Here is a 288,358-nt window from a genome sequence, read left to right as displayed (position 1 = left end):
TCACATTTAAACTGATCTTGGATCAGCTTCGCCCTTGCAGAACAGGTCATTGATCCGTCCAACACCCCCTGATATGAAGACAGAAAACAGCAGACATTAATCTTCATCCACACAATCTTTCACATCCCAAACATGAATACAAGAAGACAGAGCCATAAAGTATATGCATGCAGTTATAATCAATTTCATTCTCACCCATTGAAAATGAGCCCTTAAAGACAAAACAGCTGTATGCACGCTGTCTGTTTAAACCGATATGAGATCTGCTCTCCCAATCCAAGCCATTATTAGGTAAGCGGAAATCTGTCTGCAAATCAGTTTTAGAAGTTACCACCATCCAAAACACACTGACACATTCTTGACCAAAGATTCTGTATATTATTTTTCAACAATATGTCAGTACCAATAATAAAGCGTGTCTGAATAATGATAAACAGTGAATGCTGTAGTGTTGGAGCTGTTTTATGATGGAGCTGATTGCTGTAAAGGGGTGCGCAGGGCTTTGCGGGGTGTGTAAAAAGCAGGACTATTTTACTGCATCCCATTAATACTCCCAAAGCAGTGATACCTAACATGGCAGGAATGCGCTTTAGCGAACAAACCTGCATCCCACTCACTCCCACTCTTGGCGACCACAGCTTGAAAAATCAGGGACACACACAAACTCACACACACTCATTCTTTGACCCTATATATGTCTCGCTCAATCAGTCTCCCCTCCCAGACACGCTCTTTCTTTCACTTTCTCTCTCCCGCACACACGCACACACACACACACACACACACACACACACACACACACACACACACACACACACACACACACACACACACACACATACATATTCTCATACACAAGGGGGGCTGACTTCACATCTGCAGTGTCAGTGAAGACACAATGGCTTCCAGTCCAGCCCCGTTAGACGCATCTGGAGAAGCGTTTGTTCCAATGTCTGAACCATTGCTGCCAAAAATGAGAGACGTGCATGATAAAAAAATGTGCATGAGGAAAAAAGATAGCAGGAAAGGGGAGTGGGGAAGAGAGAGAAGGGAAGAAGTGATTGCAACAGAGTTGACACATATAGAGTCAAATGTATCATGGGGGCTCTGGAAAATCTCCCAACATCCCCCACCCACCCTTCTCCCCAAGCTATGACGCATCGATTTATTCTCTACAATAAGAGCCAGACGCATGTGAAGGAATTCCTTACATTAAACAGGCCTCATAGACTTAATGTACTCATATATTTTCTATTCGTATCACTCAAGCTTAGCGAAGCACTGAAGCGCCGCGACTTGAACAGCGATTGCCAGCAATCCTTTGTATTCATGTGATCAAACGAGCCATAAAGTAGCCAGCGGAGAAAGGAAACTGTATAAAAGATGAAATAAATTCAATTAAAATGAATACAATACGTTCAACATGTTTGCTCTGGAGAATTGGGATGTTTGTTTAAGGTTATGGAGTTTTCAGGTTCGGCTCTTTGTAGCCCCTATCTATCTTGAAGATAAGGTCAATGTGTGTAAAACACGACATTTTCTCTGTGATCTGAGGTCTGTAATGTGATCCAATGTGTGTCACACTATATTAAAGGGAAAGCTCACTCAAAAACATAATTTACTCACCCTCATGTCGTTTCAAACCTTTCATTCTGTAAAAAAAACACAAACACACACACACAAAAAAAAGATCTTTTGAAAACTGTCTCAAAAGTGTCCATACAATGAAAGTTAAGGGGGTCGAAAACAACACTAGACCACATTGACTTTCACTGCATGGGCTAAAAAAACACTTTTGCGACAGTTTTCAAAATATCATCTTTTGTGTTCCACTGAAGAAATAAAGTACAGGCTTGGAAAAACATGTAAATGATTTTGTGTGTGTGTGTGTGTGTGTGTGTGTGCTATCTCTTTAAAGGCAAAACCTATGTTTTTTTCATTTGATGGTCAATTTTGAAATTTTGGGTATATTGCTTCCATAACATGTCTTCTTTCTCACTAGTAGAAAGAAAACATCCAAAACACACATTTAAGTGTTTTATTTTATTACGCTTTATCTATTTGCCAATGTATATTTCAGTGAATATATCTTTAAAGGCTGTTTTCTTAAAATTAGTATTTTATTAAAGTCTCCAGTTCAGTAGCACTTATACACCAAACTTTACAGTTTTATTCCTATCTATATTCTGAAGATTTTAAACATGGGAAACATGTTCATATCCATTCCCTAATTTATGTAACATTTTATTCTTAAAAATATGGCAAACATGTATTTTTCTGATTTTATTTTCTAAATGTTAAAAGAATTTCTGACTTTAATATTTCAACAAAATTAAATACAAATTTTGAAACTGTCTTATCCAATGTTGAGATTTCTGTTCTGGGAAGGTATGCAAATTAGTACATAATTAGATACATTCACATTTGCATACTTATAACATTTCAGAAAACATTGTCTTACTGTAGTGTGATTTCATAGCTTGTCTCCCTGTTGACAGCACTAATTACCAATACTAGAAATTATTTGAGTGACAATCAGTTAGGAGACCATGAGTTGGTGTCTCACATGTTCACCCATTTTAGTGCACTTCCATCGTAGAGACCAGCGAGGATCCGTGGTCGAGGTTTGAGCATTGGTCTGGCCGGTTTCTCCAGCTGATTTGAGAAACCGGTTGGCCGAGACATCTGTCTTCCATCTCCAGAACCCTAGTATAGACAAACATATGCAACGGCTCACACACGATGCTCATCTCCTGCTGTTTATGGCTGAAACAGACAGAAAGACTGCAGATATATTTACAGTGTGTGGAGAGGAATGAAGTTTCGTGTCCCTTCAGTTTTACTGTGGACCATTTATCTCAAGACGACTGGACTTTTCAAGACAGCTGAAGAGTACAAGTGATAAACGTAATTTATTAGACATACTCAAAGTCTTTCATCTTCAGTTGTTTTAGTCAGATGTACACAGATCATTTTAGGTCATCTTTCTGCCTTAATATATGTTTTACCTTTACACAAATAAGGCTCTGTGAAGTAAGTAAGGGCCATCAAACCAGATCCTCTGCATTATCTTGTCCTTCTCAGTCACACAAATAGCTGCCCAAAAACCCTCCAGCAATTCAATTTGTAGTGTTTTCGTTATATATTATCCAGTAACCAACATGGCTGTATGTTTTAAGCGAGTCTTTGCAAGAACAATCATACAACACCAAAGATCTTAAGAAAATAAATATGTTTTTAAGAAAATATCTAAAAACTTCTTAAGAATTTTCAAAGAATTGCACTTAGTCAAGTCTAAGACTTAAGTAAGTAACATTCTTACAAATTCATAAGAAATTTCGTAACATTAAACCAGCAGTTCTTAACCAGGGGCCCGGGGTCCACTAGGGGGCCCCAGCAAACTTCCAAAGGGGCCAAAGATTATTTACAATTATTTAAAGACAAAACAAGCATAAAATATCCTAAAACAACTATAAAACAAGATATTTCTATTATTCACTCCCTCAGCAACTGTTTTATTTTTTCTTTGAAGGACCTGGATTCCCATGGTCTTGAACTTGGCCACATTTGGTGTGATTTATAGTCCAGGAAATGTCATGTAAATACACTCTTATAACTCCATGGGCATTTTTATAACGAATATGCATTTCATTATGCAACACTCTTAAATATTTTTTCGGGATAAAAACATTTATTTATTTATTTTATTGGTTTTAAAAAAGTCTATTTTTTAATCCTTATCCAGTAAATCATAAACAACTGGAAAAGTCACGAAGGCTTCAAATATCTACTGGATAGGCTAATATGGAGCCTTATTTGGAGTCAAAAAGACTCCAACCACCGGTTAAAATGGGATTTAACCCTTGCTGGTTCTCCAGCATGAAAGGGACCATCCTGGGCTTTTCTGTAATATCAAAAGTTGGGAGAGTGAGACCAATGTAATTTATGATGTCACAATAACAATTTGAAGTAATATACAAAATAAAATATTTATTTATTAACGATATTTTGCGAATATGTATTTATTCATATAGTAGGATACCTTGTATGAGGAAAAGGGTTAAGGAAATCATGAGGAGTTGCGGTAATGTAGCCTACCTCGAGAAACTCTTGAGGCTCAACCCCTCAGCGTCTCTCTCTCACACACACACAAGCACTAGTCCTGCAACATTAGTAAGTGACTGACTTCATGCGAGTGTGTGGGACAGACTCTATACCCTCCCACGGCCACTCTGCGCCAACAAGAAGGAGTTTATTCAACGTCCCGCTGCTGATTTCAATTTGTTTGTCACTAACTTCGTATCTACTCACGTCTTAGGAATGCCATGGCTACTCAGAATAACCAGGATTACTTCAGGTCGGTCAGCAGCGAGTCCACTACATACATGATGGTTCCGGCGAACAGCCGTGGTCGAGACTCGCCGTCAAAGTTATGGATCGCAATGGTCGTGATCGTGGTGGTCGTGCTGCAAATAGCCTCGACCACCGGACTCTTTGTCTACTTAAACATGTCTTTATCGCAGGTAAGCGGTTTTTTAAGTGGCACTGATTATTTTCTTGTCGATATCAGACGAGCAGGCCGTGTCTTAAAACTTTGTGAGGTTTTTTGGGCATCAAAGGCGCGTTAGGGGCGAAACATAGTGCACTGACTAGACAGCATGTTTACTCGTGTTACTGTGCCCATGACTCCCCAAAATGCTGTCAAGGTAGGCAGTTCACTAAGTTTTGAGACCCGGTCAGACCAAATCTGCAACAGAGGAGAACTTTTACTAAGTTGCAGACCAGTGATGTATCAGTTTATATTCCAAGATACAAAGAGCATGCTACTATGATAAAAGGCATTAACATAGTCAAAGAAGCAAAGCACTGAATTGTGATGGGAAAATGGTTAATTTCTTGTAATTTAATTTAATAATTTTTTTGGTTTTGTGAGGACGTTAAAGGCTTTGAATTCACAACTAATCAACACAATGATTCAGATCAAACTGATTTCAGACGAATCAAATCACGTTTAATGTGTGCTCTTGGGTAATCTAAAAAAAAACATACAAATAAAAACAATTATTATTAAGCATTGTCATCATAAAAAATACAAATATCTTAAAAAAAATCTCAAATAAAAATGACATGAATAGTATGACATGTCAGATTATTAATGGTGTTAAAAATGCAATACCGCACATGAACAACAAAAAACATGATTACCTAATCAAAATACTGAGACAAGGAAGTTGTGTAGCCTACTTGTTTTGCAACATTGTATTGTGTTGGAAACACTTCAAAAGTTGCATGCTTTACTGCATAGATGTCAGCATAATAAATAGGCATATTGTTAATAAAATACACACAACAGCATAGAATACAACTTAAACATTCTATGGGTTGCACTTTATTTTACCATCCTGCTTCTTATGTACATACTGTGTACTTATTGAACTGACACTAACTGGGTAATAACTAGGTACTAACCCTGAACCTTAATTTTAACCCATGTTGTCACCTTACATTACCCAGTATTTTCGTGGGTAAGTACACTGTAAATACACTGAAAGTGCACGTACTGTAAAATAAAGTCCAACCATTCTATGAATCAGAATCACATTGTTGAGATTATTGGATAAGTGTCATTTTGACAAGTTTAGTCATACTCTGACCCAAAAAATTCTGTAAGCCCTGTAGAATATTAATAAACTCTGAACCCATATAGGGTTATTTCAAAGTCAAATATGACAAAAAATGTCTTAAGTTACCTAGGCTGTAATACTCTCAATATAAAACTGCACTTCGATCAGCAAAACCGGTAAAACGATAGCGCTCGGTGAGATAAGACTGATTGTTTCAAATAAACGCTCTACCTCTGCGGGGAAAAAGAAAGTGAGGTTAATTCACGGTCACACTGCGAGACGGTAAACACAACAGAGAGGATAGAGGCAGAAGCTCCCACGCAAGTCATCATCACCATTGAAATTACACAGAGTTCCGGGTGACCTATTTATAAGTAACCACGATTGACAAAATCAGCTTAGATTAGGTGTGGGACTGAGCCGGAAGGTAGTGCCGTGGCATGGTACTGTCTGGTGCCTGCAGTTCATACCAGCCTCAATCTCCTTCTCCCTCAACCGACACGATACATGTAGTTCTAGACTGGCCCCTCAGCAACATTAACAGAAATTCATTGTAAAGCAATACCCTGCAAGCAAATGTTTGTCTCCTCTCAGGCTCCCCATGGTAAATCTCCTGTGACATTTTCCATTGCCAAGATCCACAACGTTTCACTCTCTCACCCTCTTGTTTTCCCCTCTCCTTCACATTTAGTCTTTATTCTGATTCAATTTTCCTCTGTCTTTCCCTCTCATTCTCACTGTAATATCATGCTTTTTATGTAGAACATATAATTACATCTAATTGTGGCTGCTTTTCTCTGATAATTCTTTGTGGATTCAAGTTACGTTATGTTTGCCAGGCCCAAAGAAGGCATGGATAGTTTCCAGCGTTACACACTCTAGTTCAGCCTTAAATACAATACTGACACAAGGAAAAAGCTCTGTATAAATTTTACCGATATAAAGCAACTTTGAGCTATAAATTTGATAAATGTATAAATTTCGTCCTGCATCTAAATCCATTAGGTAGCACAGAATAGCTTTTTATTTTTCATCGTTGCTAAGTAAATTAAACTAGGCCAAGTAATTATTCACTTCTCGGTATAAATCTTGCATAACGCACAAGTCGCGGGCTTTTCTAATAAATCTGAGAAGGGTTTGAAATATCTCCCGGTCTATTTCAAGGGCCCCGAGTTATGATGAAGTTTCAGTCGTACATGAACAAAAAGCCTTAGGAAAATATTTTCAAGGATTAAACATCAACGTGGTGTTAGTGAAGGATTAAAGATTTTTTTCCCCCCAGATTGACGGTCATCAATTCAACACAATGACAAGCTGAAAAGGAAAGAAAAAAGAATTGAGCTATTGAGTGAGAATGTGCTGAAAATAAAGACACAAATGCACTCGCTTTCTCTCTCTCTGTCACACACACACACACACACACACACACACAGCTGTTGCCTAATGAACATTCTTTAGCACTAACATAAATATCCTGTGCTCATCTTGGTGCACTGGCCAGATGGGATGCTCACAGTGTTGTCCTAAAAGACGAGTAAACACCCCCACTTTACCCCATTATCAGAGCCTGCAAGGACAAACAAAGCCCCGGTTTACACCAACAGGACGGCTAATAAACAATGCTACTCCCTCATTTAGCACCATTAGCACAGTAATGAAAACTTTGCGGACTGAATGTTTCAAAGACATTTAGGGGGATTTTATCTGTCTTTTTTTGACAATAATCAAATTTAACAGTCTTTTCTGGTGTGATTAGCCCCAAAAGGAAGCTAAAATGTATTCAGTCAAGTAACTTGAGTTAAGCTAAGTTCATAATTACTCCAATCTGTTCCTGTCATGTTTAATTTCTGTATTAATTATATGCAGAGAAAAAACAAACAAATCCTGCTTCCCAGAAGTGCTTAGATATTCTAGCAGGACTAAACGACTGCTAGGGCCCCATTTGGTTCGGGAAAAGAAACCGGGGTCCACTCTGACAGGCACATAGTTAGTATTCTAGAAGTGTAACATTCAGTCAGACAGAGCAGAACGGGACGGCGATGGCCCGAGATTTCATAGAACACCCAGAGGGCTTTAAAAACGCATCACAATGGACTCTTAATAAGGCCTGTCTTCATTGGCCATTTGCCAAAGATTTATGAGCCAATGAGAGGAGCCAAGACAAAGGTGATTATGAGAAAAAAGGATAGTTGCCCTTGGCAACTGGGGCTTTTGCCACACACAATGGCACGGGTCATTGTAAAGTCGAATGTTTGTATGTACAGGTGTGTACTAAAGGGCCAATGGCATGCTGAGAACGCCCTCTATCACTAACTTTAACTCGTTGTTTGTGTCACATGCTAATTTTAGAGAAACTCGTCATTGAGTGGAAAGCACCTACTGAACTTGTTTGCATACTTTTCATTGTTTAAGTCTAAATAAAACTCAAACTTTGCTCAAAATGGGGGTTCCCTTCTTACCGTGACATGATTTGTTACTTTTAGAGACTAGTCGACCCAAGGCCACAGCATTGCTTTCTATTGCCTAGACAGGTTTTGACTTCTGTGTGGTCTTCTAGAGAAAGAGAACAATCTCCTCGGGAGTTCGTTTTTTGCCAAATGCACAAATTGAATATTTGGCTGAGGTTTCCTTTGAAGACCTGCTTAGACAAACCTGTTGTCCTCTGGGAATTCATCCAAAGTTGCAGAACTTCAGCCCTCGCAGATCATTTAGATCACTACCAACTTTCTGGCTGCTTTCCTTTCTTTGAGACCGCAGGGGGGAACTAGAAAAAACATACACATGGATCAGGGATAGACGAAAAAGAGAGAAGCGAGAGGAAGGGTTAGACGTTATAGTGAGATGCAGAGACAGAGAGCCCCTGGCATGGATTTAAGTTACACGCCTGGTTTCTTTATTTAATCCTTTCCCAAAAAAGCAATGGATGTGGAGTGAAGCAGAAAGTTCAGTGGTGGCTTCTTTTCCCCAGCTACAGAAACCAGGGCTAACACTGAAGCATTGTTCCCCACTTCCTGCTGCCCTCACTGGGATCAGAAACCCTCCTGAGCGCCACTAGTCTCACTACCAATGACTCAATACCAACTTCTAGGTTGATTTTACCGCGTATTGAGCTACATGGTTTTTGTGAGTCGGCCCATATGTGAACGATTACGTATAGCAATACTGTTGGAGTTTACATGTATCAGGGTGTAGCAGCATTGACCCAGAGTTGTTTAATCTATTTGGTGTAACTCACAATGACAAATGATCAATTGGCTGGCTCACACTTATTCACACCCTGGACAGTAATTCAGATTCCAGGTCATGTGTGACTGACCCATTTCTTTGAGAGAAATAGCAGGAAGAATGCACTTACAAGACAAGAAGTTGTTTACAGTTATGAAGGTTTTGAACATGTACACGCAAGCACATGTTATGACACATCAGATAAACTGGGTTTCGTGATAAAACCGTGAGCTGTTAGAGGTGTTTCTGTTTTCCAGGTATCAGATGGCAACAGCTCAAGTGGTAAATATAGCTTATTGGATTAAAAAGCAACCCCTTATTAGAACACTTTTACAGTAAGGCTCAATATTTGTTAATGTACTGAGTATCATGAACTACAGTTGAACAGTACTTTTACAGTATTTATACATTTTAACATATATTCAGGGCTCACTAATTAGATTTTTTTACCACAAACGAATGATATACTTGTTTGAACTACCATTCAAAAGTTTGAGGTTAGAGAGATGTTTAAAAAAGAAAGAAAGAAAGAAAGAAAAGAAATGAATGATTTTATTTAGCAAGACTGAAATATTAAATAGATTTTCTTTTTTTAATTAACAGTAAAGAGTTTTTAGAATGTTTTAAAAAAAAATCTATTTCAAATAAATGCTGTTCTTTTGGACTTTCTATTCATCAAAGGATCCTAAAAAAAATGAGGGGGATGGGTTCTAGCAGACCAATCACAGTGCTTGCGGTCCGTGTAGAATTTCTGCGTTGTTACATTTTTGGAGAGGTGCACGTCAGGGTACGCCTAGACGCGTGAGTTCGACACAGAAATATATTTTGGGCTTAAGCATCAAAGCCTGAGCATCAAATCAGCAAATGATTTCTGAAGGATCATGAAGACTGGAGTAATAGCTGCTGAAAAGGAGTAAATAACATTTTAAAGTATTAAAATATTAATACATTTTTGATTGAATAAATGCTGCCTTGGTAAGACTTCTTTCAGTTAAGTGGTTTAGTAACATTTGGCTCACTAAACATTTTTTTTTCTGTACAAAAATAGAACATGAATCCAACACAATGCAAAACAATACTGATTATTTTGTAGTTTTTAACTCATTCTGATTCTTTCAAAACTACTCGACAAAACCTCATCTACTGTATGTAAGCCAGATCAAATTATCTTGGTCACAAATCAGAAGAATTATTGAAAGCCATGCTGAATACATAACAGAAAACCAAATGTTTAAGTTCGCAAAAACAGATGCACAAAATAAACAAAAGTAAAACTCAGTTGCACCGCAGCACTGGCCCAAATCTATTCCCCTTTCATCTTTATGATTGACCCCTGATATATAGTCAGTAATGTTTACAAATTGAACCGTATAGTAAAGTGCAAGTGCAACCAAACTAGACTTTTTTCTTAATGTACTTTTACTTTTCTGCTTACGCTGAAGTCATTTTAATGTGCTGATCCAGGACCAGCCCAAGCTTACCCATGAGACAAAACCGCAAACGGTTTGTCGATCAACACATATGTACAAGTCTGGCCTCAGTCCTTAAGTGCTTCCAGGACTAGCCTCGTTTGTGCAGTTACACAAGAAATAGCAAAACTGATCTCAGATCAGTCTTGAGCTCTTCCTGTGAGCACAGCCCTGCTCAACATGGGGGACCATCATTACCTGCTTGACTCCCTTTGAAAACCGTAAAGCGGCGAGAGTTAACGAAACACACCTTCTGCTGCCACGCTCCGCCGGCGACTGGAGAGTCATTAGGAGCTTTGGCGGACCGTGACTCAAGGCTTCGAAATTGCACACAGAGATCCTTAACTGGCAACATATATTTCTTGGAGTGGCTCCGAGTTTCTGAACAGGGACAGAAAGAGAGAGAAAGAGACTGAAAATAAGAGCAAGGGTTTCAGTGCAAGGTCATTTGAAGTACCTCATTATGTAGGACATACCTCTCCAGCTGGCTCAAGGTCTTTAAGCTGAACTTGTTGCCCATTGGCTTTCCATAGCAAGCCCCGTTGCAGATGTCCTCATCTACTTTCCAGGAAAGGGTCAAGAGGGATACTTGCCCTTGTTTTGATCTTCAGCCTACGCTTCGGCCTTGAGCAGATTGTTTCCTCATTGAGCATGCCTTCAGCCCCCTGTTTCCCAATTTGCTTCCTAAACCAAAATGCTGTTCTCATCATTTCTTGGGATGACGTGGCATTCAAACCACATTTTATTTTACAGATTAAGGGGTTGCGATTTCAACTTGTGTTCTAATTTTCATCTTTTTGGCAGGTTAAGAGTCAGGGGGTTACAGAAGAGCTGCGGTGCCTTGGCTTGCTTAACGCCCTGGATAAAGACCGGGACATTCCCGAAGACCTGGCCCAACTGTTTGGAGAGCCTTGCATCAAATTAGCTGAGGGTATCAAGGCCTATATTTCCAAGGTGAGTTCAAGTCTCTTGTTTGATTTTACTTGTTGCACAACATTCTGCATTCATTTGTCAGGATATCTGTCAAGGCAAGTCATGTCTTAATAACAGCTATTAAAAACATCATCTGCCTTTTTAATGCATGGGCACAATTGTAGACAGCAGTTGCAAGTGAAGTTCCTCACAGCGTGAAGCAACTTGCCATTACCATAAATGTGTCCTGGCAAGTGATTACAATCTCCTAAGGGAAGAAAAGTGGATGGTTGAGTCATGGGAGAGTTTTTCAGGCATTTATGCTTGTATATGCAGCATTGTAGAGGGTGACTCACCCCCTTGTCCTGATCATGAACCAGTCTAGCAGTCAGAGCTGAGATTTGTAGGAAATGTCTTGGTTTTCCCCTGGCGTGGCTGGTTATCCCTTCAGCATCCAGCTTTTTCCCCTCACAGCCTTCCAGTGGTTTTTACATTAATAAAACTGACATGTTTGATAGCCTAGGGCTCGCTCTAAAGGTGTGATTGAAATTGCAAAGCATCAAGTAAAGTAAAACACTTATTTACATTAAACACACTACCATTCAAAAGTTTGAGGTCTGTAAGATTTTTTTTATGTTTTTGAAAAAAGTATTTATACTCACCAAGGCTGCATTTATTTGATCAGAAATACAGTAAAAAGTATGACAATTTAAAATAACTCTTTAAAATAATAAAATAATTCATTTGAAATAATGTAATTTATTCCTGTGATGGTAAAGCTGAATTTTTTAGCATCATTACTCCAGTCTTCAGTGTCACGTGACCCTTCAGAAATTTTTCTAATATGCTGATTTCTTATTATGATCAATGTTGAAAACAGTTGTGCTGCTTAATATTTTTGTGGAAACCATGTTACATTTTTTTGTGTTCTTTTAAAAAAGAAATATTTGTATAAATGTAAAATTCTTTACTGTCACTTTTGATAAATGTATTAATTTAAATGATCAAATATTAATTTCTTTAATTAAAAAATCTTACTGACCCTAAACCTTTGAACGCTAGTATTATATGTTAAGGTAACAATATTAAAATGTCATACTATTTTGTCAAAATAAATTAAAATTTAAACATGCACAATTATATATTCATTATCCACCATTTAAAACTTTTATTTTAAATAAATTGTGCATCCCTACTTGATTTTATCCATCAGAGACTATTTGGTTATTTGGCTATTGGTGAACATTATTTAATAGCCCAGATAGAATAAGTGAGATCAGCAGAAAAGTAAAAGTTGTTGCAGAAGAGAAAGAAATTCTTTCTTTGGAACAACCCACACCAATGAGTCATTAACAATAAAACCAGGAAATGTTTGTTTAGAAAGAAAATAGGGTTCATTTTCACTTCACTTTAGGCATTTGCATTATGGTGTCGGAACTTCTAAATGCCACTTTTTTTTATATATTAATTTTCCTCGCCACCCATTTGTTTACCCAAGTCTCTCAGCTCCGGGAATATGTTATCAGATTTTATGGTGCATGTCTACCCTGTCCTACCCCTGCCGCTATGCGCAACAGCCCGTGCATACCGTCAAATCTTTCACTACTAATTGAGTGAGGCTGCAAACAATTTATTGGCACTCAGAGACAGAGGCATTTGCCTCTTAATTAAAAACACATGCGCCACTTCTGAGAGACGCAATTATGGTGCGCTAAAGAATTCCCTGATCATGCTAAGGGATCGGTCAGTGGAAAAAGTAAACAAATAATGTAGTGTTTTGCCAGAGCATATGGGGTAGATTGTATGCGAGTCCAACAATACATAAAGAGAGAAAAAATAAAGTCTATGTGCATGTGTCTGCATGCGTGTTCACGCGTCAATATGAATAAGAGAGTGAGATTCAGATTTAGATGAAGAAAGAAGAAATTTACACAAAGACAAAGAAACAGGCCGAACAAGCACACTCTGAGGCTTCGGGCTCTTTTCCAGCTTCATGTCAGCACAGAGGTAAAGCACACAGAAAAAGAATGAGAGGATAAGGAGGATCGAGAGAGTGTTCGCAGCGAAGGCAGGGAATGAGTGAGCGAGGAGAGATGAAGGAAATGCATGTTTCTGAAGCGAAGACCTTCAGAATCCAGAGAATGCCAGAACACCTGGTAGTTATTATGGAGGACTCAAAAAAAAAAGCAAATAGAAAAGTCGTACATCCTCCAGATTCTCGACTTTAGCCGGGCTCAGCACACAAGCGGCGTACAGACGTGAAGGATGTGCAAACCACTGACCATTGTTGCTCCTTGACTTTCCATGGCCCTTATTGGGCTTTGATGTTACCAATAATACAGAAAAACGGCACGGCTAACAAGAGCGGGACCCTGCAAGAGTTCGGTTCATTCACTAAACAGATGGCTGCGTCCGCAGAGAATCACGCAGGCTCACATGCAGAAAGCCTAATGTGAGTCAACAAATCAAAAGACACTACAACATCTCGGCCAGAATGGATACGATCCAGCCCAGAAATGATATCAGCATTCCAAGGAATATTATATCCTCAAACTACACCTGAACAGGAACCCGGCAGCAGCCACTTGAGTCCTCTCAATATCCCTAAATCCCTCCTCAGTTTCCCGCAAAGCTAAATGGGACGTTTTGTCCCCGTTCCCCGCTTGTCTCAGATTCTCCTAATGACTCATTAGATGAGGAAGCATCTCGTCTTCGGGGCTGAGGCAGCGCTGCATCACCACCGGCGTCTCAAACAGATTTACGATGAAAGCAGTGATCATACCCGGGGCATTCCGCCAGCCGCAAAGTTTTCCGCCAGCCTCAGAACAAACACAAAGGCCATCTCTGTCTGCCCTCTAACTTTTATCTTCGGCATGATCATAGCTCAAGGACTGTTTTCGATGATGTGGTCGGTTTTACTACATGCGTTTTCTCTGGAAGAATGTATTGTTTGTTTCGTAAAACTACGGGAAACTACTAGCTTGTGGACACGGAGTGGGTTTGGTAACAAGTGAACACGAGATTTGCTAGGGTGGAAAGAAAGGAAAAGAGAAAGAAGTTAATAAAGTAATAAAGGCCGGTCCAGTTGGTGTTCTCATGTTGCTCTGCATGGAGTGCACGATGACTCGCCTCCTGCCAAATATGTGCTGAGCTCTCAAAGCTGGTATTACTTAGAGTCGAATTTCAACGAGTGCTGCACAGCGACCTTCCATCTAAAAGAGAGAGAGAGAGAAAAAGAAAGCGAGATTAAGTTGGGTTTAAAGCCTCGGAAGTCTTCAAGCCCATTCTCCACACCAAAAGAGAGACTGAAGACAGCCTGTCACATCTTTAACACCTCATTAAGTGTCACTGTGGCAGAGATCCCTGACGAGAGAGAGAGAGCGAGAGAGAGAGAGAGCCAGGCAGACGCAGGCACAAACAGGACTAACCCCGACTTATAAAGTTTTTAAAGCGCAGGGTAGGGTTGCACCAGCTATTTGTAAGACTTAAGACCTAAATGCAGACATAAAGTTCACACAAATCAAGCTCTCACTGATGTAATCCAGTCTGTCATATTGCTGGCAGACCAATTGCATTACATACTCCCGGTCGGAAGATTTCATAAATATTTAGTTTAAACAAAGGGTTGCATTTGATTAAAGTGCAATAGTCCAATGATCACATTTTGAGTGGTTGTAACATAGTTCTCATTTATGCTAAGCTGTACCTTACGCACAGCTGGAGCAAACCGGCCCCAGGTGAATAGGTACAGACTTCTACAGAGGGGGAGGGAAAAAGAAAAAGAGAGAGATTAATTCTCACAGGGCTTAAGGTCAGATCCAGGAGACTGTTGTGCTCTAGTGGAACGGTAGGTCTCTGGTGAAGGGGGCCGGGGGACAGAGGAATGGGGCCGACCTCAGACGGCAGCCAAGAATGGCAGGAAACAACTTGTAAGCATATACACACACCCCATTCATTCAAAGGCCCATAACAGGCGTGCACTGATTTTATCCAGCAGAGAGTGTGTGTACAGTATGTGTTTGTGTCTCAGTACTGTCGGTTATTAGCCTTTTACCTGAGTCATGCTCTGGGATTTATTGTTTGCCATGCTCTACGCCTCAAGGAAAGCAACAGTTATTTATTAATAATCCTCCTGGAGGAAGGGAATGCGCTGTGCTTCAGTATCTCAACGGCAGAGCAATCTCTGGCACTGGCGGCCACATAAAAGTATTGGATTGCCATCTCCACTAAACTCAGCTGGAGAGAACGCTAATGGCTTTCTTCGCATGCTGTGTGCATGCACTCGCTTCCTGCTCTATGAATGGAGGAAAAATCTTCCTCGGCTGCACGCCTTTTCTGGCACACGGGTTTAGGGGCCAAAGGTCTAATGCTGGGTGTGTTTATTGTTATTGTTGAGGGCTTTGTATGGGTCTCCACCTTCTGAACTCTGTTGTGTTTTCCAGAAAACAGATTGTGCGCACACTTTAACTAGGCCTCACTGATAAATGCTTGTGTGAAGGATTCTTACTGGAATATCTGTCATAAATGAGAACCATTCCAAAAGGAACAAAATGGGATCAACTAACAATTCCATAAGATCTTCCTGGATAAACCAGGAGTTTTCAATTCTTAATTGATTCTTACAGTCTTATATTATATTGTGTAGAACCTGACTTGACAGCTAAAGGAAATTACGCTTGGAGGAAAAGGAGTTTTAAAATCCTGAAAGATTTAGAAAATATATATTTTTGGTGTCACATGTTTGTTTTGTGTTTCCTATATTTTCTGTAGGATCTTTTTATGCCTAGTATCCACCCAGAACAACCTAGCAACTGCATCGCAACACCTTAGCAACCACCCAGAATACCCTAGTAACCATCTATCTATCTAATATTTATTATCTATCCATCTATATATCCTTCCATCCATCTATATCCATCTATCCATCCATCCATCTAGCTATCATGTCCTAGCAACCACCCAGAACACCCTAGCAAATGCATAGCAACCACCCAGATCACTCTAGCAACTGCATCGCAACACCTTAGCAACCACCCAGAATACCCTAGTAACCATCTTGCAGCATCCTATCTATCTATCTATCTATCTATCTATCTATCTATCTATCTATCTATCTATCTATCCATCCATCCATCTAGCTATCATGTCCTAGCAACCACCCAGAACACCCTAGCAAATGCATAGCAACCACCCAGATCACCCTAGCAACTGCATAGCAACACCTAGTAACCACCCAGAAATTTCTAGCATCCATCTTTCTTCAATATCCCTGCATCCACCCCAAATACCATAGTAACTATCTTGCAGTATCTTAGCAACAGTCCAGAACAACATCATAGCAACCCTCTAGCAACCACCTTATTAATTGCATAGCCTATCCATTTATCTATCCATCTATCTATCTAAAAATAAATTTAAATAAAAGCAGGAAAGAGGATAATAATTATAAAGACAACTGGAATGATTTCTATGAATCCATCTTGTTCTCTTTTTCCTTCTCTCTTTCTCTTATATGCAGCATGTACACAAACATGCTAAAACAGCCTTTATTTGCTGTGAGACGTGGAATTGATTTCAGGACCATTTACTGCACCAGAAATTAAAGTGAAAAAGGGAAAGCTTTGGTCAGAAATCCATCTCTGCTGTGGTCTGGGTGAGATTATGTCACGTTATAAAGCCTGCAGGCGCTCGGCTGTCTGATGAATGGAGAGGAGAAAAGAGAGAGAGAGAGAGTGCGCCAAGAACAACAGAGACTCCATCACACACTCACGCTTGAGTTGATGATGCCAGACAGAGAGGGACTGGGGAGGAGAGAGAGAAAGAGAAGGGAGGAGAGGGAATAAATTATTATTCCTTAAGAAAAAAAAACATCTTGTTTTATCAAACACAGTCATGTCAAAAAGCTTAAATTAAAGTGTTTGTTTAAAGAGCCATTCATATTTTAGCATAGACAGTAATACACAACAGCCGAACACAACACAACGTACTGCGAAACATGGAAAGGCAAAACACTATAAATTTTATAGACTAAAATAGATTGTAAAACTTACATGCCAAACTTTATATTTATCTTAACTCTGGCATTTAACCTTTATCCAAGAAGGATTCAAGAAAGTGGAAAGAAAATGTTGAGTTGGGTTAAAGTTTTGCTTGTTACTTAGTAACTTCTGAGCAGCTTTATGGATAATATGGAATTGAATTTTTTTTTCACTACTTCCTTGATGACATTTTCTGTTTGTTTTAGTTTTGTTTTGTTTTTTCTTTGCGGAATGGTATTAATACAGTGATTCAAACACTGACTACATTTTTAACAAATCATCAAGAGTTTTCAATTTGTTTAATTTAGTTCAGTTAGATGATGTTTGGAACATGTTACCCCTGAGCTGAGGCTGGCCCGAGGCAGTGGAAATGAGCCAGTAATCAGAGTGTTTTCAGTTCAAGACCTAGTCGGTGGAACTAATGATCTGGATACTGGGGTTTGACTGGTTGAAATATGGCCGTCACAGACTACTGAAAAACTGCCCTTTAAAACGGTGACCTTAAAAACTATTCTTAGTCGTCTCATACACCGACTGACTCTCCAGCTCAACACAAAGTGAACATTTCTGTCCTTGGAAACTGCCGCCTTCAAAGGCTGAAAGATAAATAGGAAATTTTACAGCAGAACTGTTCCTGTTTTGTAACTTGAGGTAAACTTTATCCGCCTGTGAGACAAAAAACAAAAAGGAGGAAAGACACGATTATAAAACTGAATCATCCAGTTTCACATTCCTGTTGGCTATCTAAAATTTGAGAAGTCATCATATGTCGCCTGTACTAATGGAATTTTTTGTTTGTTTCTGTCACAGGTTACAGACAGTATAATCTCCAAACAGGCTTTACATGGTGAGTATATGATCAGTCATCATTTCTTAAAAATTGCCATTAATCACATTGACAATGCAATGCACCAGGAATAATGACACAAAAATAGACAATAACAAAACGCAATGCAGTTCAAAGAACAAGTTAAAGTCTCTTGCACAACACCAATTCAGATTTTATGATGTATTTCAATGTGCCGACTGTCTACTGTCTGTCTCTTTCTCAGAAGCAAGAGCCATGCCCCATTCATATAATACATCGGGGTCAAAGTTCATGACCACAGTGACACAGAGACCATCAGCCCACCTGACCCTTAGCAGCCTACCAGGTGAGTTTATATATAAACTAAATAATACATTTAAATATAACATTTAGTCTATAAAACTAATTTAACTTAAGCATTTAACCATAAAGCTTTAGGTCAAAAAGTCTATAAGCTCATGGTATCACATTTTATGTTTGTTGTGTTCAGAACAGCTTGAAAGTCTGTTAGTGTGTGTGTGATCCTCAGTCGTTTAGTGCATGATTTGCAAAGTTGAAAATGTATTTAAAAAAAGATCTGTTCAGATGTTAAAAGTCATGTAGTATATTCCAGTCAGTTCTATACATGCTTTAAATGTGCCCTTCATGTACATGACCCATCCATCCGTCCTGCTAGGCGGTGACAGAGCGTCCCTATGTCATATAAAAGCCTGGCAAACAGCTGCAAAGAAGAAACTGATTACAAAACAGCCTGAAATTGTTTAGTTATTTATAATAATATCACTAAATATCCTGTCTGTTACTTTGCAGTTTTGCTACTCGGATCAAAGTCCTATTTACTGCATGCATGCCAGGAAAAAAAAAGAGATTTACTCAGTCACGCATCTCAGAAGGAAATGAAACCGAGTCAAACCAGCTTTGTTTTTGGAGCACGAGTCATGAGTCGGATCATTATTTTTTACACGTGCAGGCATTATTCAAAAACCTGTCTGCAAAGTGCTTGATGATGGATCACGTACACGCACTACGAAAATTGCACATGCTGTTATCTTCAAAAAGCCGAAATTGTTAAATCCTTGAGAACATCTGTATTAACCGCCGTAGTGGGCTTTCCTACACATCTGTACTTCCTATGTGTTTTTCTTTATCACTTTTGTCAGAAGAACGGCCCTTTAAAAACGTTCCGAAACAGTAAATCAAAGAGCAGGTCTAGCGCGTTATTGATCTTCTTTGAGGAATGTGGCTCATTGTGTTTGAGGAACACGCCGCCTGCTCCTCCATGTCCTCTACACCTCCCTTCCTCCCCAGCCTCTTTCTCTCCGTCCTTCGATTTTTCACTCTGTCCGTGACTTCCTCTCCTGTGCAGCCATACCTTCCTGTTCTGATCTCTCCTGTACTCTTAAGACAATCCACCAATCTTTCATTCCTCCCTTTTACCTTCTGAATTATGTGCCTTGCCTTAATCAGCACCTGCTCCTTGTTTTGGAACATTTATTCGTATTTTTACTACTGAATTTTTGGGGTGTGTGGTTTTTTTAATTATTTGCTTTTCCACATGATTTATAGTATATTTAATTGTGCATGCTTATTTCCCCTATTTTAACATTGAGATTAACTTTATGTGAGTTTTAAAGGGATAGTTCACTTTGAAATTAAATTTGGGTATGTTTTAGCTTACCTCAAGGGCATCCAAGATGTAGGTGTCTTTTTTTCCGCAGTAGTTTCAATTTTGATATTTTTAGGTCAAACCGTTCTTGTCTGTCAGTCATTTCATGCAGGTCTATGGTCACGGTCTCAAAGAGCATGCACAGAGTCCAAATTAAAACAATTCCCCATCGTCCAAATTAAACAATTCCCCATCGTAAGTACACATTGATGGCCTAAGACACGAAACGAGCGGTTTGTGTGAGAAAACGAACAGTATTTATATCGTTTTTACCTCTTGTAACACAGCCACGTCCAAGTGATCTGATGGCGCGCGCGCATCCTGGTGTGTGACGTGTGCGCAGACTGGAGCATAGATATATATACACTAGATGTCGCATTGGCTACGGCATTCGTTAAGAACTGCCGTAGCCAAGGCGACATCTAGTGTATATATCTATGCACCAGTCTGCATACAGATCACTTGGACGTGGCTGTGTTACAAGAGGTAAAAACGATATAAATACTGTTCGTTTTCTCACACAAACCGCTCGTTTCGTGCCTTAGGCCATCAATGTGTACTTACGATGGGGAATTGTTTAATTTGGACGATGGGGAATTGTTTTAATTTCGACTCTGTGCATGCTCTTTGAGACAGTGTCCATAGACCTGCATCAAATGACTGACAGACAAGAACGGTTTGACCTAAAAATATAAAAATTGAAACTACTGTGGAAAAAAAGACACCTACATCTTGGATGCCCTTGAGGTAAGCTAAAACATACCAAAATTTAATTTCAAAGTGAACTATCCCTTTAAGTGACGCCAAACGTAATCTTTATAACAAATAATATTTCCTCGCCATTGACCAAATTTTCTGTAATTTATGAGACAATGCTTCCTCGCAAATTGACAGAATTTGCCGTAGTTTGTAAGAAAAGCGATAAAAGCATTGCTTTTGCACATTGCAGTCTTTGTCAAAAACATGATTTTCTTAGCTTTTTATTCAAAATGTTGCTTTTTTATTAAACTTCCTTAAAAAAGAAAGCATAAAGCTAGAATAAAAATGTTTTCGTTTTGTTTTTTTTAAAGCAGAGGCTCTGTTCTTTTTTATATATTGCATGTTCAGATATTCATTCAACAAAATATTCTGGGGGCCATGAAAATTGTTGTGAAAATGATCAAAAATCCTTTCTTTTTTTTAAAGGAATGAGTTAAATGTAATCTTTAGTGAATCTCATGGCGAACATTCAATTTTCATACTGTACATTTATAATGTAATGCCGGAAACAATTGATTTTAGTTTTTTTGGTGATTTATTTTTAATTTATTTAACCAAAACTAAATTAATTAAGTCAACTAAACAATTTTAATATCAAGAATTTATCAGTTATCAGCCATAACAAGAAAATAATTACCAGCTTTGTTTAATATCCATGCTTCCCCACATAACACACATTCATGGTTTTTAATTTCATTTATTTGTATAGCTCTTTTCACAATACATATAATTTCAAAGCAGCTTTACAGAAAATGCATGTGTCTACATTACAATTTTGAGTGATCTGCTATCAGAGGAGACTGTGTCCAAGTTATGGATTTCAGAAATGCACATATACAAATCACACAGTTAGCTAACAATGTATTAATTAAAACAATGTATTAATTAAAACAATGTATAAATTTAAGGAGCAGAAGCAATGAGCTCATTGAAGTAATGAATACATTTTCATTTCAATAGATTTCATTTTGCACGATTTATCAGTACATGTTATTCCAGAATGAAAAGGTTGGCCTTTAAAGTTGGCTAACTATTAATGTAATAAAGGTTATGTCAATAGTAGCAAGTAATTTCATTTTAGTTTGTAATGCTCACTTTTCACAATCCAGTCACTTCCCGACAGATGAAAGATCTGCCAAGCATTTTTGTTTCGTTCAGTGTTATTTTAGTATTATCTCTATACTATTATAGTATTTAAATTTTTGTTCAAGTTTTAGTAATTGTGTTATGTGCCCTGTATGTGCTTGTTATGTACTGAACATCAAAAAGTTTCACACAAAAATACATCACTTATAGAAATAAAACAGTTTGCGAATGCCGTTTCATGAAGTTACATGAGTCAAACTCCTGCCGAGTGTAGCTCCAACCAGCTCCAAAAGTTGGTTTCTAGTGATCCTGAAGACCTTGATTTGCTAGTTCTTGCATTTTTTATTATGGCTGGAGCTAAAGTTCGACAGTTTGACTCCCCTGTGCTAACCGAAAGTCCGTCTCCTGCCTTTTCCTTCAGGTGGCGCTCAGTACTCCACCCCTCAAGCAGACCTGCACCAGTCCTGCCGCCATCCTGTACGTTCCTGGGCCAACCAGAGCTTCGGCGCTCATCTACACAACATGTCACTGGCCAACGGGCGCCTTCGCGTACCCCAGGACGGCCGCTACTACCTGTACTCCCAGGTGTACTTCCGCTACCCCTCTCCCAGCGAGGGGGATCAAAACAGCGTGAGCCACCAGCTGGTCCAGTGCATCTATAAGAAAACCTCCTACCTGAGGCCGATTCAGCTTCTGAAGGGGGTGGGGACCAAATGTTGGGCTCCAGACGCCGAATACGCCCTTCACTCAGTGTACCAGGGCGGCCTGTTTGAGCTGCGAGCGGGCGACGAGGTCTTCGTGTCCGTCTCGTCTCCTACGATGGTGTACGGCGAGGACTCTTCTAGCTATTTCGGAGCTTTCCGTCTGGATCTGTAAGAGCACGTCGGAGGAACTGGATCGGGACTACATTACCCACTGGGTGGAGCGTTTTGGAGCTGCGACCCAAAGAGAAAAGACTCATTTTAATCGTTCAAATTTCCTTTCTTTAAGACTTTGAATATGTGAAGGATGCATGAATGAGAGACATTTCGGACAAGGTTATTTCTTTTATAGACAGAGGAATGTATGGATATTTCTACAAATCACATCAAAGATGTGAGTCTTTGAAACGGTAGCAAAACAATGAACAGGAGAGACAAAAGCTCACACAAAGTGAATCTGTGCCAATGGTGTGTATAGGGTTTGACGTGTGAACTCCACTCGCTCTCTTCCGCTGGAGGGGAATATTTTTGTGTACAGCGGATCTAAAACATTTTTAAAAACAGAGATATGAGAAGAGAATGATGACAGCGGGAATGTGGAGGAAAGAAAGATGAGAAGGGGAAGTATGTAGCTCTACCAGCCTCAAAGGAGCATCCTGGCAGGTTGCAGTAGTTCGGAATTCTCCCCGTCCTGTCGGACCAGCGGAGCAGCATGCCCGGACAAGAAAAGGACCTAAAAAAGTTCACACGCACACATAAACACAGAGGAATTCAGCTTGTTGTAAAGACTGCATTTGAAAACACTCATACTCCTCTGAGTATTTATGGCTTCCAAACATGCAAAACACAGCGATAAGACGAAAACACATTCGTTCGGTCTCAGACACAAATCACTTTTGCAGGTCTCCCTCTGCTGTCTGGTCCGGGGTGCAGGAGGAAGTACTGTCAGGGAGAGACACGTGCTCCCCAGCTCACGTGGTCCCGGCCACACGAAAGGTTAAATAAACACTACGATACACGGTTTGTTGAAATGTCGCTCCCATATAATGTTTTGTTTTTTTCTAGTGCTGCACACACATAAAAAACACTTTTCTGATAAGTGGCGCTTCATACTTGTACATCCATCTCTTTCTTTATGTGGTTGGTTGGTTCAACCTGTGTATATAATGTATTTAATTCAGAATCATGAGGTTTGGAATTGAATGTATGAGCGCTGTGATGTCGCATGAAAATCCCACAAAACGAGCCTCCCGCGGAAAACGGAAAAGCCGCGGCGCTCTCAAAATGAAACGGCGCTGTGAATCTTGATACGAGCCTGTTTTTTCGAAGGAGGAGTGGGTGGGGGTAATTACTTTCCACTGTAAATGATCAAGTGCTGTCACAATGGTGTTTCTGAGAGCAAGCACAAACACTCGCTTGGGTTTCACTGTAAACCACAAATGTGTTTTCTTCTCTCTGGACTCTGCCCCAGTTTTTACTGATAAAGTGAGTGAGGAAAAGGGCCCCTGCCAAGACAGTGCCTTAAATCACATTATACAGCGAGAGCGATCGAGGCAAGACTCTCTGTGGCATTTAGCCACGGACATAATACTAGTTATACTACACATTACAAAACTTTACTGACCCTTATCAGCAATTTGTCTGGATTCAGAAACTCGGACGTTGATTTAATCCAGAGGTGGAGTATTCTTCGGCAGGTTAATGCTTTTGGCGCAAGTGCATTTCTATTGACTGGTATAATGTGCCGCAATGCCAAAATGTCCCCATACAGGGTGCCTTTTTAGGTCTAGCGAATGTGACGTCAGATACCACTAGGTTTTGTATGTGTAAAAGTGCCTTTAGGTTGTCGTTATGCACTGATCTGAGAACACTTTCAATTTAAACACTAACTTCTATCATGTGAAGGGAGGTTCAAAGCGTTTTAGATCAGTGTTGAAGTCATATATGACCTCATCAATGCTTAGAACCCATCATTAACCACATCATTTCGCAGCACAGTGAGACCTAATGAAAAACTGTCATCATTTACTCTCATGTCCTTCCAAACCAGTATGACAAAGATGATCTGGGGTTTTTTGTATGTTTGTTTGTTTTTTGTACAATGAAAGTTAGTAGGATAATGAACAACATCCGACTGCCTTGACTTTCATTGTTTAGAAAAAAACTTTTGTGTTCTGCAGAAGAAAGAAAGTCATACAGGTTTGGAACAAATTGAAGGGAGAGTAAATTAAATCATTTTCCCCAGTGGAGTCTGGATAATCCCACTGATTCGCACTAACTGAGCTTATTATCCCAGTCAATCTGCTCCGGCCCGTCCAGGGTCTTGTGTGAGTGTGCACATGTGTAAACAAGTTGAAATATGTACCTATCTGTACAACATGGAGGTCGTAGTGGGGTGAGGGGCGGCCAGGAAAAAGAAATATGGCTGAATTCCATCGGATCTAGACGGATTACTGCAGGACTTGCCCTCTGAACCACGAAGAACCACAATGTGAACACAGAAGACAAATATATGTTAGGTGCGTATATACGTGAGTGTGTTTTTTAATGAATTGCTTGACTGGTCTCTAAAACAGTGGATATGATGGTTTGCATACTATAAATCTCACGGAGTTCTGCGGAGACTTTATGGGACTGCTGTGAAAAACTTAAGCGGGGCAGAACACCGTGAAATCCAGTGAGCAACATGAACTGTCAATTAAAAACAAAAAGACTATTGTGTTTCCTTTTCCAGCGAGAGTTGTTTTTTTTCTTTTCTTTTTTTTTTCTTGGGATTGTTAAATTCTCTGATCACCGATCTGTGGGACTGTTTTCCATTTAAAGAAAGACGTTATGCACTGTTTACCAATGTTGCGTCTCCATCTTGGTAAGAATGTACTGATATCTCTCACGCTCTCCATCTTTATTGTATAATTTTACAATGTCTGATCTGTGTCGTAAAAAAAGAAGTTCAAGGTGTCATTTTCAACAATTAAAGTGCCTTTTTGAATCATGAGTCACCGTTTGATAATCTCTTTAGTTTGTGCATTTTTGCCTATGCTGATGACTTCCAGCAGGAATTCTACACCATTTGTTTTCTTTTTCTTTTGCCAAACTTGCATACAATACCACAACCTACCCACCCACACACCCAGGACACACATGGTTCTCTTACACAAAAGATGATTTCACACACACACAAATGTTTGTTTTTCTATCATGCTGGGGACTTCCCATTGATTCCTATTGTTTTATACACTTTAAATCTTTTTTTATTTCTTTATACTCTTTTTTTTTTATTATTATTATTAAAATCTGGGAAGATTTTAATTAGATTTAGATTTTATTAATGCTATTCTATTTATTCAAGCAGCACTGTTTTCAACATCGATGATAATAAGAAATGTTCTTTGAGAAACATTTGCTTTAATATGCTTTACATTTTAATGCCTCATAAGAAAAATTATTTTAAAAAAATTATTTATTTTACTTATGAACAGGGCATAGGAAAGATCTGAAAAGTTGTTGGGCACATTACAAACAATACCAGAACAAGAATATCTCAAGAATAAGTGGGTGCTAACAATATTAGGATCTCCAGTAATTAATAATACATTAGTTTGATTGACCGTTGCAATTGGCAGAGGTTTCTGTCATTTTACATGACCAGTTTTTCCTCATTCTGACTTTTTTTTCTCCCTCTTTTTTTTTTTTTTTTTTTGAAGCTCTTAAATTATAATGCCAGATCTATATAATGACCGCTGGTCCTCTGCTTATGAAGCATTTTTACCTTTGATGACATTCCTAAAGGGATGTTTTGTTAGACAAAAAACCCACATAAGTGTATAGTCTACACTTAAAGCCAAGTTTAAGATCACTCCCCAGCTCTCTGTTCTCGTAAGTCTTCAAGACAACCAGCTATGAGTCACCGTCATTCTCACTTCTGCTTGGGATCCCAGTGTCACACAATCTCAAAAACAAAACACACTCAGAGGCCACACACACTTACACACCATTTGACTAATGCAGTGTTGACCACACACCAGTCTATTCAGTTTTAGATGTGGCCACACACACACTGTCAGAAACACACACACTTAAGACAACCCGCCCTGAGCACCCAGACTGCCCTTGTTTCTGCCTGCACAAATATACCCTCACTTCATCACACATTCCCCTTGCCAGCACTCCCTAGCAATCTGTCACTCATATGTGTCATCGTTAAAGCTTTTCTGACATTCATTAAGACCACCAGGCATTCCTATTCACAAACCTAAGTTTGTCCTCCCCAATTCTTAGAATCCTCCAGAACACTCTGGAATGTCACAGGAATCGCATCCAGGCACTGTCCGAATCATTCAACATCTCAGCACACACACACACAGGCCTCAATTGTCTCATTCATTTGTGCAGGGCCTGGAAGAGTAAACACAAATAAACAAATGGGACAGTTGGCACGAAGGGAGCAGCGGCGGGGCTGGAGATCAGCTGGATCATCTCTCTTCTGTGAGACCAAGAAGCTCCGCAATCATCCTGTCGATATTAGTCTCCTCTCCTGTCTGAGGCAGAGAAAGTACGCCAGTTTGTGATCACTTAGACATTAACAAGCTAGATCTCTAGACATGAGAATGAACCTCATTGGTTCTTGCTGAAGCTCAATCGTGCTGCGTAACACAAGAATGAACCTCATTGGTTCTTGCTGAAGCTCAAACGTGCTGCGTAACACAAGAATGAACCTCATTGGTTCTTGCTGAAGCTCAATCGTGCTGCGTAACACAAGAATGAACCTCATTGGTTTGCTGAAGCTCAAACATGTTGCGTAACAAGAATGAACCTCATTGGTTCTTGCTGAAGCTCAAACGTGCTGCGTAACACAAGAATGAACCTCATTGGTTCTTACTGAAGCTCAATCGTGCTGCGTAACACAAGAATGAACCTCATTGGTTCTTGCTGAAGCTCAAACGTGCTGCGTAAACAAGAATGAACCTCATTGGTTTGCTGAAGCTCAAACGTGCTGCGTAACACGAGAATGAACCTCATTGGTTTGCTGAAGCTCAAACGTGCTGCGTAACACGAGAATGAACCTCATTGGTTCTTGCTGAAGCTCAAACGTGCTGCGTAACAAGAATGAACCTCATTGGTTCTTGCAGAAGCTCAAACGTGCTGCGTAACACGAGAATGAACCTCATTGGTTCTTGCTGAAGCTCAAACGTGCTGCGTAACACGAGAATGAACCTCATTGGTTCTTGCTGAAGCTCAAACGTGCTGCGTAACACGAGAATGAACCTCATTGGTTCTTGCTGAAGCTCAAACGTGCTGCGTAACACGAGAATGAACCTCATTGGTTCTTGCAGAAGCTCAAACGTGCTGCGTAACACGAGAATGAACCTCATTGGTTTGCTGAAGCTCAAACGTGCTGCGTAACACGAGAATGAACCTCATTGGTTTGCTGAAGCTCAAACGTGCTGCGTAACAAGAATGAACCTCATTGGTTCTTGCTGAAGCTCAAACGTGCTGCGTAACACGAGAATGAACCTCATTGGTTCTTGCTGAAGCTCAAACGTGCTGCGTAACACGAGAATGAACCTCATTGGTTCTTGCTGAAGCTCAATCGTGCTGCGTAACACGAGAATGAACCTCATTGGTTCTTGCAGAAGCTCAAACGTGCTGCGTAACACGAGAATGAACCTCATTGGTTTGCTGAAGCTCAAACGTGCTGCGTAACAAGAATGAACCTCATTGGTTCTTGCTGAAGCTCAAACGTGCTGCGTAACAAGAATTAACCTCATTGGTTCTTGCTGAAGCTCAAACGTGCTGCGTAACACGAGAATGAACCTCATTGGTTCTTGCTGAAGCTCAAACATGTTGCGTAACAAGAATGAACCTCATTGGTTCTTGCTGAAGCTCAAACATGTTGCGTAACAAGAATGAACCTCATTGGTTCTTGCTGAAGCTCAAACGTGCTGCGTAACACAAGAATGAACCTCATTGGTTCTTGCTGAAGCTCAAACGTGCTGCGTAACACAAGAATGAACCTCATTGGTTCTTGCTGAAGCTCAAACGTGCTGCGTAACAAGAATGAACCTCATTGGTTTGCTGAAGCTCAAACGTGCTGCGTAACACGAGAATGAACCTCATTGATTCTCGCACATCAAGTGAACATGCTTGAGCTTCCATTTACCACAACTGATGTTTGAGTTGATTAATTTTTATATGTGAATAAAGTGCCTATTTTATATGTGAATAAAAAGCCTAAATGCCTACATTTTTAAAACACTTTAAATAATTTAAAGTGTTTGGGGCACATAAAGCATATAAAGTCTCTTCAGAAAATTTTGGACTAAACCGTTCAATTCATATTGGATTAGTTTTACAATCTCTTTATGAACGTTTTGAAGTGTCAAAGTGTCAGTTGCGTAACTGTCAATGGAGGGACAGAAAGCTCTCAGATTTCATCAAAAAGATCTTCATTTGTGTTCGAAGATGAACGGAGGTTTTACGGGTTTGGAACTACATGAGGGTGAGTAATGAATGACAGAATTTTTGGGTGAACTTTCCCTTTAACAATTTAAATCACAAATTCCACCTATTTGCCCTTGCCAATCACGGCCTCCTAATAATCCCCATCCACTGAAATGGCTCTATCACTCTCTCTCCTCTCCTCCTATAGCTGGTGTGTGGTGAGCGTTGTTCTGTGGCTGCCGTCGCATCATCCAATTGGCTGCTGCACACTGGTAGTGGTTGAGGAGAGATCCCCTTATATTATTGTAAAACGCTTTGGGTGTACAGTAGTACATATGAAAGCGCTATATAAATGCCTCATTCATTCATTCACTCAAATTACTGGTCAGGAAATAAGCAAAAATTGCACAAATACTGTAGATAAAGTAACATACCTTTCCCAACTTGCAGACCGCTTTTTACAGGAGGAAGAGTCAGTGTTGTTCCTCGGTCCTCACAATGTTGATGGCTTCAAACAGTTCATGAGTAGTTGAAAAATATCTCCCAGTTAAAGTTTAAAGTGAGACCAAATATTCACTATAGGGTTCAAATCTGGACTCTGACCAAGCAGAAACATGAGCCTGATGGACTTGTTCTCAAGGCACTTCTTTGTTGTCTTTGCAATTTGGGCAGGAAAATAACATTTGATCATTCCTCTTTAGATAACAACTTTTTATAGGAAGCAAGCCATTCTGCAATATTCTTCTGTACTCCAAAGCATTAAATGACTTTTCACAGTGAAGTCAATACCAGCAGCAAAGAGACTCCCCACACATAACAGCTCTTCCTCCATGCTTCACTGTAGTAGAGATGCATTTATTGTTATATTTCTCAGCAAATTTTCGAAGACACCGCTCTGGAGCATCACCAAGCAACTAGTGTTTCATTGCGATTCATCACTCCACACACAGCTTCCCATTTTCTGCCAAAAACTTAATTCTGTCTTTGAGGTTTTTCTGAGACAGCAATGGCTTTTTAAGTAGGGCATTTCCTTAAATTTCCTGACCAATAATTTGTGGTTAAGACAATTAAAAGCTTAATGTTTGTGCCATTTTGGACTCTCCCCTTTTTCTTTCTTTCTTTCTTTTTTTTTTGCCCTGGAGTGTAATCAGTGTATTTGCATAGACGTTTGGTCTTACATTATGAGATATAAAGCTGTAATTGTGCGATATAAAGTCACAGTTACCTTTTTATTTATTTTATTCAGATGTGGAAACATGCTTCCATACATTACTCATCTCAAAGCATGGCATAAGTAATGTTCTTCTAACGTCAAGTCCGTAAGATATTCGTCTCAGCAAACACTATCAATAAAGGAAAATGAACCTAAAATGAAGATTTATAAGGGTGTGTTTCATTCAAAGATCCATGTAAAATGATCCTCTAAATCATCTGAATACAAAAAGTTGCCCTAGACGGATCATTTCACATTGTTGCTACTTCAAGAAGCATTTGTGTTTTTTCAAACGAAAAGACTCCTTGTAATAAAGCTACAAAATAATAGTTATTAAAATGTTGGCCTTCAAAAGATGTGAGACAGTCAAAAATCAGAAGTGGAATCAAATAAGACTCGCCCCAAAATCCTGTGGTGTTTTAAGAGACCCTCAGCAATTTCCTTGAAATACCACATGAACCAGTGTGGGTCTGTTTCTACAGCCACCAGAGCAATTTGGGATTTTAGGTAATAAAAATGCTCATATTTCTGGAATTTTAATTCCAGAAGTCTTTATGGAAGATAAACCAAAAATAAATAAATAATATTAATAATTGAGGCCACAAGCGATTCTTTACATAGCTGAAGTATAAACACATGCTCTTTGACCTCCAGAATGAATGCAGTCTGCATGGAATGCATCATTCAGATTTATTCAACTGGACAAAAGTTCATTTAACAATATGATATAATCACAGTCACATACAAATACTGCAATATATTTTTTGTTGTGGAAAATAAATACATATTAAAGTTAACATATCATCAATAAAAAGACAAATACATCATCTCGGAGGAGTGCTTTGGAATAAATCATGCATAATTATTTTCCTTCCAAACAATTTGGTAATAACCGTATTGCCTTTTTGGCGAGAAAAATCACAGGTTTCTTCGGATCTACATCGTAAACATGCTCACTGACGCCTGTAAAAGCAGTTTACTCAGGTTTAGCATTTGTCCTCGGCCCTAAACTGTCTATTTGCGTAGAAAAAGGCAGACACATTCTCAAGGAGACGCAAGCTAAACAGCTGTTTACTTGCTGCTTGTTTGCCTTCCTGACTTAGTTAAAGCCCACGTTCTGTAGATAAGAACATAGGAGGTTCTGTTTTACATTAGAACATTTCATTTGGTCCCGGTTTTGGCCCAGCTCCATTTGCACCAATCGAGTGTTGGGTTACAGCGCAAAGAGGCTAAGCACCCACCCGGATTGCAGGAATGAGTGGAAGACCTTCGTGCCAAGTCTCTCCAATAACCCCTCGTGTGACACAGAGGAGACCTTTGTGAAACGATCCTTGCGCTGACCAGTGAACACTGTTTAATTAACCTTTTCTCCTCTCCCTCCTCCCATATTCCCATGTTTTCCTAGGGAGGCAAAAAAGAAAGGCATAATCTCTACTTCCAACACCCTTACGGTCCCCCACACAAACACACACACACACACCTTTTCTTTCAGTAAGCAGAGCACAAGAATTCCTTTTTCCCTCCCGCTCTATTATAACATTGCAGAATCGCCCGTTGTTTAAAGACTGGACCGGAAATTGTCTTTCTAAGAGTGGAAGGCGGTCGGGGCTGCGTGACGGTGCTTGAGGGAAGCGGTCGGGGGACATCCTGGCGACCGGGAGCCCAGACGAGCAGGAGCGAATGGGAACAATAGCCCTCCACGACCTCCACACCCCGAATCAAACTCCCGGGAATTACGGCTTGCAGGGAAAGAGAGCGTTTAGAACAGGCATGAAAAGAGTTGAATACCTTTAATAGGCCATAAAAATCTCAAATGCCAATGCAGGGGGGGAAAAAAAATTGACTTGAACTGGAGGGTGGAGTTTTTCAAATGCACCGAGACGAAAGTCGAGCGAGTATGCCAAGGAAGAGGACTATAGTATGAGTTTAGCCCTTTCGTGACAGGGAGGATCTCGTTATGTCATGATCAGATCCTCGCAGCCAAACAAGGGAGGTGCCGAGAGATGCTTTGCTGAGGTTGTCTGAGGACGACAGCGTGGTTACATGGGATGATGGACGGAGGAGTGGATTCACATCTCCAAAGACTGTATGTAAGGGTCCAGGTGCTCAATATGAGCATAAGCATAAAGATGTTGGGGGAATGTAGAGTCCCGAAGGTAATGACATGAGAGAATGCCGCAACACACCCAGTGAGCAAACCGGGCCAACGGTCAATCAGATGGTGCACAATATCCAGAAGGAACAATCTATGAGATTGTGAGTGCCTCCTGGTGGTGCAGATTGGGAATTGCAGCTTGGTTCATTTGGAAAGCTGAGTGGAAATTGGTTGTTTGGCAGCCACTACAAACATTTTGGAAAACTTAAGCCAATGGTAAGACTGAATTGTTGGGAGTAAGAAAGAGGGCAAGAGAGACAGAAACAGAAAGACGGAGGAAGAATCAGGGCACTTCAACCCAATGTGAAGTATTGAAAGCATCGTTGAATTCTCATCATTTACTCGCCCTTGTGTTGTTCCAAATCTGTACCACTTACTCTCTTCTGTGGGTCACAAAAGATGATAATTTGAAGAATGTTGGTGAAATTTGTATTGCCATTGTCTCATTGTATGGACAAAAAAAATTCTCAAAATGTCATATGTTCCAGAAGAGAGTCATACAGGTATAGAATGTCACATTGGTTGAGTAAATTATGACAGAATTTTTAATTTTTTGGGTGAACCATCCCTTTAGACACGTTCTGTCATAAAATCAACATCTGCTTCTCTCCAGTTGAAGTCGAACATACATTTAAACTTTAAAAGAGTGGCACATGATCTTCAAAACCTGTCGCAAAGTCTTCAGAGTAACTAATGGAGGAACGGCACTACTGTGGCCATTTTGTTAGTATGTATAAGTGAGAGAGAATAAGGGTGCCTTTTCAACATGATACACCAAATCTCACTGAATTTCTACAAAAGACAGCACATCTTCCCACAGGGATCATTCGACGCACGCAGGTTCAGACAAGACAACCTCAACGCACGTTTCCCGGATCATTTCAGGAATGTTCTCACCCTTCTGAAGTTCCTTTCGAGGTCAGACGTCACTCCAGGGAATGAAAACCCTGCTAAAAAAATACCTTAAACTACTGGTCTTGGCTGGTTAAGGTCTCAACTATTGGTCGGGTAAATGTCAAAACCCCTCAAAACCAGCAACTCAGACCAGCCTAAAACTAACAACCATCTTAACCTAGTTTAAGCTGCTTTTTTAGTAGAGTAAAGCACCATAAATTAATTAAAAGCTCGAAAAGAAGTCACCCTAAATTTGAAAAGACGTGTTGGCAGGAAAAGCATTTGGTCCACATACAGAAAGTCCTAATGGCAACCATTCAGATCAGGACTGAAATGAGGTTCACAGGTGTGAGAACAGCATTTGTCAAATTAATGTCTCTGTAGCCTCCGGACAGGCTAAATGACAGCTCCTGTCTGAACAGGTCCAGTTCTGGAGCAGCAAAAAGCTGCCTTAGGCCAATCTCACACCACTCTATAATAGCAGTACCTCCGTGACACACACAGTCCAACCACCACCATTATCATCAACATCATCACCGTCCTCACAGGATGATTCAGTGTGCGAGTGGGAGTGTGCAGGAGTGTGTCCTGAGAGTCTTCAGTTGAAGAGGATAGAATCCGGGTCTCTGTTGGCCATCTGCGCCATGTGTTTAAGAACATCTTTTTTAGTGATGATTCCCAGCATACGCCTAAAAGGGCGACAGAAAAGAGAGTCAGAAAAAAGGATTCTTGTTTTTAATTAATACAAATCACTGATCTGTCAAGTCAGAAAATTATTGGACAGATGGTCCTAGTTAGCATATGTATGAGAGAGACTGTTTGCATAAAATTTCAAGGCCATGTGTACTAGTGTGTGCATGTGTTTTAAGTCTACTCTCTTTTTATATGATGTAATTTCCTTTTATTGTTCTAGATAGACTTGAAGGGTGGATCATAGCGACTGAGAAAGACCAACAGCCACGTTGATCTACTCAACATCGGGAGCTGATTAACATACGCACACACACACTTTAAAAGGCAAAACAACTGCAACTAGAATCAGCTTCAGCTGTTTTGAACAAACATGGCTCTTATAAGAAAGGACCTTTGTGGAAACAAAAGAACAGACACTCAATATGGTCTTTTAGAAGACAAAAACATACGGATGAAAATGTCCCATCTCAGAGGTGCTGAGATCATTTTATTCAATCAGTGCTAAACTGGATATTTACAGTGTGAATAGCGCTATACAATTAAATTGAACCAAGAAATACAATGCATATTGTTTCAAAGCAGTTAGTGAGCGAAAGTGGTGAGGAAAAACTCCCCAAGATGTTTATGTAGTAGTGAATGCAAAAGAAATCTTGGGAGGAACAAAGACTCAGCAGGGGAAGCCCTCTTGCTTGGGTTGGCGTATATTTAAACAAAGTATATTTTAATAAACAGTCTAAACTGCAACGTGGAGACAACAGATCTGTTCCCAAACCTAGTGAGCTAACTTTTGACACTGCAAAACACAGCAAGGCAGCATTCAAACTGAGGCAGAACCTAATAAATGACTGATGTGAAATGCTCAACACCTAACTCTATTGGGATCAATAGTGAGTCAACTCTCCCATATTTGTATGATATTAGCATGTTGCTAAGATTACCTATTTAAGCTAATCTAACCAATTTCCTATTATGACAAAGCTGCTCAAATGCTGCAACTATGTTTTCAGAGTTTCCATTTTTTATTACCACTTAATTCAAATAACTTTTCTAGTCATTTGTGATAGTTTTTTACTCGCAGCAATTTCTCAGAAATTTCGACCCAAACGCTTGATATAACTATAAAAATGTACATTCATTCATTATATAAATTTCCATGATTATAAGTTTTAAAAAATTTACATGACTTTTCCAGGTCTATAAAATCACAATTCTTTCATATATCCAGGTTTTCCAAAACCATGGGGGCCCTCTTAAATAAAAATGAGTTGTTGAGAGAACAAATTAAAAAAGCTTATTAAAGCTTGCCTTGTCTTAGCTAATCTTGAGGCCCCCTGGAAATGTGCTGAGGCCCTCTAGTGGGACACGGCCCCCTGGTTGAGAACCACTGACCTATATACTTTTCAGTATGTAATACAATTTAAGTATTAACATTATCAACATTTCTCTCAACTCTTGTCCAGCATTTTGAAAGGATTTTACAGCTTACCTCTTCTTAAGGCATTCTAGGGTTGCCTTATCTGACTGTGATGCTCAGCGTTTGGCCAAATGTTAAATGTATCTTAGAATGTTGCATAGAGTTGCTGCCACAGATGTTGCCTTTAAATGTTAGGTAGCTCAAGCTCACTAGATTTTGGAACAGAGCTAATGTGCGACTTTAAGGGTGAGATTAACATATTTCAATGTGACTTGCATTTATATAGTTGTAAATGAGACATTAACACTAAAATGCTGTTTATTTCAATTTGGTTCAGTTGACTCTAGTTGGAGATGCAACAAAAAAAAATGTATAGCCTCATTCTCCTTCTCATGGGAATAAACAAATATCTACTACACGCATATCTCATCGACTTCTTTTAACGGATCACACAGACTCACCCGTTCTGAGTGACGAGGCACTGCCGCAGGCCGAGCTTGCGGAAGATGTCCACCACGATTTCCATGGGTGTGTGCACAGTGACCGTGAAGGGGCTAAGATCCAAGATGCTGTGCAGTTTGACAGCAGGAGGAGTGTTGGGTGACGCGGGCAGATCACATTCACTGAACAGGACGGCAGACACGCTGACCACACCTTCCTGATGCCGACGTGCATTTTCTGAGATGATTGAGTGAAAGTTATGCAGGAAAGAGACAATAAACAAGAAAATTAGCTAGAAACGCAACACTAATCTATCGGTTACAACAACTGCAAATTAGCAAAACGTCTGTTGCAGCCCACGGACCATCATACTTGCACACAAGAACTGGCTGAAATCACTGCTTCCAATCTAATTGGCTGGCTGCTCTAAAATGTCTTGGAATAAGGGTACAAAGGTTTTTAATCAGTCAGGCAAGAAACAAAGTTGCGCTTACAAGGCGCCAGGCTGACAAAATCTTTGTGCTATCAACTCTTTGACAGAGATTCAAGAGTTTGGTTTGGGACACTTAGTAGCAAGAAAATGAGATATCCTCAGGCACAACTTGATCTCACAAAACTTCAGAAAAATATACAAAAACTGCTTTCAGACTGTGGTTGGTTGCGTCAGTCGGCTGGTTTTGAAAGACTCCTACAGTCAAACTGATGTCATATATTTGTTTAATCTACCGTTCAAATGTTTGGGATCGATTTCTCTTTATGCTCAGCAAGGCTGCATTTATTTGATTAAGAGGTACAATACTGTTAAATATCATTACAATTTAAAATGACTGTTTTCAATTTAAATTTATTTAAAAGGGATAGGTCACCCAAAAATCTAAATTCTGTAATTAATTACTCACCCTCATGTCATTCCAAACCCGTAGTTCATCTTCAGAAAATAAATGAAGATCTTTTTGATGAAATCTGAGAGCTTTCTGTCCCTCCATTGACAGTTACGCAACTACCACTTTGACACTTTAAAAAGAGATTATAAAACTAATCCTTGTAAATTGAGCGGTTTAGTCCACATTTTCTGAAGAGACACGATCGCTTTATATGATGAACAGATTAAATTTAGGCTTTTATTCACATTTGAACATTGATCAGTGAACATAAACAGAAGCCTAACCTTGATATGCGAGAACAAACCTCATTGGTTCTTGCTGAAGCTCAAACGTGCTAAGAATGATCCTCACTGGCATGTTTGTGCTGTGTAACAAGAATGAACCTCATTGGTTCTTGCAGAAGCTCAAACGTGCTGCGTAACACGAGAATGAACCTCATTGGTTCTCGAACGTCAAGCGAACTTGTTTGAGCTTCCGTTTACCACAACTGATATGAGAGTTGATGATTTTTTTTTTTTATCATTTTAATATGCTGATTTGGTGCTCAAGAAAATTTATTATAATGATCAATGATGAAAACAGTTTTTGTAACAATGTAAAAAATCTTTACTGTCATTTTTGACAAATTTCATGCATCCTTGTTGAATAAAAATATTATTGATCGCAAACTTTTGAACGGGACTATGTACAGTATATACATGTATATATAAATAAATAGTGTAAATATGTGGAGCACCGATAAAAACAAATACTCACCTAAAGATATGACCAGATCCCTCCTCAACACAAAGCCCACCAATCTCTGAGTCTGTTGTGAGATCACCACAGGAAAGCCACTGTAGGTGGTGTCTACGATGAGTCTCTCTACCTCCTCCACAGTCATGCTGCTCTGCGTCAGCACAGACAGCGGTGGGCCGCTCCGCCGTGGTCGCATCACATCCGTGGCAAGAGTCTTGTGGCGGAATTCCTCTTTGGCTTCCAGGAAGGGGTAACCGTTGAGACGGATGTGGGCCTCGTAAATGCCCTCACGACCCAGAGCGTCTGCGACCCATTTGCTGGTCATGGCAGCAGCCATGAGAGGCACAATGTACTCTAAACCTCCAGTCAGCTCAAACATAATGACCACCAGAGATACTGTCATACGGGTCACACCACCTAGAGTGGGAAAAATATATCTTTTTAATACAGATATAAACCACTAAACACAAATATGAACAACAGTAATATTGAAGATAGCCTTGGCAAGCACCAATAATTAGGGTGTATAAAGGAAATAGTTCATTAAAAGTCAATGACTAAGCAAGGTCAAGCCATGCTCCTGAAAGCCAACATGAAATGCTTCTGCATGGAGGACTGCACAAGGCAATTAGGTTGTTACTGCAAAGTGAAAAATAAATCATCTGGAAAATGAATCTTCAGTAAATTTTTCACAGAGATGGAGCTAAATCACCCCTCACCCAGACAGGCTGCTGCGCCCACCATGGCGTACAGGCCCGGCGTGATGCAGTCCGTCCCAGGAGAGCACCAGCCTCTGAAAACATTCCAGTCATGGTGGTAGATGGCCAGCTGCTCCATGCCCACACCAAGAAGCCTGCCTGCTATAGCCCCCACCGCCATACTGGGGATGAAAAGACCGGATGGCACCTAGAGAGGAACAAAGAGCAAGACAAAAGAAATAGATAAAGATGTCAGAACTTACATGTTATGCAAGCAGTGATTTGACAACTTCTTAAGAAGGTTTGAAGGTTTTATTGTGACTAGGGTTGAATCAATACCACATTTTTGGCTTTGTTATGACACCAGTACTTCGGAATCGATACCCTAGGTAACAAATCGCCTCAGGTGATTAATTTATATAGGCAATGTAACCAAGGAAAACTAAATAATGTGTAATTGTTGAGTCCAAATTTATTTGGATGACATTTGAAATGAAATCTCATTAAAATGTTGACATTTCTGACATAATAATTACTATTATTCTGTGAAAAAAAATGCCTGCCAAACTAACTTGTAGTCATGTGACAAGAAAAACTTAAATTGTATGTAAATTTCTGATTTGAAGTGTGATTCTGAAGTGTTTGGCTATTATTATATTGTATAGATAATTTGGCCCTTTTTGGCCCGATTTTGCGGTTGAGGAATAAAACTGCAATTAACTCATGGAGGACATTTTTGTCTTTTTCAGGGTTTTTTTATTATTACTTTTTTTATATATATAAATTTTGCCTGTGTTAATGCCAACTGCATACATTTTGGCACAAGTGTGCATTTATATTGGAATTTTACTATTTCTCATTTACTTTAATAAATCTATTTTACACTAGGTAGGTACACAAAATAGTTAGACTTAGGACCTTAAGGACAAAAATGTCCTGATTGAAACTGCAATTTTTTAATCCCAGGAACATTTAATTAAAATTATACAGTCTTTGTCTGTATTTCTGTTATCCGCTTCAGCATATTTTAGAGCCAATTGGATAAATTATGCAGCTATAATTGTGTGGGTGTGATGGTATGATTGTCAGAGTGTGCAATGGACGTACTAAAAAATTGTGTGTGTGCATTTGGGATCTAATGGAAAAAGTTTTGTACTGCACCCAAACAACATCTTAATGAAAGCTCTTTTCTTTTTCTTTTTTTTTAAGATATCAACCTAAAAAAGATCTATAGATGTATACACACACACACACACACACACACACACACACACACACACACACACACACACACACACACACACACACAAAAACATCCATATACTCGTTAAGCAGTTTACTCTCAGAACTGAACTGAGACTAGAGTTTGTTTAGCAGTCAAAACACATCTAAGTCTGTTACCTTCATGCCAAATGTAGCCACAGTGATCAACATCTTAAAGACCAGTGCAAGAGCAAGCAGCAACATAGCCGTATAGAGCTTTGGCCCCGCCGGGCGATTCGCCAGACCGTTAGTGACAGTAACATTAGCACTTCCTGTTCTGCTTCCACTGTAGTCGCAGATTCTCGACGAGTCCAGCAGACTACAGTCGTTGAACAGCTCGGAGATCAGTTGGCTGCCACTCATTCGACTGTACTCATTCGGGAACGCTAGCAAAGCTGTGATCAGGGTGACCAACAGAACCTCTAGGACAGGGTAGTGCCCAAGGCAGGTGTTCTTTCGGAGGCGGCACCAGGCGATGTTAGCACGAATGAAGAAAGCCCCCCAAAGGCCACCAAAGATGCCCAGAAATATGAAAGGTATGAGTTCTAGAAAATGCCAGGGAGTGTGGAATTCCACATAGAAAAGGACCAGACGGCTGTTGCCGAAGGGGTTAATGGAGCGAAGGGTGAACGCAGCAACCAGAGCAGCGAAGAACGAACGCCACAGAGTCTTCAGAGGGAAGTAGTAGCTGACCTGAAAAAGACAATGTGAGAGACATTTGTCACTGTCAGGTGTTAGAACAACATTCAGCAGATGTTTTCAACACAGATAATAATACATTCTATGTTTGTATTTTATTTTTATTTTCTTGAAGTCTACCAGGGGTGGGTTATAGATTTGTACAGTAGCTTTTTGATTTGTATTTTTTTGTTTCTTGACTTTAAAAAAGAAAACTCAATAAACAGTTGTTAACAAAAAAAAACATAGATGATAATAGACCAGTTGGGAGCAGACACCACAGTTATGCCATTTGTAGCTGCGCGCACATTGTGGTGGCAGAAAACAGTGGTAACAAGTGGAGGAAAACGTGCAAAATCCAAGGAATAAGAGAAAAACATTGTCTTGTGCCTCTGGATGTCACAATCGGAATGCAAGTAAAGATGGCTTTCTTTTTTTTTTAATATACTGTCGTCGAAGACGCCCTTTGAAGCCGGACGCAGACATTTATGGTTGCAAGCCATTAAACGGACAGACTCGACTGATGAAACCTGCGATGATCAATCTACTATTAAAGCATCAATTTGATGTAAATAATAGGTCTACATTATATTCACATAGGCAGTTCATTGGGGACATTAGCCGTACAGTTACAGCATAAAATAATATTCAAACCAATAACATTTAAACCTATAACATTTTTCTCTCACAATTCTGACTTTTTTCTTGGCAGTTTAAATCCCAATTCGGAGGGGGGGGATTTCTTTTCAGAACTGAGATATCTCCGAATTTTGAGATATAAACTCGAAATTACCCCCCTTTTTTTTACCTATTATTCTTTTATATAAACCTGTCATTTCCTGCCACCAGGTGGGCTCCGCCCACAAAACACATCATCGCTGTTTTTAAACACCCAAATTGTCTATAAAAATGTTTCTTGAGCGTCAAATCATCATATTACAATAATTTCTGAAAGATCATGTGATGCTGTAGACTGGAACAATGGCTGCTAAAAATTCAGCTCTGCCATTTGAGGAATTATATATTTCAAAATGTATTGACAGAAAACATTTATTTTAAATTGTAATAATATTTCACAACATTACTGTTTTTGCTGCATTTTGAACAAATAAATGCAGCCTAGACTTCTTTCAAAAACATTTAAAATCTTGTGTACATGTGAATTTGCTCTTTTTAGGATGTTTATCAGATATTTGTGTCAATAGCGTGACTTTGTTTTTTTCTCTTTCTTTCAAGAATGCATTAAAAATGTAATACATCCGGAGAGTCAAATGACAAGAATACATTTAAGATATGTCTATGTTTTAAATTACCTGAAATTTAAACTTCTTCTTCTCACAAAAATTGATTTTAACCATATAAATAACAGTGAAACAGTTTTATTTTATAGTATTATTAATTTCTGAAAATGTTTTGTTGACCAAATAAAATGATACCGCAATGATATATACAGAAACTGAATCATAGAGAAATCCCCTTTAAACACTCATTATCATTTTCATAATATGACCCCCTCAAAATAATCACTGATCAGCCTGTCTGGGTTTATTTTGAGTTTATTTGGCTGACTATATAATAACCCTTCCAAAATGGAAAAAACATATCAGAAACAGTACTATAAAAATAAAAGAATCTCTTTGTTTATAGCAGGACTGCAGAAATATAAAGCGCTCACCTCCTCAAGACTGAAAAGCACCCCTCCAATAGGAGCACCGAACGCTACGGACACTCCCACTGCAGATGCTGCAGACAACACCTGATACACACACACACACACACACATAATAAATATATTTACTTCATTTACAGTCCATTCCATTTCTATTCCCTAACTAAAATGCACAATAAAGAGCATATTCAACCTCCTAAATATATGAACAACGAATTATACAATTCAATTATATAATCCTGATCACGTGATTCAGGAGCACAGCCTAGAAAAAGCCTCGTCTGTTCACGATTTCTATTACCTATTTGGCACTGGCAACTTCCAGCACATCAGTTAAAAGAGACCAAGCCAAGAGGTTTATATCAATGTATTACATTACAAGTTTTGGTCCAAGACACAAAATACTTTTCTGTCAGTCTATCCCACACTCCCCTCTCCCTTATCACTTCATCACTCCATTCCTCCTCTCCTCATCTCCCTCCCCAGTTCCTCTCACCTCTCGTCTCTTGGCCTCATTTCGACGGTATTTGGTGAAGAAATGGCATAGGATGTTTGCGCAGCAGCAGGCTACGTGAACCAGCGGACCCTCCTTCCCCAGACTGAGGCCGGAAGAGACGGCCAGCACCAGCGTGATGGTCTTTATGATCAAGGTCCACTTACCCAGGTACCCACGGATTATGAAGCCACTCAGGATGGTTTTAATCTGCAAGAATTAGGGATAGGTTACAAAGGGATACAAAATGATTCCCAAAAACTGGCCATTTTCCAGACCAAGAGTTGAGGAGCAAGTATAATTCACTTAAGCAGTTTTTCTTGGCATATGAACATGTCTTAATGGGTCGTTTTAAAAACAGCCAATAAAACGATCCTTAAATCTCCTCTGACAACTCCTCCACATGAATTTAAATCAGCATTACAACTGCAATCATCTAACATGGGGTTTTGTCAGACAGACAGTGTGATTTATGTCAGAAAGCCCTGCATTGTTCTCTCTGCCAAGGTTAGAGTGTAGAAGCAATTGTGGTTGAACATCTGAAAACATTTTGAACATCTGAAAACAGTGCAGAAAACTGTAGAAAAATAGTTTGTCTCTGTTCACGCTCTCACTTTACTCAGACAGTTTGAAATATAAAACTGACAAAAGGAGGTGTTTTTAGCCTAATTTAAAGTAAAGCTGAAGTGTGCCATTTCTGCACCACTAGAATTACAAAAGTAACAAAATCTTTACGAAATTGTGATTGTACGGCTGAAGGAAAATTGTATTATAGGTGGAAAGAGCTTGAATTTGTGAAAAGATACATGGCTCATCATATGTGAGCATCTGAGGAGCTTCTCACCTCTGGTATTCCTGAACCGCAAGCGTAAGGGGCGAAGGCTCTCACCAGAGTCACTGCCAGGAAGGCGAAGAGAAGAGCCCAGCACACATACATGAAATAACTCACCACATACGCACTGGCCCCCTGCAGGACACACACAGGACACAGCTGTAATCAAGGGGACTTATACACTGTCACCCCCTACAGGACAGTTAGAGGCCACACTTATTCTTACATGCTATTTACTCGCGTCCTGAAGTTGATAATCATCAAATGAGGGATTTAGGAGAATATGACCTCCTAATTGAGGCTTGAAACTCCCTCCCTAATAATATGTATCTTTATTCTAGATTTACATGAAATGTTGATTTAAAGGTCTTTAAAAGAATTCCTCCAATTCTCAATAGACTGGATACTGAAAAATTGGAAATTCCTTAAAAAAACGAACAAAAAACAAAACAACCTACTGCTATTCAGTATTTGTGAATAAAAAAAAAATGCATCCGAGATGAAAATGCTTTACTGTAATTTATTCAACTTTCTACATTGTTGCTTTGTCTTCATACCACAAGGGGGTGATATACATTATCGTTTAGAAATCTGGGGTTAATAAGATTTATTTATTTTTTTAAAAGATACTAATACTTTTATTCAGCAAGGATGCAATTAAAATCCATAAAAATCTATTTCAAATAAAAGCTGCTCATTTGAATTTTCGGTTCATCAAAAAAAAAAAAAAATCCTTAAAAATGATTAAGCAGCACAACTGTTTTCACCGTTGTTGATAAGAAAAAAAATAAACTTGAGCAGCAAATCAGCATATTAGAATGATTTCTCAAGGATCATGTGACACTGAAAACTGGAGTAATGATGCTGAAAATTCAGCTTTGCCATAACAGGAAAAAATACATTTTAAAATATATTAAATAGAAAATTTCACAACATTAATAAATTTAGCCTTGATTAGAACAAGAGACTATAAAAACACTAAGGGTGTATTCACACCAGGAAAGTCCGATTGTTCACTTGCTTTGGTCCGGACCAAATACGATGTTGATTTTTTTTGTTTGGTACCGTTCGCTTTCACACTGCTCTTTTTGCAAGTGAACCAAAATTTGGAAACAAAACCACACGTGTGCTAAGGTCGTCCATTCATTGGACAGGAATTCTCAAGCAGGGAAAAGCAGGAAGTGCAAAAACAGGCTCAGCATGGAGATATTTCGTAATGCAATATTTGTTCTTTTACTGACTCTGTGTTATTCTCTACAAACACAATATGAAGAAACTAATGAGCATCATATGATACAATGTCATCTACGTTTTAATTAGGATTTTAAGAAGACGACGATGTGCTGCAAGACGGTTCTGGCGGAGGGAACATGATTTTAAAGCATTTAAGCGCGATAAGACAAAAGAGAACGCTCTGTCTGTGAATGTCCTGATGCACACACGACGCGCAGAAAGACGTGCAACAGTATCGCGTGCACAGACAGCGCGCCGGAATCGAATTGTCTTTTGCGCTTGAACGAACAATAACACACACCATTATGCCAAAATGCGGGTAAAAAGGATAACTATAATGTATGGTGGAATAGCACTCGGGAGCACTTCGACTCGGCGCAGTAAAAAGTCACGTCTGAAAAATCCTCTCCCCCTCTCCCTCTCACTTCTGTCATTAGAACCAACGTGACTTTTTACTGCGCCGAGTCAAAGTGCTCCCGAGTCCCAAGTGCTATTCCGCCATACATTATAGTTATCCTTTTTACCCGCTTAGAAAAGCGCCACGTTTTATTTTGTGTCACCATACTTGGTCGTGTAACTACTCGTGTAACTGTATTTAAATAGGGAAAACTTGGAGGTGTTTGGTCACTTCTAGCTTCATCTCTGTTTGGTCCCTAATGAATGAACTGGGCTAAGCTAAGTGCTATCAAAGTGTCGCCGCACGCCAGAGCGATTGAGTGCACGCACTGAGATGAGAGAGGTATGTATCAACTCGTCTTAGTTAAGGGAATAACATAGTTTAATATGAAAAAACGGTGGAGTGTTCCTTTAAGTATCCTCATAAGGGCAGTCAAATAAAGTCTTAAAGGCGCAGTGCTTTCTGCAATTGGGTTGGTTCATGTTCACACCGTAAACAAACCGTACCAGAGTTTGTTTGGAACCATACTTCAGCTGGGTCTCGGTTCGGTTGTTTGGTCCACACCCGAGTGTGATTGCTGTATTCACACCTGCCCAAAAGATCCACACCAAGGGGGGAAACGAACTTGAGTTCGATTCAATCGAACCAAACAAGGCAGGTGTGAATACACCCTAAAAGTATTAAAACTCTCACCAACCCCAGCCCCATAGACGAATAGTTAAGCAAGAGAAGACCTCTAATCCACTCATTTCATTTAGGCTTTGCAGAACACTGTCATACATTTGGAAATCTTTGAGCTAAACAGGCCTGTGAAGCTTGGATTCTGCTCAGCCGAGAAGACTTATTATAATCAGACAAAATCTCACATCTGTTTTTCTTCTGTCAACTAGATGTAAATAACAATGTGATATTCTACTAAAACAAGAACATTTGTGATTTTTCGTGTCAGTGAAAACATGAATGATACATTTGATTTAAAGCAGTAAACCACAACATGATGATGAAATGATTACCAGGGCTTGAAATTAACTTTTTTACTTGTCAGCACGGGTTCTTCCAAATTCAAACAGTTAGGAGCACCAGCAAAAATAGATATTTGTATTTGAAAAACAGGTCAAAAATACAGAGGAAGATATTCATTTTTCACAAGGCATGCAACATTTAATACAGTGTCTATGAATTTAAAACTTTCTGCTCTGATTTAAGACCTTGTAAGGCCTCATTTTGTGTAAGGGCGAATTTAGACTTTTTAAGACCTGCAGAAACCCTGATATTATTAACAGATTTCTTTTATTTAAAAGCAGCACCATGAGCTGCATCATGGGTGTAAATTTAGTGAAGGTGAGCTCTTCTTTAGCGATGGTGTAGACGGTGTTAAATTTCCCGTTCAGCTCTGCCAACTGAGTGGAACGGCCGGCAGTATCCTGACGATTAAAAGCTTCAACAATTGAACCCGATCCGGAATTCTTAGCCACACACTTGTCCCGGCATTTCTTGTGCTTGGCACTCTCCTGGTGTTTAATCAAGCTCTCACGCTTATCTTTAACTTTATGTGGCTTGCAAAAGAAAGCTCTGTGTTCTTTTCATCTTCTCTCTTCACTTCTTTACATTTTGTGCACTAGTTAGCCCCCTGTCACGTGACAACAGAGCGCAGTGAAAGGGGTGATTGATGGCTAATATTAACCAATCTAAAATCTGCATTTAAGTTAAGAATGTAAAGGGGACCATGGACAGTGAACAGTGGACCGGTCACTCTATCAGCTCACAGCAGGCACATACTCTGTGCAGTAATTAGTGAACGTTTTGTAGAGAAATGAAAACAGGTCGCACCAAAACAGTTACTTGCACTCGCACAAATGCTCCCAAATATATTTTGAGGTTAAATTTCGGGAGCATATGCAACCAAAATGGTTGCAATTTCGAGCCTTGGATTACATATGCAGTATGGTGCACTGATAACATGGATCTCTGTCACGCAACGCTTCCGTGCCGGTTGAATATGGAACCCACCTCATTGACTCCAACCATGAGCTCTGCCCAGCTTTTCCACTGAGGACAACTGTCTCTTTCCTTGAAAGTGGTTTCATTGGATGTCCAGCAACAGTCCTCATGATTAAACCAGAACCCGTTTAGGCACACACCCTCTTTAAGGTCTGTCATCCAATGGGCGGCAATGTCTATACCTCCAGCCAAGGCCCCTGGTGAGGGAAGAGATGGGACACAAAAGACATTCAAGTCACACAAATGCATTTTCACACAATAAAGAATTATCGCTACTTTTTACATTTTCTAAAGAGAATACGAGTGGTTTTTGCCCATGAAAACTAGCTATCATGATGCTAGGTTATTGTGGGAGGTTGCCAAAGTATTGCTTTAGGGTTGCAAAGGGTGTTTTAAGCATTTTTAGCTAGGTGTTTGCTTACAGACCCAAGGCAAACAACCCCATCCCCAAGTCCCTATGACATTCTGGTCCTTAGATAGGACTCTGGTCCTTTCTTCAATGCAATTTTATTGGATATGTCAATTGATTTGTTGCCTTTTTGTTAATAAAATCATAGGTATGAAAGTGAAACAAAAAGTAATAGCACACCTCTAATCAACTTTTGATAAGTATAATCCTTAGGGCTATGGAATTTTAAAATCAAGCTTTGGTAAACAATAATTACTGAAGTCATAATTGTGACATACCAAGACATAAACTAGAAATGTGTCATAATTTTTATTTTATCTCATAATTTTACTTTTTTGTTATATTTATGATTTTCGACAAAAGTTAGTTTTCTTGAAATGGGTTTCTATACTATAAAAGCCCACTTCCGACACATAAGAGAAAAAAATTATAATTATGAAAGTCATAAAAGGTCAAAATTATGAGATACCAAGTCAACAAAATTGTGTCATAATGATGACTTTATCTTATTATTTTGACTTATCTCATAATGTCACATTTTTATTATATATTTTTATGATGTATATTTTCTAATATGCCAGAAATGGGCTTCTATACCTTTATAATTCAACACAGTACAGTACTGAAAGTATGCAGGTCTACTTTGAAAGTATGCAGGTACAAATCTTCATTGTACTTTGTGCATTCAAGCTCAGGAAACAAACAGAAAGATATTAAACAATCAAGACACCAACAAAGGCCAAAAAATACATTATCAGTAGCGGCTCCTGACCGTAAATTTAGGTAGGACCGGATCTTAGTACTAGTTTATGATAAACAATTTGTAAGCTTTATATTGTAATTGCTGAACACAGGTAGAACACTTTTGGCAGTGGTTGTGTTATTCAGCCTGAGGGTGGCGCTCTAATGTTGATTGACAGACTTTAAGTACACCCAACGCATAGAATGCTATCTAAGAATTGCCTTAAAGGAATAGTTCACCCAAAAATGAAAATTAGTCCATGATTTACTCACCCTCAAGTCATCCTAGGTGTATATGAGTCTTCTTACAGACAAATACAATCCGAGTTTTATTAAAAAAATGTCCTGGCTCTTCCAAGCTTTAAATCATAGGCTAATTTTCATTTTGGGGTGAACTATCCCTTTAATGTAGTATTTATTGTATTTATTAATATTGTTTTCAAATATTACAAGTTGTGGATAAATTCCAGTGAAGAAAAGAAAGTCATGTCTATTCTCAAACATGAAACAAACAACAGAACTATAAAAAGGCTATTCACATGAACATGTTTTATTCTTTTATCAATTTGATACACTACTCCATTTAAATATAGGGTGACCAGATATTTCATGATATTAGAAATTTTGTTTCATGATAGAATGGAGAGCAGTGATTGGAGTAAACGAGTTTCTTCTTGTTAATAATGCGCAGATAAACACGCGTGCTCTTCATGAAACACAATGCTGACATATTTATCTAATTAAAATCGCACTAAGCAATATAGCGATTTCTATTTAACGTTGGTACATCGTGCGACCTGTTTGTATGTGTGTATGTGTGTCAATCATGAAACATAAATTTTGCTGCAGCCAATAGTGACTGCGCGACCCAATCTGTGACCCACAAATGGGTCGTGACCCACAGTTTGAAAACCCCTGAATTAGAACGTGGAAATAAACAGGAAGTGGGCAAGACGTGGGCTGACCTGACATGAGTCCAATGAGGAGCATTAGAAGCCAGCCAGAAAAGGCATCACTGATGCTGACGAGCAAGGCTAGTGTAGACTGCTTACTCTTATTGGTGATCTGAAAGAAACACAAGGTGTTAGAGCAGGAATTGTGGATGGACTTTCAAAAGCAGTTGGAAACCCCGCTCACCTCTCTATGCCGATCTCTGTCTTTAGACTTCTCCCTAACCCAGTCGATGGTGTTGAAGTCCTCATAGGTGCCAATGCCAGGAATGGTGTCATCCAGTATATCTAACAGCTTAGGACTGTTGTTTAGTCTCCAATCTGCTTTACAGTGGCCTACGGGAACAAAACACAACAAAAATACTCATGGGAAACCAGCAGGCACTCTGTATTTTGCATGCAGGATTGCACGCATATGCTGTTTTTCTATTGTGAAAGCAGAATGCAAATAAAATGGCAATTAATGATGGACAATTCCCATTGTGGCCTGAGAGGAATTACAGATAACCAGATCACCATTACATTGTCAATCAGAGCTGTTAGCGTGTGTGATATCGCTGGCAGGGCAAATGCCTAACACACTTTCAATGACCCAGACAGACTTAACAAAAAGAAAAGGGCTGATGTTGACCTCAAATCCTGACCACAAAATAACAGTGGATGAAGTCAAGTCAAAATACAAGCCAGTTAGGACAGGATACAAGTCACTGTTACATATGTTTACATAGTACATAAAGCACTTTTATTTTACTTTTAGCGTGTTTACTTAGAAACAATGACTAACCTCCAGAGCACAAAATTCTTTCATGCTTCTTTAGTAAATTATCTTATTCCAAGAACTAGGAGACAAGTAATGGAACGCTACATTTAGAGTCAATATTGTACATTTAGAGTCAATCACTTTTGTACAGATTAGACAGGAGATATACAGCAGATAACTGGACAAGGCAGCGTTTCTTAAAACCAGATTGTAGAATCATTAGCACCAATGGTCTCTATGATCAGCTTAGCGCACTATGCTTTTGAGAAACAGAGGCCAGGTCCCAGGTATGCAAATAAGTCAAATGACAATGAACTAAACAAATGTTTCAGATCAAACTCGTTAAGCTGGTTTAACAGATGTATAGCGAGAGACACCAGGCCTTCAGACTGGTTTTAAACCAATGTGTGATACAAATTTAAAGATTCAGGTCCAACCTGAAACAAGGCCTCTGACAGCACAAGAGCATTTTCCATATTTTCAACATCTGACACATAGGACAGTAATGCTGCTGGCTATAAGGTCGCATTTCATGCTTAATAATAGGACCGGTTTGTGCAGTCAGAATCTTTATCGGAGCAAACACTGGTGTTGCTCCAGAGAAACACCAGTGAAAATATTTCAAAGAATGTCTAAGCTTGGCTCCAGTTTTGGAGACTTTGGCTCCAAAAAATAGAAAACGTATAATTATTTGTCATATATTTTTGTTTTGCAAGAGGAAAAGACCAAAAATTAAGTCATTACTTTGATGATTTTTATATTGTTACAAAAAAATATATATTTCAAACCTTTCTTTTCAATCAAAGAATATAGCCTATCTGTTAACACAAAAATATTAAGCAGAGTTTTTAAAATTGATAATAATCAGAAATGTTTCTTGAGCATCAAATCAGGATATTATAATGATTTCTAAAGGATCATGTGGCACTGAAGAGTAATGATGCTGAAAATTTAGCTTTGCCTTTAACCCCTTAAACCCTAAGCGTCCCGCCGGCGGGACGGCACCCCATGAAAAAAATTCATAATCAAATTACTAAGCAACCACTGAATGATATGATACAAAATAGGTATCATTTTAAAGCTTAGAATCTCAGCTTTTCAATGCACCTATACATTTTATTCAACTCCTAAAAGGTGCCGAGTTATTCCTTTAGAACGGATTATACCGCCGGAGGGCGCCCCCTAGCTATGGAAAAAATTAATTGTCATATTTTTCAAAACTACTGCATTGATCAACACAAAATAGGCATCATTTGAAAGCTTAGAGTCTAAACTTTACAATGAATGTAGCCATTATGATTATCTCCAAAGTAGTGCTGAGTTATTTGCTGATAAAATGATTTTTTTTTAATACATAATTTATGAGGAAGAGGAAATTATTATGTACTGCAATGTGTCAAAAACATCATACTGCTCAGATAGTCTTGTGTCATATGTCATTTGAAAGGTCTCAATGAGTAGAATACAACAAGCATAATTGTTTCAGGCTTTTACTAAACTTGAGCAAGGTTTTTGTAAAATAAGCCCCTCAAGAGACCCATGGGTAAACCATATATGGATGCTGAATTTTAGACACATTTCCGCTTGTAACTTCATGAAACATGCTCCGATTGTGGAAAATGACACATCATTATTTAGAGCAGATGCTTACAATTAAAATGAGTCCAAACTCAACGTAATCCATCACTCATATCTAAAGTTATGCCTCGTGGAGTTGTAACACAAATGCGCACATAGAGCTTTATTATAGATGTAGCACTTATGTCGCGTTCTAACTCATAACTCAATGAAGCATGCATCAATTGTGGAAAATGGCACATCATTATTTACAGCAGAATGTTACGATTAAAAAGAGCCCAAACACACCATAATCCATCACTCAGGTCTAAAGATATTCCTTATAGCGTTCTGACACAAAAAAATACCAGAGGCGCACCTATGAAGTAGCAATTGCAGTGATGCTATGTTGTTTTGATGTGACGTTTCAGCTCATAACTCAATGAAACGTGCATAGATTGTGAAAAATCGAACATCTTTATTGACAACAGATTCTCACGATTACAAAGAGCCCACACACAACAGAATCCATTGCTTTGATCACGAGATATTCCTCACGAAGTAATGCATACTTGGCTAAAAAACAAGTCTCTCATCCTTCTGGGGAGCAAAGTGTTTTCCAATTTTCCCGGAACCGTCCGCGCTCGTTTTCAAACGTGGAATAACACAAAATATGTATCATTTTAAAGCTTAGAATCTCAGCTTTTTAAAGAATCTAACCACTTCGATCAACTCTGAACGAGTGCTGACTAGTCTCTCTAAACCGGAGTGTACCGCCCGTGTGCGCCACCCATGGCGCCCCCTAGCTGCGAAAATATTCATTAGCATATTTTTCAAAAATATTGCCTTGATTCAAACAAAATTGGTGTCATTTGAAACCTTAGAGTCTGAACTTTACAGTGAATGTAGCCTATTTGAAAAACTCCAAAGTATTGCTGAGTTATTTGCTGATAAAGATATAAAAAAAATTTCATAATCTATAAAATACTTTTTTGTACTATGTACTGCAATGTGTCAAAAACATCATACATCTCACGAAACATTCAAAAATCGTTGAAAATGGCACTTCATTTTTTACAGCATATTCATACAATTAAAATGAGCCCAAAATTAACTTTATCTATTGCTTTTATGACAAGATATTCTTCATGGTGAAACACTATAAAAAATGCCCATGAGGGGGCGTCAAGGTCTCAACAAAAATGCTATCTTGGTTCCAAAGGCTGTAACGTTTGATTACTTTATCCAATCACCACAAAATTTTATCCAGATGCAGCTCATATGTAGAGGGACTTCCCCAAAAAAGAATTTTCCTCCTACCTTATTTCCTTCCTGAGTTATTCCATGTCAAATAAGAAAGATATGCATTATCATTATAAAAATTATATTTATTTTTTGTCTTTTATCAGCAGTTTCTCGGCAGAAGAATGTCCAAATGTAATTTAATTTATATTTTCAAAAAATGTGAAAAGTGTTCTTTCAAACGATACCTACCTTTTGACTCTCCTTGCTATAGTTTTGAAGTTATGAGTCTTTAGTTTTGTGTATGTCACTCAGAAAACTCTTTTTTTTTATTGCTTTCCTAATGTGTGAGGACTAAACAAAAAGGCTACCTTTGTTCCAAATGCTGTAACTTTTGAGTACTTTATGCGATCACCACAAAATTTGATTCAGATGCAGCTCACATTTAGGGGTACTTCCCCAAAAAAGAAAATTTGTGCTACCATATTTCCTCCCCGAGTTATTGCATGTCAAACAAGAGAGATATGCAAAATCATAAAAAAATTATGTTTTTTTTTTTGTATTTATCAGCAGTTTCTCGGCAGGAGAATATCCAAATGTAATGTAATTTATATTTTCAAAAAATTTGAAAAGAGTTCTATCAAACGATACCTACCTTTTGACTCTCCTTGTTATAGTTTTGAAGTTATGAGTCTTTACTTTTTTGTGTGTCACTCAGACAAAAAAACTCCAAAAATGGCTCAGGGTTTAAGGGGTTAAAAGAATAAATAAAATTTTAAATTATATTGAAATAGACGTGTTTTTTTTCCCAATCTTAGCAACCCCAAACTTTTGAACGATTGTAGTGCAGACTAAGCTCTTATTAAATGACTACTGACTACAGATGTTTTAGTTTCTCCTCAAAAAGAAGAAAAAAGAAAAAGATCAACAGTGGAACTCGGTGTGAACAAAAGTTTGAATGCGATTTTTCTCAATTAAACTTCTCAAGAAGTTTTAGCACTCAAAATACGTTTTTTTTTATCTTATCTAACCAAAGCACTACAGCAAAAAATTAAGTTAAAGGAGAAGTGTTGACTCTTTGTGTTGAGTCTTGGTGGAAAAGAGGTGGGGGTTTAAGAGGAACCAGCAGCTCTGTAAAATGAATCGGTGTGTGTTCTCATTTAACTGTGATCTCACATGCTGTCATTTACTGATGATCCAAAAGAACAAAACAAAAATGTATAGAAAGAGTAAAGACTGAAAGAACAAAAATAAAGAGAATACCATGAACCCTTTACCATGAACAACAGCAGCTCAAACTAAAATAAACTCTCAATCTACTTCCTTTTAGTTTACTCTTTCGCTTAATTCTCTGTTGACTCCCTCGATCCAAATCGTTCAAGCAATGAAATAATGCGAATGGTGCTGATGTCTTTAACAATCCCACTGAATATGAATATGACAGCATCAGTCTTCAACGGGTGGTAAAATGCATACGGTGGCAGTAACTACATTTCCTTCCTGTCACAGTGAGTCATGACTGCCAAATCATACAAGCAGTAAACCTCAGACAGAATTGAGCTGGCCTGGTTTGATTCTGTGTCCATGAGCTAAACTCTCTAAAATACTTTTATCTTCAAGATCATTGATCTCTGCAATTCTCCTTCATTTTATGTTCTCTTTATCTCCCAGTGCACCACTGAAAACTAAGCTGAAACACACACAGTGCATAATGTCTCCTTCATTAATGTTTTGCCATTGTTGTCTTAATGATTAAAAAATCATTGAAGCCTTCACACTAAACTTAAATTAGTCTGAACAACCACACAAAACATTCATACCAAAGAAAATTACACTAAAACGTACATTACATTACATACGCATTACTTTACGTACCACAAACATATAGGGAAAAAATCGAATTGTAATTTTTGATAATTGTAATGTAATTGTAATGATAAAAATTGTGATTATGATTTAAAATACAACTTATTTTTCAGCAAAAAAAAAAAAAAAAAAAAAAATCAGGTTTGCTGCACTTGCTTGTAGTTCTGCCAAAACTTTAATTTTATGTCTATTAAATAATATCATTACTACTACTAACTAATAAAATTAAAATGACTAAATAAAAGCAAAATAAGACATATGATTACTGTAATATTTCACTGTAATATATATATATATATATATAAAATTTTATTTTACATTACAGATATAAAATTTGAATCCTAATAATATTTATGGCTATTTTAATTTCTTCATTTTCAAATTTTAAACTTTAAACAAAATAATTCAATTTAATAATATAAATAAATAAAAAAAATTAGATTAAAATTAAATAATACAAAAACAATCATTTTATTTTACATTACAGCTGTAAGATTAGAATACTAATAATATTTATGGCTATTTTAATTTCTTCATTTTCAAATTTTAAACTTTAAACAAAATAATTCAATTTAATAATATAAATAAATTAAAAAAATAGATTAAAATTAAATACATTTAACAGTTCATAACTATAGAGTACAAAAATCCAATAATGTGACTAAATAGAAACTAATTTACAATATATATTTTTCAGTGTTTCAACTAGGTGTTTATAAAAGGTATATCCCTTTTAAATTTTAGGATGGGGGTAACACACAAAAGGATGATCATATTTGGGGTCGGTGGCATCTATAAGATCGAAAACCCCTGCTTTCGACCCAGGAGCCGTTTGCACCAGCTGTGACTAAGTTGCAACTTAGCCTAGATGGGCACGTAAATGGGCACTAAGATAGATACAACAGACACACTACTAATTATTTTTGCGTTGCACCATTAAAATTAGTTGAAGCGTAACTCTACGCATTAACTAAATATTTACGGAAGCCTCCGATCAGGAGTAACGGTTACTAAAATAACTGCACTGCATCAATAAGCTCTACCTGACAGACTTTAATTCTTTAGACATATATGATAATGCTGACATTTACACTTGCTTACATTTTAAAAGAGAGAATATTATGTGAGTAGATTACTTTGTTAGCGGCTCATCAACACAAACCCGTCCTACAGCGTGCCGCTGAGTGCATATGTCCCATCACTCTGTGTTGTGCATGTCAAATAAAATCAGTCATAATCAATAAATGTTATTTCTTATGTTTGTTTGTATCGTCACTTGTTTATCCTTATTAATTTTGTTTCAAATACAGTTTCTGAATGCTATTTACATATAAAAACACTTATGTTATTCATGATTAAGTGTCTTATTTAATGGAAACGTATCGTATTTTTACTGTTATTTAAATGAGGCAAAAGAAGTTAGAATGAAGGATAGACTGAAATTCGCAGCATTTAAACAGCTTCTGCTCACGTATTTGAAGGCTGCTATTGGATCATCAAGGGTAAACGTCACATTATACGACTACACGCTACTTTACGTAGAGTTTACGACCTACTAGCTACGTTCTGCCTTATGAGCAAATGGTGCACTGGAATAAAGTACAGAGTTAGTTACAAAACTAGCTAGTAGTTACTTGTGGACTTTACGTTCCAATTTAAGAAAGAACTTACGAACAGCTGGTGCAACCCTACCCTGAAGTTTAGTCTTTGCATCAAAAACAAAATAATATTGAATTAAATTGTTTTCTAGCAAACAATATAAAACAGTTAAATATAGCAGTAAGAGTCTAAGACAGGAAGTTACAGTGAAATGGGGAAGAGAGAATAGATTGTGAAATGCACACACATTAAAAGAGGAAGTTCCTGGTCTGAAAAAGAGTCTGTTTGTGACATCACGCACAGCATCATCTGTATCTGTGCAGAGAGAGAACAGAGTGATCTGGTCCCACCACAATGACGTGACTAAAAGATTAAACCTACATGTTTTACAAAACAAGCAATGATCATGGCCATACTGACCATTGAGGTATTTATATTAGCCTACCGTTACGTTTTACAGAGGCCGAGTCTCAATTCTAGCACAACACTTCAGTTTTTAACAGTCAAAAAGTGAGATGTAGGATTCAAGTAGCAAATGTAATATAACTATGTTATGATAGAAATGTTAATATCCAATGATGCATTTTCAGTAGATTATAAGCATAAGATTAACAATGAATATGTACAAATTGTGAATGAATTTAATCGGTTGAATTGTGAATGAATTGGTTACACTTTACTGATAGCCTTTCGGTACATTCACTTTTCACCCTAAACTAGAATATGGTAAAACGTGTGGCTTTGACAAATGTATTTACAGGATGTGGTCAGGACAGACATTTAGCCACAATAAATCACAATAAATTCTAGTTCCTTAAAGGTGCTCTAAGCGATGTTGGGTGACTTCTTGGTGACGTCACTTCTTGTTGACGTTCAAAGTATTGTCAAACAAAACAGAGGCTAGCTTGACCCTCCCTCCTCCTCCTCCTCATCCCTCCCCCTCCCCCTCCCCCTCCCTCCCCCTCCCCATCCCTCCCCCTCCCCCTCCCCCTCCCCCTCCCTTCCGTGCTTCCTGAAACAGAAACGGAAACTTTTCCGATGTAAATTCAGGACTTCTCCTTTTTCCCCTCTTCTTTGCTATTTGTTCATCAGAACGTTGTCTCTTTGGTTGTGTGCCAGACATATCAAAATTCAAGAGAATATAATTCTAACGTTAGTCGTTGACGTTGTCTAGGACATCTCTCCTCTAGCTAACTTCCCTCTTCATGCTTCTCTCTCCTCCACTCCCCACACCACCCTTCATGTGCACGCGCACTAACCCCCCAAACGCCAGCCCAAAATCATTCTTGTCGGTTATTGGCTGGAACACTGTTTGTTATGTTTCGTGGTGTAGGTTGGGCCTGTTTGCTTTTCTTGTCGTTTTCTGGGCTGTCTACAGAGACCGCGTTTTTTTACAATGTGATCAGGGGACAGGCAGCTAGCGGACAGTGAGGAGATGTTTGCTGTATGTGACAAAAAATGTTTCAGCCTAAAAAAAGCGTGACATCGTTTAGAGCACCTTTAAAAAAAAATTCTTTATACGTCTCCTTCTTTATTCCTTTCATTTTTCACAAGACCCCCTTAAATGTCTGCATCCTTAGCATACTGATATGTCCACTGCTGGTCTGTCCTCAAACTTTAAAAGGATACTTCTGCTAATAATTAAAATTCTATTATCATCCTGTTATTATTTACCAATGAAAAGTGTTATTAGAACAGAAAAAATATATTCATTAAAATATTCATGACGATTTGTTTACTTTTTTTTTTTCATTGACACAAACGAAAATGAAAAAGGCGGATGTGGTTTTTAAGCTAATGTTATCCAATCTTTGCCCTCAAGATTGCTTAAAATGCACATATGTAGACCAAGGGAGTCAATTCCCAACCCCAATCCCTATGCATATGCCCACAACATATGTCGTGCCTGAGTACGCGACCCTACCTGTGCTGTAATCTCGGTCCAGAGGCGGGACATCCTCACTGAAGTCCATTGTAACATCTGAAATGTCCACCAGCTCATCATCACTGCTTAAATTGTGATAATCATCATTGCAAAACCCTTCGCTGTCCATCATTCCCCTGTCAGAGCAGAGAGAACATAAGGTCATAGAAGAGTGAGTGCACAAAAAAAGTCATTCTTATTGAATTTATCATCCTCAGAAGCCTGTTGCGAAATTATGACGCTGTCTGCAGAGCAGATATGACAAATCAGGAATAAACCAGAAACATTTCAACCACTGAATGTCATTGATAATGTTGTTAATGAATGCTTAACGTTGATATACTAAAAGGTATTGACTAATACAAGGTGTTCAGAAATCGATTAGCTGGTCGCACTGCACTAAAAAGAACCGGATTATATGAGTTATTTGTTCAGGAAACGGCGGGTTACACTGGTCGCACTGTACAGCTATGGCCAAAAGATTTGGCTGTGAGAAAAATATTGTGTTTTGAAAAGTTTGCAGCTTCAGTATGTAGATTATTTTTTTCGGTATACTGTAAAACAATGATAGGCATTTTTGTAAGATTTAGAGTATTTTAATGGTAATATATATATATATATATATATATATATATTAGGGCTGCACGATATTAGGAAAAAATGACATTGCGATATTTTATTTTTCTACGATATATATTGCGATATGAAATGAAATCTAATCTATTTTTTTCTTACAAACAAATATGGGGTAAACACACTTACATTCTCATTTTAAATGATTTAAAAAGAGTATTATTTAAATTAAATGATTTGTTTGTAACTTTAGGATATGGTTTGAATTGTTAACATTAGTTAATGTAGGCTATCTAATAACTAACATGAACTTACCATGAGCAATACTTTTGTTACTGTATTTATTCATCTTTGTTTATCTTAGTTTATAAAAATACAGCTGTTATTGTTTGGTAATTTTACTTCACAGTGCATTACTGTTAACACATACTGTACAACTTTTGATTTCAATAAGGCTATATAGCCTAAATGTTGAAATTAACAATGTTGTAGAAGTGCAGTTTACTAATAGTAAATGTTAACTAATGTAGTTAAATAGTTTAATAAATATAACATTATTGTAAGGTGCTACCGATTTTTTTTTATATATATACACCAATTCAGACGTCTCGTGAGTTCAGTGTTGGACAGGTCAGTTGTTTAAAAACCATTCATTAAATTGAATCGGTTCGGGTTCAAAGGAATCATTAGTTCGCGAATCTGACATGTAGGCGAGTCTACGGCACGCGTTGTGTAATTACCTCGGCAGTTTAGGATATCGCACAATATTTGTCAACACAGAAAACATTTCATCACTGGATAGTTTTTTTGTTCGACTCCATCGTGTCAATTGATTTTGATTAATATGCGCGACTCGCGAGGGAGAGAGAGAGAGCAAGACAGCGCTCGCGTTGTTTGAAGACGGTGAAGGTGAGCGCGCACGCGGCCGGGGCTCTCTCACTCTGCTCGTTCTTAAATGCGCCCTGTTAAACTAACAGGACTTAAAAACACATGCAAATGTTAAACTTTCACTCTATGATGGTTAAGATGTGCAATTAATCCGCGAATCATATGTGTTAAAAAGGCCGGGGAGCAGCTGGCCCGTAAGGTTAATGAATCACGGATTAACTACGACAGCCTACATCGCACATCCTGCGATGTGACTATCGTGGATTCGCACATCGCGATATCGATGTTTAAACGACACATCGTGCAGCCCTAATATATATATATATATATATATATATATATATATATATATATATATAAGATATATATTAAGGAAAATAACTTTGCACCAGTCTTCTGCTACCCAATCCTTGTACTTGCTGCAGAATTTCATTTATGTTTATCTTGTATAGAAGTGGCTTCTTTGCTGCCCTTCTTGACGCACCAGGCCGTTGTCCAAAAGTCCTGGCCTCGCTGTGCATGCAGATTCACTCACACCCACCATCTGCCAATATTGAGCGAGCTCTGCAATGGTGGTGACACGATTCCATCGCCAACTCCTCAAGAGGAGATGGTCCTGCCGCACGCCGGACACTCTAAAACGTCCTGAAGCATTCTTCAGTGCAGTTGAACCTCTCTCCAAGAAAATTTGATGATCCGGTAAATTGTACTTTGAGATGCATGTGAGGCTATTTTGATGCAACTCGATGATGGCTGCACATCTTTGGAGGTAATCACTGCTAACACTAGAACACAAGGATTGGAAGCACTTCTTCTCTCCATTTATAACAATCTGCTCTAATAATTAAGTTCAGAATGATAGTGTGATTTTACCTGACTAGTACTTTTTCACACTTTCTCGTATGCTGACAAAAAACAGTGAATTTTTTCTTCTTTTTTTTTTGCAATTATTTAAAATGCACCTGATCACTCTGCACAATAATCTAGAAACAATGTGAATCAACACCACAACTGAAGCAGCAAACTTTGCAAACCAACAAATTTATGTCGCTGCCAGACCTTTTGGCCAAGGCTGCATGTTTCTGATTCTCTTAAAGGGATAGTTCACCCAAAAATGAAAATTGTGTAATGATTTGCTCACCCTCAAGTTGTTCCAAGTGTGCTGAACACAAAAGAAGATATTTTGAAGAATGTCAGTAACTAGATGGTGGGCCTCATTGACAACTGTTTGATTACCATTTTGCTCAAAATATCTTCTTTTGTGTTCAACAGAAGAAAGAAATGCATACAGGTTTAGAACAACTTGAGGGTGTGTAAGTTAAATGATAACAGAATTTTCATTTCTGAGTGAACTAAAACTTTAAAAAGAACCGGCTGATAACAGTCATTCATTAGTGAATCGCTCTGTACTGTAACGTTAGAGCCAATACCGGCGTTAGTATAAAATAAGTAGTGCAGAAAACACTGTCAGGCAATTTTAAAAATTAGAGAACTGATTAAATAACTGTTCAAGGAACAGAAAAGAAAAACATGCGGCTCTAGTATTTTTAAAGGAATCGGTTCGGAATAAGAACCGGTTCTCCGTTTCTAATCCTACCGCAATGTGATGCATCGGTCTGCCACCTTTCACTGACGGGACTCCTCTGAAATATGATGATAGTGAAACTCTCAGTCAGGGTTCAAAGTTCTCAACCACTTCCTTTCTCTTTCCCAGCAAGCGCTTTAAAAACCAACTGATACAAACGTAACGTTACACAATTCCCCAAAACACAGCATCACACCGACCGACCGTCTGAGGGCTTGTCGGTTCCTTTTAAACTCCAAGCAAAACAACGCTGATTTATTGACCGTGTTGTAAAGTCATCAGATAATTTGTCAGTTATTGTAGAGCTAGAGCAATAAAGTGATCCAGTTAGTGAAGTCCTCAGTTCAAGTAGCTGATAAGAGTTTTGCCTCCGAAGTTTTACCTCATCTAAACACAGCTGTCAATTGTCTTCGTTATCTGTCACTTGACTTTTAAATCGACGCAAATTTGTTCTTTTGAATGATTCAATCAGTCTAAATGATTCAGTTGGCTGGATCCGAACAAAAACATTTCTGATAACTTACATACCTCTTGGATTCTTAGCGTAGTACTTTAAGGCGCCAAGTCTTGTGATCTGGATTTTAAAGTGCCTCGGTTAAGCAATGCCGACGTAATCTTTCCCAGCTGTCTGCCAGTACCGTCAACTGGTGCGTCACACTTTGCCCGGCAGAAGCATCTCACAGCTTCCTCACTCTTCTTCAGTCCAGTCACACAGACCTTTCGCGTGGGATAAAGTTTGAAGGGGAAGGGGGTCTGTCCTTGTACGGATACATCGCTGAGGGGTTTTAGTTCAAGAACTGTCTCCTTCCTCAAAAAAAGTGAACTGTTTAGGGGTCAATAGCGCCACCCAACGTCTTGGTTCATTTTGTTTTTATTGTAGCTATCATTGTATTGTATATTGTATTGTATAATTAATAATACATTTGTATTTTTTAAAAATAATTTCAAAACCATTTGAAAGAACTGCAACTGTATTTAAAAATGTCTGGTTGGAATGCATAATGTAGGCAACCCATTAAATGTCACATATTTTAGATTTATTTTAGAAACAAATTGTTTTATTCAGCAAGGATGCATTAAGAAATTGATCAAAAGTGACAGTTGAGACTTCTTTTTCAAATAAATGCTGTTCTTTTGATCTCTATCCATCTATTAATTCTGTATTCTTTGATAATAACAGGAAATGTTTCTTGAGCAGCGAATCAGCATATTAGAATGATTTCTGAAGGATCATGTGACTGATGACTGGCGTAATGATGCTGAACATTCAGCTTTGATGTCACAGGAATAATTTAAGATATGTTAAGATATATTAAAGTAGAAATCAGTTATTTAAAGGTATAGCGGAGAATTTTCTTTTTCCAGGTGGATCATCAAGACTATTGGTCCTCCTAAGTGTCAATCATTCTGGTGATATGTTTACTAAGGCCGTCGTACGTGCTCGTGCACACGATTCACACGATGATGGCGTGCGCTTAAAACACAGGTTGGGCTTCCCACTGATGCCTTAGTCGCGAAGTTTCTACTTGACAGGTAAAGTTTGGCATGCTATTTGGAGAAATCCATTTAAAATCACTGCTAGTAAAAGCTAATGTAAGCTATGATTAGCTCGTGCATACGTTTAATAGGCGTTCCCTCTCGGGAGCAGGTAGAGTGTTGCGCATGTGCATTTTTTCAAAAAGTGAAGAGGGCGGTTCTTTTCTAAAATTCGGGAAAATCCTCCGCTATACCTTTAAATAGAAATACATTTACAACATTATAGTTTATAAATCTATATCTTTAACAATCTTTAAACCAACTCTTTAACAATAGTGTATATTAAAAGGATATCATAGTTCACCCAAAAAGGAACATGTTGTCATCATTTACTCACCCTCAAGTTGTTCTAAACCTGTATGTGTTTGTTTCTTCTACTGAACACAAAAGAAGATATTTTGAAGAATGTTGGTAATCAAACAGTTTAACAGTTGAATCAACAGAAGAAAGAATATCATACAGGTTTGGCATAACATGAGGGTGAGTAAATTATGACAACATTTTCATTTTTGGGTGAACTATCCCTTTAAACATTCTGTATTGTCACATGTAAGACCAACATAAGAATACTTGCAAAAAGCAGAAACAGCAAATCATTTCTTCATCTTTTATTTCTCATTTTGTCTCTCTTCAAGGGTATCAACCAGACTGTTTGGTGTGCGTTGTCACCCACAATAGGGGCAAACATTCAGAGAGAACATTATCAGATTGTTAAAGCTGTTAACAAAAGTTGCAGGTTAGGTTGTCAAGTCTATGAAGGGGTGACCAGGAACTAGAGATAAAATCCTACTCCTTTATCACTAAACCAGCAATTCATGTCCAGTTTAATTATCGATTTGAAGTATTGTCTGCTCACTTCCAGCAAATCCAAAAGCAATGCTCAGTACATCCTTGTTACATCTTTGTTTCCTATTCTAAGAATACAAGTCTATAATAATATATCTGAGTAAATACATTTCAGGCTCTTGAATGCAGCCTGGCAAGTATGGAGAATCACACTTTAGTGCTATATTAGTTTCACTGGACTCAAAGCAAAGTTTCATACAGGGCCCCATCAATCCTGCAGGTCTTATTTTGTGGTGTGAAAACCAGAGTTACAGCAGTATATGTGGAAAGAGCTACAGTACAATGCTTCTCGAGGACAAAATTGACAGATCATGACTAAAGTGCTAAAGTGAGGAGCTCTGCGGGTGGAAGAACACATGAGCACCAACAGGCCAATGAGAGACAGGCAGAGATTTACACCTAAACATACACAAACAACACTCATATTATGGTTAAGGCAGGTAGTTCAAGCAGTCAGAGTTCGTGACGGACATGTCTAGCAGGAATTATACATTGAATATGGTACAATTACAGTCATAACCTAAGCCCAAAGTGCTCATGTAATAACTGCCTGTCGGAAACTAAAACAGCCAAAAAATAATCAGTCTAAAATTCTCAATTCAAACATTTTGCCATAAAACACAAAAGAGACCGCATTAAGGTGGTTTCTGAAATTCCATAACAGTCACCATCATGCTGTGAAATGTGGCAAAATACAGAAAGGTTTTTGCTATGCTTTGACCTCACAGTGTATGTTCGGTTCTTCGGGATGAGGCTGTGCTATTCTGCTGATGTGGATAGACAAATACATCACACCTTTTCATAATACTTCACAGGAAATCTAACATTCTTACACCTGTATTTAAACATGCCACAAAACTAGATGCGCTGACAGCTCGTTGCGGGAGCAGGGATGCAGAGAAATTGTGTGAGGCTGTCTGACGAGAAGATGGATTAACATCTCCTATGACATGTCAACGGTAAAATCACCTTTATACATCTTCACAATGTTAAATAAATTCAATGTGAGAACAGCTACAACATCGGAAGATTTTGATATTGTGGAAGGACTTAGCGGGGATCGTCTGGGGCTGCGATCTTCTCCAGACTAGGCTCCATGCCCCAGATCTCACGGGCGTACTGGCCGATGGTGCGGTCACTGGAGAACTTGCCACAACCAGCAATGTTGTGGATGACCATCTTGGTCCATTCCTTAGTATTCTGTTTGAGAATCAGGAAGAGAAACAAGCTTCGAGTCAGTTCCAGCATTGTTGTGTTTCTGTTGTGTAAAGTCCTTTCAGAACAATGAACGTTAAGTACTATTTCCATCTATACATTTCGAGTGAATTGTATCACATATTTCCAAATAAACTGATGGAAAAGCTATCATGAATGTAAAATTACATGCTAGTGTACTCCTAATAAAACAAAATAAAAATGGTAGCAAATAAACACATTTAAAATGTAGGTAAAATCGACCAAAAGTATTAATCGCTCATCCTGTTCACATACACTACCGTTCAAAAGTTTGGGGGCTGTTTTTGAAAAAAAAAAAAAAAGTATCTTATGTTCATCAAGGCTGCATTATCTTTATATGTATGTATGTATGTATATATCTTAATTTAATGCATTCTTACTGAATAAAAGTAAAATATTACTGACTCAACTTCCTGACAAACACTGAAACATGACTGGCGTCATACAATATCATATTGTTTTAATACAAACCTTATACAAGGCGCTGACTTTCTCCTGACTTTTAATGTAGTCTTCATAGTCAGCAAACACCTTGAACCTGCAATCACAACCAAAATGTAATTTATATGATCAGTATTAAACAGTGACTGTGTGCGAAAGAGAGTGTATTATTATTAAATCACAACTATGAGTTTTTTTCGTTTTTTCTTACCTGTCATGGTGCATCAGCATCTTGACAATGTCTTGAAACTGGTCAGGCTCTGCAGGGCTGAAGAATCCTTTAGAAATCTGATCCATAGCTTGTTTCAGTTCTGGAATGCGGTTATAATACTCCATGGCATCGTATCTGGAAATAAACAAACTTCAGTTAAGTTAAACAAGACTGTATCTAATACCCTCATTTGTAACCTTTCCTTTAGTTCAAAAAATGAACAACACTAATTTAATTTCTTCCTTATTTTGCTAATGACTACATCTATTTAAGTGGATGACGTTTTAATAAAATACATTTTAATGGATAAACTTTTTGTAAACATTAATAAATGAATGCACTAAAAGAACTAGACTACTGCTATTCAGAAATATTGTTCATTGAAGCTTATGTCGTCACCCTTTCTTATCCAAAGCTTCCACATCCTTCACTCTCATGCCGAAGATGAAGAGGTTCTCCTCTCCCGCCTCTTCAGCCATCTCCACGTTAGCCCCATCCATGGTGCCGATGGTCAGAGCTCCATTCAGCATGAACTTCATGTTGCCTGTTCCAGAAGCTTCTGTTCCTGCTGTGGAGATCTGCTCGGACAGGTCAGCCGCGGGGATGACTGTAAAACGACAGAAAGAAGTAAGCAGAATAATAATACAAGAAGCTAATCCAATATTAAAATCTGTTAGTAAGTTTGCATGCTACCTTTCTCAGCCAGGGTAACCTTGTAGTTCTCAAGGAAGATGACTTTCAGACGATCTCCCACCACACTATCATTATTTACCACTTCTCCAATTGCCGTGATCAGTTTGATGATCATCTTAGCTGTGTGATACCCGGGGGCGGCCTTGAAGATGCATGATTTAACCAATTAGCATTCAGATTTCAGTAGAACAGATCGGACTGGTCAGTGAAGTGATCATTCTCACCTTTCCTCCAATCATAATTGTCCTTGGAGTCCAGGCCTTGTTAGGCTCCTTCTTGATGCCTGATCAGACAAAACAGTTATTTTAACAATTATTATTTGTGAAATTTATAAGTAATTTCTGAGTGAAAATTGTTTTAAAAAATCCTACACCAGGGCCCGGTTTCACAGGCAGGGCTTAGATTAAGGCAAGATTAGGCCTTTGTTCAATTAGTACATCTAAATAGCTTTAATAAACATGTCTTAGAAAAAACATTACTGGTGTGCATCTTGAGACAAAACAAAGGCACTGACATATTTTAAGAGATGTCAGTGTAAGATGCTTTCAGTTAAAACAGTTCAAACATGCATTTTAATCTGGGACTAGGCTTCAGCCTAGTGTTTTTCAGTGTAGGCTATCTTGGGAAAGGAATACTAGCTTTCCGCTTAGTGTATACGGCACAGTACACACTGCATACTGCCTACTAAAACAAAAAAAATTATGTAAAAAGTTATGCAATTAATGTTTCAAACTTTCCAGTAGCATGCTAGAGTTATGCATTAGTTTGTTTCGAAACTTGTAAAAAGAGAAATAATTAGCTGTTTCAAGAGAAACTTACGGTTGTAGAGGGTGATGATGTGCAGACAGTTCAACAGCTGCCTTTTGTATTCATGGATCCTCTTCACGTGGACATCAAACATGGAGTTTGGGTTAATCTTCACCTTGTATTGTTCCTCTAGAAGCGCTGCAAATTTCATTTTATTCTCCTGAAAACAGCAAAGCAACAGATATGCCATGTAATGTTCATCATTCTCATATAAATTATGATTATTGCACTGAAGTTCATTTTGAAAGTGGATTCTGTCTCACCTGTTTGACTTTAGCAATGTCTCGAATTAAAGCATCATCATCCACAAACTTCAAGAGTTTCTTCAGCTGGCATAGGTCGCGAATGTAGTCCTCTCCAATTCTCTAGCGATTAACATAAGACAGGGATTTTCGGTCAATAATGACTCTTGAATGGCTTTCCTGAAGCTTCCAAAATGTATTTCCGAAGGTTATGGTACTTTTTGTATGTTCCTCAGTAGTGTTTCCACATGTAATGATAACTTTTTTTTCTTATCAGCAATGTTCCTCACCTCAGCGATAACCTCTGCCAGTCCAGGGTTACACATGACAAGCCAGCGACGAGGTGTGATACCATTGGTCTTGTTCTGAAACTTCTCTGGGTCCACTTCATAGAAGTCCTTAAAACTGTACACAGAATCAAGCCCACCAAATTAGATACAACGTTTTTTTAGCCGTAAACATCTGAGAGTTATTCACCAGGGCTAATTCTGAGGCAATGTGATTAAGTCATAAAGAGGGACAAAAAATCGTGCATTTGGAATTACATATTGTTGATATAAATTTGGACATTTAATTTGCAAATGTATGAATGTCATTGCACTGGACAACAATGCTTGTGCTTTGTTTCTTTAAAATAAATGCTACTTGGTTTATACACTACCGTTCAAAGTTTAGGCTTTATTTGAAAGAAATGAATGCAATTTTTCAGCATGGATGCATTAAATTGATCAAAAGTGACAGTAAAGGCATTTTAAACTTTAAATTACTATTTACTATTTAATGCTGAAAATTCAGCTTTGCCATCACAATAATATATTAAAATAAAATATATTAACTAGAAAACAGTTGATTTGGATTGTAATAATATTTCCCAATAATATTACTGTTTCTACTGTATTTTTTATATTAAAACATTAAAAATCTCATTGTTAAAAAATTAAAAACCCAAATTTTGAACAGTATTATATATTTTTTAAATGTGGCGTAAGTGTCCAGATACTTTTTGAGGCTACTGTGTATTCTAATATTTAAAAAAAGTTAGGAGACATACACAGTGTCTTTAATAATGTCGGAGTGGATTTGTGCCACGCCATTGACTGCATGAGAGCCAACGATGCAGAGATGAGCCATGTTGATCTTCTTCTGACCTCCCTCCTCAATGAGAGACATGCGTCTCATACGGTCAAAATCACCAGGGTAGAGCGCAGAGATCCGCTAAGAAACAGGAAAGAAAATGTAAGGTCAAAACAGAGTGAAATGTACATGGGAAGTTACTTTTCTTCATCTGAGATTTACTGGAAGCTGAGTCATGCAGAGCAGAGGAGGTTGTTTAAATAACCTCACACAGCACAATTTACTCCTTATTTGGAGTCAACACAGTCCTACATTCCCAATGCAGTGAGTAACAGATCTCCCAACCCCTTCAAAAAACATTTTTTTTTTTTTTATCTACAATAAATTTCAAATGCAATGTTCCATGAAGATAATGTCTGACCTCCAGGTGACGTCGGTTAATCTCGTAGATGATCTCTAGGTGACGGGGGAGAAGGTTTTGGAACAGGTCAACGGGCCAGCGTTCCAGAGCTTCTGGTAAAACAGTGTGGTTAGTATATGCACAAGTACGCACAGTGATGTCCCACGCCTGAAAAGAAAAAGAGAATGACAGAAAGTCACAGGAGAGTGAGAGAGAAAGAAAAATTAGAAGAAGTAGAGTAGTACAACATTATGGTGTTGGTCTACATGGGCAAATTTTCATTCTAGAAATTTAAACTTTATGTATGGTAACACTTCACAATAAGGGTTCATTTGTTAACATTAGTTAACTACATTGGTTAACATGAACTAATAATGAAATACGTCAACTCTTTAAAATCAAGGTTCCAAAAGAGGGTTTTCACAGCAATACCATAGAAGAACAATTTTTGTTTCCTCAAAAAAACGTTCAGTGAGCAGAAAGAACCATTTTTTCTTCTAAAGAACCTTTTTCAATGATGAAAAAACTTTTGTGCAATGAATGTTAGAGGTTCTTCATGGAACCATAAATGGCAATAAAGAACCTTTATTTCTAAGAGTGTACAACATTTATTAATGTTAGTCAATGTAATTTCACCATTTGCTAATACATTTTTAATCAAAAGTTGTATTTGTTACCATAATGCACTGTGAACTATTTGTACTATCTACCATTAAGTAAGATTAATAAATGCTTTAAAATATATATATTGCTCAACGTTCGTTCATGATAGCTAATGCATTTACTAATGTTAACAAAAAAAAAAATTATTGCAAAGTGTTGCTTTATGACCCTGTATTACCCTTTTATCAACCAACTGAATAGTCCTACAGTTTGACTGCAAATCCTTTTTTAAGCATGTTAAAGAGAAGACGTGAATTTCCCACTCACCGTGTCCCAGTTCAGCTTCTCGTCATCCATCAGTATTCTCATCAGTTCAGGGATGGCCATTGCAGGATGAGTGTCATTCAGCTGTATAGCAACCTGAACGACAGAAAAAGCAAAGAATCTCTGTAGTAGTTTTTAAATGTGAAACCAATTTTGTTTATCCCAATGCATTAAGTCTCATTAATATGAATAAACGACACCAGATTCAATGTGAATTGTGTTGAATGTTCTCTACACCCCAGCATCTTAACATAAAACAAAGTGCTCCAGGGATGTCCTACCTTATCTGGCAGTGTGGTCAGATCCATGCGCACTTCCTCAATTGAGCCGAACTTGGAAGCTTTGAACCTGCGGATGATGTCTTGGAGAGTTGCAGCCACCACAAAATACTCCTGCTTCAGACGCAACTCTTTCCCCTCAAAGAACTGACATACACAAACAGGAGGATTCGTTTACATTTAGGCTCCAAGAGTCATGCGATTTGTTTCTTAATATGAACCGCTTGAGATGCACTCACGTTGTCGTTAGGGTAAAGCACACGAGAGATGTTCTCAGCTAGATTCTTATCCAGAACGGCCTGGATGTAACCACCAACATTAACTGTTCAGGAAGACAGAAAGTCAGTCATAAGATATAAGGCTCAAAGATACAGTATACCCATTCAACAGTTTGGGGTCAGTACAATTTTGTTGAAATAAATTCACTATTTCAAAATATGACTGTTTTTGTTGTATTTTTGATTTAAAAAAATGCAGCCTTGGTGAGCATGAGACCTTTTTTTTCAAAAACAAGAAAAAATCTTACTGACCACAAACCTTTGAACAGTTGTGTATATGGACACAAATGGAATAGATCAGAGTTGATTTTATAAATAATATTACAAGTTATTATATAAGATAAAGCTTATGGTTGGTTAAAATGTCTGATGATCATTGACTGATTGATTGAAGAGAACTCACAGTCTTTGAGATGGAATTCACATGGAGCTTTGGCAGACCAGAGCCTCATTGTGTTAACAATGTTGTTTCTGTATCCCGGGACAGGTGTGTCATAAGGGAGAGCAAGGATCACCTGGTGAGCCAAACAGGAACAGATTTAATAGGAAAACATAGAGATACATCGGTAAAAATGACACAATTCTACAGCATGTAGCATCTGAGTCTTGCGTTGCATATTGGCCGTTCTGCTTTAGCTCTACTGAACTTCCTGATGTACACTCAGTTCAAACGTTTGGGGTCTGTAAGATTTTATGCTCACCAAAGCTGCATTTATTTGATAAAAAATACATTAATATTATTACAATTTAAAATAACATTATTATTTTTTATATATATAATTGATTCCTGATGCAAAGCTGAATTTTCAGCATCATTACTCCAGTCTTCAGTGTCACATGATCCTTCAGAAATCATTCTAATATTCTGATTTGCTGCTCAAGAAACATTTCTTATAATTATCAGTGTTGAAAACAGTTGTGCAGCTTAATAGTTTTGTGGAAAGCATGATACATATTTTCAGGATTCGTGGATAAATAGACAATCCAAAAAACAGCATTTAACATTATGCTTTATATTTTGCAACATTATGTCCTTACTGTCACTTTTAAACCATCTTTCTTGCTGAATGAAATATTAATTTCCTTTAAAAGCAAAAATCTTATTGACTCCAAACTTTTGAACAGTAATGTACAAGAAAAAAATTATTTTACAATATGAAAAATGGCATTTCCATAACAATTAAATGTAGATACATTGTTTCTATGCTCTTACCTGTGTGTCCACCCATTTCACTCCATCAGGGTGGTGCTCCACCCGACCATAGAAATGCACAGGACGCATGTACTCAGGCCGGGCTTTTTCCCAAGGGTTTCCATAGCGCAGCCAATCATCCGCCTCCTCCACCTGTCACATGATGTCAGTTGTTTACTAAGATCCAAATGCATCAAAGGAAAAGAAATACATTTCACTGAGATATTGTTGCAAGTTTGTTTTACCTGCCAGCCCTTCACGATTTTCTGATTAAAGATTCCAAACTCATAACGGATTCCATATCCATACGCTGCCAGGCCCAAAGTTGCCATGGAGTCCAGGAAGCAAGCTGAAGAGGAAGAGAAATTAAAGTGAATCAAAGCACCAACTCGACAGCGCAAGCCTCCATTAAACTTGTGATCAGCACGTTTAAAGAGACTGAGTTCACCTGCCAGTCGACCAAGGCCTCCGTTGCCCAGGCCAGCATCCTCCTCCATGTCCTGCAGCTCCTCCATATCCAGACCCAACTGAGAAGAACCAGAATATGAGAGCCAGGCAGGACCAAATCCGGTGAATAACTTCTCAGAGTACAAAACATGCCCTGTTGCATGGTTTCATCTTTCATCAACATATCTTTTTTTTTTTTGCAACATATTTTTATTGAAAACTGAATCGAGTTACATAGAATTGACAACTTTTACAATTTAGATTTTAAACAAATAACAGAAAACAAGAAAAGAAAAAGACATAACCAAACCACCCCACCCCACCCCGCCACTTAAAATCATATACAAATATAAAATATAACAGGACTTAGTCTGGTAAGACTTGCAAGTCTGCAAAATATGATAGAAAAGGCTGCCAGATATAAAAAAAACTTGTCAGTGTTTCCTCTCATTGCGTACTTAATTTTCTCAAGTTTTAAGAAATGCATAGCATCAGTAAGCCACTGTGAAACTGATGGAGGATTTGGAGATTTCCACTGTAAGAGAATTCAACGTCTGGCCAATAAAGATGTGAATTTGAGAATTTCTTTCTGTGCCCAATTAAATTGATCTGATTTGTCTGGGGTCCCAAAAATAGCAATTAAGGGGCAAGGTTGAAGGTGTATTCCTATTATAATTGAAATTATGTTGAAGAAACCAGACCAAAAGTCGTGTAACCGTGGACAAAGAAAAAAAATGTGGCTCAAATGACAACATGGGTTAAGACATCGTTCACATTTATCCTCTACTCCAGGGAAAATTGCAGATAATCTTGCTTTGGAGAAATGGACCCTGTGTACAACCTTGAAATGAATCAGTACAAGACGTGCACAAGATGATACAGTACTCAGTCTATCAATGACCTCTTGCCACCACTCCTCACTGAATTGTTGTCCCAGTTCCTCCTCCCAAGCAGTCTTTGTTTTTGAGTTTGAGTCATCAACATATCTTTATCGTCATTCTCAGCATAGCAGTGCTGATCTAGAATGATTTGCATTTCATATTCTAATGACTGGATTAAAGGACCAGGGGCAGCTAATCCAAGATGATCAGTATTACAGTACCTATAGCACCAGATCTCCTCCATATGCTCTTTCTCTATTTATGATTATGCTATCACTGATGATGATAATTACTGATAATGGCCTCTTTTCTTTATACAACATTATTTTTTAAAGGTTAAGTATTGAGGTTAGTGGAATAATAACAGATAATGTTCCCCAGGTATTATAGATCTCCTCTATTTGGACAAATGAATATAGTCCCACCCCATACACACCACTGGTTGAGCCAATGTTGTTATGTAGAGTGGCCACTCACACAGATTGCAGTTCCCACTAGGGGCGCTTAAATGACACAATTATTTACTTCCATAGAGTGCTGCAGGGATGGCATATTTTTGTAGGTCAAAACCCTAAAACAAGTTAGCATTTTACCATTTCTGTTTTTTATTGTTTTTTTTTTTTTTTTTTTTGGTTAAATGCCTGAAATAATGTCAGTTTAAAATAAAATAAAAATCTATAACATAAAATATATATTAATAGCCCATTATGATTTTTTACAGCTTTCAATTGTCTTTAAAGGTGACATATTATCCCCATTTTCACAAGATGTAATATAAATCTATGGTGTCCCCAGAATGTGTCTGTGAAATTACAGCTCAAAATACCCCCCAGATAACTTATTATAGCTTGTCAAATTTGCCCCTTTTTGGGTGTGAGCAAAAATGTTTGGGTGTGGACATTTCTGAATGGTTAGTGGATACATTTATGTAGTTGTTGTGGAGTTACATTAATTCATCGACTTGCATGTGACGTCATGTTTAACTTTAACACAAGTTGACACAGTTCCCTGAGCTCTTTATAAGACAGCTGTGACATTTTTTGTTCAAATAGTCTTCAGTGCTCGTCTGTGCAGCCAACGACAGAACAGTTTGCATGCTTTGCTGGAACTTTTGCCATTGTGTTAAATTACACTGTTGTCGCTTGTGAAAACCAAATGGTGGCGCCGTGGGTGGAAACGTGCAGATTAAGGGGTGGTAAAATTATAATAAGATCCCCTTCCTACGTCAGAAAGGGAGCGAAATCTCCCTGCGAAAATCGGCTTATTTACATGCTTGCAGAGAAAGGCTTACCAAAACAAAGATACTGGGTTGGTAAATGCACCGGGGACCCGATTATAGCACTTAAACATGGAAAAAGTCAGATTTTCATGATATGTCCCTTTTAAAAAGACAGTTGCTAATAAGTGACTAAATGGAATTACAAAGGTTAAATGTCATCATGTCGAACAGGTAAACTCATCTCCACACTAGTCCGTTTCACAGCCTCTTGTGTTTATAATTGTGCTCTTTCTAACTCAATCTATCAGTGAAAATGTTTAGCTTAGAGATGGTGACGTTGAAATCATGCGACCGTGGTGTAATTTGTTTATAGCCTACGTTTAGATTTTTACTTGTATTTAGGCTTCAGAATTCATAAAAGTTCAGAATGTTTTTGACATAGACTGTGGTTTTTGACAAGGGAAGTTGCAGGGTGATGCTAACTTCAGTGTTGGCCTACAAAAATATGTCATCCCAGCAGAACTATTTGCTTTTTGCAGTGTTCAATTGTACATATCTCCTCTCACCTGATAGATGGCCTCGTCACAAGCATTCTCCAAAGCTAAGTTTACCATGGTGTTTTGAAGGGTCCGACCCATGTAGAATTCCAGAGAAAGATAGTACACACGCTACAAGTGGAGACAAAGAAGAAGACAAGATAATTAAAAGTGAAAAAGAAGAGCATTTTTTAAATAAAAGTGTTTTTTAATACTTAACACCAACAGCTGAGAGCCATTTTGAGCAACAGTGAAGTAGGAGCCATAAAAGCCCCTGCTGAGCAGACAAATAATAGTGACAAATAATATTGTGACAGGTGCGCAACACAAGCCTAATCTGTATTCCATGTCTTGAGACCTCATTGACCGCCAGCGCAAAACATTCAGTCGTTGAAGGTTGCCCAATGACACAGCTAGCATGGAGGATTTGCTAGTAAACAAAAGCTAGCTTGTGATATTTCAGTCTATTGTCTATAAATGATAATAAAGGTTAGGAAAGAATGATGTTTGTGTGCTGTGTCTCTGGCACATGTAAAAATAGCAGCATTAGCTGTCAGCGTTTAAGGTTAAATACTCTGTCAGGATGCCAGCCACCCAGACAAAGATGACACAAATTCCAAATACAACAGTATCCTACCCTTCAATCTTTTTTTTTTTTTACTTTAAGTATTTTTATTATTATTTTAGAATACAAAAAATGAGAACATATAATTTTAAATTTCCAGTAGGAATTAGGTAAGATCCGGTTTTGTGATTACTTATGCGTTCCTTTCCCAAAGCAAAATTACAGTTTTGGACTTATGAGTAAAATAATGTATGTGGTAGACATTACTAAGTTGCTAATGAGGGCTAAAATGATTGACTAGCCTCCTTGTGACAACCAGCCTTCCTATTTCAGGTTTTAGGACTGGACGACGTACTGAACGTTGTAAGATGGAAAGGACCAATCAGAATTATGTATGCAAATGAGCACAAGAAAGAAAAAATCACAATGAGGTACGCATCAATTATAATGACATTGTGATGACATTATGATGACAACAACATCATATAACGATGGGAGATTTTAAAATTGTAATTTAAACGAGTAACGTCTAAAATTATGTAAAATAAAATTAAATAAATAAGGTTTTCGTCTGGAATGAGTATATTCAGCGGTTCAGCGTTGTAATCTGAAAGATGTTTCGAATATGCATTACAGAAATTGGGTTTTTAGATTGTTGCTACTTGTTTAAATATAAGAATGTGCACATATTGAAATAACTCGCACTCAACGATTCAAAAATAATTAGACCTGTTGATACTTGTTAAGGGCACATAGAAAAGCTCTTCATACATTCTGCGGGACATTGAATGAAGGCTCTCCTGACATCAGTCATGGAGAGATTATGTAATTATTGAAAAAAAGCCCTACCATCTGCTGAAACATTAGCATTAAGCGTCATTTCCTGGTGCAATACAAATACCTCAATATTAAACCTTCAACAAGGATATAGATGTTTCTTTTTACATTTTGCAATGTTGCTACTCTACTGCGCAACATAATGTCCCCTAATGCGTGATCCGACCCCTCCTCCCTCCTGTCAGTGGTGTACGTGCGGCCCCGATCTGTAGGATGAAACTGCGGCATTCGAGTCTCTTACTTTCGGGTCTTTCTCGTAGTAATGCTGCTGAGTCCGGATCCATCTTCCCACCAAATGGTCGCGCACGGTGTGCGCCAGGGCGAAGTAGTAGTCGCGCTTCGTTGCAACATTACGGTCCTTAACCAAAGTAAAGTGCAGATGGCGATTAAAATTGGTCTTGAGGTCTGAGACGTTTTCAACCCCGGCGAGACCTCGCACGGAAATTTGCTTCCTCTTCTCTTGGTCCGTCAGTGGCTTGGACATCTTGTAGACTGTTATATAATTGTAGGTTTCGTGCACCAGGAATATTAGTCTACGAGACTACGTGATGCCTGCTGCGTGTGTTGCGACTGTTTTTTTTTTTTTTTTACAGTCTATGGTTGCGACGCGCGTCACCGTGATCTCCAAGCTGATGCTTCAGGGTCAAGCGCGCTCATTGGCGGCGCGCACCCTCTCTCTCTCTCTATAGGCAATATACATGACTACTATATATATATTTACAGGCTGGGCGGGCCATAATAAATTTAGGCAAGGCACGTTTATTTATATAGCACGTACACAATGGTAATTTAAAGTACTTTAAATAAATATTTTTTAAAGCATAAAATAATCATAACAGGTTAAGAAAAAGTTTAAAAAAAACAAAGAAGAAAATAGAATAATAGTTCCCAGAAGACAATTGTGAAATACTAATTACAAAATACTTGTAAAACTTAGTTGACCACCGTGAGTCACGGAATAATTGGCACACTGCTAACCGAGGTGACAGGACATGAGAAAAAAGAGAGAAGTTTGAGACTGCATCAGTCTCTCATCACTCAAAGTGCTAAAAACTTTAACAAAATTGACATCAGTGTCCATCAGAAACCAAATTATTAGCCAACAATGTCCCCAGGAAAACCTTCTATGAGCCACTGTATGGATCTTGTTACTGTTTCAGCAATAATCCACATTTTCTGACTGCACGTTTATCTCCTTATACCCTGTGCACAGCAAGCGTACCAATTTAAAAGTAAATTTAAGCCAAAACTATTTAAAAGTTGAAGACAAATTACTTTTTTTGTTTTGAAGTGAGATTACACACACTAACAATAGAACTAATGAAAAAGAAATAGACCTTAAACCCACAACTTTATATTTCAAATGCTGAAGAGTATCTTCTGGGAGAAGAGAAATTCAACCACTAAATTCAAGATGATGTGAAAGATTGACACCAACAATTCGACACCATGCCAACTTTTATTTAGTTGAATGCTTCATTACAAAAATATTGAAATACATTTGGTGGAAGGCATTAATGAAAAGTTCTTTTAAATAAAAATTTTGGGAGGGGTGGGGTACAAGGTGAGCACAAAAATTAGGCTATACTGACCACCTAATAGAGTAAGCCAATCATCTACAACATCTTGAAGACATAAATGTCTTTTTATACTATGCAGCAACAAATGCACAGTTGGTTAAGAGTGTAAATGGTTGTTTATACACCTGTTGGAATGTTGCTAACTGAATCGCAAGCAGATGTCATTTTTACTTGGAGACGGTTTGAAATGAAACATGAAATAGCAGGCTGGCAGAAACAAAAACCAAAACACACATTCCCTGCACAACATCATTTTGAACAAATATTATCCTAACAGTTCAAATACTATAGTTAAAAATCATTAACAATTGAAGCAAATTTACAAATAAATCACACCGTCTCTCTCACACTCGCTCTAGCTCGATTTTGAAGTTTGAACCGAGACCAATCAATAGGAAAAAAAAATAAACCTTTAGCAACTAAATCACATCAAGCTGTTAAATGAACAGAACAAGGTATAGTCCTGTGATGTATCTTTGTATATATTTTAGGCATCACTGCATGGTCACAGGGCCACAGAGACTAAATCGAGCCTTTAACTCTGGGGCGGAGGGGGTGGAGGTGCAGGAGGCATCCCGTACGGTGGCATACCGGGAATCCCCATCATGGTCACAAAGTTAGGGTCCATGGGTGGGGGTGGGGGAGGGGGTGCATACATCATGCCTGCTGAGCCAGGTGGAGGGGGTGGAGGTGGCGGGGGGGCACCAGGAGGAAGTGGGGGTTGGACCCCAGGTGGAGGCGGCACCATAGAAGGGGTACCCATGGGTGGAGGGGGCTGAGCGGCTGAGGTGGCAGTCTGCTGAGGCTGTTGCCAGGGTGGCAGGTTTCCAGTTGCAGGAGTGGATGTGGTGGTTGTATCTGGGAAAGCAAAAAAAAGTCAATCAGTGACTAAAGGAAAACCTTTATTGATATCAAATGTGTACTACTGTAATACACTTACTCTGTTGCCATGGCAGTGGAGCACTGGTTGCCATGCTGCTGGTGGGTGGTGGGGGAGGGGCCTGCTGTTGCCATGGTGGCAGAGGTCCTGAGGGTGGAGGTGGTGGTTGGTTGTTGGGGGGAGGTGGAGGTGGGGGCATCATACCCATGGGTGGCGGCAATAAACCTGATCATCAGGCAAGGGAGGGAATCAATGAGCATTCTGAAACACTAAGTATCCAAGTATGAAAGCAAGCATACTTCAATATCACCAAACACAGATGTCAGTTGGGAGTTTTGTGGTAAAATAAGCTTACCGTATTTTCCGCACTATAAGGCGCACTTAAAAGCCTTTAATTTTTTCAAAAAACGACAGTGCGCCTTATAATCCGGAGCGCCTTATATATGGATAAAACAACCGCTGACTTAAACCTTGTTTATACTTTCGCCTGGCAACGGAGCGCGAGCCTCCGCTGACTGCGCGCGCAACTCCCCATACAGACGAGGCATTTATACTTGACGCAACTATTTTGTTTTAGACTGAACACCAGACCATACAACTGATTTAGACGCGCAAACTGGGTGCCGGTGTGATGAGATATACTACTAATATCCGTCTGCTCGGGCAGATAATGCTCAAAGTCATGCATCTTCGCATCCGGAGATGCATGACTTTGAGCCGAATCTGTCCGAGCAGACGGATATTATTTTTTTTTATTACCTTCGCGCTCATGCGGACGCGTCGAGTATAAACAAGTTTTTCCAGCTCAGCAACTTGTTTTTTCATATTTTTTTGCAAGTGGTAGATCTTGGTTTACATTTGGACTTTGGATGTGATCTTAGGCTTGAAAAGGTTGGTGACCACTCCATAACGCAAACCCAGTCAAACGTTTGACTGCAGTATCTTCTATTCTATGCGCCTTATAATCCGGTGCGCCCTATATATGAAAAAAGTTCTAAAATAGGCCATTCATTGAAGGTGCGCCTTATAATCCGGTGCGCCTTATAGTGTGGAAAACACGGTAGATATAAGCAGAAGCATTTGTCCTCTGATAAAGATAATTATATACTTCCAACTTTCCAGGGAAATGTTTTAATACACTTCATTAAGCAGGAATTGCATGACTGAAAGTCTAAACATCACGGGCTATACTCACTCATGTGGTGTCCGGGTGGTGCTGGGCCTTGGCCCATTGGGGGAGGAGGCGGCTGCATCCAGGGCGGTGGCATTCCATTGGGGTTTGGTGGCATAGGAGGGACGCCCATGTTTGGCATTGGTGGAGGGAAGTTATGAGGGCCACCAGGACCCTGGTGCATGCTGTGGAAATTCCTGTTATCAGCAGGGCCTGAATTCATCCAAGGAGGACGATTCTGAGAGAGAGAGAGAGAGAGAGAGAGAGAGAGAGAGAGAGAGAGAGAGAGAGAGAGAGAGAGAGAGAGAGAGAGAGAGAGAGAGAGAGAGAGAGAGAGAGAGAGAGAGAGAGAGAGAGAGAGAGAGAGAGAGAGAGAGAGAGAGAGAGAGAGAGAGAGAGAGAGAGAGAGAGAGAGAGAGAGAGAGAGAGAGAGAGAGAGAGAGAGAACATTAACAAAGTAATAGTTGTATTCAGCAAAGATGCATTAAATTGATCAAAAGAAACAGAAGAGACAAAAAACTATTTCAAACAAATGCTGTTCTATTGAATTTAAATTCAAAGAACGCTGAAAAAATAATTATCACTGTTTTCAACAACTGATTGAGCATTGATAAGAAATGTTTCTTGAGCATCAAATCAAGCATATTATGACTTCTGAAGGATCATGCAACAATGAAAACTGGAGTAATGTTGCTGAAAATTCAGCTTTGCATTACAGGAATAAATTGCCTTTTAAAATATCTCAAGTAATACTGGATTTTTACAAAAACATTTACTGTATTTTTGATCAAATCAATGCAGCCTTTAATGCTCTAATCCACTAATGCAAACATTAGAACAGTAATGTATATGTAATGCATATCATGAAGAATTGTGGATGTCTTTGGTCTTACTGGTGGTTGTTGGTTGTTGTTGGGTCCTGATGAACGAGGTCCACTAGTGGGAGGATTGTGGCCCCCACCGGAGGAAGGGACTGGAGCCTCTCCTAATTCTGCCATGAGAGACAAGTACTCTTTATCCATACGGGCCTTATCCTGAGCAGACTGGGGTGGTTCGCCTGGCCGGGGAGCAAAGGAACTGCGGGGAAGAGAAATAAAGTTAACCCTGGAGGGGAATTTTTTTTAAATATAATAAATAATTGCTGATCACTGGTGGATGGGCTTACCTGGTAAACTTGCAGTCTGATGAGATGTGACCTGCTCCTCCACACTTTGTACAGACAGTTGTGTTTGTGATGCTGCGAGGCTCTGTGCTCTGCCATGGGCGCAAAATCCTGAAAGAAAAGTACACATTGATGAGTATCAAATGCATCTACAACATTTACTCGCCTGTTGAACTGAGAAAAGGGTCAATAAATCTGTGAGCAGACTCCCACCTGTTATCATCCTCTCTCAGAGTGCCATTGAGTCGTGCCAGCTCCCTCAGTTGCATCTTTCTTAGATCATTCTGGTCCTCAGGGGTCTCAATGCCCTGCTTGAGGATATTACGGATCTGTAAACAAAAATAAATCACTTAGAAACATGCAGTAGAATGATTGTTGAAGCTGACAGCTATGCATTTTCATTAAACTGATTTCTATTGCGTTTTAGAATTCAAGGTGCAAGAACGTCTGAAGAAGACTCACCTGCTCTACAGCTTTCTTTACATTCTCCATGGTGTTAGCAGTGACCAGTGCATGAAGAGGTTCATCTTCTCCTGGAAGCATCTGTCCATCCTTACGACCCACCTTCCCTTCCTTCACTGAACCTTTCCCACGAATCATGATTTTAGCACAGCACTCCTTCTCAATGTTCTTCAGAGTGTTTCCACTGGAAAAACAAGCAACAGACCCAGTTGGTTTATGTAGAGACTAAGGATTCAGCAAACATTGAGTTTAAAATCATGCAACTTACCGTGGCCCAATCAGAAGCCCGACAAAGTTGATCTCTGGATATTCATCCTGAGGAATCATAACCTTATCACTAACCCGAGTAGCTGGTGGTCTGAGTAAGAAGAAAAACAAGTAAATATCAGAGACCGTAGAACCAGAGAGAAAAGAAAATAATTGGTATAAGCCATACTTGTAGTCAGCAGGGGGTTTGAATTCAGGGTTCAGCCCCACCATCTCTGTGATGAGAGAATGTCTCTCTTCCTCCAGTTTCTTGCGTGTACGATATTCACGCGTGTTAAGCCTCTTGCCCTCACTGTTGTAGATGGGCTCAGGAGATGGAGACCTGTGAAAAGGAAAGAACAACAGAAAGATGCAGCACAGTCAAAACCATAACACAGTACTTACACCCTCAACAGTTAAACATTCAATGGCTTGCCTACTCTTAACTGACATTGGTTTGACTTGTTCTGTGGTCATTTAAAAAAATAAAATAAAATAAAAAATAAATAAAGTGCATGGGATGCCCCGGAGTGCTCATATTCTAATGAGACGAGAGCAAAATAAAAATGGCCACTAGAAAACTTATTGAACCATTTAGAAAAGGGAAAAAACTTCAGATTAAAGAGCTTGAAGCTCAGTAGTAAAACTTTTTTTTTTTTTTTTAAAGGGCGACAAAACTTGGCATCAAGGAGCCCACTAAATTTTTGAACATTAATAAAACGTGTCTGTCTCAATATTATTTGGGGGATGAAAAATAGGACAAATATCTGAGACAAATGGGGCAACCAACACACTTGAAGAGCTTCTGTTCTTGAACGCTGATCTAAACCTTCACACGCCCTCAGAGAGCATTCAAACGGTTACCTTCCCCTTGGACGGTGCTGAAAACCTGTTAACCTGCACAATGAGGCTCTGTGCTTGAAAAAAGTTACGAGAGGGGGAATTTGGGTTAGAGAAATAAATTTGGATTAAATATTAACCTTCAACAGCCCTCAAACAAAACAGCCACACAAACGTGACAGGTTCATGATAGGCAACCCGAAGAGGAGAAAAGTGGGGGGAAAAAAGAGGGAAGAATTTTCTGCTGGTTTTCTTTGGGAATGATATCTCCAGCGCTGACAACCTGAAGCACCACCCAGCTTTGTTTTGCGAGCTGGAAGTTGATGAGCGATCGATCCTAAATCCTGGAGTGGATAGACCTTTAAGAAGAACCTTTTTAGAGTTGGCGGTGTAAAAACGTCGGATTAAGATTCTGCCGGAGAACCTAAGGCTGTTCAGAGAGCAAGGGGTGTGGCTACTAAAAAGACACTCTCACGTCAGAAACATGACATTTCCTGCTATGTTGGATGCTTATGAATTCTATGAGTGGCCAAAGTGATCAAAGTGTTAAGGTTATGGTTATTCCAGAAAGAAAAGGTCAGAGGAGTCTCCTCCGAGTGGTCTTCCAGTGCGGAAATCTGGAATACTGTGGAAGTTCCTGGACAAAATGGTGCTAGCCCCATTATGGAAAACCATTATTGACCTTCCAATTAATCAACCATTCAGATTTTTAGATTTAAGGACACGGTTGTGTTCATTAACTGCATTTCGGAGGTGAGAAAGATGGGGCATTTAAAATGCAATATAATCGAAGGAAAATCAAAATTCCTTTAAATGGCTTAAATAGTGGATTAAACAAACCTACCATCTTAGACTACAGGAACTAGGGCTACACTGGGATAATAAATTCTACACAAGCCTTTAAAATACATACGTTTCACAGAAAATAAACATGCATGCAATAAAAACGAATACTTACAAAAAACAGTTCAGAATAAAATAAGATTTACTTAAGACGATCAAGATTAGCATTGTTTATATGAATGCAAATTATGTTTTGGTAAAGTTGGGTGCTATGTATTATCAACAATTAGTCCTCACGTCATAAGATACAAAGTAACTTCAAATTGCAGAGTATAACACTGGCTAGTTACCTGGGAACACTAACTGAATGAAAAAGTCTGATCTTTCTTATGACAATATCCTAACATAATAGCCTTCAGTCATTTCTTTGCCTCTGTGTACAGAACAGATCCAAACATTTCTCTACAATTCAACTAAGCATTTCAAACACTAGAATGTTTAGGCATGTAACAAAACCAATTTCATTACAATCAAAACATTTTCTAAACTCTTTAACTAGAAGGCAAAGATGTGAGGTCATTTTAGACAAAGGCATTTAGACTTATTTCTTACCCTTACATACACATTAGTACACTTACGATCTGGCCTCACAATAAAATGGCGCATTAAAAAGGTAAAGAAAATGTTACTGTTGTTGGGTTTAAATCGTTATTCCGACCTGTCCTCAGGGTTAACAGGGATTCCCAGGTCTCCTGTACGCAGTTTACGTGTCAGGTCTTCAATCTGCAGTTGGACTGGAAGAAATCAGGTTAGGAAAGAAAAAAACAAGGATGGAGAGAAATGTGGTTAACAACAAAAAAAACCCACAAAAGCAGAAACAGTACACTGTAAAACTCAATGTGACTACGGTTAAAAAAGAAAAAAAAAAATTACCATGGTAATTGTCAGTTCACTAAGAATCAAGGTCACCTGGAGACTTTTGATTCTCCGCAACACATTTTCTGAAATACTGCAACCCCAACAGGAATTTTAGAAAACAACCTTGTTTAAGCTTGAACGTATTCTTATGAGCCCATACAGATTTCCCCAAACATTTAGAAAATCAAATATCAAGGTTTGGTTAAATTAAGATTCAGAAATCTGGGGGGGTTTCTCAGTAAATAACCATTTCAGAAAAAGGTTAATTGCAACAGGCTTTCGATTTCATGCCACCAACTTTGAGAAGTGAACTACTAAAATTCACATTTCAACCATACACTTAAAAAATATTATTATTTCACATACTCTATTTTCATATCAAGTGAGCTAAAAAGGTGGCAAAAACATGAAGGCCTGTCAGGGGGGGAGGGGGAGTTGGGTTTGAAGAAATCAAAAATCATATTGGCTAAGTGGCTTGAGCAACTGCATCCTCAAAAGGATTGAAAAGAAGTTTAGAAAATAACACCAGTGTAACTTAAAATAAACATTACTCTATAAAGAATAGAAATAAAATAACATACTGGGTGTTAGTGACCCTTAACCAACTTCAATAACATTCAACACTCAGGTTTTTGAGAGGTCATGACAACCACTTACCAACAGTTTCCAACACTAATCAGTTAGGACAACTGAGATTTAATATTTAGAAATGATCAGCCAACCAGATCAGCCTTTAGTTGATGTTGTTGTTTTTTTTTTTCATGCAAAAGACTAGATTTAACTAGGCCTCAAGCCACGGCAACCAAATCAGCCTGTACAAACCCAAAAACTGACCTGTATCACTCATGGAAGCATTTAATGGGTTTTCACATGCATTTCTCCATGACATGCTAAAGAGAATCAGACCCCAAAGGTCACACGTTGAATGGTGCAGGTTGATGGTAGGTAAAGGACATGAGGTGTCAGTTATCAATAGAGGACTAGTTAAGGAGATGTAGGTCACATTATCATTGAAACCACCACTACATCACATGCCATTGCAAAACAAGTGCCTGACAGCAATGAGAAAGCAATTTACTACACACTGCTTTCAGACACAGGGTATGGAGATGACTTTCGCAATTCAGTGTTGGACCTGCATTGCTTTGCAGTCAAATTGGACTTTTAAGACATTTTGCATAGTAAACATGAGCAGTGATGGAGTCCTGCAGCTGGAGACAGTTCACAGCAAGCAGCCACATCAGAAAAACACTGTGGGTTCTTGCTAATGGACATCAGATGGTAAGCAAACATTGACAGTGCTACAAATACCTCAGTGCTTCCTAGACAAATAAAACATCCTCACATTGCACATCGATGGAGTTAGTACATTCTAGTGAACATGGGCAAAGTGCTGAATTTCGATGGATCGACTTCTTTGAGAAGACCATCTCTAATACATATGAGATATATAGATGGCCATTTTGCACTGTGACTTTCAGATCGAGGGTTAGCAAAAAACCAAATGGTTATCCCATTAATAGACATCAATTATGTCAACAAAGAAGTCAGACTAATGAAATTCAGCAATTACATCCTGCAGGTGATGTGCAAATTGTGAGGAAATAATAAAACAATTTTTGGGACAAAAAAGTGAGTTGTCTAGGTGTAGACAGAATTCCCACCCCAATTCACAAACACGATGTTCTGCAACTTAAACTATTTGACTCAAGACACACATTATAATAACAGTAAATTTAGACGCTCACCTATATAAGCTCGTTCCTGGTCCCGAGTCAGCCCGGGAGGGATCACGGTGGGCATGCCCGGGATGACGGTCTTCTGATCCGGCGTCTCGCTGCTCCAACGACTCCTTTTTCTCTGCTTCTTCTGGCAAAAATCTAACAGAGAATGTTACATGGTGTCATTGCAGTCCATATAAAGCCTACAGTATCATATTTGAGTTGAACATTTCTTAGGCCTCTAAATTATCAGATCAAACCATTTCTGCAAACAACTATTGTACACAATCTACTGTATGCCTTCCGCCCTTTGGTTGATCATTCATACTTAGCAAGTAAAAGGCCTCAGTAATTCTAAAAATGTCAACCATGTGTCTATTTGCTGTGAAATCATTAAAGTTAAGTACAAAATGTAACTGTCAGGTTTACATATTATCTTAAGACGTTTTTGAGAGATACATAGTGACAAGTATTTTATGCAGTCTGCTATATTGTTATAAAGATCTCACTGACTTACTTTAAAGAATTAGAATTTCATCATTCTTTTTGGCCATATAAATAATCCATCAATGATCCAATTGCTCAGATTGGGCCTCTGAATAAAAGTCTGGTGTATCAAATATAATACAAAACAAGACATGCATGCAAACTTATTTTTTATATTTTATCTATAGGTTTAATAAACTTATTAATCTGTTAGGCTTTACAGAGTTAAACAACAGTATGAAGATGAACATAAAGTCTATTATATGAACTACACTACAGGTTCATGCACTGTACAGTCGAAAGCTTTTTATTAGACAATTCCATTGACAAAACGAGAAATCAAAGACTAAAAGAGCGCAATTGATAAAACCACAACTATGGAAAAGGCCGTTGGTCCTGAAAGTGTCTCAGGCCTGTCCATGCTGTTTACCTGCACTCCCCGCCTGAGCTGGCAGTACTACTCCGACTGGGTTTGAGAGCGCAGAACTCACGGCTCCGGGGAACTGGGGAAAACCTGGGGCTGTTAACTGCGGTTGTTGGAAGTTCTGCAGCGGGAAAGAAACCGCAGGCACGGGCGGTGCCATTAACCCCGCGCCGGGGCCGGACTCAAAGCCTCGCTTAGCGCCGATACTCGGGTGCAGCTTCCCCAGCGGGGTTGCGTTGGCTCCCGTTGCCATTTCTGGGCGTCAGGGGCTTCTCAGTTGTTTAATATCTGCACTCACAAAAAAAAAACTATTTCCTTTCTGGAAAATTTATTTAATACGAGCGTATTCCTCCCTAACCTGCAACCACCTTCTGTTACCCGCTGGCTAAGATGGCGTCTGTTGAGAACGAACGACAAAGGAGATTTGACGTCAATTTAGAGCTATCCGATTGGTCAATGATAATGTCAATCTATTTGTCGTTTACAGTCATTGGTTCATTCAGGGTCTGTCGTATTTTCGACGATACATTTTATTGGCCTCTCATTGGTCGATGTAGTGCTCACTCCGCAAGCAGGCAAAACCTCTAAGCAAGGTAGGTTGGCTTCAGGACTGGTTAGCTTTTTATTTTTACAATCTATGCTGGTTATCCAGAAGACACATCATTTGGTCTAGTGCTAAAATACTTTCTATACGCAGTTTAAATAAATGTAATAAATTGTAATCATTTCCCATTACTTTTGATATTAAAATAAATAAACAGTATGTAAATGTGTTCTCTATCTCTCCCTTTCTATTTATGCCTTTATATTACAATATGGAGAAGAATAAGAAATCTTTAGACATTTTTATGCATTTGCACTCATAGAACAACATTTCATAATTTAATTTCCAAGCTAAACAACTGTTTTTATTGAATCATAGCTGGTTGAATAAAACCATATTGCATGTATCATGATCTGAAATCATATTTTAATGGATTCAACAGCTGGGATTTTATTTGAATGGCACACATCAGCACATACTTTGTAGCCTGTGGATCATAATTGGATTTTCTTGGTGCATTTTTACCTTTCTCTTTGTGGTAGCAGCAGATTCTTTAAATAAAAAAGAGCAATGAATGGAGAAATTTAAAAGTAGTTGAGTTGGTACCTGTCTCCTCAGAAGTCAAAAATGATCTGTAATAGCGTGTTTGGAAAATGTTTCATTATCATAATTATATATATTTTTTAAAGATTTAACTTTATAATAAGTTATCTTTAATAAGAAGAAATGAGGGTATGTTTATGCAGCATGAGGTCAGGGGTGCTGATAGTGTTGGATCACAGAAAAGGGTCAACAGAAAAGTTAAAAACAAGAACTGTTAAGAAATAAAGGAAAAATAACAAGTGAACCAATGAGAAATAACCTCTTTGTGTCTTGTTTAAATGCAAGTAAGAATATAAATATTGTGCATGAGCTGATAGATTCTCTACTAAGAGCTCTCCTGGCCGTAGAGAATAAACAAGAGAAACTTAATTATGCAAGACTCTTCATTGAGGAAAAAAATGATATTCCGTTTTCCACCACATGTGTCAGCAGAGTTGGGGGTAATAACGTGAGTTAACTAATCAGATTACTTTTTTTTAGCAACTAGTAAAGTAACACATTACTTTTAAATTTACAACAACATTTCTGAGTTACTTTTTCAAATAAGGAATGCAAGTTCCAACCACTCCTGTCCATGTTAAGAGAAATCATGAGTAAGGTGCAGAGGTGTTGTCTGCACTGTTTATTCATTGAAATGAATATAAACATTGAAATGCAAATTCAGATTATTACCCAAACTTGCAATAATTAAATGTTAACAAAAATATACTTTATTTAAACTCACTATTAACCAATGTATTTGCTGCTGACCTTCTATGATCCAAATCAACCAAGCAAAAATGACTTTAGATAACCATCAAATTTGTGTTTTATTTTTTTGTGTGTGTTAGGTGAAAAAACTTTTAGGTAACACAAAGGTAACGTAACACATTACTTTCCATAAAATGTAACCAGTAAGACAATTTTTTTTTTTTTTTTTAGGGAGTAACGCAATATTGTAACGCGTTACATTTAAAAGTAACTTTCCCCAAAATTATGTGTCAGTGACGACATTTTGTGTCTGGAGCAAAGACAACGGCAATGATCTAAACAGAAAAGATAAAAAGATGAGATTTCTTTTGAACTTTTATTAACGAGGAAAAAAATATTTACAGGTATTTGTACTGAGAATCAAATCAAATAAAAACACAGGGCTACATCAAGTTTGTTAAGACAACAAAAGTAGTTTAGTGCCATGAAGTGGGCCATCTGTACTGTCCTTGGATGCATCACAACTTCTAAAATGATCCATGAGCAACCAAGAAACACCTGCAAAGATAAGAGATTATCATAAAACTGTCAATCATTCAGTTATCAATTCTGCTGACTTCCATGTGCCCATACTGCCAAACCACCAACTTGAATTGTTAAGACACTTTATAGGTAACATAAAGTAATTAAGTGCTTTAATTTGACAAATCTGGCTGAAAATAACAATGCCAATCTTTTGCCTCTTGGTGTTTGTTAACATAATTGACCTGCAACCTAAATATCCATGAGGTCATAATGAGGCTATGTTAAGCAGGACCTTACCAAATTGATAAATGACACTGATAACAACACTTCAGTGCCACATTTTCATTTTCAAGGGCTAGTTCACCCAAAAATGAAAATTCTGTCATCATTTAGTCAACCTCGTGTCATTCCAAATCGGCACAACTTTTTTCCGTGGACCACAAAAGAAGTTGAGGTAAATGATGACAGAATTTAAAAAAAATCTGAGGGGGGAGGGGGAGGTAATTCCCTTTAACAGTAATTCTCTAAATTTCAGTTTGACCAAAATTTGCTCCAACCTTTTGTAATCCTAAAAAGGTCTCACCTGAGTGCGCACAGCACAGGTATTAGGCTAGTAAGCATAGCGCGCCCGTTCGGCATATGGATCCCGCGGTATGTCGTACGCAGAACTCCTGGGAATCGAAGAGACAGGAGAGAGGCGCGACCGTTCATACGCATACCCCTCTGCCTCAAGGGGAGCTCGCCGGATTGGGCTCCGTTCGCGGACATAATATGAAGAGGTGGGCGCCGGAGGAGGGGGAAGGGGATGGCGCTCATATGGGTCAAGTTTAGAGGAGGACAGGTGCTCTCTCACGATCGCTGAGGAGGACGGGGGAGGAGGGACAGGAGGTGGAACCGCGCGTCTATCTTCAAAATAACTGGCTCCGTACGGACGTGCCCGATACTTCTCGTAGAAGTCCACCACCCCGTACGGATCTCTTTCCTCATAGGGTGCTCGGCGTATCGGGTACGCAGGCAACGCACTGCCATAGGCCACGCCACTGCTCCCATACGCAGCCTCACTGCCGTACGCCGGGGCCATGCTATTATCCGCGCCAATGCCGTAGCCCGCTGGCATACCGTAACTCATTGCACTCTCAAAACCCGCACCCCTTCCATACCCAGGGACGCCATACCCTGCTCCCCTGGTGAAGCCATGTGAGGGTGCAAAGCTGCCACCGTAGGCTGGCTCGCCACTGAAGCCACGATGAAAACCCCGGCCACCACGATCGCCACCCGCACTGAACCTGAGGGGCCCATATCCTTCCGAGCCCGGGCCCTCTCTGTAGGAGCCGTTCTGGTCCATTGGGCATTCTTTGGACCAGTGGCCTTCCTGCCCGCACCGATAACAACCCGTTCTCTCTCCCATTCCCGGCGCGGTACGCAGACGGCTAGTCGAAAGCTTCACGCTCATCAGTTTGCCTTAAGGAAAAGAAAGAATTTGCCATGATATTTCTATTTTTTAGCATGCACACGGAGCAAACGTTCATAAGGTCAAAGAAGCAATAAATTAAAATTTCACGCTGTTTCAACACTGCTATCGACAAAAACACGGCCAGAATTTTTCAACTGAAAATCGCAACCGTTAGAATTCAATTGTAATTTTAACATTTCAGAGCGAAGCGCGATAAAAAAAAAAGATTTTATGGCCGATAAACAATATAGCCAGGAAAGTCCCATTGAGATGATAAAATCTCTTGTTCCAGAGAGTCCTGGTCTCTGGAAGAAGATTTAGGCCTAATTATAAATTACTACTACTTACTAAAACACTATCAAAACACTACAAATTATTTTTGTTTTGTATTATTTTTGTAATGCATGGGTGCATTTAGAGAACATAACATTATAATGTAAAGTTGCAAAGACGGATAAACAGCTTGAATTAGAAAAATTAAGTCCTCATAATAATGGAGTTCAAAGAGTTATCAATGAAGAAACCAATAGACTTGAATTATTAATTTGGCATTATAAAATAGTGTTTGTGTGTGTGGTCTTAAAAGGAGTTTACGGTATATTTCCAAGTCTCAAATATAGGGTTGTTGTATCTTATTCTTATCATTTTCTGCATTTAACTTAAAATCTTTGCACAAACACACACAGCTCTGCTATAGTTACGTGTGCACAGCCAATATTCACTCTCAAAGGGAAAGCTCTTTTCAAGAGAAAGTGCTCTCTAAAAAAACAATAACTAATATGGTGCTAATATTGTGTGCATGCCTAATTAAAACAAGCAAATAGCGTCAACGTTAAGTGTGTCTGCTCGGTTATCGATTACTCATGAAATGTCTCAATAATGCTCACTTTGAGGAAACACAATTTACCTTGGTTAAAATAATTTCTATGAGGAATTGATCAACTCAGTGGAAATATTTGGCTGTTGAGACAAAACTTGTTGTATTTTAAACTAAATGGACATCCTCTAGTGACCTCCAAATAGTAAACTCCAACTAAACAATTCTCCTCCTTTCATCACTTACCAATTTTTCTACTTACCAACCTGTAATGAGGCTCACTTTTGGTACAAACGTGACAAAAAATGACTTTTTTGAGCTAAACTGGGCAAAAGACCATACTGGTTCACCTTGAAAGGCTGTGTTGTCCAAGCCACTGATGGCCTCCATTGCGTCTTCCACTCTCTCCATATGAACAAACGCATAGTCCTTCACTATATCACACTCAACCACAGGTCCATATTCCTCAAACTTGGCCCTGAGTTCTTGGTTGGTGCAGCTACTGCTAATGTTGCCGACATGAAGTTTTGTAGAGGTCTTGGGCTTCCCTTTGCTCATCTCTACGTTCATGGCCAAACCGTTCAGCATGTAATGGTGAAGATTTCGAATGGCTTCATCTGCCTCTGTTTTGTCATCCATGTGCACAAAACCGAAGTTTTTGACAATGTCACACTCCGAGATCTTGCCATACTGAGAGAAGAGGGAGCGGATCTCCTCAGCAGTAGTATTCGGCGAAAGGTTCCCGACGAAGATTTTTACCATTTTAGTAATGTTATGCCAACTCTCAGGCCCTGTTGGGAGAAAAAGAAAATATAAAATTCAGGTACATGTATTGCATGTCTAAAAAGGCAGGTAAGCTACATATAATTATGATACCAGAACAAAGGCACTCTTAAATAATAAAATATACCTATCAATTCCCCCCTGCTTATATAAACTATAAATCTCATAAATGATGAAAATTTCTATAATTGTGTAAATAACATCAATGTCCAATTCTTGAACATATCCTTCTTTTGATTAGAAGCTTTTCAATAAACGGCTGAATCGGTTCTGAATCTGAAACTAAATCAGTCAACAGTTCTCGGGTCAACAATTTAAAAGTTTAATTGAATCGATTACCGTCTCTTTCGTTCATGTCCGATTTGTATTCAAAATAACTAATGAGTGATCATTTGAAGTGTACAGAGAATTATGGAACAAAAAGTAAGAAATTAGTTCAAATCGGCATGAAACAGATGTTGCGATTTTCCCTCCTATTTTGACAAATATACGAGTGAAAGAGCTTCTCAAACATGTAAAAAATATAGGTCGGGAATGTAATCGGATCCTTGACATTCCCGCCCTACATTTTTTTTTTTTTTTACATTATTCCTTGTCGTGTGCAATTTCCATAGTCGCTTTAGGCCTCCAGGTTACGCTGCTTACGCAGGTAAGGAGACTAGAGGTCGGTTTTTAGAATGGATGTCAATGGAGGAGATCGACAGCCTCGGCTAATCTTCAACATAATTTTCCATTAAACATGCATTTTGTATTGATTTAGTTTTAGAGTTTACACCGAAAAAAATGCTGTTTTACAAGATAAGTCACGGACAATTTTGTGACGGCTTGGATTCAGTTCACGGCACTTCTCATTGATTTTTGTGGTATCCGCAAACAGTGATTAACTGTCGCAAAACTCTAAAAGAAATTCAAAGACGTCAAGGCTGTAAAGTAAGTTAGTAAGGTACATGTGATTTTCCACACATTTCCACACGCTTTTTCCAATGGTAGAACCGTGGATCCTGATATCTCCCAATAATAAGACGCTGGCTGCATCTGAAATCGCATACTTTCCAACAATATAGTAGGGAAAAATCAGTATGTAAATAAGTACTTCTTAATTGACAGTAGACTCATAATGATGCATGATATGTGAATGATAGATACTCACAACGTACTTTTTCAAAATAAGTACACTAAGTTGCAAAAAAAAAAGTATGTCCGAATTCACAATAGGCCTAACTTACTCATAAAAGAAATAAAAAAGTACATAGATGAACTACTTCCGACCACGGGAGAGGATTTGTGAATAGCAGTTAAGCAAAGTAGGCTAACTGTCACAAGTCGGTCACGATAATGACAACATGGTGAATGTAGCAGTGCGTCTGGATTACATTCATACTAGTGGGCGCAAAGTAGCCTAGCCAGGCCTACTTATTCAAAATGAGTACCTAGAGGCTACTCAAGAGCGAATGCGATTTCGGACGCTGCCCATCTCATATTGCTGTGATCTCATGTGAGTGACAGGTTGTCCCACCTTTGTGCCAGCACATTATCAGAGGGGAAGTTATTTGTATTAAAAATTACGAGGGGACAAAAATAATAATAATAAAATAGTTGTGCATGGATAAATCATTTATAATAAATAATGCAATAATCTATGAAAAAATAAAAAAATCAGTTTGAGTGTCGAATTGATTGTATACAAAACAGAGTTGTTTTTAATAAATAGCGTTTTATTATGGAATCGTGCAAAAACTTTAAAAAGCTATAATTAATAGTGTTTCATGTAAATGTGCATTATATAGATTCTTAATAACTTATGAGCTGAATCATGGCAAAAACACATTAAGTTACAAAAATAATGAATGAAACAAAAATACAAAAAGAAATGTACACTACAAATCGCTTTATTTGATCGTTTTAGATATATGCCACCGGAATGTCAGCGACGAACTGCTCGAAAGAATCGACTCGAGGAAGCGAGGCGGGCTTCCCATCACTAGCAGAGGACAATGGGGAAAAAAGCTACACACGATGTGCACTGATTTACGAGTCGCGCGACAACAAACCGTCTACATCTAAAATATGAATACATTGAAACCAGCTTTGTATCAATAACTAAAGAATCCAAAGCATTCATACTGCATATATTATATTAATCAAGTTTACAGTCGATCTAGCCCTGCAACAACTAGCTAACCAGCAATACAGGCAAAAACAGTGTAGTGAACGAATGAAACATCACGAAACATACGAAATGCAAGATAAGAGATTAGCCGTTCAGTCAAGAGAACAAGAGATTTTTGATGAAGCATAATGGATGTTATTCATACCTTTTCACAATTCTTGCAGGAGCCGGTGCGAGATGAAATGGCGTCACTCTTGCGTCGCATAAAGCGAGGCTAGCTGGAGAATAGAATTGCATGGTGGTATACACGCTGCCCATCCCCTTTCATTCCTTCATACTAGTGAAAGAAAGCCTGCTGTAATAGCTTGCAACTAGAGCTTTCAATCATTTTAAAGCAGCATGTGGCCACATAGGTAGGGTAATGTGTGTTACATAATAAAACACCCAAGTACCAATAACGACACGTCAATTTTTGTCATATGTTAAATATATTTTAGTATGAAAGACAGACAGTTATTTTGTCACCAAAATATTGGTTTATTACAAAAGATAATTCATAAAACACACTCCTTACTTCTGTAGGAAATATACAAACTACAGAAAATTAAATTTATAAACATCTTCACAGAGCTTCCCAAGGCACCCATAAAGAAGAAACGCCAGTAAACGCCAGCAGTCTCAAAAGGTGAATAAAGCCCTGAGTGAGAGTTGGTAAGCACATCTAATGCAAATTTCCAATTCACTCTCATGTAGAGTCCACCTTTCCATCTAGGTGCATCTTCTTACAATCTAAAGATCTCCTCTCATAAACAGTCATTTGTGTGTACAGAACAGAACACGGTTTGCATCACTCTGCAAGCTGCCCAACTACTTGGGTTGTATATTAAATCAGATCTTCTTCTTTTTTTTTTTTGAAAGACTAACACATCAAACAGGGGAGTATACAATCAAAACAAGTTCAGTAAAATCATTTCTCCAAGATCACAAAAACTCAACAGACATTGGCAGGAGTAACAAGTTGTCTGTTCTGTTGAACATAGGCCTACCCATTTGATACAACACAATTCAACAAGCAAGATGTAAAACTCAACTCTGAACAATCACCTGAAGCAAATAAGAATAAAAAGAAAAGTGGAATGTTGAATTTTAGAGTTTATTTTCCCATAAAGCTTTTTGCAGCTGCAGGATTAATTACAAATTGCCACTCCCCCCCCAAAAAAACACAATGATGGGATTATCGCCAAGAAGAAACATAACCAGATTGTCCTCACAAAACTTAAATCAAAGAAATTTAGTGGCAAGCCAACCCAACAGCTGAAGACAAGTCTTGGAGCATAAAAAAAAAAAGTTGAATAATAGTGGGTCACAACTTGACTTGGTGGGGGGAAAAAAAGTAAAATTCTTCAAAATCTCACAAAGTGTGTTTAATTGCAATTAATAGCAGAGTTAAAAAAAATATACTGACATGAAACCGCCCACTTTACCTCTGGATACAAGTGAAAAAGCAAAGCAAAACCCCCAAAAAATCACAACTACTAATTTTTGCAATCATACGCCAAAGTCTCCATTAGAAAGGGGAAATTAAACAGCAGTTTACATTATGGGTAAAACATTGTGCAGAGCTAATTAGCATTGTGATCAATGTGTCTATCCAATCCTGCATGTTGGAAATCCGACGAAGCGTCTGATTGAGGCAAAGTCATAATGGTGGAGGGGAACTCTCGTCACTTGACAAAACCTAAAAAACAGGAACAGATGTTCTGTGAGATGAAACATTTGACAGGCGTTATTTTCTGACTGTACTTTTTAACCCGAGTAAAGCGGCTTCGCTTACTACTGTACTCGAAACGGCTTACGCTTAGAACAGATCACGCTGACATCTCATCTGAGTCAAAGTTAACGACCGCATTCGCTCACCTTAGCATGTGTGTGGCTTAGTATGCGTATCGAACCCGCTCGGTGTAGTTCTCCCTGGCCCGCGGCACGGCGTAAGTCGATGAGCTCCTTGAGACCGGGGAAAGTCGCGAGCGCTCGTACGAGTAGCCTTCCGAACCGGCGCCCACACGTCTGATTGGGCTCCGGTCCCGCGAGAAGTACGCTGATGCTGTGGGAGGCGGAGGCGCCAGAGGGCGCCTCTCATAGGGATCGAGGCTGGGAGGAGCCAACCGCATCCTTGAGAGAGAGGAAGAAGAGGGAGGGGGAGGAGGAGGGGGAATAGAGAGAGGCCTATCCTCGAAGAAGCTAGAGCCAGCCGGACGAGCCCGATACTTCTCGTAATAGTCAATGCTTCCATAGCGTTCTCGCTCATATGTGGACGACCTCTCCGGATAGGCGCTCGGTGGCCTGCTGGGGTACCGCTCTCGAGCATCCGCGCCGTACTCGCCGTAGCTGGGACGCCGGCTCATGGGTGGGGGAGGGGGAAGTGGCCCTGCCGGGTAACCTCTACTAGGAAGACCACCAGGGCCACCCATGCCGTAACTCGGGCCGCCCCTTGGGGGGCCTCTACCGCCGGGGAATCCCCCCATGCTTCCGCCATAGCTACCGTTCTGGCCACGTCTGCAATCTTTGGACCAGTGGCCCTGTTCTCCGCAGACGTAACAGCCAGTTTGGTCTCCCATGCCGGGCGCTGTACGGAGACGACTCGTGGACAGTTGTACTTTGATCAGCTTGCCTTGTGGAAGGAAGAGAACACACGCAAGACAATGTGAAACTTTCTTCCGCTCACGTAAACCGTCATTTTAAAAGAGAATTATTGCATCACGACAGCCAGAGCACTTACATCACTTAAAGGGTTAGTTCACCCAAAAATGAAAATTGTCATCGTTTACTTGCCTTCATGTCATTTTAAAACCCATAAGACTTTTATTTTCGAAGATGTTTAAAACCCAAGAGATTTCTGTTCTTCAACTGAAAGTCCATTTACTATATTTTATGTGCTCTATGCATGTGTGTTGATCGTTGTTTATGTGAATAAAAGCTAAATTAAATCTATTTGCATTTATAAACACACTGGTTTGTAGTGCAAATTTCACCTTTTACTGCACTTTGTTATTCTAGTTATTATATAGCAGCTAATGAATCTGAAGTCTCACACATTCCCAGAAAATGGTTTACTTCAGTGTTGCAAAATAAGGTGGATAATTCTTCAGGACAGTTTTGGTTACATGGACTTTAAATGGAGATAGAAATCTCTCAGGTTTTACTAAGAATATTTTCATTTGTGTTTCAAAAGTGAACAAAAGTATTATGGGTTTGGAACGACACAAGGGAATTTTCATTTTTGAGGGAATTATCTCTTTAATATTAGTAAATATGATGTCTACTTCCAATTGTCTAGAAATTGCTTCAGTTTAGCAATTACAAATAACTTAAAAAGGAGCAGTACATTCCTCAATGCTAAAAAAAAAAAGTCAAATGCAACCCTGGGTAATCATGGATTTCGTTGTTTCAAGGTTAATGTTCACCTTGGAAGCTTGTGTTTTCCAGCCCACTGATGGCCTCCATGGCATCCTCCATTCGCTCCATGTGAACAAAGGCATAGTCCTTCACTATGTCACACTCAACCACAGGGCCATACTCTTCAAACTTGGCCCGAAGCTCCTGATTGGTGCAACCACTGCAGATGTTGCTCACATGCAGCTTGGTGGAGCCCCTGGGTTTCCCTTTGCTCATTTCCACATTTATGGCTTGACCTTTCAGCTCGTGATGGTGGAGTTTGCGGATAGCCTCTTCAGCCTCCTGTTTACCTTCCATGTGCACAAAGCCATAATTTTTCAGGACGTCACATTCTTTTACTTTGCCATACTCGGAAAAAAGAGAACGCAGATCTTCCGCGGTCGTGCTTGAGGATAGGTTGCCAACAAAGATCTTAACCATCTTTATTGTCGTTTTTTCCTGGACAGAGGGAGCATAGTTTCGAAATGCACGTTATATCAACAGATGTCTCCCTACATTACTGCTGCGTTGGCCTACAAAACCATAGACAGCCAAATCCCATTCGAGTTTTAAGATCGATTGTGTGGCTGCATGCCAGAATTATTTACGTACAACTCAGCATTAAAATGCTGTGTGTGATACTCACTGACCTGATAAATGTACATAAAGTTGAAGACCAGGTTCAGTTGATGGACTTTGTGGCGCAGTTGAATTAACGTTAACTCGCGTTGCTAGGCCACGTATCCGCGTGACCATCACACCCAACGAATTAAACCCCTTAGGTTTTGTTCTAATCATTAAAGCAAGTTTAACGACCGATACACGATTACGTAAGCCCGACGAGCGTTTTTTTTTTTTTTTTTTGTAGGCCAATTGTGTAAAACTAAGCTAAGTTAGCACGACTAACTTACATAAAGTTACCCGCAAGAAGACGTCGCCGTATTATGAAATATAGTACTATAAAAAGAAATGATAGTACTCCGTCACACTGCATTACCTTTATGTAAAATCTAAACACTAGCACTCATTTAATATATGGTTGATTGTGTAGGAATATCATTGCCTTACCGTAGCGAGCACGTACTCTCACTGCCTGCAGATGAATGAAGCCTAAAATGGAGTCGCCCGCCGTCACTGACAGCACTTCCGGTCCACGAGCTAAAAAAACAACCCCGTATTCAGAGTAGTTCGTGTCTGAATATATATTTCACCGATTGTGAAGACAAGATATTTCAAATAGGATCAAATAAAAGCCAAGTAATACAGCAATGAATTATATACACAACCTAGGCCTATGCTACCATCAAAACGTACATTGCGAAATGTGTTCCCTGTAATCTTTTTGCTTTTCAGCTTTTTATTTAAAAAATAAAATCTATATTTTCTAATCTAAATTATTGATATAACTATGATATTTTATGTATGGTCACCAATTACTGATCCAGTCGTGTACTAACGAAAATAGCCTGGTAGCTTTAAATGAAACGTAGTCACCATTTCTAATACTCACAAATAAAAACATATGCACGCATGTGTATGCAGACACATTACACCTTAACACGACTGCCATATTCTTCAATTTGAAATAAAAACCAGGACATAGTTTAAGCAGAAAAAGGCAGCTTTATTGAAAGTGAATCAATTTATTTCATTACGTGTCTGCAAAGTGAAAAAAAAAAAAAAATGCTTTGTGCTGAGAACATTACTGGAAGAGGCGCATGCATTTTTGTAACCCACATGAAAATGAATGACAGCCATAATTACACATACAGTAGATTTTATTGTAAAATTTGTACAAGACAAATATACGAGACAGGGAAAATTGCATGAGTTAACCTTCAATATAAAACTTACCCTTAATCATGAGGTCATCCTTAAGCATGTCATATTTGCACAAGTAATCAAAACATTGATTTAAATGCATGTCATTGTAATACAAATGCACTCTGTACCATCACTGCAGTCTAAGTAGTAAATGTATACCTTAAAAATCATGTAGTTATAAAGGCATGCTGCATGGTAAAGAAACTAAATGCATCAAGTGACTTACCTGGTATACTCAAACATTTTCAAACTTAAAAAGGGACCATTTATTGTTTAAGGAAAATATTGGAAAGTCTACCTACTTAATGAACCAAAATAGGATCTGGACAAACTAGGAATGGTTTAAGGCAAAACAAGACGAAGTGATGGCAATCGCTTGCATTTCGCCGCAGCAGCTGCATTCTCCGTAATACTAAACTAGGGAGCCAGATGATGTGGCTATTAATGCGAAATTTGTCAACCTCTAAGCTACATGGTTACTTTTGGGCAAGTTAAGTTTAAAAGATTGGCAAGAAAAATCAAAACGACGAACCAGGTTCCAGTATTTTTATTAAAACTTTCAAATGCTTCTATGAAAGAAAATGATACAAAGTCCTTGAACTGCGATTCTCTGCAATTAAAATGCACACTACAGAACAATTTCAATAAAGGCAGTAGACGGAAAGGTTTTTATTGCTGCGGAGATTGTATTCTTACTTGCATGCCGCACTTTAAACAAAAGGCTTAAGAGAAGAGAGGAAAAAATAAAATAAAAAAAACCTTTACACAAATGTATTTTTGTTTCTAAATCAAAGTTGTCATAGCGCTTGTTACAGTAGTTTAATAACAAACGATAAGATCATTCCAAATTTTAAAAGATAAAAAAAGTACAGTGATACATTGAAGTTCTTTGAAAATATTTTTTATATGCGTTCCTTTAAGTCTTAACCAAACCACCAAGTTAACCTAATTTATGTAATCTGGCTCAGTGCTTTACTCACCTATCAAATGCTAAACAATAAAAACAAGGAAAAAATAAAGCAGAGTTGACAATTTAGCATGAGGACGATTTTAAGCGTGTAAAAGCGGTTGTTTTATAGAATGTGCAGTCCGCAACAGAACTCTTCCACTATGGTGCGCAGGCGAACGAAACGCGCTCTGGCAGACAAAGACGCATCGCGGCACGTGCACCTGGAGACAACGACGACGACGATCTTGTTGAATAATTTACACCTGGAAAGAAAGCAAACCACATGAGTCAAACGGCTGTAGTGCCATCTGGCATTACTGAATCGACAAGCCAAGTTAAACTAAAAAGATTTATTATGCAGTCTATTTGAATTATGCGAAGTGAGATCTTAATATAGCATACGGTCAAACTAAACACTTCGATACGAAGTTCAGTGTTGCTCAAGCAGTACTTTAAAAAGACAGTAATTCCATTAAAAACTTACGATCCAGGCACTTTGATACAAAGTTTACGGTACTGCTTCTTGCGCATCAATTACACCACACGCACAACAGGCCAAGTACGTCAATTCTGGGTTCTACATTAAGAGGGCATTTTAGAGCTCATTTTTGGTTTGCGGGACCTATTCTCACCTTGGGTTACGAAAGCGCAGGGGTGCACTTTAATACGAGTAGCGCGCAGGAGGTGGAGGTGGCGCCGCCCTGTCAGCATAGGGGTCTCTGGGCCGAGGCATGCTGTACATCGGGGTCCGAGACATGGAGAGAGGGGACAGACGAGATCGCTCGTACGAGTAACCATTCCCGGCGGGTGCCGGTGGGGCAGGAGGAGCACGTCTGATGGGACTGCGGTCTCGTGCATAGAACGAGGATGGCGGGGGTGGGAGGGGACGTCGCTCATAGGGGTCGAGGCCATTGCCAGCCAGTCGCTCTCTCATAATGGCAGATGAGGGGGGCGGAGGGGGAGGGGGGATGGCACCCGCACGACGGTCCTCGTACGAGGAGACGCCGTAAGGGCGAGCGCGGTACTTCTCGTAATAGTCGACCACACCACGTTCGCGCTCATATGCTGGTGCTGGACGCTCTGCATATGGGGGGCGTCTGGGGGGAGGGGGTGGTGGAGGAGGGGGTCCAGGGGGGTACCCAAAGCGTCCCCTAGGATAACCAGGGGGCTCGTGCCGTTCAGGGAAACGGGGTGGCCAATATCCACCATCTGGGGGGCCATAGCCTTCCTCCTCCTCGCCTCTTGGTCGACTCTTTGAAATCTGCACATGAATTCGTTTTCCTGCAAGTGCAAAATCATTTGATGTATTAGAATTAGACAATGCCATAAATGTGCAAAAAGATATAAAAGGAAGTGATAAAACTATGCTTTTATACCTTGGAATTCAGAGTTGTCCAACCCCTTGATTGAATCCATGGCCTCATCAGAGTTGCTCATGTGTACAAAGGCAAAGTTCTTGATGATGGCGCATTCGGTAACTGAGCCGTACTCTTCGAACAGCGCACGGAGCTCTTCATCGGTTCCCTTCTCCACATTGGCAACGTGAAGCTTCACCGGGCCCTGGTTCTTGCCTCGACTCGCTTCAACGTTGATGGGTGTTCCATGCAGCTTGTACAAATGAAGGTTTCGGATGGCCTTTGTTGCACTTTTGCGATCGTCCATATGGACAAAGGCAAAGTTTTTGATAATGGCACACTCAGTGACCGTTCCATATTGAGTAAACAGAGCCTTAATTTCTTCTGCTTCAGCCTGTTGAGGCAGGTTTCCGATGAAGATCTTCACCATCTTAGCTGATGTGGTACGCAGAGCCTGAAACGCACTGTGACAAGATACATTGCAATGACTTACCAACAACGCAAATTAAATTTCAAATTATTATAGTTATGTAATAGGCTTTGGTTTGTCAAGACAACAATTACGCATAAGAATGATAACACATGACCACGCCTGGAGCTGAAGTGAAATCGAAACAGTTGGACTTCCTGAGAATCCAATCAACCAGTTAAACCAGTTTATGCAAACACTTTAAATACATTTCCCCCTACACATATGCAAATACCGATAGATAAAGTAAAAAAAATTGTTACATTAAGTAAAACGTAAAAAAAAAAAAAAAAAAAGACAATAATTCTCCTCACATTATATAGGCCACGGCCTCGTGTGATAACTTAATGCTAGCTGACTAGCGAGCCTCGATAAACATTTAGTTAATTGACGGCATATTCTTTTGTGTAACGTTATTAATGTTAGTAAGAACACTTATCGTCAATATAGCAAGTAATCGTCGTCTCAAGTGGTCGGCGACCTGAGAGAAAACCATATTTCCGTTGCTACGTTTGAATAAGCTAACAACCTTAGCTTGCTACTGCTAGCCGAGCAGTCGTTACGCGACGTCGAGATAAGTACGATGTATGCGACTTCTACATGTAACCAATTAACAGAGTTTCTACACACCATAAAAACGCTACTTACATCTAAAAGGCTTTAATACCGCGTACTGAACTTAAAATCTAAAACTGACCTTTTAAAGGTCAAAATATAACGAGCAACACTACTCACCGCCTGTTTCTCACCACAATGAGGAAAAGGGTGGGCCATTCAAAAATATACTTCCATAGTCCCGCCCACATTGCGGAATAAACCAATAAAATATAAGAACGTGGGTCACGCGGAACGAAACGAGCTAGAATTTCTAACTGTGGAAAATTAAAAGAAAACCTGTTCTGAATGGATGAAATTACTCCGCTTTGGTGTATATTTATTTACAGACGTCGTAATTGAGGCGGGGTTGTTGAACTCATCAGTGAAGAATATAAGATAGATTTATCAGTTTGTATGTCTATGGTCAATTAATTAAGATTAAATGATAGTCATATACATATGAAGCAAACTGCACGGAATGAAGTTGATATTCAAATACCGCATAGCAAAACAGGGACTAGAGGGGAATCAAAACTGGTAACATTAGTGGAAAACAGAAACAACGTGTAAACATTGATAAACAACGCAACTAAGCACTTTACCACAAAAACACATTAAATGTCTGCATGCCTGTTAAAGAGTAGCCTGTTTAAATCACCGTACAGTTTTAAATGAAATTTAATTTAACAGAAATATGTGAGAAAATCAAAAGACAGAATAATATATAAATATACATTTTATATTTTAAGAATATAGTGTCTCTTGGTAAAACGCTTGTTTAAATCGCGAATATCCGCCCCTAAGCAACAAAAATAAAGAGGGCGTTTACCTATCCGGTTTGCCTAAACTTTGACTGAATGTATCATTACAATATCTTAGAGATAAAGCAAGCGGTTCCACACGACATGAATCGTAAAATATATTGTATAGGCTATGTGAAATGTAGCATTCACGTCGCGCAGTTATCATAAAGTGTGTCTTTGGTGCTGTTCCCCTAAACGTTATATTACTTACAAAGGGTTTTATTTTGTTGTGATGACGAAACTATGCGACACACTCTTCCTGGAAACGCGGTCAACATGTCTCATCTGATCAGCTTACCCTTCGCTGTGATTTTACAGATTTGTCAGAAAGTTTTCATCATAAACGTACGTGTTCTTAGTAATGTTTAAACACCTAGGTTATTAAAAGCATGTCACAATACAAAAACTGGCGAGTGCTTTAAGCTTAAAAAAGCACAAAAGTTGTTTTCATCGAAACGATAATAAAGCACGTCTGGCCAGGGGAAATCATTGGGAAAATATTCTTTTTGAAATAGCCTACAGCTAGAAATAGATAGCGAAAGCATATTATAAATCAGTTGGGCAACTCTGGGGTTTTTGAGAGTCACGTGTTCAAAGTTGGAAGGGGTGTTGGATTTCAGTGCTTCTGATGCAATTCGCTCTTTGTTAGTTGAGCTCACTCTCACAGTCTAGCGATCTCCGCTTCAGAACAGCACAACAGTCCGTTAGTTGATGATCGTTGCATCAGCTTCTGAAGGTGAGCTCTAAAACTTCATTATTTAAAACACAAATTCACAATATACTTTTAGAGTAAAGTGTTACGATAGATCTGTGTTATGAATCAGTGAACTAACCCATGAGTTGTTGTTGTTTTTTCTTAGGTCTAACTATCAGCAGGGGAATTTAACCCCATTGTCTCCATTTGTCACCCACAATGAATGTCAATAGCAAACTCGAAACTGAAGAACTGCTCACTTGTCTTCATATACATATCTACCACCCTAATCAAGCCAGTCGCCCGCTCTTCCAAAACCTGCCCCTAAATCAACCATACCATATGGACGCTGAAGATCCACTTCGGCTTGGCCGTGATGGACAAACCTGCATCTTTGTCCTAAACGACACCTCTGTCTCCAGAAAACAGCTCTCCATACAGGCGTACAGGAAACCCGGCAGCCATTTATTGAGCTTCGTGATCCAGAACATGAGCCAGAAGGTCAAACTCATGGTTGGTGGGTCCGAACTGAGATACCTCGAAAGAGCTGAGCTTGATGACAAGGTGCTCCTCCGCTTCGGAAGATATGAACTGCTGATTTGGCAAGAGCAAGGAGATTCAGAGCATAAATATGAAGTCCTGTTTGAAACATGCAATACACCCCCTTCACAGGAATTGGGCATAGATGTGTCCTGCAACCAACCTGTTATGGATACTGGTTTGCCATTGAGAAGCTTTGAGAATGGAGGACCTGCAAGCCAGGAGCCACTGGAGTCAGATGAGACAGTTATTTTAGTATAGATATTTTCCAGACCTTGCTCTGCACATTATTATTTTTATCATCATCGATATACTGTGTTATTAAAATGCATCTCAAATGTTACAGACACATCTGCAATTGTAGACTTACGACGTGACATATTACAAACATTGTTATTATGCTTTCTTCTGGAATGCCACTGAATCAGTTTTGTTGCCTGATTACTTACCCATGTACATATACATTTTGTTTTGTACTGAATTGTTTTGGATATTTGTCACTTACATGTTTGCTCATAAGGCACTTTGTGTTTTCTCTCCATTATTGTGGTGTTCATTGCATCAGTGTGTTTAGCTAGCATTTTTATATTACATAATATTTATTTTATATTGTATAGTAACTGTTACTTGATCAAATGTGAATCACCAACTTTTAAAAAATGTGAAATTACAATGATTGAAGAGTTATTCATAAACTACTTACAACATATATTAAAGGAATAAACTTCTTTAACATTGCTTTTGTTCAGATTGCCTTTTTAAATAGCTATTTAATTGAAAATGTTTGTTTTCAGGTTCATACTGATCTAGCATTATACTAAAAAACAAGATACAAGTCAACTTAATGCAAAGTAAATATTTTCCAGATATTTTAATCAGTTGCTTCAGTATAATGACTATAAAAAAGCTTATTTTATAATAATAAGCTATTCTTAATTAATTTAAGACACATGACGTTGTCTTGTGATGGACTGGCGTCTGTCCAGGGTGTTTCCCCCCTCTGTCTTCTGAGACGATGGATTTGGCTGGATGGATGCGTCATCTTTATATCACACTTAACATTTTTCTCTCATGGTAAATTGAGATTTTATCTATGAAAATATATAGCTGCTACAAACTTGAGGGTTCTTGGCATCAAAAGTCAGAAAATCTCTCTTTTAACCTTTTACATTCGAGAAACAGAGAGTTGCTTTTACTGTAAACAAAACTATTTAAAGCCAAGAATTACTGTATATTCCTTTTGTGTCATTCAAAAAACACAGTATAGGTCTGAAAAGCAGAATCCTTCATAATTTCACCTGTTTCAAACATTGGATTATGCTGGAAAACATGGTTAGTTACTGATCTCAGATAGCAGTTGTAAATGTTTCATTTGGCAGAGAATTATACATCCAAAGCAGGACATTCAAAACCATTGATTTATTCTTTGGTAAGGGTTATGGATCTTAGAAAGGTTAATCTCAGGTGATCCAGGAACTGAAACTCACCTGAGATCACCATCTTGTTCCGTAACTCGTTTGCACTAAAACTATAAACACACCTCCAGTCCATGTACTTACAAACAACCAAGGCACTGATAAGCATCAGCTATGGCAGATAACAGATGATTTACAGTAAACCATGTCAGTGGTGAGCAGACAAGATCGAAACTCTCAACTGTCTGGTGGCGGTACTGATCTTTGTGAAATATACTAAAAGCAGTATCCCCGGTTTCACAGACAAGGCTTAAACTGTCCCAGACTAAAATGCATGTTTGAGCTGTTTTAACTGAAAGCAACTTGACATCTCTTAAAATATGTCAGTGCCAACGTTTTATCTCAAGATGCACAGCATTAATGTTTTTTTTTTTTTTTTTTTTATGGCAAATTTATAAAAGCTACTTAAATGTCCTAATTTAACTAAGGCCTAATCCTGGCTTAATCTAAGCCCTGTCTGCAAAAACGAGCCTATATATCTTCATGTGAAAATTATTATATTATATTATTATTATTAACTTCAAAGCTAGTTAAGTTAAAGTCCCTCCCACATGTATATGACTTTATTACAAAGTAAACATTATTCAGTATGTGAATCTGTACTGTACAAATGTAATTATAATTCAGGTGGAAAATATAGCACTTAGTTCTGTCCAGTATTGAACTAAACACTGAGACTGACTGATTTCTCAGAACAGCATTGATTGACATGTCTCAGCATCATCCCACTCCCCTGTTATCATGTGGGTCTCTAAGCTTTGGTCAGTGTGCAGACGGTTGTCTGCATGCTTGCACAGTTGCATGTACAGACTGGTTATTTGCTGACTTGCAGTGCAGTTGATGGGGTTTGGTGAGCACTTGTGGAGAGTTCAGGGGTCTCACTTATAAAACTGTGCGTAGGATCCTTACTAAAAGTGTACGTGCGATTTAATAATGATTTCATGTAATTTAAGTGCCATTAATGAGAATGGCATATTTAATCTAAATGTGTATATCAGATGTAAAACATAGTTTAAGTCATTCTTTTATTTATTTAAACTGTTATTTTGAACATTTACATTTACATTTAGTCATTTAGCAGACGCTTTTGTCCAAAGCGGCTTACAAATTAGGACTAAATTAAGCGAGTCATCGTGAAGAGGCAAAAAACAACGCAAGAAGTGCTCAAAATACGAAATTCAGGCATTGTTCAGAGTAGCATAAGCCCGATAAGCGAGGATTTAAAGGAAAAGGAAAGATTTTTATTTTTTTATGAGGTTAATAAAAGATATGGTGGAATATGTCTTGTCCCGTAGATGGTCTGCTTCCCGAACATGCACTGTATTTATTATAAGGACTCATAATGAAGATTATGGGGCCTATTTTAACAATCTAAGCACATGTCAAAAGCACATGCTTCCAAATCCACTTTTGCTAGTTTAATGATGGGAAAAATGGTCGGCATGGTCTAAAAGGGTTTTCCCTATTTTCTTAATGAGTAATGGGTGTGTTTTGGGCGTAACGTGCAAAAAAACAATCAGAGTGTAATTTCCCATTCCCTTTAAAAGCCAGTTGCGCTCGCACCATGACAGATTGCTATTTACAAACTGAACGTGTCTCCAGATTGGAAACGGATCTGCTCATGCGCGAGGTTAAAGCGTGCAAGCAGACCATCTACGGGACAAGCCAGATTCCACCATATCTTTATGTACACAATATTAATCTTTTACATTGTACTTTCATTTTTAATATTTAGCTGGTTTGTGTAGGCTATGCTAACTGCGTCGGGCTGAAACTAGCAAAAAAACACTTGCGTCGCGCCTGGCGCTGCATTGCACCGAGTGTATGATAGGGCCCTTAAAGTGGTTTTCCTTCATCTGCCATCAGTCCCTCAGCTCACCAACGATGTCGCTAAACTGCTCCGTCTCCAAAATGTTTGTAAGCATGGGTCAGAGTTTGCGTGCAGTTGCGCAAATTTTCCCATCAAGTTTGTTTTTATAAATCACAACTTATGCATCGGAAGTGGCATACACCTCTTTCAGGGCCTGTTTTGTGCGTACGCAACGGTTATAAACGAGGCCCCAGGTCTCTTGCATCTTTTCAGTACAACAGGTCACCATGTGTCATTGTGCTTTAAACCTTTCAAGGAACAAAAACATGGCAAGGCAGGAAATGTGATGCGATGTGTAATTAGGCCAACATATTGCACAAATGTGGAAATGACAGGAAGTGAGAGAAAGAACACATAATTCAAAGTCATGAGTAATCGGTGACTTTATTAGACATCTACAGTTTTAAACCTTTGAGAAAAGTTTAAGAATAAAAGACCAAAGAACTCCCTTTTTATATAAGGGACACCTATTGTTAAAATGTTCAATCAGTTGAAATCAGTTTAGGCAACAAAAGCTTGAGAAAACTATTTTGCCATTTTAACCATTACAGAACATAAAAAAAAAAAACTAAAAAAAACAGGGATCTGTTTCTAGACCTGCTTTTACGAAAATACAATAAAACGCTTATTTCAAATGTGAAGTTTCACAACTTACAATGACTGACTGTATTTTAAGAACCAAAAGTAAGCCAACTGAACCAGGGTTATAGTGTCATTGAGATACTATCATAGTTTTTATTATCTATCACATCAAGCAATAAAGATAAAGTTGATTGCATGAAAGTCCAATCGGATATACCAAACCAAAGAAAAACAAAAGATGTATGAACAAGTGCCTGACTTGTGAATATTATCTTGTCATTTGATATCAGACACACATAGTACAGCAAGTCACCATACAGCAGTTTTAAATGTAATGTGTATTGCTCAAGGTCCAAGGCTCATGTCCATTTCCACTAAAGTCCTTCTAGAGCCTCTTTTCAAATAAAAGCTACTTTACAATGTTTGTCAGTTAGGGGTTAACAGCAGCCTCCACTCCGTCAGCAAGGATACAATGACACATCTTTATGGTTACGAGCTGAAAACTATCAAGTTTGCATGCGTAAGACTGAAAGGAGGGAACCTGGACATTGACGAGATTACAAAATTACCATAACATTACCACAACTACATTTTTACAATATCATTAGCATAACATCAGGATCACAAATACTGTGGGTATGCATACTAAATTGCTCTCCTTTTTTGATTTGTTTCTTCATCATCATGTTTATTCTATTTAGACACACCCTCTGCAGCGAGTGCATAACAAATCTATAAACACAAATAGACCTTATTCAGAGCAGCGCCATGACAGGTGTGAAAGTGAGGCTGTGAGGGACAGACTTACCGTGTTTTCAATGGCATCCACTGTAAAAAAGCTGTATAAAGTTCCTGGATCACTTATAATTGTCAGTACAAAATAACAGTACAACCTATACTCAAGAAATTTATGTTTATCCCCCACAGCTTCGCTTTCATTCCCGTTAAAAATCAAAGATGGCACTACTGTGAATAAGGTCTATAGCTTAAAGAACTTATTCTTCCCATTTCATTTTCTCCCTCTTTCTTTTCTCTACTCTTCCACAGTCACATTTCTGCACTAGCTTTTGTACAACGCTGTTTTACAATGCTGAAATTCTAGCATTGGCATCTTTGATACATGAAGAATTAATTGAATAAATTCCTCAAGCAACATATACTGTAAATTGTAATATTTTAATTAAAATACATGATTTTGTAAGGCTCTTAAAACATGAATCTAAAAACCATGCTTTTAATTAACACCACAACTTATTCCTGGTTTCAAACAAAATGACAATGAATGTCATCATTTACTTACTTCTAAGTTGTTCTAAACCTGTATGAATTTATTTCTTCTAATGAACGCAAAATATGATATTTTGAAGAATGTGGGTAAACAACCAGTTGACAGGCTCCATTGACTTCCGTCATATGGAAGTCAATGGGGCCTATTAACTATTTGGTTACCCATATTCTTCAAAATATCATATTTTGCGTTCATTAGAAGAAATAAATACATGGAGATAACCATATTCATCCACAGTCACGCGGAGCCGAAGCACAACCAAAACAATGTTCTTCCGCAAAAATGTAGTTTTGCTTTTAAAGGTTACATAGATATTGTACCTTTTAATTTACAATAAGTATTTAATCAGCATATGAAAATGTTTCGCCCAACGTGGGGCTCGAACCCACGACCCTGAGATTAAGAGTCTCATGCTCTACCGACTGAGCTAGCCGGGCTACATGCTAACAAACTTTTTGTCTACTCACAAAAAACGGTTTTAACCCTAAATAAAGTTTCTACAGATTAAAATGAGCAGCGCGTCAAAACAACATCTCAATGTTATTCAAATGGCGGACCACGGTCCTGATCCGGTCCACGTCTTGGTTCCATCCGGACCGAGGGACATAATTAAACCATTTTATCGTTTCTACAATTAAAGTGAGCAGCACGTCAAAACAACGGAGCGGTTCACACCACAAGCACTCAGGGTTGTTTATGGTAATGATCTTTCGTAGCTATATCTATAATATTTTTTACCTAGAGAGCCAAAAGTGCTGCATTCAAGGCAAGCCCTTTCTGCTCCGTGCGCGTTGCTTCTGTCTGTTCTGTTTTTAGTAGTTTATTGCTTTGTGGTGTTGAACAATGGTCCATCCTTTTCTGTACCCTCAGTATGTTCTTTGTAGTATAATTATGGGAATAAAATTAATCTGTTAAAAAAAACTTGGCTACTACAATTTTATTATAGGAACTACTTTTTCGTAAAGCCCTACTACTACCATCTTCATAAAAACCTTGGGCATCTGTCTCTGTGGCGCAATCGGTTAGCGCGTTCGGCTGTTAACCGAAAGGTTGGTGGTTCGAGCCCACCCAGGGACGTAAGCATCTTTTGAATCAGGAGCTTTATAGTACCGCCATCTGGTGGTGTTGCACAAAACTACCATACGCGTGGCTGTGTAACGACATCCAACCAGGATGAGCTACTCAATCTTTGTTGAGCAAATGGCATTCTCTGGCTTCATCTTTGACCGTACCATTTTGCTTTGACCCTATTAAACATAAATATCATAAACGCACTTACTTTATTTCTATATTTTTATTTAAATATGAAAATAAAAATTAATAAGTACTAAATCAATTATTTGTTTTTACAGCGAACTTACATATCAGTAACTTTATTATTTTAATTTTACTGGGATTTTTAAGTATTTTGAAATTATAAGATTAATAAATAACATAACATGATTTATTTTATTTGTTGTTTGAAGCAGTGGTTTGTATTTGGATTTGATGAGTATCTGCAACTAGCAAACACTACTTGATGCAGCAGAATAACAACAAAAAATAACCACATTAAATGGAAATATTAAAGAATCTTCTTGAGCCAATATATATTTTATGCTCTGTAATCCTTATCCAGAAATATTACTTTTTTTGTGAAATGGGTTTATTAGGCACGGCTCCGTTGACCCTTTTGTTCCTAATAAGCCCATTCCGCTGAGAGCTTATTTACATTTATTCATTTAGAAGGTGCTTTTATCCAAAGCAACTTACAAAAGAGGATTACAAATTAATTGAACTTCATATAAAATTGCATTTACTGCCATTATTGTACTCAGAACACATCCATTTAATTCATGAAATCCTCATTGAAACATGGCCAGTCTGACAAATGTATTGTAAGGACTAGAATTGTAAAAAAAACAAGAGAAGTCTCATAAGCTTGCTACATAGATACTAAAATATTAAATATCATGTTTTTTAAAGCTCTAATCCATATCTGTCAAGTTAACGGAAGTCCATTTTAATGAGAAAACACAGAAACGTACTACGTACATTTGGATAGGCTTGATAAGGTCACTTTCCCTTTACAGAAAGATATATGTCGTGAGTATAAACTGACTGAGCTAAGGGTCAAAACTGGTGTCTCAAAGAAAGAAAAGGTGGCATGTTTAATTACAACTATACTTGGTTAGGTTATGCTATTCAATTTTCAGCAGTCATTCTGACTGCTTCAAAAGTTGCTTTCGTCCCTGGGTGGGCTCGAACCACCAACCTTTCGGTTAACAGCCGAACGCGCTAACCGATTGCGCCACAGAGACAAAGATGTCACAGCTCTCAAAACCAAAGCAGTTCATGTGCATGTGTAAGCATGAGAAACAAACAACAATAGAAAATGTTATTACAACAGATGTGACCTTAGCCCTATTATACTAATTTTTATTAAGAAACTGCTACATTAAATTTGTCTTAAATTTATGTAGCATGTTGTCATGTTCTACCATTTATGATGGCTTTGCATAATGACCACTAGATGGCAGTGCAGACTAATACATAGACAATGGAACAAATAATAGGCAAGTTCCTAGTTTGGGGTAACACACATTTTGGATTAAGCTAGCAAGTTGTTCACAACTGCTTACTTCAGCGGTGTCTAAACTCGGGCCTGAAGGGATATTGTCCTGCAGAGTTTAGCTCCAACTTGCCTCAACACACCTGCCTGGAAGTTTAGTATGCTTAGTAGTAAGACCTTGATTAGCTGGCTCAGGTGTGTTTCATTGGGGTTGGAGCTTAAATCTGTAGGACAGTGGCCCTCCAGGAGCAGGATTGGACACCTGACAGCTGCTACACATACCTCCTGAAAGAGGTCATACCATTTCTTCCTTCCGTTGCCAGCATCCGAAGGTCAATTCTCTGTGGATGCAAACCATTGCAGTTTGGACACTAGTTGCCATTTGTGACTTTGATTGGGACATTTTCTGAAAACAAACAAAAAGAAAAAATATTATCTTCTACTTTCAGCATCCAACACCTGCAACGTCTGTGTTTTTATTATTATATTCTGTGTCTGATTATATTATAATTAGTATGTTTGTTTTATTAGTATATGCACAACAAGACATTTGTAGTAATTTATGTGTATTTGATTTAAAACCCAACGACATGAGATTGAGGTGTCTTGGAATCCAGTTAAAATACACTAGGCTTAAAAAAAAAAAAAAACACACACACACACTTCAAAACATTTGTTGCTTCTAATTCATACAATTTTGACTTCAAGGCAATATTTGTTGTGGACAGTTTCTCCCCAATAAAATATTTTAGAGCTTGGCATAACTAGATGGATCTGTATATTTGTTATGTAAAAAAAAAAGAGTCAAATACTAAGAAATATCTTGATTTTTAGTTGCTTTAGCTTATTTTAATGCTTGTTTTGTCTTATTTTAAATAATTTAAGTCATCTTGATGACCTCTTGGAAGTTTGTTAAGGCCCCTTGGTTGAGAACCATTGTTCTAACTTCTTGAAACTGCTCATATTTCATTTCATTATTTCAGAGAAGTGTGGGTGGGTCAAAAACCCCTAGGGATAATTCAACCCTGCAACTCCCATGTGTCCTGGTTTGGTCATTTAAAAAATCTAGTCATCAATATACAAGCTGGACCCCTATGAAAAACTAACCTGTTAGCTAACCTGTTAGTTTTTCATTCCATTGATCCATGGCTACTTCTTCAGCCATATAGTAGTACTCAGAGCCGTAGTACTGAACTAGAAGCTTGCCTCAAACACTGAATAAAAAAGGTAATTGCGACTTTTTATCTCGCAATTCTGACCTTTTCTCCTCCGAATTGTGAGATATAAACTCGCAATTCTGAGAGGAAAAGGTTAGTCGTTTTTTCTAAGAACGGGACTTGATATCTCACAATTCTGACAAAAGAAGTCACAATTGCGAGACACAAACTCTTACATACTGAACAGTGTAATCTAACATGACTACAAAGAAAATGCGTAACGTTAAATGCTTTGCTGTCAACTTTAATAAAAGTTACCTGTGTTAGCTGTGGAAATTCGGGTGCCTCGTAAATGGTTTACATGAACTGCAGCAACAAACAACTCGTGATTCAAAGATGACAAGTAATTAGACGAATCCATGATGCTTTGCCGAGAAGCAGACGTCTTGTGATTTGCAAATGTAAATGTCTCTCTCAGTGACTGGGCAGAGAGCGATCGAAGCTATCTCACATACGCCATACGAGACTACGCACTGGATCTATTTTTTCTGAAGCAAATAGTGAAAACAGCTCTGCTCGACCAATGTTTTACCAGCCCGGCTAGCTCAGTCGGTAGAGCATGAGACTCTTAATCTCAGGGTCGTGGGTTCGAGCCCCACGTTGGGCGAAATATTTTCATATGCTGATTAAATACTTATTGTAAATTAAAAGGTACAATATCTATGTAACCTTTAAAAGCAAAACTACATTTTGCGGAAGAACATTGTTTTGGTTATGCTTCGGTTCCGCGTGACTGTGGATGAATATGATTATCTCTCATAACAACAAAAAAAGAGCGGCTGAAATCCGACATCGCCCCTAAACCCCTTATTCACCATTCCTTAAATTTGTCCACTAATACTGTTCACTTGTATGAGTGAATGAAAACTAGTAAGCGAATTCGGACATCCGTTGAGCGTGCATCATGGCGTGCATCGGTTGTAGCCTACACTCGTTATTGCGGTGCAATGTGGGATTGAATGAGTGCACTGCACTCAATAACATCCACTGGACACCATGGCTGTCCCCTCAAATAGCGCACTATTTGAGGGCATATGGGGCGATTTCGGATTCAGCATGCGAGATTAGAGCTCATAAAACACTACTAGGCTTAAATCAAGAGATATAACCGGTTTAGATTGAAATGATTTTAAGATGACTAGCTGAAGTTACTGTATACCCATTAAAGGGTTAGTTCACCCAAAAATGAAAATTCTGTCAGTAATTACTCACCCACATGTTGTTCCAACCCCGTAAGACCTTCGTTCATCTTCGGAACACAAATTAAGATATTTTTGATGAAATCTGAGAGCTGATCACTCCTCCATAGGCTTCTAAGTGATTGAAACTTGCTGGCCCAGAAAAGTTATTTAAGAGATCGTTAATATAGTGCAAGTGACTACAGTGGCTCAATCTTAAGTTTATCAAGCGGCGAGAATACTTTTTGTACGCAAAAACAAACAAAAATAACGACTTTATTCAACTAATCATTTCCTTCTCTCTGAGCCTCGAGTTAGTTTACGTAGTGTTTTTGCGTAGCGCGTCTGTGTTGTACGTCATCACGCATCACACACATGACAAGCGTCGACCAATAGTGAGCCTACGTGGTGACGTGCAACACAGACGCGCTACGCAAAAACACTATCGTATAGTTTCACTTTTATTTCAGGGATATGATTTCTCTTCACAAAACAGAGTTGAGTTTTAGTCACTGATAGTCGGAAACTCCATCTGTTGGCCCATATTTTAACCGCTGTTTGTATGAATCATGTCAAATACGATACATTACGACACCTCCTCCATATCGCTCCATCGTTAGCACAGAGAGATCTTCTTCCTACATCTATTTTGACATTTTGGCGAACAATATTGGACTGCACACAATTCCTTGCGGAGTACCATTATCTATTTTATATATCTTGGAATATGATGATCCAACCCTTACCTGAACAGTTATATCAATCAAAAAATATTTTATCCAGTTCAATATACTGCCTTCAATCCCTAATTGTTCCAACTTTATTAACAGCCCCTCCTTCCAAAGCATGTCAAATGCTTTTTCAATAATATCATAAAATATGCCTACAACCATCTCTTTATTAACTTGAGCCTTTCTTATGGGAACATATAATGTACTGCGTACAGAAGCCACTCTTGCAAAATAATCCCTTTCCTTTCTAACATGTATCAATACACAATCTTACGTATCATTAACTTAAATTTGATGTTAATGCGATAGGTCTATTATTTGCATGCATTATGCTTGTTATTGGCTGTCGAGAAGACAGGGATAATGTATTTCCATAAAAAAGGAAGTTTTGCTGTGCCCCATATTAAAAAGACATAATCAGATACATTTTGAATCATCATCTCATCCTTTCCTGGAGATGTTTGCTTAACTCCTACAGCAATTGTCTTTAATTCATGTAATTAAAATTCAACATCAAGATTGTCACAAGGCCTTTTCTCCATCATAATATTTGGACGTACCTTTCTACTTTGTTCACTATTTATTTTAATTTCTTCTGATATTTTATTGTTACATTCTTTCCACATTACTCAGACCAAAGTTTCTTTTAAAACCACCCATTTTTCTGATCATACCCCATACTTCACTGACATCTACTTCCATCTACATAATTACACTAACATCCATACCTATTTTACAACAAATGACATAGTGATCACTTCCTATTGTAGAGTCCTCGCAGACATCCCATATATATGTAAATATGCAATGACAAGACAAAGCAATCTGTTGTGGAAAAAACTAACAAAGGCCTACCTATCACAATCGTTCTCCCCTCCACCATCTTGCCCATCTCGGGAATTCGGGTATCAAAATGATCTCCGATCTTCCCAGTGGTAAATACTACATCAGAGGGCATTCATGTGCAATTTTACCTAGGAAACTTGTATTAACAATAATTCCGACAGCATGTGAAGACAGCATTAAAGGTAGTGCAGGCTTTTACAACAAAGTAAGCTAATTGTCTGCACAAAATATGATAGCATTGCAATATAACAACAATAATGTTAAAGTTTACATTGGTTTCATAAATTAATTAAAAACATAAAAAATCAAAACATTCTGATGCACATTCTTTGTTCTTTATTTTCTAGAAGTATAGAGTAAAAACCTTGCTGTATTTTTGTGTAGTTATGAGGATAGATTATGGACTTTCAAGAGAAAAAAACAAGTGCAAACACAAATATTGATCCTTAGAAGTTTTATACAAACAATCCTGGGCAAAAAGTAAGTAGGCTATAGAGTGGTGCAGGTATGACATCACTTTGTAGGCCAAAACGCGGAAACGAGTTAGCATTTTAGCACTTCCGGTTCCATCGTCCCGAAGTCAATGGGTTTTTTGAATGGGATTTTGGTTAAAAGGCTGAAATAAGGTCTGTGGTGAATACACTCTCAAGGCACTTTTACGTTTTATTCTACGACAAAATACATCAGATGTTACGTGTCTTTAATAAAAGTCGGCTGAAAACAAGTAGCTAAATGGGACTACAGAAGCTGTCGGGGACATTAAACGTCATCACGCCGAACAACTCGGTCCGCTTTGACAACCTTGTTATGCTTATAATTGTGCTCTTATAAACTATTCTAACTCAAACTTTCAGGGAAAATGTTTTTTGTTTTTGTAAAAACTTAAAGTCCCCGTGAACCGGAAGTTGCAAACGACTTTTCTCCAGTGTTGTGACGCATTTCCAAGTGAAACGGAATATTGGGTTTTACTTTAGCGCTCCTCCTCTCCATCTCTCGCTCACGGTTTGAGGGGAGTGGTTAAGCGTTTTCAACCCAAGCCGTCAAACTGACGTCATCAGAAAAGGAATGCCATTCCAGACCGGAAGTAACTTTTCAGATTTTGATTAAAGATTACCACAGCAAACTTTTTTTTTTTCTGTGTATTAACTTGCACGGATTAATTGTTCACCACAAGACTATATGCGCTAACAAAGTAAAAAGGGTCCATTTTGATTTCATGTCGACTTTAAAGAGTTGTCTGAAGCTTAGTGATGGTGACGTTGTAAGCATAAACTACTATTGATCACAGAGCTTTTTTTTTTTTTTTTTAAACGTCTATGGAAAAATCCTATTGGATTTTTGTCGAGGGAACCAGTGTGATCCTAACTGCCGATTGGCCTACAAAGTGACGTCATACCTGCACCACTCTATAGGACGTATACGTGTGTATGGCCCCGACACTTTTGACTCCCAGAGAAATGGGAGTGCATAAAGTGATAAAGTCCACCTTGAAATCCCACAAGTTTCCCACATAGATTTAGTTTGTGTTCAAGTTGGTCATGCGTATTTGTGGTGTTCACCAACAGAAAGCAGCTTGGGATTGAAAGTGACTTCTGTGTGAGTTGTGCTTCATACAACATCTTTACACTTTTGACAATGGACTTTTTTGCTGTAAAATTTTTTATTGCTTTATTATCAACAAATAGCATGTACAAGAGTAACTTCCATATTACAACAGAAGTACATTACAACCTGTTACATGCTTCACAAAACAATGGAAATGATAAAAAGTAAATGGGAAAAAAAGGGGGGAAAAAGGCTGACCTTATAGGGTAGGCTACTATGGTTACAAGGTTAGGCAATTTCGGACAGGCTAGCAATAGCAAGCTAGCTTTGAAAGCACGATCCCACCTTCCCTTCAGAGCGTCTCCAAATTTTCCTGAAACATATTAATATGAAAATGATATCAGGTCTTCAGAATCAGATCAGTGACCTTCAAATATTCATTAGTTATAAATGAACGCATCAGTCAATAATATGCATGTGAAAATGCAGAAATATTTTGCATGTGTTCAAAGCTCTGGAACGGTGTGAACAAAAATATCAAGGGTTTAATTCTTTGGCCAGTTTGGCCGTGTTGAAACTGTTGAAAACATAAGTGGTTTGAATCCCAAATCATGATGGTAAAAATCAGATAGATCGCTTGAACCCATTAGTATATGTGTCTTGATTTATTCTGGCCTCAGGCCCAAACACAAGGGCCAACAGATTTCACTTACATGCACTGCTCAAAAGACTCTCTGTTACTGAAGACTTGTATGTACCGCTGCCCAGACAAACTACAAATAAGTTTAAAGAGGGTCCAAGGCTTCCAGAAAAAAAAAACCCTCCTGCTGCGGCGGGGTCTTGTTTCACATCACGTTAGATTGCTCTGAGGACCAAACACTTGTCATAAGCACTTGGATCTTACAAATTTGGAGACTTTTATTCCCAATCTCATGTCCATTATAATCGCTGATTGACCTTGCATGACATTTCCTATGGATTTTCCCCTCGTTTGCAGAAGTTAATTAACTTGTGGAAAGCCCTCTGGCGGCATGGCCAACTGGCTGCAACTTCATTTAGGACCAATCTATATGAAATGGGAGGTTTGTGCCAAGAAAGGCTCAAGGTTGTGCTGGGATTTCACAAAATTGATAACAGTGCTCTACAGTGCATTGCAAATGATTGTAATCAAAGAAAGCTGGGTTGATTTTTAGCAAGACAAAATATGTCTCAGATTCAGGGAAAGAGCAACGTACATACCACTAATAATTAGGAAAAATGTAATCATGCTTATCTAAGTCTAAAGGGACATCTGTGGATTTAAACAGAGATCTGTGAGATTGCATGACAGAATTTAATTTATGACATTGAGTCATTGGGATATTTGCCAAAAATGCGTACGTGACAGACACATGATACACACTGCTTTGGAAGCATAATAATGTATATGATATTTATCATATAAAGTGGTTTTCATTAAGAAGTTCAGACAGTAGGTGGCATTATTCTCACATAGTCACAATTTGATTTCCTGATTTTTTTATTGCAATGAATATAAAGACAAATGTGTAATCAGTCTTAATCCAATCATTTCACAATAAATCAATGACGTTTATTTTGTTTTCATTTAATATTAACTAATTTGACTTATTAATATGATTATATTAATATATTTTTTTCTATTAATGTATTATATTTTAGATACATAACGTTAGCCTCATAGCATAATTGCCTACGTCCTATTTTTTTTTTTTATAAAAGGACTTAGGCAATTATGCTATGAGGCTAACGATAATATATATTATATACTGTTTACACATTTTCCATTATTTATGTTTTAATAATTTGAGATTTTCTTTCACTCCCCTGAAAGCACCATTTACATTTATTCATTTAGCAGATGCTTTTATCCAAAGAGACTTACAAATGAGGAATACAACAAGCGATTCATCTTAAAGAGGCAATAAACAAGTAATATAAGTTTCAAACATTGTTTACATAATACTAACCTAAGAGAATCACTAGTTGTGAGTTGAGTGGATCTTTTCATTGACATTCTGAAAGTATACTTTGGTGTCAAGTCATCTAAATTTTCTGCCTTATTTTCCATCAAGATGTTCAACAGATGTGAGATAAGATACAACATAACAGATGTCTTCATGTAGTGAAGCACAGAGAAACCACAGAGAAATCCGGCTTACTTAAATTGGATCTAGTTTTTAATCTTATAATGCCAAAATAAAAAGTAGCCATGTAAAGCTGTGATGGCCACATACAGAAGAAGCTTTATGCAGAAAAATGTCCAACTGTGCAAAGAGCAATATGATAAACATGTTAGTGACAGATTGACATATCCACCTGTTAACCTCTAACACTAACATACCTGCCAGCACTGAAGGAATCATGAGAAATTCAGCTGGCCGAGCTCTCCGGAGCGACGCACAAGCCAACTCTACCTGCCAAAATCTGCTCTGTGGGCAGCAAAAAAACATTATGCAACCACCCCATTTGGATTTTAAACCGATTTGGAAATGATACAGGATTAAGATGTGCTTGCATTTAAGTTGCACCATACAATATGGACCAGAAGCACAAAGTCAGAAAAATGGAGAATCCCAAAATCGCTGTCTCTTTCCACATAACATATGGTGACTATAGAAGTTATTCTGGTAATATTTTATAAATAAATGCCTTTAGCTTAGAAAATGAGTCATCCTGTTTCAAAACCTAGTGAGCATATTAGCATTTTAAGATAGCCTATCTGATCCAGATGCAAAGGCTTTTCCAAAAGGTAGACAATATGCTGCCATATAAACTCAGCAACAACAACAAAAAAAAATCCCTTTTTCAGGATATTAAAGATATTTTTTTTACAGATCTTTATTCGGAAGTGTTTAAACAATATTCAGTGAAACATGAACAATATTTGCACATACACCTTACGACACTAACAGTTTACAGACAGTAGACAATTAGGTCACCGCTACAATATCTTAGGACACTAAAGAGATCTTCATACTGCTGAAAAACACCAGAAGAAAGATGGCCAGGGTCCCTGATCACCTGTTTGAACATGCCATAGTCCTGCTGCAGAGAGGAATGAGGACTGCAGATGTGGCCGGAGCAATAAACTGCAATGTCTGTATTGTAGGATGCTTAAGACGGTTGGAAAACAGGAAGGAAAGCTAATCGTCTTTGCATTGCCAAACCATGTGTAACCATGTCCCCCCCAGACATGTTTGAGAACTTGCAAGTGTCTTGGTGGAAGAGTGGAGTAACATCTCACAGCAAGAACTGGTAAATCAGGTGCAGTCAATGAGGATGCAATGCTCTGTATAGTATCAACGGGTATATGTAGGCTATACACCAAATGCTGACTGCTACTTTTGATAATGACCCACTTTATTCACTGACTCATTCCATTTCTGTTCATCAAATGTCTGTGAAATTTGTTCAGTTTATTTCTCAGTCTTTTTATGTTCATACAAATGTTTAAACATAATAAGAAATTCGCTGGAAAAAAAGGAAGTTAAAAGTGGGAGAGCGTTTCTTTCTTTTTTTTTTGTATATGACACCTTATTTGGCCAAATTTAAATGCAGCATCTTATGTATTCTTTGCCAAGAATAATGCATAATTATAATGCATAATCCCAAAATGCATTGTAACATGCTCAGTAAACAACTATTCAAGATGGTAGAGTAAGTGAGAAAATTATAATCAGTCTATAAACATGATCGTTTTAATGTTGTTTCACGGTTTCTCACTCCTAGCAGTTTTGTAACTTTGTATTGCAGCATTTCTCGTATAGCCTAGCTATACAGCTACCTTAGGATGAATCACTTATGTTTTCCTCATTTTTAAAGATAAAAGTGTCTGCTGAATGAATAACTGTAAATGAAATATCATATCAGCCCTATTTCAGATCACAAAGGACATCTGGGTAAAGGTGACAGCAAAGTGCTTTCCTTTTGAGATAAAGTTTGACTTTAAGAATGAACATGACAGTAGGCCTACGCTTCTAATGACACAATGCTCAATTATTCCCCTTCATTGCTCAGGATGAGCAAGTAATAACATGCTCAGTGCCACCGCTAAAAGCCTTGGCGATTTTTCACTCTCTGCCAAATGATCGGCTTGAAAAATAAAATGAGCTTGACTCTGTCAGGGCTACACTCTTAAAAATAAAGGTTAAAACCTTTCAGTGAAAAATTCTTAAAATACCTTTTTTTTCGTAATGTAGGCCTACATAACTTTTAATAATCTAAGATAGGGGTGGGTGATATGAGCTAAATCTAGTAATCTAGAGTAATTTTATTTCACAATAACAGTATATAACACAATATAGTTATTTTTGCTTTAACCTACCGGTGTATTTCCCACCCCTAATCTTAGGGTACGTTCATATGACAACGATGTAGGCCTACCTTTGTGTGTTTCGTGTAGACGATAACATTGTCAAAACGATCCCCATTCACACGGATTACGGATATTATTATGCATACCAGGCTAGTAGTTGGAGTTGTCACTTTGTAAAGAAAGACTAAACACGTAATACACATGTGCAAGTGTAACGGGTGGTACTTGACCTGCTCTTAGCGGGATTCGAACTGTGGTCTCTGGCGTGAGAGGCGGGCGCTCAAAAGCTAAAAGCGCAACCGCTAGTGAAACCCATTTCAAAAATGTGCGTTTTCAGGGCCCCAAAATGCCGTAGTCATGTAAATGAACCGCCAAAACGCATTAGAAGTTTTCTGTTTTTAAATGAAAATGGTGTCATGTACACTCCCCATAACCTCGTTTAACTATAAATAACTTTTTGTGCAATGAAAAGGTTCCATGCAGTGCCTAAACGCACACTACCAAACTGCGTAGGGTCCCGCAAATTACTCAAGGCCCCGCATCCCCTTATGAAGGTAATATGATGCCATAAAGAATCTTATGCGCACGGTAAGATTTGTGTAAGTGTTATTTACAGTAAGTGTTAACATAAGATTGCAAGCATAGCCTAAATAAAAAATCGTAAATCGGGTTTCAAGTGTTAGAAAAAAATATTTGGAGCATTTTACTGTTATTCGTAAGTGTAGCCTAATGCATGTATTGTGAAACTGCAGCTTCAAATTCATGATTGCTTAATGAGCTGTGCACCATTAGGCTAACTATATGAGTTAATGCTGAATTTTGAGCTGGTGTTAACGTTTGAAATTTTATGTAGGCCTATTATAACTGTTACACCACTGAGCTGATGTTAAACTTTAGAATCAAAATACCCATTCTTTAATACCTATGTAATAATACCATTCTGATGCAGTGTTTTTCACATCATGTCTCTGTTCATGGTATTTAACACTCAATTATACATTTTGAAATATGATCCTTAGTTGCACTGTCAATATTGATTCTGATTACTTTCCTGTGACTGATCAAGCTATTATTTGTAGCTAGTATGAATAACAAAATGCTTTCTCTTTGTCCAGATTTGACTGTAGCTAATGAAAAAACGATTATTCAAATCAACATAAACTCATCTTTAACAAAAAGTAGTCTTTAATAATGTCTGAATAAATATACCCAAATGCAAGGGAATACACAGTATGTTTATAAATAGAGCTATACAGCCATCTAGTGGTTATTTGATGGAATTGCAGGTGATAAATGGTGCATAATTTAGAGATGCCCTTAAAATACATGTTAAAGGGAAAATATATTATTATAACTAATTTTAGTCAAATAATAATAACAATAATAATTCTGGAATCGCCCGCGAAATTATGCATGCAGTAGTAGATAATAGGCCTACATTCAGCAGCATCAAGATTACAAACTAATATGGCCTGCTGAGGAGGATGATGATAAGCAGGATACATGAACTGATACAGAAATGTTCTTAACTAGGCTCACTATTGGCCGACGCTGGTCATGTATGTGATGCTGGCCAATAGTGAGCCAACGTTCTGACGTACAACCCAGAAGCGCTGCGCTGTTACACTACGTGAACTCACTCAGAGGCCCACACAGAAGAAAATGAATAGTTGAATAAAGTCCTTATTTTTGTTTGTTTTTTTGCGCACAAAAAATATTCTCGTCGCTTGATAAACTTAAAGTTGAGGCACTGTAGTCACTTGGACTATTTTAACAATGTCTTTACTAACTTTTCTGGGCTGGCAGATATCAATCACCATGCAGCCTATGAAGAAGTGAGACAGCTCTCAGATTTCATCAAAAATATTTTAATATGTGTTCCGAAGATGAACGAAAGTCTTACGGGGTTTGAACAACATGTGGGTGAGTAATTACTGACATAATTTTCATTTTTGGGTGAACGAACCCATTAAGTTTATGTGCATCTCTCTTTAGTCTGTCTGTCTGTCTGTCTAACCCAGCTGGGCAGTGCGTCGGTTGGTCTTTCTGTGTCTTGCTTGCTAATGCCGGCTACTTCCAGGACTGCGTTCTATGACTTTGTGCCTGACAAATACGGAAAGGATAACCGCGTAGCGCGTTAACATGTGTTCATGCGCGTGCACGAAATGAAACGCGCACTTTCCAGCAGAAACATCTGTGCGGACCAGTACAAACAATATGGGCGTGATGGCACTCCTCATAGGCGCACATACATTTAAAACAAGACAATGATTATCTAGTCTCCAAGTCAGTTTAGTAACTCTGCAATAAAGCAAGATGGAATGCAATGTATTGACATTGTCTATTGATTTATAGGCTATATTGCATTTAAAATATTGATGGACTGGACATACTGGTCAATAAATAATTGTATTTATTTATTATAAATAATAACCTCAGTAAATAATAACCATCAAGTATCAAGTATTGCTTTTAAAACACTGACATGCTATGGCATGCCATTTTAGCTTTTATTCATTCACTGGATGCATTTTTGATATCAATAATTAAATTTGTACTATTTAAAATGTGAATTCTTGATATTAAGAATGTACTTTTTCTAGTAACATGTCTATTTCTGATATCAGGAATTACATTTTCATTAGTACTATTTAAAGGAGGGAGGATTGTAGTGGGAGCACTGGGGTGTCAGGTGTGACTGTGTGGCAATGGCAAATGGTTTACATGGCTCATGGGTCAGGTAGGAGGGCCCCTCAACAGAATTTTGCTTAGGGCCCCAGGGAGGTCAGGATCGGCTCTGGTTCCATGGATGTTAAAGGTTCTTCATGGAATATATGACAATAAAGAAACTTTATTTTTACTCACGCCTGACCGCCTCACACTGTGAACCGCTCGCGACACAACGCCATTTTTCAAGAGAAACTTGCACTTCTATTTTCAGGGAGGCCAAATGAAGATAGAAGCTGATCAGGCATGCATAATACTCATGAAATAAATCCAGACTGTGAAATGTTTTCCTTTAAAGTACAGCTTTCAGTGCAGATCATGCTCAATAATATTTCAATGAGGATTGCACGCTGCTGTAATCCTATAAACGTCTTCTGAGGTTATGAGGTTTAAAGACAGCTAAGAATATATATATAGAGCCGAGCACTATAAAAGCTTATATTCTTTTAAAATGCACTCCGGCTACTTATCAGAATCTCATTTCAGGTCGTCTATTGTTTTATTAGTGAGGTTTGCTGAGGTGAGCATCTCTATAAGAGAGTGGTCTAACTCATCCTGCATAGTTTGTGTCACTTCAAATCTTGCAGCTTGTTAAGGAGAAGTGTGCTATTACTTTTCTAAGCAATCAGACCCATCAGAGAATGTTGCTTGGTGAATGATAAAATGGTCAAAAAAATCCCTTAGACTTAAAGTCATACAGACCAGAAGACCCAATGGTTGGCTTATTTGGCTATCATTATGGTTGCACGTCTCCAGTAGCGTTATTAACATTAAGTGGCATGGCATCTTCTCACAGAAGCCATTGGCACATGCCGCTACGCTTAGTGGCACATAATATTTTTTAAACATGTAGTCATTTTGTGACACGTATTTGAGTGGCATGTGCCACTGAACACGGATCAAGCACACTTCTGAATAGTTAGTGCTAGTTTTCATAATTCATTTCAGAATGGCAGGTGTAACTTATGATTTATGGCATTTGTGACATTTTCTCTCTTGCTAGTTTACAGTTATATGAATTACCCGATTAGTCACTGTCCAATTGTGGTGGTACAAACCCCTGCTGGTTGGTACCACTGTAATTAGACCGTTTCACTTTTTAGTGGTCATCAATCTAAATATATTTTATAATTACAAATGACACAACTGTCAATCCATATGCAAATAGGAAAAAAAAAAAAAACATGTTGAGTTATCAAAACAACAGTGTATTTTCAATAAGCATTTAAATACATTGTAATAAAATGATTTAAAAAAAACAACTTAATATAAATATAAATATATATATAATATAAATATAAATATATACAACGGGCCACAAGACACATATTTAACAAATGGACCATCTACATAAAGCTCCGGCAGACATCGGCACGTGTCACCAGGTTAGTGCAACAACATATGGTGATATACGGATGTCCCACTATATGTGGCAATGGCTTCTGGACGTAAGATACCATTGAATGTTAATACCGCCTCTCCATGTTTAATAAATGTAAAAAAAAATCAGGATCTGGGGAATGGTGTCTAAATTTAGACTAGATGGTTTTGCTTTTCATAAACAGAGATATTCTGATCATTACAAGTGGGAAACGGAGAGCGTCTGGCCTTTTTTTCTATCTCAGCAGGGAAGGCACAGATGGTAGAGATAGGAGTAGAAAAAGAGAATTATATCACCGTTTTTGAAACAACTTAGCTGTGAATTCACTTTGTATCAGTGCTGCTGTTGTGCAGCTTGAGTTAATAAACCAAAGAAAACAAAGAAGGATGTAACAGACAAACCTTTTGCATGGACATTAAAACCAAGATTTTTTGTGTGGTCTTTTGGACTCCCACTGTAATTCTAAATCAATTTGCTTGCAGTTTGCTCCATTTAGATTAGTTCCACATATTGACAACAGAAAAGTGATGATTGAGCTCTTCAAACACCTCTAGATTCAAAGCATTTCTCATTTCTAAACACCCTCAGTGTGATTGCAGTGACTGAATGCATTTATCATTTCTGCGCGCGCGCACACACACACACACACACACACACACACTTATATTGGGCTGAAATATAAGACGGACACGGTCTTGACAGGTGTCATGAGATTCCCCCCTAAACAGTTAGAAATACTTGTACTTCTGGTCATTCATCATTAGGGATCATCACCACACTGCAAGACTCGTTCAAAAGTGAATTACCTGTGAGCTATGAATCTGCATGTCTCAGTTACTTGCACGCCACTTGTCTGGATAAAAACGCCTTTTATTGGCGTATATATGACACATGCTTGCGCATGCAAGCTCTAGCCATAAGCTCGTGCTGCTAACCTCAATAATAGCGCGCGCACTCATTCTGCCATAGGCTTGTATGTATGACAAGACTTATATTGGCTGGCGTGCCATCTGTCGTGAAACAGGACCAAACATTTCAGGTTTATTGAACTCGAGCTCCCAAAATGAAGCGATAGGAAGGGATGCAGTGTTTTGAATTGGGGGAAATAATGCAGGAGTAACTCAAGGATGTTTTGGATGTATCGCGTGCCAGGACTAAAGGTTTGATGCTCGTGTTTTGGCGAGTGTGCGTGAATCATTTACCGCAAAGTTACCAGACTGGACTATCGACGAGCAATATGCGTTTGTTGCTTGGTTTTGTTTTGTCAACTTTTTGGCTTCGGGAAGCGTCGCTTTCTCGCGTTTACACCAATCACTGGGCTGTTCGGATCCCCGGAGGACCAGTAGACGCTGATGAACTCGCCTCAAAATATGGCTTTACTAACTTGGGTCAGGTAAGGATATTTTTGTATTTGTTTTGTGCATATATGATGGGAAACTCATTTAAATCAGTTCAAAGTCCATGAGAATACAGTATCATTGGTATGCGAGCATTATCAAAAACTAACAAGTTAGGTCATGCGTAAATTACGCAAACAATTACGCACTGAAACAGAAATTGCTCAGGGCTGTCACTCTACTTTTAGGTATTTTTAACCTGCACGCATCGATTCGCAGTTGTAATTCTAAAACTGGTAGGCAGCGAAAAATGGTAACATTAGTGCCTAAATGTAAACAACGCAGTGCTAGAATTTCTTTGACACTTATCTAATTAAATATTATTTTGTACAGTAGCAGAAACTTTAACGCGATTGTTTGGTTCAAGCGAGTAAAAGAACGCCAGTAAAAATGTCGAACAGTGACGTTAAACGCGTTAATTCGAGTGATAAAGAGTCAATTTTGGTGTTTTTCCAAGACTAGCCTACCGGAGCGGGCTGCTGTTGTCCAAATAACCTCGATAACGTTTTCCAAGAAACCTTAATATGCAGGAATGATTAACTCAGTGTGGACAGTAAGAAACATGGAGCAAAATATCTCAGGATTAACATATGGTTTAAAATGTCTCGGGGTTAATGTGCAAGCAGCTGGATTTACTTCATGACCATGGTTTTAATAAAATATCAAGAAGGGACCCAAAACAACTATTATAATAGTTTATAGTACAAAAGCTAAACTTAAGTAAACATTGAAATGTATTAATATTACCATAAATTGCATGATATGTAAATTACATTGACATTTGCTCAATAGGAAAATTAAAATGTGCTTTTGTATTATGATGATTTTTGATTGGTGTGGCAGCTAATAAATTACCACACATATCAAACATTGATTGGCCCAAATTATGCACATGATCCTGTGTTTAATATAACTAGATAGTTTTTCATAGTTTTAGTCATGTGTTTTAAAGCACAAGGAGAACAAGCAAACTGTCCATGTGTCACTTGGTAGAAATCTGGCAGGTGCAACATGAATTTTCACCGAAATACTGTAGAGTTTGACAGAACGCATCCTTTGGCTTCAGTTCATTGTTCATGTTGCTATCTTGCACAATTATAGCCTTTATTTGCATTCTATCGTTTGCATAGCTTTTTTTCACCACTGCGAAACCTATCTTTGATCAAGTCTTTCAGCCATTTTGCTAACGTGTGTGAAAAGTTCCCTCCTCCTACTTGAATTTGTTTTACATGTAGGTCTATAGTGGGAGCAGATTGATCAGCCAATCAATGAGAAGCAGAATTTGATCTAATTTTTAATGGTTGGTATAATGCCTCTTTTTACAAGATGTAAAATAAGTCTCTGATGTCCCCAGAGTGTGTATTTGAAGTTTTAGCTCAAAAAATACCCCACAGATCATTTGTATAGCATGTTAAAATTGTCCCTTTTTGAGGGTGAGCAAAAACGCTATTTTGTGTGTGTGTCCCTTTAAATGCAAATGAGCTGATGCTCCCGGCATAGAGGGCGGGGCTTCAAAAGCTTGTGTGTAACTGTCCTGCCTTTTATGTTCAAACCGAAGTCAGACATTGATGGAGATACTCAAGAAGAAGTGACAACATGTAGAATGCAACAGGACATTTCTGAATGGTTAGTTGATGAATTTATGTAGCTGATGTGGAGTTAACTATCTTCAAGTCATTGATTAGCATATTCTTTTATGATAATCTATAAATTGCTCGTGTCATGTGGGAACTGTTGTAATATGCCTACAGGGTGATATGATATTGCATTTGTGTTGCGTACTGTACTGCAATAAATGTGAAAAGACGGATGCGACAAGCTTAAGCAGACTCACAAATGTGCTCTGCTACAACAACTCTTCCTCTTCTCAACACTTGGCGTGTTCTGGGGGCAGGCCGTTTGTTGTAGTCCTTAAAAAGTGATTTCTGTAAAATAAAATATCTCCCTTTGCTTTGAACTTTGAGCGTCGTAACCTGTTGTTTATGCTCAAACAGCAACATTACACACTAACTAAAGTTAGAAAAGTGAAATCATAATCAAGTTCCATTGGTTATTTTCAAGAGGAGGTGGGAGAATTCGGAGTGAGGTTGGAAGTGGAAAATTTCAACTTGAGTAGCCTATTCCCACTTCTGATTCATCTGGATCACATCATCATTAGCCACTGAATTAGACCACCCACTCTTCCTTTCTATAAACTTCAACCTTTTTGTTGTTGTTGTGGTTTAATAGTCTAGACTTGTCACATGTGTAATACCTCAAAGCATAAATTGCAGTGATATGCTTCAGGTTGTGAAATCATTTTATATGTGGTATTACACCTTTGAAAATTTAGTATCAAAAAGCCTCTAGAATTTCTAAATGCTGCAAGAGTCTCAGGGTTTTACTTGCTCAATGTGCATTCTTGCATTTTTATGTAAAGAATTACCCCTACCCCTAATAAATTCTTATTAAACATGTTTACATTGTAAGAACTTGAAAAATCATACTTGAGAAATCGTTGTTTGAACACGTTATTCAGTGGACCGCACTGTGTGAAATACACATCTCTCTTGCACTCAAGGGCCTTAGGACATCTGGAGGTGGTGTCTGTTCAAATTAACACTGTCTACTACGCTACTAGTATGCCTTGAATTTAGTCTCTGTGAGGTTGCTTCAGTGAAGATGTTCTTCTCTAAGGTCTGTGAAGCTTTGAATTGATAGGATTGGTTGCTCATTGCCTCATCACAGTGGCAGATCTCTTTTATTTCTTTGTTGAAAGCACAGACAAAGTTGTCTTTCAAGGTTATTTTAAGTCCTCTTTGTCACCTAATGCTTTTACATACATCTCAATTCTGCTCAGTGTGTACTGACAGCAAGGAGAATCAATATGAGTGAACAAAGAACATGGAGTTTATTTACAGACAGATATGTGAATGGATTCTTCCCCACATTTTTGGCAAAGGCATATTTAATATTACACCCTCTCAGTTGTTCCAAAAGAAAACATTTATTTACAATAATAACATTTGCATTGCAGAAAAATCATGTAAAGTATTTTAAAAAATTACTTTTTAATTATTTTACACAGCCTTATGTCTCTATCAAAACTGTATGACTTTTTTTTCATGTTGATTTTTAAAAAATAATCTTCATCCATCTATATTTTCCTTACAATCAGCTATATGGAAAATGCACAAAAACACCATAAAGCAGTACATACAAGTTATACAACTGATCTCTTTATCCACTGAAATGTTCCACCAGAGTTCTAAACTTCAAATTCAAAAAGAACACTTTGGTGCATCATTCACTTGGTACTTGTGTATATTGTAGGCAATGATGTTGGATGGAGAATTATATTTTTAAGTATGACATTTAAATGATTACATTTTGTCTGTTCCCTGTGCAAAGCTATCGAATTATGGAAAATTACTCTTATTGACAAAAACAACAGCAGTGCATACAGGTTTAGAACAACATCGAGAGCGAGTAAATACTGAACTATTCCTTTATTATTTGACTCAGAAGTGCCAGTGTGTGATAGATGTGCTAAGGGCAGAAGGCATGTGCCAACTAGATTTCGCCTTCTGCAACACCAACTGTGTGCCATATGTCCATTTTACTGAGATTCTCTTTGGCTTTTTGTGAGGCTGGAATAGCAATCTATGTGCAAGAACTTTTTTATAGTGAAAAGAGTCTGTGCTGTATGTGCTAATATTGATCTCTTTTTATTTTTGCTAGCCCCTGCCAAGATGCAATTTCTGTCCACCAAAGCTGTCTCTGATAAAAGTTCATTTCATGCCTTTCTCAAATGTGTGACTGTTCTGATCACTCGATTCTCTTGCTGGTTTTCATGGTTGTTTGTTCTGTAGATCGGAGGACTGGAGCACCATTACCATTTCCATCACAGCAGGGTGGTACGCAGATCCACCTTTGCCACGAGGGGCTCTCACAGCTTCATTCACATGGACCCAGAGGTAAGCCTTCCCACATGTGGTCACCATCACCAAACACTCCACTGATGACAAGAATGGCACTTCAAATGCTTGAAAGTTTATAAAAGAGACCTTTGTAGCCCCGCCCCTTTTTTATAGCCCCTTCCTGTTTGTATTTCCACAGCGATCTTGCGTATTTATGAATTAACTGCTCGTTTTAAAATCTTGTCTGCTGACATTTGTTAAGGCATCTGCTTTAAACAGTACAATGTTAATGATAACTTTAATTAACTCTAAATAAGTCAAGCTAATTATTCTTCGACAGCGATGCCATAGAAATATACAAAGCTACTGCAAAAAAGGAAGTTCAAAGACAAAATTCTAAAGATGGCTGCGCGCATGTTTCTCTGCCGCACAAGGTCTAATGCAAAGTAAAAAATATGTACTATTGATACTACTGTTCAAAATTGTGGGGTCAGTATAATAAAAAAAAAAGTATACATTTACTCAGCACGGAAGCATTAAATTGATCAAACATGGTTTCCACGGGTCCTTAAAGGTGCAGTATGTTATTTCTCAAAGTCCTTGCTGAATATTGTTGATATTTGAAATCAACCCAAACAAACACACCCCTCTCTTCGTTGCTTTTAAAGTTCTATTTATATATCTTTGAAATTATAATGTAGTCCCGTGATGTCAAAGATGAATTTTCAGCATCATTACTCCAGTCTTTAGTGTCACATGATCCTTCTGAAATCATTCTAATACGCTGATTTGGTGCTCAAGAAACACTCCTTCTTATTACCAAACTTTTAAAGGGGGGGTGAAATGCTATTTCATGCATACTGAGTTTTTTACACTGTTAAAGAGTTGGATTCCCATGCTAAACATGGACAAAGTTTCAAAAATTAAGTTGTACGTTTGATGGAGTATTTCTGTGCCAAAAATACTCCTTCCGGTTTGTCACAAGTTTCGGAAAGTTTTTTTCGAGTATGGGCATGTGTGACGTCAGATGCGGCGGAATTTCCTTATACGGGTCCTAAGGGCACTTCTCCCGGAAGGGCGCGCGTGCACCCGTAGACCAGAGCGAGAGAGCGAAAGCAGTACGCCCATCAAAGCGCTGTGCTCGCTGCAGTCACAGGACTTTGTTTGTTCCCTGCATTTCGACAATGATTGTTTTATAAACAAGGCCCAGTTCGACGCCGGATTTGCAGATCATCTAATGCTTAAGGATGGAGCAGTCCCAACGATAAAGGTTCACGGTCGTGCGTTGGAACCGCAGGCGGTGAGTAAAACTGCTTCAAATGTCTGTGTGTTGTTAGCTATCGGCGTGTAAGCACCACCCACACGGCACGCCTCCAGCCACTCGTTTTTTTCCGGAAAGACTCGGTACAGCCTATCTTTCTTTTATAAATATAATAAAACTAAAGACGTTTTGGAGATATGATGGATGCAATACTACTCTATAGGTACTCAAGATTAAAATGAGATTGTCTGAAACTGAGTGTTTCACCCCCCCTTTAAACGGTTATCTAAAATAAAGCTTCAGATGAGAGTCTGCAGCTGCTGTCTTCATGAAAAGTCTCATTTAGTTGATCTAAATGGACTCAAACAAAACTATTGAATATATTTAAAAAAAATGTATGCCATAAACATCTCAAAATTGGCCCTGTGCAGGCCATCTGACACAAGAGCTGATGGAGTCTGTGCTTCTGAATCATAAACACCCTGGTGATGCCGGTGGGATGGTAGTTAAAATTTACAGCTAAAAATGGCAGCAGTTCTGTATTCATAGCGCATTTCATTTTGCGCATGTCCTGCAGTATGATGTGGTGTTGTGCATTTGAAACAAATTGTAACCTCATCTTTGATGTTATTATTTTCAGCATGGTGAGTTTCTGATATGTCGTATGGGTCATAAGGAATGAAACACAGACTAAAACTAAAGATGTTTACTTGAATACGCATCCACATTTTTACATTGGTCAAAATTCAGTTCATCTATCCTCAAAGAGGCCCTATTTTTAATTTTGGGGTTGGTTCTGTTTCAACACTGAACAGGGTGACTTTCAGCCTGGGGTTGCAAAAGCACTCAATGCTCAATATTGCATAATTAAACAATAGCACAGATGGACCCTCCTCCCTCCACTGTGTACAATGACCGTAAAACTATAACTGAAACTTTATGGGAAAAAAAAATAAATTGAAGAAAATTTATTAATTCATTTCTTTCAAAATGTTTTTTTTTTTTTTTTTTCTCGGTTTTTGTTTTACTTACTTCCCAAAAGTGTAGAGAACTTTTATTAATTTGGTCAATTCAAATACATTGGACAAATCAATTAGAAAAACACAGTAAATTAAGTTTAGTTCACTAAAATAAAAAAAATTTTGAGCCCAAAATGACTCAATTTGCTGTGACTTTAAAAAAAAATTGTGGTGATATTTGCTGGATTTTTTTTTTATTTGTGTGTTAATTTGCACAAGGCATTGGTCTCACCAGTATAGATCTATTCATAATTCTGCTTAGCTGGAAATACAGAATTGTGTTTGACACAGATGCCTGCATACTACTGTCACTGATTACATACTGTATTTTTTTTATGTTTTGACATTTTACCAGTTATATTATTCTCTATTTTTGTATAATTGTTTTAGCATTTTTTACAGCTTAAATTACTATTGTCTATAATGCAAATAATGCATCAGTTGGTGGAAATCACTTTATTCTTGCAATCGCAAAATCCTGGAGGGACTGGTTAATGCACCATCAAAACTAAACTGAAAATTACTCCATTTTGGATTATGGGTATCACACTAGTAAAACTTTTAAAACTATAATAATCTTTATTAGGAGGTGTAGCAACCATTAAATGGGAGGACACTTTTAATTATGACACTTTTATTAGGAAATCATTATGTTTTAAGACTTTTGATTTGCTTGGCGACAGTACAAATCAAAAAATTGTAGTTGGACACGTATACAAAACAATTTTAAGATCAACTGGGTAAAACCAGTACTCGGACTACTGTTGAATATTCATTATATGACTAAATAATGAATATTCATAGGCCAAGCTGTTAAGTTCTGTTACAATTGTGTCCCTCCTACTTTCAGATGGTTCCTATGCTCTGACTTTCAATCCTCCGACTTACACATTAAATCACTTCGGTCCCGGACGCATTAATATGACGAGCAGCCGTGTTTGTCCAAGACTTCATTTGACAGAGCAGCCAGGCATTCAAAGTCAAGCTGTTTCCAGGATTTGGAAGCCAGCCCTCCCCTGCTAAGATTATCTCCTCCTGACAGCCGGCATCTCGGGAGTAATAAAACAGTCCAGGTCTATTGGAGGGCATCTGACGGAGGCCCTCTGATCATATCCTGCCCCGGGCTATGTGTACAAATGGTGTGGCGTGGCAAATGCCCAATAACCCATTTCATCAGTGTCAGGCCACAGGCAGAGGCCGTGCGAGGAGGCGCGAAATGTTTTGTTACCACAAGCAAAGAGCTGTCAAGCTGAAAAGAACGGGGCAAGTAACATCTCCTCCAATAGATGTGTTGTAGTCTATATAAAAGGACACTGAAAATGTAATCTTTCAGATCTGCAGTGTTCAATCTGCTGTTGTTGCATTGTGATAAAAGACACCAGTGTTCAATAATGAATTACACTACCTTTTAAAATATATATATTTTTAAAGAAATTAATCATTTAATTCAGCAAGGATACATTACATTTATCCAAAGTGATCATAAAGACATTTATAATATTACAAAAGATTACGGTTTTAAATAAAGGCTGTTATTTTGAACTTTATATTCATCAAAGAATCCTGAGAAAAATGTATCACGTTACGCTGCACAACTGTTTTCAAAATTAAAAATAAAATAAGAAATGTTTCTTGAACAGCAAATGTGACAAGACCAGAGTAATGATGCTGAAAATCAGTTTTGCCATCACAGGAATAAATTACATTTTAAAATATATTCAAATAGAAAACATTCATTTTAAATTATGATAATATTTTACAATATTACTGTTTTTACTATGAGACTTCTTTCAAAAACTTTTAAAAAATGTACCAACTTTTTTAGTCAAGTAATATAGTTCATCAGTGCGACTTGGTGTATTGTAGAATGTGCATTCACAGGTGTTTATCAGTATTTTATCGGTTTCAAATCATCCAATTGAACTATCCATAGTATATGCTACAGTACATACTACAAATCAAGTGAAGTGCATAGTTTATTTTCTTGTTACTTAGTACGTGAGCTGCTGATTCGCTGCCACAGCAGTGTGAATCTTCACCTACTTCATCTAAACCATTTTAAACTCTAATACATGCAGTTTTCATGACCTCATAATTATTGAGAGATCACTTTTTTATTTTTTATTTGTTCAATAGCTCTTGATACTATATATCCTAACTATATCTGAACAAGTTTATAACTGATTTAACTGAATCATTAAGTGATATTTATTATCACTGTGCATTTTTGCTGCTCTCAGCCTTTCTCTATCTTGACATTCAATTCAGCCTCCAAACAACTTGCTAGAAATTCATTAGTGGATCAGTATGATCCAAATATTCAAGAATTATTAATGGAACCAAATGTCATAAATCACTTGGTTCTTTTTATTTATTTATTTATCTATTTAATTAGAACTGGTTCTTGATTCCCAACCCAACCCATTCATTTATAGCACTGGGACTGTAACAGAGAGAAAGACATAATTATTGCAATATGTGATTTTCATTACATTTCCCTCTGGACCTCTTTAATGAAAGCAAGAAAGCGTAGTGCGCTAGTGATTCTGAAGAGGGGAACCACAAATTTGGGCATTGCTGCAAGACAAATACATTTGCGGGCATGGCTAGGTGACTTTTCAAATTAAAAGTCTGCATCCCTTTATTTACAACAGATGATACGTTTAACTGGAAGGATACAGAGATCAAGATAGATATGGATGTGGTTGGTGCTGCTCTAATCGACAGCACAAGAGCACTTTCCTCCTTGCTTTTAGTCATTTTTAGACTAGCACACACTCTAATTCATTGTTGATTTTTACATTTAGTATTTAAGGTAAAACGTGATTGCACTAACCAAATATTATAATCATAAGTGAATTCTAAAATCGGCAGCATTTCTGTTGCTATTACATATTTAGGGACAGTAATGTGTGTAAAAAACAGGGGAAAAAAATCTCTTAGACTTATATTGATATGCATATATTTTGGATGGTGTGACTGTATTTCTTCTTCAGACTGTATTTAGGAAAGCATGTTTCAGAGTACTACATTCCCATTTGTTTCTCCTTAAAATTCAATGACTACATAAGCCTCACGTAATGGAAAAGCCAGAGCGTGACTAAATACAGACCGCGCATTTCGCAGACATGTTTATGTGCATGAAGGTGAGCATAAACTGTTTAGTCTTTGATGTGAGTCGATGTAACCCGTGCTTTTTCTGCAGGTTGAATGGGCGCAGCAGCAGGTGGTGAAGTCACGAGTGAAACGTCAAGCCAGGAGTGACCCGAGCTACATCCACTTCAACGATCCCAAATGGTCCAACATGTGGTACATTGTTAGTAGATATTTCACACATTCAGTCCTGTATTTCATAAGCTATGTTTAACTTTTGACCTTTTTCTCCCTAATTAAGTGATTTAGCAAATGAATCGCTGCCTCATTTCCAGTGACTCCTAGAGAGAAAAGGGCCACTGATTTGTGCTTCATTAAATGGGCTCGTTTGTGAAGCTCCTGTTGTTTTATTTGTTTTATAGCAGGACTGTTTCCGCTGCCCTTGCCTCATAAAAACCGAACTGTGTGAAAGTAGTGTATGTGCGCTAGTTTGTTTCTCTTACTAGCTTGATGCTATGAATTACAAATTAGTTCATATTGAGGAAATGAACACAATCACACTAACACTGGCATTAGTCAGGGCAAATTTCAGTCATAAGCATCATTTTACATAGTCGTTCAAGAACCCCTGGTTCCCTTGACAAAAAGCTGATAGGATTTTTCCATTGGCTTTTGGATTATTGCATAAAATAAGCTCCATGACCGAAAGAAGTTAATGATTCTTTCATTAGTTCATCATGATAATCTTCACAAATGAATGCAACATTTATGAATTTTGATGTATAAATACAATTGGTAGAAATAAAAAGCTAAAGTTAGGCTATAAATGTACTACACCATAGTCACATGTCATCACCATTAAGTCTTTCTTTAAAAACATGTTCCCTGATAAGGATCCTCTGTGCTCTCACTGTTATTGTTGTTGTTGATGAATCTGATTGCATTATTATGTTGCATTATTTAGGAGAAAATTCTGTTTGTTTGTTTATACATGCATCTCTTTTGGTTTTCTTTGTTCTTTGGCTTTTGATAAAAAAAGGGTAAAGTTACTCCATAATTGTTATTCTACTTCACTCTTTAATGATTGATTTTATTTGCATTGTACTCCTGCTCTTATTTCAACAAGATTTTCATTGATTACTGATTGAAGAGTGTCCTTGAACCTTGAGAAATGTGTTACTCTTTATTCGTTGGCATCTAATTTCTTTTCCTTCCGAAAAGTGTCTTCGAAGGACTTCAGACCTTGTTAGTTTTACTGAACTGTCCTTCAAAATCCTTTTGTTCTTCGTATATCAGTTTCAAACACTACTAGATTAATAGTTAATCCAGTAGAGCTGATGTTTTCAAGCATTATTAAAGCATATTCGGTGTTTGTTTGCATTCACATGATTAATATTGCAGCACAAAGGTATCTGAGACTGTTTTCAATCCGTCCTCTGATGTTGACTTCACTCTGGGACGTCTTTGTTGATTGTGTCCTCAAAGACTGCGTTGAAAAGAATCATAAATGAGACCTTGAAGGACACGAAAACCTCTGCCGCTGAATAAACATGAATTGTCCCGTTTAATTTACAGGTTTATGTTACCACTTGCTGTGACATATTTCCTCACAGACGGATTGAGTCATAAGGTTACTGAATTTACTTTATTACAAAGGCTTGTGTTTCTGGAGAGCAGAGAATGTTGCTAATGTTCCAATGTTTCCTATTTTCAAAGTCAAATGCATGTTCCAGAAACTGATTGCAAGTGAAGGTATATTGATGTTGATGACTTCTTATTGTCTTCCAGCACTGTAGTGATAAAAACAGCCGCTGTCGTTCAGAAATGAATATCCTTGCGGCCTGGCAGAGAGGCTACACAGGTCGAAATGTGGTCGTCACCATCTTGGATGACGGTATTGAGAGGAACCATCCGGATCTGGCTCAGAATTATGTGAGATAATCTTGAAACTTTCTCTAATCTCTGTAAATACATTCTTAAGTGTTATTTTAATAACATTAATGTTGTAAATGCATTATATTGAGTGTTATTTTATAAAAATGTTAAGGCTTTTATAAAGGCTTTTTATTAAGCAAAAAATAAAACAAATGACTCGACTCGAGGAAGAACACACAAGGGTAAACATATGACGTACATATGACAACAAACCAGCACAGGACTGCAAACACAAGGAGAATAAATAGGGAGCAAACAGGGCAGGTAATGAGGGAGGACAGGTGGGGCAAATGAACCAATAATCTGGTAACAAGGTGGGCGGGGTAAGACAATCGACAGGAGAGCACATGGCACAAGGAAATAAAGGAAACATACATGACAAGCCATGTGCTCACACTAAACATGACAAAAAACACAAGTACATGGCCAGTAAAACAAATCACAAGCCATGTGCTCACACAAAGACATGAACACGCAGCCAATGAGAACACTCATAAGCCACGAATTCACACAAAACGTGACAACAAGAAAGCACACAGCTAGTGAAAAACACAAGCTGCGTGCTACACGGTACAAGACAAAACATCACATGGAAGCACGCGGCCGATGAAAACACGAACCGCGTGCTACATGTAACAAGGCATACAGACAAGAGAGCGCACGGCTCGAGGACGCTCGAAGTCGGGTGCCCACACAAAGACATGACAAAACAGGAGTGTCAGAGCTCTGTCACAGAACCAAAAAATACACTAGACAGAAGTGACAGAACAATGACACAGATGGTTTATTTAATGTGCTTTGTCCGTCATTTAGGATCAGCTTGCGAGCTACGATGTGAATGGCAATGACTATGACCCGACCCCACGATACGACTCCAGCAACGAGAACAAGTGAGTCCTGATGTCTTTAAAAATACTCTTCACCACACGACTTGTCTTAAAGGGTTTAAGCTTCAGCAAGAACCAATGAGGTTCATTCTCGTGTGTTACGCAGCACGTTTGAGCTTCCACAAGAGGTCAAGCAGGTTCGGTTGAGCTTCTGTTTATGTCCGCTAATCAATGTTTATGGGCCCTTAATGAGTAATGGGTGTGTTTTGGACTTTACGTGCTATAAACCAATCAGAGTCTCATCTCCCATTCCCTTTAAATGCCAGTTGCGCTCGCACCATGGTGGATTCGCTATTTACATGGAGGAATTTGCAAGCGGAAAAACTGAACGTGTCTCCAGAGCGCAAACAGATCTGCTCTGCGCGAAGTTATAGCAGATCATCTATCGTCCCTGTGTGTGTAATAAGCAGAGTGTAAGCGCGTTGTGGACCCGCCTATAGGCGCACATTACTAACGAGCTCTTTAAATAACAAAAGAAATATTGTGCCATTGACTTTAGACCAGGTTTCAGTTGACCAATGACAGTCTATTTCTGTTGCCTCAAAATAGCAACGCACCAACAATGCGCCAGAACACACCTCATTTTCAGACCAGCACGCCAATGGGTGAAAATGCATTTGCTATTTAAACAACGTGGCGCAGGACGTGAAAATGATTACAGTGTCGGACTGAAACTAGCAAAAAACACTTGCGTCGTGCTTGGCGTAAGATAGGGGCTCTTAATGTGAATAAAAGCCTAAATTCAATCTGTTCATCAAATAAAGCGAACCGCTCAGTTCATATGTATTGGTTTTACAATCTCTTTATGAACTTTTTGATGCGTCAAAGTGTCAGTTGAGTAGCCATCAAAAAGATCTTTGTTTGTGTTCCGAAGAGGAACGAAAGTATTATGGGCTTGGAACGACATGAGGCTGAGTAAATGATTAGAGAATTTTCATTTTTGGGTGAACTATCCCTTAAACACATCTCATTTGCTGCTAACACTTGCGTAACTTGCTTTGAGTGGTCAGGGGGTGGATAAAATGTTTGCTTGAAAAAGTTTTTCAAGATTGTTTTGAAGTTCAAAGGTCATTGAAGCCTTTTTGCAGTTTGAGTAATTGGTTTGTTTGAAGAGAGATTTGAAGTTTTAAAGGTATTTTGACCTTGCTAGGAGGTTGCTAATATGTTGTGAATAGTTGCTAGTGTTAACTGGGTGATTGCTAGGATGTTTTTTTGTTTGTTTTTTGGGGTTGAAATTTGTTGGTTGCTAGATTCTAGGTGGTGGCTAGACAGTTGTTAGAGTGTTATGGGTGGTTGCTAGGCAGTTTCCATGGCAGCGGTTGGCAACCTCATGGCACACGATGGGATAATCACAAAAGTGCGCACCTCTGGTCTCACCCATGGATTGTTGGATATTTGTGCTGGCACAGGTTAAAATCTCACACTGATAGGATTTATAGCACCTAACTTAATAAAACAGAATGTGTGACTATGAGGAATGATCACCCCAAATGGTTGCTGGGGTGTTTTGGGTAGATCTGGCTAGATTTTGGACCAGATCTAATACAGCAGTATTTTGAAATATCTTGCCTCCTCAAAAGCTGTGATATTTGGAGCAATGCAAATAAAGCTGTAATGCTGGACTTGTGTGATTTTGCGTGTCAACACAATAAAGAGGCTTTTTTTGTGGGGAAGCACTGAAACCAATCCAATCCTGTGGGATTGAGTGTGGTGTGGATTTAATTGAAAACGTCTCTGTCTTTGATAAGCACCTGATTTAATGCTTGTTCTCTGCTCATGCCACATGTTTACGAATTAACTGCCAAGAGCTCAAGCAAAACTTCAAAGACCTGTTTTGTTAATACTCATCAGGATATTTGAAATGGAAAACAATACAACGTTCAATTCATTTTTGAAGTGTGGAACGTGCCTCCCGGAGCAGAAACTTAATTGAGTGAGGACAAAGAATAAAATTATTAAAAGAGACTTTGGTAAGGAGGTGCACTGAGAGAACGACAGCGAGTGAACTGTGCACAAGATAAAAATGCAATTAATGCATTGCTAATGCAGCCTGTTGCGATGCGCTGTGACAGTGGTGGAAAGAGGATTGACTTGGATATCAGTTTCAAAATGTGCTGCCGTCGGAGTCCAAAACAAAGCTTTTGCTTTTAGTTAACAAAATGAAATCAAAAGTTCACCCTATTTACTTTCTGTATATGCATGTTCCTGATAAGCATATTGCTATGATTTCTGAAGGATCATGTGACAATGAAAACTGGAGTAATGATGCTGAAAATTCAGCTTTGCCATAACAGGAATAAATTAAATGATAAAATATATTCAAATAGAAAGCAAAATCACTACCATTTATTGAACATGGAACGTCACAACCCTATAGAGCAGCAGCTACAGCAATATTGTATAAATGCATATGTATTTATACAGTACAATTATTTTTGTAGAAATGTGTTATATGTAAATTAAAAATTCACAGTTGCTTGTCATGGAAGAGCAATAGGTTATGTAAGTTATGTAAACATCTGGTGTTGGTGGTGTTTTACCTAATAAAAAACTCAGGATGATGCACAAGAGCATTCAGCTAGACAAAACTGACATTCTCGTGTAGTATAGAAAGCAGTCAGTGTCCACAAAAAAGTAGAAAAAACATTTGTATATAACAAATATTTCCATAGTGAAAAAACATTTGACCAGTGTGGCTCACATGATGACATTTTTTTTTTTGGTTTACATTTAATGACACAATAACTAGGTTTTGAAGCATGAATTAAATGTTTTGGGTGAGTTACTACATTTTGCAGACATGCAATAGAGTTCTAATGTTCCAGCAAACAGTTGTGACAACTGAATTTACAGTTTAGAGAATGTTAAGACTGTTTCGAAAAATGTGCCAAAGTGATTTAAAGGAGAACTCCGGTCAATTTTAACATTGAGCTCATTTTTTTGTAAATTTGGAGTGCTGTCAGTACAGAGAACAACGACAAAAATCGGTGTTGCCTACACCGTGTTATCCTCTTTTTAAAATTTGCACCCTGTTGACTTCAATGGGGCAAGTTTTAAACCTGCTTTTAGCCTCTTAACATCCTTGATGTGTCATTACAAGTGCACAGCCACGTGAGTGATTCCTTTAGAGTTAACACGGGTGAATCTGACTGCAGTAGATGTGCAAGATATGAATAAAAATGATGTTATTTCAGCCAGCGCACATACCTGTATTTACATCCTGTTTGCGGTTGAAGTCCACAGTAATCAATTGTCGAGTTCACGCGCATAGGTTTAGTACGTACGATCATGCGCCCGAACTCGACAGTTGATTACTGTGGACTTCAACCGCAAACAGGATGTAAATACAGGTATGTGCGCTGGCTGAAATAACATCATTTTTATTCATATCTTGCACATCTACTGCAGTCAGATTCACCCGTGTTAACTCTAAAGGAATCACTCACATGGCTGGACACTTGTAATGACACATCAAGGATGTTAAGAGGCTAAAAGCAGGTTTAAAACTTGCCCCATTGAAGTCAACAGGGTGCAAATTTTAAAAAGAGGATAACACGGTGTAGGCAACACCGATTTTTGACGTTGTTCTCTGTACTGACAGCACTCCAAATTTACCAAAAAATGAGCTCAATGTTAAAATTGACCGGAGTTCTCCTTTAAGAAAAACTATAAAAATCTTACCGACCCCAAACATTTGAATGATACAATGTAAAAGAAAATCCATCGTTTTACAGAATAAAACTGGCAGCTGAAATGACAAAATGTAAGGTTAAATGTATTACAGTTTTTAACAGGTTTTTACATTTTGACCGTTTTGTTACAGTTAAAATTACAAAAAAAATTTACAGTGTAGCTTAGGCTGTAGACAATGAGGCAAATCACTAGGGCTTAAATCAGAGCCAGTGTCTTAGTGTGTAATTCTCAATCTTGTTTTCCCTCTTTATAGTTTTAATTAGCAGTGTGGAAAAGACAGAATACAGTGAGGAGATAATGGGGAAGCAAGACTGACATCGTTACAGTTCTGATCAAACTCAGACACAAACACACAATAACATATTTCAATTTTTGATTGATTTTTGATTGCATTTCTTTTTCTTTCCAGGCATGGGACGCGATGTGCAGGTGAAGTTGCTGCTGTAGCCAACAACTCGCATTGCATTGTAGGTATAGCCTACAACGCCCGCATAGGAGGTATGCATCTCTCGAAAAACAGTCTGTTTACTTCCCTGCTCTCCTTATTTTCTAATAAATGCCAGATGCTATTTTAGTTACAGACCCGCCGCAGCCGACACTCAACACTCAACACACACATGGATTGATTGGCAAAACTGACCAGTTGCCGCAAGTGGCTAAACCCTGATCAAGCAACAGGTTTTAGACGCAGTCAGAGCAGATAAGACAGGATTATTCTGCATGTGTGCACAGGATTAAATCGGCAAGACGCCCACGCTCCTGTTCGCCTCTGTTCAGAGAGTTCATTAATTTAGTGGACAGCAAACCGCTCGACATTCATGCGCTCCGTAAGCAATTAATCCTATGAAAAGGGCGATCAGTTTTAATCAAAAAGTGGATTTCATGATATGCCATCAGCCATCTGGGGCAGTTTTGTTTTGGGCTGCAGCTGCGCTGAAAGACGCAAATATTTCATTATTGTACTCGCAGGTGGCAATGCCTACAAACACATCCTTTGCTCGGACTTGGCGGGGTTCGGGCCTGTGTTGTTCCAGTTGCGCTCTGTGCCAAATGCATAAAGTTTAGCGATGCAACTGTGAGTACAGGATAGGGCTGCATATACAATCTCTTTAGGAGCCAAGCGAGCATGTGAAGCTCATATTGTATTCATTCATTTTCATTAGTTTTACTCGTTGACATTGGAGTCTATGACAGCATTTCGAAAGAAAATTGTGCATTTTGACTTTTACGCCAGGGTTTCTGAAACTCAAAGATCCATTTCATAATCCACACTGTTTGTGGACCCACTTCAGTAATATTTAAAGTGCCCCTATTATGCGTTTTCAGATATTACCTTTCATGTAGTGTGTAATATAGCTGTTTGTGAATGTAAGAGATCTGCAAAGTTTCACAGTTCAAAGTGCACAATATATGGAGTTTTTAAATGATTCTGAACTGCCTTAAACTAATCATCAGTAATTCCAGTCTTACTTAATCTAGGTTTGTAACACATTTGCATAATGCCAGGCTGTTGTCTTCATTGGCTGCGTGCAAACAACGTCTACTTTAACCCACCCTCAAACATTGTAGTTGAAGCTGAGACCTGGAAGAGTTTGGTTTGTGTTGTCAAACGTTGAGAAGAAGCTGTTTACTGCGCTGTGAAAGCAAATCTACTATGCATGCACTTCCAAAGGATGAGAATTCTGGCTCGAATAGATACGGTAAAAAATGGCATTTTGTTTCCGAGACATGCTGTAAGCGGTAGACCAATCACATCCGACTGGGCCATCTGACCAATCAGAGTAGAGTAGGCTCTCGGATAGGAGGGTTTTTGAGAGAACGAATCCTTTATCGAACCGTTTCAGACACTATGAGAAAAGCGCTAATGTTTCAATGTTTATTATGAGAGATTTGTTTTTGTTGTGTTTTTTGACCTTGGATGCATGGAAACCTATTTTAGGGGACCTCCAAAACAAAATGAGGATCCTTTAAATGGGGCTCTTTAAATAGGGGCTCTTTAGTTCTACAACAGATAAGATATTCTGGGTGTTTGTTTAGCTGGTGATAAAATCCTATTCATAACTAATTTTAGATCTGTATTGTTGTTCTCTAAGCATTAATTTGGACTGTTGAAGGACGATTTGTCCTCAATTCATTAGATGCCAGTTAAAGTCAATAATTCAGCAGTCAATACTTCTTCTCTCTTAATTTACTGTCTTTCAACAATTTTATGTTTCGCTGAAATGCAGAATTTTTTTTTTTTATCCAATTCATTGAAAAAATAATCAATTGCCAGAATATTAAATGATTACCAAAATAATAGTAAGCTGCAAACCTAGTGTATATTTTGTACTTGAATGGAATAGTGTTTTGGTGACTGGAATGCCAATTTTGCCTAATTTGTCCTCTGCCATGTAAAAATGTTGAAGACCCATGTCCTCAATAAACGACATGATTTGAGGAATTGTTCTTGTTTGTAGCACAGACCTTGCAGGACAGGTTCTGCATGATAATACACCACTAATAACCACAAAGTGGACAGATGATTGACTTGTTTGGAACAAGTCAATCATCTGTCCACTTTGTGGTTATTAGTGGTGTATTAATTGTTCCTCATCCAAATGTTGGCTGCACACACACATATTGTAAAATATCTCAATTGTTAAGTCCTGTACGCAAAATATTCCTCTTAACAACAGTGAAGTGATGTTTGAAAAAGTTGGCCATTTTTCTAAGCCAGATAAAGACAGATTAGCGCAATGAAAGATGTGCTTTAGGTCTTTTGGCTCAGCAGTTGACTTTTTTTCCTTGCTTAATCACTGAAACGCTGCCAAAGCTAATACGTGTCCGATTCAAGCCAATGACTTCATCGCCTTCTAATGACATTTCTAATCTATTCGGCCTCGCGTTGGCTGCTATGTACAACTTCATGTCCTTTAACCATAATTAGAAATGTAGAAATGATTCGTTTTTCTGCTCTGCGGTTCTGAAAAGTGTTTTTCTCTGTGCTGTTTTAAAGTCGAGGAGTCAATTTGAGGTGTAATGCAGCTTGTCAGAAGTGAGAGGAATGATACAGAAGTGTTGAATCCCATGTTTTTCCCTGTAGAGGTGTTTCAAGGAAGGAACAGCATTTTGCGCATATGGTGTTAGAAATAATAACGCACATGCACACACATTCTCACACTATACAATCAGGCTCTTTTCTAGTCTCTCTAGTCACACACACATATTTTTTTATATATTATGGCAGGAACCTCTCTTATTGACTTCTTGAATTAAGCTAATTAAGCTGATTAATTCTGCCTCTGCCTCCTCATTTCAGTTGTCCATCAAAGATCTTGGCTGGTTGCTGAAAGGTTGAAGGTGTGAACCCCAACTTTTACCATTGTGCACTTGATCAACCCACATGGAAATAACCTATATAAACATATATGTTTTAATATAGGTTTTGATATAGGTTTTTAATATATGTGACATATATAAAATTGGCCGTTTTCCTATATTATATGTACATATATGCACATATATATGTACATATATGTGTACATATATATTTGTGCATACATGTACCTATATAGGTACATATATGCACGTATATATGTATGCACCTGTATGTTCACCTATATATGCATCTATATGTTAACCTATATGTTTACCTATATATTAGTAAAATTATTAAAATCCATAGCTAGGCAACATAAATAAAAGCCCAAAATGTAGAAATTTACATTATTTATTTACTTAAGAACAATCAAATAGTACAAGAACAAAAATAAGACAAAAAACTGAACAGAAAAAAAAAAAAAAAATCTTTTTGATCTTCTCAGCTCCGTGAGCTTCGAATTGATAGATGTGCCTATCTGAGCTAGGCATCATGTATGACAGTTGCCAAAGTGTATATGCACATATATGCACCTCAATTTTGCCTATATGTGGCATATATATGCATATATGCAGCATATATATTATCATATATGTGCATATATGCTGTATATAGGTTTCATATATGCGCATATATCCTCATATAGGTTCTTTCCATGTGGGAAAGCACAGCTAAATTACTTGCTTAGATAATATAATTTTTGTAAAGTTATGCAAAAATACCAAGGATTTCTTTCAAAATAAAGAGCAAGAAAAGGAAATTAAGCTGTAGTTCAGTATCAGAATGAGGAGAAAGACTGCAGATTATCGTGGCGTTTGGAAACATCTCATTGCAGCTGAGTACAATAGATTTTAATTGCAATTTTTGCACATTTGTGTGCATCATTGACCATATGGCATATGATAATGTGCCTCTGTGAGTTTGTGTGTGAGTTTTCCATTTGCACGTTCGTCATGTTGTTATTTTTGTAGGAAATTCAACAGCACAGTTTTAAACACATTGTATTTATGTATTTTTTTTCAAAATCTAGTGGCTTAAATACATTAAGTAAATGTTTTTAGTATCTTGCATTAATTGTTACTGAAATTGTTTTTGTGTGTCATTTTTTTTTTAAATTCATCTTCTAGATGCAGAGTTGTTAACTAAAACTTTTAAACATGGTTTTCAGTAATTAAAATAAAGCTGAAATAAAATAAAATATAAATATTAGATGAAAAATGTAAGCTTAAAAACGTATATACTTCAGTTAGTTGCCAAGGCAACTTTTCTGATTTTCATTTAAGTTGCAGTACTAAGTTAAACTCTTTATTTTAATCATGCAGACTGTGTTCTTTCATTACACTGTTAGGTCACTCTTTTTGGTTTGATTTAGTTTTTTGTTTCCAGTTGATTTTGTCTTTTGTTCTGCTTTGCTTTTCCTCTTTGTATAATATTGTTCTGAAACTCATAGGTAAAGTAAAAAAAAAAAAAAAAAAGCGTTGCACTATGTTTGAAACACAATTGGGTCTTGCATTTAGACCACAAAATGGCATGGTTTACAGTGCACAATTCAACTGGGCTAGTTGTAGGACTCTTTCATTATGCATTTCAGAGCTTGGTAGGATAAATCAACATCCACTTTTGTTGCATCTAAAGTTTCACAGAGAAAAGAAAATAATGCAGGTTTGGAACGACATTGAGGTGATTATACAATGACTGAATTTGTACGTTTTTGGACGAACTTTTTCTCTAAGGTGTTCGAATGCTTGATGGAGACGTGACTGATGTGGTGGAGGCCAAGTCTCTGGGAATAAGGCCAGACTACATCGACATTTACAGTGCCAGCTGGGGCCCCGACGATGACGGGAAGACCGTGGATGGACCGGGGCCTCTGGCCAAACAAGCCTTTGAACTGGGAATTAAAAAGGTTGTTGTCCCAAACTCACACACACAAACAAGAGGGATTTCTCAATGAGTAACTGTCATTGTCAGGGTTGTTAAATGAAGACTAAATCAAAACCACAACATTTAAATTGAATTAATATTTGTAAAGTTTGTAGAAATAAATAGTTGTTAATCTTGTCAAGTTGTTGACAACTTGGCAGTGTAGTTTTTGAAAAAGAATAAATAAATAAAAAGTCTATTGTATGTCCTTGTTCATATGTTTTCATGTCTCTGCAGGGCCGTAAGGGTCTCGGCTCCATCTTTGTTTGGGCGTCTGGTAACGGAGGCCGGCAGGGCGATCACTGCTCTTGCGACGGCTACACCAACAGCATCTACACCATCTCCGTCAGCAGCAGTACGGAAAACGGCAACAAGCCCTGGTATCTGGAGGTCTGCTCCTCCACCCTCGCCACCACATACAGCAGCGGAGAGTTCTACGACCGCAAAATAGTTAAGTAACTCGTCCATGTTCCCACGAATGTGAGTGTCACTCACACAGACATCTGTTAGACCACAGAAAGTTCATTCCTGAAGTCCACTAAAAATGTCAATCAATATGTTATCCATTGATTAAAAACATCTTAAATTTTTTTTAAACATTTAGTATTTTATTTCTTCAATAAGGTTGACCTTCCTCTGACGCTTGTACAGTTTAAACTAGGGCTGTCAAAAGATTAATCGCGATTAATCGCATCCAAAATAAAAGTTTGGTTTTAATAATATATGTGTGTGTACTGTGTATAATTAAATTTGTATATATAAATACACACACATGCATGTATATATTTAAGAAAAATGTGTTATTTATATATAAAAAAAATTATATTTATGTATAATATAAACTATATAAATATATATACAGTATATGTATGCAAATATTTCTTAAATATATACATGCATGTGTGTGTATTTATATATACAAAATAATTATACACAGTACACACACATATATTATGTAAACACAAACTTTTATTTTGGATGCGATTAATCACGATTAATCTTTTGACAGCCCTAGTTTAAAAGTTTTGGGGTTGGTAAGATTTTTCAGTGTTTTTGTGCTAATCAAGGCTGCATTTATTTAATCGAAAATACAGTAAAAACACTGATACTGTTAAATATTAGGACAATTTAAAAGAACGGTTTTCTATGTTTAATAGATTTTCAGATAAATTTTTATTCCTGTGATGGAAAGCTGAATTTTCAGCATCATTACTCTTCAGTGTCACATGATCCTTCAGAAATCATTCTGATATGCTGATTTGCTGCTCAAGAAACATTTCTTATTATTATCAATGTTGAAAACAGTTTTTTGTAGGGACCATGATATATTTTTTTCAGGATTCTTTGACAAATATAAAGTTCAAATGAACAGCATTTATTTGCAATAGATTTTTTAATAACCTTGCAAAAGTCTTGATTGTCATTTTTAATGCATCCTTGCTGAATAAAAGTATTACATTTATTGACTTAACTAGTCTTAATTATTGACTTACCCATCAAAATTAAAGAGACGTTTAAAAATCTAAAATGTTACTATTTTGCAAATTGTTGAATGCATCTCATGGTAATTAATGAAACAAAACATTGCAACTCCTAATTTAGGACCTTTGTTTACTTTTGTACAATAATCACTTTTGGTTCTCTGTTGTGGTCCTTGTTTCCTGAAGCAAAACCGGTTGCGATGCACTACAGAGTAGATGAAGTTGTTCTGTTTCAAAAGAGCAAAGGAAATCTTGTGTTCCATTATATGACCCCTTTAAGCATGTATCTTATAGCGTGTACTCCATTTGTCTTCTCCATCTGTCATCTGCTCAACCTTTTGTCCTCGTCTTACTTTCGGCCTCGTATGTTCTCGGTTTTATTAGGTCATTTGCTCTCTTGATGCCACATATTACGTCCTACAATTCATCTAAATTATTTCTGCGACACATTCTCCTTTCATTCCTCCTCATCACCTTCTAACCCTAAGTATTAAACATCTGACCAGTTGTGCAATGAACATTAATAAAATGGACATGCTGTTCCATTTCTAAGAAATCAGGTGTTTTTTTTGTCTTGTGGATGATAAAATGGGTGAGGAATCCCAACATTGAAGGACAGATCTATCATCTTTTGACTGGACCAGTATAGGAATGCAGGTTTATATGGTGTTTAATGGTGATCTGCCAAAACTCAGACATCTTCTATAGATCAGCTGTCCTAGATTCTGTTGCTTATTCTGCTAATACAGCTGAGCTCTTGTTGTTTGGCTCTTTCCACAAATATCTATTGATTAAATGAGACGCTTGGAAAAAAGACTGGGGCTATATGTTTGGTCTGGCTCCCATCCGAATGGAAAACCGCAGGGAGATATCAAGAGGATGAAGAAAACTAGCGTTTTTCCCCCCTCTATTTATCTTTCTCTTCCAGCAGTGCAGATTATAACATTATCCTTAAGAATGACTACTATGGGTTTTGCTTTTCTTCTGGTTTTTGGTTAGTAGTTGTGGGCTTAAGAGCTCATTTACACATGCATACACATTTTTTATCTTTTCTCGCACACTAATTTTGTTTACACCGCGTCTACACCGGAAAATACTCTTATTGTTTTTTTAGTGGTGTTGATAAAGCAAGCATCACTATTATTATTACTCCTACGTGAAGTTTTCTTAAGTAAACCTTCAGTGCAGAATTCACAATCCGGTTCACAATCCCATAGCTCAGGGGACTATACATCCACGGCCACAGTGGCCGAGCCAAGCTCCCGGGTCAAGGCCACGGAAGCCAATCCTGCCTTTCTCCCTGAACTGCCGTCGCCTCCCTGGCCTCTTGTACTACCAGTACCGTCCTGGAGACTACCTAGCTAGCCTGCCCTTTTTTTTAACGCGAGATTGCGCCTTCCGGGAGGGGGGAGTAATGTCAGGGTTATGTTCTATTTGGTCTCTGTTTTCACTGAATTCAGTTTCTGTTTGCCTGTTTTCCTTTGACCCAGTTTTCCCATGTGTTTCATTGGTTCATCTAGTTCACCTGTCCCTCGTTAATGAACTCATCAGCTCCTTTATTTGCCCTCTGTATTTAAGCCCTTAGTTTGAGTTTGTTCCTTGTCCTGTATTGTTTGTTGTGAGTGTCTGACGTCTATGTTGAAGTTGTTTTGCTATTCAGTTTCTCCAAGTTATCTCTGCTTGTTTAAATCTACAATAAAGACTATTTTAAGTATATCCATTGTCGTAAGCTTGTTACAACCACCCAATCGAGACAACAATGAGGAGGACTTTTTAAGCTATGAAACTTGCAGGATGTTTTAAAGGGACAAAGGGCCCTATTTTAACGATCTGAAACGCAAGTGTCAAAGCGCAAAGCGCAAGTAACTTTGTGGGCGGGTCTTGGCGCTGTTGCTATTTTCCCGGCGGGATAAATGACTCTTGCGCCAGGCGCAAATCTAAAATGGGTTGGTCTGAAGTAGCTTCATTATTCATAGGTGTGGTTTGGGCGTAACGTGAAATAAACCAATCAGAGCGTCATCTCACATTCCCTTTAAGAGCAGGCGCGCTTGTTCTAAAGCGGATTCCTATTATAACGGCGGATTTGCCAGACGCACGCGAGGAGCGGTTCACAGCCGAGGAGAGCAACGCTCTCGTCAGGGACATTGGGGATGGAGAAACCCACCCATTCGGTTAAAAAGGCGTATGATAATTTGGGTAACTGTGTAAGCTAGATGTATGCTTTTATAATAAATTGTCTATCTATCTATCTATCTATCTATCTATCGTAATAATGTATGATTTGCAAAAATGAAAACTGCTGCTTCTGTGTAGATGAGAGAATCAAAGTATATGCGCGTTGTGCACACGCTACATTGATTATGGCCAAGCATACGCCCTTAAAATAGCATATGAATAACATGCGCAACGCGCCACTGACTTTAAACCATTTTTTCCTGGTTAGTGGCGCAACTGTTTTCTAAACCTGCAAAATAGCATGAAGGAACGTTTGCGCTGGAACACGCCTCCTTTTTTGCGCTGAACCGCCCAGGGAGCGCAAGTTCATTCCCTAGTTTAGCGACGTGCTTCTGTGGAGGAAAAAACGCGCTTTGCGCGGGTGCAAAATAGGAATGATACATGCGTCGGTGTACTAAGTCAATTGCGCTGGGTGCAAGATAGGGCCCAAAGACCGCTTATGTCAAAAGATCAAGGCAAATTTGATTTCTCTTGTCATGACCACTTTAAATTCACTTTTCAAAATTTAAAGACACAGTCTTGCCTTGATTATTTACTTTGCATCAAAAATCTTTTTTATTTCTGTCATTAAATGGTTTTAACCTGCTATGCAACTGTTGGTATATGGTCCAAATGATGGTTCCTCTGGGAAAATTGGGAAAAAGTTGGCAATCAAAATTGATCCTATTTATTTTCTTGGCGCATGTTACTGGTCTTATTCTGAATGATTGTGAACGAAACTTTTTTGTACAATTTTTATCAAATTGTCTTATGTACTGTAATAAAGCCAAATGCATTCACTTCTGCCTCTATTCCAGTTACAACGCTCACTTTTTACAATCCAATAAGCGCATTCAGTTTAGCCTCTTTTCAAGTATGAAATGCTCACTTTTTACTCAAAAATTTCTAAATTTTTCCCCCTTTATCATCCAACCCTAATCACCTAAAAAAAAATGATTCTATCACAATGTAGTTTTTACCTGTTAACAACTCCCTTTTTAATGACTTTTTAAAGACCTTTTAAGGATAGTGAATAATTTAATTATTTTTAATAATCTTTGATTAGCAAAATTGCTCATTCTTTTTTAAATTTGCAATCTTAAAAGCATCTTAAATTCCATTTTCTTAAACATGCAGATGGTTGACGAGAAGCCTGTTAAAACATTTCTTTGTCTTCAGAAAAATGTAAAAGTCTATTACTGTCATGTTTGTTTCCTGACTGCTGTTTTTAAACATGAACATATGCCACTCAAGTGACTCAACACATGCACACATATTGGACGAGAGTATTTGTCTTCTATCTCAGCATCTTCCTCGGGACAATGTCAGAGGCACTGACCTCATGTTCGTTCTTTTGAGAAACGCCAGTGTAATCAAGCTTATGTTTGATTGAAGACACATTCGAGCGCTCGCTCACTCTGCCTGCGGGCTACTAGAGCAGCTACTAGAGCTGACCCGCTGATTCCCAGAAAACCACAGCAACGGAATATTTACAGAGCACTTTGCAGAAAACCACTCGTCCCATCACTGTCATGAAAGAGCATTCTTTCAGACAATGTTTCATCTGAATGTAGGACCTGACGCCTGCATCATTTCCCTCTAGTCAAGTAAAGTCATCCTTTTTTCTATAGCACTTAATACAATACAGATTTTTTCAAAGCAGCCTTACATTAATAAACAGGGAAATAACAGAATCAATGATGCAAACTTCATCAAATATGAGACTAATTGAAATTCTGCTATAAAGCAGCTCTAAAAATACAATTAAGTGTCTTTTAACGAAAGAAGTGACTGCACACAAATCTAGAAGACCTGCCATACATTTTTATACATACAGATTTAAAGGAAAAAATGTTCTCTGTTTTCGTTTTCAGACTCATGTACGTCCACTAAACTGAAGTTGTTAACTCTCTGTATTCATGTGTTTCTGGTACCAGGTGACCACAGACCTGCGGCAGAGGTGTACCGATGGCCACACAGGCACCTCAGTGTCTGCACCGATGGTGGCAGGTGTCGTCGCTCTCACTCTGGAGGCAAAGTGAGGTTTCCATACAGTTGCAGAAAGCTGCACTGCTTCTTTAAATGTCAATGTTTTAACTAACTTTCATTTATTGGTTTAAAGGGATGGTTCACCCAAAAATGACAATTCTGTCATCACTTATTGCATTTTCACTGCTGGCTCGTTTGGAGCATTTGTTTCAGAACCTGGAACAGTTTTCCTCTTAGTTTGGTTAATTTAGGCATATATGAACATTGCAATTGCACTCGGAACCGCACCAAAACAATCCGTCTGAATAAAAGAAGAACTCTGGAGCAGTTCGGTTGAGCCGAGAAAGCAGTCTGAACCAAAGAACCATGCAGTATCATAATTCATAATGCTTTACATAAAGTTAGTAGTATTAGTTATTGCAGTTAAAAACTAAAGAGTAATATATATATATATATATGTGTGTATGTATATATTTGCATTTACCCAAAATTGATTTTAATGTTGTAAATACATTTTGTAATATATTTTGACATTTCAATTCAATATATTTTCAATTTTAACAATGTATTTCATTAAGTCATGCTGAATGCTGTTATTGTTACCTAAAACTATAAAAAAAAATATTTGAAATAAAGCTAGAATAAAATTAAGTAAAACTTGTAGATAAAAACTTCAACTCAAATGAAAATTAGAAATGTTGCATTAGCAACTAACTGAAATAAAATAAATGTGCGTTGAAATATTAAAATTACCAAAATTGAAGTAAATGTAAAGTAAAGCTACAGTAAATGGAAATAAAGGCAAAAGCACATAAAATTACTAATTAAAAATATTAATAAAAACTATAATAGTAAATAATGCTAAAATAACACTGGCTGTTTACAGCATGTATGTAAAATATTTTTTGGCCGGAAATTATGACTGACAGAATTGTCATTTTTAGGTGAACTACCTAAGCACTTACACTTTTCATAATTACTCGTCAGTTCTTCTGCCATTCAGTCAGTCTGTATGAATGTCATATTCATGACCTTTTAAACTACCAATTGGTCGCATTTTGTGACCATTTTCCTGCCTGTGCGACCAAATATACCGCAAACAAAATGAAAGCGGAACGAAAATGCACTACTCATTCATGCTTCACGGACCGTTTATTAGTTCGGACCAATAATAGCAAGACAGCACAGCGCACCGAACTTGCCAGTCACGGGAGATCCATAAACCATAGATATCAGATCAAACAGCACTGACGTGGAAACCAGGAGAAACACTTATAGAAGGCTTTCAGTCCACAAATCAGCAACATTCACCATGGATTTAAGCTAATGTAGTAACTCTAACCATAACTATGGTATTGTGACAGAAATAGTCAAACGCTTACAAGTACTACACATCTTGTTCCAGCACTTCAAAACTATAATATCATATTTAAATGTTATTTTTAATGTGATGACCAACACATTTTTTGTTCATCCTTCAAAGATTGTCCTAAAACTAAACATTTTAAGATGTAGGAAAATTCTTATTTAAACACTTACTTAAAAAAAAAATAAAAAAAATAAATAAAAAGTAATTACCATTGTAAACAGTAGGATGCTTATTGGCTATTTTCACTCCCTAATATACATTTTTTTTCACTTGTTTTGTTTTTTAATTAATAAAGACATCATGAATGATAATAATTAAAGTTAATTTCATCTACACACTAAATTAAGCTTAGTGCTTTATTGTCAGCCCCAGTGCTACCAGATATTTTTTGTAGAAAAAGTGGCTCCGGTGCTGCTGCCCTCAAATTTTAGTCTGGAGCACTGTGAACTTAAAATAAAACTGCACATTGTAATATCTGTACGTGAAGTCTATTTATTATTAAAGAATTTGTCAGTATTACAGTTATTTTGGGGGAAATTTGAATAATTGCATTGCAAGCTGATTTAAGGTGTGCCCCTAAATTTTCTGATTGCGCTCCTAAGAATTTCAGTCAGGGGCTACAGCACTCCTAGTAAAAAAAGTTAGTCTGGAGCCCTGCTAAAGGGTTCTGCTTACATGCCTCAAATTAAATTTGTAGACAAACATATTACTATTAATATTATTACGTCCCAGCAACTGCCTAACAACAGCCTAGAAACCACCCAGAAGCCCCTGTCAACTACCTAGCAACCATGCAGTGGTTTTATTAAAATAAATCAATTTGAAGGTGATTTGAAATTTGAAGTTGATTTGAAATTTGAAATTTTATTGCTCTTTTGAAATTCACTCTTATTCACACACTCTTTTTTTATCTGTTAGAGTGAAGTAAAACAAAACGTTCGGAATATTTTGTGATCTTACTGTCTTGAACTTACCAGGGCCGTCTGCATGTTGAGAAGTTTTATGAAGTCCAGAAGTCTGTCCCAACCAATCAAAAAAATGACACCCAAAAAAATTGCAGTATTTTTCTTTTATTATCTGAATGTGATGGTATGTTATACATTCACAAGGCGGATTTAGTCTGGTGCAGAAAACAATACTGCCCTACAAAGGCAAAAGACCTTAAGTCGCTAGAGTGTGGAACTGAGAAAAATGACTTTAAAGATTTTTAGTTAAAATAAATAAATTATAGGTAGGACACTGGAAATCTGGCAAATAGATGTTTTAGTAATGGAAATTATATACATAAAAAAATCTTGAGCTCAAACTTGACTTTTGACCACTATTTTAAAGTTACTTTACTCTGCCTTTGTATTGTCAGCAAAAAGTGAGAAGTCATGCCAAGGCAAAAGGCAGTAACTTCCACATTATCAATATTTAGTTGCTGATCACCATTAACAAAATCATTATAGTACACACCTGTATAAAATCTTGTGATCATGGCATTTATTTTGTATGATTTACAATTATTTATAGCCATCTACTTATTGCTATCCTTTGCTTTGGTTGCATTCTGATGGCATTATTAATACATTTGACATGACAAAATACCTCCTATTAGTCCAGCGTTGACTCGACCGCGTTTAGGGCGGGGCTGAAGGCGAAGTTTTGGCACTCTGCCAGCTAGTTTGCCGAGCTTTAATTCTTGGTTGTATTCATCTGATACGGCAATGTGTAACGTTTTTCTGTCAACTCTGCATAATCCTTCGCGATCGATATCGCACGTTTGTCGATGGAGCAGACCTTACTAAATGTTCTGACCGCTCTGAGGACATCAGAAGTTAGAGCGACTGATGGCAGCTGTACAAAGTACACAGGCTACACCGTAATTTTAATTTTAATGGACATAAAACAAAGGCAGATAACCGTACAATCTGGTAGGTAGCATTATTTGATTGAACACCGGCACAGTAACTTCTATTGACGCACGGCTAAACAAAGGCAGAGCACCGTAACTCGTAATTTGAGCGTTCCAAAACAAAGCCAAAGAGCGGTAACTGATGTGACGGTGTTCTGCCTTGGTTTCTCATGGGCTTTTGGAAGTTACTGTTAAGACAAATCATTATTTTCTCGAAAAAAACCCCGGAATTGATTCAAGATACTTATCCACATGATAAAGAAGGTCTTGAATGTGGCAAAAATATAAATAACTCATTTTCGACCAAAAACGAAGTTACGGTCTTTTGCCTTTGCACGGCAGAATAGGTTACTGTCGTAACGCCGATTTTCTGAAACATCGAGTGGAGAGATCCACATATGGGAAGGGCATCCGTACCTGCGGGCATAAGAAGCCTACATGCGCTGCTGTTCTCCAGTAAGTATATTCGCTTCTCGTGCGGTAAGCGGGGCAAAGCTGGTGGGTCTCTCCACTCGATGTTTCAGAGAACTCGCCATACTGACGCACACACATAACTGCTATGTACAGGCAGGACATGAAACGTGTGTGGCACACACAAGAGAAGGAAGGGTTAAGATGACCCCCACCCCCAAAACCGAATGTGCTACCGAGGTTCTGGTGACATCCAGCCGGTAGTAACGCACAAACGTATGGGGAGAGGCCCAGCTGGCAGCAGAGCAAAATGTCCTGCAGCGATACTCCCCTGAACTCCCCCTAAGGCCCTAGTGGAATGAGCTCTGATGTCCCCTGGGGGCTGCACTCCCTTCGATTCTTATGCCAAAATGAAAGCGTCCACAAGCCAATGTGAGAGGCGTTGCTTAGATATGGGATTCCCCTTGCGAGGGGGTGCCCATGAAATAAAGAGCTGGTCACTCTTACAGAAAGCACTGGTCCCAGCCAAATATGTCTGTAAGGCACGGACAGGACACAGGACATTCAGCCTTTGATCCTCCGCAGAGGAAAAGGAGGAGGGTGAAAAGTGTACAGCTCCAACACCTCCGATGTGAAGGGAAGCATTTTGGCATGAAAGGCTGGATTAGGCTTAAGGAAAACTTTATCTCCACCAAGAGAGAATTTAGTGCACGGGGAATGGACCGAGAGTGCATGTAGCTCACTGACACGTTTAGCTGATGCCAAGGCCAAGAGCAAAGCTGTCTTGAAAGACAGCAGCTTTAGGGAAATATTTCCCAGGGGCTCAAAAGGAAATTGAGACAGAGCCTGCAGCACCATGGAGAGGTCCCATTCATGGACCGTTCTTCTGATGACTGACAAAGAGCGATGGGCACCCTTCATAAATCTGTGGATTAGAGGATGCTGCCCAACCGTTGAGCCCTCAAAACCCACATGACAAGAAGAAATCGCTGCCAGGTAGACCTTAATCGTGGAAAAAGACCTGCCCTTATCCATAAGGTCTTGAAGAAAACACAAAATATCAGGAACTGCGCACTGATATGATGTGAGTCCACACCCATCACACCACCCTTCGAACATTTGCCACTTACAGCCATATAAGGACCGTGTAGAAACTGCCCTGGCATTCTGTATAGTAGCAACCACACGCAGGGGAAGCCCTAGTGCGCTTAAGTTCGTCCTCTCACGGGCCAGGCCCAGAGACCCACCCTGTCCGGATGTGGGTGATAAATCTCCCCGTTCGCTTGAGACAACAGGTCTGTGTGGGGGGGAGGTGCCACACAGACATTATCTCCGCCAGCCACGGTGCTTTGGGCCACCTGGGTGCTATCAGAATTATAGACAGGCACCTCTCTCACCCTGGCCAGTGTGGGAATTATCAGGCACAGGGGAGGAAAAGCATATAGCAGCACTCTGGGCCATGGGTGGGCCAGTGCGTCCACCCCGAGGGGCGCGTCCACGTCCTTTAGCGAGAAGAATATAGGACAATGGGTGTTTTCGTGCGAGGCGACTAGATCTACAGTTGCCTGTCTGAATCTCATCCATATCATACCCACTATCAGAGGGTGGAGGCGCCAATCTCCGTAGAGTGGGTTCCCCCTTGATAGAAGGTCCGCGCCTCTGTTCAGAAAGCCTGGAACATGAGTCATGTGTAACAACAGGAAAAATCGCCTGTTCCACACCAAAAGGTTGTAAGCTAGAGCGTGAAGTTTTGACGAGCGCACGCTGCCTTGACGGTTGATATGTGCCACAGCTGTGGTATTGTCGCAGCGTACGAGCACATGATGTCCCTGCAGGCGAGGCAGAAAATAATTCAGAGCTTTCCAAATGGTCAGAAGCTCTAAATAATTTATGTGCACTGAACGTAGTTTGCTCAGCCACAAATCGTTCACCGTTCTGCCCTCCTGGGTGGCCTGTTAAGGACGCATCTGTCGTCACAACTTTCCGCAACATAATCGTCCCCAGAGGGGTTCCCTGTGCGTAAAAGTCCGCGCTCTTCCAGTGGCGCAGAGCTGCCGTGCAGATGCGCGTCACTGTTACAGAGCGGCAAAGATTGCATAACGGGCTGAAATGTAGTGACAAAACCCATTTCATGAACGCTCTCTGCAGCCTGAGGCAAGTTCAAAATTGCACTTTCGCCCCCTCTCTGAACTGCAACAGGCAGCTCATTAGAGAGAGAACGCTCTCTTGAGAGAGACGCACTCACATGGAGACTGAGTTCAGCTCCAAGCCCAGGAAGATCACACTCTGGGTGTGTGTAAAATTGCTTTTGTTCACATTCACCCTGAACCCGAGAGATGTGATGTGCGCAAGCACACGGCAGGTGTCCTGCAACACTTTCTCCTTCGATTCGGCTATTATAAGCCAATCGTCTATGTATGTTAAAATACATTAAGTTAAGCCTGCTTCCGCACATAGACATAGAGTCCTTGGGCTTAATAAGAGGGCCGCGAATTCGTAACATATGCCTTGATGGGCGAAACGAAGAAACTTCCTGTGTGACGGATAAATGCTTATGTGGAAAAAAGCATCCTTCAGATCGACCGATTTGAATCAGTCAGTTTTATGGCGTGGGCGAGCGAGCCATGAGTTAACATTCTGAAATTGTATTTCCTCAAATGTTTGTTCAACACTCGGAGGTCCAAAATGGGGCGGAGAGAACCGAGAACAGAAGGGAGGAGATTTCTTCTTTCAGAACGTGAGCGGCGCTCTCCTCCGTGTGTGAAGAGAGAATGCCGTCAAAATGCGGGGATTTAATTACAAACTGCAGCCTGTAGCCCTGCATTATCGGGGTAACTATAAGTCGGTTTCCCAAAGGGCTTAGCAGAGGGTGGGTTGCTCTGTCGTTGCGGGGGTTTGTTGCGGGGCCACTCCTTGCCCTGATGGAAGTTACGTCCCGAGACAGGGGGGTTAGGCAAACGTGCAGGGGGCGCCTGGCGTGGGGCCGCCTTCCTGGAAAGGCATAACTTGAAGGCCTCGTCTTTTTCTTGTCGTCACATCGTTGCTGCATCAATGCGACTGCAGGGCCCGCGATGCGCCTCTTCTCACTGTCAGGGAGGCCCGACAGGTTCAGCCAGAGTGCGCGCTCTCCCACCACAGAAGCGGCATGGAGCACCCGCAGGTTTGGACGGCCTGACAAGCATTATGGAGGACGAGGTCATTAATAGAAAGCAAACACAGGTAAACTTGGTAGAAAACAACTGTCACGCCTGGTGGGGCCTTACCGGGCATTGGCTGCGCGCTGCTGTCTGTCTTGCCAGACTTGGTGCAATTGGATGCTTCTGCAGAGGTCAGGTACGGATGCCCTTCCCATAGGTGGATCTCGAACATGAGATGATGAAAGAGAACCAGATACTGACAATCAATAGGCGATAATCAAAGGCCTGGATCTTGCCAACATTTTCGTCTTCTAGCAGGAGCAGAGGCTCATATAAAGACTCATGTATTGATCATTTTCCAGTGTCTGTCTAAATAGGTTAAAAGTTTGGATGTCATATTTGACTACTTTGTTATTTGAAGCTCATATAAACAGTGTCACTCAATCTGCATATTTTCACATACATAATATTAATCGACTTCATCCTGCTCTCTGAGTGATGAGTATTCATGGAACTTGCATCCTCAGGATGTGAGAAATAGTGAAAGTCTTCTCGTTTTTAAGTCTTGTCTTGAATGCATTTGTTACCTTCTGCATGGATGCATAGATTCCCCCACTTCTATGTAAAGTGCTTTGAGTACCCAGAAAAGCGCTATATAAATGTAACAAATTAATTATTATTAAAATAAATTGAAAGAGTGTCCCAAAATCCCCTACAAACAGAGCCTCACAGATGGAAAGCAAAACTAAATTTTCAAATAAAATGAAATAGCTGTTGTTCTACAGAGGGCATTTTCAATAAAGAAATAAAACTCAAAAGTCTTAAAAAGTTCTCTCTTTTTTTTAACAATTTATTTTTCAGTCCTCTGATAACATGGAGAGATGTCCAGCATCTCCTTGTAAAGACGTCGAGACAGGCTCACCTGAAAGCTAGTGACTGGAAAACCAATGCTGCCGGACATAAAGGTAAAAGCCTCAAAAATGTATATTCTGTATTTTTACTATTTCAAATGTAAATGTGTGGTGTGTAGTATCATTTATTTTATTAGCCACAATCGAGTAATAAAGTGGACTCATGATCAGTTTGATTTTAGATGGTTTTGACACAAGCATGAGACATGCTGTACCGTTTTTGTGGAATAGAACATCAAACCATGTGTTTGAATGCATGAGAGGGATTTGCAGATTTTTTCAATCATTTTCTTTCTATATATATTGTGTATGTTTACTGTGTATGTATGTGTGTGTGTGTATATTATTGTGTAAGCATAAATCACACAAAATTTTGTTAAATTTGATTAAATCACGAAAAATCTGTGTGCTAGTAGTAAGAAAATTAAAATTAATTCAAGATATATTCCCTAGTATTGCCTGGTTAATAATGTGTATGTGTGTTGTTGTATTTGTGTGTTTGGCTACTAGTCAGTCATCTGTATGGCTTTGGTTTGGTGGATGCTGAGGCCATGGTGGTGGAAGCCAAGAAGTGGAGAAATGTTCCTCCTCAGCACACCTGCACCAAGACCTCAGACCGCAGAACCCGGTGAGGAGAGATTCACTTTTTCTTTCACACTGGCAAATAGAACTCACTTCTGCACAATAATGTATCTCTGTAGAGGTGGGTGGCATTACTGGCATAACTAAAATCTTCAATTACAGTATGAGCAATTTTATGTCATACTAACGGTATGGCAGCATGTACTGTTTTTACATTTTTTTTTTAATAAATTACTTTAAAGACAATAAATGCTGCTCTTTTGAACTTTCTTTTCATCAAAAATACTGAAAAAGATGTTTCGCCGTTTCCACAAAAAAATTAAGTATCACAACATTGATACTAAGTAATATTTCTTGAGCAGCAAATCAGCATATTAGTATGATTTCTGAAGGATCATGTGACACTGAAAACTGGAGCAATGATGCTGAAAATTCAGCTTTGCATCACAGCAATAAATTACATTTTAAAATTAATTAAAAAACACTTCTTTTAATTTGTAATAATATTTCGTAATATTACTGTTTTTACTGTATTTTTGATCAAATAAATACAGCCTTTGTTGAGAATAAGAGACTTCCTGACCCCAGACTAAATGCTCATTCTGGTAATGCCTAATTGTTGGTAATTCAATTTAATTAAATACAAATGAAAGATGCTTCATCTCATTTGATTGTTTTCTCTTTCAGTTTAAAATTTAATGGCCACAAACCCAAAGACGATTATTCATAACAAATGAACAAGTCTCAGATTCTTTAATAAAAGACTCAACATTATGAAACTGATATACCCATTCCAGCTACTCTCATATCATTCATTGAAAAAAACAACAACAGTCTGCTGATCCTTTTCCAGACACCCTATTCTCAAACTTGACCCATCTCTGCAACAAATCCTGCTTTTTCATTTATAAGCAATATCTGATTCTAATGGGAATAATTAGAGGCATTTATTATGATCAGGAGGTCAGTGGTGGTAACTGGAGCATGTCTAAGCTTTATTAGCTCATAACATGAATCACTGCTCCGTTTCGACCTCAGAGAGGAACGACGTCTCACGCTGGTTTCATGAGCAGTGTACAATCACCAGACATGTTGAGATAGTCCACTTGAGCACCATGAATCACTTACACATTCAGTACAACCCTTCAAATCTCAATTTAAATCCCTGCGATATAACCTGTAAGAGGTCTGAATTACTGAGATATTTTGGCAAACCTCAAGGCTTTATAACAAAGTGACCGCATTTCCAGGAATATCAAAATTTTTCAGCGCCACTGTGCTGTTGGATATTAAGCAGATGCTCCCTGCATACAAAGGAAGTAGAAGTTTTCTGCAGAACTTTACCTTTTCGAACGGTCAAACTTGATCCAATGTTATTTCTATGTCTGTTTAGGGGAGGAACAGTAAGTAGTGACTCTACGAAGCCCCTTAAGATGGGAGGAAAATTATATTTCAATGCTTTTGCATTCACTTGCAAAAGTTTTGCGTTCCCCCAAGAAACTTTACGTTAGCTTTCAAAACTTGTTCTTAGCGAGAGAACGCAAAGTTTAGCAGGGAAACGCAAAAGTTTTGCGAGGGCATGGAAAGTTCCTCGGGGAACACAAACATTTGCGAGAGAACGCAAAAGCACTGACATATAACTTTTCCTCCCATCTCATTTTTTTTCCTTCACCATGTTCCTTAAGGCCAGGGGCTCCATATGATGCTACTAGCTACACCTTATACTGGCATTTTTAAAAATAGTGTTTGTGTTATATAAGTTTGTTGGGGCTGGTCTTGGGCATAAAAATTCCGGGCTGAAAATGGGTTCCACAGATTACTTGTGACTGCGAAAGTGAAAAGAGAGCGAGCATTCAAAAGTGATTTCAATACCCTGTATATAGATAGTGGCTCCCTGATGTCCACAAGTTATAGGCCTATAGAAAGAGTGTGCGTGATCGTGACTTCAGAGTTCATGTACCAATGTAAAAATTTCCTCTCTGTGACATCCCTACACAACTTCAGTGTGGCTAGTAATTATGATTTACGTGACCAGTGTTTACTTTAAATTGTGTGTAGCTTGTTGTATCGTGGCAAAGTACAGTTTTAAAGAAGCATCTACATAGTGCACTTTGTACATTATTGAGCTTGAGCATAGTTATTTTATTTGCATGAACCGTTTTCTGCTGTCTTGGATCATTGTATTCTTTCAAGCAAACACAACAGTGTCACATTGACACAACAGCATCTCTGTGTCAACACAAAAACAGCTTACATTCCAGCCGAGCGGGAATGCGTCGGTTCAAGTGTCCTATAGCATTTGAGTTTGAATACTCGACTGTTCTGTGTGGCCTAATTTGAACTGTGATATCTCATATGGGCACGTCCAACTACTGATTTATATTGAAAGGGATTTTCTATTCTTTCATATCTGGCCTCAGAGGATGTGCTGTCACTGCATTGAAAGGCAGATTATTATGGTGATCTGTTGAAGGGCATGATGAAACATTGTGACCTTAAAGCTTTATACTGTTTTGTTTTAGTGGTGATAATGTAAGGCCTGAATTTTCTCCTGTCTTACTGCATTGCGTATTTTCTTTAAAGGTCCCATATTGTCAAAACTGAAATTTCCTGGCTTTTTTCATGATAGCAGAGGTCTAGGGGCTATGAAACTACCATGTAGGTTTCAAAACAGTCAATCCACATTCCACAGACAAATGCACACAGCCTGCATAAAGTAGCTGTGCCTTTTCACGAGACATTGTGACTTCCGTATAAATGTGATGTCAGAACTACTCAGTCACCGCCTTCAGTCTCACCCCGAGCACTGCCCACTGTCAGGAAACTACACAGGCTTCCGGACAACATTAATATAAGAGAACAGTGGCTAATGTTTATTTATTCAGAAATACCACAGCAATTTAGTTCGACCTTAACCGTCTGTTCTGCACATTTCACAAGTGAATGCTTCGTCAATCAGGCACAGTTCAATGCCTGTTTTTCAAAGAAGCTACTCCTCAAAGATGCTGCAGTCCCTATAGTTCATAGTTTTACAAGTTTACCCAATTGCAGCATGTTCTCGTATTCTGTGGGCATCCTTGCAGATTTACCACAAGTACACCTTTTACTGAAAAAAGTAACATTGTAAAAGAAATTGTAGCACGTCAACTTACTGTATCAGTAGGAAAGCAATAGTTACATAGCTTACTGCATTCGGTGTCTGTCTGCTAACGTTACATATTATAAAGCAGTTAAGTGTTTCAAAATCAGTGTATAACCAGCTTTAAACATACATATTTTGGAGATTTAAATCGTATTTGACAAAAAAAAGTCTGAGTTTGTTAGATGTAATGGTAATTATAATACTCTTACAATAACGCCGAAAGTATGGAGGTGGTTGTTTGTCTCCCATCGTCGCCGCTGAGTCCGGATCGAACATATAAGGCCGGATAACAATTCCCTCAGCAATGTCCATCATTACAGGTGCTTTATTTACCTTACTTGTGAGCATCACCTAGCCACAGCAGGCTACAGCATACATGACCTTAGTTACCTGTGGCCGTGCAACACTCAGAAAACAACAGGCCAATCAGAAGAGAGGCTCATGAATATTAATTAGACAGGCCAAAATCGACCTGTTCTTAGCAGAGCTCCCGAGAAAGGAGCTTTAAAAATATATTGGGATGGTTTTTGGTACTTATACCGCAAATATATATTCTTAAGGACATCACAACCTAAAATAAAACTTCAGAAAGGTGTACAATATGGAACCGTACTTTAATAACGGTTGTAAACTTTATAATGGTTATCAGGAGTAGGCCATCTCTATCACCAGCTTGTACAAACCTGATTATTCGTGAAATCTAATTTAAATAAGATGGGGGTGGATCACATTTACAATCCAAATGGTAATTAATTTGCACGCAGTTTGACCCCAAAGTGCCGCTATAAACTGCTTAATCAGCTGATTTAATGTTTGTGGAAGTGTTGAGAGTCTGTATCTGCATCTGCATGTCGTTGGTAAGATGTTTTTTAATAAATTTTATAATATTTTTAAAGAATGCTCACCAAGGCAGCATTTATTTGATCAGATATACAGTAAAAACCACAATAATATTGTGAAATATTACAATTGAAATGAATTCGATATGTTATTTATTCCTGTGATGCAAAGCTGAATTTTCAGCATCATTACTCCAGTCTTAAGTGTCACATGATCCTTAGAAAACATTCTAATATGCTGATTTGCTGCTCTAGAAACATTTCGTATTATTATCAATGTTGAAAACTAAACTAAACTTTTGCAGTGGTTAATCAGTGCATTAATCTTGTCTTCTGTCAGCTGTGTACTAGAATCAACACATTTAAAATTGCATTCAAACTAGGACAGTCATTGACGCATTTATGCTCATTCTGATGCACGTCTTTAATCCATTGTGTCTATAACATCATCTGTCCTCTGTCAAGGACGTCACATGGCTTGATTACTCTTCCTCTGTGTCCGGGTCCACGTAATTTGTGATGTGTGTTGAAAGAAATCGATTGTCAAAATGAAGCAGCGGCTATTGATCGTCTCTTGGCCTCGTGTCTGAGCCAACTGATTGAATTAAAGAACTGTCAGCACATCTCTCAATAAACTCTTTAGACATGTCAAGAATGTAGACATTTGTCAAGAATCACCCAGGTTGGACAGGTAGTTGTTTTTAACTGCTGGTTTGGTTGATAACAGAAAGGATTTAATCTTGAGTTGATGATTCCCAACCTCCGTTGTGTATAAATGCACAGCTATATTACTATCATATTTATAATGCCTAAAGACGTTATGAATGACATGAATTTTAAGTTTATCTGAGTTTCACTAAACTGAACATTATTTAGGGTTAAACATGCTTTGACGTCATAGGCTACTGCTTTGAAACAACATGAGTGTGAGTAAATAATGGCAATTTTAACTTCAGAGCTACAATAACTGTTACTCTTATTATTTTAAGATTGATTTAAAGTTGTCATGAAACAGAAGTTGCGACAGTCTTTTCTTCCCTATTGTGACATATCAGAGAGAAATGGCAGAGAAAAAAGTGCAATAATTCTGATAAAATATGTAATTTACATGACAACGGCGTTTGGGGGCCTCAAAATGCAAAATTTGAAAACGGGTTTCAAAGTGCGATATAGTCTCTGTGTAAACTACAAAAACGTGAATTTGTGAAAACAGTGATGTCATGTGCATGCGCATGCGTATTATGTGTTCAGTCTATAGGCGCATAGTTTTTCTTTACAAAAGTGACATTGCCATTTGCCAACTACTGGTCTGTCAGCATAATACAGCGTTTTTAGTCATTTTCAGATCCTTGTGAACAGGAATCATTTTGACAATGTTGTTGCAAAGGAAAGGAAAATCGTTTCAGTTTTTAGTACATTGTTGTCATAAACATAAACTAAGACTAAATTAAAAAAATGCTGACAAAATGAACAGTTGTGAGAGGTCGTCCTGCCCTTGTATCAGTAAACACGCCATTAGAGAAGAGATATCGCTCCAAGAGGGAGGGGAAGCTATTTTGATTAAAGCGTGGTATAATGCCCTTTTCACTAGATGTAAAATAAGTCTTTGATGTCCTCAGAGTGTGTATGTGAAGTTTTAGCTCAAAATACCTCACAGATATTTTTATATAGCATGTTAAAGTTGACACTTTTTGAGGGTGAGCAAAAACGCACCATTTTGTGTCTGTTCCTTTAAATGCAAATGAGCTGCTGCTCCCTGCACAGTGGGCGGAGCTTCAAGTGCTTGTGTTCTTTTACCTCACACAGACATGCACTGAAAATTTCAAAAACACTTAGCTTTTTATGTTCAAACAAAGTCAGAAAGATGGAGAGACTCAAGAAGAAGTGACAACATGTAGACAACATTTCTGAATGGTTAGTTGGTGAATTTATTTAGCTTATGTGTAGTTATCTTCTAGTCATTGATTAGCATATTCTGTCTTGATAATCTATAAATCGCGTTCCCGGGGGCGGGGTTTATGTAAATTTTAGGGTTAGTGATGTCACTAACCCGGGAGGAATGTCGTGTAGTCCCTACCAGCCGTTTGTTGTAGTCCTTAAAAAGCAATTTCTTTAAAATAAAAGATCTCCCTTTGCTTTGAACTTTGAGCGTCGTAAATTTGCAGATGTTGTTTATGCTCAAACAGTAACATTACACACTAACTAAAGTTAGAAAAGTGAAATCATATTCAACCACCCCTTTAAAGATAACCAAGAACATGATTTTCTTTTTAAAAAGTGCACTGCTAAATCATTTATAATAAAAACTGCAATATTATTATAAAAAAAAAAAAGAATTTTCAATTTTGATGTCCATGGCGACTTTAAAAAAGCTGTTCATTCACCTCGTCACACATCTGTCTTTTTCTATTTACCAGAATGCATTTGTGCTGAATACAGTTGAACAGAGTAGATCTGTAAAAACATGCTGGATGACTTTATAACTATAAATAGTCTCTGTTTTAAAGGTAGGCAGAAGTGTGGTAGGTTCAAATATTTGGGTTAGACTAGGAGTGTCCAGATGACCATGATAAAAATCCAGGACAGGTCAGAATTGAGAAGTACGCTACTTTTTTAGTGCAAAACAATTAGACAATTGAAATACAACACAGATTTCTAAAAGTCAGCATGCTGTTAGAAAGTTTAGGGTTAGTTGAAATTAATCTGCCAGATGGCAGCATTTAAAAATATAAGCATGTGTTATACTGTATCAGGAAAATGAGCCAATGTTGGACTGAATTTTGAATGCACAGAAGCAACATAAATGTGCTTGCAAAGACTGTGTAAAAGCAATAATCTAGTGTTTTAGGATTGTAATCTGGTATTAGTTTTCTTGTGACAATGCCATAGACTGATTAATAATATTTAAAAATCATGCATTTTATTTGTTTTAGATTAAAACTGTGATTCTGACTGAACTAAAAATGGAAAACATTATATGCGTTTTATACGTTCATTTACACGACAACAGTGTTTTTGGGGCCTGAAAACTACTGCCAACTACTGGCCTGGCATGCATAATAAAGCTTTTTAGTCGTTTCCGAGAATCAGTGTGATCAGGGATCGTCTGGTTGTCGTCTGTATGGAAAAACGCAAAGGAAGAACTTTACTATTTTTAGTACATTGTTGTTGTGTAAACATACCCTGAAAAAGAGTTCACACTGAAAGTGAAAATGCAAAGCACAATAAGAAAACAGCTAATAATAATTGTGTAGATCAGCATTTCGGTGCTTAATTAGTGCCTTAATCTTGTCGTCTGTCAGCTGCATGTACATTAGAATCAACAGACAGATTTCTAAAAGTGAGCATAGAGTTAGAAGGTTTAAGATGATTGAAATGAATCTGTCAAATGGCAGCCAATAAAAGTTGTGCATATATTTCTTCAAACTAAAATGTTGTTGTGCATAACATGCACGGCGGATGTTTTCTTACCTCTTTAGAGTCTGAGGAGGAAACAGCAGATGTAGTATGTACTGTTCTGTTAACAGGTCAAAGAACTACAGTCCACCCACTCTTATTAACTTGAAAGGAATAGTTCACCCTAAAATTGAAACTGCAATCATTTACTCTCCCTTATGTCTTTTCAAACCTGAATGGCTCTTTTTCTTCTTCTGTGAAACACCAGAGGAGAAGTCTAGCAGAGTCTCCATTAAATCTCCATTAAAGATTTGCATACAACAAATTGCACTGCATTCTGAGCCTTCATATGAGAATTTTTGTGAGCAATAAAACTAAAACTAAGGATAATAATGACGTTATGTAACTTTACCAGGATGAGATGTGGCTTGTAAATTCAGGACATCTGGTCACCGTAGTGTAAACACAATAAAAGAACATTGTTGTTTTAGCCAGTACATTTCTCATGTCAGCTAAATAGGATTTCCAACAATAGTTGTTTTTTCTGTTCACTCTTTCTTTTGGGGTTTGATCAATGAGCGTGATAAAGCAATAAAGAATAAATGAAAAGTCCACCCTCATTAAATTTTGTTTGTGTTGTAAAGATGTCATCCTTTTTGTTTGCGGCTGTTTCTCGGAGAGCGTCGCCCCTATGGCAGCAGTTGTGATGTAAAAGGACAAACAAGGTGTAGAGTAAAAACATTGTCCTATCTAACACTTTTTTAGCTTCCCCACATCTATATCCTGAAATCCAGTTATTAAATTAATCAAATGCAAAATATCCATTGTTTTATTGCGGTTAGCACTCTTATGTGTGACTTGCTGCAAATTTTAAAAATACAAATACAAATGTTATGTAATTTCTGTTATTTTTTTATTATTTGATTTAGCTTTAATTTATTTAATTTAGTTTTTAGTAATATTAATACTTCAACTATATTTATATTTAATATATTTAATATTTAATTTCAGTGTGTTCCCAAGGCTAACTTTTACATTTTCAATTAAGTTTTTTAAGTTTAAATATTTTATTTTAAGATTAAACATTTTTTATTTCATTTTATTCCAGCTTTATTTCAATTATCGAAAACTATTATTAATAGTTTTAGTTAACAATTACAACACTGTACAGCGTGACTTCACGAAATATATTTTTAAAATACAAAATGTACATTTCTAATGTTAAAATACATTTTGGCAAAAGGTAAAAATATAAAAATCATTTTATATTTTTAATTATCTTAGATTATATGTTGACAGCTGACACACATTTTTAGCTCCACCACATCTATCCCCTAAAATATGGTTATTGATTTTGTGCCTCATAGCATTGAATAGCAAATTTCATTGAAGGGAATCATGAGATTGAATTTTACATTCAAATTGATTTGCTGATGAAGGATGCAGAGCGAAAATCCAGGATCACGATGTCCACCCCAGTCCCCTGTTGAACTGGCTCTCTTTATCAAATCTTTAATTCGTCTACTGCTTCAAAACACAGAGAGTCTGTGTGCAGTGTTGTGTGTGTGCATGACTGCTGAGGTCATCGAAATTGATCATAGATTGGGATTTATATATAGCATCTCACGCTCGGATGGCTATCGAGAGGGAATTAGCTGGTGCTTTGGCCATGCTTAGAATTTCGTTTGATGGAGCTGCCATCTACCGATTTACAGTCTCATTCCTTTGGCTCTATGAAGTGAAAAATGTAATGGCTGAATGCCATAAACAATCAGAGTTGGGAGGGTTACGTTACAATTACAAATGACTTAAAAAGTACCACACTATTGTAATGTACTCTGATCACATTTGGATTCCTCCAAGTGACGTGACGTGTAGCCAAGTATGGTGTCCCGTACTCGGAATTTGTGTTCTGCATTTCTCTCATCCAAGTGCACACCCACACACAGCAGTGAGCAGTGAACACACACACAGTGAACACACACCCAGAAAAGAGTCTCCGATGCTGTTCACGTGAGCACCACTACGCATGCTTCACATTACAATTATTCTAATTCTCAGTGTTAATCATGATACTATGGTAACATATTACACTGAAGTAGGTTGCTTTTAAATTAATATTTAGCTTATGAGCTTATGAGTTTATTGTCATACAGTGAGGAAAATAAGTATTTGAACACCCTGCTATTTAGCAAGTTCTCCCACTTGGAAATCATGGAGGGGTCTGAAATTGTCATCGTAGGTGCATGTCCACTATGAGAGACATAATCTAAAAAAAAAATCCAGAAATCACAATGTATGAATTTTTAACTATTTATTTGTATGATACAGCTGCAAATAAGTATTTGAACACCTGTCTATCAGCTAGAATTCTGACCCTCAAAGACCTGTTAGTCTGCCTTTAAAATGTCCACCTCCACTCCATTTATTATGCTAAATTAGATGCACCTGTTTGAGGTCGTTAGCTGCATAAAGACACCTGTCCACCCCATACAATCAGTAAGAATCCAACTACTAACATGGCCAAGACCAAAGAGCTGTCCAAAGACACTAGAGACAAAATTGTACACCTCCACAAGGCTGGAAAGGGCTACGGGGAAATTGCCAAGCAGCTTGGTGATAAAAGGTCCATTGTTGGAGCAATCATTAGAAAATGGAAGAAGCTAAACATGACTGTCAATCTCCCTCGGACTGGGGCTCCATGCAAGATCTCACCTCGTGGGGTCTCAATGATCCTAAGAAAGGTGAGAAATCAGCCCAGAACTACACGGGAGGAGCTGGTCAATGACCTGAAAAGAGCTGGGACCACCGTTTCCAAGGTTACTGTTGGTAATACACTAAGACGTCATGGTTTGAAATCATGCATGGCACGGAAGGTTCCCCTGCTTAAACCAGCACATGTCAAGGCCCGTCTTAAGTTTGCCAATGACCATTTGGATGATCCAGAGGAGTCATGGGAGAAAGTCCTGTGGTCAGATGAGATCAAAATAGAACTTTTTGGTCATAATTCCACTAAACGTGTTTGGAGGAAGAAGAATGATGAGTACCATCCCAAGAACACCATCCCTACTGTGAAGCATGGGGGTGGTAGCATCATGCTTTGGGGGTGTTTTTCTGCACATGGGACAGGGCGACTGCACTGTATTAAGGAGAGGATGACCGGGGCCATGTATTGCGAGATTTTGGGGAACAACCTCCTTCCCTCAGTTAGAGCATTGAAGATGGGTCGAGGCTGGGTCTTCCAACATGACAATGACCCGAAGCACACAGCCAGGATAACCAAGGAGTGGCTCTGTAAGAAGCATATCAAGGTTCTGGCGTGGCCTAGCCAGTCTCCAGACCTAAACCCAATAGAGAATCTTTGGAGGGAGCTCAAACTCCATGTTTCTCAGCGACAGCCCAGAAACCTGACTGATCTAGAGAAGATCTGTGTGGAGGAGTGGTCCAAAATCCCTCCTGCAGTGTGTGCAAACCTGGTGAAAAACTACAGGAAACGTTTGACCTCTGTAATTGCAAACAAAGGCTACTGTACCAAATATTAACATTGATTTTCTCAGGTGTTCAAATACTTATTTGCAGCTGTATCATACAAATAAATAGTTAAAAAATCATACATTGTGATTTCTGGATTTTTTTTTTAAGATTATGTCTCTCACAGTGGACATGCACCTACGATGACAATTTCAGACCCCTCCATGATTTCTAAGTGAGAGAACTTGCAAAATAGCAGGGTGTTCAAATACTTATTTTCCTCACTGTATATGCAGCGTTGCTTCACATATTTCATAGCCGTTACGCATCACATACCTATCATTTGATTCGTTCTGGTTAGCTATTTGAGTAAAATGCTCCTACACTGTACTTATCTTTCCTTCCTTTTTTGTTTTTAATTCTCCTCTTTGAAATTTCTCTCGGATCAGTTTTGCCTACATTGCTGCTTAAACAAGTGGACCCTGCAACTGCGTAGTTTAATGAAAGTCTGCAAATTATAAAACTAGGAGGTGCTCTAGCATATGTTTTTCTTTATTGTTTTTCCCTGAAGATATACGTTGTTGTTGAAAACGAAAGTAAAAGAGTGAAGGACGTTTGTTGTGTTTTACCGTGAAATGAGAGTTCCGTGTCTTTATTAAAATCAGCACATTAATGATTTATCTCTCGTCGACCTGTGACCCACTCGTTATTAATTGGAATGTTATTATTTGGCCCCCCGACCCACGGATTATCCGCAGAATCCAAGGATATAACTGCGATCCGTGCTTCACTACTGACAATATAGCGTTATTATGTCAAAATACAAATTTATTTAGTTTTAAGAGAAACTATTGTATTTTTTTTTTTAATTTCTTGATGTAACCGTAACAAATAACAGACAGCAGATTTTTGCATCCTGATTACGTAACGCCGTTACATGTATTCTGTTACTCCCCAACCCTGTAAACAATGGTGCTGTGCTTGATGATTAGATGGTTTTCTTACACTTTTCTCTCGGACGAGTTGTCCGGTCGAACCAATTATTGCTTTATATGCAGGAATCTTGGAGTCCATTTTTTCCCATTTATAATAAATGCTGTAAACAGCCAGTGTTATTTCAGTATTATTAACATATTTATTTTTAATTGGCTTTTATTTTTATATTTCCATTTTACGTTTTAATTTTAAGTGCCTAACTAGTAATTTAGATCTTCTGTTTCTATTTAGCCTTAATTTGTTATTTTTTTACTTTTAGCTATTTTAATACTTCCACTTAAATTTATTGTTTCAGTTAGTTGCCTTGGCAACATTTAATTTTTTGTTTTTTTTCTATTATGGTTTTATAAATAGCTATTTAATTTATATATAGTTAATACTGAACAGAACTGTACAGCATGACTTAATTAAATATATTTTGAAAAATTTAAAATAAATTGTTTAAGCTATATATTACAAAATGTATTACTAAGGTTAAAATACATTTAGGGTAAATTAAAAAAATAATAGTACACGCACACGCACACACACGCACACACACATATGAGTATTTAAAGATTTATCTGAACCCAGGGAAATGCCTGGTCTCCACATGGATGCCGTTTCCCCCCAGGTTTCAGCTCGGGGGGGAAGCTTGAAGTTCCCCTCAAATTTCACCACAAGCCGTCATGTTACAGTAAATTGAAGGGACACAGCCTTCCATTTTAAGCACATTTTCCTTTGAATATCATTCACAAGATTGAAACGAGGCTATAGCGCAATCTCCACCTAGAGTATTTCTGGGTGATACTGCTACTGAACCTGTGCTAAATAATGGCTCAGACCTCAAGTGACTAATTTTGTTGCCATCTGTGCGGTGTTGTTTATCAGCAGAACCATAAAACGGCACAGTTGCTATAATAAAACTGTTGAAACGGTGTTGCTCCCAAGAAAACAAAAGGCTTTAATAAACAAAATGAGCTTCTGGACTGACCGAAAAGATGATCCTGTAGCTTAATGAGCCACGAAACGGAATTGTGAATGACAATTTGTGTTGTTTTTATTCTTCTTTTTTCACACTATTAAGGGGAAGGATATGTGTAATACAGATACTCTGATGCTTACTATGTGATTTAAAGGATTTAGGTTGAAATAAACTGATCAGGTCAGGCCACTTAAAATTTCTCTCTTGCTTTTTTCAGCTTAACGATCCACATTAGGTGTGTGATGCTCTAGCTGCACAAAGGATTATGAAACATGTAGTTTAGTCATACAAACCTGTCACTTCTTAAACCAGTAGTCACAAAATGCACAAAAAACAAATTAGTACAGTGCCGTCAGAAGCGCCACGAAACTTGCAAATTCAAGATTAAAATTGATAATTAGGATGTTGTGGTAGTGTTTATGACCTGACATGACTTCATTGTAGCAGTGACACTTTGTTCACTGGAAGAGTGTAAATCCTACAGCAAAAGATGTAAATAAAGTCATGTGGTTTTTTGACAATGACTCAAAGGAGGCAGGACTTTCCCAGAAGGCCACTTGTCCTCAGAACACACTGCTCGGTCTTAAGTTCAGCCATTAATCATGTTAAGAGGCATTTTGTCTCTGTCGTTGCATAATGTGAGTGTCTTTACCCCTGTAATTCTTGAGGACAGCCGGGAAAACTGGGAGTTTTTCCCTTTTAAGCAAGTGGTTACACAAAGCAGCCGTCATTTACTTCACACAAGAAATACACTAAAATGCATTTTCTACATTGAAAGTGGATGTTGAGTTTCATTGCCAAACTGTATAAATGAACAAAAATGCACCATAAAAGTATCATCAAGTGGCTACAATAGAGCTCATATGGTGCAAAAGTTGTAAGGACTATGTTTATGGTACGTTTATGGTATTATTTGACCTTTTCGACAGAATAAATTACCATTCACTTTTTATTTTACGCTCTCCTTTTAAAAAATATTAGCGTCTGCCCTTCACATATGATATCAGGTTTCTAAAAGCCTTTTTAAAAAACAAAAAAATTATCCAGTTTATTGTTTATCATTTAACCTGTCAGTTAACTAAATATATATTTTAACTAAATATATATGCACATGTTCATGCACCTTTCGGATTTCTTCTATCCACTTTTAGTTGATATCAGGTTTCTAAAAGCTTTGTAGAATCTTTTAAAAATCAGTAACCATTTATACTATATTGTCAAATATAACCTGACAGTTTTTTAATCTTCATTTCGTATTTTCACTCATGATAAATTCAGATCTGTGTTTTAGATTCTGACCTGTTCTCCACTGACTCCCTTGGGTCCTCTTGCAGGTACATTCGAGCAGATCAGAAACTGAACGCCAGCATGTCGACCACAGGTTGCAGCGAACAGGCCGATCAGCATGTGGTGTTCCTGGAGCATGTGGTGGTGCGAGTCCTCATTGTCCACCCTCGCAGAGGAGACCTGGAGATCAACCTCATATCACCCTCAGGGACGCGATCACAACTACTGGGTCAGAGGTGATGCTCACTTACGACGAAACACTCTAAACCATGTATATACAGCTTAATTTATAATTTTAGTGCAAGTCATGCATCACTATTTTGTCCTTTTTGCCACTTTTTGTTGACTGGATTGTGGAGAGGACAGGAAATGATGGAAGATTTTGATATCTTACATAATCCACCAACCTCCAGGCCTTTGCAGTACCAAGTAGATTGCTTACAAATTGTAGTCGTTTACTGATTCCAAATTACATGACAAAAATAGTAACGTAGTTAGTAACGTAATACATTACATTTACACATTTAGGGTAATATAATCAGACTACTTTTTGATTATATTAAACCTAACTCGTTTCACATTGATTTGAATTGGATAATCTTTTACCATATTGATATAAAAATACAAAGAGAAACAAAATATGTTCCATTCTTTGTTATCAACTACATGAAGTACATTAATACATTACGTCAGGGTTTCCCCAGACTGGGGTTCATGATGGAACTGCAGGGGGTTTGTGAGTTTAATGAAAAGCTATTAAGTAATTAAATGATAAAAATGTCAAATTAAGCTAAATAATTTTAAAATAAAATGAAAAAAATGTACCTTCATGTCATGTAGTTTCCTGGAACTTGAGTGCCCCTCATACAAACACATGCACACTAACATGTTAATATCTTACTTTTAGCGTAGTGTATTCTAAAGGGGTCCACATGGGCTGACGGGCTTTGATCTGGCTGCTCTGGTTTCTGTCACACAGGAAGCTTCATCCTGTCGATCACACAGCAGTTTGATATCCTCTCTGTTGGCCTTGACGCTCTGTGCTCTCCAAATCTCTCTGCTCTCCGCTTCAGCGTAGTTTAGTATTCTCTTAGCAGTTTTCACCGCATGGTTATGATCCTGAGACTCATTCTCATAGCCCTCACGAATAAAGCTCTCACACAATCCAAATCACTCGTTCTCTGCTGTTTTTGCTTCAGGATGCAGATTTTTACAGTGGCATCACAACACAGGACCAGAACAGTAAACAAAAATGTCAATAAAATCAAATATTCTACGATTACTATTATTATTATTTTAAATCTTACATACTTTTTTTTTCTTGTTTTTGGAGAGGTATTACACAACGTTTATTATGGAAAATGTGGGTCTTCAGGCATTAAATGCAAAAAATGTCACTACAATCAAATCTATATAAAATAATTTGAAGCATTTCACCAAGGCTGCAACAAAACAAAATGTGAAAAAAATGAAGAGGTCTAACTACTTATAATACTCTGAATGCACTCTATTTATTTATTACTATTATTATTATTATCATCATTATTTTAAATCTTGCTTAGTTTTTTTCTTGGTTTTGTAGAAAATTACACAACTTTTATTGGGGGAAATGTGGCTAATCAGACATTGCCAAGAATGTGACTAAAATCAAATACATAAAATAAAGCATTTCAGCATAAGCCTGAAACAAAACAAAATTGTTATTATGGGAAACGTGGCTCTTCAGACATGAAATGCCAAAAATGTTTGGACAAATAAAATGCCACTGTCCGTAACAATGTCTGTCACTCTTGTTTGTCTATGTGAAAGTCCCTCAGTTCTCAATTGTTCTCAGAAAGCTTATTGTTTTGACGCCCCACGTCTTATTTACCGCATGGAGACAGAAGACCTGTCAGAATCCTCCCCTGCACAAACATCTCCCACAGAGCATCTGCTTTTGTGATAACAGACATGACAGCCTAATGGGGCTTCCCGCGTTTGGAGAGTATTTATTAATGGCCAGGAGTCGATCCGCTCTCCTGCTCTCTCACCCTGGGCTTTCAGTGCTAAGAGTCGAATTGTAGAGTTGATGGAGTGTCGTCCAAATGACGCCTGCGAATTGCCAGGAAAGACATTTGCCTTGAATTATCGCTCCGGTTGGAGAGGGATGCTGTGGTCGGGACCTCCCTTCATCTCGTTTATTCAACATGCACGCTGCCAGAGCCAAATGCAGTTCAGATTTACCATCTCCTTAAAGCGCACACCGCCTCGACTTGGTGGTGGGAGAAGAAAGACGCAGATGTAATATGCGAAATACTGTCCAAGTCTGTTAACAAGGGCCTTGAAAGGGCCAAGTTCAGAAATGGCTGCTTTGCAAAGCTCTCATTAGTAGTGTGATTGTGTTTGTGGACAGCTCAAGGGGAAGAAGTGTTTTTATCAGTATGAGTGCAGTTCAAAGGAAGCGCTAGGGGTCTGACAGCAGGCATGAGCAAATGTGAGCCGCCCTTTTGTTGATATCTGACACTTAGAGAGCAAGTTCATGCTGATCATAAGCAACGATAAGAATAATACTGGAAACAAATGATTCTCATGATGTTTTGTTAATGGATCTTAAATGTTTGTATTCATGCAATGACTTATCTTTTCTGCTGACAGGTCCCATAGGATATTAGCTATGACTATGAACCTAATACCCTGTGAACCTAATAGCTTTTAGTCATTGTTTTTGGTTACTGTTAAAGGTAATGCATTTTTTCCAAAAACCATACCAATAGTTAAATAATTGAATGCCGGTTAATTGAATGAATAATTGCAGTTCCTCCTGTAGGTTTTGTTTATTTTTCAGTTTTTCACAGGTGTTTTCCCCATATATTGAATTACACATCACATTGTGTTTGGTTTTGGGGTTAAATTAAATGTCCATTAATTTAATGGATAATGTCCTTGCAGAAATTTTTTTCAGATTCTTTTCTTACAGTGTGTATGTATGTGCAGTATATATACGTACATAAAAATGAATTTGTGCATATTGTGGAATGGATGTAATTATTATGCTTTACACTTAAGGCTGAAAAGTAGGTTTGGATTTTATTTATTTATTTAAGGGTGTAAGACCAACTATCGGTCCAAATTGACGGTCTCCAATAATACGGGTGAAGGTTTTTGCGCGTGGCAAAGTAATTTGATTAAATGAAATACATTTTTTCATATGTATTACCTCGTTATTTCATCTGACTCCATAAATGAAAAGGGTTTAATGATATCTGTGCATCATTAAATGTGAGCGAATGTTTGACCATTCCTTTTAACTCTTTACTGAAAATAATGTCAGTTAGAATAAAATCTCATTTTTACAATTGATCATGTTAAGTAAATGTATCATGCCAATTTCATAATCAGTTCAAAGATAATAGATACAAAACATCAAATGCTCTGGAATAAAGAGAGAAGATGCTAACTTTGACATTAAAAATACATGATGCAACGTGTTTTGCATACACTTCACATCACGGGCTGGTCTGGGTTACAGAATCACCCTGAGCCTCTTGTTGTATTTCATTATATAGACAGAAACATTTGTTAACAATGGGAATTTGCATTCATAGTTTACACCTTTTGAGAGCAGGAGGCCATTTGCCTGGAAGACCCATCCTCCTTTGTGTGCAATTTATCTCTAAACTACTCTGTAACTTTATTACCTTTTGTTTTACTTCTTTGGGAATGAGACCTTTGTACCTTTTACAAAGACATTTAGTAAGGTAGACATTTCAAATGATACGAAACATGTGTAATACTGTATGATAATTATTCACATTAAACTATATTGATTCTTGGGTGAACTTTGGTGATCTCAGCATGAGAGAGAAGGAATGGGGGAAGAGGGAAAGAAATGTAGAATAGGATGATTCTGAGGTGAGACTTGCGTCTCGAATGGTGCACGAGTGAGTTCAAATGTTAATTTCCTTTGTTCTCTCAGAGAGTTGCCCTCTCTTCCAGTTCTTCCATTTTCTCCAGTCTTACAAGGGAAATAGTTAATGGTCTATGAATCATACATTTTCATGCATGGGAAAAGGGAAATGCATATAAAAATATATATAAATTCTGTCATCATTTACCTAATGTTGTTCCAATTCTATATGATTTCTCTATATGAAATGTGACAAGATATTTTGAGATATTTCTGTTTGTTTTCTCCATAAAAGTCAATGGGATCCAGTGTTGTTTGGTTCCAAACCAAACAACATTTCTTCAAAATATCTTCTGTGCTCCACAGAAGAAAGTAAGTCATACAGGTTTGGAACAACATGAGGGTGAATAAATGATGACATAATTTATATTTTTGAGTGGAGTATCCCTGTAATGTCAACCACAGACCACAGACTCTGACTTGTCCCTCAGTTGGTAAAGACAAACTGGAAAATGTATTTACAGTAATACACCTACGATGTAACATAATCTGTCTGACCTGAGCAAAGTTTATAGCACTACGTCGCACCAGCTGCTCCGAGCTCACACAAACCGAGCCAAAGCATCCATCTGCTCAATCACCATGATGCAGTGATGTGACGTCGACTCATGCTTCACAGGTGCAAACACAAATCAGGCTCATGGACTCTTTCCCAGTCAACCCTGCTGCACAGCGCCAACATGTGATTGTGATTTTGTTTTAGATGACGAGGAGCACATTTGTTTTTGATCTTTTTGCACACTAATTAATTAACTGAAGTAAAGGATATTTCTTCAGAGGCTGAGGTTTAAATTGATCAAACATGCTCAGTCTAACTGTTTTTTGGTTTCCTTTTTTTTATTGCGTTAACCACAAACATTAATGTGATACTGAAAGCCAGTTAATTGGATTGGATACCTCAAAAAATCCAACAAAAAAAACATGATGTTAGGCTAATTTGCATCCATTCTGAAAGGACAGTGTGTGCATCAGAAAACCATTCATAAACCGGTTCTACTTCTTAAATCTTGCCAAAACTACTGCAAAATGTTAAATTCATTAAAGTTTATTTAAAAACTGCTAACACTTTACACTGAGGTTCCATTTTTTTGTTAATTTAACTAACATGAACTAACAATGGAAAAATACTTCTAAAGCATTTATCAATTTTATCAATCTTATTAAATCTTGTTCATTTCAACATTTACTAACACATTCAAATAAAAAATTAGCTAACATGCACAGTTGTATTTTTATATAGTACTGTAAAGTGTTACCAATAAATTTAAATTTATTTTAATACATTTAAACAATTCAAATGTATTACAATTGAATACATTTAAATTATACAATTAAAATTTAATGTATGCATCTGCATATTAGTAAGAAATTGATTTAAACAACAGTTTATTTAATAACTATAGATCGTTGCATTTATTTAGTATACGTTTTCGAGGATGTTCAGACTTCCTCCTCTGAAGGATCAAAACTGGAAATGATGTGCAGTTACCAGTGATGCAGAAATGAGAGATGACTTTCCTCATTTTCATTATCCTCTTTTGCTCTCCTCTTCTTTCTAAAACATTCACCACTGTTTCTTCTGCCTTCCAGATTGTTTGATAACTCCAACGAGGGCTTCAGGAACTGGGAGTTCATGACGGTGCATTGCTGGGGGGAAAGAGCGGAGGGCACGTGGACCCTGGAGATAACCGACTCGCCCTCTCAGCTGCGTAACCCGGAGGTGTTGGGTAAGGAATGGATGGAGGAATAAAGTTCAGACTGAATGTACTTACAGTGCAGACAACCAGTGTGGTGCAATGCCAATCATATCTAGTCTAGACATAGTGTAATCCTAAAACATGTAATGTTGCCGTTTGAGCATACACAACATCTGCAAAGTTATGCAACGTTCAAAGCAAAGGAAGATATTTGCTTTTAAAGAAATCGTTTTTTAAGGACTACAACTAACGGCTGGTAGTGACTACACAACATTCCTCCCGGGTTAGTGACATCACAAACCCTAAAATTGACATAAACTCCACCCCTGGGAACACGCAGTCCATGTTGAGAAGAGGAAGAGTTGTTTAGTAGAGCGCATTTGTGAGTCTGCTCAAGCTGTCGCATCCATCTTTTCACATGCAATACAGTACGTAACACAAATGCAATATCATGTCACTCTGTAGGCATCTTACAACAGTTTCTGACATTTTAGTACTTGTCTGCGTGAGGTAATCGGAGCTGCTAACACACAAACAAGAGCTTTATAAGCTCCGCCCTCTGTGCCGGGAGCAGCAGCTCATTTGCATTTAAAGGGACACACACGAAACAACACGTTTTTACTGACCCTCAAAAAGGGACAACTTTAACATGCTGTAAAAAATTATCTGTGGGGTATTTTTGAGCTAAAACTTCACATACACACTCTGGGGACAGAGACTTATTTTACATATTGTAAAAATGGGCATTATACCACCCCTTTAAAACCTTAGTAAACTACTTTGCTGTTTCAATGGGCAGCTGATTTCTTAGGCAGCATCCTAATGAAATTGTAAACTCATAAGCCGTACCAGACTTTTGTCCATGACTTTTTGTGTGTGTGTGCGCTTATTTGGAATTGTTTGCATTCTTGTGCTTGCATCAAGTATGTTTCTGATTTAAATGAATGACATTTTTTACTTTCTTTGAGACCTGCTACAGATTAAAGTTGTTTTTTCCTCTGTTTCTCGTCAGGATTGATGTGATTCATTGTAATGCGTAACAGACTTCTTTTTTCGTTTCTTGCTCTTTCTTCTCTCTCAGGTAAGCTGAAAGAGTGGACACTAATCCTTCACGGCTCGTCTGAACACCCCTACCAAACCCAGGGTTCCCACCACTCTCGTTCCAGGATGCTGGAAATTCCTACAGCAGGCAAGGAGCTGAAAACCCCAGGTTCTGTGCCAGGAGCTCCTGAGCATGAAGAGGAGGAAGAGGAGGAATATAATGGTACTCTCAGTAATACCTAGACAAGTTAAAAAGTTTGGGGTCGGTAAGATTTTTCTATTTGTAATCTTATGCTCGCCAAGGCTGCATTTATTTGATCAAAAATACAGTAAAAATGGTGAAATAACAAGCTGAATTTTTTTTGCATCATTACTCCAGTCTTTAGTGTCACATAATCCTTCAGAAATCATTCTACTTATTTGATGTCTGGTTTGTGAGCGAATCGTTCACCAAACCAGTTCACAAAATCAGACAGAATCGTTCTAAACCATTCGCATCTTGAGTCAGCACTGATCCACAAGTTACTAAAGTTTCTCACTTTTGGATGTGCCTGACAGTCACTCCGACTCAAAATAAATCAAGATCCCGGATTATTCGTTACTCCAGTTACTCGAACTAAGACATGCTGTGCTGAGAGAACTGATGAGCTCGAGCTGCTGATACTGAGCATGCATGTACAAACAAACAGTACACACACTGCTACAGCGCTTCTCGAGTCAAGAGGTGTGTTTGGCTTGAAGCGGCCCTGCGCAGACCGATTGGTGTATGACATCAAAGTACCGCCGAGAGAGATTAGAGAGCAGACGGCTCTGTATGCTTTCGAATTGCTCTCATGTACTTTGATGTCATACACCAATTGGTCTGAGCAGGCCTCTTCAAGTCGAACACACCTAGGTTGCAACAGTTTTCGAATCACCAGTACGCTGAACCGAGAACGGTTTCTTTCAGACACATCCGGCATACTCAGAACCGATGAGCTGGTGATACTGAGCATGTGTGACAGCACTATCTGAACCAAACAGTTTCTTACGGACAAATGATGCTGTGCTGATATTGTGACATAAATGAGGGGGTGAATTGGGGGAAATGTACGTTTATTTAATAACAAATATATGTACTGAAATATGCACTGTAACTAGCTATATTAAACAACATATTTTTTTTAAACTGTTCAGTCAAAACATGTAAATTAATTTTACTATTGACTATTGTGTATGATGATTATATATTAAGTTTTTATGAGCTGGATCATGGTTTCTGTAAAAAGCTGATGAAGACTAGTTTATTCACTTTATATATTTTAGATGTAAAACATCCACGTTTGCACATCAGTGCCTGTATTGGGTGCTTTAGTTGGAAAACCTAAATGCAAGAAACTTGATGATGATGATTATACAAATTACTTTATTTAAATGTGTTTGAGTGTATTTTCATCCATCGGTATGATAGAATTGACGTTATTACATAACTGTGTGATTGACGTCATTCCTGGGGTTGTAAAATAACTGGTGAACCGGTTTATTTAAACAAACTGTCCGAAAGAACCAGTTCGGAAAAGAACCAGACTTCGCATCACTAATTCTAATATGCTGATTTGCTGCTCTGGAAACATTTCTTACTATTATCAATGTTGAAAGCCGTTGTGCTACATAGTATGTCTGTGGAAACAGTGATACATTTTTTCAAGATGAAAAAAGTTTTGATGAATTTTGATGAATAGAAAGTTCAAAAGAACATAATTCATTTGAAATAGAAATCTGTTCTAACATTGTAAATCTCTTTACTGTCACTTTTGATCAATTTAATGCATCCATGTTAAAGTATTAATTTATTCAAAAATCTTACTGATCACAAACTTTGTGTATATATAATGGACTGAAAATAAGTTGAATGTAAATAATAAAAACAAAAACTAGTAATAACAAATATAAGTTACATGAAATATATTTGTTTGTCATTATATTTCAGGTCCATGTCATCATGAATGTGGAGATCAGGGCTGCGATGGGCCGGACGCTGATCATTGCCTCAACTGCATTCACTTCAGTCTGGGCAGCCTCAAAACTGGCAGGTAAAGCGGTCGTCTAGAAATAGGACAATTAATTATTGATAATTGTGGGCAGAATGTCCAAATGAGTCCAAATGTCTAAAGTCAAGGTATATGAGTATTTCAAAATACTCATTTTAAATACTCACAAGTGTTTCCCACTTAAAATATCATGGTACTATAGCATAATGGTACTTTATAAATGTACCTAAGCAAAATAGTCAACTATATATTGAGAATATACAGTATATTAGTTTAGAATTTAATTTTTCAAATAGATTTATTCTTCCCTCATTTTTCTTCATCTCTTGTCCTCCGCATAGGACATGTGTTAGTCACTGTCCACTGGGCTACTTTGAGGACGAAGAGGCCCGTAGATGTCGTCGCTGTAACAGAGGCTGTGAGAAATGTGTCGGTCGTGGACCGAATGAGTGCAGATCTTGCCGTAGAGGTCTTTATTTCTACTCAAAGGAGAGCGCCTGTGTGGAAACCTGTCCCACTGGCTGTTTCAATGACGAGGGTGAGTACAACAAAGATGGGACTCCCCATCGTTGCATTGCATTTATGTGTTTATTGAGCTGAACTTTCTGAATTACCATATGTGTCCAATAAATTAGGTGTAGGATTTACTTTGAAACCATTTTCATTTAGATTTTGCTAGTAAATTTCACAACGAATTACAAAGAAATGATAAAACATTGAATAAAATGTGAAATTAAGTAGAAAGACTGAAATCGACAGAAAGACTCCAATAATCCTTACAGTGCACCAACAAGAATGTCAGTGGTCTGTCAAATTAAGAAAATGCCTGTAATGGTGTAGAAATAACCTTTTTTTTTTTTTTTCCAATTTATTAAGAAGTATTTACATATTTGCTGTTTAATTTTTTTACATTAAGGGTCATTTGAGGTCATGAGGTCATTTTCCATTTATTTCCATATATTGATTTAACAGGTGCTGTTAAACTAAAGCGACTTACAAATAAGAAACATCATAAGCGATTAATCATAGAAGAGCCAACAATACATACTAAAGGTTAGACAGAGACCTGGAGAGGCCTATAACCCACGGTCTCTCTCACACACTTGGAGTCATTTGGTGGAGGATTGGTGATGATCTGGTGGTTCATCAGTAAGGCTAGAATTGGGCAGATACATCTTTGAGAATGATGCATAACTCAAGCCACGTACAAGATTATTCTGAAGGAAAAGTTGTATATATAATATACACTCACCACCCACTTTATTAGGTACACTTTGCTAGTACCGGGTTGGACCCCCTTTTGCCTTCAGAACTTCCTGAATTCTTCATGGCATAAATTTAACAAGGTGCTGGGAACATATCACCCACACCATTACACCACCACCTGCCTGAACCGTTGATACAAGGAAGGATGGATTCATGCTTTCATGTAGTTTACACCAAATTCTCACTCTACCATCGAAATGTCTCAGCAGAAATCAAGACTCATCAGACCAGGCAATGTTTTTCCAATCTTCTATTGTCCAATTTTGGTGAGCCTGTGTGAATTGCCGCTTCAGTTCCCTGTTTATCTGACAGGAGTGTTCCCCGGTATGATCTTCTGCTGCTGTAGTCCATCTGCTTTAAGGCTCAACATGTTGTGCGTTCAGAGATGCTCTTCTGCAGATCTCGGTTGTAATGAGTGCTTTTTTAAGTTACTTTTGCCTTTCAGCTTGAGCCATTTAAAAAGAATCATTATATATTTAATTCATACAGTAAAGACTAAGCAGTGTTTTATTTTTACTTTTAATTTTCCAATTTCTGTTGTTAAATAAACCTTATGTAGGCCTACCTGAAACCCTAACCATCTGGTTTACACTGACGTTAAAATAACACTTACTTTTTATGGAGCTAATGCTACAGTAAAACACAGCTGTTCACTTTCAGAAGTTGTGGGTATGCTTTCTTCTCACCAAAAGAATGTGAAACATGTATGTTAGTTATATCAGTTTCAGTTTTTAAACATAATTTGAATTTATTTTACACACTTAAAGGATTATCGTATCAAATATCTCATTATATAATGAGTTATCGCAATCGTATTTTTCTTCAATATTGTGCATCCCTAATATATATATATAATTAGAGAACATCTGGAACATGCTAATGATGCCTTAAAGAAATAGTTCATCTAAACATAAAAATAATGATGTTAAAACTATGAGCAGATTTTACAGGTTTGGAACGACATGAGGGTGAATAAATAGTGTCAGAATTTTTATTTATTATCATCTTCCTTTAAAATACTGCCTATATAATCACAGAACTGAGCATGTTTGCATCAGCACTGAAGCGTGGCGGCCCATGGGCACAGAGCAAAAGAATAGCATCGTTTACGTCTTTCTGACTAATTTTGCATTTGCATGTGGGATGTTCTGGGTTTATTGTCCCTTGTTGTTTCCATCTTGTTGATAACAGATGCTGGAATGGAGATGTGCTCTAGTTATCTCCACAAATCAGCTTGTTGATTGAACGTCTTTCACAGTCCGCCTGTGATGTGTACGAGGATGATAAAAGCCAGCAAAGACTTGGTTTATCACTGTTTGTGCACGCTGTCCTCAGCTGTTGAACACATGCCGAGCCGTGCATGTGAAACAGATGTTGATGATGGGATATGTGTTTAGTGGCAACTTGAATGGATGAAATTTTCACATACCCAAGTATGAATTGCATCCAGATGCATCTAGATATTTCACTCACTGGTAATCAGTGAAAATTAGTGAAAATTAAAAGCAATATAAAAACTATGAAGTCGCCACTGTCTTTCAGACTACTTTGGGAATTGAATGCTAGTGCTCTAGCACTGGTGTACCTCAAAAAGCATGGGGGACCAGTGCTGACATCATGCTCAAGTATTTTGGATATAAAATTATTTTTATTATCTTAGATACTTTTCTCTTTTCCTTGTGCTAAACTATCTTCCGTTCACCATTCTAGATTTCTAGAATCCAAATTCTAAACCCTGTGGGCAAGATTTTTTAAATAAAAACGAATTCAACAATAAAAACTACAATGGTATATTAATGATACTAAAATAATGCTGGTATGCAATTTGCAACAATAAGCATTTAAAAGTTATATATATATATTTAAAATTGTTGTCAAATTATTGTCAAATTTTGTGTCAAAGCATCTTAACTTTGTCGGTCTAATCAAATGATGAATAAAGAAAGAGATGTTTCACAGATATTGCTTGTAATTCATGCATCACTATTGTAATGTGAGCTGAGAGCATTGCATTGTGGGAAACCGTACCCTGTGCAATCTGGTATGCTGCACATTTGAACACAAATATGGTAGGGTGACTCTCACAAATATAGGACACATATCAAATGAGAAATGTTATTGTGCACAGAAAAAACATTTTCGTAAAGAATGAACCGCGAAGACTGCAGCAATATTGTGGGTATAAAGGGTATGCGTTGACGTCACTTTCTCGCCGGGATGCCCCCTCAGCAGGACTGAGTAGCAAAACATCCTGCAGCATGACTGGATTTAATTGGGGAAACTGTGAAAACAGGAGTAAAACAAACAATTATCTGCTTAAATTAAAGGCAGTTGATCTCGACTGTTCCTTACAACTTAAAATAAACAGTTGTCTGTGGACATTGATGTGGCCAGGAATCGATTTCTTGACATTATATGCAACTGATTTCGAACTCAGGGAACTACATAAAGCAACGCCTGTGAACACTTTACGCCAGAACACTATAGATACAATATAGGTCTAAATCCAGATGATAACTTATATCAATGGTATATCAGGACCCTAAAACATATTAAAGCACCGAGGCATTATAGACATAACATTATGACTTTATGTAAAGCTGTTTGTAAGTGCTGACTTGATGCTTGATCGAACTTCAAGATGGGATAAAAGTGACAAGGACTTCAATTGATTTTCTAGTTGTATTTATATACACTTTTAAAGTCATGTGGAGAACTGTCAGCTGTTAGCGTCATGAAGAAAATACTAGTAATACTAATAATAGTTTTGCTGTGTAAATTGAATCTATTTAAGAACTCCTTTGTGTGTATATATCTATTTATCTATCTAAATTTGCTTTGTAAGGAAAACTGGCTTTGACTAACATTATCCAGCAGAACCTGATTTCCCCAATTGCAGCATGTTCCTGGATCAACCCCTTTGTAGAACACAAGGCTCATCATAATTGATTTTTTTTAATAAACACTGACAAAAACTTTACAGTTACGCAGAATATAAGATGCTGAATAATTAATTGACAAGTTTTCAATACAATATATAACCTAGGGTATCATTTTACCCCCAAATCCAACATATCTGACATAAAATAATAACAGCAAATCCACATTTCACTGCCTGGATTCCAGTTGTTTCTCTTTTCTGTAGCTTTCTGTAGCCTTCTTATTTGTTGTTGTACAGTCTATTTGTACAGTCAATCTCAAAGCTCTATCCCATTTTAGATGTGTTTTTCGCAGCATTAAAGCTGAACATCAACACTGCCACTCAAGTCTTTTTACCACTCAGTTGGTGCAACCACAGTGATTCTTTCTGCCTACTGTGACGTCATGCCTCTATAGTATGAGTAGTACGCTAGTATGTCTGTCTTTGATTGTCTATGTGATCTTCCTGTCACTTTTCCTTTCCAGGCCAGAGACGTTGCCTGAAGTGTCATGAGAACTGTTTGAAATGCTTGAGAGATGCAGACAGATGCACTTCCTGTAAGGATGGCTTCAGGTAATACAAATAAAAATCATGTTCACTGCAAAAAAATAATCATTATCTTAATTAACATTTGCACAAAACAACCTGATTAGAAAGAAATGCTTAACTTCATGTCCAGTGTTGAACTGCTGCTATCAGATTGTGGTCATTTAGAATGCGTCCAAAGAACATTTGATCGTTGTTGTATTTGGTGCTGGATTGTTGCTTAAAGGAATAGTTCACTTAAATATGAAAATTGTTTCAAACCTGTATGAATTTCTCTCTTCTGCTGAACACAAAAGAAGATATTTTGAGTCAATGGGGCCCATCAACTGTCTGATTACCGACATTCTTCAAAATATCTTCCTTTGTGCTCAGCAGAAGAAGTAAATTCATACAGGTTTGAAACAACTTGAGGGTGAGTAAATGATGACAGAATTTTAATTTTTAAGTGAACTATTCCTTTAATTGCAGTCTAAATAAAAGCAAATGTTTGCAACTATTAAAGGTACACTGTGTAAATACCTCTGCCAATGATCTGACTTCTCCTCGTAAGCGAAGAATTTCTTATCTTTATTTACATTAGACAGGTAAGTCCAAGGAGGCTTGAGGGACAAAAGAAATGCAGAGAGGGACAAAAAAGACTAGCCTACCTCAACGCATTTTTATTCAGAGCCAGCATCACGTGACTGAAACCAGCTGAAACGGACAAGGAGATCAGTGAGAGGCGCCTGTCACTGTCCCGGCAAATTTGAAAGGCTGCACTACACAGTACTTCATAATGCAGGATCATACTTACGGCAAAAAATCTACCTCCTCCTCTTCCTCTCCCTACCGTTGAATCACCTGATGATGATATCTAACAATGCACGTACATCGAAAAATAAACGAATAAAGAATGTATCACTACTAATTAGCATAGTTCGTGCTTTTTACAGTCTGTGATTCATACTGTAACATTCGTTTGTTCGTTGTGTGTCAAGTTGCAGTTTGTTTGAAATAACGAACCTCATCACCCGAAAGAAAACTCGATGAAGTGCTATTGGAAGACATGTTGTCATAGCTTCTTGGTTTATAATGTAGTTGCAACACGCATTTGAAAAAGCGAGGTGTTTGAGAGCACTATTCGTTTGAATGCAAAATACAATTTCACCGTTAGATGGGAGAAATTCCTACACAGTGTACCTTTAAGCATTTAAAAGTCTCTTGTAACCTATAAACTTTCACTCGCAGAACTGTGACCCCTCTTTGCACTCTTTGCACAATATATATTGAGTTTTGAATTCTCATGACGTACTGGTGCAGATGAAATAGCGTAAGAAGTGAGGCTTTGGGGTTTTGTGTCGGTTTAGGACATCTAGAATGCATCTGGTCAACTTTATGTATGCTGTCTTTACTGTGGTTTAGTCGAGCCGTACTGAGACAGACCGGGCTTTAGTTCTTGAAAGGCAGTCTGGTCTTGTGAAGGGTAAAACGCTGCATGCTTTACGCCGTGACCTCTCTACAGCATTTAATCTGTCAGGGTTATATATCGTGATGTGCTGTGTTTTGAAGTGCGGATAGAGACCGAATGCCTGGAGTCTTTTAGATTCGCATTCTCTGCGTCATACTTGCTCGAATGATTATTGAAACGGTTCTCTTTCCCTGTCATTTTCAACCACTGACCCACAGTTCCCTAGCAGAACAGTTCTTTGAGCCAAGACTCAGCGTGAAGAAGGTTGTTGAGTTGTTTTCTCAGCCACACATCAAGCCTTGTCTTGGATTCAGATTAACTGGTATCTCTGATTTGTTTGAAAATATAATTTACTTTGACATCAGTTTTAGTCTGTGCCATATTTAGAGCACTAAAAGCTTAAAGGGGAGACCGAATCTACACGTTTGGAGCTAGAGCTGTCACAATTATACATTTTATCTGGAGATTAATTAATTGTTAAACAAAGCATTTAACAATTGAATTGACTATTTTTGTGCTTGCTGGATATAGTGTGAAATAATGTATTATTTTCTTTAAGGTTAGTAAAATAATACACGTTAAAGTGACAAGAATTAAAATAAAGTATTAAAATCCTTTGGTGATCAGGATCTTGCATTAGCCTGAAGGGTTTTATTCTGCGATAACAACTGGCTCGATGTGCATTATACGGCTTATTAAATGGCTACTTGCCACATAAGTAAATAATTAGACATGACATATTGATCTGATTCGAAAAATTGTATTAGCTCTTTAAACACAAAGCTTCCACAAGGAAAAACCATTCTTAGCAAGCGCAAAGAGCAGACTTCAGTGACAGTTACCTGAATGAGCCTGTGTTATCAGTTTTTACCAGTTGTTATCGGGGGATAACATACCGCTGGATGGCGCAATTGACCAATCAGAATCAAGTATTTCACAGAGCCGTGTGATAATAGCAGTTAACAAATTAATGGTCTATTTTTGTGCATGTTGGTTACTGTGTGAACTTGGAAATAATGTTATATTTTTTAAGGGTTAGTAAAATAATGGACATGGTAAAGTGACAAATATACTATTTTTTTTAATTAAAAAACTTTATTATTTATTTCTATAATATATCAATGTCATAATAATAATAATTATGGTAAACAGTATTTTTGTGCATGTTGGCTACAGTGTCAACTTGGAAATAGTTCATTATATACACAAATATACTATTCTAAATATTAAAATACTTATAAAAATGGTATAATAATAATAATAATAATGAATTAATATTATTAGCTATATAATTTTACAAAATTACAATTATATATTTTGTTTTTCTCTTGGTGTGAATAGTCTTAAGTTGCGTAAACAAGTGCTGATATGTAAATGTGGCCATCACATGTTAATGTTCTGATATAACTGTTTTGCTTTCCATGATGTGACTACTTTAAAACTGTGAAAACATTGCAATGAATTGTGATATGAGTTTAATCTTTCTCTTCTTTTTTCCTGATTAAAGTCTGGCAGGAATGACCTGTGTTCCAGAGTGTGCCAATGGAACTTATTTTAACTTGGAAGAAATGAAGTGCAGCCCTTGCCACATCTCCTGCTCCACATGCACAGGTCATTTTTTTATTCCATTCTACTTCAATTTGATGTACTTGGTGTAAATATCACAGCCACAAGTAATTTTTAATAAATTATATTCAGAACAAATGCATAATTTTATACAACAAACAATAAACAAACATTCCTAGTAGTATCCTAAGGGTTAATACAGATTAATTGATAATGGCCCAATTTTCTGCTTTTTTCTTCTCTGGTCTTCAAGGTCCACCATCCTGAATAGTTAATCTCCAACCCTGAACAAAAACACACCAGAACAAACTAATTAAGATCTTCAGGATTATTTGAAAATTACAAACGGGTAAACTGCCACAGAGGGCCTTTATGGCCAGAGTTTAGAAACCTTGATTTACATCAATATATGATTGTGAGTCTCATTCAGAATAATTGAGTTCACTCATAGGACTTTGCATATGCAGAGCCGACTCAAATATAATCAGGGTATCCGCAGCGCGGGGCATTAAAAGTCATTAAATGGATTTTTCAAAAAATTAAGGCCTTAAATAGCATTAAAAAGCATAACATTTTAATCCTACAGGCATTCAAATTTATAGATATAGTTTTGAAGATAATTTTATACTATCAATTTATTCATAATTAATCATTTTTGTTTGCTGTCGTAAAATATGTACGTTAGTGTGATAAACATGCGGAACCAGTTTGGTAATTACTTCCGACCGGAGCAAAATTGCTGTGATGCGGAGATGACCCTGGCATTTTGTACAGCAGGAATAACAGGAGTTAAACTAGACCAGGAAAATTGGAAAGCGCAAATCCAGCAGAAGTGGCTGGAAGACAGTTTAACACATTAAAACATTTAACTTAATTAACACAGCGTCCGTTATGCAAATGCTTTGAACCTGAACTTGGCTCGAATGAACAGTGACACACACAATTATGCCAAAATGTCTGTTTTTTCGAGTAACTCAAGATCAGTCTTGAGTTAAATAAAGTCTTAAATGAACGTGAAGAGTTGTGAGAGAATGGAGGCTCGTGTGAGATTCGAGTCTCTGTCAGCAGCGGCAGATCTTAAAGGGACAGCAGCCAATAATTCTCTCTGTCATTAATGTTAATTAAAGAACCAAGGGAACAGAGAAAATTACTCACTGCTCTTGATTTAAGAACTTTTGTAGCTGTAATAAGGATTAGTCTATATTTAATCTATAATTTACACCGTGCAGACTGTTTGATAACTTTATTCAATTTCTGTATATTGATCATTTTTTATCCAGACATCAATAGCTGTATCAGTATCAGTGAGACTGTCCTTCATTCATAAAAAAAGATGCCATTAAACAAGTATTTGAAATATACTGTCCTTATGTTGTTTCTACATTCATTTGGAGATTAACTGTGAAATTATTACATTATAAAATATATAAACTAGATATAAACCTACAAAAATGTAAGTGTTTTTAATTGCAATTAATCACGATTAATCACAGTTTTTATTTTATTTTATTAATTGAGTTAATTTTTTGTGTGTTTGTGTGTGTGTGTGGTTAGTCATGGATCATGTATGGCATTAACATTTTTAAAAATGGCATTAAAAAGCAAAGCATTAAATTGAATTTGAAGATACCTGCAGAAACCCTGGTAACTCGTAGAATATGAAATGAACTGAATGCAGATGAGATCAGATGTCTTGCCTAACTTGCTTACCACAGGAGCAGAATCAATTTGCATTAAGAAACACAAGAGTAAAGAGTTTGTCTTGTTTTCAGGACAGCAGGAGTGAAAGAGCTCCTGCCAGTCCTGTATCACTATTGCTGCTCAGCCATAGAACTTAATTAACTTAGTTCATTATACCAACCCACCAGAGACAACTGATAAGCCGTGAGTTGTTTGCTTTCCAAGTTCGCTGAAATGTGGAGAGCTGATGTTGTATACACAGCGTGGCAGAGGGAAGTAAATTGACAGATTAACCCGAATGTGTGTGTGTTAGTGTGTGTGTGTGTGTGTGTGTTTCTACCTCATTTAACATAGTCATGGACTCTATTCCCAAACCCCATATTGAGCTGCCTATGTAGGCTGCATTTTAAGACATGAAGTAACATGACATGCATTTGTGGAGACGTCAGTCCCTCAATGCACTGCATCATATTCCATCTAAATTGGTAGACTGAGCGGGAGACTTGTTTACTTCATTCAATAGTTTCAATATTGAAATCAACTGCGTGTGCATGCAGTCGTGCTTCATGTGTAGGGCGTTCAGTAAGATTTTTTTATGGAAAGAAGTCTCCTATGCTGCATTTATTTGATCAAAATAAAAACAGTAATATTATGAAATATTATTACAATTTAAAATAATCAATTATCATTAATTAATTATTGTTAAAACAGTTGTGCTGCTTGCTTCTTATTTTTTGATGAATAGCATTTATTTGAAATAGAAATCTTTTGTAACATTATAAATGCCTTTACTGTCATTAAACCTTTTTGATCAGTTTAATGCATCCTTGAAGAATTAATGTATACATTTCTTTCAAATAAAATAAAATCTTATGATAGAATACGTGCTTTTGATGATCATATGCAAGCATCTTTGAAAGAGATCACATGGTTGACCTACAGAAGAAAGTCTCTTGTAGTCTTGCTTTAATTTTAGAGATGAGCTGATTAGCTGGTATTTGGCCTTTGTTGACTGATCTTGATGTGCAAGCGAATCATCTGTCATCTTCAGCTGAACCCGTTACATTGTGTCAGGCCATTGTTGTTTACTGATTAATGATAACATTGTTAACATCAGCCTCTGTCACCAGCCCTCCCAAATACGCCTCAAGCAAAGAACCCAATGAAACACAAATATAAATAACGGAAAACCGATTCCAGACCACCAGCGTTGAGCTAATAGTGTGTCTGTGTTTGCAGGCCCGGGACTGGAGGAGTGCATTCAGTGTGCGCCTGACTTCTTACAGCAGGAGTGGCGGTGCGTTCGGACATGTGCTCCTGGATACTACAGGAGCGAGGCAGCGGGATTCTCACAGAGGATGTGCCGCAAGTGAGTCATGCACACGTCTCTAATGACGACTGTACTATTGAAAGTTGTGCATTCAGACCGAAACCAAAGCCGCCTTTCCACTGCACATGACATTCGGACACCACTGCTGGAATTAGCCCCTTAGTGGCAGGCGTAATGAACTTTCATTATGATCGTACGAGGCAACAGGTCTTGGCGTATATAGCCTAGTATTTCCATGCAGTTTTATTATTCTGCATTTTACAGTAACATTAATATTTGTTTACACAGTGGTTGAAAAACTTACAATGAAGTAAAGGAGTGTAACAGCAAGAGCCTTTATCCTCCAAACATTCACCGTGGTGGAATGAATAAATGAATGCAAACAATAAACATCTATGCATATAGGACAAATGATCGCCAATAATTTTATGGAGATTGTTTCTGATAAAGTTTAACGAAGTATTAAAAGGGTCCCATTATGCTTTTCTTTTTACCATGAAAAAGGTCTGCAAAGTTACACAAATTCACTTCAAAGTGAGTTATTCTCTATGTAAGCACTGTTTCTGAACGCCCTGAAACGCCAGTTTTCTTCCGGGAACGTACATGTCACAATATTCGTCATTCAAATAATTCCCACCTAAGGCATACGCAGAATAAAGGGCCGTGGCCTGGTTGAGTTGCTTTAATAGTGTGTTAAAACTCGCGGTTATGGTAATTTCTTAAACACGCTTGAAGCAGTTGACTAATCACAACAGACTGGTCCAGCCGACCAATCAGAGCACATTGTGCTTTTCAGAAGGAGGGGCTTCATAGAGACCCGAGCTAAACAGAGCGTTACTGACAGACTGGGAAAAGAGGTGCTGCAACAATGTCAAATATGAGAAACATTGTGTTTTTTGAACATACAAGCACGGAAACCTATTTTAGTAGACCCAAAAAACGAAATCAAGCCTTTGAAAAAGGGCATAATATGCCCCTTTTAATAATTCTCACCTCGCACACACTGATTTAATTGGAAATACAGGTGCCATGACAACACCTTTATACCATATAGGTAGAGGAATTTGCCACAAAAAAAAAAGGTTGTATGTGACCGACGGTTCAGTAAAGCTTGACAGACAATATAGTGGATGGCAACAAGGCTTCTAAGTGCGGCGATTTGATTGGCTACTTAGAACGTCACTCGCCATTTGGGTTCTTGGGTTATGAATATGCATTTTTATACATTTTTGTATAAGTGACAACTGGAGCACACCTTTATGATGCTTTAAAATGCAAATGCATTTCATTAAGATATTTATGATTAAAGATGTTTAATATTTAAAGGTTACATTAAAGTTATTTTCCTCAAAACAATTTTTTTGTTTATACCTGCTTTATTTTTTATCTCCATATCAGTGATCAATAAGCTATCTGTTTTGCAGATAAAATCAGAGAGAACCAGCACAGATCTTTCATGTATGGCTGAGATTTACAACTCCATCACGGCATTTTAGATTCCTGTAATGTGCAGCATAAGGGAGGCGGGAGAGGATAGCCGCCTCTGCACTGCACAATTTATAAATCAACAGTCTTTTGCTTTATGAACGCTGTCTAAAGCAAATAGAGGCTTTTATGAAGGTCATGGATGGTGATTGCAGTAGAGACGGGTTCTTCTCTGAGTATGGTTGATGTTCACTGGAGGCAAATAGATCAGACAGCCGTAAAGCAGAGGTAAAGTACGGCCCTGAGGTAGCCAATCTACAGTGAAAGACATCCTGTTTGAACTCATATACCAGCAAATGACAAAGTACATATAGTAAATACTGTATAAGTGCCCAGAGGTCACATACGGAGTGCCAAGGACGTTTTTACAGCTGTTCTTCAACAATTCAACTGTTATGAATGGCCTTGGAGCTGTTGTCATTTTTTACGCCAATCAGAGCTTGTATATTTTATAATGATAATTTATCCACCTTCAAATCACAATGGGCCTGGGTCTTATAAAAGGTGTTTATTGTGTTATAACTGGTTTTGAGAGCGGCACACATGCTTTACTTGAAGATTTGTCATTGGAAAGAGTGGAAGAACTTGTTTTGTATGTACACGCTCGTTATTCATTTTGTGTGAAAACTTTAGAATGATTTCTGAAGGATCATGTGACACTGAAGACTGGAGTAATGATGCTGAAAATTCAGATTTGTATCACAGGAATATAAAATAAAACAGCTATTTTAAATTGTAATCGTATTTCACAATAATACTGTTTTGCTGTATCAAATAAATGCAGCCTTGGTAAGTATAAGAGACTTATTTAAAAAAAATATTTGATTAAGGGAACAGTTAACCCACAAATGAAAATGCAGTCATTTGTTCACTCATTTCGTTTCAAATGCGTATGAAAGAAATTCATATATTTTTGGAATGACATGATGGTGAGTAGCTAAAATGCTGACAGAATTTTCATTTTTGGGTGAACTTTCCTTTAATATGCATAAAAACTTAAGTTACTAATGCCATGAAAACAGATGTTTGTCAGATATCTAGCAGCAGCATCAGTCTGACTCTCAGTTGCAGTTGCCCGGTGTGAATGAGGTGTCCACTTAATGAGCATTAATTCTTATTCACAGTGAACGCTCTGAGCTGTCAGAAGCACATCAGAGTACGAGTACGTGACCTCTTTCAATTTGGAAAGTAATGACCTGGACTAGTGGATGTTTATATGGGGCGGTTGAATTAACAAGCTCTGAGCTCAAGTTTATGGGGCTGAACTTAGTTTAATGTTCCTCTTCCAAGATCCAATATCACAGTTTGACTCATATTAACTAAAGTAACTAATATTAAAAGATACTAAAACACCACTTTATGATTCAAGGCATTCGCTCTTTTTACGGTTGTCATTCTCTGGCATTGATGCATCAGACCTGGTCGGCCGCATCCCTTCATACATATTCATGTGATGATGCTCCTGTTCTGGTCGTCTGGCTTCCCTCGTGTTTTCAGGAAATCTGTCATTTTCATTTATTGTTTTAGACATGAAAAGAGGAAACTCATGTGAAGTTTTTCTGTCCATCTTCAGGTGTGAGGAGAACTGTTTGAGTTGTCAGGGTCCTGGAACGAGCTGCACGCAATGCAAGGACGGATACAGCCTCATCAGTCGGATGTGCATCGTGAACGCCACCTGTAACAACGGTACGCTCCTTTTGAACAGCCGTCGCTGTTAATGTTTGCTGTACTCCGGTTTTCTTCACATGTAGACACAGACCCCATCAGCAGAGAAAAGATAATTTTGTAAAATACAAATAAGCTTTACATATCTTTCATAGAAATGGGTTAAATAATGTTTTTCATGCTTGTTCAGTAACCATAAACAATATGCTGCAGAGAGGAATGAGCAGATGTGGACGGAGCAATAAACTGCAATGTCTGTATTGTAGGATGCTTAAGACGGTTCTACAGGGAAACAGGTGACAGCTGATCGTCCTTGCAGTGCCTAACCATGTGTAACCATGTCCCCCCCATTTTTGAGAACTTGAAAGTGCCTTGGTGAAAGAGTGGAGTAAAATCTCACAGCAAGAACTGGTAAATCAGTTGCAGTCCTTGAGAATGAGATGCAATCCCCTGGTATTGGCAACATGAGCTCAGTGTTAACGGCCCTTGCAGAGGAAAGCAAATTCTTAAACATGATGGCTTGAGAATTAAAGAATTTATTCCAAAATCAGGGGTGGCTTTTAATGTTCTTTAAATGTAAAGACACTGAACAATAAAGTGTTCTCTAAAGGGGAGAAAAACATGCATTATACATAATTATACTGTCTTCTCAAACACAGTTTGTTGCACAACTATAAAAGCTGACAGTTAGAGAGCAAAGAAAAGAGGGACACAGTCGGAAGAGAGTGACGTACGGAGAAAAGATAAAAGGGAAGAGGGTCATGCGTAAATTGAAAGGCTGGATAAAACAGGGATTTGTTGTAAACGGCGGTTGTGTGAGTCGAGGCAGAGCTTTGGCAGGGCAGCAACAATGCTTTCACCAGGAGCTGCTGCCTCTCATTCCTCTGGAACTTTCTTTCTGTCCAAACTTACATAACATGACCATCAGCTCACCCTGAGAGGAGAAAGAGGACAGCAGACGGTCCGCTGGTGTCAGCGGCATTGATTCTGACAATGGTGATCCAGTGCACAACATATGAGCTGCATCCTATTTGAGGAAAATAGAATACACTCTTTATTTCTTTATACCATAGTTGCCATTTGAGATTGAAGTTAGTGACACAAAATGACTATTACAGTTTTTCTCGATTGCTTAAACACATTTCTTGAAACTATGCCTCGTATTCTCAAAACTATAAACACAAATCCATAACGTCTCACCCAATTCCCCAAACATACTATTTTCAGGTCAAAATGAAGCTCTACACTCAAAACCATTCACTCTTGCTGAAAAACCAAACTTTGACCTCAGACAGAACACACAAGCCCTCAAAATCACACACACTACAACATAGTCTAAGACACTGGTGCAATAAATTCAAAACAACATTTCCAAAACTGGCCAGTTATGTTGCTTGTGGTTCCCCCTCACAAACCTTTTCACACGATGAACACAAAAGACACAACCAATGGATACATTGGCACATTTTTATTCATACACAGAAAACACACACACACACAAATATTTTTTTTTTCCCTGTTTTACTCTTTTTTTTTTTTTTTTTACTCTCTCCTCTAATTTTTTTTTTATATTTACTTACAGTAAGATGTGTGTGACCAACATATGACAGTAAAAGAGCACACACAAACCATATTCTAATATGGAATTCGAATTGTATTGGAATGGTAAAGAGTGTTGGGACGTGACAGGAGGGCCTCCACTCAAGGATACAATATGATGGACACGTCTAAGAATGTTCCACATATACGGTTGAAATACCATCATTGGCCTAGAAAAGATAACATTCTTGGAGTCAAGACTATAAAGGAGAAAGGATGCCCTCCCTTCACTGTCACACTCTGCAGCCACTCTGTGTGACTGTACGACTGCTGGCCTTTTCTTGCAAGAAAATAAACCTCATCAAAGACTATTGGAAATGTTTGTCTCTTATTCAGTAATTTTGTTTGCCACCACACCTCCCTGAAGGCTCTCGAGGCGACGGTAAAGCGACTCAAATTTGGCCTTACTCGTAGCCCAGCCTCCCTCATAGTCATACCATTGAATAACACATGGGCAACTATGGGGCTTGAATTTCATCTGAGACTACTTGTCTGCTTGCCCTTGCCCTTCCTCCTCCTCATTCTTATCCCTCTTCCTTCATGTCTTTCTGGATCCATTGTTCCAAAACTCAATAATCTGATTTGGGCCCTTTTATATATCTATTGAAGGTTCTGATTGATGTGTGTTAAATTTTGACTCTTAGTGTTTCCACCTGGGTAATTGTGTGCTAACTGAGCTGAAGCTGTGCTGATTGAGTGAACAATTTTGAATGCTAGTGCTTTCTATATGACAACATGGTGTAGTAGGCAATGAGAAATGAAGGGATTTGTGTGTAGAGTTTTGCAGTGACAGTTCAACAAATTTGACTCATGTGTCAAAACAGGGAATAGTGTTTATAGTTTAGTGAAATGGGTGTGCTTTTTGAAAAATGGCATTATGGTTTTGAAATTTTAGTTCAAAAGCCTGGTTATAGTGTTTAAGCAATCGAGAAAAACTGTAAATGCTGCTGTATTTTTTTATTTTATATATATGCAGTGTGAGTGTAGTCAAGTGTAGTCAAGATTATCTTATTGAAGCTGACTGTGGAGAAGAACTCAAACATGCAGAGCATGCTGGGACATGCAAACTCTTAAACAGACGTCAATGAGTAAAGTCTGAACTTTCTCTTTCTCTTTCCCAGCGGATGAAGTGTTCTGCGAGATGGTCAAGTCAAACCGATTATGTGAGAAGAAGCTCTTCCGTCAGTTCTGCTGCCGGACGTGTTTGATGACCGCTGGATGACAGCAAGAAAACCTCCTCTCTCTTTGGTTGTATTATCTAATGTACATTTTAACCTAGCTATACTGTGATTCTTAATGACAGAAGTAATACTCCTCATTTCAAGAAGCCCCGTTAGGGTGCTATTTGATTTAATCAAGATATATTTTTAAGATTGTCTGTTTTTTAAACATGCAGTACATGTATAAATTGCTTCTTTTTTATTCAAAGACATCGCTCTGAATTATGAAATAATTGTATATGGGCTCCACCCGGAGCCGCCGTTCTCATAACTGATCATGTGATTTCCAGGGAGAACGATTCCGTTGGTGTACGTCATAAAACATTTCGAGTGATCTAGCAATGTTAAGAGAGATATTAAGCTTTCAAGGATCATCAAGCATAATGACACTGTACATTTTAAACTATGTATCTAATGATATTTGAAATATTTGAAGGTGGTAAATGTCCATCAGTGCTCTGAAATATAAACCTTTCCTTGATGAAAATGTGTGGCCGAGTTTTTCTTTTCCCACAGTGAGGATGCATGTGCTGGTGGTCCGTGTTTAAACGCTAACGATCATTTGTTTGTTTAGGTTTTCCAGTGTCTCTCCATGTTCTGATATCAGACCTTGTAAATATTTAGATTGGACGCAACTGTTTGCAGTGCATCATGAACCCGCAGTGATGCTTTGACTGCAGCGTCCTGAAAGGCAATTGATGAACAACCACACACTGATCATTGAAATGAAGGTTTACAGCTGCTCTTAATAATGACAGCACACAGACAGTGACACATGTTCCTCGTGTTAGTGAACTCTTCAAGCTTCAGTGAATCTCTTGAATGATTCAGGAGTCACTTTGTGTGAAAACACCACACACATGACTGATAACCAGTCACACAGTTAACTACGTGCTGCTTTATAAATGAACCCTGAACTATGGAGATCATTATTGTTCATCATTGCATTTCATTATTGCATAATTTAAAGATGAAATGTGTGCGTTCAATTGAGTTTTGATCACTTTTTGGTGTTAAGTGCTAAATTAGTGCTAAAAAAGTGCATAATGCTTGCAGAATTATTAACTTTTGTCTCAGATGTGTTTCCTAAAATTCCTCAGGAGAAATAAAAATGGACAGAAATTAGTCAATTGTGTAGAGCTATAAAAAGGATTTGGTATCACTTTATTTCAATGGTCCACTTTATACATTTTTTTTGAATAAAAGTAACTTTGCAACTACATGTCAACTTATTCTATTAGTTGACATATAGTTAACAAGTTACTTATAGTTAGTAGAATGTCTAAAGTGGACCATTGAAATAAAGTGTATTATTGCAAAACACTCAAATCACAGCTTAATATGCAGGGAAAATAATAGTAAAACATTTATAGGTTGATTTTGTGTCTCAGAACTATGGCATCAAAAGGAGTGTTTGAAAACATTTTTTATGCTAAGTCAGCCTTCACTATTCTTATTGTTCATATTATAGTTATATATAGCATAGTTTTATAGTTGTCATAGATTTAGAGTCATACCTGATTCTTTTTATTTTATTTAAATGTTGCATGGAGTCCTTCAGATTTTGGGAAATTTGATAATGTTATTCAATGATAAACAGATTCATCAGAAATGTTTATAGCTCAGATGCTGTTTGTGAATTCTTACTAATTTTACTTTGCATAAGTGTCAACTTCATCTCAATGGTTTCTTCTAAAATTCCTCAGGAAAAATGAAATGAGTCCACTGTTGTCATAAAGTAAGACTATAGAGTTATAAAATAAATGTGTAGATAATTTATGGAAGAATTTGATGAGAAATGTTCTTACTGAGATTTCTTACTTTCTATGTTGGCAAATTTGAGCACCGCTTGAGACATCGCTGAGATCTTTGAATCTCTCTAGGAGACGTGTGACATTACAGAGGTCTTTTTCACTGAGGAACATCATTTTAACTAAACTGATGAGATCTAATGTCACTCCAAACCTGTGAAACACAAAATAAGTTATTTTGAAGAATGTTTTTGTACATGCAATGCAAGTCAAAGGGGTCAAATGTTGATCGCACACCAAAGTTCTTCGAAATATCTTCTTTTGTGTTCCACAGATTAGAAATTTTGGAGCAACAGTAAATGATGGCAGGATTTTCATCTTTGTTTGAACAATCCCTTTAAATCAATTTAATCTCATGGCATTCTAGGAGACACATTTGAGATATTAAACTACTGTATCATGTTTGATGCACAAATTCCTAAGACCTTTAAATTATCAACATAATCAATACTTTGCAAAAGGAACAACACTTTGTACACAATCTAATTCATGCCTTCTGTTGTCTGATTGAAAGTTCATGCTTTTTATAACAAGTAAAATGCATTTTAGTATAATCGTAAAAATGTCCACCTTCAGGTTGTGGTTTACGTACCTTTGCTGTGAAATATTTTTTGATTTTTATAAATGAAACATAAGAATAACTTAAATATTGTAAGTAATTACATCTTATTAAATATTTTGACTAGACATTCTATAATTGTTTTAATTGACTTATTTCATTTGTCAGGCTGTACAGAGTTAAAGAGATCTTTGTGAGATTTGTGATTTATACCATACAGTATGGTCACATTAAAAATGCATTTATCATAACTTTTTGGTGTATATTTTATTGGTTTTCTCTCTTCTGAGACCCAGACTTTCGATCTTTAACTATGAAAATGCATGATTAAATTAAAGTATATATTATAAATATGTTATAACATAAATATGTTATAAGAGCTTAATATGAAATATGAAACATGATTGTGAGCGGAAAAACAACAACAAAGAGAAACAAAAATAAGTTTCACTTGTGGCAAGAATGATTTTGTCTTTTCCAATCAAAGTGAATTTTGTCAAAAGTGAAAATATTGTTTACTTGTATTTAACAAGCCAAAAGTGATGAGAAGACAATAGAAGCCTATAAAAACCATTATTTTAAAGTGTTTCGAACCTGAAATTAGAAACACTCAGCATTTGCCTTTATATTTATTCATTTAGCAGACGCGCTTATCTAATTTGTCGTAAGAGCCAACACTATTTTTATGACACTGCCACATTTCGAGTGTAAACTTGAGCACAGCCAGTCCTAAGTAATGAAACACCTTGCAGTTATGGTTTACCCTGCTGTATTTATCTTAACTCTCACATTAAAAACATCTGCTGAACTTTATCAAACAAATATCAATTTGCTTAAAATAATGAGCGTCTACGAAAACAAAATGAACCTCCACATCTGGGCAGAATATCAGATGTAGTCTAACGCTGTAGATTATTTAGAAATGAAACTGTTTCAGCAGAGGAATGAACTTTTAAATGTTCATTACACCATCCGTGGTTTTCTTTTACTCCCTGACCGTTAACATGTTTCAGTGAGGAACAGAAGAAACTGGTTTGGACTGACAGGACTGTGCTGCGCTCTGGTGGCCTCGTGAGGGATTGTGTGTTCATTTGTGTGACAGGTAAGGGTTTTTATTTTTTACATTGAAGCATAAATTGAACATTTTAAAGCAAAATAAACAATCAGCAATTGTAATCTTGAGATAAATACATCTTAAGTTAAAGGTACATTTTTGTGTCTGTAACCAGTGTGTGTAAGCTTGTAGACTGCTGAAATAAGCTGACTATTAAAAAGAAAAGCTGAACATTACTTCACAAATAATAAATATGGTTTAAATTGTTACTGGCATTTGGACAGCTGTGAGACAGGAACCTCAGGAACAGAGTGACCATGATGGGAAAAACAAAAAGAGGCAACAAAAGAAGTATGTACATATCCCTCCGGAAGCAGTGCCGCCAGACGCACATACAACTCCCTCAAACCAAGGTGCAAGACGCTACACAAGGCTTGCTCGCCCCGTAAGACGCAAAGGCGAGAGGAGGGATAGAAGCATCGCCCATCGCAGCCCACAAGATGCCAAGCTACATACCGGTAAGAGACACCAACTGGAGTGGCCTTATGCAACGACCTGCACAAAACAGAAAAAACAACAGATTTGACTTGGCAAATTCTTCCTATGAGAAAATTCATTATTTTTTAGATGATTTTAGGTTTCAAAACCTCAAACCAGTTGTGGGACAGGATTAGCCCCAGAACAAGTCGTCGGCTTGGTTTGTCTTACAGGAGAGCGCTGAGCAGATGACAGCATTATGTACAGGAAGACGAGAGGGATGTCTGATTATTACCTCAAACTTTACATCTGCTCCATTTGATCATGTTAAAGGAACACTCCACCGTTTTTTCATATTAAACTATGTTATTCCCTTAACTAAGACGAGTTGATACATACCTCTCTCGTCTCAGTGCGTGCACTCAATCGCTCTGGTGTGCGGCGACACTTTGATAGCACTTAGCTTAGCCCAGTTCATTCATTAGGGACCAAACAGAGATGAAGCTAGAAGTGACCAAACACCTCCAAGTTTTCCCTATTTAAATACAGTTACATGAGTAGTTACACATGTAACTTTTGTCATGTCAATGGTGTTTTAAATTGAGCTTTAAATAAAAGTGTAATATTAATAAATTAAATTGTGTCATGTAGCTTGAGGCTAACTGTTGTGCTAATGCACCTGCTGCAGGAGCTTTCTATTCCATAATATATATATTTTTAAAATAATTCGCATTTAAAGTTAGCCAATAATAGTTTTTTGTTGTTTGTTTTCTAACAAGACTTAAGTTAATGCGTGGATTTTTCGTGTATGGGGGTTACATTATGTGTCAATGGCCAAGCATTATGCCAGAAGAAAGGCTATAATGGCTGATTTCAAACAAAAGAATAAGGATAAAAGAATAATGAAGATTAAGTCTCATACCGGCAGAGGTGTGAAAGGTTGGTCGATTTAAATGAAAAGAACATGAATGGGCCAGTTCTCCTCGCCAGACATTAGTCAGAGACATTAAATGGGTGTTTACAGGGCAATAAAATATTTGATGAGAATCTTGTTAGCCTTCCCCAAAGTCTCCCCTGACATAGTCACACAATAGGCTTCATAAAATGCATAATTTTAGAGATATCATTCTCAGATTTGAAATGAAGCATGACCACAGTTGTGGCTACACTTTAATTGTGGTTATAAGTTGCTATCCTAAATTCACATAATATATTTATACATTTAATAAATATATTTTTAATATTTGTTGCTTTTGTTTTTATGTTTGAGCTTATATATCTCAATATTAATAACAGTCTGGTTAATTTTGAGTCTTGAACTGTAAACTCTCAAGGGTTGGCTTTCTAAATATATGTTGGTTATGTGTCTATTCAGAATGACTTATGAGCAGCAACCTTTTTATTTTGGGTATGTCAAGTATGCAGCACTTGCCTAAATTGGGGGTGTTGAGGAAGGGGTTAATTATTCATTCTAGATCTCACCCGTTGACAGGTTGGGTTTGAACCAGCGCTTCCGTTTCAGCATCATCTCTAGGGAAATGTTCACACAACATCAGGAACATCAGAACCCCTAGTGACCATGCGGTCGCCTGTCTGCCATAGTACATCCCCCTGGCATGGGACTCTGGAGGAAAGACATTTTGTCTGATATGTAGACAAAACCAGAGGTTTGCATTAATGCAACATGATTTTTTTGTATCTATTAGCACAGGATAAACTAATTCTATAATACATACCGGAGTATGACCTGTACGGCGAACTCCTCAGCATGAACCTTTAGGTTATCCAGTTTAATGTCACGGTGGAGTATTCCACGAAGGCAGCACATGTTCACAGTGTGAGCCGCCTGCCTCGTGATATGCTGTGCCTTCTCTTCCTTGTGATATGCTGTGCCTTCTCTTCCTTGTGATATGCTGTGCCTTCTCTTCGAGTCTTCCACTGTGACGCCTCATGAACTGTACCAGATTCTCACAGGGAGAGGGACAGTCAAGGACCATAATGTGGTCAGGTCAGGTCAGGGTGGTCCTGCCAGTCCAGCAGGCACGCTGGGACCTTTATTCACCAGGCTACAATACAAACAGTTTTTATCATCATTAGATAGAGGTGATTTCCCAAATAGGGATTTGTTATTCAATTTGTCTGTGATTGAAGTTAATATGAGATGTTTTATATTGATTATGTAGTGTAATGTACTTACAATTAGGGTTGCAAAGGGGCGGACAATTTCCAGAAAGTTTCCGGTAAATTTCCATGGGAAGTTAAGCTGGGGAATTTTGGAAATATTCCCCAAAAAATATGTAATAAAATGTCTCCAAATATCGGATAGTGCACGTGGCATTTTTCTGTAAAATAAGACAAGAGCTTGTAAGAATACTAATGCAATGGCATGAACAGATATATAAATAGTAAGGCTAGCTAAACAACTGGAATGATCTTCAAAACATATTGCAGGAGGCAGAGAAAAACAGCCACATGAGGTAGCTAGCATCTGCCTTTTGTGGTAAATAAAGTTACGCTATCTTATTTATCATCTAACTTATCAGCTTGCTATCTACTAGATGAATACATTTGTATGTGATATTTGCAATTTAAACATTTAATAAATATATTTCCCCATAATATCATCAAAACTTACTTCACTTTGTTTAGTCCACAGGCTCAAATGTGTGCCTTCAATAGTCTTGTGCTTTGGGCTTCTGTACATGTGATGGAGGCATGCACAGTGCCAGTAGGGGGTGTGGTCTCAATAGCCATGCAGTAAGCAGTGTGCTATGTGCATGTGATTGAGGAATGGCATGGATATTCAAGTGTATTTGAATGGCATCTGTTTGTTTTAGTCAAGATTATGCTAAAATATACTTTCCTCAACTATATTTAGGTTCCCTATGAAGAGCCAACCCTCAACTTTGAAAATTCCCATTTTATTCCCGTTTATTCCCATAAATTCCTGTTTATTCCCTTAAATTCCCATTAATTTCCATGGAAAGTTTCCATCTTTGAAAATTCCCAGAATTTTGCAACCCTACTTACAATTAATAAACATTTCATGTCCTGGGTCTTTGTGACATATTTTCAAAGCCACCATGAAAAAATTGAAAAAGATGCACTAAGAGGACTTGGAGTAAAAGATGACGATAAGACAGGCTGTTCTTTATTTAAATTTTACTTACTTAAAGATCATCATTCAAACGTCTCCCTTCGAACACTACACCGAAACCACCTTGTCCCAGCTGAAGATGTAGCCTGTCTCATGTCTGTTTTTCCTCCTTAAAACAAAAAGGTGTTATATAAAGCAGAACATCCAAGCTGCTCTTTTCTATACACTCAGTGACCACAGCTGTCAAGTAATGCAAGATTTTAACATCTTTTGTCTATTTCTAAGCTGTTGTATGACTTCAGATGAATTTAGAATATAGTGCGTGTCCTTTTTGAAGCATTACAGCTGGCCCTCATCCTTTCATTCCACAGAAGAAAATTATACAGGTTTGGAACAATGAGAGGGTGAGTAAATGGGACATTTTCATTCTTGAATAAAACCCATCCTGATTTTACACTCATCAGGAAAAGTGTGTTTGCAGGGCAAATCGTAATCCATATCAGTGACATCCAAACCTGTCCAATGTTCCACCCCGTTGCTCTTCTTTCACTCCGTTCTTTGAAGATGCCTCTCCTTGATCATACAGGGTTATAGAACTGGACCAGGAACAGGAATTTGCTTAGATACCTTTTTTTTTATTATTATTATTATTTCGCAGGATGCCATACATGTTCTGTTATAAATGCAGAGGTGTGTTGCGATTTCAGCCGGGAATGTCTTTTAAAAGGATTGCTAATTTAAAAGGTATTGCTAGTAAATTGCATGGACACAGGCAGTGGTCGACGAAGTACAGAAAATCAAGTAGGCTACTTGAGAAAAAGTAGATACCTTAACAAAATATTACTTGAGTAAAAGTACTTGATATTTAATGTACAAGTAAAAATTACTGATCAATGAATGTTTTTCCAATTTTACACATTTTTACATTTATTTATAATTTTTTTATTATTATTATTATAATTATTTATTATTATAATTTCATATAATCCTTCTGCTCAAAATACCTAGGGGAGTGGGAATAGCTGGGTCATCATCATTATGAATAATTATTTATGTATTGTTAAGCAGCCAGCACAAGTCAGTAAGGAAGATTAGTGAATGCAGATACATGCTAATATGTAACTTAGGCCTAATGTGTTTTGACAAACAATAAAGAAAGATGTCTAAAGGGATAAATGCATAACATTTAAAAAAGAACGCTATAGGCTACATCATTTGAAACTGCGACGGTAAGTTAGTAGTGGGGAAAAATGCAAGTGCAATGAGTTATTTTAATGTTTTTTTTTTTTTTTTACTTAAAATCTATCTGATAATATGGACATGCCCGCATTCATTCAAGCATTACAGCTCACCCTTTTACAACAGATTTAGTTCACAAACAACTGACAGTTGTGACCTAAAGATGAGTTTCATACAAGAATCGAATAATCGATCCAAAAATTCGGCATTTGTAACGTTACTTACTTTTCGCGCCATCAGTCGCACGTGCACGTTCCGAGGATCTCCCGGTTCTTGGCTCATTTTTAGTCAAATGTGGACATTCATTTACTAGAGACTCACTCTAAAACCTATCATTAAATCAATGGGAAGTAAGCTGCAATCGGATCAGTACAATTTGCAAATGAATATAATTCGGTGCGATTTGAGAACCGATTTAACAGGTTAATTAATAATCAGTGAATCGGAGCACGTGACGATTAGGCTACTTCATTTCAAAATAACGAGTAACGACGTGTTTGTTTTTATGAAATGTAGTGGAGTAAAAAGTACGATATTATGCTTTGGAATGTAGTGACGAAAAAGTAAATGTTTCTCAAAATAAAAATACTCCAGTAAAGTACATACTTGAAAAATGTACTTAAGTAGTCTACGTAACAACGTAAACATACTTTACTGCCCACTGGGCACACTCACAGTAGTATGCATTGAATTAAAAGTTTTGAAGTAGAAATACTGAAATTTTTTCTTATAAAACACACTCCAATAATCTTTGTTTTATTTAACATGGGTTTTCTTTGGATAATTTGATTAAATTTGTTAGTGAGTAAATTTAATTTAATATAATCTGCAGTCATAAATGATTCTGCATTGTGTGACAGTGAAATGAATAGTGCATGCATACAGATGCAGCACCTTATATATTGCATTTATCCAATGTTTTTAAATTCAGTACTAAGTATTATCAATATAAAATAATTTCATTTAGTTCACTATTAGGCTACATATTATTTACCCTACATTTTTTATTTGTACTTAATGGTACTGTAATGTTCTTTGCTGTTTTTAATCATTTTTTAGTATTCTAGTAAATAATGTAGGCCAATAGTCAAATTTAAAAAAAAAAAATATTTTATGGAAGAAAAGTGAGTCAATTTTATTTGAACTCTCCTTTCATAATGTGTGGCTACAATAGAAAAGGGACTATTAAAGTTATTCATGTTTTCTATTTTTAAAGCTACAAGGTGAAAGATTTAACACAAAGTGTGCACACCCAACGGGCAAACAGCTCAATAAGGGTGCTCAGACAAAGTTGACATACCACATCTCCAAAAAAATAGACAAATATTTATTTCATGTTCTCGCCACATGTGACGTTTCGAGATGAATGGCTCTTCATCAGAGTCATCATCATTGTTGGCAGTGGCGCATCTCTCCCCCAGTCCGCCTGGTGGCGCTGTGGCTTCCTTCCTAACCCAGAGTTTGTTTCGAGAAGAACAAAACAGACGCTTCCGTTTGGCGGCAGCGTGTGTGAACGTAATACGGTGCTAAATAAACTTTTGATCAAACACATCTCTTATTGATCAGACTCATTGTTCCTCTCAGCGGCTGACATGGTGAAGCTAACGGCAGAACTAATCGAGCAGGCGGCGCAGTACACGAACCCTGTGCGGGACAGAGAGCTCGACCTGCGCGGTAAGTGAAGCACCTTCATTAAACCCCGTTTAAGCGCATCATTCATATGTGAATCAACGATTTATGCGCGTTAATCTAAAATCAACTGCTCTTGTGTTTGTTATAAGGCTATAAGATCCCTGTGCTGGAGAATCTGGGCGCCACACTCGATCAGTTTGATACCGTTGATCTGTCCGATAATGAGATCAGAAAACTGGATGGGTTTCCACTGCTGAAGAGACTCAAAACACTCCTGATGAACAACAACAGGATCTGGTGAGAGAATCAGACGGAGATTTTATTATGAGACAACACTATGCACTGTTGCTTATCTTCATCTGTCTAACGAGAGAAATAACATGATGCTCAGCACTGTTTTATGTGCGAACACATTAATGGTATTGTTATAATGTAAATATGTAATGCAAGTAAATACTATCTGACAATTCTGAGGGCAGGTCGTATCTTCATTTCTTTGCATCTTATCATGTGCTTGCAAAGTAGAGAAGATTTTCGTTTGTTCCTCTACAATGTTTGGTGTTTCTGTCTCGCTTATTGCAGCCGTATTGGAGAGAACATGGAGCAGGCTTTACCAAACCTGAAGGAGCTCATTCTCACAAGCAACAACATTCAAGAGCTGGTGAGTTCAACTATAGATGTGCCTTTATGCACATTAATTCATATTTGAAGTTTTGTTTCATTGAATTTTGTACTAATGGTTGTTTTTGGTGCTCAACAGGGTGATTTGGATCCTCTTGCGACAGTGAAATCGTTGAGCCTGCTCAGGTACCGGCTGAATAAGCTTCTTTTTTTTTTTTTACCCTCAAATGTTTTAACTTCAGATCATCATTTGAACTGTTTTTTTTGTTTTGTTTTCCTCTTCTGTAGTCTCCTCAGGAATCCAGTTACCAACAAGAAACATTATAGGTTATATGTCATCAATAAAATCCCACAGATCCGTGTTCTGGACTTCCAGAAGGTGAAACTGAAGGTATGATTAAACCACAATGCGTTGTCTTTTATTTGAACTACACTAACGTTCAAAATAAGAAATGTTTTTACTCTGCAAGGATGCATTTAATTGATCAAAAGTGATAGTAAGGACATTTATAATGTTACAAAAGATTTGTTTCAAATAAATACTGTTCTTTTGACCTTTCTGTTCTTTAAAGAATCCTGAAAAACAATGTCACAGATTCCACAAAAATATATAAGAAATGTTTCTTGAGCAGCAAATCAGCCTATTAGAATGATTTCTGAAGGATCGTGTGACTGAAAACGAGTAATGATGCTATATTACCACACGAATAAATTACATTTTAAAATATATTCTAGTAAAAAAAATTCTGTTTGAACAGAATATTACTGAATTTACTGAATTTTTGATCAAATGAATGCAGCATTGGTTACCAGAAGAGATTTCTTTCAGAAACTTTTAAAAATCTCTCCAAAACTTTTGATCTGTAGTGTACATTATGCTTGTCAGTGGACAATTTTGTTGTTGTGCAATTCATTTTTGGCAATGTCATGTTTAGGACCATTATTTATTGATTTCTTTTCTACTATCAGGTCTCTAGAATAAATAATTATGGATCAGTATTAGTGAGAGATTAATAAAATATCTGTGATGCAAATACACTTTCAGTTTTACTTTCTAAAATTATTCTAATTATTTTCTAATAATTATTTTGTGCACATTGTACAGTCTTTGTCATTGTTTTGATTTGTTGTGTTTTATGTTGTTTTCTTGAAATGAACCAACTGATAAAATGCATACTGCTTCCTTATTTCAGGAAGATTTCACACACAAAATGTAGTTGTCTGTTTATTTATCAGTGTGGTATCACCCTGGGCCCTGTTCTTCACACATCGATTAGTACATCCGACATTACTTTTTAGAATTCCCTCTGGCTAATTTGTTCCTTTAAACACACATGCAGATTGAATTGGCTCGATTGATAATTCAGTATTGCACGTCGTGTGAAGAACGGGGCTGTTGTCCATGTCATGGTCTGTTGTGAATGTTTGCTTGAACTCTCTGCTGTATCACCGTAGGAACGTCAGGAGGCTGAAAAAATGTTCAAAGGCAAACGAGGTGCTCAGCTTGCAAAGGATATTGCCAAGCGAACCAAAACGTAAGATGAAACTCCTTGATCAAGCTCAGCTCTCCCGAATTACTGGACTGTGGAAGTTATGAGTTACTCGGCATCTCGGAGAATGAATATTGACCCTGAATTGGCTGTTTAAAGATCCATTTCCATGTTAAACTTCAGCAGTGTTTCTCAGGGGAGCTGGCTCAAGGCTTTTCTGTCTTGTATCAGTTTATTCATATTGATAAGATACTGAAGATACTACACTCTTGATTGTGGGAACTGGTTGAAAGGCTGCAGAGGCAATCTTCAACATGTTCACTTTGTCTGAACCCCAAATTTACTCTTGCTCTCAGGTTTACTCCAGGAGCAGGACTTCAGACTGAGAAGAAAATGGGACCGTCTGCTGCAGATGTTGAAGCCATAAAGGTATGGAAGAACCGGATTAACGCACCCACATATGCACATACACACCAGAGGATGCATTTGAAATATGTGATGGACTGGGCTGTAACTTTTCTGTCATGGTAAATGTCAAAAGTGCATTATTGTAAAGTGAGAGCGCATCCATGTAATGCGTCAGCACAAATCTTCGATCGTGGGCGGATTTCACACTTGCACAAAACTTCTTTTCTTCTCTCTTGGATTTAATGTTGCCAGAAGCTTTCACCCATTAGATTTCCAAGACTGACCGATGAAATAACATAGTGTACTTTTAAACTGTAAAGAAAGGAAGAGTCCATCTTTGTATGTCAAATAATTCCACATGGAATACAAATTAAATGTGGTAGCATTTTCAAGCTGTTTTTAGTCAGCTAGTTCTCTATGTATTTTTATCATTTAATTTGAGTTAAGTGCTTATTGTAAATGGGTATACATTCAATTACTTTATTTAGCACATTTTGGGTTGGGGTGGTGTAGCGGCGACTGCTACTGTGTACACACACACTATTTTATGATCAGTAAGACGTTTTGGAGTCTCTTATGCTCAACAAGGCTATCTGTATTTGATCAGGAATATGTTAAAAAACAGTCATATTTAAAATGTAAATTTAAAATGACTACTTCCTATTTGAATATATTTTAAAGCTGAATTTTCAGCATCATTACTCCAGTGTCACATGATCCTTCAGAAATCATTCTAATATGCTGATTTCTTGCTCAAGAAACATTTCTGATTATTTTAAAGTTTGATTTTTTTTTTTTGTTATGCATGTTTTTTTCCAGGATGCGTAGAATGTTCAAAAGAACAGCATTTATTTTAAATGACTCTTTTGTAACTTTATAAATGTCTTTACTACTTTTAATCAGTGTGATGTGTTTTTGCTGAATAAATACTACTCAAATGTGTTATGTATTAATGTATTATTCATATAGGCTGATGTCCTGATATAATGCATCTCTTTGTAAATGTCGTTTGCATGTAGAATGCGATTGCTAATGCCACATCACTGGCTGAAGTTGAACGGTTGAAGGGGCTTCTCCAGTCAGGACAGATCCCAGGACGAGAGCTGAGATCAGGTATTATTTTGTAATACACATTTATACATAAACATTATTCAGTAATCACAAATGAATGGGAAAATGCTTTCAGTCATTGGTGAATGAGTGGGAACCCTGAGAGTAGTCCATTTTAGGTTTGTAAACCTGATGCTTCTATGACTCCTTGAAGAAAATGTATTGGTCACTGAGGCTGCATTTTGTACAATCAAACAACTTTGAAATAAATAATGGGACATACTCTGCTTTTAAGAACTAAAAATTATCAAGCTTCTTATGAGTCTTCTGTTTTCCCTTTTTCAGGAGCAACTAACATGGTAGAGGAGGAAGAGGAGGAGGAGGAGGAGGAGATCCAGGCAGAGATGCAGGAATCAGTCCCCATGCATGAGAACATGCAGGACATTGGAGAAAACGGAGACGATGATGACATGCAGGAAGATATGCATGTTAATGGATCATAATTCTTTTCGTTCAGAATCATTAATGCTTTGTTTTGATGCTGTTTGACAGCACTTGTTTTGATAAGTGTTTTTTTTTTGTGTAAATTAATCTACATTAAACTTGTTTTTTAATGAACAGTGAGTTTTTCTTTGTGTATGTCTGAACCTGGTCAAGAATTTCGTCTGTCTTTTTACTGTTCTAATATTTTGTGAATCATCCTCAAAGACTAGAAACTTGAAGTTTGTTCATAATGTTGAAAACTTTTCGAACTCAAGTTCTAAATGCACAGCACATTTCTTACCCAAGTTTTGGCCACACATTTTGTAAACGCTTAGAGAAAGATCATCAATCTCATTTATAACGGTATATTTTAGATACCAAGTGTATAAAATATCATTGGAAAATCTGTAGTTTCTGTTAAAGCTACACTGTGTCATTTTTTTAAGTAGATTCTTAGCAAAAAACACTTTGTTCTTTCAAAATGATATGTGCTCATTAATGTGTAATTGCTTCTACCAACTAATCAAGTATTCTCGTAAGCGTAGAATCTGCCATTTAGAATACATACGAACGAGTCACTCGAATGGCGGCAGCCATGTTGCGCCTCCATCTTGAAAATACATTAGCCAAAGAGGGACATACCTGGAAATTCAAGCTTCGCCTTTCGCGTTTTTACACTCAGTGGCACCGTGACGAATGAGGGGGAGATTACTCACGACTGCCGGGAGATCTGAATTAATACGGCCACCGTAGGAGTTAAAACGCCCTCGGAATGGGAGGGGCTAGAAAGTAATATTCAGTTGGTAGTCATAAACAATTTCACCGCTAGATGGGAGAAAATCCTACACAGTGTTGCTTTAAGTTGCATTGTTTTTATCTACTCCCAGTATTGTGCAGTTAAAATATTTATTTACTCATTTAACTCCTAGTACGGTGCAGTTAAAATATTTATTTACTTTAACTCCAATTTAAAGGGGGGTATTTCAATCTTTAGATTTCAGACAAGCAATGCTATATTCGAAAAGGAGGAGTATTTTCTAATTTTATTTTGCCTTGATTTGTCTCAGTTGGGCCGCCGTAAAGGCCACGTCATCTTAAAGCTGATAGGCTGTCTTGTGGTTGCGGAAGTGAGTCGGTGTGTTGTAGCAGGGTAGCTTGAGTGGAATTGAACGGGATAAACATGAGATAATTATTATATATTCTCATACCAAAATCATAAAACATCTTCAAAGCGTTTTAATATGGAGGCAGATGGTGATGCGCATGTCCAAAATGAAGATGTTCCTCCAAACCAGGATCTGAGTTTTCTGCAGTCTTCTGGTATGTAAACATGAGCCGGAGCTTTAGTTCATTGGCGTTTACTGACCTTTTATCATTTATCATGAGTGTAATATTAGTATAATCCGTTTGACTGATATCTAATCCGTGACTATCGGTTATAAAAGGACTCTTAATGGAAACATCGATTTGACATTTTGGAGTGATGCGGATCTTATCAAGTAATGACTAGAACAGAAGGATATACTGCTAGGTCAATAAGATTAGTGACATTTTATAGGCTAGTGTACAAGTCAATAAGATACATAAGTTATGCTTTAATGTGAATTTTAATAAGCCATTAACAAACATACACTTGAAACTTGAACAAACTTACATGCTTGAAAGGTGTAACGTTAGGCTAATTATTTAAGACTTTTGATATTTTATCAAATGCAATAGAAATTTAAATAAAGATGTGAAAATTAAGCACATTTTATACTTTTAATTTTAAAGTATAAATGAATGTTTTTGTTTAAACATATACATTATATTTTGTAGTATTTATAGTAAAGTGCACAAATCATATAAGATAATAATTAAAGTTTCACCAATTTCAAATTGTCTGAATGTTTTTTTAATTCTTCTTAATGTTGTTACCTATACAATTAACAGAAATGGAAAATAATTAGCTGATGATGATTATTACTATTATTATTATTATTATTAATTTGTCTTTTATTTTCTTTATTAAATTTATTTAAAAACAGATGTCAACTAATGGTTTTGAACATTTGTACTTTTGCCATTCCTAAAAATAAGATATATAGCCTATTATTCATATAATATTAAAGCTTCATGACATGTGAATATTTTGAATGTTTCAAAATGAAATAGAATGTTTATGCTAGGCCTATATATTAAAGCTGTATATAGATACTATTAACAATAATCAAATGGTCGATTATATTGCAGACTTTTTAACATACTTTTGGAAAGTGCTTCTAGTCTTTTCAGTGTCTGGAATGTCATTGTCAACTTTATCTTTTTTTCAACAGTTACTTCGATCCTGTCTGAATATGGCTGGTATCTGGTGTTCCTGTGTATGGGAGTCTTTCTGCTCATCCAGCATCTCCGCAAGAACAGACCCAGAGACAATCAGAGCTCGTCTGTCTCAGTCGTGAGCCAAGGTCAGAACCAACACTGTCTGCTGTTTGGAAACTGAAATGCCTTGAAAGTATTTATTAAGAGGTGTGTGTGTGTGGCATTTGCAGACCCCAGATCTGTGGTGCAGCGTCAGGAGGCTCTGGAGGCGTCGCGCCGCAAAATGCAAGAAGAGCAGGACGCCAGAGCTGCAGAATTCAAAGAGAAGCAGCAGAGGGTGAGTCTCATGTGGTGACGTGATCAGACAGGACGCACATTCGGTTTGCAGTATTCAATTCACATTTAGTTGTATAGCACTTTTCACAATACATATTGTTTCAAAGCAACTTTACAGAAAATGCATGTCTACATTACGATTTAGAGTGATCGATTATCAGACGTGACTGTGTCCAAGTTATGGATTTCAGAAATGTACATAATACAAATCATCACACAATATTCATGCTGGTTCTTCTGTTCTCTTTAGCTTGAGGAGGAAAAGAGAAGACAGAAAATCGAAATGTGGGAAAGTATGAAGGAAGGAAAGAGTTATAAAGGAAATGCAAAAGTTGCACAGGTAAGACTTCTGGGACGAATCTCTCTAGGCCTCAGGTGTCAGGTGGTGCATTTACATATTATTTCTTCTTTCCAGCAGAACACTGAAGAAGCCCCTTCCTCCAGCTCACTGAGACCAAGGACAGACAAAAAGCCCCTTCGTCACAGTGGTATGCAGCATATTCATTATTTTACATTTTCTCTTATGATTCAAAGAATACTTTACTCTATTTAAACATTTTTGGGTCTTTATTTCTATAATTATCCTAAATACTAATTATAAAAAATGTAATAAAATACAGTAAAAATTAAATGTAAAGTAAATGTGCTTTATTTTCCACTTTCTTTTTTTTTTTTACATGTACTTTGTAAATTATTATTATAAGTCTTATTCGTTTATTTCCTTAAACATGGACTAATCAACTAATTTTTAACATTTGTAGTTTTAACCATTCCTTAAAATAAGTAAATGTATATAAGCTTCATGACTATTTGAATGTTTCATAGTGTAATATAATGTTATTAAGTTAAGTTACCGATACTAACAACAATGTTCAATCAGATTATTTAACATACATTCAGAAAGTGCATACAGAATGTTTTTTTTTTTTTTGAGTGCACTAACCCAAAAAATTAACCCATTTTCAGAATAGACCAAGATTTCACAGGGGAAATTATCCAGGTAATCAATATTGCAATTATATTTAGACATTAAGGGGATAGTTACTATTACCCTAAAATGAAAATTAAGTCATCATTTACTCACCCTGGTGACATTAGACATTATTATATTGTTGTTTAAAAGTATTTTTGTGACTTTATTTTTACTGTATAGTTCTTTATTTTGCATTGTTATACAAATAAATTTAAATTATGAAAAATAAAGCAATTTTATATATCTTTTCTATGTGCTTTGCTAAATATATAGCCGTTTTACTCATTATGCCTTCAAAGGAGCATTACCTTAAAAGTCCATATATATCGCTGTCATCAGTGTTGGGGAAAGTTACTTTTAAAAGTAATGCATTACAATATTGTGTATAAATAAAAGTAACAAATTAAGTTACTTAGTTGTTACATTACTTTTTTCATCTGGGCTGGGCTTGCTTGTTTTGTTCTTTAACAAAAAAGAAAACCGAAAGTTCTATTTTTGGCAAATGGAAAGGCCCTTTCACAGAAGTGAAATGAATAAGCCTCTGGCTGAAGGAAATGCAAATTCATACAGTCGAGGGCACAGCTCAAACTAAAATTTCAGCTGTGCTGCCATTCTAGATTGGAGAAGAATAGGATGAAGAAGAAAGATCAATACTCTTAGGCTGTGTCCGAAATCACCCCCATACCCTTAGATAGGTTTACATTTGTAGTGGTGTCCGAAACCATAGTGGATTTATAATGGACCCCAGTAACGAATGTACAACTGATGTACGCTCAACGGATAGAGAATCTCAACATGGGGACGGAAGAGCGTTAGTCTATAAATGGGAAAGCAAAGTAGCTTGTGTTACTTATTTTGTTGTAAATTTAAAAGTAATGCATTACTCGTTACATGAAAAAAGTAATCTGATTACATGACTCCTGTTATTTGTAATGCGCTACCCCCAACACTGGCCGTCAGTTCATACTGTTGTTAACACTTTCTCTGACAAGTGGAAGCGATGCGACCTGTTTTTCTGTCTGTTCATGCAACGTTCATCATTAAGCCCATTATCCTGGTTGAGACTCGAGAACTGTCGCAGAGTCTTGTTATTCATGTTGTTGTTTATATGATTTGCTGTCTGTTTGTATTGTAGGGTACAGTCCTTTGTCTGGAGATGGAGGAGGAACGTGCGCCTGGAGACCCGGCAGGAGAGGACCGTCTGCTGGTGGATGAGGTTAAAGGTCGTCAGATTAACTTCTGACCCTTTGACACTCCCCACTCCCCCATAGGAACACATAAATATAAACTGAATAAGGCTGTCAGCACTCATCATAGGACAATAGCAAAGATGGTTATTAAGGATCTTCATAAATCATAGATTCATAGATCTTCATAGATCTTAATTTTTTTCTGGTTACACGCTGCAATGTCTAACTTTTGTTCTCACCATCATATCTTTCCAATCCTGTATGCTGTTATCTTTTCAAGCAAACAGTTCTATCTTATGAAATCTAGTGGACTGGTTACATTTATTTTTTTCTGTAGTTCCTTTTTGAGCTGCATGATGATTGTGCTTTTGTGTTTCACAATAACAGCATTTGAGTCGAAAAGGACAGATTTTTTTTTTTTTTTTGCATATTTCTTTCTTGAATTGCACATTATGATTAAGAAACTATTGCCTATTTGTCTGATTGACAGCTTCTAATGACGCCTCCTCATCAAAGGTATTAATACTCCTGGGGCAGGCTGATGATTTTCAGTAATGAAATGTGTTCCTGTTTTTAGCTTTTGCACTTATGAAGGCTGTGCTAAATGAACACCTAGAGAGAGTAAATAAAAATGCAAAGTGCTACATTTATATCATTTGAAGTGGTTGTATTCTGTTATAAAAAGCCGTTTTATGACAGATCCATCAATGCAGTTGTTAGTGATGTTAAATAGCAGCCTACGTGGTGTGGGGTCTTTTGGTGTTTTCGAAAGCATTTGTTTAGGAATGACGTGTCAAAGTCATTGTGAGCTTTTCAGAATTAAAATGCATACTTACTCAACGTTTGTCTATGTCTTATTTATCAGAAAATGCCTCGTTTTATCCTGTTTCAGGGCCATCAAAGTACAATTTACACTTTTTAACAGGTTGAAAAGTTATTTTCAGGACAAAGGAAAGTCGAACACTAAGAGAAAATATATTTTGTGTTAAACATTGTGATTCGAGAAAGGGAAAACATTATTAATGTTAGAAGTTAGTTCGTAAATAGGGACCTGGCAGAAAAACAACACACATCGTGGTGAGATTATTCAAATTAACCCCTTATGTCCAGTTAGTTATGATATTGAGATGAAAAAAAAAGTGTTGAATTATATTGCCCATGTACGTTGAGACAGGAAAATACGCAACAGAAAAGGAAGGACGCGACTGAAGTGCAATTTGTAATCTCGCGAGGTCACACTTTGTCCACTGGGTGGCGAGATTAGCACGTGGTTTGGTCAGTTATGGAAGGGAGGAATCTTGTAAATAAAATTAGAGAATTAAGATTATATTACAGGAAATCATAATATGAAATTTGACTATTAAATAAGAAATATAAATATATAACTAACACATTGAATTTGAAATGTAAAATAAACTTGACAAAATGTTTTTAAACTTATTTTATTGCAACATGCAGTATCCAAATAGTATTATGGTGTGAAACATATATTAATCCTCACAAATTCCTCAAGAAGTGAATGCTAGATTTGTCATTATTTATAATAAATTTGTCACATTATTTATTTTGTAGGCTATAAGTGAAATACACATAAATTGAAGAAGCAGGAGTTCGCATTTAAGACATATGATAATGAACATCATTATCCAAAATAATAATAGCTTTTCTTTCATCCAGTTTTGTATGTAAAATTCTCTCTTTATTTAGTTATTCTGACTTAAATCTATTTTAAAGTACTTCTATAATTCTACAAGGAAAACAGCGAAAACTGGCTTCTGGTTAGAAAATTTACATTTAATTAATACATAATATGTCGGTACAAAATTAACGATTTATCAAATAAATCGATTGTAAAACGTTTGCCTCCTTTACAATAAACACGGTTTAATGTTGAATCTTTCAAAAGAACAATTCACGAGAAAAAGGACGCAACGCTTTTCCCAGGCATGAAACGTCATCAGATAACTGTTCTCAGCCAATCAGGAACGAGCTACGGCGCCTCCAGCGTGTCAAAAACCCTTGACGGTTAAGCCGCAGAGACGCGTTTCAGGCACTCGCTCACTCACAATGGCGAGATAGTCGCGAGAACGAGGATGCAGCCGCACTTTAGACAGCAGACCGTTCATTTCCCCTGACTTATCAACAATTCAAGCTCGAGACGACGGAAATACCTTCACGAATCCGACCATGGCTCGCGTGGAGCGGATAGCTGGCGATTAGATGGCAGTGGCTGGTGATATATGCGGACTGGAGCGCTGCAACGTACACATAGGCAGTGAACGGTGATCAGCGGCGATCATGCTCGGACCCAAACCCAGTGTTCTGGACGGGACTGCAGCCGCGGCTGGCGTTTAAAATAAAACGAAGGCGAAAAGAAATAAAAGCCCTGACTGATCCGGAGGTTTGAGTTGAAGCTGAAATGGCAGGCAGAAGTCGCAGATCGTGGTTCAGTGTGTTGCTGGGTCTGGTAGTTGGGTTCACACTGGCGTCCAGGCTCATCCTGCCCCGGGCCACTGAGCTGAAGAAAGCGGGTCACAAGCGGCGGGCGAGCGGTGGCACGGGCGGCTGCGGAGGTGGAGGAGGGATGATGATGATGATGAAGAAGGAGTATGGAGGGGTGCTGATGCCCAACACGGAGAAGCCCGCGGTGCCCCAGTCCAACAGTTTCCTGTTCGTGGGCGTCATGACCGCGCAGAAGTACCTGAACAACCGCGCCGTGGCAGCATATAGGTAATTCATCGCGTCCACTTACGAAGAATCACCATGGTAACCGTTGTTCCCGCCCAAATACAGCATAGTTACGAGAGTGCAGAAACCGTTACGTTACCATCACACATTTATTGTAGTAGTAGCGATAATTTTATGGTATTTTGACTGATTACCAGAGTAAATTATGGTAATGATAGAGAGAGGTCAGGGTTATGCTGGAGCTATCTTATTTCAGCAATTAGTCATTGGTTTTTGAGGGGCGGGTGGGGGTTATTGCTAATTCAACGCGTTCACGTCACGTACGATAAATTACCACGATAACCGTAGTAATATGGGATCTTCTTCAACAATATATTTATCTCATATTTTACTATATATTTGGCAAATAACATTTGGGGCTGATGGGAGTTACAGGTAATACGTTCACTTATATGATAACTGTTTCCGCGGAAGTGTCGTAGTTAAATAGTAACAATAATTGGTAAAACTTTATTTTACAGTGTCCTTTTTACACGATACATGTAGTTACTGTAGTATTAACTTTGAATTATGCATAATTACATGCAACTAACTAACTAACTAGGCTAACCCTAAACTAAATCCTAACCCTATAGTAAGTACATGATGTAGTTAATTAATTACTCAGTACTTTAAAGTAAATTTACACCGTAACAGGGACACCTTAAAGTAAAGTGTAACCCAATAAGATGTTATTTTGGTCGAGACAACAGTTACAATGGTATGGATGGAGAGAGGCCAGGGTTATGCTTTATTTCAGTTGTCTAATCAACATTATATTAAAACGCATTAATGTACAAAGAATCTAATAATCATATAATAACTAATACGGGATCTTCTTCAAACAATGTGAAAGCCTTCAGACTCTTTCTCTTATATTTGATAACACTTATGCCAAATCCCAAAACCCCAATGGTATTTTGGTGGAGACTGTGATTACCATGGTAAATCACAGTAAGGATTGGGAGTGAGAGAACAGGGTTATGCTGAATCGTGTTATTTCATCTGTTGTATTAGTTCCGCTTGTGGGGTTTTATAGGTTATTAAACGCAGTCATTTATGAAGAATCACCATGGTCTTCCTCTCATTTTAGGCTAATACCACATTATTATTTTAGGAATAGTATTTGTATGGTACTTTGGTGGAGACTATGGTGGTTACCATGGTAATTTGTGTAAGGATGGAGAGGACAGAGTTGTGCTGAAGCAAGCATTTATGTCATACGTTTAATCAGCAGTATTTCCTTGCCAGTTTTTTTGGGGTGAATTGCCTTGGTGGAAAAGCCAGAGCATCACTGATGTATTTACAATGGCTGATTCTCTTGTTGCTGTATTTCCTACAATTAATTCCTTATAGTTCTCCACAGGAGCAATTTGAAGATCCAAAGAATCTAGAGAATGTGTTCTCAAAGGATTGCTAAACTATTATTTCTCCTGGTTTGCAATCTCAGTTGTTTAATTGCATTATTTGATTAGCATATGCAGGCAAGATTACTGAATGCTTATTTCGTGCTAGAAAATGAAAAAGGTTGTCTATCAAAGCAAAGCTTGGCTGGCTCTTTCTCCTGCTTTCAGTGGTGATATCAGACTGACGCCATGGCTGTGTCCGAAATCGCAAACTCTCTTGAGTAGGTACTTATTTTGAAAAAGTAATTACTTCACAACCGCTAAAAAAAGTATGTTCTGTATAGTATGAATGTAATCTGGACGTTTTGCATTCGTCATGTTGTCATTATCACGTGACCTACCAGTGTCAGTTGCGTCGCTTCACCTCCATTCACAAATCCTCTCCCGGGATAGGCCTCATGGGATAGTAAAGTGTCGATCATATGCACACTTCAGAATCTCGCTGAAAGACGTAGGTCATCCGGGTATTTTTTGCCTACTTTTTTATGAATTCAGACATACTACTTTTGTCACATGCATGCCACTATATAGTAGGGAAGTATGCGATTTCGGATGCAGCCCATGTCTTCTTCACTGCAGAAGTATGCAAAAGGTTAACACTGTATCTTTGGATTCCCCTTCTTTAGTTGCAGAGAACAGGAAGCAGGGTTTTGGTAAAATTAGATGTTGGCAAGAAGAGGGGATATTATCTGAACAAAAACAGTGCAGCCTTTCCACGTGCTGACATGCGGGACACAAGTGCATTTTAGAGACTCGTGCTTGAGTGTCTGGACAGGAATGTTGCAATATTAAATTAAGTGCATCTCTGAAGCTCTGCTGAACTGATTTAGTTGCTGCAAGCGTCCTCCTACACTTCAGGGTCGTGGCACAATGAAGCTTTTGGCATTTTATGCTTGTGTTGAGTGCTGCATTTGGTTTATCTGTTTTCGTTTCACATGTTTATAGTTAATCAGCTTGGGACTTTTTGTTTTAAAACCATCTGAATCATCCTAACGCTGTTCGTTGCGCAATCTTTTCGTCATTCTGATAATAACTCGAGGCTTTGTTATTTACTCAAGTCTTCAGGTGCTCATGTCAATATATTCTGAATAGTGCTGCTTAACCAAGGTTTTTTTTTTTATATATATATATATATATTTTCCAACCTATGAAAAATACTAGGTATTTTTCAACCTAATATGACCAAAGTGAACCGTGTAAATCTCAGAGTGATGCGCAATACTGTGTTCATTTACACACAAGCAGCTCATGATCCAGGGTTTTCAGTGTCCCGGAGTGGCTCGGTTCGGACTTCGGAAGTGCGTGCTGCTCTCTGCAAGCGCTGAGTTTGATAACGTGCATTTTAAACCGCAACATGCACCAACAGTGTTCACAAAATTGCAATTAGTATTGTTTATAAATCTGTTGTCAACAAAGCTTTGAGGTTTCCTTATGGTTTTTTCCCAAAAATAAAAGCCCGAATTGAACGTTTTGACAGCAAAGAAATGAAGACAGTCATAAATATTACTATTGTAATTTAACATTATTATGATTAATAATAATACGAAACACTTGTTTAATTTTACGGTACATAATATTATTGTTATATTATTATATTTATTATCTATATGTTTTATTTTAAATAATACAATTTTAAAATAATAATTACTGTTGTTGTTTAGCCATGTTAAATAGGGAAATTGTTGTCAATTTTTTGTTCTTGATCACATTCCTGATAATTTAATGATGATGTGAGAATTTGTTAACAAAATTGCTTAAATAAATAATATTTCCTCAAAATTCACTTGATAAAAAAACTAAATTTTGGTTTAAAACTAAAAATTAAAACTAAATTAAGCTTTTTATTGTTAACCTTTTTTTTTCTTTTTTTTGAGTAATATAGACCGTACAAAACAGTTATATTTAAAACATTTTGTGGCTCAGTTTGCAGCACAAATAACTATTATATTGTGATATACTGTAAACATGATGTAAGGTTTTGGTCAAACCGCCCACCCCTAGGCCAATTTATTGATCGATCGATCACTAATTTTGAACCTATTTCTCCTTTTTTTGTGTTATGTAGGACCTGGGCCAAGTCTGTTCCAGGCAAAGTGGAGTTTTTCTCCAGCGAGGGTTCTGACACGACGATCCCAATCCCCATTGTGGCTCTGCAGAACGTGGACGACTCGTACCCTCCTCAGAAGAAGTCCTTCATGATGCTCAAGTACATGCATGACCACTACCTGGACCAGTTTGAGTGGTTCATGCGAGCCGACGACGACGTCTACATCAAAAGCGAGAAGCTGGAGAGCTTTCTGAGGAGTCTGAACAGCAGCGAAGCCATCTTTCTTGGCCAGACGGGCATGGGCGCCCGCGACGAACTGGGCAAGCTGGCCTTGGAACCGGGGGAGAACTTCTGCATGGGCGGCCCTGGCGTCATCATGAGCCGTGAGGTGCTGCGCAGGATGGTGCCCCACATCCGCCAGTGCCTGCAGGAGATGTACACCACCCATGAGGACGTGGAGGTGGGCCGCTGCGTGCGCCGCTTCGCCGGGGTGCAGTGCGTCTGGTCCTATGAGGTAAGACGAGATGAAGTTTGTGGGGCGTAACGTACAATACACCTGGATATGTTTTTTTTTTTATGTGTGTGTGTGTGTGCGCATAATTACAGGGCCAAACCATTGTGATCACATGACCAAAGTAGAGCAGGGCACCCTTTGCATAATTATTAGTGTCCTATATTTCCTGCAGCTCAGGCTCGAGGTTTATAATGCATATTGTTCGAAAATCAGCCTCTTCATTGAACTCTCAGAGCTGCAATTTTCGGGTACTGAAAATTATAGGTTGGAGCGAAGCAGAAAAGGGCTGCGTTCTTCTTTTCACTATCAAAACTCCCAGGCAGGCTTTGATCCTTCAAAGGATTTTGGCGATACCTGGCCAGGTATTACAGAGAGAGCTGGAATAGTGGAATGTGTTCAAACGGGAACATAGCCTGTGTCTTGTCATTGTTCTAGATCAGCTGTTTTATCAAAGCCGTTATGGGGTGACTCAGAGGAAATGGAGCTTTGGAGTTTAGACACTGACTTTTTGAAAGGGTGACCTCTGACCTTGGAGAGGTGAATCATAGTCTCTCCAGTGGATGAAGTTCATCATCATCATCATACTGTTATGGCCACATTCTCCCCTTTTCTTTTTGTGAGCAGACCGAGTTGCTGAGAACTGAGACGGGCCATTTGCATCCAGGTGAATCTCATGCAACCTGTCAAGAGAACATGTCTGTCATATTTCACAAACAACTAAAAATTTTCTTTAATTGCATAAAGAAAATGAATCCTTTTTTAGGACCATTACAGTTTTTGCATCGTTTTCATGACTTTTAAGCAGATTTTTCCATTTCTCATTACTGGAAATTTTATGGATGCTTTCCTTTTGAGTTTCTTTTGTAATTGCAATTATTCTTCATGATTTATTACTTTCTATTACTTTCTTCTTACTTTTTTTTTATTCCATGCCATTACAGGGTAACACTTTACAATAAGATCCCATAAGTTAATTAACATTAGTTAGTGCATTTACTAACAATGAGCAATACATGTTACGGTATTTATTGATCTTTAAGTTTAAAATTAAGCTGTTCATCGTTAGCTCTTTTTACAAATACAACCTTTAATTTTAATGGTGTAATTGTAAATGTTGAAATTAACATGAACTAAGATGAATAAATGCTTTAGAAGTATATTTTATTGTTATTTTAGTTTATTTTAACTAATGTAGTTAACAAATGGATCCTTATTGGAAAGTGTTAGGCTACCCATTACTATAAAAATATATATATATTGACAAACACATTTATACAATTATTTTCATTAAAATTAAGAACCTTTTCCACTGCCAATCATCATCGTAATGTAAATACATCTCAAAGAGTACTAAAATAAAAAATACTGTAATGCGTTACAGTAATGAGGTAACTAATTTGAGGAGGAAAATGTGCTTAATTTTCATGAATAATTTTTACAATGCAAAACATTATGGTCCTAAAATAGTCTTTATCAGGCAAAAAATATTATTTGATTTTGGGGTGAAATGTGAGGCATGACTTCAGGTGTTTGCTATGGGAAAGGAAACTATAGAAGAGTATTGATATTTTGTGTGGATCTTTCTGTGCTGTTAATCTGGATTTCTTTTTCTTTTTTCTTTTTTTTTAATAGATGTGGCTGCACTTTCCCTTTTTCTGCTAGTTTTGAGTACAGCACTTAGCATTTTTCTCCACCGTCTCAAATGAGTCTTTGCGTATCGTTTAGTCTACCAAGACCATCCGTCAAGGCAAGATTACCCTTTTTTCCATCTGCTCCAGATGAAGGAGCCACATGCGCAATTCGTCACTGTAAATGTGACATCGCTTTTCACAAATTTGCAAAATGGAAAAATTAAAGGGTTGGAAAGTTATCAGAGGTGCTCCATGAATCTTTTTCGGCTTGTGGAATGGGGCGGAATTGGAACCTCTGAGTCTTAACGAGTCCCCCCTGTGACTGGGGCCGCTGGGACTTTAATGCGCATTTGATGTGTGCTTTAATTACAGCCTTGCAGGATTAGTTAGAGACGGCACAGCTGGGCAACCTGCTATTAATGTTGGAGCATTCTGCCTCTGGTTCTTTATGGAATCGGCCAAGACCTACTGCGCTGCAAGTCTCGACGGGCCCTGCGAGAGCGTCAGCCTCGTAAAAGTGACCTCAAAGACCTCTCGGCTCAAAACGGCAGCCTGTTTCTCCCTTAAATACTGATATTAAGCGTCTTTGTCTGTTTGGAGCTCTTCAGATGTGTATCTGTCTGTGCTGCCGCTCAACTTCTGTTTGTTTATGGCCAGAGCGCAAACAGTCTCATCTGACCTCCGCTTTGGGCTCGCGGGTACTTGAGATGATTCCTGCGCTCAATTTAAGCGGGTATAACAAAATGTCATGTTTTCTTCAGCTGTTTATCTCAACTAATTTGTCGAGCAACTAATTTGTTTGCATATTGTTCACACCAATAACTATCATTTTTCTAGCTGATTAACTAAATAAACATTAACAGCCAATCAGAATCCATTCTGCTTTAAACAGCTTGAGCGTTTAAAGTGACAGAACTGCAGTGCGTTTATAATAAACGGAGCGTTATCGTGCACTGCTGTAGAATCTAATATAGTTTTTATCGTTATAGTTAACGTTCTTGGTGTGAATGGACCTTAACTCACCCTGCACAGTTTTGCTACGGACACAAAATGATTCCTCGATTGAATGAGGGACGCGAGCCATATCTAGAGGTCAGATAGGCTGTATCATCTGGTATTAAGATGCGTTTTGGTCGATCGGATCACAAGTAGACGAGGGATTACATTTCTGTCGTGATTTCTTCGAGGGAAGGGTCTATGGTTTTTTTTTTTTTTATCTTTCGATATAACGGAGAGCAATCTGGTCAAATGTGTTTTCGACTTCCTCATAGTGGACAAGCTTAAAACGTTTTAGACCCCGTTTACACCTGTGATCCGATCGACTAAATGCATCTTAATACCAGGTGTAAACAGGGTCATAGAGACGTGTGGGTGGACTTTTCTGACTTGGTCCTGACTAAGCAACCACCCACCTTGTGGAGGCGAGTTTTGCACGGACAGACACTCTTTTATCTAATTCTTTTAACACCTAACCAGTGATGTCAAACCTTAGCAGTGCTCAACCAGAGTCTTGTCACCTGTGTTATATTAAACGTGCCGATCCGGGAACCTTCTCGCAGCTGCTCTCGTATCTCTCGCTCGCTGACCTTGTCCTGTCCTGGTTGCTGCCTTCCGCATATTAGTGTCTAAACATAACCGTTATGTGTCTGCCAGTCCTGCTGATGTGTCCGCTTCAATGGTAAATATTTCCGACAGTAGAACTGTTTCAGCCGGAAGTGACAGATAAATAAAATTATGTGGTGATTTTCTACCCTTCTTCAGAAGTTTGGGATCAATAAGATTTTTTATGTTTTTGAACAAATATTATTACGCTCAACAAGTAAAAGCGATTTAAAAAATAAATAAATAAATTAATATATATATATATATATATATATATATATATATATATATATATATATATATATATATATATATATATATATATATATATATAATGCCTTTCATAAAATATTTGTATTATATTTAAGTGTATTTATTAATAATTTAATTAATTGACTTTATTAATAAATACAATTTAAAATGATAGTATATAATATGAATAGGGAATTTTTTTTTCTCCCTGTGACTGCAAAGCTGAAAAGAATAATGTAGAGCTTCTATATAGGCTAATATTTTAAAATGCTGATTTGGCACTCAAACATTTCTTATTTTCAATAATGTTGAAAACGGTTATGCTGCTTCATATTTTTGTGTAAAACCAAAACCATTTTTGTATCCTTTGTCTTTTTCAAGATTTTTTGATCAATAGAAATTTTTTAAGAACATAATTTATTTGAAATAGAAATCTTTCGTAACATTACAAATGTCACTTTTTTGTCAATTTAATGCATCCTTGCTGAATAAAAGTATTATTTTCTTCATAATAGTAATCCCAAACATTTTCTGTTAGAACAGTTGTTGATAGTTTCTGATAGAGTCCAAACCTAGCTTATGCTTTAATGATAAATATTGAAGTTTCCATTGTTTTGTTGTGCTTTTTAGTAAAACAGAGAGAGTTGTTGTGTAACATGCTCTCAGGAAAAGTCCTTAAAATCCCTTTTTTGAGTCTGTTATTGAAAGTAGACACTGAATGTGGAAGTTCAGCTAGAAAAAGGTAGTGAAGGGCTGTGCTTTATTCAGCAGAGCAGTTTGGCTAATCTTTACACCAATTATATTGTCACATATGTTCTCTCTAAATGATGTGTGAGACTTCTGCTCCCAAATTACAACTGAAAGAAGAACTGTCTCCGTTATTCCAACAAATGTGCCAATTAAGAGCGTTGTAAAGTGGTAGTTTGTTCCATTGAAAATAGAGAAAAGCCCTCAAGCAAGAACAATGCAAAATGCTCATCACATGTCGTTTTGTACGGCGTTTTGTCTCCTGTCATGTGACTGAGTGATCGTTCACATTCTGATTGATATTGACAAGCCATTCTTCAGCCATTATTTAGTTGTCAGCCCATCTGTTTGCTCGGAAAACAGCTGTAAACGACGACACAAACGGAAGCTGAAAGCCAATATTGGGTTCCACATTTTTCCCCATGTGTGCCTTGATTTATGACCCTTGTGTCACTAAACTGTCAGTGCATTTATTTATCTGTTCATTCATTGTCTTTGTAGAATAGACCTTCCCAACATGAAATGAAATAAGGAATGAATTTAGTAATGCATTTAAAGCTATTCCCTAACCTGTCAAAATGTGATAGTGGTCTCTTCCATGAAATCTGAATTTTATCCTAGCCATTCAGCATTTTAGATTCACTACACTGAATAAAATTATAAACGCAACACTTTTGTTTTTGCCCCCATTTTTCATGAGCTGAACTCAGAGATCTATGTACACAAAAGGCCTATTTCTCTCATATGTGCAATAATCATGCTGTCTAATCGGCATCTTGATATGCCACACCTGTGAGGTGGATGCATTATCTCGGTAAAGGAGAAGTGCTCACTAACACCGATTTAGACAGATCTGTGAACAATATTTGAGAGAAATAGGCCTTTTGTGTACATAGAAAAAGTCTTAGATCTTTGAGTTCAGCTCATGAAAAATGGGGGCAAAAACAAAAGTGTTGCGTTTATAATTTTGTTCAGTGTAGTGAATCTAAAATGCTGAATTTTAGTGTAGTTCAGTGTAGTTAGGACACAGTGTTGCTAAAGTAAAAAACTTTTTTGAAAAAAAAAATATTAATACTTTTTAACAAGGATGCATTAATCATATCAAAAGTGCAGTGATTGTAAGTTACAGTAGACATTTGTAATGTAACAAAAGATTTCTATTTCAAATAAATGCTGTTCTTTTGAACTTTCTGTTAATCAAAGCATCCTGAAAGAAATGTATCAGTTTCCACAAAAATATGAACTGTTTTCAACAATGAAAATATTTCTTGAGCAGCAAATCATCATATTAGAATGATTTCTAAAGGATCATGTGACACTGAAGACAGGAATAAATTACATTTTAAAGTATATACAAATAGAAAACAGTTATTTTAAATTACTATAATGTTTCACTTTTTTTGATCAAATAAATTCAGATTTGTTGAGCATAAGAGACTTCTTTCAAAAACATTAACCATACTTGTCTTTCTTTTCCACAGTAAGACCGGAGCATTTATTTTTAATCAAGTAAATTTGGTGCATTTTGATCTCATATTATCATTTAGAATCTTTTTCTGTCTTTTTCTCAGTGAGCCTCGTGTCGTGATGACATGTCACTTTCACAGAGTCTGAGAATGAAATGACTGTCTGGTCACCAACAATGGTCTCAAGTCATTTTGAGATCTATCCCCATGTTGGCGTCGTGTCGTAACTTAACAGCTTCCGCTTCCAGTGTAATAATGATTGCATCTATCTGTGAGTTTTCAAACATGCTCAGTAGACCAGAAGTGAAACTTGTCGGTGTGACCACAGATATGTGTCATAAAGGGTAGCCATATAGTGTATGAACACTGGTAAATGTGATCTTGAATAGTGTCAACCAATATAATTTTGATCATTGTTTTGTTTAAATATAAAGGAAAACTTTTTTGATTTCATTTGTTCCAAAGAATTGTTCCAGGAACATGTATTTAGGAAGTAGGTTTGATTTCATGTTGACCTTTGTTTGAAATTGTGGTACCTAATGTTTGGGGGAAAAAAATATTTTTTAAAAGCCATTTCACAGCAAAAACTTTTTGTGTGTTTTATACATGGCTAAAATTGAGATATTTGTTGTTGTTTTTTTCTTTCTTTTTTCTCTGCCTCACAGCAACTTAAACAGCTTCATGATCCAGGGCCTCCATTCTCTCACCTTCTTCTGTGTGTCACATAGTGTGTCACATAGTGTCAAAAAAACTTTAGTTTCTTTTTCTGCTCAGACATCCACAGGAAGTCAGCCTCCCACACGCATATTCTGTTCTTCGAGCTCTAACAAACAAACGCCTGTAGTTGCGTCTATTTCTTGCCACTCGGCGAAGCCCGGAATTATACTGCCAGTCCAGTCCTGTATTTTGTGGCCATTTTCATTGAATCTTTTTCGGAGATCTATGCGAGATGGGTCATTATTGCACTGAGTTTTAGTATTTTGAGGATTGGAGGCAGTGCGCAGATATGTGAAGCTTTTCTTAAGAGCACAAATAGTTTGTGCCGGCTCGAAACTTCACCCGCAATGTTTGTCCACCATAATAATAAAACAATTCTTGGGTTCTTGTGAATTTTTATGCATCATTGTGGCATTATAACAATGGATGGAATTTTGTTTTTCAGTTGAATTTGCATTTATATTCTATCTGTTCCAAAATCTATCATGGGCACCGTGCCTTCAATACATGTCAACATACTCCGTTCAATTCCAATCTAAGGCAGGTTTATATCTTTCATGGATAAGGCTAATAAAGAATTCGCTGTAAATACACTAAACAAATCTTACTGAATCCCCAAACTTTAAACCAATTAATACTTTTATTCAGCAAGCATGCATTTGAAAGTGACTCTAAAGACATTTACATTACAAAAGATTTCGGTTTCAAATAAATGCTATTATTTTGAGCTTTCTATTCATCAAAGAATCCTAAAAAAATTAACAGTTTCTTGAAAAATATGAAGCAGCAGAACTGTTTTCAACATTGATAATAATATGAAATGTTTCTTGAGCAGCAAATCAGCATATTAGAATGATTTCTGAAGGATCATGTGACACTTAAGACTAGAGTAATAATGCTGAAAATTCAGCTTTGCATCGGGAATAAATTACATTTTTAAAATCTATTCAAATAGAAAAGTTCTTTTAAATTATGATCTTTCACAATTTTACTGTATTTTTGATCAAGTAAGCATAGGAGACTTAAACACATTATAAATCTTACTGACTTTTTAACTGTAGTGTATACTTGTCTTTTGTCCTAAATAAATAAATAAATAAATAACTTCTGTCTAGATGACAGTAGACTAGCTAGGCAGCTCACTAGAGTTTGAAACACTTATCATTTGTAAATGGTTGGGTTGAAGCCCAGTTGACCTTGATAGCACCCAGAATAAGTAGTCAATCATATTAAACATATCCTGTGAGCTTAATTTGATTTGGCCTCTTTAACTTGTTAAAGTTACAATATTAGCTATTCATAGCTTTGCTCACCTACTTCCTCAGGGTTTATTAGTTGATGGAGCCATAGTTCGTTCTTTGACTCTGTCAGAGCTTTGAATGGGTTCGCCGATGGTCTTTTTTTCCAAGTCATGACCTTTATTATTGACCCTTTAATTAGGTTTTACCAGTTCTGATGGTATTTTTCCCCAGACATTCCAGCACATTTTTAATTTGTCTGTCTAACAAGGAGCAACTAAATGTGACGTGTAGATCTTCACATTCAGAATGAAAAGGTTGAGGTGTCTCTGTCTCTTTGGTTCACAACTTATTTCAGTTCTCCGCGGCAGACTGCTGTGTATGTGGCAAACCTCATGTATTTTCAGACATCCTGTGGCCGCTGGACTCATGTATGTCTTATTCTGTTGCTCCTCTGCGCACACCCGAGCAGGATGCTAAAATTATAGCTGCAATGAGCAAATAAATGTTAACTAGCATCATTTAAAAATAAATACAAACAGTGGTTAAAGGGGTTTGCTTGAGCATGAAAGCCAGCAAGCTTGAAATGCTCCTTCTGTGGAGTAACAGCCATAAACATCTCTCCAGCTGTTTGCGTACTGATACGATTGCATTACTGATACGAAAAGTAATTGGCAATTGTGTAGTGTGCTTTATCAGTCAGATTGCTTACTGTTTCAATCTCATTCGTAAACACAAATAGCTTCCAAGTTTGTGTCGCCCTTTGAGTGGACAAACTCACATTGTATTATCATACTGGTCTGTTCCGCTCATGGTTAACTTATATCTTTGAGAAATTCAGTAGTTAGTATTTTTTAGACGATTAAACAATCTCAGCCTGTTTTAGCCCCCACTTGGTATATTTACTTTCTGAATAGACATTGCAAAGAATGTGATGTTTGTCTTAATAACCCTTTTTTTTTTTACATAACTTGCTCCTGCTTCTGAAACTTATTGGCAACCGTAACGTCAACCTACGGGTAGTGAAATATTATTACAGTTTACAAAATTTTCTAAAGCATAACTGTATTCCTGTTGTGCAAAGCTGAATTTCCAGCATCATTACTCCAGTCTTCATAAATGAGCCTTCAGAAATCATTCTAATTTGTGATTTGCTGCTGATTTAAAACATTTCTCATCAGTGTTGAGAACGGTTGTGCTGCTTAACATTTTTGTGAGAACAGTGATACATTTTTTTTTTTCAGGATTATTTAAAGAAAAGAAAAAAAAGAGCAGCGTCTAATCATTTGCTCAAATTAATATTCATTTACACAATACTTATTTGAAGTTTGAATTGTTTTCCCTTGACCTTTTAAGATGTTTACATTGATTATATATGTCATAAACCTGTTAGTTGGAAAGAAGGAGGATTTGTATGCAGCATTAAGCGTACGGACGCCCCTCTGTGTGGACTGAGTGGAGTTTTTGTGGTTTGGTGGTGTCGTTTCCATGCCAACAGCCAGTCATGCCAAAGTACGGCTAATGCAAATGCAAACCAACAGCATCGGTTTCTGTCAGGTCTGACACGTGGCCCCTCCCCCCGAGAGATGCTGTCACACCCACGCTATCTTTATAAGCCTGTCTCTGTGTCTCTTTTGCTCTTTTGCCCTCTGTTTTCATCAAGAAACCCTCGAACAAGAGCGTCTTTGTGGCACTGCTATTTTTTACCTCGCCTTGCTTTCAACTGCTACTCTTATTCAATTAGTTAGGGTTTTGTAAATCTGTGGGGTTTTTTTTTTGTTCCTCAGTTGTTTTAAGTTAAAGGGTAAGATGAAGGAAATGCATATTCACTCAGTCATCAGGTGATCCAGCAAATGACCTGATCTGCACAAAAAAGGCTTGTGTGCAAAGGGCCGTTTTTGCACGAGTCCGACACATTGGACTGAAGAGGAAGTATGATGTGACTCATACTTCGCTTTGATTGGATGCCTGGAGGATTGGCATCCGTACCTCATTTCTCATTTTCTACCTCATTCATAGTATTTTAATGCATTATTATCCTATTATATTTCCTGTTTCTTTTGTACTTTTAATATTGAGTACTAGTGTTGACAATACTGAGTTCTACCAGTAAAATTTAGTGTTTTTTTTTTTTTTGTGTGTGATAGTTCACCCTAGTTCACCCTATTTACTCACCCTCAGTTTGTTCCAAATCTTTAAAACACAAATGAAGGCATTTTAAATTAAATCTGATAGATTTCTGACCCTCTATTGACATCAACACAACTACCCCTTTGTCGCTTCAAAAAGTTAATAAAGAGATCTAAAGAGACTTAATCGCTTTATTTCAGATTTAATTTTAGACTTTATTGAATTAAATAGCCTAAATTAAATATATTCATCATATAAATTAATCGTGCCTCTTTAGAAAATTTGGACAAAACCGCTCAATTCAAGAACTTTTTGAAGCGTCAAAGTGGTAGTTGCATGGACTGTCAGTGGAGGGACAGAAATGTCAGATTTCATTCAAATATCTTCATTTGTGTTGCAAAGATGAAGGAACCCTTTAATACGAGTTTTGAGACCATGGTAATATGGCAAACATGCCATTTAGGGCATTTACATGACCTTGCATGTTGGGTTATTATAAAATATGCAAAGATAGATGTCTTATACAGTAGCAAAAAGCTTAATTATAAGGATCAAAGTGGCTGAAAATGGTCTTGATATATTAATTGTGGCCCCTTTTAAATACGCAAACTTCATGTCTCTTCTGCGTTTCTCTCCCACAGCGAGCTCAGTGTGTGCCACTTCAGGAATGCTGAGGGAATGACTGGCTCACTGCTAGCTGACGACTGATCGCCTCGTGCTTCAAAATCCCTAAACATTACACCCTCAGTTATACACTCAGATGTTTGTCGTTGAAGCTTGTCTACCTTGCAGGACACTGGCCTGTTATTGGCAACTTGCGCAAAGTACGGGTCCTCACACAGGTTCTCTGTAGATTTGGATATGGGTTGCATTAGTATTAAACAGAAGCTGCATTCTTTTTCCATTCGATAGTACATGATTATATAGTGATGGTTCATGTAGCTCCTGACATTTGGAAGTTATTTTGTAATACAGCCGTTTTGAGTTTGTAAGTGAATTGGGTAACATAAGTTGTGATGTAATATTGTACGTTTTAAGCTGTTAATAGTTGGCACATCTCTAAAGACCCTGTTTAAGAGAAAGTTGTTGTCTGACACTGCCGCAGTGAAGATCTTATTTAAACGCTGTAGTGTTTGCTGCTTTTGTCTTGTTCCTGTACAGATACAGGTGTTTTTATCTTGCACTGCAGGGATGTGGAAAACTACTTTAATATCTAATATATTTGCTTATTAAAAATATTTATTTAAAGGCACACTATGCAGTTTCCATTTTCTCAAACGGAGTCGCTGTGGAGTACTTGTATTTAACGTCACTGTCGTAAATACCACTCACGCAGAGCCGTCTCTGCACTCTTCCGACCGCGCTTTCTTCGTTTTCTTCGTCGACTCTGCCATGATTCACGTCTGAAATGCGTGCTAGTGTCTTCCATAGAGGCTGCTTCATATGTTGTTGATGTATGTGACGTCGTGCCGTAAAGCAAGTCTAGCAATCTCGCTAGATTTGTCGGGGCGCCACCTCTCAAACCTGCATTGCTTCCCCCCCCTGCTTTGCTATCGGGATGATTCGTCCTACTACGAGTTTGTTTACCATCGAAATGATTCGAAGCTGTTATGTTAAGGTACAAATCTTGCATAGTGTGCCTTTAAATGTATTTATTTAAAATATTTATATATTAAAAATATGTAGGCCTGGCCTATATTTATTTACTAAATTTTTTTTATTAAAATGGTCATTTGTTTTTAAACAATATTTATTTAATAAACCTGTATTTATTTGTTAATTTTATTCTCATTCATTAAAATATTTGTTTATATATTAAAAAATATGTATTTTTAAAGAAATTGTATTTTTAAGCTGATGTTTCAGTGCAGTAAGCCTCATATCTCATGCTTTGTTAATTACTTGACTTACTAAGCTTTTAACTGGGGTCTTTAAATATCTACAAAGTTAATGTGTGTAAAATCCTCGTCTTGCTCTTAGTGAGAGGAATTACAGTGTCTTCAGATATCAATAGCAGGAGATAACGCTTCATTGGCAGTCTCTTTGTGTTCCCTGGCTTCAGTGGGTGGTTTGTTGGTCATGTTCACAGCCGTTTGTTGCCGTTTGACACTTTCTTTTAGAGGAAGTCCATTAGTGTGCCATTTGAACCCCTCATTTCCACCAGCAGGCTTATTAAGAGCTTTGCTGCTCTTTCCAAAGGCAATCCAGGAGCTACCTTTTCCTGTTTGGGCTGTTTTTTTCCCCTTTGGCACGATTGCTTTGTTTCTCTTTTTCTCTTTTTTTTTTTTTTTGTCTTTCTTTTTCTCGTCCAAGTTTGTCCAGTCAGAGACAGACTAAACTCTACCTTTAAATGCACAATCTGTGATGCAGATTTGCTGAGCCTTTATTTTGTGCGTTTTTTGTTTTGTTCTCTCCCGCCTGAAGTGTGTTTGGCCAGCGACGTGCGTTACTACCAAAGCAATTAAATGAGACTCAGCGTTCACTTGAAGACCACTTAAAACTCACAATAGAGATTCTGGAGGGTCTTTAATATTTGATTGCACTGAAAGCTGCTGTTTTTCTTTTCAAAACGGATCATTAAATGGGATAAAAGAGCAGCTGATCAATGTGTCGACAACATTTTTGTGAAAATACAAAGGATGCTGATTCTGTTTTTTGGGTCAAAATTACTATTCATCATGAAGCGGCAAGCACTAACACTTCTCTTCCACATTAGTCTGAGGACAAATCTTTGAGTTCCTTTAGGGTGTTGCACAACTACTTGTTTTTACTAGTCGACTAGTGTGAGGGTCGATGTTTATCTTATGTAAATGACTCACACTGTGCCTCATCAGCAGCTTTTGCAGTGTTTTGGCAGGTCGAATGCTGGGCTGAAGGAGATTGCGAGTGGAGAGAACGTCCTTGAAGCTGAGATGACGCTAGTGAGGAACGACAGATTCATGCTGCTTGCATTGTCCTAAATTGTGCAAGAAGATTCATGTCACACTCAGTTATGGTTTCTTTCAGTTTAGGGGTGACGTTTTGATTAGTTTCAGAGCAGTTTGCAAAATTTTTGGCTTATGTGTGAACACTCTAAATGAACTCTGAACATCTTGTGTCCACAACCCCAGCGCATTTCACCTAGAATTTCACTTATAAATTGTGTAACATCAAATGTTTTTGGCCATTACAGTGACAAAGCTAATTTCATGCAGCTACACAGAATGGCTAATAATTGTTAGCAATTGAATGTTCTGGATATTGCAGTCTATAGATTGGGGCTTATAACACAACTTCAAACTCGTTACATTCTTTGTAGCCTGTTTGTTCATATAGTGTCATTCATTTGTAATAAACCCTCATCGTATGTTTATATTTCAAACATTTCTGAGCTATAAGTGATATAAGTGAGGCTGTTTCATGGTGGTGGTTTTGTGAATGGGCTTCGTTGAGCAGGAATTGTAAGTACCGGCAATGGGATATTTTCTTCACGTCTGATTCGTTGAGGACCAGACAGGATCTGTCATTCCTGTCAGACTGAGGAATGTGAATGAAATGAGGATAAGGAAGACAGAGGCAGTTTAGTGAAAATAAAGAGAAGCAAAAAAGTGATGGAAATCTTAGAAGAATTAGCAACAAAGAATAGAATCGAGGAGTTCAGAAACACAAAAAGCGAAAGAGCTTAGACCAAGAGAGGGGGAAAAAGAGCACAGCGAAGGAGATGCTGATGTCAGCATTTGTCTCTGCTCTTTCCGTGTTTAGTGAGACCAAACAGCCCGAGAGCAGTGTGCTCCCAGACACACCCTCTTCCTCTGTTAGAAGTCGTCTTTCTCCACCAGAATGCCAGCAGTTCTTTAATCTCGACTTTCTGCCCGTGGCGGTGCGAGCGAATTGGAATTGTTAGGATGCACCATTTGTTTCGGGTTCGTTGGACTCAGCTGGTGAGAGCGGAAACATTAAAGGAATATTTCACCCAGACATTAAATTATGTAATCATTTCCTCACACTGTCATTTCAAATCCATATGACTTCCTTCCATTAAACACATGGAGAATTTTTGGAGATGGTATTGTTAGTTGCTTTTTCTGTGCAATGAATAGGGATTAAAGCTTTCAAGCTTCACAAACCATGCAAAAGTATCATATGAATCGTCCATATGACTTGTACAGAATATACTCCAAGTCATACAATAGCTTTGTGTGAGAAATTATACACACACAAACACATATTTACTTGTATTTAAAATAAATGTACTTAAAATTATATATTTTTTTTAGAATAGCAACTGAAAATTACACAGAATTACTCAAATTACCATTAATTGATCAATATAGATAATCTCAAAATGGCTAATAAATTTGATCAATATTTTTTGGCCTGACACAAATGCCTATAACTATTAGCCTTTATGAATTTTTAAATGATGGTTTAAATAACGCTGTAAATATGAAATGGGAATGTGTGCGTGCCATGTCTTGAGACAGTTGATCAGGATATTGCCATTTGTCCAGCTGTGAAGTTGGTCTTTGTATTGACTTTCACATCAGATCTTCTTGACTTCCAGTGTTGGTGGCTATCAAGTTTGCTGCGCTGGCTCTTGCAGCCCATGTGTGTCTAAAGGACGTACGGGTGTCATCTTGCCTGGAACTGTTTAAGGTGGAGAGGGGATTAGGGAAAGCTTGGATTAGTTGTAAAGGGCAGAAAGGAAGCTCACTGATGGTTTAGATTCGTGCTGTATCTCCTCTGAACCTGATCTGTACAGTGGTTATCCTCTCACGGTTCCCTACGGTAGAAGATACTGGGCCCTATGAAATCCATTTACGTTTGTGTTGTCAATTCCATTTTAATAGTTAAATTAAATGTGAATAATCAAAATGCATGTCTAATCAATTTAATTCATAAAACTTCAACAATTTATTAATTTCAACAGTAATAGGACGCTATGAAATGTGGGTTATCTTTTCAGAAGTTCTGTTTTTCCCCCTGTGGTTTATGATTGAATACAAATTTATTATCAAAATGGAATGCATAAAATTTAAACAATTTATTTAATCAAATGAAAAGGTGACCATTTATTTTTACATTTTTGGCAAATAAAGTGCACTAGGGGATTACTACTTCATTAAATTACTATGATAAACATTTTTGCAAAATTGTGTAATATTCCTTAAAATGTTTTAATAAATTATATTGTTATTATCATCCTCATCATCATCATCATTACTGCTACTTTCAGAAAGACATTCTATTGTACAGAAGTAATATTTCTATCATAAATTCTGGTAAAACAAAACTTTTATTTTGGTGGGTTGTAGTGAAGACCAGTTTCTGTGTATTTGACGATAGTTTTAATTAAATAAAATGGTGAGATGCAAGTGGAGTGACTCTCAGAGCAGCTCTGGAAATGTTCATGTGTTAATGTCTTCATATAGTGAGACTGCAGACGCAGAAAACACCATGAGCGTCATGTGTACTTGAGTATGTGTTGTAGACAAAACTCTGGTGCTCATTCACACAGATGTGCAGAACATGAACATATTCAGACACTAGTCCATATTGCGATTTGATTTCTTCATCCAAAATTTGCCAAAATTCTGTGCTATTAAAATAAATTCCATTCTTATGATTAAATTCTGTCATTCCGTCCCCGTTTTCCACGGCCCTACAGATAGCCTAGATGTGCAAAGGAGCAAAGCCTCAGGAAACAGGAGCCCAACTCGGATTACCACTAAATCTAATGTGCCTCTTGGCTCGCAGCACCATTACAGAACTATACAGCTATACTAATCGCCCTCAGAGCCGCCCACTTTGCTGGTTCGCTCTCCCGTCAAGGTCACTGCCATTCCAGGGTGAAAGCTGACTTTGTTTTTAAGTCTTTTTTTTCCCCTAATGCACAACAAACAGTTGGAACAAAGAGGCCTGAGACAGTTTGACTGCCTGCTTCGTTCTCGCCGCAGCTGGAGGTGGCCTGCAAAAATCTGCACATTACTGTTGAAATTAATTCAGACCAGGTGAAAACATCCATTTGTTAGGGATTAAAACTTCATGTGCCGTGGAGCCCGGTCTCTACCAGCGCTGGCTGGCTGACTGAGCAAACAGCTTAAAGTATTACTTGTATTTTTTCTAGCATGGAGATAAATATGTTCAGCGTTTACTTTGGGTTCTCCGTTTAATTTTTCGCAAAACCGCACGTCTCAGATGTGCCGCACTGTCAGGCGGCCATGCATGATTTCAGAACCGTCTCATCGAGGACATACCGTCCCGTATCTCTGAAAGATTCACTGGCAAAGGCTCTGATTCTTCTTAAGTCCCCTGGTTTAACAGTGGAGCCAGGCATTGCCAAGTTACTTATCTCATTTTGGTTGTCTACTTTTATCAATAATGGTGTTTTTTCCTTGGTAAAAGTATGTTTTGGAGATGCAAAAAATGGGACTGACAGACTGGTTGGCAAAGGCGGCGTGTCCTGGCACATCTGTGGGCATATTCCGAATCCTGACACATCCCAGCCATGGCCTCATTTCTCCTGTCCGCCATTGCGTACACCCTTTTTTCCGTGTCTAGCTGGCAATTTTTGGTTTTATTACACATTGGAAAGGGAAAGATGAGGAAGAAATGCCCTCCAGCCTTCAAGAAATGCCCTATTTACCTATATAACATTTTTATTTTTGCATGTTGTTTCATTCGCTTTGTGCAATGCTGGAAAAATCGGTGAACTTTTTTTTTATATGCAATTGTGATTTCAGCATTAAGACGTCCTGAGGCCGGCGGCCGTGTTAAGTAGGGCCGTTTGATTTTTGGCCCAGTTCCCTTTTGTGCACCATCTGCTTGAGCATCTATAGTAGTGGCCTTGACCTACCCGCAACATGGTGCAAATACTGTGCTGATTCAATTACTGATGATTGGCACTGCTGTGGTTTTGTTGTGATGGAGTGCTTTTGAGCATGTCATTGATAACCTATCTATTTACTGAATAATGTATTGCTAGTTGGCAGATTAATCCAGAACGCCCACCACACACCAGCTTACTGGTGGAGAGGAGACCGGGGGATGAAGCCAATTAATATATATGGGGGATGATTAGGAGGCCATGATGGACAGAGGCCACTGGGCAAATTTGGCCAGGATGCCGGGGTTAAACCCCTACTGCTTTCGAAAGACATCCGGGGATTTTTTGTGACCACAGAGAAGTCAGGTCCTCGGTTTAACGTCTCATCCGAAGGACAGTATAGTGTCCTCATCACTACACTGGGGCATTTGGACCCACACAGAACACAGGGTGAGCACCCCCTGCTGGCCTCACCAACACCTCTTCCAGCAGCAACCTGGTTTTCTCAGGAGGTCTCCCATCCAGGTTCTGACCAGGCTCAACCCTGCTTCGCTTCAGTGGGCAACCAGTCTTGTCTACAGGGTGATATGGCTGCTGGCCATAATACATTCATATCACATTAATATTAATGTCACATTAATGTTATGATAAATAAATTCACTGGCAGCATTTAAGATTTTATTAGTGCTTTATTTATTTAGATGAAACATGATCAAATCTACTAATGTATTAATATTTTAATAAAAAAAAAAAAAATTTTTTATTTACTGTAGAATTTTAATGTGCAGTTTGTTTTATTTTTTCAGGATCAAACCTACAACCTTTCAGTCACACGCCTGAATCTTTAACAGCTAGGATACATTATCATCACTTAAATTTCATGATTTTGTATAGTTTGCAGAATTCATGCGTGTATACACTTCTGTTTAGATCATTTATTGCCAAAAGCCAGCATTCATGCTGCCGCCTGCAATGGCGACTGACTGCCAATGACTCACTTACTGAGAACATCAATAGCGAGAGCTGTGAAATGCAAATGCGGTCCATTCTCCAGCGCTTCCCCGTGGGAGCATTACGCGGCTGCATCCACCTGTTTCGTGAGCTAATAATCCTAATATGCAGGGATGGTTCTGTTTAAATCAGTTGATGACGGCTCGAGCGTGATGGAAGGGTCTGTACATCTGTGGGACGATACTGAGGCAACATCTGGTGCCTGGTGGCGGCAGACGACCATGCTGATGAAGAGATGTGTCGTCAGTCATGGTGTGTGTGTGTGTGTGCCATCTGTGTTACACTTCATCTGTGGAACGACAGTCCTTGGACTCAAACTAACGCTCTGAGGGGATGGAATTAGAGAGTGGTCACATCCTGTGTGGTTTCTTTCAGCCTCGAGGCTCTGTTTGTAGGTGTGAGACCCTGATGCTTCATCTCCGACTAGGCAGGGGGCCTGCGGAAAGTCGGGATGTTGGGGAAAGTGAGCTTGCGCTTCGCCAGCGCAGCCCTGCGAGCCTTTGTTCTTCTAAATCTCATTTCTTTCTCTCTTCCCACCGCTCCACTTGTGTGTGTTACTGTTGGACAAACAAGAAAGAGATCGATTCTAGTGGAAAGAGACGCCGGATGCTCATTAGAATAAAGGAAGGAAGTTCTGTGTGCTGCCTGCTTTGATGTATTTTTATCTGTAATTTTTTTTTTTTCCCCAGTCATGTTATTCACATCAATTCAATTCAATTCATTTCAGAAAAATATTTTTTTGCCATCATTTAAAAGATAACATGATGACAGATAAAAAACGATGTCTTGTCTATTGCTTTGTGCTCCTCCAGGAACATTCCCACAGTGTAGTATGCTAATATGATGCTAAGTGAAGTGAAACGGAAGGAAATATAGTTTTATAGACCAAGAGCAAGACCGAAGTGCGGATTTGAGCTGAGAAATGAGATTTTGAGTGTAGTCTGGTGGGATATTGTTCATTAAATCCACTGTCTTTTTCACATTGCTTGGGCAGAAAGCAAGAAAAGGACCAAGAACTCGCAACTTTTGTCTGCCAGTTAAACATCTTAAGTCCAATCTCGAATGCCACGTTTTTGTGGTTTTCACACCTGTGCTAAAGCTTTTGTTTTGTTTGCTTCTGTCAGTTTGTAGCTGTCGAAATGGTTTGCTGAATGCACTGCTCAAGGTGAACAAGAACGCTTTGATTTTGTTTTGAATGTTTGCAGACTCTCATACAGAAACACTTTGTGCATTAGGAGATTTAGTCAACCAACAGGAACGTTATTTTTTACATATAATCTCATTAGCATTAACACTAAGATTGAGTCCGGCTCCTCAAAATCCTAAAATGAATGTTTTTTTCTCACTTTGCGGAACTGAATTGAGACTCCGGCATTTTCTTTCAATAATAAACCGTTTTAGCTTCCGCCGCCAGCCGGCATTTGTACCATCACTCACATCATCCCAAGAGGCTTTATAGCAACTATAAAGGCAGGCCTGTCTGCAACCTCGGTGGGAAAGCGTAATTCATTTATGTAAAGGAAGAACATGAAACACAGCGTGATTGTTGGTGAATACTTCTTCTTAGGCCTTTGTGTTCTTTGAAACGCTTTAATCTTCGGAATATCTTCCTTTCAGAAACATTTATTCAAGTAAGCAAAGGTAGGATCATGATGTCTGATGATAGTTTTGGGAAAATGTAACCAGGTTTTATAATCTGTCAGTGTCACTAATATATTCTAAGGAAACCTTCTTTTTTTTTTTTTTTTTTTTTTTAGCATTTCTGCTCCACTGCAGCTTCTTTAGGAGTCCCATGAAGACGGTTAAGGGAGTGTAGAGTGGATTCAGAGGAATGGACCGGTAAATAGATCCCTACAGAGTCGTCTGAAGTTGCCAGTTTTCAAAGAGAAAGAAGTTGGGCAGATGGTACATGTAGATTATTCCAGTCCAGCCATAAAAAAAGGATATGTGGCTTGGTTGTAGTGTCTGCTAGAGTTTTATCCGACATAGGGAGCTGTAATGTGGGAGATGGACTCAAGGTCAGAAATGAGGCTCGTCTTTTTGGTGTGGTGGCGGTTGAAGGACAGCCTGGGGGAATGATGTGGTGTCTCTGTGGTGATTGCAATGGGACTTCCTTGAGATACATACTGGCATGTGAGAAATATTTGATCCCCAAGGATGTGTTTCAATGGAATCTTGATGAACGAGAAAAGGAGTAGTCAAATCATGTCTTGCATTCTTTATAAATTGAGATTTGTCTACTCACCCTCATGTCGTTCCGAATCCAAACCCATATGCTGTTATTTGAAATTTGATCATTTTTAAGCAGATATTTTCCATACAGCAACAGTTCATACGTAACAGTCCCAAAAACTCCATAAAAATGGTCCATTTGAGTTGTGTGAAGTCATATGATAGTTCTGCATGAATAACAAAAACGTAAGAGTATTTCCCTGTAATATATAATTTGCGATCACGTCGCAGAAGTTTGAATGGACTCCAGCAGAGTAAATGATTTTCCATGTATAATGACTTGCTTTAATTTTGTTCCTCACACAAATCTATCATATTTCTTAATAATACATAACATATAGTGCAAAGGTCATATTAACTTCTTCTATGACGCTTTTATAGTCTTTTTTTGGTCCTTGTAGAAGTGCTATTTTAGTATCATTGATATATTATAATTTCTGTTATTTTGATTGTTTTCAATTTTAGTTAAAGTTTTATTATTTTTCATCATTTCTGTTATTATTTTTTTCTTTTAAATGTCAAGTTTTTGTTTTAGTACTTTAACCAACTAAACGAAAATGAGAAATGTTGCTTTGGCAACTTTCTGAAATAAAATAGCTTAAATGTTTTTTGTATTAGTGATCGGTAAATAACCCTGGCTTGTACTCACTGTGAACTGCTGTTGTGTGGAAAAAAAGCTGTGTGAAAATTCTTCAAATATTCCACATTTAATATCCACAGAAGTAATAAATTCATACGAGTTTGGCATGCCGTGAGGGTGTAAATAATCACAGATATATCCTCTTAAGAATCACGTTCACAAAACGACAACTTTCTCTTTTCCACCCAAGAGCTGTAGGATATTTTTTGCATGTTGACCACTTCAAAATCTTTGCATAGGGTTAAATTACAGTTCGTTTGCAGTGCATTCTAATTACGCTAATGGAGAATTCCACGTAATTCCGTTTTGATGGATTTCTAGTCTGTAATGAGTCTCATGTGGATAAGGTTGCGTCCTTGTGTTTCTATCCCCATTAAACATCCTCCGGAAATTCCCCAGAATTTCACCCCCAGCGCTCGTCAGGTCATCCCCCCCCCCCCCCCCCTCACGGCCGTCTGTTTACAGGTTTGGCGGGTTAGACCGCCTTCAGATGAAGCTCGTCTGCAGGGCTCTCCTTTGACGTCAAACAGGCCGCCTGCTTAATCGCACAGATGAGCATGTCTGCCTGTATTTCACCTCCGCCTGTCACTGCCATGTGAATCTCTGCAGCGTAATTGCCCCTTCGGCAGGACAAACACAAGCCGGCGACGGCATTGTTCCACCTTTCTGCCGAATATCCCAAGTCCTGTGGCAGCGTTCATCTGGGGGAGGAAGAGTGACTGCTTCTCATTCCCTGTTTTGGCACTGGGACAGATGGGCACTCTGGTTTCTTACTGCAAAATATGCTTCACAATGCCAGTCTTTTGGTTGATGTGGAACAGAAAAACTCAGGTGCCTTGAGGCCATTTTATTCCTGTTTTATTCTTCCATTGTAGATGAAACGGTAACTTCTACATGCACCAGGGTTGTGCATCAATTTGCACTGAATTTAAATTAACATTTTAAATTAAATTAATATTTAATGCAATTACATTCTAATGCAAAATGTCTGCATTAGGCTTTCATTTGAATTGCAGGAGCAAACAAGATGCAACTTGAAAAAGGAAGTATAATGAATATTTTCTGAGATTCAAACAAGGCTTTGTCAAGTCAACATTTTGATTGTCTTGAAAAAGATCATTTTGAAAGCATAGCAATACTTGGAAGATTTATAGAAATAGGATATAGAGATAGAATATAGATACAGGATATATATCTAAAATCTAGGATATCAGATTTACACAGAGGATGTAGTATCTAGAATATAGGGTTGTAACAATACATCAATGGATCGATACATTAATCAAATGACTAACCATGATGTATCGATGCAGTGTGTAAAACATCTTCATTTTCCACATCTTCATTTTGATTCAGATTTTTTGCGCAGCCCTGACACGTACATACTACAGCTTAATTGCAGACATCGTAATCTTTTTAGGGTCAGAGCCAAAGAATGTCAGCTTGTCTGTTAGGAGAACGTCAACATGTCACCAGTGAATGATCTCTGTGATGGGTTAAAGTCGAATCCTTATGACACCAGTCATTTAAGCACATGGCCTCGTTCTTGTAGAAGGAACGACCCAGTGACCCCTAGACCACCATCAGTCGTCATTCATACACACCTTTCATGAGGTCATTTGTCACCATACAACCCACTGTTGGGACTATTAATTCAGTGAGACTAGTTTAGTTTAAATTTTGCTCTGCTGGGACATTCATCTGTGGCAATCACAGTCGAGTGGCTAAACCCTCTATCCTATTAAACTGGATTACGCTGTAAGAGTCTTACGGCATGAGGGCCTGTTGACCAGGTGTCTCTGCCATACAGATTGCCGAATCCACAATGCTGAACCAGCCTAAACAATCTCATTAGCCTCAGAGTGTTGCAGCATACAGCTCTCTAAAGGTCTCTACGCTTTTATCGACGTGTGGGTTCAGCTGTCCATTGAACATCCGTGCAAGTGTGAACGATCGAGACTGTGTTTTCAAACATGCACTCAAGCGCGTAAAAGCAAACATGGCCTTGTCCGTTCTGTAGGATTCAAATCAATGGAGAGATTCCGGCTCAGATTTATCACACTCATTTACTGTTTTTTGTTTTTTGTTTTTACATGTAAATTTTTTTTGTAATATATATATATATATATATATAATACACATATGTTACCGGCAAAGTGTGAAATCCCGGTATTGTATAGAATGCCTAGGCAATGCCTGATGGTTTTTGGCAAAAATACATTACCAAATTCTATACATTACCTAGGCATTATATAGAATGCCAGATTACACACTTTGCCAGTAACATATATATATATATTTTTTTTTTATATATATATACACACACACACACACACACACACACACACACACACACACACACACACACACACACACACACACACACACACACATTTTACTTCTACACAATCTACACAAATGTATATACATATTTTTTCCCATTTTAGATTCTATATATGTTAATACATGCTTGTGATAATATTTAAAATATAAAATACATTTATATAATTTATATTAATAATATATTTAATGACGAAGTTAATTTGTTGCACCATGCAAGGCAGATCAGACGCCATCAATCCTTGAAAAGCCCACTCCTTTTAATATTGACCAAGAGTATTCTGAAGAAGTTTCTGTTTTAGGATGTGGTAGGTCTGCTGTCATTGTGGGTGGTTTCCTGGGACGGCTGAAATGAAAGGCCTTGCTGCTCTTTGTGTACCTTCCCAGGGTTCGCTTTGTTTTCTTAACTTTTGACCCCACAGTTCCATCTGTAACCTCACACTTCTGACTTGTAGAAGGACAATGCCCGCCTGAGTTTCCTCAATAGGTCTGCGCGCACAACTCAAACACAACAAGGCCTGATTGTAGTCGGCTTGTATCAAAAAGACAGATGAAGGAAAAACTGCAGTCCTATGGAATACAGAATCGATCTAATCAATCATTGTCGATGTAACGCCCGGGTCCAAAAAGCAAACCTAAAGCCTGTAATTCCTTGTCATTATTCAGCTCTGTTTGCATTGGCCTTCATTGTCTCCAGATATTTTGCATCAGTAAACTAAAGCTAAGAGAACATTGAAGTTGTAGATGTAAATAAATGCTGAGAGGTAAATATAATTTTAGAAATGTATGGAATAATTGTCATCCTATGACTCACACTTAATTTAAACACCTTAAACAGAAATTGCCTTTCCTTCATTTTGTCCCAAAGAATAAAGAAGAACAGAATAATCACTTGCACAACTGTTTCATTACTTGTGGGTCATTTTATTGACTTGCCTTCTAAATATTATGATTACGTTTCATCATGATGACTTGGATTGATTGCTTCCCGAGCTTAGGTACAGTGGTTTTGTTAGTTGCACAGACCATAGCCGTCCCTGCTGTGAAGCGGCTTCCCGGAGTCCCTGTTTATCCTTAAGTTCCTGTTTTAGATTAGCAGAGCTGACGCGGGATAACCTTGTCTGAGTAGAGAGAAGTGTGTGTGTGTTTGTTTGTTTGGCAGGGAGAGACTGACAGCATGATAGCACAGCATGGTGTCACTTTCTCTCACCACAGACCTTCGTAATTTCACTTTGGTGCTAATGGGTCTTATAATGGAGCGATCATATATCTGCATGAACCAACTGCACGCTTATGTTAATTATTGATCTAAAACGAATATTTTTGATATGAAGTTGGAGAACATTTAATTTTTAAAACATATGCCATGCCAGCCATTTTAAAGAGCAGTGTTCAGCTTCAACATTTTTTTTTTTTTTGTGAACCACAGTAATGTACTTTGCATGTACATTGTATGACTCTGTTTGATCACAAATAAAACACAATTATTATTATTTTTTTTGTACAAATTGCCTAATGCATATAGATGAGTGGGATTTAAACAAATATGCAGTATAAACTATAGTAATAATTACCAGGGTTCCATTCATGTATTTTCAGGCAAATTGTGAGATATTGCAAATAAGTGTGTGTATGTATGTATGTTTGTTTGTTTGTTTGTTTGTTTATTTATTTATTTATTTATTTATTTATTTATTTATTTATTTATTTATTTATTTATTTATTTATTTATTTATTTATTTATTTATTTATTTGAATTTTACATTTTAATAAAAGGAAGCATAGTGGCTTCCCCAGTGGCTGCAGTTTCTATTAAAATTGTTCTATTTTGTGCCAATATCCCTGGAAGAGATGATTTTGTTCTTTTGAACACATGGGATGGAAATATTAATTAATTCATTTCACCATATTTTGCAATATTGACTGAAACATTGCAAACGAAAGTATGTTTAAATCACTGGGTCCCGAAACGCAGTGTCATTTTCATTCTGCGAGTAGAGGCAGACTTCAGCATCTGATGTTCAGAAGTGACTGACTGCTTTCGACTCTCGGCTGTGTGCTTTATTGCTATTGCTAACCAAACTGAAGGACACATGAAAGCCAGTGGTTCTGCTTGTGCCTGACCGCTGCTTGTTGATGGACTAGTGATGTTCATTATGTTGTCTGTCTCTCGTTCTCTTCAATGACACTGTGACATTTCATCATACTTCCTCAATGCCACTCTTGACAAAAGACTCTTTGCTTTAGAACGTGGCACCAGACTAAAAGCAGTCTTTGTCTGCCGAGCCTTTTCTAGCACGTCACATGCTGCTGGTCACTGCAAAAATCATCTTTGAATACAATAAAGGCAGCTATTATTCATCCAGACTGCAAAATGCTCACGCTCATAGTTCAGCGAGGTTAATGAATCTGTGTCTAGCCACTTCAGATGCACTGAAATATTAACATCATCAAAGTGGCTGTGTATTTAAATAATGAAAGGGTCTTGAGCTGGTGGAAGCGGTGTGTCATGATGTCTGGCCTGCCAGCATGGCACCTGTCGGACGCTGGATGTGCCTCCAGGAAGAACTACGCAGCTCAAGGTCGTGGTGCTTTTCCAGTAGGGAAAGCCTCATCTGTCCTCACCAGTCCCTCTCTCACTTTTTCCAGCCTTTTCTCATCCAGCCCTCTGGAAAGTGCTGTCTCACCAAATCCCACTAGACGTAATGAAGCGGTGCTCGACACTTGAAACAGTCTAAGAATTAAGGACATCCCATAGTATAATTTCCCTACTATATTTGTGTGAGTCCTGACCAAGCCTGGGAAGGAAGTTGTGCGGCTACTGAAGATGGAAAGTTTTCCTTAAAGTGATAGTTCCTACAAAAAATGAAAATTCACTCACCCTCAAACCTTAAAGTTGTACCTCACTGACTTCCATTGCATGGAGAAAAGAAAAATTTCTTAGGATACCTTGTTGCGTTCCAACAATTTTAGTGTCCACAGCAATGCACGATAACGCTCTGTTTATTGTAAGCACGCTACCATTTTGTCATCTGCCGCTTCAAATGCTTGAGCTCTTTAAAGCAGGATGGATTCTGATTGGCTTGAAATGTTTTAATTGTTCATTAGTTGAAAAAAAAAAAAAAAGTTCTGAAAGCGATTCCAATGATATCATTATAGTTGTGTGGTGTGAACTTCCCTATTCTTATAGAATTAGAACGATTATTAAAACTTTGTTATAGTTATCGTCCTTGGCCTTCAGACTAATGAACTATATTACGCAATGGAAGAATTGTTTATTATATTTATTAATTGTAAGAAATGTTACTGGTGGTGTCTTTTATCATATCGCTGTGGATGTTGATTTATAAAAGCTTTGATTTTATTTTTTACTCTGCTTCATATAAAGTTGTTCTAAAGGTTATTTGATTCTAATTTTGGGTGGTTGTGTTTTTTTAACTCTTATATTTAGGCAATTTTAAGATGTGACTCTCCGCGAAGCCTGTTTTTAAGTCTATATCACAGGCGTTCCTGATTGCATCCTTTCAGTTTCTCTGTATCCTACCAAAAAGCAATGACTCGTAACAGGCTAAAATCAGCCCTCTCCTATATGAGGGAAAGTTTCCTATGGGTTCTTTATCAAAGCATTTTGAATAAGAAGGGGAAAAACATAAATACATCGTAATGCACATCTGCTTGTACATCAAAAGCAGCAACTTTTTTATGTTCCCTGTAATCTTGAAGTTCACCAACAGTGTTTACTGTGGTATTTTGATAGTCTAACATTTTGTGATTTTAGAAACTTTGTGATCTGTTCGTCTTTTACTGCTAGCTTTAAGTTGAACTGATAATGACTCAAATATTTATCTATTCAGGCTGCGCTGCTTTCTTTTTAGAAGTAGAAAAAAATGTTGTTGCTGTGTCATTGCTGCTATTCAATTTTAATAAGAAACATTCCAAATACATTTATTATTTTATTCCTTTTTTATATAATTTTCTTTAATGGAAATGTTTTGAACAATCATGTTTTCTCTGGAATTTTGCTAAGTAAGAATTTGATAGAAATTACTATACAAGCATAATGAGTTTGTAAAAGTTACAGAGTTCAAAAGGTGCTGCAGAAGAGGAAGGATCTTTCACCAATTCTGCTGTGGGTGTATGTTTTTTCTCGAGTGTCCAGTCTGTGGTTGTTTTCTTATAGTGTCAGATGGCCAATGATATTTTCATCTCTTTTGGACCGTGGAGACGTTGGTTTCCTTGTTCTGTTTCTGATTCATTGTTGAAATTACTTGGCCAAAATGTAAAAGTAGGACAAAATGAGTTTTGGCACTTCTGAGATTTTTTTTTTTTTTTTTTTTGTGAGGTTCAATCTAATATAGCTATGGAAATATCAAATAATGTTTTAGGACAGCTGTAACAACAACCATCATGGTTCCACATAAACAAAGTGTGTTCCTGGCTGTGTTCCATCTGCACTATATACATGTATATTGTGTACTATGTAAATAAATAAATAATATTTTATTTATAATTGTTGGTCTATATCCACCCATTCCATAGGCAAAATGGCACAAAAAGATCACCTAACTTTTTTTTGTTTTGTATATTTTATTCTGCATAAATCCTGCTTTAGACTTCTAATATTTTATTGCTTCTAGTTAATGTTTTATTTTATGCATTGTTTCGCCTTTTTGAGTTTTTTTCTTAATGACTTTGTCAGTGTAATTTCTTCTAATTATCTTTCAATCTTGTATTTGGTGGTTTGTGTAGCGTAGTGTAAGATATCAGTGTAAATGCCTTTATCTCTGCATGGTTTTATCTCAGTCCTGGCATAGATCTGTGGTGGTGTGGAATGTTCTGGGCTCATCCTGCTGGGCTCCTGCAGAGCTAATTGAAGTAACGTGATGAGAGAGAACAGACTGGAAAGAGCCCAACAGAGGGAATGACCTCTGCAGATTCACTCTTAAAGCCGAAGAGTGTCATTTTGTATAATAATACAATACAATCGTGCAGCCACGGCTTTACATTAGCAATTTGTAGTGTGCTGTGCTTGAATAATTGTAATACTGTTGTTCTGTTGTGGTGTCAGGGATCATCCAGGGATACTGTCTACAATTCCTCAAACAATGAATGGAGAATGTTAAATGCCAGATTTTCTTTTTATTTTGTTCTCTTCCAAGCTAGTAAATTGCAGGGTGACATGAAACATGAAAACATGTCATAGATTAATTGACCTCTTCATTGTGTGAGAATTTCTTCACATGGATACAGCAAGTAACAGCATTTCCTCCAATACTAGCACAACACAACATATTAACATAATTTTAGCAATAATTATAGAAAGTCAAGAGCAATAACCTCACAAAAACTAGTTTCCCCCCCTTTCCCACCACACTTGGTATCTCCCACTCCCATGATGCAACACAGCAAAGGTATAAAACGTATGATAAAAGTCCTTTCAGGTCTTTTAATCAGTTCAAGATGGCCGCCATCATGTATGCCGATCCAAGTGATGATCAACAGTTTATGAGCAATATAGCTTAAATGTCCACTGGTTTAGTGCTCAGGTGTCCAGTCTAAAACACAACAGTCTAGTTGTGGGTGTGTGTATATTCCACCCCGCTGACACATCAAGGTAAATAAAGTGTTTTTTAAAACCCACAAATGTGTTCATGTCTTTATAAAGGGGACTAAACAAGGGGAACACTAGGAATAGACGGCATCTCTGTGACACTTTTTCTTCCATATCTGAAATCGGATATTCAATGAGAAACAAATGTAGGACAGGACTTGATTTATTAAATTAGGAATTAAGTGGGTTGTGAAAAGTTACATAAGAGTCAGATGGTTAAAAATGGAGGGATTCATGACATATTTAGTATGTAGGATGCACGATATTGAAAAAAAAAAAAAAAAAAAGCAGTATGCGACAACTTGTTAAATAGTGCGATATTCGATATGCAATACAATAATGCTTTGTGTAAAATAAATTTAAATCTAAAGGAATACAATAATAAAATAAGGCATCATTTTGTGTGTGTTTGGCGTGAGTAGGCCGTACTTCGCTTATTGCGCCTAATAACATTAAGCATGTCACACGTATGTGTTATTCTCAGCTGTCTGCGTTGACCATAAACTTGGACTTTTCGTCATCTTTTGAAGTATTAAAATCATTGAGTTGTTATAAGCCATTGCAATATGCATATCGTGATATGTACATTTGGAATTATTTTAATAATTTCGATAAACGTTACAGCTTGAGTTGGTAAAGATAAGCACAGTATTCCGTTTTTCGATTCCTACATGCAGAGAGACTGCGGTGTCTGTGTCCTGACAGCAAGATGGATGTCTGATGCCAGTCCACCTCTCCTGGGCCGCATCCAAATGGGTTTCTGTGCTGTTCCAGAGCTCCAGCCCAGACAGATTGAAAGGGGCTCGACGTGTCCCTTGGCTAATTCATGGCACATGCAGAGAGAGGCAGCTCTGCTTTTTGGATCGTACTGGCTTATTGGCAAACTGTTTTACTAAAATAAGTGAGAGCCAAGCACATATCGCTACTCTATCTCTCTCTGGACACATGAGGGTGTTTGGGAGGTTTTGAAAAGCTAATAACCGCTCTGGTTCTGAGATGCTGTTCTTAGTCACCGAATCCAGTTACTTATCGGTCATCTAACCTCGTAATGTGTCCTATTTCTTAATCCACTGCCAGGCTGACATCTCTTCAAGGAAGACAAATGTCTTGCCGTTATCCAAGGGCAGCAACTCTTCCATTCGGAATGGACTAAATGCCCAATAATAAAGTTGGTTGATATCTACAGTTTAGTTGGTTTAGTGGTATTTCAACTCTCAGGGAGAGTCGGACATCCTTCTACAGTATGCTAAAATCCTCTCTGAGAAGCTGCATCTTTTAATTCATTGTCTTTAAAGCATCGCCGCTGCGGCCATCAAAGCACCGCATGTGTAACGGATCCGCTGCCTTCAACAAGGCAATTACTGGTGGACTTCAAATCGCCTGCTGGGAGCAATTTTCACATTATTATACATACTAGGTCTCTGGTGTTTGTGTGGACTATGATTGTTCAATGGAGAGTGAGCCAGTTTATCTGTTGAGTATTTGTCAATGCAGTCTGCATTTTTTTTATAACAGTCTACATAGATGCATCTTTGGCTGTTGTGAAGCATGAGAGTTGTGTTTTTTAAGACTGCATGTCAAGTTTAACTTAGGACAGAGTATCACCAACTACCTCATGATATACATTACAGTTCAAAAGTTTAGGGTCAGTAAGGTTGTTTTTTTTTAAAGAAATTAATACTTTTATTGCATTTGATTTATCAACAGTGATAGTAAAGAAATGCATAATGTTACAAAATATTTCTATTTCAAATCAATGCTGTTCTTTTGAACTTTTTATTTATCAAATAATCCTGTATAAATAAAACTGTAATGTAATCGACTACTGCAGCAAGCCTAGTCTAACTCAGTAGTAGGACTGGGCAAAAAAAATCGATTTTTCGATTAATCGTTTTTTAAAATGTGGTCTATTCAAAATCGACTCTCAAAAGCCACAAATCGATTTTTTTCCATATTTGTTTATCTATCACCCAAAAGCCAGTATTAGCACTGTTTATAGCCTTGCAGTCTCCATGTTACAGCTAATGCTGTGAGATTTTATGTGTGTTTTATCTTAAACATAAAATAACCTGATCCTGATTGATCAAGGCATGCGACTGTTCTGACTTGTCAATTTTCAGCATCAATTTTTCATCTTGTATCAAAACCATGTCTATTCATTGTATGCATTTGAAGTTGGGTTATATACCCAAGTGTCCCTAAAATAAAAATAGTTTAATATACAGGTTTGTGGCTCTTAGTTTCTTTTTATTAATTAACCACTTGTAAACTTACGAATCGAAATCGAATTTAGAATTGAAATCAAATCGAGAATCAAAATCGAATCGAATTTAGAGCTTGTGAATCGAAATCGAATCGGAACATCTGAATCGATACTCAGCCCTACTCAGTAGAATGCATTACTCATTTTCTGTGCCTATCCAGTTCAAATACAGGCTTCGGGCACATCCCTAGTGCATATGTCATGATTCGATATGTCACGACATGTGTCACAAAGTCCTTATTCTTGTCAAATGCTTCACAGAAATTGAGAACCTGCGTTTAAGCTTCTGTCAAGTGTGAGCCCTCATAGAAGCAGTTCTGATCACACAAGAAACACTGTGTTTAAGAGTTTCTGCTTGTTTAGACCTGCTTGATCAATGCAACATTTTAAGGGGGGAAAACTCTCTTGAGACCCTTCAGAGAGTTTTTTGCTCTCTAGCTGTTTTTGATCAAAAGAACGAATGGAATGTTGTTTTTCAAAACAAAATAAGTCGATATAAAATCAGTGTTGGGTAAGTTACTCTAAAAAAGTACATCTTCAACAGATTAGATTACTGTACTAATTACTCTCTTTAAAAAGTATTGCATTGTGACGTGATTCTGCTCTTTTATTTCTTTCAAATAAATAATATAAAATTGCATAAATTATTCTTGAACTGGAACATACATTTGATCATAAGTCGTTACATTTTTATACTATTGTTTTATATAGAAATGTTCTATAGTTTATACAGTATTTAATGCAATCACATCACAAGAAACTAATTAAATTACAGAAAAATTAAGAGTAATCCCTAACTTGACTTTTTCAATGGAAATGTAATGAATTACTTGTTAATGAGTTACACCCAACACTGTATAGTACCGTGAGAACCGTGAACATGCAAATGTGTTATTAAATAATCAAAATATAAATTAAAATCTCAGGAGGTACTTCAAGTAAAATTTTGGGTCCAGATGGCTTTGCTGAAAAAAAGTTGAGGAATTCCTGTACTAGTAAATTATGAAAATATGTAGTTTTGTACAACTCTACATGTTAAATCTGTCAAAATATCAGCACCTCATATTTCTCTGTAACACTTAATGGTGATTTAGCGGCACGTCTATATTCCTTCCTCCTCCATAGGAAGCTGTGAGCTCATTCCAGCATGTTCCATTGTTACAGTCGGTTACTTCAGCGTGACTGACTTCCCAGTCATTAAAGACCACTTTCCTTTCTTGTGGTCTAGGACTCTGAGTTCACTCGTTGAAAATGGTTTGGAAACACTCAGCTGTCCCCAAAACTCCCCGTCTACCACTGGCCAACTATTTGCCTGCTGCTGCACTGAAATTTACTGGCTTCTGTTACAACGAATTAAATTTGCAATTAACCTTCCCGGGAGGTCAGAAGAAGGCACGAGGAGAGAAAAGAAGCTTATCTCACGTTGTGCCCAGGCCTTTGCAGTTCCTTCGTCAGGCACAGCGAGGGTCTCATTGTGCTGCGTAAGGCGGAGGCTCATATGAACGTCAATAATTAATTAGATTAATTAGGCTTTGCTTTTGAACCAGAAGGATCCAGCGGAAGGAAGTCAGTCGTTCATTTATTTCCCTTTTTATTTTCATGTTAAGTAAACTTGGTTTTGCTTGTGTTTTTTTAGAATGAAGCCCAGTGTGTAGTAAAACATTTTTATCTCTTTACTATTTACATAAAAGAACTGACTCATCAGGATGCAGACGGAGACTAAACTTTCCCTGCAGCAACGTCAGCGACACCTGCACATCTGTTGAGTTGTGCTGCAGTTGTTTTACTTGCCACTGGGATTATGGTGGGTTGTCATTAAGACGTTCCCGACCAAAACAGTCCTGTTTGAAAGCAAAACCTTTGAGGTCCCATCAGCCACCTGTCTGTCAGAACAGTGGCCTGTCTAGCTGCCCTCTTGCCTGTACAGTATGTCAGTTACTGTTCAGCTGTACGACATAAGGCTAATGGTTTTAAATGAAACTCTCTTTGTCTTAGAAGAAAAGAATGCAGGCCTGGATCATTCATCTTGCATCTGCAAGTATTGATTTTGCACTAATATAACATGTTGCAGCGTTCACAATACGCACATTATTTCTGCTGCATTTTGCAAGGTGAACTCGGCAAAATGCACTGTAAATATATTTTTCAATGCAGTCTTTTGCCTTTTATTGATCAACATTACTTGAAAAAAAGTACTTTGAGGTTTGGAACCTGTGTAGAATAATTATCATTTGGATGTAAATAAATGATAAAGTTTGTACTAGATCTCAATATCTTGTGTACAAAGACCATTGTATAATTTATGGCCGTTATTAATAAAAATACTCGTTATGATAGCCCAGAAAACGGTTTGTTTTCATTATGGAGCCTGTTATGAAGCAGAAATGCTGTCAACGTTACGCATTACAGATGTAGAATGCAAAACAGGCCGCACTCTTCATCTCCTGACATGTGGGTTTGGAGAGAGGAATCAATTCAGCACATATCCATGGTTTCAATCAACCTTCTGTTCATTCTATTATACAACTAGCCAGTAAGTATGCAGTGGTTGTAACATGTAGCAGTAGCATAAATTATTCTTGTTACTTTAATTCAAATCTTACTTCAAATCTTCTCTGGATTAATTCTCTAATGGTTTAAGAATTTAAATTAAAATACTTTTTTGTAGCATTTAAGCAACCCGACAAGTCCAACTCAGTAACTTTAATTCAACCAATGCTGTGAGTTTTGCCATCTGCTTGTTTAACCAATGGCAGATGGGGGAAGTGTTTGGGAAACCTGTTCAAAAACAGTCATTATTTTACACATGAGTAGCTGAGTATCTTTTCAGCAAGCCAACTCGCAAATGAACCTGAAAGTATGTTGCAGATGCTCAACACAAAATCCTTTTCATGAAAAGTAGTGAGAATAATTATCTTACCAGTGCTGATGCCGCTCCTCTCTCCTATTGCGGCCTTTGATCTTGAAATTAGCTGATGATAAATAAAATGCAGCTCATATCTGTTGCTTTCATTGACGTGAACTCTGTTAAATTTGCACATAGCATAGAAATTGAAGATCCGTATTATATTCGCTTTGCGGAGGAGACATATTTATGTGGCCAAGTGTAAATCAAACCGTTTTAACAAATCAGATGAAGTGACCAGGTGTAAACATGCCCTTAGTCACTGATTATGTGTTTTGAGGTAAAAATGATGTAATTTTAGTTAGAATATCATTATGCATGACTGTAATAGCCATAATTTAGGCAACAATGGATAATTTACTCCAGATCATGAAAATACATTTTGTCCCTTCATCATATTTGTTAGTCTTTTCTATTTAGATTTATTTTTAGTTCAGTTTGTCATTTTTGTACTTCAACTTAACCGTATTTATTTCAGTTAGTTGCCAAGGCAGCATAGTTGTTTGTTGTAGGGCACACATACAGAATCTGTAGCTAAAAGTGAGGCTGTGTTTGTGACATGATTTCACCACCCCTTCACACTTGGGTATGTGTGTTGGTAAGTGACAGCTATAATCTCCCAGCTTTGTCCAGCTTACAGCTTTATATAAACACAACTTCCATTTGTGGTGGTCCTCCCATGGTTTACACTTCAATTCTATAAACTTAGCACTGTGCTTTCCAAAACAATGCTTTCTGATTGTGGGAATTTGGGAGTTGTTTAGGTCAGAGACGCACTTAAAGGGTTAGTTCACCCAAAAATGAAAATCCTGTCAGTAATTACTCACCCACATGTTGTTCCAACCCCGTAAGACTTTGGTTCATCTTCGGAACACAAATTAAGAAATTTTTGATGAAATCTGAGAGCTGGCTCACTCCTTCATAGGCTGCTAGGTAATCGATATCTGCCATCCCAGGAAAGTTAGTAAAGACATTGTTAAAATAGTGACTACATAGAAAAGACTAACACGTGTGACAAAGGGACAAAATGTATTTTCATGATCTGGAGTAAATGATCCATTGTTGCCTAAATTATGGCTATTACAGTCATGCATAATGATATTCTAACTAAAATTACACCATTTTAACCTCAAAACACATAATCAGTGACTAAGGGCTCAACCTTAAGTTTATCAAGCAACGAGAATACTAAATATGCGCAAAAAACAAACAAAAATAACTACTTTATTCAACCATCTCTTCTCTTCCATGTCATTCTCCTAAGCTGTTGACGTAGTGTAACAGCGCAACGCTTCTGGAGCCAGTTGCACCAACAGGGCTTTACTAAGCCTGGTCCTAACTGCTAAGTAGGTCTTAGTTAAGACCAGTCTTTAGAGTTGACCTAACGTCTGTTGCACCAACCAAACTTAAGCCTAGGCTTAACTACGCCTGGTCTTAGCGTTGCGCGTTCATGTGTTGTTGACCAGCAGCGCGCGTTGCTAGGTTACGCTGTAAACTAAGGGCGGTGAGCAGATCGCGGAAGGCGACGGCTCAGTACCAGTGACACTCTGCGGATGGCCCGACATGCGGTGGATTTGTGGACATTATATCTCCAACAGTGTTTTGAAACGCACCATTTGCATAAAAACGTAGCGCTATTAATAGCTGTAATGCTGGTGTCAATGCTGCGTTGTGGTCCGATACATACTGTAAGTCGGGTGACAGCTCTTCAACAAGTTCATATATATCCCTCCGACAGAATCGAAACCTCTCTATCAGCTCCTCATCATTGTAAAGGTCCAATGGATTGCTTCTGTCCCGAATAACTCTCTCCCGTCTAAAAGCCCGCTCATTGTAAAGTCTGTGTATAAGGCGCGCCATGTCTTTACTACTGTATTTACTTATGTGGTTACGAAGTGGTTACTATAGAAACATTATCTATCGGATAACGGCTATTAACGCTATTATATGCCTAGATTTTGCATTTACGCCTGCTACTGACTAGGCGTAAGATTTATGCCCGGTCTTAGCGAGAAGAGGACTTAAGCCTGGATGGTGCAACGGTCGTAACTTTTAGGTCGGACTTAGAATGCTGAGTTAAGACCTACTTACCTTAAGACCAGGCGTACGCCCTGTTGGTGCAACTGGCCCCTGGTTTGTACGTCAGAACGTAGGCTCACTATTGGCCAGCGCTGGTCATGTGTGTGATGCGTGTGATGCTGGCCAATAGTGAGCCTACGTTCTGACGTACAACCCAGAAGCGCTGCACTGTTACACTACGTGAACTCACTCAGAGGCCCACACAGAAGAAAATGAATAGTTGAATAAAGTCGTTATTTTTGTTTGTTTTTTGCGCACAAAAAGTATTCTCGTCGCTTGATCAACTTTTAAGGTTGAGCCACTGTAGTCATTTGGACTATTTTATTGATGTCTTTACTAACTTTTCTGGGCTGGCAGATATAAATTACCTGGCAGCCTATGAAGGAGTGAGACAGCTCTCAGATTTCATCAAAAATATCTTAATTTGTCTTCTGAAGATGAACCAAAGTCTTACGGGGTTGGAACAACATGAGGGTGAGTAATTACTGACAGAACTTTCATTTCTGGGTGAACTAACCCTTTAAACAGATTATATGTAATTGGGTATCTTTTTTAACTCCATTTCCCTCTTTGTTTCACTTTAATCATTTCATTCCTCCCAGCAACTTCTGTCTAAACACCCACAATCCAGTTCCTGTCCTCACTTCTCCCTGCTTTCCATGGGCGGCACCTCTCGAGCGAGGCTAACAGAGCGCCAGTGTGCCACAGCCTTGCCACAACTTTCCCAGAGACTGTAATTACTACCCTCAATAAAAAAAGGACAGACAATATCAGCTAACTTGAATGCGTTGTTTAAGGGTGGCTTTTGAATCCTGGTCTTCGCTGGAAGGTTTGAATGAGGTTTTATATGTGTGTGCCGCCCAGCTATAAAAGGAGAAGCAATGCAAATTCACTTCTCAGCTGTCTCTGAATTATACAACAAAGGATAGTTCCTATTCTGGATCCTGATTGGTCTATATAGCTGTGAGAACAAAACACCTGTTCATAACACCCATTGAGAGCAACTATTAACTTTAGTTAATACCTCATGGAGGTTTTGATTGTAAAATTGTGTCTGTAGTATTTGAAAGCAACAAGGCTCTTGAGGCTATGTTTTATGATTCACCCCGGCAAAACGAACCATATTTACCAGCATCTGAATGGGAAGAGATAAAAGACTGCATGTATACCACAAAATGCATCATTCTATTGAATTGATCCCATGAGCAGATGACTTTTATGAGCCGGTTATTTTCATTGAATCAGAACTAAACATTGTAACCAGTTAAGTCTGATACAAATGACTTTTGTGAGCTGGTTCTTTTCATTGAATCGGTTACTTTCAGTGATGTCAGTTTTGAAATTAAACATGTTTTGTGTACTTAAGGTTTGTGAAAATTAAATCACTATCATTACTGGCGTTGTTCAAATGACAATGTGTTGTTAAAAATTCTCATTTGCAAAATTTAATTTTTAATAAATGACATTAATAAAACAGTGTTTATACTAAACTGTGTTTACATTATACTATATAGCACAGCCTCTTTACCTTGTAACTTAAAGTTAGAGTAATTTGCATTTTAAACGGTGAGAATTTATTAGATTTTTTTTTTTTGGTGAATTATTACTTAAAGGTGCCCTAGAATGTGAAATTGAATTTAACTTGCCATAGTTAAATAACAATAGTTTAGTACATGGACATGACATACAGTGAGTTTCAAACACCATAATTTTCTCCTTCTTGTTTAAATCTCGTTTTTGAAAAACACTCCTGAAAAACGGGCGAATCTCCACATAACACCAACTGTGACGTAACCGATGGGATCATTAATATGTACGCCTCCAAAATTTGCATAAGCCAAGCCCTTTCAGAGCTACGGTGCTGCACGGAACTGCGCTGCGCAGGTGAAGAATCAAGCGAGCATCGTAGGGCAAATGGCTGATCATGGACATAGATGTTATGTACCAGGCTGTGCAGGGGATGTGACGACTTTTCATACACTTCCCACAGAAAAGCAATGTCAACAGGCGTGGCTGATGTTCATCTATAATCAGGGTTCGAATTATGATTTCATCTTTGTGGGGGTCTCTTTAAAAAAAAAAAAGTAGCCTATGAGCAGGGGCGGTGTAGCTTAATAATGTAATATAAAAATATAAAAATTTGTAAATATAATACAAATTTAATTAAAAAAAAAAAAAAGCGTTGGTAACACAATTCAGTTTAAATAGTACATTTGGTTTAATTTGTCGTAATTTGTCTAATATGTTGTTAGTTGTGAGAATTTTCACGTGAGTAAGTAAACAGCTCCGACATATAGTAATTAAGCGTGTAACAGTTACTTAAGTGGTCCAGTGGTAGAACTTTTGTCAAGCGTGTCAGAGGTTCTGGGTTCGAATCCACAGTCGTATAGGTTTTTCTTTTTATCAAATCCGATTATGTTTATCAGTGGTTGTATATCAGGCAGAGACACGTTTGTGTGCATTTTGTTTTGTAATTTCACTGGAACGAATAGAGAGTCTCCACAACGGATTGAATCGCGCGTCCGAGTGAAGAATGCGCGAGCCACAAACAAACACAGTATCCGCGCCACTGATCGCAGCGGCAATGAGCACTTTGATCACTTGATTTAAGCATAAGGATGTAGTGTGTTGACGATCCGAGATCCCGTGAGATCCATGTGTTTGGCATCTTGTCCTATCTTTTAAGTCATGCTAGTCTGAAGGAAAAAGTGCTTTATTTGTAATTTAAAATAATGGTGCTGATGATTTTTAGAGACCCCCACAGGTGTATGATTTTACTGCTTTCATGGGAGCTCATCCTCTCTCTATGGGATTCTATCTAGCCACAAACAAACACAGTATCCGCGCCACTGATCGCAGCGGCAATGAGCACTTTGATCACTTGATTTAAGCATAAGGATGTAGTGTGTTGACGATCCGAGATCCCGTGAGATCCATGTGTTTGGCATCTTGTCCTATCTTTTAAGTCATGCTAGTCTGAAGGAAAAAGTGCTTTATTTGTAATTTAAAATAATGGTGCTGATGATTTTTAGAGACCCCCACAGGTGTATGATTTTACTGCTTTCATGGGAGCTCATCCTCTCTCTATGGGATTCTATCTAGCCACAAACAAACACAGTATCCGCGCCACTGATCGCAGCGGCAATGAGCACTTTGATCACTTGATTTAAGCATAAGGATGTAGTGTGTTGACGATCCGAGATCCCGTGAGATCCATGTGTTTGGCATCTTGTCCTATCTTTTAAGTCATGCTAGTCTGAAGGAAAAAGTGCTTTATTTGTAATTTAAAATAATGGTGCTGATGATTTTTAGAGACCCCCACAGGTGTATGATTTTACTGCTTTCATGGGAGCTCATCCTCTCTCTATGGGATTCTATGCATTCTACAAACAACCGCTTGTTCCTCAAACTCTGCATCGTCGTCTGAAACCGGCTCAAACATATACGGTTGTACACCGAGTCTCTCCATTTGCACGTCGGACCTGTTTGCTGTGACTCTCTGAGCTTTTGTAATGAGCCCGCAATGAAAGAGCCAATCAGAGCAGAACTCCTCATTACTATTCATGACCCTTCCAAATAAGGTAAAAACAGACCATTCTAGGGCCAATTTATAGGGTTGGAAATTGACCTGTAAAACCTTTTCTGGACATTTTAAATGGCTTTTTAAGCCACATACCCTCTATGTAGATATCAGGGACAAAATTAAAATATTATTTCAACACATTCTAGGGCACCTTTAAGAGACAAAACCTGATATTTGTCCCTGTATCAAGTGTTCCTCACCCAACACTGTTCATTTGGTCACAGCAATTTGTGGCATACTATGTGTCCTGCGCAAACACTTCAGAGGTGCAACAACAAAAGGTTAATGCGTCATATATCGCACACAGAGGTGTTCCCATGGGTTTATGGGTATATCTTCCCTCTCTCTGTTTGTCTAAAGCATTTCAGCTTCATAAAAACTGTGAGGAACAAAAGGGATTTTAGGTTATTGAATACCGTGTCTTTGTGCAGTGGGCGTGTGGGTTTAAAGTTTTTGGACAAATATTTGTAAGCCTGCGGCCCTGCGCTCTTTCGGCCCATTGGAGGCATCCGGTCAGCGGGTAAGGTCTCTGCGTGTTACTGTTTTTTCTCGCGGCAAAGTATTTTGATTTAAATAAAATACATTTTCTCAAATGTTATTACCTCGTTATTTCATCTGACTCCATAAATGAAAAGGTTTTAATGATATCTGTGCATCATTAAATGTGAGCGAATGGAGTCGATTAGAATAAAATCAAATGTTTACAATTTATCATGTCAGGTAAATGTATCAGGTCAATTTCATAATCAGTTCAAAGATAATAGATACAAACATCAAATGCTCTGGAATAAAGAGAGAAGATGCAATGCCTTGACATTATAAAATACATGATGCAAAGTGTTTTGCTTACACTTCGCATCTCGGGCTGATCTGGGTTACAGAATCGTGCTGATCCTCTAGTTGCATTTCATTATATAGACCGAAACTTCTTTCACATGGAAACATCTGCTAACAATGGGAATTTACATTCAGAGTTGACACCTTTTGGGAGTAGGAGGCCATTTGTCTAGAGACCCACCCTCCTCTGTGTGCCAGTTATCTATAAACTCTTAAAAACCTTATTACCTTATTATTATTTTGTTTTACTTCTTTGGGAATGAGACCTTTGTACCAGTTGCACTGAGACATTTCAAACAATATTACCAAACATGTAATACTGTATGATAATTATTCACCATATAGATTCTTGGGTGAATTTTGGTGATCTCAGCATGAGGGATGGGGGAAGAGGGGAAGAAATGTGTAGATTAGGATTGCTTAGTTGAGGCTTGCGTCTTGAATGATGGTGCTAGTTTCACAAGAGAGAGTTCAAATGTTAATTTCCAGAAAGGTCCTTTTGTTCTCTCAGAGAGTGGTCGTTCCTCAAGTAGACTGCCTGGCATTTATCTAATTTCTCAAGTCTTACATATTCATTGGACCGTAATGCAGCTTAGAGCTGATGCCTCTTAAGACAGTAGTGTGGTTGGCTTTATAGCACAGTTCTCTCACTGTTATCCACAGTTCAGGGAGGAATAGTCCTGTCTGTATGTCAGCAACACTCTTCATAAGCCTGTTCACCCTGTCTACTAGATGTGATAAATATGAGACATACCTCTTTCTCTACCAGGCTGATTTTTTTCTGCAGTCAGACATTATATTTTGTTGTTGTTGTCTTGCACTTAGTTTTTATGTTGATTTGTCACACTTGTTGACCGTCACACTGAACTGAAGTCATTCATTTTCAATGAGACTTGGCGATATGAGGCAACCTGAGCGCCTGAAGCTGTAAGCGATACAATGAAGTTGGGCTTTATGCAAATAAACAATGTGAGCCCAATCAAAATTTAGATTTGGATAAATCAGTTTTACCTTTAATATTTATATTTTAGGACAGTGAAACTGAAACATTGGCTAATATAGTGTTGGAGGTATCATGCCTATATGTGCTTGACTTGATGGCCAATCTTCAGTAGGACCTGAGTGTGAAGGTTGAATAAGTTGAGCAACAGCACAGCAGTGCATAAAATATTGCAATGGTTCAAAGAAGACAAATTGTTAGTGTGTGTCTCGCTGGCTCATCTGTGACCAGGAGAGCAAGTCTTTGTGGTGTATTGAGAGCTATTGTATCCAGGTTAATTTGTGCATACCACCATGTATGACAAACCATATCCAACAGGAGTAACTGTCGATGAAAAAATAATATGTCTGAAAGGGATGTCCAGGCACTAACCCGGATTGTATCCAAAAAACACAAAACCACAGCTACCCAACTCAATGTAGAATTAAATGCCACTTTGACTCTCCTGTTTCCATCAAAACTGTTAGTCGAGAGCTACACAGTCAATATTCATGGTCGGGCTGCTATAGCCAAACCTTGGGTCACTCGTGCCAATGCCAAACGTCGGTTTTACTGGTGCCAACAGTGCAAATCTTGGGCTGTGGACAATGTGAAACATGTATTGTTCTCTGAGTCCACCTTCATTGTCTTTCCCACATCCGTGGGAGCTACGATGTGGAGAAGCCCCAAAGAGGCTTAACACCCAGACTGTGACATGCCCAGAGTGAAGCAAGGGGGTTGACCAGTGATGGTTTGGGCTGCAATATCATTCCCAACTGTGCTTGATGGGCGCTTCACTGCCAAGGTCTACCGAACCATTCTGGAGGGTATGCCGTGTATATACAAATACATAAGAGAGGAAATATTAATTTATTTGTTTATTTATATATTTGAAGATCATAACAAGGTTTTAGGTTTTCCCCCTCTTCCTCGTCTCACATGTTGAGTAATCTGGCCTATAAACCCCAGACCCCACCTAACCAGATTTCATTAATTCAGCTGCTCATCATGAAGAAGCCTCCATGACGAACAGGCCAGGAATGAAATGAAGGCTGTGGGACGCTCCAACTTGCGGTCAGTGAAGGAATTTCCTCGGCACTATCATTCTCTCTGGAGTAGAGGTGTCAGACCGTGAGTTAACATACTGTAGGCTAAAAGAGAAACACAGATACAGTTAAAGCAGGAGGTTCATCTGTACAGGGAAAAAAAGGAAAGGGAGTCATTGCTGAATGGTCTCATAAATCTAGTTTGAACTGTTGAGTTTATTGCATAGTGCCTCAGCCCACCATGAAATGTAGATGTAATGCACCATTGTACTGTGTTATCTCATTTCCTGCATCACCTCACTGTGGTTTAATGTGTCTATATTGCACTGAATCATATAAATGATGGGCCATTTAAGTCTAAATAATTATTGCGAAGCTGACTGAACGTGATCTCCTCTGTTTGAATATAAATATAATTTCTATACATTTCACCTTTAATTTGCTCTTTCACTCTTTTCACTTTCATCATGGCAAGATGTTTAATTTCAAGATAGGGCTGGAAAATAGAAATGTTCATGAATATACGTAATAAAAAAATGTTTTGGGAAGCTCTTAAAAACATTTTTTTAAAAAGTCTACATTAATTTGCTATAAAGGACCATTAAACATTTTTGGGTTGAATATTCAGCAAAAAAGACTAAATTTAGCCTTTCTGTGAGAAGATTTTGGTCATAGCTCCCTTTCTTTGAAATTAAATCTCAGCATTTATTTGACATAGAAATCTTTTGTTACATTATAAATGTCTTTACTTTTGCTTTTTAGCAATTTAATGTGTCTTAGGTGAATAAAAGTATTCTTTTTTTTTTTTTTACAATCGTACTTATTACATTGCCAATAATATGAATACATTTATTTCCTTAAGATTGACGCAAATTATTAAAGCATTTCCCCCAAAATTTAAGATGTGGTCTAATGCTATTATAGCCTATATGCTTTTTTCCTATGTTAATTAATAGATACAATTATGAAATACAATTAGATGTTTTTGTTTTACCTTTATCTAATTTGTCCTTTACTAGAGGACAACTGAAGTAAAAAAGTGGTATAGTTTGCCCCGGTCTCCCCTGTGCTTGGCTACGGACATTGACTGTTCAGTGTTTTATGACTTATTATACAGCTCTTCTTGTTTGTAATTTTTCACACAGAGCTTGGCAGCTGGTTTATTGGCTTTGCTGTTCGGTGTGACCGTGCAGAACAAAATGAATTCAGATAGTGTCTGATGAAAGCATATACAGACCTGTGCTCAAGCTCTTATACATGAGACCATTATATTTATTAAACAATAATCTGCAGGAGGTGAAGCGTTACAGCAGTTTTACCACGGCTGAGAGTCAGTTATGCAGTAAAACCGCTGTAACGCATCGCCTCCTGTGGCAGGCAGTAGCAGCAACAGCAATGTGAATTCATTAACCTAACCAGTGGATGATTCTCAGCATGACACGTTTAAGCAAAGTCTTTTTCAAGGAAAGCCTTTTGGCTTTTTGCTCCAGGCAGTTATTTTGGGCATTCAAGACTGGTCTTATCTACTTGAATGGGGAAACACTGAAATCTCAAAAACTACTTGCTAATCTCACATTTAAATAACCTATTTCAAATCAGCTACAAAATCTGACATGAAATGTTCCATAAATTTTGTATCCTTAAATAGCAATAAAAAACCTTTTGTTTCATGTTTGTCCTGCCAATGTGCATGTGCAGTCCTAAGCATGAATCACACTGACTTTTTCTATAGCTTCTGGAAACTTTTAATAGCAGCTGCAGTGGTGCAATGACTTCACTAATTGACGATTGACTCTCTTATTTAGAAGGTGGGACAAATTCCGTCATATTGTGTGTTGCATATTCTCCCATTCATAAGTAATATGAGTGCTTTGTATATCTAAAGTCTTTGGTATAAGATGTCCGTTTGTGCAGGACAGGTGTGTGTATGTGGGCTTTTTAAGACTCATTTTAGAGCTGCAACAATTTGATTATGCATATTACATGGCTTTCTGAAATACTTGATTCTGATTGGACCACTTAACTGTATAATTGACCGTTGCCAATGTTTTAATTTCAACTCAAATCAATATTTCATGTCCATGCGTTTATTTATTTATTAAGTTGCCGTGTAATGAGCTTAAAAATGTACAATTCTCCGGTTGTTATTGCAAAATAAACCGCTTTAGGGTGATACAAGACACTTTTTCTTCACATCACGGTTTGTTATGCCGGCTTACTGTACATTATCCCTGCATGTTTTATTTATGGTTATCTTTATGCATATGTGCTCTTTGGTATCTCGTTGTGTTTTCGAGTCAGCGTAGCTGAGTGGCTCTGTGTTGTACAGCCGTCACTATCATGTGCTGCTCAACATCATTGTCTTTGGATGGAAGCCATTTCAAATAGAGATATCAAAGATGAGCCCTTCTGGTGTGTGTCTGCCATGCAGCAGCAACACGGTTTTCTTGAGTCCTCTGGGGTTTCAGATGTGCTGAGATTCTGAAAGCATGAAGCAGCAGCTTTTCAGAATTGACCAGTTCATCCAAAGAGCACCTCGCTCAAGATTTGAGCTTTAGGGTTCCTCAGCACTTCACTTCACTATATATATATATATATATATATATATATATATATATATATATATATATATATATATATAAATCCTTAATTGTTGAAAATGCAAAAGATTGTAATAGGTTACTAGGCTTCATTTTCTTTTGCAAAATATAACCGTATTTAACATTTTATATAATTGAAATGTTGTCCCCCTCCCCTTTAGATTTTACATCGACGGCATTATAAACTATTTATTATGCTTTTCTTTGTTTTGGTCTGACTCTGGCCTGATTTCTATGCTGCAATTCTGCTTTTAAATCCACACCAGGCACAAGTTTATTTTCTTTCTTCATTTTCTAATTACTGGACAATGTTGGCCGTCACAAAGCGGGTTGCTACTGTTCTCCCTCTACTTCCTGTCCTACTTTGAGGTTCAATCCTAGCCTTGTGTTGATATGGAATTTCCTCTATTCATAAGTCAGACTTTCCAAAGTTGTGCTTTTTTCTTTACTTTTTTTTAACGCCATCTCCCTTTACTCCCACAGTCTATTAGATTTAGTGTTCCCTCTGCAGCGGCTGCTACTGCCAGAGACGGGAATCTGACTTTATAGGGGTACAGCTTACTGCACCATCCCACCAAGGAACGGGGCTGGTTATTGCAAATTGAAGAGCTTTGTAACTCAATTATCCAAAGACAAAAGTGCCAGCCTCAGTATATATTCTGTCAGCGGACAGGCAGTTTTCTTTGTATTATAGTCATTTGGAAATTGATTGTAATAGTACATTTGCTGCAAACACAATTTCTCTTGGTGCAGAATGAAAAGCTTTCTTAATAAAGTAATGCAAAGGAAAATCGAACAAAGAGACGAACGAGTCTGCGACTGAATAGATGAGGTCTTGAGTTTAAGTGGCCAGATGCGACTAGACGTCAGGACAGCCCTTGCCAATAATGCTGGTTTAACTTCACCACTTTAACCCCCAGTTTCACAGATGAGGCTTAAGCTAGTCCCAGATTAAAATGCATGTTTGAGTTGTCTTAACTGAAAGCAACTTGCAGTGATATCTCTTAAAATATGCCAGTGGCAATGTTTTGACTCAAGATGCACACCAGTAATGTTTTTTTCTAAGGCACGTTTATAAAAGCTACTTAGATGTACTAATTGAACTAAGGCCTAATCTCAGGTCGAGTGGTCTGAATCGTCCCTGGCTGCACTTTGGCCAAGGGGTATAATAGTTTCAGTGTGTGTGTGACTGTTATTGAGTAGCCGGTGTGCAGCGTGGCATCTGTTAGAGTCTCTTCAGGAGGCTCTTCTCAGTGCTGTCTTATCTCCACTGATAGCTTCCGTATTGTATTCACTGTATTCTCTTGATAAGCGCCATGGAACAAGATAAGGGCTTGATTGATTTGTTTTCCTATCCATCGAACACCAATCTGGCCCGTTTTAATATCAGAACTGTTTCACAAAGGCATCTGCTTTATTTTGTCTGGTCTCTAGCATCTTCAGATCAAGATTTAAACATTAAAACCTTTTTTTGTAATTAAGTAATGCCAAGAAATACTGAATAAAATAGGCTGTATGAATAAAACCTTTCAGCATAGTATGAGTAGTTTTAGTTATTTTTGCTGGAAAATACATTTTTATAGAGTTTTATAGTATGGCATCAGTGCAAAAATAGCTTATAGTTATCTAATGCTTGATCCTCCAAACAATAAAACAGTTTTATAATAGTTCTGACTTGTAATAATTCTGATTGGATGTGCCACATTCAAAGATTTTGTAAAATAGGCAATATAGAATAAAAAAACTAAAAATAGCAATTGTATCTTGCTGATTTGTTGGTTTAAATGGAAATAAATTACTGTCCTTGAACTTCTTAGATCAACATACGACATTGTATGCCTTAAACTGCAATTGCAATCTTTTATTGATTTGTGTCTTGTACGTGCCTGTCATCCATATGATGACCTAAAAGTCTGGTTCCTTTCGATCAACGATAAGTCATGCATAGTTTCTGGGAAGAGAAAGGCCTTTTATTGTGACTTTTAAATAGAAATCAGAAGGGGGAAACACCCAACTTGGATTCCTGTCATCACAACATTTATGACGGAAACTGGAGCCTTTTTCATATGACTGGTGATGACTGACTCGATCTTTATCCATTCTTCACATGCGCTCATGCATCTATGGTCCGTTTTGGTTACAGTACAATAAATCTGTGTTAAATAAATATGATTTTGATGAAAGACGTTTGGATGCGAGTACTTGCTCAATGCTCAGTCCTGACTTTCAACATCTTCCCCACTGAGTGTCAACCACACCATACAGTCTTTCTCAAATATCTCTGAATAACGTCCCATGATGCTTTCCAGAGTTTAGCTCCAGCATCCGTGTTTGTCTTTAGCCTAAGTCAAGGCCGGTTTCCCCCGCTTAACCACAGCAGTCAAGGAAGGTCAAAGAGCACACCGGTACATCACTACACCACCTGACATCACTGGAGTCTCAGTGGTAGCCAGATTTGATTATTCTCCGAGTACCTCAGCAGATGTTAATGAGGAGACCTTGACAGGTTGCCTGCGCTCACAGAATCCATACCTATTAACGTCCCACTCCGCTGCTCTTTCTTCTCTGCGTGGAGCCGTTCAGCTGACAGGTGTTGGATGAGGCCAATTATCAGAGCTGAATATCTGTGTCAAGCTCCATGAATCGATCCAATAAAGGGGGCAGTGACAGAAGCGTCCACCTCTGCTCACCCTTCATCATCTTCTGAGACCGTCCTTTGTGACAGACTCCCACGGCATGTCAATGGGGCCGATTCTTGGCCAGAGTCGTCCGATTCAAGGGCATTGATGGACAAATTGTTGGCTTTTTATTAAAACTGGTTACTGAGGCCTTTTTGAGGTGAGCGCATTTCGTATGGTTTCACCTGTTGTTCCATTGTGGCTGATGTTAAATTACACGTAAAAGATGTTTTTAATAATATAAAATAGGGCTGGGCGATAAAACGATAACGATATGTATCGCGATAGACACGTAATCAATATCAATAAAAAATGCGTTCGATAAAACGTTCGATAATTTTTTTTTTTTCCGTCGGAAGAAACCAGCAAAGTAAGTTTGATTGCATGAACAAAGGCACTCACTCTCTAGTAACTAGATAAAACAGGAAAAGTCAGCTCTCCTGACTTCAAGTCTGACCGTAGTCAGACCAATGTCGTCTGCAGATTATGCAAGACCGTCGTCAGTTTCTCTGTTATTCGCGTGCTGCTGATGCGCTGTTCTAACGTGTGCGTTTCTCAGCGCGTACATGTGAAGCTCACATGCACTAAAAGCCTGTCTACCAGCGCCTGGATACTGGACTAAGTTATCTTTCGAGTCTTATTGTGCTAATACTGTTATATACACACAAGGTTTACATAAACTAGTCGGATATGTCTAAAGTGAAAGCAAACTTGAGAAAATTGAGAGAAAATCTGCATGTCAAATGCGTGTATAATAGACGCGTCGCGCGCAGCTCTTAAAGAGACAGTAGTAATAGTAAACACGCTGCCGCTTGTCCTTAAAGGGATAGTTCACCCAAAAATAAAAATTATCTCATTATTTACGCACTCTAATGTTGTTCCAAACCTGTATTCATTTCCTTCTAATATTTTCTAATATTAATATTTTGAAGAATGTGGGTATCCAAACAGTAGCTGGTCCCCATTGACTTCCATAGGAGAAAAATATACTATGGAAGTCACTCGGGTACATCAACTGTTGGTCATTCTTCCAAATAACTTTTATTTTCAACAGAAGAAAGAAACTTATTCAAGTTTAAAACAACGTGAGAGAGTAAATTATGAAAATTATAATTTTTAGGAGAACTATCCCTTTATTGTTAATAAAACAACAAAATGTAAAGAGAAAATCACTCACTGCTCTTGACTGATAACTTTATTAATAGCTTTAATAAGTATCAATGTATAATTTATACAGTGAAGTCTGTTTTGTTTTATTTTCATATTTGTTCATCATATTTAATTACTTTCTGCAATGCTACTGTTAAACACACCTACAGTAGCTGAAAACATAAAGCACTGTTTATTTAATTTGTATATTAAGTTGTGTATGTGTAATGTGTATCTTTGATCTTAATATTTAATAACAAAGAAAATAATGAGAACATTTTTTATCTTCGCCCCTGTCTGCCATTCTTTTTTATTTTATATTTTGTTACCTAAGGCTTTGTTTTTAAAATATGGACATTAGTTTGGCTGTAATGCTCAGTCACAAAATAGTAAAACCAACATAAAAAAGAATTGTGATAAAATCGTGAATCGTGATTTTCCTGAAAGAAATCGTAATATTATATTTTTGCCATTTCGCCCACCCCTTTATAAAGCATTTCTTACGTATTCTTTAATTTTGCACCTTAATGTTAAGAGATAATTGTTAAGTGTTCATTGTGATTTTAGACTTTTGAGTTTTCCATGGTCGTGTTGACATTTCTGCCTTTATAACTGATGGGATTATAATCAGTTAAATTTAAAATAAAAAATCTTTAAATGTAATATATTTGTCTCCTGGACTGGTCCTTATTTTAAATATGTTATAAAAAAATTCAATAATTATCGATATCGACCGATATGAAACACTTATATCGTGATACAGTTTTCAGCCATATCGCCCAGCCCTAATATAAAATTTGTTTATTTCATAGGTACGATTACATTTTTATGTTAGTCATTTTTTATTATTATTATTATTATTATTATTATTATTATTTGAATAGAATTTTTGTATGTTACTTAGTATTTCATAGTAATTATGGTACAATTTATTTATTTTTCTATTTATTATATTTAAATAATAATAATTTAGTATGTTTAGTATTTCATAGGTATGATTTATTTTTATATATATTTATTTGTTATTATGTTAATAGAAATGGACTGTTATTTCATAGAAACTATTACATTTCATTTATTTATTTCATTATTTATTTTGATAATAGAAATGTATTATGTTATTTAGTATTTCATAGGTACGATTATATTTATTTGTTTGTTTTACATGGTAAAAAAAAAATCATTTAGTCTAATATACTTTATATTATAATTTTAAGTACATTGAAAAGAATGGCAAGTTAAATCTAACAAATGACTGTGTAAACATTGGATAGATTGGGATTTATTTATGAAAGCCTTCACTATTTACTTGTTGAAATTAGTGTTTTCCTGCAGAAAGCTTTTGGTAAACAGAATTTTGTTTAAAAGGGATGTTTATATTAGTTTTCTATTAATCACGACAGCAGTAATTCAGTTATTCAATTTTAAAAAGTTTTTGCATCATACAAATTGCATTCAGCACTTTTTATACCGTCAACCAATTTGCATAATTCTTTTCTGTGACCACGTAACTTTCTGGCCAAATGAATGGCTTCTTCTTTGCTGATGAGACCCGATGACCTCCAAAACCAGACGGGCGATACTTTGGCATCTCCTCGCGGTTTCATTCCACACTCTCTCTCTCTTTCTGGTTCAAGGACATTTCTTGTTCTCAGTCAACAAGCCTTTTTCACAGTGATGCAGAGGAAGCTGCTTCATTTGCGTCATTGTGTGTGTTGCATAATGATGATTTTGAATGTGGATTGATGACGTGTTTTTATTCAACGTTCCTAAACGCAAGATAAAGCGTGCCAGTTCAGGCCCAGACCAAAAACATTGATCATACAGAGGCAGGAGTGGCGAAATCACCATTATTCACGTCCTCTCGCAAGCAGCCTGCAACCCGACTTCAAGAACTGAGATGTGAATGTCAAGAGAAAAGTGCTGGAAGTGGGAGTAAACACTACTCTGAGACAATTTTATTATGTTATTAATATTGTTACATTCATTTTTAATTTGAGTGGTTTAAGCGGCATTGGAAAACAGTTCTACATGTAGTATTACCCTCCCATTAACAACCTTGCATTCATCCACAGTAATGTGATGTTCTTCGGTCTTGCTCATATCTGAACATTTATATAGATTTTATTCATTTTTCAATCCGAAAATACTTTGTATCTTCCCTGACATGTGCTGTTTTGTCCTTAAATGTTTCAGTGTAGTTTTTCACGTAATATATTTGTAAACGTATAGTTTTTCCATCCAGTGCTGCACCATCATGCATCAGATATTTCAGAGAAACAGTCCATCTGTTTTTGATGCTCACCAGCACTGTAAAGTGCTCAGCCATCAAATCAGCTTTGACACGTGTTTAACATCAGGAGTAATCGCTTCCCATTAAATAGTGGAAAGAATTACCATTGTTTTACTTCACAGTGCTCTGAGTTAACTCTGGCAAATGTTCCAGCTCAATTGGACGATTTAATTTTTTTGCCTGGGATCGGTAGGGGACGAGCTCTTCGTTGTTGCGTCACACATATGACTTTGATTCTGCTTGTGTTTCCGGCTGGCTGAGCTGTGAAGTTGCTTATTCATCAGCAGATAAATCCTAGAGTAGTCCCACTGGCTCTGGCATGTTTAAGACCCTCTCCGGTCAGACGCACTCACAGGCTGATTAATTGCATCACAGGACCGAAATTGCCACGCATCACTGCCTGGCCGTTCGCTCTACTTACAATATGAGACGGACTCTCTGGAAATTATATTAACATGCAAAAAAAAGAGAAATATAGAGATTTAAAAAAGTAATGATTCCAGAGGGGCTGTTTGAAATCAAAAGAAGAAAAATAAGACTTATTTCAGTTAAAGGAGAACTTGGTAACTTTTTTAACTTAATAAAACTGTCTAGAAATCATTTGGATGGTTAAACAACCTATTCTGGTGATATTGATGACTTTCCCTGCTCCCCCCAGCGTTCCCAGGTGGAAAACCAACCTTGCAACTTGGGGACTGCCGTCCCGGTAAGACAGAAATTGGAAGTCTCGTGAAAAGCGAGAACGAGAACGAGCGCGAGCGCGAAACACGAATTGCTTTACGGCAATTCGACATAAACACACACGCATGTATGATGTATTACCAGATTACCCACCTCGGTAGACATAGCTCCACACGATACAGTTGGCTTGCTCCGATCATAACAAACGCACATGAGCAGCGGTAGAGAGGGGGAGGAGGCCGCCGCAATTGAGTTTTTTACGTCCGTGTTGTGAAATATACGCCCCCCCACAGCTGTAGGGGGAGCTCGTGGGGAAAACATGCGACAACAATAGGGAAAATCAGCGAAGAAGTGACTAGAGTTCGCTAGAGTTGCCGAGTTCTCCTTTAACGTTTATTTTATTCAAGTAACAAAAATGTTTTTTATGGTTCTAGTTTTAGTTACCTATAATCACCCTGTTACTGGTAAACAAGCCAAAAATACAGTGTTGTAATACACTGTAATCTAACTGTAATACAGTGTGCATTCAAACCGTGATTGTGCAAATTTGATTTTAAATGATGAAGTTAGCCTTTGCAAAAGAGGAGAAATAAGTCACATTTTCTTACCAGCTGCAATTTAAAACCAGCAAGCATAACGTGTCGTATTTCTCTGTTATCAGAGCTGTTGTCAGTTCAGACGGATTGAATTTGAGCTGTAATCTTGCATCACATGCTCCAGTGGCAGGATGTGCTTCTCCATGTCAGATTTCACTTGCCGTACATTCCCACACTAATTACCATTCCGGAACAAATCCTTGAGTCACCCAACACTCGGGAGCGGTGGTCTGTCATAACAGATCTGCCGTGGAGCCTGTGGAGAGTACAGGACCATGGGAATTAGCTGTATGTCAAAATCAATCAATGCTGTTAAAGAAATAAATGGAAAATGTTGACGTCTGCATAAAAACCCTTTACAACACTTAACAAAACATTTTACTTCATAACCTGATGCATTTCAAAACAAGATATTCAACTAAATGATTTATTAAGAATGTAAATAGGGTCAATTTTGATTTCATTCAACATTGGCTCCTCTGCCAAACAAAACTCCCAGTGTGTTTAAAGGGGAAACGGAGCGTACTGACCTTTTGCAGGATAAGTCCAACATTTGTCTGTGTTTAGATGTAGCATCTCTGAGCTGTCTTACACTGATCCTGTTGTCTTCATGCCACCGGCAACGATGAGTGTCAGATTAGGACACGCTCTGTTTTTGTGTACTACTAATTCTTTTTTTTCCGCTCTCTTGCTGTCTGTTAAATGTAAACAAAGACTTTAGATATATGGACGGCGCACTATTACTTATGAATGGGAGAAAGTGGAACGCACAATATGGCGGAATAAGCCCCGCCTTCTAAATAAAAGAGCCAATCGCTGATTGGTAAAGTCAGCTGCCGTTAAAAGCTCCAGTTGCTATTGAAACAAACAGTCTTCTGAGACGCACACTTAGGACTGCACATGCACATTGGATGAAAATGTCCCTAAAAAATGCAGTTTTTTTGCAATGTTTTGAGTGTTTAGAAACTTAATTCATTAGTGATTTCAAATATGAAATTTAATCGTAAGCTTGGTAAATGGCTGGGGAGAATTTAATGTCCCCCCATTCAAAGAGATAGGAGCTGTACTTGCATGTTTGATTATATATTCAATTCATTTATTTACAATATTTATTTATTGGCTCTTTTTATAGCTCAAATGATTATTGTCCTCATATGCAAAGTGTTTCCTTTGGTTTAAAGGAATAATTCACATGAGAGCGCGTAAATTATGTACATTTCAATTGTTTGGATGAGCTGTTCCTTTTGTACGGTTTTTATTTTTTTTAAATTTTTTTTTTTATACAAACTCTCTCGCTTTAGCTGGCTGTTATAGGCAGTAATGGAAACCCATCGTGCCCTGACAGAAAACAGGCTGATGCTGTCATATATGCCTGGGTGGATTTATCTGTGGGAATGAAGTGATTGTGTCTGATTGTAATGTATTTGTTTAGGCTCGAGGACGTCGTATGACAGTCCTATCACTGCAATGGCACATTTGCTCCATGGCATGCAGCGATTGCAGCTTGAGTTCATTTCTCTGGCATCCTCAATTGCAGGGACATGTCTGCTATCTTAATGTCAGCGTAGTCTAAATGTTTTCATTTGTGTCAACTGAAGTACATTGAGCTGCAGATGGGAAACACTTTCTAGAGTATTGTGAAAAAAAGTAAATCCATCCCATGACCTAATTGGTGGTGTGTTTTTAGCAGTTATAAAGTATTGTACAACCTAGCAACCATTCAGAACACCCTAGCAACCACATGACAGCATGTAAAAACCCCTCAGAACACCGTAGCATGGCAACCACTGACATAGAAATATAGTACCTATCATACTCTTTTTATAGCCCACACTCATGAAAAACCTGGAAATTCAAAATTTGTGGTTTTTCTAGGCCTGGGAAAGTGATTTCCAAAAATTTCATTTCAAAAGTCATTGAAATTTCTGTTGTGAATATACATTCTTCTTGTCTATAAATTGCTCTTTGTGAGTGCAATATTATCCAGTATTCACTTTAATTTTCCAATAATCCACGTGCAAAGATTATGGAAATTTGTTGGTCTGAAGGTTTGGGAACCATCTATAATAAAGATGCACTGTGAGTGGTTTTGGGTGAGAGCATCTTCTAAAAGATTAAACGTAAGTGGTAGCTTTGGGGCAAAGAGACGCTCTTATAATTTTGTTAACAACACTGATTTGCCTTGTCTTGGCATGCGAGGACCAATTTTGAGTTTAAACTGAACTTTAGTTCCTCTTCTCTGCTTGACCGCACCTCGAATTCTGCTTCTATTTTAGACGCCACACAATGTTATTTTCTCCAAACATTACAAACATTAATGAATGGCTTCATCACATCAATAGCCGTCATGGAATTTTTATAATGAGTCATGAAGTGCTTTAAGAATAAATAAGTGACCCAAAGTTGGGATAATTACAGGGTGGCTAATAATGAAGTTTTCCAACAATCCTGGCTACTGCGGTGTAACGTTCTCAGGCTCTTCAGATTTCTCAGGTCACTCTAACCTGCTTATTGGCACCATGTTCCTCTCACACCCTTATTACCCTTTCAACCAGAGCCAGCAGAGCAGGCGTTAGGAGTACCTGGTTTTGCCTTCAATGATTACAGGTTATTACTTGGTCCACAAATGATTAGACAGACTTGTAGGGTATTGTAGAGGAGAACGTAACTGGTTTTGAGTTGTTGTTGTTGTCTTTGTGGTATGATTTAATACCAGCTTTATGACTCAATACACGCAATATAATGGCAGCTATTGATGAAATGAAAGTAGCACTTACAAAATTGTTATTTATCTCAAAATGGACAATTATCAACTGCTCTATCATTACTAACAGTAGGGGTGGGCAATATAACCAAATTCTTATTTCACAATATGAGAAATTTTTTCACAATAAGGATATATCACAATATAGTTATTATGCGTTATTTGATCTCATTTCTGTTATTAAAAATAATAAAAATGAAGCAGATTACAAACAATAGGACAAAAACAATATAACAACAAAAATATCATTTAAGTTTTTCAGGTACAATAGGTTTATTTACCATGTAGTAAGAATTAGTACAGTTGTTAGTAAAATATTGAATTGAATATTAAATTAAATATAAATGTATTCTTATTAAAGCTAAAAAAAAAAAATCAGGCAAGAGTTGTTGTTTTATTGTTTGATTCACATTAATGAAACAGTGGCTGCTGTCACTTTAAGATCAAACGCACAGATCCATTATACTGATACACATCTGGTTTTCACCCGACTGTTAACTTTTTGATTGCAACATTTTGACATAACTGTGTGTGTGTGTGTGTGTGTGTGTGTGTGTGTGTGTGTGTGTGTGTGTGTGTGTGTGTGTGTGTGTGTGTGTGTATTCAACCATTCAAGTGAAATAAGACATGAAAGAAAACTGAATTTGCAATTTAATGCTGAGACAGCATGAGAGTCTGAGTTCAGCCTGAGAGACTGCTTATTATGCTTAATAACACTTTTTAACATAGAGCACATCTCAAATTCATGATCGCCTTCTGACAGAGGCAGCTTACTTTGGCAGTGTACCAATCAACGAGCACCGCACAGAGTTCCTTTTTCGGGATATATTGCACTTATAACTCTTTTTAATATCAAGCACCTCCCGCTCTTTATTATTATTATTATCATTCGTGCATTTAATCACTCTGAAGTGTCAATATTGCTATATATTTTTATATATGTAGTTAATTTTAATAAGAGTATAGTTGTAACTCTGTAAGACTAAATTACATTTTACCCTTTAAAAATTAGGTTGTTACATTTTTACGGATGTTACTGTTTGTGTGGTGCTACCAAATCAGGTGCTAGTATCACTGGTCTTAAATGTTAGTTTGGAACCCTAAATGAAGGAGAAGGTTTGTCCCCAGCTGTGTCTACAATATCAAATCTGGCCCCCTTTAAAACGTTTGGACACCCCTAATATTTTATACAGCAACATTTTTTTTATATTATTTATGTATTTATTTTTTGCCCTTGTATATATGTATACAAACCACTTTACAGGACTGGCATAGAAATGGGTCAGTCAGGTCTTGTGACTATGTGCTAGTGATAGTATCATCTTCCAAAATCCTCAGACAAGACTTGTTCTGTAATCTTACCCATGTCACGGTATTGCTTTTGATGTCATGATTGGTCTGGTGGCCACTTTCCTTCTCTGTGTCTGTCTCACTTTCCTTCTCCTGTGTCTTAAGGCAGACTTGCTTGTTTGCATTTCAGTTTGGCCCTTTAATTGGAAAATAAGGTACAAGAGGCCTTTCTAAAAACACATTATGCCCTTTCTTGTTTTTATTTTTTCAAGTTTTTAATGATATATCTTTTGCATCATTGCACAGTTGAGCTATTATGACATTGAGACATTTATATGTTAATACCCATGGGATTAATACCCATTTGCTCTTTTCCAGATGCAGCAGCTGTTCTATGAAAATTACGAGCCAAACAAGAAGGGCTACATCCGTGATCTCCACAACAGCAAGATCCACCGGGCCATAACCCTTCACCCCAACAAGAATCCTCCATACCAGTATCGCCTGCACAGCTACATATTGAGCCGAAAGATCGCTGAGCTGCGCCACCGCACCATCCAGCTTCACCGCGAGATTGTGCAGATGAGCCGCTACAGCAACACTGAGGTGCACAAGGAAGACCTCCAATTGGGCATTCCTCCTTCGTTCATGCGCTTTCATCCCCACCAACGTGAGGAGGTGCTAGAATGGGAGTTCCTCACGGGCAAGTACATTTTCTCGTCCTCGGACGGACAGCCTCCACGACGAGGCATTGACTCCTCACAGAAGATGGCGCTGGACGACATCATCATGCAGGTAATGGAGATGATTAACGCCAATGCCAAGACGCGAGGTAGAGTCATCGACTTCAAAGAGATCCAGTATGGATACCGAAGGGTTAACCCCATGTACGGGGCAGAGTACGTACTGGATTTGCTGCTGCTGTACAAGAAGCACAAGGGGAAGACCATGACGGTGCCCGTGAGGAGGCACGCTTATCTTCAGCAGACCTTCAGCAAAATTCAGTTCCTGGAAGATGAGGAGATGGATGCCCGAGTGCTGGCTGCTAGGATCAACCAGGACTCAGACTCACTGTCCTTCTTGTCCAACTCTCTCAAGATGCTTGTCCCTTTCAAGCTGAGCGGCCCAGGCGTCGAACAGCACGAACCCAAAGAGAAGAAGATCAACATCCTTGTGCCGCTGGCGGGACGCTACGAAATCTTTGTGCGCTTCATGGCCAACTTTGAGAAGATCTGCCTCATTCCCAACCAGAACGTCAAGTTGCTGATTCTTCTTTTCAGCACGGACAACAACACGGAGCGCATTAAGCAGATCGAGCTCATGAGAGAGTATCACATGAAGTATCCAAAAGCCGATATGGAGATCAAGCCGGTTTCTGGCCCTTTCTCCCGTGCTCTGGCCCTGGAGGTCGGCTCGGCCCACTTTACCAATGATTCCTTACTCTTCTACTGTGACGTGGACTTACTGTTTACTCCCGACTTCTTGACCAGATGTCGTGGGAACACCATACTTGGGGAACAGACGTACTTTCCCATCATCTTTAGCCAGTACGACCCAAAGGTTGTCTACGCGGGCAAGGTGCCCAGCGACAACCACTATGTGTTCACATCCAAAACGGGCTTGTGGAGACACTACGGTTTTGGGATCGTCTGTGTCTACAAAGGAGACTTGGTCAAAGCAGGTGGCTTTGACGTCTCAATCCAAGGTTGGGGACTGGAGGACGTGGACCTCTTTAACAAATTCGTCCAGTCCGGGATCAAGCTGTTCCGCAGCACGGACACTGGCATCGTGCACGTCCACCACCCCGTGGTTTGCGACCCCAACCTAGATCCCAAGCAGTACAAAATGTGCCTGGGCTCCAAAGCATCCTCGCACGGCTCCACGCAGCAACTTGCCGAGCTGTGGTTGGAGAAGAACAACCACGGCTTCCAAAAGATCTCAAACTCTAATAACGAATCAATGAGGACAGAATAGACCCTGCAAGCGCACACCCATCTGTCTTCCTCTTTATGGTGTTTTTTAACTACCTTATTTATTTTTTACAGAAAAGACTTCTGTGGATATATTTTGAAATAACTTGTTTTGTAAACTGTACAGGAGCAGGAAGACACCTTCAGACTCAATCTTTTTTTTTTAGCAGCATTACCGATTGTTAAAATAAGGAACACTGACGTAAGAGGAGCAACAACGAGAGATCTATTTTACGAATTTAATACTGAGCATTATATTTATGGCACCTCACGGACAGACTGCTGTGTACCTCACCAGAAAATGTGTCGCAATGGAGTTGGAGGAGTTTGGTCATGAACATGTGGTGTCTTGCGAATGGTAAATGTTTATTTGTGAATGTTTACAGAGAGCTTTGAACAAGTGATTGATACTTGGGAAAGGTGATCTATAAAATAACAATCTTAATTGTGACAATTAAGGGCCATTGATCAAAAGTTTCATTTTTTTTCTTTTTCGTTTATTTTTTTCCAGTTTATTTGTCTGGGGGGGATCCATAATAACACTGTTTTGTTTCCATTGATTTTGATTTATTTTATTGACTTCTGTGAATGAAACTGCTGGATGTAGATCTTTCCAATTCATTCCCACTGTCTAATTTATTGAACGTTCAGTCTCGTAAGATATCGGACTGAGGTTGTGTACATTAGAGATTGTATAACCGTCTGTCATGGATAGTGTTTTCGTTCCTGTACGTTTTCCTCTCCCTATCTCGAATTACTTTGATTACCAAAGACTTTTTTTGCACATTTGCTGTAGGTGATAATTGTTTCGAGCGTGCTTGTGTGTGTGTGTTTGCGTGTATGTGTCTGTCCGAACACAAGGAGGTGGAGCAGGAAAAACACATGAATTGTACTATAGGATGCAGGTACCAATGACCAGATTTCTATTCTGCACAGCTCTATGAAAGTATGTCGACAACAAGCCACTTAACAAAAATGATGAAAACTATTTTCTCATTTAATTAGATCCGAGTTTGTTTGCTCCTGTTCGTTATTTAATTTTTTTTATACAGTTGCATACAGGCCATTCTCTTGTGATCGAGCCATGCACTCCACAGGGAAATCGGCCTAAACCGCCGCCTCGCCTTCTGATGTGAGGACCAATCTCCCACAGTAGTCGTTTCTATTTTTTTCTTCTTCTTTGGGGAGTTTTCATACTTCAGTTCTCTGTTAGCCCCCATACAACTGGGACAAATGTTTTATATTTAATAAAATGTTTATCAAAATTGTGTTGATTATGTTTTGATTTCTCAACCAAAATGTACCATGCCTTCAGGTTTTAGCCCAATTTATTTGCCTTTTAAAGCTGCTTATTAGAGCTTCCAAATGCAGTGAAACAACTTTTAAAGGAATGTTGCAGATTCAAAACCAGTTGAGATCTACCAGCAGCATCTGTGGTGTGCTGTCGATAACCCCAAAACAAACAGATGCACAATGGATGTCTATGTGGCAAGAAAATCAGGAAGGTTTCAACGTGCTTGTATTTTTGAATTCTATCTGAATCATCCTTTTTGCAGTGAAACGACTCTTCAAGGACTATGAACATTTAATGCATTTAGCAGATGCTTTTATCCAAAGCGACAAGGACAAAAATGTGTGTATTTCTCTCCATATAAACAGTCCCTTACTGGTATCATTTCCAATCTCTTGTAAAAAATGTCAGGTTTACTGGCTTTACATCATCATGACAGGAAAGAACAATTGAATTTGTTGATAAAACAATGTTTTCAATAGCTTAAAGTGGCCATATTATGCCCTTTTCAAAATCTTGATTTTGGTTTTGGGGTCTACTAGAACAGGTTTTCATGCTTGAATGTTTTACAATTTTACATTGTCCCATTCGGTCTGTAATGCTCGGTTTAGTTCCAATCTCTATGAAGCTCCTTCTTCTGAAAAGCGTTGGCTGACCCAGTTGTGATGTGATTGCTCAACCGCTTTGATCATGTTTTAGAAATGTCAAGCCCCTTACCATACCACGAGATTCAACACGATATTAACACATGCCTTGGGTGGGAATTATTTAAATGAGGAATATTGTGACAAGTACATTCCCAGAAGAAAACTCAAGACAACAATTGAGGTGTTTCAGGGAGTTCAGAAACAGTGCTTACTGATATAGAGAATAACTGCCTTTGGAATTACTTTGTGTTTTGGAACATTGCAGACATTTTCATGCTCAAACAGCAGCAACTATAAGAAAATGACTGAAGTATTTAATAATTTACCAGAGTAAAATTACATGAATATATATATATGAATATATATATACACAGACACCGTATATATATATATATGTATATATATATATATATATATATATATTTATTTAAAAGTAACTTACCAAGTTGTGACCAGGTAGAGTTCAGAAAAGAGGAATGGATGGTGGCCGGCAAACATTCCAGGTAATTAAATGAGGCCCCAAAACTGCAGTGGGCAACAAGCATCACCTTCATGAAACGCCTGAATCGATTTACCTTTTCTGCTGTTGACCGTTACTCAATTTAAAACAAATAAGCTGTACCTTCTTTTTCTCCATGCCACAAAATCAATGCTTTCAAGTTCAAGTTCACTTTATTTATATAGCACATTTACAACAGCCACTAGGCTGACCAATGTGCTTTACAGAACAACCAGATAAATAATAAGAAAATAATACCTGCATAACAACATATAAAACACAAATGAAAGCAGCAAAAGTAGCAAAGCACCGGAGTAGCAAAACAGTATCAGACTCAAATATAAAATAGTCAAACAGAAGTGGCAAAGCAGTATCAGACTCAAATATAGAATGGAAAAACAGGAGTGGCAAAACAGTATCAGACTCAAATATAAAATAGTAAAACCAACCTAAGAATAGAGATCAGTATGCTAAAGAAAACAGGTTTTTAACAGAGACTTGACAGACAGGGTAGGGGCCGTTCTAATCTCTAGAGGCTGTTCCAGAGTCGTGGCCCTGCCACCGCAAATGCGCGATCCCCTCTACGAGTCTAATGCGAGGGACTACCAGCAGAGCATAGGCTT

The 288,358-nt window shown here is 37.8% G+C and overlaps 12 protein-coding genes and 1 long non-coding RNA gene across 26 annotated transcripts in view; 7 read left to right on the top strand and 6 right to left on the bottom strand.

The window, feature by feature from the left end:
* The window catches only part of LOC307156080 (uncharacterized protein), a 5,958-nt gene extending 5,753 nt beyond the window's left edge, over nt 1–205 (top strand). For both annotated transcript variants that reach the window (XM_079867288.1, XM_079867287.1), the window contains one exon: nt 1–205. This exon is cut by the window's left edge and continues 159 nt beyond it. In XM_079867288.1, the coding sequence (XP_079723414.1) occupies nt 1–15 (15 nt within the window). In that variant the 3' untranslated portion in view covers nt 16–205.
* Nucleotides 206–4,141: 3,936 nt separating this feature from the next.
* On the top strand, nt 4,142–24,894 carry tnfsf10l (TNF superfamily member 10, like). The gene is made up of 5 exons (XM_079867284.1): nt 4,142–4,523; nt 11,123–11,272; nt 18,079–18,115; nt 18,321–18,422; nt 22,009–24,894. The coding sequence occupies exons 1-5, from the start codon at nt 4,326–4,328 to the stop codon at nt 22,461–22,463; spliced, it is 942 nt and encodes a 313-aa protein (XP_079723410.1). The 5' UTR covers nt 4,142–4,325; the 3' UTR covers nt 22,464–24,894.
* An 8,486-nt stretch (nt 24,895–33,380) lies between these two features.
* On the bottom strand, nt 33,381–61,374 carry clcn5b (chloride channel, voltage-sensitive 5b). 4 transcript variants are annotated; one of them, XM_079866199.1, is made up of 13 exons: nt 61,048–61,374; nt 57,474–57,610; nt 48,713–48,861; nt 48,541–48,640; nt 46,435–46,622; nt 42,807–42,929; nt 41,966–42,172; nt 41,476–41,556; nt 39,261–39,815; nt 37,881–38,067; nt 37,180–37,578; nt 35,560–35,776; nt 33,381–33,680 (listed from the first exon to the last, which is right to left on the bottom strand). In XM_079866199.1, the coding sequence occupies exons 2-13, from the start codon at nt 57,604–57,606 to the stop codon at nt 33,590–33,592; spliced, it is 2,430 nt and encodes an 809-aa protein (XP_079722325.1). In that variant the 5' UTR covers nt 57,607–57,610; nt 61,048–61,374; the 3' UTR covers nt 33,381–33,589. The 4 variants fall into 4 exon arrangements, with proteins under 4 accessions (XP_079722325.1, XP_079722324.1, XP_079722323.1 ...); XM_079866198.1 differs by lacking the exon at nt 61,048–61,374 and adding an exon at nt 60,532–61,045; XM_079866197.1 differs by lacking the exon at nt 61,048–61,374 and adding an exon at nt 60,902–60,966.
* A 2,101-nt stretch (nt 61,375–63,475) lies between these two features.
* pygmb (phosphorylase, glycogen, muscle b) lies at nt 63,476–75,849 on the bottom strand. The gene is made up of 20 exons (XM_079866196.1): nt 75,407–75,849; nt 73,794–73,895; nt 71,129–71,207; nt 70,926–71,029; nt 70,702–70,833; nt 69,892–70,003; nt 69,450–69,532; nt 69,214–69,357; nt 68,936–69,028; nt 68,027–68,173; nt 67,583–67,746; nt 66,822–66,936; nt 66,553–66,654; nt 66,302–66,449; nt 65,707–65,765; nt 65,483–65,624; nt 65,189–65,396; nt 64,790–64,924; nt 64,609–64,675; nt 63,476–64,101 (listed from the first exon to the last, which is right to left on the bottom strand). The coding sequence occupies exons 1-20, from the start codon at nt 75,647–75,649 to the stop codon at nt 63,952–63,954; spliced, it is 2,529 nt and encodes an 842-aa protein (XP_079722322.1). The 5' UTR covers nt 75,650–75,849; the 3' UTR covers nt 63,476–63,951.
* A 761-nt stretch (nt 75,850–76,610) lies between these two features.
* On the bottom strand, nt 76,611–93,717 carry sf1 (splicing factor 1). Of its 4 annotated transcripts, XM_079866102.1 has the most exons (13): nt 93,569–93,637; nt 90,813–91,261; nt 84,956–85,076; nt 83,008–83,083; nt 80,857–81,009; nt 80,689–80,778; nt 80,421–80,604; nt 80,172–80,287; nt 79,962–80,069; nt 79,690–79,873; nt 78,821–79,034; nt 77,686–77,850; nt 76,809–77,603 (listed from the first exon to the last, which is right to left on the bottom strand). In XM_079866102.1, exons 2-13 carry the CDS (start codon nt 91,230–91,232, stop codon nt 77,281–77,283), a joined length of 2,154 nt encoding a protein of 717 aa, XP_079722228.1. In that variant the 5' UTR covers nt 91,233–91,261; nt 93,569–93,637; the 3' UTR covers nt 76,809–77,280. The 4 variants fall into 4 exon arrangements, with proteins under 4 accessions (XP_079722225.1, XP_079722228.1, XP_079722226.1 ...); XM_079866099.1 differs by lacking the exons at nt 90,813–91,261; nt 93,569–93,637 and adding an exon at nt 85,845–86,237 and having other exon boundaries at nt 76,611–77,603; nt 84,956–85,087; XM_079866100.1 differs by lacking the exons at nt 76,809–77,603; nt 77,686–77,850; nt 78,821–79,034; ... (6 more) ...; nt 83,008–83,083; nt 84,956–85,076 and adding exons at nt 88,033–88,233; nt 88,784–89,661 and having other exon boundaries at nt 90,821–91,261; nt 93,569–93,717.
* Nucleotides 93,718–99,003: 5,286 nt separating this feature from the next.
* Nucleotides 99,004–102,290, bottom strand: rbm4.3 (RNA binding motif protein 4.3). 3 transcript variants are annotated; one of them, XM_079867500.1, is made up of 4 exons: nt 102,131–102,290; nt 100,948–101,390; nt 100,204–100,852; nt 99,004–99,834 (listed from the first exon to the last, which is right to left on the bottom strand). In XM_079867500.1, the coding sequence occupies exons 1-3, from the start codon at nt 102,199–102,201 to the stop codon at nt 100,233–100,235; spliced, it is 1,134 nt and encodes a 377-aa protein (XP_079723626.1). In that variant the 5' UTR covers nt 102,202–102,290; the 3' UTR covers nt 99,004–99,834; nt 100,204–100,232. The 3 variants fall into 3 exon arrangements, with proteins under 3 accessions (XP_079723626.1, XP_079723628.1, XP_079723627.1); XM_079867502.1 differs by having other exon boundaries at nt 100,948–101,380; nt 102,131–102,156; XM_079867501.1 differs by having other exon boundaries at nt 99,004–100,852; nt 100,948–101,380; nt 102,131–102,197.
* Nucleotides 102,291–103,398: 1,108 nt separating this feature from the next.
* On the top strand, nt 103,399–104,766 carry tifa (TRAF interacting protein with forkhead associated domain). Its single transcript, XM_079867935.1, has 2 exons — nt 103,399–103,531; nt 103,656–104,766. The coding sequence occupies exon 2, from the start codon at nt 103,709–103,711 to the stop codon at nt 104,288–104,290; it is 582 nt and encodes a 193-aa protein (XP_079724061.1). The 5' UTR covers nt 103,399–103,531; nt 103,656–103,708; the 3' UTR covers nt 104,291–104,766.
* Nucleotides 104,767–123,489: 18,723 nt separating this feature from the next.
* pcsk6 (proprotein convertase subtilisin/kexin type 6) lies at nt 123,490–202,231 on the top strand. Of its 4 annotated transcripts, none has more exons than XM_079867487.1 (21): nt 123,490–123,571; nt 131,005–131,109; nt 136,538–136,648; nt 138,214–138,357; nt 139,174–139,250; nt 143,350–143,438; nt 148,035–148,207; nt 148,462–148,674; nt 153,857–153,957; nt 161,584–161,687; nt 162,144–162,261; nt 176,358–176,546; nt 181,847–181,983; nt 183,035–183,217; nt 184,964–185,066; nt 185,366–185,562; nt 189,696–189,783; nt 192,711–192,814; nt 195,689–195,818; nt 198,838–198,950; nt 201,650–202,231. In XM_079867487.1, exons 1-21 carry the CDS (start codon nt 123,566–123,568, stop codon nt 201,748–201,750), a joined length of 2,586 nt encoding a protein of 861 aa, XP_079723613.1. In that variant the 5' UTR covers nt 123,490–123,565; the 3' UTR covers nt 201,751–202,231. The 4 variants fall into 4 exon arrangements, with proteins under 4 accessions (XP_079723613.1, XP_079723612.1, XP_079723611.1 ...); XM_079867486.1 differs by lacking the exon at nt 123,490–123,571 and adding an exon at nt 126,448–127,149; XM_079867485.1 differs by lacking the exon at nt 123,490–123,571 and adding an exon at nt 126,643–127,149 and having other exon boundaries at nt 199,196–201,683.
* A 2,934-nt stretch (nt 202,232–205,165) lies between these two features.
* Nucleotides 205,166–207,559, bottom strand: LOC307156344 (uncharacterized protein). The gene is made up of 3 exons (XM_079867635.1): nt 207,386–207,559; nt 207,132–207,293; nt 205,166–205,727 (listed from the first exon to the last, which is right to left on the bottom strand). Exons 1-3 carry the CDS (start codon nt 207,475–207,477, stop codon nt 205,439–205,441), a joined length of 543 nt encoding a protein of 180 aa, XP_079723761.1. The 5' UTR covers nt 207,478–207,559; the 3' UTR covers nt 205,166–205,438.
* A 2-nt stretch (nt 207,560–207,561) lies between these two features.
* LOC307156345 lies at nt 207,562–210,262 on the bottom strand. Its single transcript, XR_013820694.1, has 3 exons — nt 210,211–210,262; nt 208,820–208,915; nt 207,562–207,715 (listed from the first exon to the last, which is right to left on the bottom strand). It is a non-coding gene; the product is annotated as an uncharacterized lncRNA (long non-coding RNA).
* A 1,179-nt stretch (nt 210,263–211,441) lies between these two features.
* snrpa1 (small nuclear ribonucleoprotein polypeptide A') lies at nt 211,442–215,809 on the top strand. Its single transcript, XM_079866855.1, has 9 exons — nt 211,442–211,659; nt 211,767–211,914; nt 212,200–212,278; nt 212,378–212,424; nt 212,527–212,629; nt 213,694–213,773; nt 214,085–214,157; nt 215,156–215,249; nt 215,532–215,809. Exons 1-9 carry the CDS (start codon nt 211,578–211,580, stop codon nt 215,687–215,689), a joined length of 864 nt encoding a protein of 287 aa, XP_079722981.1. The 5' UTR covers nt 211,442–211,577; the 3' UTR covers nt 215,690–215,809.
* A 951-nt stretch (nt 215,810–216,760) lies between these two features.
* On the top strand, nt 216,761–221,313 carry selenos (selenoprotein S). Of its 2 annotated transcripts, none has more exons than XM_079866847.1 (6): nt 216,761–216,989; nt 217,985–218,116; nt 218,201–218,307; nt 218,557–218,646; nt 218,725–218,794; nt 220,415–221,313. In XM_079866847.1, the coding sequence occupies exons 1-6, from the start codon at nt 216,911–216,913 to the stop codon at nt 220,492–220,494; spliced, it is 558 nt and encodes a 185-aa protein (XP_079722973.1). In that variant the 5' UTR covers nt 216,761–216,910; the 3' UTR covers nt 220,495–221,313. The 2 variants fall into 2 exon arrangements, with proteins under 2 accessions (XP_079722973.1, XP_079722972.1); XM_079866846.1 differs by having other exon boundaries at nt 216,766–216,989; nt 218,722–218,794; nt 220,415–221,312.
* Nucleotides 221,314–222,294: 981 nt separating this feature from the next.
* Nucleotides 222,295–286,554, top strand: chsy1 (chondroitin sulfate synthase 1). Its single transcript, XM_079866537.1, has 3 exons — nt 222,295–223,199; nt 226,668–227,163; nt 283,707–286,554. Exons 1-3 carry the CDS (start codon nt 222,889–222,891, stop codon nt 285,300–285,302), a joined length of 2,403 nt encoding a protein of 800 aa, XP_079722663.1. The 5' UTR covers nt 222,295–222,888; the 3' UTR covers nt 285,303–286,554.
* The last annotated feature ends 1,804 nt before the right edge of the window (nt 286,555–288,358 follow it).

The sequence above is a fragment of the Squalius cephalus genome (assembly GCF_949319135.1).
Source record: "Squalius cephalus genome assembly, chromosome: 3".
Taxonomy (NCBI): domain Eukaryota; kingdom Metazoa; phylum Chordata; class Actinopteri; order Cypriniformes; family Leuciscidae; genus Squalius; species Squalius cephalus.
The sequence above is the reverse complement of the archived record's forward strand: the minus strand, read 5'-3'. Positions and strand labels throughout refer to the sequence as shown.

Bases quoted from the DNA above. Each gene is read 5' to 3' on its own strand.
- tnfsf10l (XM_079867284.1), top strand. From the start codon at position 4,326: ATGGCTACTCAGAATAACCAGGATTACTTCAGGTCGGTCAGCAGCGAG. The intron at 4,524-11,122 runs GTAAGCGGTTTT...TCTTTTTGGCAG, and splicing joins TAAACATGTCTTTATCGCAG to GTTAAGAGTCAGGGGGTTAC. The intron at 11,273-18,078 runs GTGAGTTCAAGT...TTTCTGTCACAG, and splicing joins TCAAGGCCTATATTTCCAAG to GTTACAGACAGTATAATCTC.
- rbm4.3 (XM_079867500.1), bottom strand. From the start codon at position 102,201: ATGTGGGCGGGACTATGGAAGTATATTTTTGAATGGCCCACCCTTTTC. The intron at 101,391-102,130 runs GTGAGTAGTGTT...ATCTTGTCACAG, and splicing joins ATTGTGGTGAGAAACAGGCG to TGCGTTTCAGGCTCTGCGTA. The intron at 100,853-100,947 runs GTATAAAAGCAT...TTGCACTTGCAG, and splicing joins GGACAACTCTGAATTCCAAG to GAAAACGAATTCATGTGCAG.
- clcn5b (XM_079866197.1), bottom strand. The intron at 38,068-39,260 runs GTAACAGACTTA...GTTCCTCTCTAG, and splicing joins TGGCTACATTTGGCATGAAG to GTGCCATCCGGTCTTTTCAT. The intron at 37,579-37,880 runs GTGAGGGGTGAT...TTCCCACTCTAG, and splicing joins GGGCGCAGCAGCCTGTCTGG to GTGGTGTGACCCGTATGACA.
- snrpa1 (XM_079866855.1), top strand. From the start codon at position 211,578: ATGGTGAAGCTAACGGCAGAACTAATCGAGCAGGCGGCGCAGTACACG. The intron at 211,660-211,766 runs GTAAGTGAAGCA...GTTTGTTATAAG, and splicing joins CAGAGAGCTCGACCTGCGCG to GCTATAAGATCCCTGTGCTG. The intron at 215,250-215,531 runs GTATTATTTTGT...TCCCTTTTTCAG, and splicing joins AGGACGAGAGCTGAGATCAG to GAGCAACTAACATGGTAGAG.
- pygmb (XM_079866196.1), bottom strand. From the start codon at position 75,649: ATGTCCAAGCCACTGACGGACCAAGAGAAGAGGAAGCAAATTTCCGTG. The intron at 65,766-66,301 runs GTAAGTTTCTCT...TTGTCTGATCAG, and splicing joins CATCATCACCCTCTACAACC to GCATCAAGAAGGAGCCTAAC. The intron at 65,397-65,482 runs GTAGCATGCAAA...GTCGTTTTACAG, and splicing joins GGTTACCCTGGCTGAGAAAG to TCATCCCCGCGGCTGACCTG.
- pcsk6 (XM_079867486.1), top strand. From the start codon at position 126,922: ATGCTCGTGTTTTGGCGAGTGTGCGTGAATCATTTACCGCAAAGTTAC. The intron at 148,675-153,856 runs GTTAAGTAACTC...TTCTGGTACCAG, and splicing joins AGTTCTACGACCGCAAAATA to GTGACCACAGACCTGCGGCA. The intron at 195,819-198,837 runs GTGAGTCATGCA...GTCCATCTTCAG, and splicing joins TCACAGAGGATGTGCCGCAA to GTGTGAGGAGAACTGTTTGA.
- selenos (XM_079866846.1), top strand. From the start codon at position 216,911: ATGGAGGCAGATGGTGATGCGCATGTCCAAAATGAAGATGTTCCTCCA. The intron at 218,647-218,721 runs GTAAGACTTCTG...TCTTCTTTCCAG, and splicing joins GAAATGCAAAAGTTGCACAG to CAGAACACTGAAGAAGCCCC. The intron at 218,795-220,414 runs GTATGCAGCATA...TTTGTATTGTAG, and splicing joins AAAGCCCCTTCGTCACAGTG to GGTACAGTCCTTTGTCTGGA.
- sf1 (XM_079866102.1), bottom strand. From the start codon at position 91,232: ATGGTAAAAATCTTCGTCGGGAACCTTTCGCCGAATACTACTGCTGAG. The intron at 81,010-83,007 runs GTCGGAATAACG...TCCTTTTCACAG, and splicing joins CCTGTTAACCCTGAGGACAG to GTCTCCATCTCCTGAGCCCA. The intron at 77,604-77,685 runs GTAAGTGTATTA...TTGCTTTCCCAG, and splicing joins TCCACTGCCATGGCAACAGA to ATACAACCACCACATCCACT.
- LOC307156344 (XM_079867635.1), bottom strand. From the start codon at position 207,477: ATGTGCTGCCTTCGTGGAATACTCCACCGTGACATTAAACTGGATAAC. The intron at 207,294-207,385 runs GTATGTATTATA...TCTACATATCAG, and splicing joins GCCGTACAGGTCATACTCCG to ACAAAATGTCTTTCCTCCAG. The intron at 205,728-207,131 runs GTGAGATCTAGA...TGTTTTGTGCAG, and splicing joins CAAACCCAACCTGTCAACGG to GTCGTTGCATAAGGCCACTC.
- tifa (XM_079867935.1), top strand. From the start codon at position 103,709: ATGAATGTCAATAGCAAACTCGAAACTGAAGAACTGCTCACTTGTCTT.
- chsy1 (XM_079866537.1), top strand. From the start codon at position 222,889: ATGGCAGGCAGAAGTCGCAGATCGTGGTTCAGTGTGTTGCTGGGTCTG. The intron at 223,200-226,667 runs GTAATTCATCGC...TGTGTTATGTAG, and splicing joins CGCGCCGTGGCAGCATATAG to GACCTGGGCCAAGTCTGTTC. The intron at 227,164-283,706 runs GTAAGACGAGAT...GCTCTTTTCCAG, and splicing joins AGTGCGTCTGGTCCTATGAG to ATGCAGCAGCTGTTCTATGA.